This window comes from Carcharhinus amblyrhynchos, chromosome 5 (assembly GCF_965287045.1).
Source record: "Carcharhinus amblyrhynchos chromosome 5, sCarAmb.v2.hapA, whole genome shotgun sequence".
Taxonomy (NCBI): domain Eukaryota; kingdom Metazoa; phylum Chordata; class Chondrichthyes; order Carcharhiniformes; family Carcharhinidae; genus Carcharhinus; species Carcharhinus amblyrhynchos.
This window is the reverse complement of record NC_137328.1, coordinates 52,073,221-52,299,303: the sequence shown is the minus strand read 5'-3', so window position 1 is coordinate 52,299,303 and position 226,083 is coordinate 52,073,221. Positions and strand designations below refer to the sequence as shown.

Below are 226,083 nucleotides of genomic sequence, written 5' to 3'. Positions count from 1 at the left end.
CAAAGGTTGGAGGTGTAATGGACAGTGAGGAAAGTTTTCAAAGCTTGCAGAGGGATTTGGACCAACTAGAAAAATGGGCTGAAAAATGGCAAATGGAAATTAACGCAGACAAGTGTAAGGTATTGCACTTTAGAAGGACAAACCACAGTAGAACGTACAGGGTAAATGGTAGGACTGTGAAGAGTGCAGTTGAACAGAGGGCTCTGGGAATACAGGTACAAAATTCCCTAAAAGTGACGTCACAGGTGGAGAGGGTCGCAAAGAGTGCTTTTGGTACATTGGCCTTTACAAATCGGAGTCTCGAGTATAAAAGTTGGAGTGTTATGGTAGGGCTATATAAGGCATTGTTGAGGCCGAATTTAGAGTATTGTATACAGTTTTGGTCACCGAGTTACAGGAAGGATGTAAATAAGGTTGAAAGAGTGCAGAGAAGGTTCACAAGGATGTTGCCGGGACTTGAGAAGCTGAGTTACAGGGAGAGATTGAATAGGTTAGGACTTTATTCCCTGGAGTGTAGAAGTTTGAGGGGAGATTTGATAGAGGTATATAAGATTTTGATGGGTATAGATTGAGTGAATGCAAGCAGACTTTTTCCACTGAGGCTAGGGGAGAAAAAACCAAGGGCACGGGTTAAGGGTGAAAGGAGAAAAGTTTAAAGGGAAGATGGGGGGGGCTTCTTCACGCAGAGAGTGGTGGGAGTGTGGAATGAGCTGCCGGATAGAGTGGTAAATGTGGGGCCACGTTTAACGTTTAAGAAAAACTTGGACAGCTTCATGGATGAGAGGGGTGTGGAGGGATATGGTCCAAATGCAGGTCAGTGGGACTAGGCAAAAAATGGTTCGGCACAGACAAAAAGGGCCAAAGGGTCTGTTTCTGAGCTGTAATTTTCTATGGTTCTATGGTTGCCCTTTATATAGAACATAGAACGTTAACATAGAACATTACAGCGCAGTACAGGCCCTTCTGCCTCGATGTTGCACCGACCCCTGAAACCAATCCAAAGCCCATCTAACCTACACTATTCCGATACCACCCATATGTTTATCCAATGACTATTTAAATGCCCTTACTGTTGGAGAATCCACTATTGTTGCAGGCAGGGCATTCCACGCTCTTACTACTCTCTGAGTAAAGAACCTGTTCTGACATCTGTCCAAATCTATCACCTCTCAATTTAAAGCTATGTCCCCTCGTGCTAGCCATCTCCATCCGAGGAAAAAGGTTCACACTGTCCACCCTATCTAATCTCTGATCATTTATATGCCTCTATTAAGTCACCTCTTAACCTTCTCTCTAATGAAAACAGCCTCAAGTCCCCCAGTCTTTCCCACCATACCAGGCAACATCCTGGTAAATCTCCTCTGCACCCTTTCCAATGCTTCTACATCCTTCCTATAATGTGGCAACCAGAACTGTACGCAATATCCCAAGTGCAGCCGCACCAGAGTTTTGTACCACTGCAACATGACCTCATGGCTCTGAAACTCAATCCCTCGACCAATAAAAGCTAACAGACAGTATGGCTTCTTAACAACCCTATCAACCTGGGTGCCAACTTTCAGGGATCTATGCACATGGACACCAAGATTTCTCTGCTCATCCACACTACCAAATATCTTACCATTAGCCCAGTATTCTGTATTCCTGTTACTGCTTCCAAAGTGGATCACTTCACACTTTTCCACATTAAACTCCATTTGCCACCTCTCAGTCCAGCTCTGCGGCTTATCCATGTCCCTCTGTAATCTGCAATATCCTTCCGCACTCCCACAACTCCACCGATTTTAGTGTCATCCACAAATTTACTAACCCATCCTTCTATGCCCTCATCTAGGTCACTTATAAAAATGACAAACAGCAATGGCCCCAAAACAAATCCTTGCGGTACATCACTAGTAACTGAACTCCAGGATGAACATTTCCCATCAACAACTACCTGCTGTCTCCTTACAGCTAGCCAATTTCTGATTCAAACCGCTAAATCACCTTCAATCCCATGCCTCCGTATCTTCTGCAATAGCTTACCGTGGGGAACCTTATCAAACACTTTACTGAAATCCATATACACCACATCGACTGCTTTACCCTCATCCACGCTTTGGTCACCTTCTCACAGAACTCAATAAGGCTTGTGAGGCACGACCTACCCTTCAAAGAACTGTGTTGCCTATCCCTAATCAAATTCTTCCTTTCTAGATGATTATAAATCTTATCTCTTATAATCCTTTCCAAAACTTTGCCCACAATAGGAGGCGGTTCACCTTTTAGGGAGCTGCCCTTTTTGAGTCGTCCTTAAATTAGTTTGATTTTGTTTATTTGATTCAACACAAAAAGAGTTCCCTGATTGAGGCGATTAATGCTTTCTAATCCAGGAGCCCTGCAGACCTATATAATGTGGACTGTCCAGGTTACTGGCACTCGGGATGTATGGTCTGTTTGGGCAAGTATCTGGTTGAGTATTACAAACTATTTAAGTTTGGTTAAGGGACAGACTGAGATAAAGCGTGACACTGAAGGAATTTTCTGGCAACAGTTGGCCTACATTAGAGGAAGCAATTCTTGTGCATCATGCCTTCATTTGGATGTCTAGACTTGTTTGACGCTGCTGTTGAGGAATGGGCCCAGTATGTGGAATTGTTACTTTTTTCTGAGTAAGTAACATTATGATAAATGAAAAATAAATGGGTAATCCTCCTGACTGCCTATGGAGCTTCAGTATTTGCTGTAATTTAGAATTTAACTTTCCCTGAGGTACTGGATACTAAAATCTTTCAAGAATTGACTGAACCAGTTAGAGGATATTACAACACCAATATGTTACTGCTTTTACTCAGCAATCTGACAGCTAGGGGAATCTGTTACTGGCTTCCTAACCAGGTTAAGATAGCTGGTGGAAGCATGTGAATTTGGTTTTACTCTGAAGGAGATGCTTAGAGACCACCTGGTATGTAGGATTAATAATGTAACTATTCAAAAGTGCCTATTTGCTGAAGCTCAACTGGATTTCAAACAGAAGCTATAGTTGGCCTTATCATTGGAAAAATGCTGCACATGAAGCATATGCGTTGCAAGGTATTCTGATGGAGAGGACGCCCATGCCAATTTGTCCTTGGGAACGACCACTTGATTATCGGTGATTACATAGCCTCACTCAGGAAGTATCCAGATACATGTAACCATAATGTTTGCCCACACCACAACCCCAAAGCAATGCCAATCATCAACCAAATAGTTGCAAGTCCCTTCAGAATCCTGCCTGGTAGTGCATTGTAATTGTTGCCAGTATGTGAAACAGCAATCCCTACAAGAGCTAGTTTTAGAAAAACAACCTGTAGGCTGGTATCCAGGAGAGTTGATGACCCGGAAGATCCACCTACATCTGAGTTAGAACAAAGAAATTGCATTGTGATGTCCCAAAAAAGATAAAGGTCGGTTAAGTGGACGTTTGGTACTAATGGAGGTGCAGCTGTATCAGTGATCAGAGGATCTGTGTTCCATAAAATTTGCTCTGGACTCCAAACCTTAACCAAGACCTCAGCAAGACTGAGAACCTGTACAAGGGAACCTTTGCGAATTGTGGGTACAACCTCTGTTCCTGTCACCTATTAAAGGCAACTGATTTGGTTACCAGTGATTGTAATAGAAAGCTTGGGCCTAAGCCTAATGGGGTGTAATTGGTTGCATGAGATCCACCTAGATTGATGCAACATTTATCAGCTAGAGCCGGGCTGTAAAGGTCCGGGGACTATCAAAGTATCCAAGGAGACCTTGCATGTTGACTGGGAATTCTGATTTTTAAAAGGCCTGCTCTGTATCATTTGCCCTGCAGGGAGCAGTGTGAAGGGATCATCAGACCCACCCAATTTACAGAGTGATCAGCACTAGTCGTACCAATTTTGAAGCTGGATGGATCAGTCTACCTTTGCAGGGAGTTTGAACAAACAATAAACCATTTCTCACAGCTGGATAAATTCCTAATCCCTCAGCTCGAGGACTTGGTAGGAGGACTCTTGTTTTCAAAATATGACATGAGCAATGCACACTTGCAATTATAGCTTGATGAGAATTCCCAGAGATATTCAACAATTCATACTTATAAAGGCTTTTTCCAATACACTAAACTGCCATTTGAGCAGCCTATGCAATTTTCTAGTGAAGATCTTTACAAGATCTACCTCAAGGGGCTATTTACCTGGATGACATCCTCATAACAGGAAAATCAAATAATGAACACCTAGAAAACCTCAAAATTCTAAGTCCATTTTTCCAAGGCAGGTGTAAGCCTAAGAAGGGAAAAAGTTACTACTTTGTGTCCCCTAAGTGATCTGTCTGGGTCACAGTATAGACAAGTCTGGTCTTTTCATCCTGGGCCCATTTCACCAGCTACTAAACAAGGATCAGTTTTGGATTGAAGAGCTTTCCTTGTCTAATGGTCTGGCTCATTACAGTCCCAGGAAAGAACTATTGATCTGCAATGCATCCCTATATAGAGTTGGGGTTGCATTGGCATATAGGTGGCCAGCAGAGATGAATGCCCAATTGCACACAGTTCTAGGATCTTGGCTTTTGCAGAATGCAAATATGCCCACATCGATAAAGAAGAAATAGCATTGATATTCAAGATTAAGAAATTCCACCAGCACCTGTATGGGCAAAAAATTGCCATTATCACAGTCCAGACTCTACTACTAAGGGGAGGGGAGGGGGAGGGAGGGGAGCGGCGTGGAGGAGGGTAGGGGTGCGGAGAGAGGAGGGGACGGGTGGGGAGGAGGGAGGGGAGGTGAGGGATGAAGGGACGGGAGAGGGGAGGGGTGGGGGAGGAGGGGGGAGGGGAAGGTAGGGGTGGAGTGGGGGGAGGGTAGGGTGGGGGTATGGGTGGCGAGGGGTGGGGAAGGGGCGGGGAAGGGTGAGCGGAGGATGGGGGAGAAGACAGGAGGGGAGGGGAGGGGTGCAGAGAGGGGAGGGAAGGGGTGGGGGGATGGGTGGGGAGGGGGAAGGGGTGAGGGGAGGGGTGGGGAGGGGGAAGGGGGGAGGGGAGAGAGGGGAGGGGAGGGCCGAGGCGGGGGAGAGGAGGGGGAGGGGGGAGGGGAGAGAGGGGAGGGGAGGGCTGAGGCGGGGGAGAGGAGGGGGAGGGGGGAGGGGAGAGGAGGGGGGGAGGGGAAGGGAAGGGAGGGGTGAGGGACGGGTGGGGAGGGGAGGGGGGAGGGGAGGGGTGAGGGAGGGGAGGGGGAGGGGAGGGGTGGGGTGGGGCGGGGAGGGGTGAGGGGGGTGAGGGGGAGGGAGGGTGGGGGGGTGAGGCGGAGGGAGGGTGGGGGAGTGAGGGGGAGGGAGGGTGGGGGAGTGAGGGGAGGGTGGGGGATGAGGGTGGGAGGGAGGGGTGGTGGGGGGTAGGGGGAGTGGGTGGGGTGGGGGAAGGGTGGTGGGTGGGATTGGGTGGGGTGGGGGAGGGGTGGTGGGGTGAGGGGGAAGGGGTGGTGGGGTGAGGGGGAGTGGGCGGGGTTGGGAAGGGGTGGTGGGATGAGGGGGAGTGGGTGGATGGAGGGAGGGGTGGTGGGGGGAGGGTGGTGGGGAGGGAGGGAGGGAGGGGGAGTGGGTGGGGTGGGGGGGGTGGGGGGGGAAGGGTGGTGGGGAGGGGGGGAGAGGGCGGGGAGGGGGAGTGGTTGGGGTGGTGGGAGGGGGGTGGGGTGGGGTTGGGAGGAGGGGAGGAGGCGGGATGGGCGGGGAGGGGTGGGGGGAGGAGGTGGGGGTGGGGGCAGGGGAGGTTTGAAGAGTGAGGAATGAAAGGAACTGCATGCAAGTTAGAAACATGGGGAGAAAAACAGGAACAGAAGGAAGCAATTCTGCTCTTCAAATCTGTTCGTCTATTCACTGAATCACAGGATTGTTTTGGCTTATCATGTCTATACCAATTCCAAATGGGCAACTTTTCTAATACTTTCTTCCCTGACCCTACACATTCTTCCTTTTTTCAAATAACAGTATAATTCCCTTTTGAATACTTAAATCTGCTTCCACCACACTCTCAGGCAATGCATTCCAGACCCTAACAATGTGCTACACAAGTTTTTCCTTCTGTCACTTTTCCTTCTTTTACAAATTACTTTAAATCTGTTCTCTTGTTCTTGACCCTTTTGAGTGGGAACAGTTTCTCCCTACGTACTCCATCCGGACCTCTCATACTCTTGAATGCCTATATCACCGGAATAATAGGGAGTGGCATAGCTTGATCTTGGGTTTGGACATAGCTCGGCACAACATTGAGGGCCGATGGGCCTGTACTGTGCAGTACTGTTCTATGTTTTTATGTTTCTAAATCAAATCTCCTCTAGTCCTTCTTTTAATCTAAGGAAAACACTTTCCCCTTCTCCAATCTAACCTATCTTCATAACTGCACTCCCTCAAACTGAAATCATTCTCGTGCATCTTTTCTGCACCCTCTAGTGCCTTTTCATCCTTCCTAAAGTATGACCCCCCAGAACTGGATGCAATACCCTAACTGAGGCTGAACTAGTGATTGATACAAGTTTAACAGAGCAAGAAGGTTATGTGTTCCTGTTGACTTCTGGTTCCCAGATGTTGGTAATAATCACACTTTAAGCTTGGAAAGATGAGAGCTCTAATGCATGCCATGTTGCCTTGTATAAAAGAAGCTTCAGATTGAACTGGTTCCATTACACTTGTAACAAGACAGAACCTAATACTGTATATTTTTTAAAATAAAAACTTTTTAAACTGGACTTTTCTGCCAAACAAAAACAATTTAAAAGGCTCACCCTCTGAGAGTCACCATAACAAAACAATCCACTTCTCACTTTCAGAAACGTCACAACTCTATGTCTGGGGAGCTTCCAACAGATCGCTCAAAACTACAATACCAACTTCAAAGTGAGTGACATCAAAGCTATTTGTAATTGATAAATCAAACTTGTTTTGCAGAACCAGAGAGGCTATGGAGACAGTGACTTCCCAGACCTTGAACAGATAGCATCTCCTTCAACCTAACCTATGGTAGCTGAGACATTGTAAGTCCAGGACACAAAAGCTTATTTTCAGATTGTTTTCAACATTGGATAAACTTTGTGGAGAAGGTCACATGACCTAAGACTCTGGCTTGCTGAACAGGTCAGTATTATTCTCTGGGTTGCATACCTCAGTTTAACATTCAACTGGCAGTCCACACAGAATCAAGAACTGACCCCTTTATAACCAACAAAACCAATTCAACCTCTGAATGCCTACTTATCTTGTGACTTCAAAACCATTGGAAAAGCAACTCTTATGTCTGGTCTGGTCTGGTCTTCAGCCAGTCAACCTCGAGAAGAATTCCTCATTCGATTTGTTTCTAGAACTTGCATAAACCAATATTCAGTTTCTCTGTGGTCCTTGCATATGTAACCTCCTACTCTCTATCCCTCTCTGTCGTGTGGAAAGTTGCAGACGTTACAATTTGCAGGTTTTGAATGTGTCTAATAAACTAAACTTTTGAGTTAATCTTAACGTGGCTTTGCTGTGGGGTTATTTAGTTGAAATTGGATCACATAAAAATCTAGGAGTTGAGAAATATGCCACCATTTCTTCTTAAAATTGAAAACACCTTCTGTTTAGAGGTAGGTGGTAAGAGTTAAAATCAGTGTTGTTTGAACTGATACTGTCTTCAACACACATCACATGACTATCCAACGCAGCTTGAACAAGTGATGCAGGACACTTACAAATAAGTAATTCCTAGCATATTATAAATACTTATAGCTCATCATAGATATTTATAAGAATACAACAATGTATAACACTCTTGTACTCCATGCTTCTATTAATAAAGCCCAGGATACTGTATACTTTATTAACTGATCTTTCAACCTATCTTGCCACCTTCAATGACCTAAGCACAGATACACCCAGGTCCCTCTACTCCTACACCTCCTTTACAATTGTGCCCTTTATTTTGTTATCTCTTCATACTCTTACTATCAAAATGAATCACTTCAATCAGATCATGACTGATCTGGACCTTAACTTCTTCTACCTGCCATGGCTCCATATTCCTTAAAGCCTTGCCTAACAAAAATACATCAATTTCAGGATTTATCTTTTTAATTGGCATAACTGCAACAAATTTTTTGGGAGACAAAGTTCCACATTTCCACAAACCCTTGTGTAAAGAAGTGCCTTCCACCATTACTCCTGTGTGCCCTAACTCTAAATTTGAAGTTAAACTCTTTTGTTTATGAATTCCCCAAAAAAGGATTTAATTTCTCCCTTTAAAAGCCACAAATTGATCACCCCTGAATGTCCCATATTCAATAGAACACAAGTCTACTGTGCAACTTATTCTTAACCCATAATTTGTGCCTGGAATTTGTTTGTGGTACTATTCTGATGCATCTGCACTGCATCCTGTCTAAGCCTTCCTGAGATGCCATGCCCAAAACTAAATTTAGTAACCTAAATGTATCTAACCAGAGCTTTATATAATGGTAACATAGTTTTCATCTCTTCCAGTCTTCTTGAGATCAAGGTTAAAATTCCATGAGCCTTTTTAATTAAAGTTTAAAGTTTATTTATTTGTGCCACAAGTAGGCTTACATTGTTATTGCAATGCAATGATACAGTGAAAATCCCCTCGTCACCACACTCCGACACCTGTTTGGGTACAGTGAGGGAGAATTAGCATGGCCAATCCACCTAAACAGCAAATCTTTTGGACTGTAGGAGGAAAGTGGAGCATCCAGAGGAAACACATGCAGATATGGGGAGAACGTTCAGATTCTGCAGACAATGACCCAAGCATGGAGTCAAATCCGGGTCCTTGGGGCTGAGAGGCAGTATTGGTAATCACTGCGCTGGTGTTCTTGTCCAACAGCCTTTAGTGATTTTAGCTCTTAGAAAACTACATTTCCTAACTTCCTGCCATTTAGCAAATATTTAATCTATATTCCTTAAATCTAAAATGGATGATCTCAAATTCCTATGTTAGACTTCGTCTGCCACAGTTTTTTATGCTCCTTAGCAATTTTCTGCTTCCATTTATATTAGTTACTGTGCCACCTAACTTTGTCATCAAGTCCGCGATTCATTCATTTAAGTAATTTATAAATACAATGAAAAACTGAGGCCCTGGTACAGATCCTGGGGTGTGTCATTAGTCATGTCCTATCAGTATGAATACCAATTATCTCCACTTTCTATCTCCTACCTTCTAACAAAGTTCCTATCCAAGCCAAGAGTTTGCCTGAAACTCCATGCACTATACAGACTGCAGAGTTTTGAATGAGCCCAAGTTTATGGAAAGGGGAAGGCCAGCCTGGAATATGTTGAAATAATCAAGTTCAAAGATATTAAAAGCATGTATATGAGTTTTAGCAGCCAAATGCAGAAATTACAGAGGTAGAAATAAGATGCCTTGATGATGGACAAAAAATAGGGTCGTATGTAAATCTCTGTCATTTATGATGTCAAGGCAGTAAACAGCCTTCTTCACCCTAAGACAATGGCCAGTTGGAGATGAAAAGAGTAGCTGTGTAACTGAGTTCTGACACAAGTCAAATACAATGATTATGATTGTCAAAATCTCGACTTCTGAGTTTGACTTTAACACAAACACACATTAACACGAGATACTTAACTGACAGATTGTCTTTATTGCCAGCAAGGGGAGCAGCTTGACACAATGGGCCAGACACACCGCTCCATCAGACAAAGAAAATCGTACTGGTTTATACAATTCTGCAGCTCACAGTCAGTTGGACACAATTCAATCAAAAGTATTACAAATGACATACTTTATCTATTGATCCAATAGAAAAAGTAGTGAACCACCCTGATCTATGAGATCACGATACCTCCTGGGATACCCCAATGTATCATTCCTAAGTCTGACCTCTAGTCTCTCATTCAGACATCATGTCTCTATTTTGATAACACTCTCACAAAGCATCTTCACTAAAACAGTCTCACATGGGCATCCTTAAATAGATAAAGGGGCCTACAAAAGCCATTAGTATTTTATGGCTTTGTCAGTGAAGTTAACTGAATCTTTGAGGAATGTGGTCAACTCAACTTACCTTCAGGATATTCCCTAATTATAGCTCTGATAAGTTTGTTTATTGCCTATATAATGAAACATATGCATACATTGCTTATCAATCCAATGACTGAGCTTTTTATCACTACCTACAATTTTGAGGGGTATCGTCATGATACCGTTAATTCTTGTCAGTTCCCATTAAGTCCCCTACCATAACTCTTTTGTTAGCCAAGACATTAATGTCTTTCTGAATCTGTTTTTATTAGAAACTATGAAGGCAGCTTCATTAAAATTAACTCTTGTATCAGTCATTCCTGATAATGTGAGGCAATTAAGTCTCCTTTGTGGCCTTGTGATTCCAATAGTTGGGTGCTTTAAAGGAATGTATCTAACATATATTTGGTGTCAACGGGGCACTCTGTAACTGTGCATCAAAGTTTCTTTATTTAACTTCTAAAAGTGTATAGAAGACATATTTATATGTATAGAAATTAAAGATATTACATGTACCTTTTAAACTACAAAGTATTTAAAACACCTAATTGCAATTACTAACAAACTTGCTCTCCATTGATAAAGTGAATTCTACATTCAAGTTGATTAAACAAAAACCCTAGCACCCTAGCACTCTGGCAGTCTTATAGTAGGCCTTTCTTTTCTATCTTTCTACATGGTCAACCAATGCTTAATTAAAGGAAATTTTGTTTGATTCAGAACTGCATGTCAGAAATACCGTCTGACAATATGTAGACAGTTGTGGGATGATGGAGGGGGGTGGGGTGGCATTGGAGTTCACAGTTGCAGTGAGGTGGAGCCAGGTGCTTTCTGCTACATGTAGAACCTGACATATCTTTAGGTAATCTCATGGAGGGTCACTATCTACATAGGGAGGAGGTGGAGCATAAATTTGGAGATTCTCAAGGTAGCAATGCTAGGACAGGAGGAGAAGGCATGACAAGAGCTTTTCTGACTATGACTAAATAGATACAAGTGGAACCAGGTGAGAGATGAGCAAAATGATGGCAGCAATGGAACAGTCCTCTGCGTTCCTGCCCAAAGACTGGTATATAAATCAGACTCTAGGTAGTTGAAAGCAGACTGTTCCCCAGCACTAATGTTGATTACTTTCTTCATAAAATTTGTATTTACTTAAAAGACTAACTTGGTAGTTGAGTGGAAAAGCGAATTGCGTGGAGGGCGCGGAAAGTCTGCAGAGAGATCTGGATAGGCTGAGTGAGTGGGCGAGGACCTGGCAGATGGAGTATAACGTTAGCAAATGTGAGGTTATCCACTTTGGTAGAAATAATATTAGGAGGGATTATTATTTAAAGAGTGAAAAGCTGCAGCATGCTACAGTGCAGAGGGACTTGGGAGTCCTTGCGCACGAATTGCAAAAACTCAGTCTGCAAGTGCAGCAGGTGATCAAGAAGGTGAATGGAATGCTGTCCTTTATAGCGAGGGGGATAGAATATAAAAGCAGGGAGGTCTTGCTGCAACTGTACAAGGCACTGGTGAGGCCACAACTGGAGTACTGTGTGCAGTTTTGGTCCCCTTATTTGTGAAAGGATACATTGGCCTTGGACGGCGTACAGAGAAGGTTCACCAGGCTGATACTGGAGATGAGGGGGTTAGAACATAAGAACATATGAAATAGGAGCAGGAGTAGGCCATCTAGCCCTTCGAGCCTGCCCCGCCATTCAATAAGATCATGGCTGATCTGAAGTGGATCAGTTCCACTTTCCCGCTTTCTCCCCATAACCCTTAATTCCCTTGTCTATCAAAAACCTATCTACCCGTGACTTAAATATATTTAGCGAGGTATCTTCCACCACTTCAACGGGCAGAGAATTCTAGAGATTCACCACCCTTTGAGTGAAGAAGTTCCTCCTCAACTCTGGTCTAAACTGCCCCCCCCCCTTATCTTGAGGCTGTGCCCTCTAGTCCTGCTATCCTTTCTAAGCGGGAAGAATCTCTCTACCTCTACCCTATCCATCCCCTTCATCATCTTATATGACTCTATAAGATCCCCCCTCATCCTTCTAAACTCCAACGAGTACAGACCCAGTCTATTTAGTCTCTCTTCATAGTTCAACCCCCTCATCTCCGGTATCAGCCTTGTGAACCTCCTCTGCACTCCCTCCAAGGCCAATATATCCTTCCACAAGTGCGGCGATCAAAACTGCACACAGTACTCCAGCTGCGGCCTCACCAGTACCCTGTACAGTTGCAGCAATACCTCCCTACTTTTATATTCTATCCCCCTCGCTATAAAGGCTAACATTCCATTCGCCTTCTTGATCATCTGCTGCACCTGCAGACTGGGTTTTTGCGACTCGTGCACAAGGACCCCCAGGTCCCTCTGCACCGTAGCATGCTGCAGCTTTTCGCCTTTTAAATAATAATCCCTCCTACTATTATTTCTGCCAAAGTGGATAACCTCACACTTGCTAACATTATACTCCATCTGCCAGGTCCTTGCCACTCGCTCAGCTTATCCAGATCTCTCTGCAAACTTTCCACACCCTCCACGCAATTTGCTTTTCCACTCATCTTCGTGTCATCAGCAAATTTCGTCACCCTACACTCAGCCCCCTCCTCCAGATCATGTATATAAATGGTAAATAGTTGAGGCCCCAGCACTGATCCCTGCAGCACTCCACTAGTCACCAACCGCCAACCAGAATAGCACCCATTGATACCAACTCTCTGCTTCCTATTAGACAGCCAATCCCCTATCCACACTAACACCTTACCCCCAACTCCGTGCACCCTAACCTTCTGTAGTAACCTTTTATGAAGCACCTTATCAAATGCCTTTTGGAAATCTAAAAACACCACATCCACCGGTTCCCCTCTGTCTACCGCACTAGTCACATCTTCATAGAAATCCAATAAATTCGTCAAACACGACTTCCCCTTAATGAATCCGTGCTGCAGCTGCTCGATCAAACCATTCTTTTCTAAGTGCCTCGCTATTTCTTCTTTGACGACAGTTAGCTTATGAAGAGAGATTGAATAGACAGGGCCTGTACTCGTTGGAGTTTAGAAGGCTGAGGGGGGATCTTATAGAGACCTACAAGATAATGAAGGGGCTAGGTAGGTTAGAGGTAGAGAGATTCTTTCCGCTTAGAAAGGAAAACAGAACTAGAGGGTACAGCCTCAAAATAAGGGGGAGCGGGGGGCAGTTCAGAACGGAGTTGAGGAGGAACTTCTTCACTCAGAGGGTGGTGAATCTCTGGAATTCTCTGCCCATTGAAGTGGTGGAGGCTACCTCGTTGAATATATTTAAGTCACGGGTCGATAGATTTCTGATAGACAAGGGAATTAAGGGTTATGGGGAGAAAGCAGGAAAGTAGAACTGATCCACTTCAGATCAGCCATGGTCTTACTGAATGGCGGGGCAAGCTCGAAGGGCTAGATGGCCTACTCCTGCTCCTATTTCTTATGTTGGTAAAAATATGAACTATTGATTTACAGCAGATCTTTGTATTGAATTGTGATATTAGTAACCAACATGAGTGAAATTCTGCTGTCCATTCATTTTAATATATTTGTTAAAATAGCAATTAAATTTTAAAATGCTAATACATCAGTGTTAATACTATATGATATTATTTCATTTACATTTGTTCCAATGTTTAAAGATTTTGGGCACAAAAACAATTCTGAGTGGAATTCCAAACTTATTGAGAACCTCCTCGGAGTAACTATTATCGCTTAAAGGATTAGAGGAGGCATGAAGCCAGGTGGCATGAAGCCAGGTTGTTTTTCACCCAGAGGGTGGTGAGCATCTGGAATTCACTGCCTGCCTGCTACATATCTGCCCATCCCTGATCTGTCTCCCATTTTACAGGGGGTGGTGAAGGGGTCACCTTGCCACTATTTTACTCACAACAATAGGTGTCCAACATCAGCAGGTAACTGCGTAGCCAATTGTCAGAAAAGTGGGAGATACCTTCGTTTTGGGTCCCCTATCTGAGGCAGCCCCCGCACTCCCACATCTTAACTCCCTTTAAGCCTCCATCCTGGTTGCTTAAACCCAGCCCCCCAGGCCATTCACTCTTCTTGCTGAGTCCTGCCAGTCAGACCCCACTGATACCCCGCACTTGCCTTCAGTCCGGCCTCCATTACCTCTTCCACTTTAGGGACACAGTGTAGTCCCAACAGAGGCCACTGCTCGAACCTGGCATTGCTGAGACTACAGAGCTGCCAGCTATTCGATTGGCCCATCAGGGTGGAAGTATTGTGAGAAATCCTGCCATCTGAAAAATCTTGTTCCTGATATGCATCAATTAATCAGGAAAATTGTATGCCATATTACAATTGTATTGATACATAATGAGACTGTGCTGTGTTTAGTATCAAGAGGAATGAGGATGCAATGTATTCCAAGACAAATAGAGCTTGGCTTTTCATGACCTTATTCTTGATAGCATTGTCTATTGAAGTCCTTGAGAGTAAATTATCAGTAATTGTGTTCCATTCCAATAATATTTCACACACACTGACAATCTTTATTTTGGAAAAAAAAGTAATTTGATCATCACAGTTTCAAATAGTTTTGCACAGTTGAATTGTACCTTTTAAAATTAGCTGAGATGAGCGAAGAGTTCAGCTAATGTATCGGTTTCCTTCTGGTGGCTCAATTATGGCAGTGTCATTTTATGCAGGTTGAGTAGAGAGTTAAAACCTGTCTTGTATAAAACCATCCTACAGCCTAATGAAAAATCCAAATTAATTTTCTGACATGTGCATAGAATTTGGTTAGGATAGGGCAAAGCGCAAAATAGCTCTTTGTTATGTCTGTTTAGCACAGCAGTATCAGTTGATCACTCCTTGCTCTGATTTATGCCTGCCACTCTTGTATTCATTTTAACTTATTGCATATGCATGTATCTGTTACTGGACATAAAGTTCATACTGTACATGAAACTAAAGATTCGATTCAAGTTCAAAATGAAAATTGTCCTTATTCTATTGATGTCTTGGGTTACTAGGAGTTTCAAAAAAATGACTTTTAGACTCAAATTCCGGAGTTTCATCAAATGTATTTCTCAGATATTGTGCTGTAGACTGACCTTGTTGGATTGATACACAGATTATAGTGCAGCAGAGTGATGTGGCACTTTGGATACTTAAGTATACACATGCATGAACATATTGTTCCTAATCACGCTGGGATAATATAACATGTATACTCTTAAGAGTTTGATTTAATATGATCTCAGATCAGTCTACACAACTTTATTAACTCTCTCTCTTCATGTCAATCATTATCTGGCAACTAGAAGAGACAGGCCCCAAGAACTACCTTAACCAGTACAAGGACTAAACCATTGCTGATGGCATTACTAAGCATAGTCTCTAACCAATTGAACTAATACTTGTGATATGTGTGTATATATGTATATATATATATATATATGAGCTTTGGGGTGTATACTGCCCCTTTAAGAGTGTGGGCTATGTGACCCCTGAGGTGGGGCTAGCTGCTTCCAGGTTGAAACTTGGTTAGGAAGTCTAGTTTTGACTTTGGGACAATGCACACCTCTAATAATGTTCCCCAGTATTTAAGCTAAGTGGTTCTTCTGCGCCTTACTTCGATAAGTATATACATAATATCTGGCGATGAGGTTGCTTGATGGTCTACACATTCTGCTGGCATTCATTTTGGTGAAGGGGGAGAGGATCGAGCATTGTTGCGGACTTCATAGGATCGTGCTGGAAAGGACCCGAAAGCGTGGTAACACTGGGAAGAATGGATAGGAGTGTTCTGACTGCTGCTGCTTCATGAGAGGCGATTCTTGTGAGGAGAGCGGGTAGGTAAGAGGGTTGATTCTTAACTTACTTCTTTTTTCGGAGTTTTTCCAGAGCAGCCGGAACTAGACAGCCAGAAGTAGGCGATAGAGAGACTTGGGAAGGTTTTTGTTTTTGCCAAAAATATATTTGAACGAAGAGGTCCCACCCCCACCTCCTCTAACCTGAAAAACAGACTTGGTGTGAGAACAGGTAAGCTTTTTTTCTTTCTTCTTTTCTCTTTCACTTCTTAATAAAGGAAGTTCGCAGGGATAGCAGTACAGGCAGTACAATGTTCCTCCTGTGGGATGTTTGAGGTGAGGACACCATTAGTGTCCCAGCTGAGTACACCTGCAGGAAGTGCACCCAATTCCAGCTCCTTGAGGTCCGTGTTAGGGAACTGGAGCTGGAACTGGATGAACTCAGGATCATTCGGGAGGCAGAGACAGTTATAGATAAAAGCTACAGGGAGATAGTTACTCCTAGAAATATGAATACTTGGGTGACTGTTAGAAGGGGTAAGAAGCAGTCAGTGCAGTGATCTTCTGTGGCCGTTTCTCTGTACAACAAATACACTGTTTTGGATTCTGTTGGGGGAGATGACTTATCAGGAGTAAGCCATGGTGTGCACGTCTTTGGCACAGAGTCTGCCCCTGTTGCTCAGAAGGGAAGGGGGAAGAGGAGTGGAGCATCAGTCATTGGGGACTCCATAGTTAGGGGAACAGATAGGAGATTCTGTGGGAACGAGAGAGAATCGCAGCTGGGGTGTTGCCTCCCAGGTGCCGGGGTCCATGAAGTCTCGAATCATGTTTTAGGGGTCCTTAAGTGGGAGGGGGACCAGCCCCAAGTCGTGGTCCATATAGGCACCAAAGATATGGGTAGGAAAAGGAATGGGGATGTTAGACAGAAATTCAAGGAGTTAGGGTGGAAGCTTAGAGCTAGAACAGAGTTGTTATCTCTGGTTTGTTACCCATGCCACGTGCTAGCGAGGAGAGGAATAGGGAGAGAGAGCAGTTGAATATGTGACTACAGGGATGGTGCAGGAGGGAGGGATTCAGATACCTGGATAATTGGGGGTCATTCTGGGTAGGTGGGACCTCTACAAATGGGATGGTCTACACTTGAACCAGAGGGGTACCAATATCCTGGGGAGAAATTTGCGAATGCTTGTTGGGAGGGTTTAAACTAATTCAGCAGGGGGATGAGAACCTGAATTGTAGCTCCAGTGTACAGGAGGTTGCAAGTAGTGAGGTCATGAATAAGGTTTCAAGGTCGCAGGAATGTATAGGCAGGCAGGAAGGTGGTTTGAAGTGTGTCTACTTCAACGCCAGGAGCATCCGGAATAAGGTGGGTGAACTTGGTACCTGAGACTTTGATGGTGTGGCCATTTTGGAGACATGGATAGAGCAGGGACAGGAATGATTGTTGCAGGTTCTGGGGTTTAGATGTTTCAGTGAGATCAGGGAAGGTGGTAAAAGAGGGAGAGATGTGGCATTGTTGGTCAGGGACAGTATTACAGTGGCAGAAAGGATGTTTGATGAGGACTCGTCTACTAAGGTAGCATGGGCAGAGGTTAAAAACAGGAAAGAAGAGGTCACCCTGTTGAGAGTTTTCTATAGGCCTCCAAGAAGTTCCAGAGATGTAGAGGAAAGGATTGCAAAGATGATTCTGAATAGGAGTGAAAGTAACAAGGTAGTTGTTATGGGGACTTTAATTTTACAAACATTGACTGGAAAAGCTATAGTTTGAGTACTTTAGATGGGTCAGTTTTTGTCCAATGTGTGCAGGAGGGTTTCCTGACACAGTAAATAGATAGGACAAAGAGAAGCGAGGCCACATTGGATTTGGTACTGGGCAATGAACCAGGCCAGGTGTTAGATTTGGAGGTAGGTGAACACTTTGGTGATAGTGACCACAATTCAGTTACGTTTACATTAACAATTGAAAGGGATAGGTATATACCACAGGGCAAGAGTTATAGCTGGGGGAAATTATGATGCAATTAGGTGAGATTTAGGGTACATAGGATGTGGAAGGAAACTGCAGGGGATGGGCACAATTGAAATGTGGAGCTTGTTCAAGGAACAGCTATTGCGTGTCCTTGATAAGTATGTAACCTGTCAGGCAGGGAGGAAGTCGTCGAGCGAGGGAAACATGGTTTACCAAAGAAGTTGAATCTCTTGTGAAGAGGAAGAAGGAGACTAATGTCAAGATGAGACGTGAAGACTCAGGGTGCTTGAGAGTTACAAGTTAGCCAGAAAGGATGTAAAGAGAGAGCTAAGAAGAGCCAGGAGGGGGCATGAGAAGTCATTGGCAGGTAGGATCAAAGAAAACCCTAAAGCTTTCTATAGGTATGTCAGGAATAAAAGAATGACTAGGGTAAGATTATCGCCAGTCAAGGACAGTAGTGGGAAGTGGTGCATGGAGTCCGAAGAGATGGGAGAGGCGCTGAATGAATATTTTTCATCAGTATTCACACAGGAAAAAGACAATGTTGTCAAAGGGAATACTGAGATACAGGATATTAGATTAAACGAGATTGAGATTCATAAGGAGCAAGTGTTAGCAAGTTTGGAAAGTATGAAAATAGATAAGTCCCCTGGGCCGGATGGAATTTATCTGAGGATTCTCTGGGATGCTAGGGAAGAGATTGCAGAGCCTTTGGCTTTGATCTTTAGGTCATCATTGTCTACAGGAATAGTGCCAGAAGACTGGAGGATAGCAAATGTTGTCCCCTTGTTCAAGTAGGGAAGTAGAGACAGCCCTGGTAATTATAGACTAGTGAGCCTTACTTCTGTTGTGGGCAAAGTTTTTGAAAGATTATAAGATATAGGACTTACAAACATCTAGGAAGGAATAATTTGATTAGGGATAGTCAAAATAGTTTTGTGAAGGGTGGGTCGTGCCTCACAAACCTTATTGAGTTCTTTGAGAAGGTGACCAAAGAAGTGGATGAGGGTAAAGCAGTTGATGTGGTGTATATGGATTTCAGTAAACCGTTGATAAGGTTCCCCATGGTAAGCTATTGCTTAAGATACGGAGGCATGGGATTGAGGGTGATTTTGTGGTTTGGATCAGAAATTGGCTAGCTGTAAGAAGACAGAGGGTGGTGGTTGATGGGAAATGTTCATCCTGGAGTTCAGTTACTAGTGGTGTATTGCAAGATCTGTTTTGGGGCCACTGCTGTTTGTCATTTTTATAAATTACCTGGATGAGCGCGTAGAAGGATGGGTTAGTAAATTTGTGGATGACACTAAAGCTGGTGGAGTTGTGGACAGTGCAGAAGGATGTTGCAGAGGGACATAGATATGCTGCACAGCTGGACTGAGAGGTGGCAAATAGAGTTTAATGTGGAAAAGTGTGAAGTGATTCACTTTGGAAGGAGTAACAGGAATACAGACTACTGGGCTAATGGAAAATAGTGTGGATGAGCAGAGAGATCTTGGTGTCCATGTGCATAGATCCCTGAAAGTTGGCACCCATATTGATAGGGTTGTTAAGAAGGCATACGGTGTGTTAGCTTTTATTGGTCGAGGGATTGAGTTTCAGAGCCATGAGGTCATGTTGCAGCTGTACAAAACTCTGGTGCGGCCACACTTGTGTATAGTTCCGGTCGCCGCATTATAGGAAGGATGTGGAAGCATTGGAAAGGGTGCAGAGACCTTATGAGGAAAGGCTGAGGGACTTGAGGCTGTTTTCATTAGAGAGAAGAAGGTTAAGAGGTAACATAATAGAGGCATATAAGATGATCAGAGGATTAGATAGGGTGGATAGTCAGACCCTTTTTCCTTGGATGGAAATGGCTAGCACAAAGTGACATAGCTTTAAATTGAGGGATGATAGATATAGGACAGATGTCAGAGGCGAGTTCTTTATTCAGAGACTGGTAAGGGTGTGGAATGCCCTGCCTGCAACAGTAGTGGACTCACCAACATTAAAGGCATTTAAATGGTCATTGGATAAACATATGGATGATATTGGAATATTGTAGATTAGATGGGCTTTAGATTGGTTTCACAGATCAGTGTAACATCGAGGGCCGAAGGGCCTGTACTGTTCTGTAAAGTTCTATGTTCTATTTATGTTCTTTGTGAACAGTCCATTCCAGGGAAGGTAGTACTTACCTGGGAGCTGGCTGAAAACGTCATGGGAAGAGGTCACCAAGGGAACTCAGGCTGCAGTCCATGGCTGGGAAAGAGTACTAACCATGGTTGTCGAGGGAGTGGCCATCGCAGCTGGTGGGATCTGAGGAGACTTGGGCTGCCAGTGACAATAGAAGAAAGCTTCAAGCCTAAACTTGTATAGTGGAAAAAATTCCCATTGGCAGCAAAGCAAAATGGCAGCCAGATTTGGCACTATAAAAAAGGCACAGAGCTGGATACCTTTACACAGCGTGCTTCAGTGCTTATCTGACAGCCAATAAGGTGAATATGATCTGGTTGTACTGGTTCTCCTAAGTATCATGGGGAACAAGACCTTCACTGTTTTAAGGAGTTTGGTACAACCTGAAAAACCAGCTGAGTAAACTTTCCAAGAATTGTGCAATGTGTTAAAAGCTCACTTCACTCCCAAGCCATTGATGATTGCAGAGAGGTTCAGATTGTATAAGCACGAGCAAGTCAATTGTTCAATTTGTGGCAACTCTGAAGAGATTGGCAGAGCACTGAGTTTGGAAAGATACCCCTGGATGCCTTATGGGACGAGCTGATTTGTGGCCTTCAGTGGAGATTATCAGCTGAACAGAATTTTGAATTTAACAACAAGCCTAATGTCGCAAGTGCAAGCAGGTTGGTCACATTAAATGTCGGGCACAACTAAGCCCAGAGAGGAAAACAAAAAGAAGCATGTAGAAGCACAAAACAAATGGTCCATGTTGCCAGCCATGGAGAAGATCGGGAGTCCCAGCTGGGACTGTAGGGGAAGCAGACAGCCAAGAGAGTTCAAGCTGAACACTCTGTCGCTATGGAGTGAAGCCTATCGTTTCTTGTTTCTCCCTAAACTAGAAGGGAAAATCATGTAAATGGAAGTTGATACAAGGGCAGTGATGCCCTTGATACCAGGATACCTGGATAAGTTTAAAAACCCTGCCATTAAAGCCTACCACACTGTGAACATTTATGGAGCAAGTAGTACCCCTCAAGGGCTATGTACTGGTGATGGTACAGTTGATGGACCAATGTGCAGAATTACCACTATGACTACCCTGCCTTATTCAGATGCTCCTGGTTACAAGTATTGAAAGTGAAGTGGAGCATGGTTAACTGACTGGCAGACTCAAACATGAGTTTACAAGACATTATGAAAAAATCAAATGTTTTTCAAAGAAATCTTGGATAGATGAAGGGTGTCAATGTTAAATTACAGCTGAAGCCAGATGCTGGTCCAAGACACCTAAAGGCATGTCTGGTACTGAAGGCGGTTAGGACTAAGGTGGAAGCTGAATTGGAATGATTGATGGATCTGGGCATGTTGGAATTGGTGAATTGGCCCACCCCAAATCAGATGGCTCAGTGAGAATTTGTGGAGATTTTAAGGTGACTGTAAATCTAGTTCTATGTCCGGACCAATACCCATTCCTTTCATTCAGTGGCCTGGCTGGGAGAAAGAAATTCTCCAATCGCAGATGGGGCTAGTGCAGGATTCACAGCTGCCGCTGAGTCTCATAAGAACATAAGAAATAGGAGCAGGAGTAGGCCATCTAGCCCTTCGAGCCTGCCCCGCCATTCAACAAGATCATGGCTGATCTGAAGTGGATCAGTTCCACTTTCCCGCTTTCTCCCCATAACCCTTAATTCCCCTGTCTATCAGAAACCTATCTACCCGTGACTTAAATATATTTAGCTAGGCAGCCTCCACCACTTCAATGGGCAGAGAATTCCAGAGATTCACCAGCCTTTGAGTGAAGAAGTTCCTCCTCAACTCTGATCTAAACTGCCCCCCCTTATCTTGAGGCTGTGTCCTCTAGTCCTGCTATCCTTTCTAAGCGGGAAGAATCTCTCTACCTCTACCCTACCCATCCCCTTCATTATCTTATACGTCTCTATAAGATACCCCCTCAGCCTTCTAAACTCCAACTAGTACAGACTCAGTTTATTCAGTCTCTCTTCATAGGCCAACCCCCTCATCTCCGGTCTCACATAGTGGTCTGGTGTGCTATAAGCAGATTCCTCTACGTAGCTTCAGCTTTTCTCCAGAGGGCCAAGGATCAAATTTTGAATAGGTTGACAGGAGTCCAGTGTAATTTGGACACTATTTTGGTCATGGGTTCGACAGAGGAAGAGAATTTAAAGAACCCAGAGGAAACCTTAAAGAGATTGCAGGAGCACGGCATACAAGTCAAGAGAGAGAAATGTGAGTTCTTTAACGACTTAAATGAGTACTTGGGCGTGTAATTGATGGCGATGGGTCACAAAACAACTTAAATGAGTACGTGGGCCATGGAAGGCCCCAATGCCAGACAACATGTCACAATTGAGGTTGTTTTTAGGACTTATTGGATGGGATTTTCCAACCTCGCTCACCTAGAAACCAGAAAATCCTGCCTGAGGTCAACGGACCTTTCCATGATCTGCCCCTCACCTGCTCTGATTCCTGTGGTAGGCAGGATGGTAAAATTCGCCCCATTAACCATTACGGTAAGTTTATTCTGGATCTGGCGATGACGTTGAAAGTGATGCATCGGTTACTGGGAAAAGGGCAGCCATAGGAGTGGACCAAAGAATATGAGGAGGTCTACCCTCATGTTTAAGCAGGCTTTTGAAGAGGTTGGAAGTGCTAGTTCATTTCAACACAAAGTTACTACTGCAGCTTGCATGAGCTGTCTCGGGGGTTGGGGCTGTCTTGTCCCATTTTATGCTGAACGGGGAGGAAAGGCCCATTGCGTTTGCATTGAGGCCATTAACAAAGGCTGAGGAAAAGTATGCTCAGGTGGGAAAGAAGGCTCGTCTTCACCTGGTAGCAACAGAATATTCTGACTGTGGAACAGTGCACGCCTATAATAGTGTTCCCTAGTGTTTGAGTTAAGAAGCCTCCTTCGTGATTCTTCTGCACCTTACTACAATAAGCACATACATAATACTATTATTCTTAATTAAACAATGTAAACAACTCATTATTCATTTTAACAAACATTATGTACACTTGGAAATATTCCATGTGGGTTACTGATTATTTAGTTTTATTTGAGATTGGGCTATAATTGGAGATCCTTTACTACTGATTGCTGTAAATATGTTTTATAAGATACAGATTCTTTATCCTACTTGTTACTTATGCATCCACAGATTGCATGGTTGAGCCTTTGCTGGTCATAGTGTGAGTATCCACATTTACTTCCTAACTCTACAACACTAAAAGAACAAACTTACCACAAAAATGTATATACTATACAGCACTGGCTAAAATAAAGTTTGATTAAAATGGAACTACACAGGAAAGGATTAACAAACCAGATCAATTAAAATGTATATGTCTGCAAAAGAAGCAAGTGTTGTAGTCATAATGAGTGACTAACAAGCCAGAGCATTGCTGGCATAAGGATGACTGTTTAAATTCTGATATGTTCACAGCAAACTATCACTTTTATTTTGATGTGCACATCATTAACAATCCATTTAAAAGGCTGTGCTAACATGGAATATTGCTGAAGAATAATGAAGGACTCCCAAGGCATGTAAAGGAGAGTGCAGGCAGACATATGCACTCCCAAAGCATGTTATAACTTTCAAAAACAGAATGCTAACAAACAGAAATATTAAAAACAAGATAAGGAAGAATAAGGGACAGCAGATGCCTGACAGCATGGTTCAAATATGATAAACCGTAGGAGCTAGTCATAACAGTTGAGTTATTAAAACCTAAAGAAGAAAAGGAATTTGCTGTTGTCAAACAAAAAAAAAGAAACCAACAGCATATTAGAAGAAGACTGTCTCCAGATGATGATGAAGAAGGCCTCCTAGACCTTGTCAACCACAGACAATAGTGTTACATTTTGTAAATGAATACAGGCAAGGTTACATAGCAATAAATATTGAAGATCAATTGAACTCAGTAACTCACCCTATTCTTGAATTTATCTAATTGGAAATAATATATCCACTGACTTAATGGGGTGAATTTTCCCGTTCTGCCTGCCATGGAAATCGTAGTGAGTGAGGAGAAGGATCCATTGACCTCGGCAGGATTTTCCAGTTTCAGAGAGAGAGTGGCTAGAACTTCTTGCGTATAATCTCTCAGCTGAACATCTGGGCTCTATTGGAGTGGCAGGTTTTCACTGCTGGCCACTCTTTTCACCTTAAGATGAAGAATAAGGAGTTGGGGGAAGAGAACCTTGATTAAACATTAACACACAGCTTTGATGAAGGATCATCCAGACTCAAAATGTTGGCTCTATTCTCTCGCCACAGATGCTGTCAGACCTGCTGAGATTTTCCAGCATTTTTTAGTTTTGTTTTAGATTTCAGCATCTGCAGTATTTTGATTTTATATTCACACACAGGACTTAGTTGATGTAAATTTTAAATGGGAAAACAACCCACTCTATTGAAACAGGTGAAAGACAATCTAAATATGAAAATCAGTTGTACACTATTTGTAGGGCCCCAAGTACAATTAGTTGGACAAATGGGTGGAGACTGTAATGTTCACACATCACTTGGTTATAGTAGGCTTTAGAGACTGCCACAGGCTACCCCAAAAACAGCCCAGAAAACTTGTAATAGACCCAGCAAAGTGATTCTCATGTAGTAGTGATCTGCCTAAGGCCAGATACTGTACTCTCTTCTCCGCGCCTTGCAGTGTTGTGCTTTCCTCTTTAGTTGCTCGTTGGAGCCTCCCATTTGCAGTTACCAGTATGACCAGGGAAAAGAGAACATGAGATGGCTTTCCATTGCTCTCCCCATTTGTGTTTAAAGGAGACACAATGCTCTCTTCCTCCACTTGTTAGCATCTATTGTCCCGCAAGGTTCTAGTTCTTCAGACATCACCACAAAATTATGCTGATTCTGCTGTTTGCCATTGGCACTGGACTATTTATTACCTGGTCCTCCTCACTTCTCTTTAAAAAAAACTCTGCCCTTTAAGTCTTTCAAAACTCAATCATTCAGCACTATACTGTATCCATCCCCCTTCCCCAAAACCCAGGTTGGCCTATTTACCAGCTCAATACAGGTGCTGATTGATTTCCTGCCTTTTCAGAACAGCTGAGCAGAACTGGGATATTAACGGTTGAATGATACACAGTTGATAGTGTTGTCTGATTAAGGACTGAGAACACATATACAAAGAGGGTTACATGGGACATGGTTATTAATCCTAAATCTAAACAAAGGAAACTATGAAGGTATGAGGCATGAATTGGCTAGGGAACTTCATTCAAAGACATAAGGGGGATAGGCAATATCTAATATTTAAGAAGCAAATGCATGCACTGCAACAGTTCTACAATCATATCTTGTGCTAAAACACACCAAGAAAAGCAGCCCAACTATGGCTTCCAAAAGAAATTAAGGATAGTATTAGACTCACAAAGAAGTTATATAAAGTTGCTATAAAAAGTAACAAGCCTGAAGATTGCAAGTGGTTCTGAATTCGGCAAAGGAGAACAAAGAGATTGATTATAAGGAAAAATAGAAAGTAAATTTGCATGAAACATAAAAATGAACTGTGAAAGCTTTTACAGGTACATAAAAAGAAAAAGATTAATGAAGACAAATGTAGGTCACTTACAGTCTGAAAGAGGAGAATTTATAATAGAGAATAAGGAAATGGCAGAAATAAACAACTACTTTAAGTACTTCACAGAGGAAGATACAAGTGCTCAGGAGCTAAGAGTCTAGTGAGGAGGAGGAATTGCAGGAAATTAGTATTACTAATTAAACAGTATTGGAGAAATTTATGGGACTGAAAGCTGATCTATCCCATGGAATAATCTACATCCCAGGATATTAAATGAGAGTAACATTGAAAATAATGGATGCTTGGGGTTTTTTTCACAATAATGGATAAATGGTGGACTTTAATTCCAGATTTATTTCTCCCACCAAATTTAAATCGAACCCAGGTTCCCCCAGAGCATTACCCTGGGTCTCTGGATTACTCATCCAGTGACAATACCACTACACCTCTGACTCCCCTAATGGAGTTATAACAAGAACAATCCCACCCCCCACCCCACCCCCTCCTGTCGTGGTTCCCCAAGACGACAACTTATTTAACCCGATTAAAACAGAGAGTCTGAGTTGTAATCTTCCAAGCAATAGACTTTATTTCCAGTACAAGAGAAATAAAGCCGGGAGGTCCGGAACACTCCACAGAGCCCTCGGCTTACAGTCTTTTTATGCACATTTCAGCTCCATATCTCAAGATTCTTATCTCGCTTTTACAATGCGACCTCGTTTAGCCACCATTGTTTCTGTACTGACCCCTTATTTACCTTGCTTGAGATTGGTCACCCATTGTTACATCTCTTTTCCTCTCGAAACCATGGTGGTTACATCCTTTGCCCTTATCTTTACGACTCTGCTTGTACAACAATAGTGGTTTAGCTGACTTAGGCCGAATGTGAAGAAAAACATGCTCACTTTATTCTTTCTTGCTTGTTACGATCATATATTAAGCTGGACAGCTGTATAGTACCCATTGTCTCCCCAAGTAACTGCTGTTTGCGTTTGCTAATAAGTAACTGCTATACTACTTCTCTGGGCCTCCTGCTTTGATCACATTTGCTACACTTGATTATATTAGGTTACAAATCAGCTATACTTGATTACCCATCCTAATTCTACTTCAAGGAAGACACTCTAATACTATCCATGATTCCGTATTTCATATCCAGTTTAGGTACAATTATTCAGTACATATTGAGTACAAATTTCCTTACATATCCCCCCTTTGAGACTATCCCCTAGTCTCATCCCAATTACCAAGGCCAGCTCAGATAGTCCCCCTTGTTTGACCCTGTTCACATGCACATATTTAATCACACTTGTAGGCAACGTGGGGGAGCCAAGTACTTTGGCCAGGGATCAATGTCCCCATTCTAGTCTTATCATGGCTTGTCTAGCAAAAGTCCTGATTTTTAGGTTGCTCCCCCAGATTGCCTGCCCCTAACAGTCATCAGCCAAAAACCTTCCCACCCTTGTCTAGGGAAGGGAAAAAGACTGATTCCTGTGTACAGACTAAGTCTCTTGGTCTCCGTAGGCATCGGTGAGGTTGTAGAACAATCCTCCACTAGTGCAGCTATTTCGCAAACTGACAGGTTTCAATTTCAACCAGGGTCATTGTGAATTCATCCAGCAGGGGCAGTTCAATGTTTCCCCATTCCTTAGTTGTCCCTCCCAAACGTGGGTTGCTTGTCACTTGTGTCACCATTTGTCGCACTGCCAATCTGGCAAGGAGAGATCTCAAGACAGGTAAAAAACAGCAAAATATTAATCCCAAGATGGTTATTGTCATGGCTGCCACAACTCCAGCTTTAGCAAACCAGGCCCCCCATCTTCCTAACATATTGTCCAGCCAATTCCATATCCCATTGTGACTGTGGCTGCCTTTTCGTATGCCCACCAAGCTGCTGCCAGACCTTGATAGCAAGGAGGATACCCCATTGCTACGTCGTCTAGCTTGGTGCTGTAATATGCTACAGCCTGCCTTCGTCTGCCCTTGCAATTCTCCTGCATTAACACTGCTGTAGCAAATCCTGCTTCTCTGTTACTCACAAATAAGTCAAAGGGTTTGTCATAGGTTGGTAAAGCCAATGCTGGTGCCTGTGCCATTTCTTTCTTTATATTCACAAATGCTTCTGAAGCATCTTTGTCCCATTTTAGTTTGGCTTTTAATTCTTCACACCCTGCCTCCTTCATTATCTTTCGTAGTGCCTGTGTTTTTTCTGCATAGCTTTCCACCCATTCTGAACTGAATCCTGTCATTCCCAAAAATGTCATCATCTGCCCTACTGTCTGTGGTTTTGGAACCTTTAATACCGCTTCTATCTGCTGTAAAGCTATTCTTTTTTGTCCTTCCGATATTTCCCTCAATTGCTTCTGCCTTAATCGGATACTGTGGTCTGTAAGGTCCTTGTCGTCCGGTCTTTAGTCTAACCTCCACTGGATTAGCATTTTTAACCCTCCCCACATCAGTGTCCTGTCTGGACCACAACTCCTGTGGGAGGGAATTCAAATCCTTTTCTAAGCTCTCTCTCCACTCCTGCTCCTGCTTCTCAATCTCTGCCTCTATTTTTACCTGTTTTGGCTTCCCGATCATTTTAACATCCAAGATTATCTTCAACATTTGTCCATTACTGGACGTCCAAATATCTACATTTTCTGTCTGAACAAATTCTAATTCTTGTGCTCTCAGCACCATTGGTCCTAGGTCCTTTGATCTATATCCCGGATTCACTTTCAGTGTAACATGTGGTTCTGCTCCAGGTACAGAGAACCATTTATTAACCCATTCATCCCTCACGACCGTGAGGGCTGCTCCCTCCGGTCCAATTAAAATACTTTCTGACCTTATCTCTTGTTCTCGTCCTGCCTCCTTTTCCCATTTCTCCTGTATCTCGGGTTTCTGTTCTTCATCAAATATCATTGTGCTGTGTAGCTCTGTCCTTGGCCATTCGGCCTGTGGAACCCAAGTGTCTATCAGCTCCCCCCAAACTTCCCATACCTGTTTTTTAACTTGTTCCTCTATGTCTCCCAACCAGTACACATTAACCCCTTCCTTTCCTGGTACTCCAAGTAAATACACTCCCATCAAATCAATTCCTTGTTCTGTACATTCTAATTTTAGTCCTAAACCTAGGATTGCATCTCTTCCTAATAAATTTAATGGCGTTCTATCACACACTAATATAGGTACATGAGTAGTTTTGCTTCCAATGGTGACAGGTACCGGCGTTGTCATCTGAGTTAACGTTACTTTCCCCGAGAACCCCACAGTTTTCACAAACTGGTTTGATAATGGTAGGTGATTCGCATATTTTGTTTGTATGCACGTACACGTGGCGCCGGTGTCTATCATCATGGGGACCTCAACCCCTCCTACTCTAACCCCAATTATGGGTTCCTGATCTGCTGTATCTGTTATTTGTACGTACTGTCCTACCATTTCAGGGTTCTCTGGGCCCCCCTATAGGGAGCTCTGAAAATTCACAGGTCCCTGCAGCACAGGGGTGTTACTCAACGGCATTTGCGCCATTTGCTGGCCTATCTGCTGCTGGTTTTCTCCCTGCCTGTAAGAGTTCTGTGGGCAATTTCTTTTTATATGTCCTGCTTCCCCGCACCCCCAGCATACGCCTGGAGGGCCAGGCGGCGGTCCCTGCCTTAGAAGCTGCTGATTTCCCTGTCCCTGTCCTCTCTGATTCTGATAGGGTGGCCTGCCACTTCCCTGTCCTTTCTCATTTCTATTCCAATCAGTCTGATTTTGTGGAGCATAAGGGTGTTGATAATTTAAGCCATAGCCTCCTGGGTTCATGGACAGCGGGAAGGCAGAAATGTTATAGGTTATGATGGGCTGGCCTCCATCTCCGTTTCTCCCTAGCATCGGTGCAGGTATTTCCTCTGTCTTTTGATCCACCACCATCAGTGCTATTTTCTTGGGTGTGGGGTCTTCTTTCACTTTCAGCTTTTCCTTACTTTTAATTTCTTCCAGCTGGGCTTGCAGGAGTTTGCGTTGTATCTCCTTCAACTGTTTGTCTGCATTTTTTCCTCCCTGCGGTGTCTCTCCACTGCATGGGCAACATAATCCACAAACTCTCAGTAGTTTTTCGAATCCAGGCCCACCACTTCTTCCAGTCTTGCCTTAGCTGAAGTCGGCAGGCCTGCTAGGATTGCGGCTCGGAATAGGGAGTTGGTTAGTGGATCTGTTAGAATGTCCCTCTCCGTGTCCCTTCTCCACCTTCTTAATTGGTTTTCTATGTACACGGCCGCATTCTCTTCCTCACCCAACGGTTCCCCTCTCAGAGTTTTTATATCCATCCGATTGGGGTACATATCTCGTAGTGCTTGCCAAATGTCGTGGCGGTATGGATCCATTAATGTTCCATCCACATCCGGGTCATAGGCTGCGGTCGGGATGCCAGCACGTCTCATTACTTCAGCCATTTGGTCCATTCCTAGCACTTTTGTCAGGAGAGCTTTGATGTCACCCAGCACCATCCTCTTTCCCATCATTCCAGCCTCCAGCTGTCCAATCCACCTTCCGGCTCCGTCCAAAATATTGGGTAATTCGTTAATTAAATAAGGCAAGTCCTGACCTGACCAAGGGATATATTGCAGTCTGCCACCCTTCAGAATCACCGGGAACACCCCTTTCTCTCTTTGATCCACTGCTGGATATTTTACAGGTTGGTGTCTTTTCCGCATTGATTTTCTTCGTCCCCCTAACACTGACTGTCTCTCCTCCTCTTCACTACTTTCTTCTGTCCCTTCTTCCATTCTTTCTCTCTCTGGGTGCTTCCATGTCCATGCTCTCCCAAACTTTCGTCTGTCACCCCCTCTTTGTACTTCCCAGCATTTTTCCTCTGTGCTGCTTTCTGTCTCTTTTTCCTCTTTCCTCCCTCGGACTCTCTTTCCTTCTATCTTTTCTTGTGGTATCTCACTTTCACATTCGTGGAGATCCTCTCCCATTTTCTGCTCGCATTCTTTTCTGGCCCCAGTCCCTCTTCTTTCGTGCCTCTTGTCTCCTTCTCCTTCTATTACCTTTTTTGCCCATTCCAAAAGATCTACCGCGTTTACTTCTGCCTCTAACTGCCTCCTCCTTTGAATTAACCCATCCAGGTTTTCTTCCATCCTCTTAGACTCTTCCTCAATACCTTGTCTCCTTTCTTCCTCCTCCTGTGCCCACTGTTCCTTTGTCATTTGCTTCACGTCAAACTCTCCCTCAAAATTCATTGTACCTGATATAACTGGGTACAGTCCTACGGGATTTGACCCTTCCAGGTATGGGGGTGGGGCTACGTTTGGGTCCTCCAGTTCCTTTTTCTCCTGAGTCTGGACTGGTATTTGCATCCTACCCCTCCCCCATGCCCTTCTTCTCTCTCTCCCTTCTTCTTCGAACAACGCTAATATCTCTAACTCCTTTTCTCGCTTCTCCCTTCTTTTGCTCGATCTATCCTTGATTTTATAGTTCTTTATCATTCCCTTCTGATCCTCACACCTCTCTATGCACCATGTGCCTTCCTCCGGCCACTGTGTATTTGTCTTACTTGTTCTTTTAGCCCACTTTTTAGAGATATGTGCTATATCCCCTCTGAGGGCTGGGAACTTATCCTTTAACATCTCCACTGGTGTTTTAGCTTTGCCTGCCATTATTTGTACTCTCGGATTGGTATCGCAATTTTTATCACTTAATTTGTCAGAGTTTGGTATCACAGTGATTATTACCCGATGTATTGCCTTTCCGTGGTCAGTCCCCTGTTCACTTTTCCCCTGTGATTCCCCTGCCAGTATTTGTAACTCTAACCGGGGTTCCGATATCCACTTCCCCGTAGCCCCCTGCCCCGGCACTATCTTTCTTTACTCCGGCGATCTCTCAGACAGATTCTTTCTTACTCTCATCTGAACATCACATCCCAGGCATCCTTTTCTAGCCTTTGCACTCACTTCAAACTTCTGAGCTTCACATAGGGGGCTACCCCTCTTAACAACTGGTCTAAGGCTGGGTGTAAAGACAGACACCTCCTTATTTGCACGTGCTCAGCTCAGACCTCTCACACACTCTCACACTCTTTCATCACAGATGAGCACCTACTGTACTTTGATTCACTCCCTTAAATTCGGTAATCTATTCCGGAGCTCCGGTTGTGGCCATTCAACCGGACCCGTAAACAGATCCCAGGTTTCAGCACCAATTCTTGTAGGTAAAGATACCTCTGAGACTAATTGTGAGTCAAAGTACAGCAGTTTAATTAACTAAAGCCTGATTCAGAAAATCCAAAATAAGATTTATTTTTATCACCTTTAAATATCCTCACTAAATCAAGACCCTTGCACCTTCTTACAATTCTGGTACAATAAAACAAAACATCACTTGGAACACAGATGCACGAAGAAATACTGAAAGCATTCTAATGTGCAATTTACATGTTTAATTATTTCTACAGCTCTGCCTTTGTAACCAACACAGGCAAGTACAAAATCAAATCTACTGTGTGCCTAAATGGTTAACTCTCCTTACAACTTTAAGATGCAATATAATGCCACCTTTCCCACTTGGCAGAATTCAAATCTCTGTCCGATCCCTGCATAATTTAGTAAACTTAAAGCAATTTACTTTGATTGGCTATACCTATTACATCACCTGAGGGTCTCAATTACACAGTTCCACCCTCTCTCTCTCTCTCTCTCTCTCTCTGTACCATACAGAGTCAGCCTGCTTGTCTCTTTTTTAACCCTTTACTGGTGGGAGCTCACTGGCCTCTAATAAATTTGATGGGTGTCTCATGTCGTGACAAATCCCCTTCTCTCTCAAACAGTCATATAGTCATGCACAATTCCAAATACATAACTGCTATTAGCGTTCACCCCGCACCTCAGTAAAAGCCTATGTCAGGGTTCCCAGTTCCACTGACATACTTCTCTCTACTCTTTCTGCTCCCTCATCACATAACCTACCCTTAATTTTAACTACCGTATTAGGTAAGAGAGCAATCTCTCACAGACCTCTCTCCCTCTCGGTTGACGTCTTTTCCCCGAGGTCCTGGGTAGGTTCGGACTGGCAGGCCTTCCTACACTTACTCTCCTTGGGCAAGTCGTAACCTGGAATCCCGCTCCAAACCGCTTGACTTAACCTAGTTGCATCGATTAGCGTTCGGTTCTTTTTGCGTCGCACTTTTTACCCATTCACAGACAATACAGTATTCGCAGCGCGCTTTGCATGCAAAACTCTACCCTTCAGATCAGACTCAGTCTCTCAAAATGTTTTTCCCCAATTTAGTTTTACTTATGCAGGATGTTCTTTGGGTTGGGGAGATCCAGGACCAGCAGAGAGCCGGGTGCGCCGGGCCTCGAGATCCCTTTTTCCGACAACAAGGATTTACATGCAATATAAGTCTGCTCACCTTGCTGTCAGAATGCCGGCTTTGGGATGTCCAGCCCCAGTCGGACCACCGTCTCCGCTGCTCCTTCCAGATGCTATTTTCTGGGCGATTTCCCACAACACCCTGCTCGCAGCGCCAATTTTGTCGTGGTTCCCCAAGACGACAACTTATTTAACCCGATTAAAACAGAGAGTCTGAGTTGTAATCTTCCAAGCAATAGACTTTATTTCCAGTACAAGAGAAATAAAGCCGGGAGGTCCGGAACACTCCACAGAGCCCTCGGCTTACAGTCTTTTTATGCACATTTCAGCTCCATATCTCAAGATTCTTATCTCGCTTTTACAATGCGACCTCGTTTAGCCACCATTGTTTCTGTACTGACCCCTTATTTACCTTGCTTGAGATTGGTCACCCATTGTTACATCTCTTTTCCTCTCGAAACCATGGTGGTTACATCCTTTGCCCTTATCTTTACGACTCTGCTTGTACAACAATAGTGGTTTAGCTGACTTAGGCCGAATGTGAAGAAAAACATGCTCACTTTATTCTTTCTTGCTTGTTACGATCATATATTAAGCTGGACAGCTGTATAGTACCCATTGTCTCCCCAAGTAACTGCTGTTTGCGTTTGCTAATAAGTAACTGCTATACTACTTCTCTGGGCCTCCTGCTTTGATCACATTTGCTACACTTGATTATATTAGGTTACAAATCAGCTATACTTGATTACCCATCCTAATTCTACTTCAAGGAAGACACTCTAATACTATCCATGATTCCGTATTTCATATCCAGTTTAGGTACAATTATTCAGTACATATTGAGTACAAATTTCCTTACACTCCCCCACCACAAATGCCTGGGGAATTATTAACAAGTGTTAGATGTGATTTGAGATAGGATGTGATGAGAAGACAGTAATTCTCCAATATGGTAGTCAAACTATTAGGATACATTCATCTGGGTTATCGAAATTGATTATAAACTTGCAGAATATGAACAATTGGTAGAAGGTGCTGAGATACCCAAATGTCACATACACATATGTTTGACGGTTATGAAGAGTGAAATACAATAAATAAAGGGCTGGATGATGATGCACAAAGTGATAATGATGTACAGCAGGGGTTCCCATACCAAGTTCCGCAATTCTATGCCAGACTGATTGATACAATTTGTGTTTCATGCTGTTTCCACCTTGTCCAATCAGAGACCAGCTTCTCTAGAATTCATAATCGAGTATGGTCAGGTTTATCACATTCCTGCTGACTGAAAACACAAAATGTTGTTCATTGATTTGGGAAGCCAAGAAAGTAAAAATGGTGGTTCAAAGTACCTTAACTGCAGGATCGCTAGCTGGTGGAAGTGATAGATGTGGGCTGTACTTATTTAACATTTTGAAGGAAATCTAATACAAGGAACAGTCTGAGAAATGTTTGCCCATTCAATGCTATGGGGATAACCATTCTCTTTGATAATGCTCATTTTACAAGGACTGTCACTGAGAAAAGTTTGAGGATTGATGTTGGTATAAAGGAAATGTTGGTGAGAAAAGAGATCTTTAAAATAAAATGAGTCGTTGCAAATCACCAATATCAGATTGTTTTACAAAGATAAATGCTTACTCCAAGAAATTGTTGGCAGCTTTGATGTTAAAAATATAGAAAATCAATTCTTTCTTTGATTGCATTGTAATGACTGAAGTATGTAATAACTTTTTTGTTGCTAATGGTTGGTTGAGACTGTTAAAGATGCACAAGTGAAGGGCACTGTTTGGTTAATGACTGAGAGCACATGCATTGTCAATTACATGAGTAGCAAGAGATGCAGAGATCTATAATGCTGCTCTTGTAAATAAACCTACTAACAAGGAAAAGATCTCTGTTCTGTTTCATAATTCACCATCTGGCTTCCATTTAACCTGTTGTATCCATTGAGGATTTGCAACATGCTCATTTTATACTGAAGTTAAAGGGCTCAAAATAGCTTGGACCTCATGGTTGCACAAAAGGATGGCTAGAACTGATGATCCTCTGAATTCACACATTTTGAGTGTCACTTTAAATTATATTCTGGGGTCTTAGGGATCAGCCATCACTGAATAAATTATTTTTAGTGTATTGGTATTTGTTATATGGTCTGTATGAGCTTCCTCTATAGAAAAAACATTACTATTTAATTGTCATATATAGTTCTTTGACATTTTGGGCTTAATGACAACCTTGCAATAAAGAATTCATGTAGTACCAAGAAATAGCTCAAGAATGCATACAACAAAGGCTAGGGGCTCTGGCAACATCCTTGCAATTGTAGAGAACATTTATACTTCAGAACTAGATGCACTCTAAGTCGTTCTAATTCAGCTACAACACTGGCATCTACCCAATGTGGAAAATTGACTAGCTATGCCCTGTTCACAAAAAGCAAGATAAATTCAATCCAGCCAAATGCTACCCCATTAGTCTACTGTTGATCACCAGCAAAGTCATGGAAGGTTTCATCAACAGTACTGTCAAGAAGCATTTACACAGCAATATCTATTCATAAATTTCAGTTTGAGTTCCACCAGGACCACTTGGCTCCTGACCTCATTATAGCTTTGGCTAAAACAAAGACAAAATATCTGAAGTCAAAAGATGAGGTGAGGGTCACTGTCCTTGATATCAAGGCACCCTTTGACTGAATGTGGCACCAAGGAGCTCAAGAAAAATTGAAGTCAAAGGTAACCAAGTGGAAAATTCTCCACTGGTTGGAGTCATATGTAGCACAATGGAAGACGGTTGTGGTTGTTGGAGGCCAATTATCTTGACTCCAAGACAGCACTAGATGAGTTCTTTGGGTGGTGTTCAAGGTCCAGCCATCTTCAGCTGCTTCGTCAATGATGTTTCCTTCATTAAAAGGTTAGAAGTGATGACTGAAGAGTGTTCAGCACCATTCACAATTCCTCAGATATTGAAGCACTCCACATCGATATGTCGTAAGACTTGAGCAATATTCAGGCTTGGGCTGATCAGTGGCAAGTAACATTCCTACCACACAGGCAATGACCCTTGACATTCAATGAGGTTACCATTGCTGAAATCCCCATCATCAACATCTTGGATATTACCATTGAAAGAAATTTAACTGGACAAGCCAAATAAATACTGTGTCTAAGTCCAAGGCTGACTGCAGAACAGTGCAAATTATCCAGCAATTTGTGGTAATTTACTGCACCCCGTTTTCTTGCAACAACTGCTTGTAGGGGTTTTCATAGTAATAATGACATGTCCATTTAATTCTTTGTTATTTTTGCAGAAAATTCTGGGCCAGTATAACTCTTTATGCTTCCTAGCCCCGAGGAGTTAAGACTAAATCACCTGAGCAGGATATAATTTGTTGCCATTGTGTTCTTTCTGTTTTAGGGAGAGTCTCTGCAGACTCAGCTACATCTCTTGATTCAAGTAAATTTGAAGCTTCTCGCATTCTATTTAATTTGTGCCAATTAACCATTTCCCCTGGCACCAATTACAAATGCACAGCAGTGTACATTCTGATTCTACTTTAACATGAGCTAGGTGGCTCCTTGATTCAGTAACAAGTGATTTTCATACCACTGAGTCAAATGACAGGAGCCACATTATACAGACAAGATTTGATGGGAAGAATGAGTTTGCCTAAACAATTTCTGCAATTCTGAAAGTAATTATCTTGATCATAGACCTGAGATGACTTAAATTTCCCTTATCAATTGTGCTTAGATGTTTCAAATTTAAAAGACAAAGCCTGAAGGATCTGCTCTTGAAAATACTTCACCCAATGAGAATACATCACCTCTAATATCCTACAAAGCAGAGATCTTCTAAACCTCCATTCATTTTGGTATTATTTCCTCCACATCCATCAGTTTTGAAGACCATTACTGCAACATAATAACTTTGGTAAGTTATAATTTTATTGGAAAAAATTTTTATTTGTTTTTGTTTCTCAATATGTCTTATGCTATGATTACCAAAGTAATACTAAGCTTTCCAAATCTGGTAGTTAGTTAGATTATAAGGCTATGCCACTTACCTAGATTTCTGAACACAAAATGTATCGGGCTGAGGACACTCAAAGTATCAAAATATACTAAATAAGGGCTGAATAAAATTCAGAACAATTCCACACATTGAGTGTAAATTATGTGAATTTGGAAAAATTGTTGGTCTAGTTTCAAAGGAGGGCTATATTCATGCATAAAGTTGCAAAATATCCCAACATACACTTACATTGGTACAACAATCCTATCAAATAATGGTCAGCAATGTTCAGTGTAGCTAACTCCGTAACAACAAAGATAGGTGCCAGATTTTTAAAGTTTTTTTTAATGAATATGGTTGCTGAAGGTAAAGTGGTATGTGTCAGTTGCTGAACATCAGGTTTCAGTTTCTTAAATGGGCAGTGGGAGTTTTCTGATTTCTGACTGTGTAGTAAGGGCTATCTGACTTCTGACTGTGCCCCAACAGCTATCTGATTTGTAAAGAAAGCTGTTTAATTACTGACTGTAGAGAGTAAGGGGTATCTGATTTTGAATGGCTATTGGGGGGCATTGTATGGTTGTTTGGCAAGAAGTCTGGTGGCTTGCGTGGTTGAAAATCAAGTGCATATCGTTAAGACCCAACTCGGGAATAGTCTTGACCCGGTACTATCTCCATGCTGTCTTCTGCTTGACCATCACTGTACTTTGTCCACTGTGTCATACTGTAGTGTGTTCTCCTAACTCACATTAACCTTTGCCATGCTAAACACCCATATGGTATATCTCACCCCAAGTCTTTATCCAACATATTTACAATACAATCTTTCTCTACAAGCTACCCCTTCCCCACACACACCCACCCTTCAAGACCCTGACTTTATAAATTCAGGCGGCCTGGAGGATGACGATTCTTCCAGATATCATTCTTTTCCCATTCGGCGTACTCTCTGTTGTTACAGACTGATTTTGTTGGTTTAGAGTTGAAATTTTAATACTTGATGTTTCAAATGCTTGGGTTTTAACATCTGGCTCCCGTCTTGTGTTCTTTAGTGTTATGTTTTGCTTTGATGCCAATTTGTCTTCTCTGACTGGATACCATTGACTTATTCTGCTCCTTTTAGAAGGAATGTTTGCTCCATTTATTCATTGAGTGGACTTGGGCTTTCTTTGTCTGAGGTCAGCCATGTTCTTCCTGGAAATTTACATTTCAAAAATGGAAGCTTCATTCTGCTTTTTTTCACAAATATAGCCAAATATTTGTTTACCCTCTTACTTCACAGTTTTTTTTCAAACTGATTAAACTTTTAATTGAGCTCAGCAACTACTCTGCTGAGTTCAACTATCTTTCTTTCAGACATATCTGTGGAAGTCTTTTACAAGCTTAACAACTTCACCTGGGCATTCCGTTACTTTCAGAGTCTTTCTTCCATGATCCATGACTGTTCCTTACACTTATTTAATTCACTCCTTAGATTCTCAACCTTTTCCTTAGAATTTTTCTTATCTGATTTTAAAGTCAGGATTTGCCCTTCTATATTGTGTATCTCATCTTTCTTGTTCAGATTGGATCAAAGTTCAAGAAGTCCATTGCTCTTTTCACTATGGAATTCCAACATTTCATCAGTTTTGGTTGTTAATTCTGCATTCAACAAACTGTTCATCAGCAATTCTTTTACTTGTTCCAGGCATTTTTCATGATACTTAATAGACACTTGTACTAAACTTGAAGTTTACCAAGTTTTACGTTTTCATTAGCAAACTCATCTTCTGTAAGTAAGAACTGGTGCTTCATAAGAACATAATAAGAACATAAGAAATAGGAGCAGGAGTAGGCCATCCAGCCCGTCGAGCCTGCCCCGCCATTCAATAAGATCATGGCTGATCTGTCGCTGCTCAGTTCCACTTTCCCGCCCTCTCCCCATAACCCTTAATCCCCTCTCCTATCAAAAACCCATCAACCCGCGTCTTAAAAATATTTAGCGAGGCAGCCTCCACCACTTTGCCGCAACGCCACCAACTATACTCACGCCCCCTACTCCCTCTGTTATTGGGACATCCTCGGCCTCTTCCCTTACATGTACACTCTCCTTAACTTTAGACCTCGTAAGGTCACCTACCCTTGCACCCTCCCCCCCCCTAATTAGTTTAAAGCCCTGTCTACAGTCCTCTTTACTCGATTCGCCAGCACTCTGGTCCCAGCACGGTTCAGACCAACCCCATCCCGCCCGAACAGGTCCCACCTACCCCAATACTGGTGCCAATGCCCCATAAATTCAAACCCATTCCTCCCACACCAATCCCTGAGCCACCCATTCACTTCCTTAATCCTGTCAACCCTACGCCCATCTGCACACGGTTCAGGCAGTAGCCCAGAGATAACCACCTTGTCGGTTCTACTTTTTAATTCCATTCCCAGCTTTTCATACTCCCTCCCCAGATCCTCAGTCTGCATTTTGCTTACGTCACACACTGAACAACTTTCCTTAGCAGAATCTAATTCCTCTGTGCTATCTTTCAAGCTCATGTCTTAATTGTACTTCTGGTAATTGCTTCTGAGACATTTCATGCTCTTTTAGAAGAACTTTTTCTTTTCTTGACATTCAAAGTTCTTAAATTTCACTTTAGCAATGGCTAAAGATTCAAATTTTCAAATCTCGCTTTTTATCTTGTTTCATCCTACCGCCACCCCCAAGCTCCCCTCTCCCCCAGTCTCTTGTAGGGTCTTCTGCTACATTTCTATACTATGCATTTTTTTTGCTCTGCTATTTACACATTACAATCTCTTAATGGACGCTATCAGCACCATTCCTGGCCTTTACCATCACATTTACATTCCATTTGTCTTTTAGTCAGTGCCATCCTTATCAATTACAGTCCCTCTTGCCATCACAGTATAAATCTTGTCCTATTTTCCTTGCCTTTAGTTCTGACAAAGGGTCACCCTGACTCAAAATGTTGGTGCTATTCTCTCTCCACAATGGTATTACCATTCAATCATGTGATCAGCTCTTAAAGCAACCACTTAAATATATAACATTTCTTCCCTCTTTATTCCTGTGATCATGACAACTAATTATGATGATGCATAGGATACATAGGATCAATAATATTCTAGACACAGTACTATGCACCTTTGACTCTCTAATTGACTGTGCATAATGATTAATCAGGAGGATGTCTATCCCTCTTTGGCCATATCCAATATTATGGAATTTAGTTGTCCTTGACTTTTGAAGTATGATTTGGAACTTCAGTAGACACTTCTTCTCTTGGAACTAATTCTGCATCATTCTCACATGGTATAGTAGCAAAGACACAATCATCAGGCAACTTGTATTCAACAAATTCTTTGGTAGTAGTATTCAGAATACCAGCCACTAAGGAAGTTGGTACTTCTGGAGATGATTCTGAGAAATCATTTCAAGATGTCAACAATTGGTCAGCATGGCATTGCTAAACTAGTTCATCTTCAGTTTGAACCGTGTAAGAAGTTGGACCTGTTTTTTCTAAAGCTATACCTGGTACCCATTTCTCATTTGTGGCATAATTACTCACCAACATTTGATCTCCTTGTTGAAATCAGCATTGTTTTGTCCTCATTTTCGCCTAGCAATTGAAATTGTTGTTGATGCTTTACTTTCTCTGAGGCTTCTGGAGGTAATAACAAATCAAATATAGTTCTCAACTTCTTCTTTGTAAGTCATAATGCAGATGAACTTTGAGCAGCTGCATGAATAATGTTTCTATAAGATGTCAAAAAGCTATTCATATGGTGTGATAACGAACATTGCCCTTGTGAAATTTTTAAAGAATGTTTCAAGGATTGTATGAGCATTTCAGCTAATCCATTGGGTGATGGATGATGAGATGTGGATTTTATATGCTGAGTATCATTTACTAGGAGATAATCCTCAAACTCTAGTGAAGTAAAGTGATTTGATTTATTATGGTCATGTATTGGTATGAAAAGTATTGTTTAATGCGTGCTATGCAGACAAAGCATACCATTCATAGAATAAATAGGAGAGGAAGACAGGAGAGGGTGCAGAATGTGTTACAGTCACAGCTGTAGCACAGAGAAAGATGAACTTACTACAAGCTAGATCCAATCGAAAGTCTGATGGCAGCAGGGATCGATTGGTACATGATCTCAGAACTTATGTATCTATTTTCCAATGGAAGAAGCTGGAAGAGAGTATATGAACTGTGAACTGTTATCACCAGCCTTCTGTTGTGGTTTACCGAATCTTGCAAAATTAATCAAGCTTTTCAATGGTTTGTTCAGATGTAGTAGATCTCATGATAATTACGGCCACTTTGAGTGTGCATCAATTATGACTAAGCACATGTAACCCTCAAACAGATCAGCAAAATCTACATGCAATGATGGCTATGCCATTTTAAGCCACACCCTGGGGTGTAAAAGAGACAATGCTGGTTACTCCTTTTTGTTGCATAGGATTGACTATGTCCCACTTTGTCTTCAATCTGAGCATTCAAACCCTATCACTAAAAATAATTATGTGCTAACTTCTTCATCCAGCCTACAACAGGATGTCCTTCATATCGTTGTTCAAGAACTCTTCCAAACAGACTAGAATGACCACTCAGATTCCCCACAATAGACACTCACCTTGGACATTCAATTCAAGCTTTCTTAACACATATGGTTTCAAAGCAGAATGTGTATAAGAACATAAGAACGTAAGAAATAGGAGCAGGAGTAGGCCATCTAGCCCTTCGAGCCTGCCCCGCCATTCAATAAGATCATGGCTGATCTGTCGTGGCTCAGTTCCACATTCCTGCCCTCTCCCCATAACCCTTAATCCCCTCTCTTATCAAAAACCCATCAACCCACGTCTTAAAAATATTTAGCGAGGTAGCCTCCACCACTTCAACGGGCAGAAAATTCCAGAGATTCACCACCCTTTGAGTGAAGAAGTTCCTCCTCAACTCCGTTCTAAACCGCCCCCCCTTTATCTTGAGGCTGTGCCCCCTAGTCCTATTATCCTTTCTGAGCGGGAAGAGTCTCTCCACCTCTATCCTATCCATCCCATTCATCATTTATTTCAAGATTCATTCCTTTCAATATGATATTCATCACCTTCTCCATCATGGAATCAATTCTGGTATTCTCTGAGCTTGAGAAGCAGTCACAGACAAATGAGCTACTTGCAAAAAATAAGGAGTATTAGCAAAACTAGTTGGTAACATCTGCTGAATAGCAGATTGACACTGAAGGTATCCGATAATGAAGGTATGCATTTAACTGACCCAAAAATAGTAATTAAGGGTCATAGATCAGTCAATATTGTGAAATGTTAACCATATAAATATGATGAAACCTTCATATGCCAAAAAATATACTCAATGTTTTTTTTTTTGGCTGAGCATAGTTTGATTCAGCATGAGTCAGAGTATACAAAGCAAAAGCTATTGATCATTCTTCTCCCTAAGGCATAATATGTGAAACAATTGCTCCCACCCTATAAGGTGAAGCATCACAAGCAAGCAGTAATGGTAGCTTTGGATTAAAATGAACCAATACTTCAGATTTCAGCGAAGCATCTTTGACATCCTTGCATCCTTTCTCACATTCTGTTGTCCAATCACATAATTATTTCACACATAGTAAATTATGCAATGGCTTCAATAATGTTACTAGCTTAGAAACAAATTTGCCATAATAATTTACTAATCCTAGAAAGGACTTCAATTGTGTCACTTTAGTTGGATGCGCTGCTTCTAAAGTAGCTTCCATCTTTTCATGTGCGTCATGTGGGCCTTTACTATCAATAATGTGATCCAAATACTGTACTGATGTCTGGAATAAGTCATACTTTTCTTTCCTGTATGCAGACCACGGGTTTGAAGACATTTCAATGTTGCTTCCAAATTATTCAGGCGCTCCTGATCTTTGGACTCTGTAATTAGAATACCATTCAGGTAACATTGTGCACCAGAGGGACCATATAAAATCTGATCCATTGGTCTATGGAATAGGGCTGGTATGGATGTTATTCCACAGGAAATGTTTTATACTAAAAAAAAATCTTTATGGGTAATGATAAGCAATGGCTGAGATTCAAAGGCTACATTGATCTGCAAATATGCTTGTGAAATATCTTGCTGAATTCCTGTCTACCTGATAATCGAGCAAACGAATCTTCAATTAAAGGAAGCGGATATTGATCAGCACAAAACACTGGATTTATGGTTGTTTTAAAATCACCACAAATGCGAACTGAACCATCTGGTTTTATGATAGATACGATGGGGTAGCCCATCACCCATTGTAACTGACTCTAACACGCCAGTGTTAACAAGTTGCACTAATTCTTTTTTGACCTTGAGACGAATTGTATATTGCACTGCTCTTGGATTAAGACTTTTTGGCTGACTATTAAGCTTTATCTTGAGTTTAATTTGAGTCAAGTATCTCTTTGAATACACTGTTGTATTTATCCAGAAGGTGCTATAGGTCTCCTTTGACATTGATCAATCTGTTGACTCCAGTTAAACATTAGCTTCTTCAATCATGATCTTCTAAATAGAGTTGGAAAATTACCATGGATCACAAAGAGAGGTAACTCCGCAATTTATCCTCTCAAGTCTACGTTGACTATGATGTAAACAACCTCTTTCCATGTATGCCTTTAAAATCACATCAGCTGGTTTTAAAGGAAGATATTTCAGTTTTTATTGATTATGTAGTCTCTGGAATTGAAGATACAGCAGCACCAGTATCAACTACCACCTAATATATTGCCCACTTAACTTCAGAATCTATTTTGGTACAACTGTGAAATGCTTGTTGCTGTTTTGACTTCTGATGAGCAATTCCCAACTTGTGGGTGTTCATTTGTGCACCAAGTTGTGAAGCCTCTTTAGCAGCCAGTTATATCGACACTACGATTTCTACTGTTGTCTTTAAGTCAAAACATCTTCCGCAAGCAATCTTCTTTGGATAGCCACACTTTGGAGACCACAAACTAGACAATCTCAAAGACTGCCTTCTCATGACTCACCACACTTATAATGTTGGGCCAGTCTTTTTAAGATTGCCCCAAACTGAGCAATGCTTTTGCCTTCCACTTGATTCCTTCAATGGCTTTGGAGAGTAATGTTCTTCAGGGATTTTTGTCAAGTCATCATAGGTTTTGGTTCCTGGCTGTGGGAGCTTTTTGGGAGACCAAATACAAAGAACTCAAGGAGACAGTAATTCTAGTTTAAAATGTATTTTATTGTCCAGTCTTGGTCCACACATGTAGGAGAGCAACTTGAGGCAACCCAAATTACTCTAAATTACATTGCTTTTGGTATTAGAATCATATGATTTTCAAAAACCATTTACTCACCCTCTCTGCTCGTCCTGCCAGATGGGAGCCAATCATTATTAGTATAGACTATTTACCTTGACCAATAACATTCTACTTTCTGACATGGAAATATGTAAACAAAATTCTTTTCCCCTGCCTCCTTGCAACTCTTTATTGGGCAGTTGTATTGATTTATTCATTCTCCTGCCTGGGATAGTTTGTATTGTCTGGGACTCACACTATAAGAGGGTGCCCTTGCCTCTCTCAGTAGCTGTATTGTTTTCAAAGAATGTGGTTCTTCTTACTTAACTGTATTCCATTGTGCTTAGAGCAGTGTAATTGACCAAGGTGTATGCTTTTAATATAGAATATAATATGTTTGCAAAAATACATGTTTAAATTCTCTAACAGTAGTTATATGTATTTCCATGTAAATGGTACCTTTAACTCTAGGTACTTATACTAAACTATATTCACTCTTCAATCCCAGGTTATTTTAGGCCACTCTAGCACTGGCTTTGCTGGATGAACCAAGCTCCAGACAAAATGGAAGGTTTTACTTCCAGTTGTACTGAGAAAAGCTAGTGCAAGCAACTCATCTGCAATTTTATTTGCTTGTACAAAGTACTGAAAATGCTCTATGCAGGAACTCCATGATTCATTTTCTTCTTTGAAAGGACCCATGGAGCCTAATTGACCTGTCATTTTTCTTGCAGGCACTTGCAACTTGAGACTGCTTAGTATATATTGTTTTCACTATCTTCAAGAGGCAGTTATATGTAGCACTTGGGGCAAATGAGATCAAAAGTTGTGAAGAAAAAGCAGAATTAAGCTATTGAATTAGATGATCAGCCATGATCATAATGAATGGCAGAGCAGGCTTGAAGGGCCAAATAGCCTCTATGTATCTATGTTTCTCTGGAGACTTTAACCTGGAGACCAGTGATGTATTGCTTTTCAAAGGCCTCAGCTGTACAGCAGAGCATCCCTACTCTTTCAAATATGGCAGATACTGCTTGGAATCTCACTCTTCTCTGATCAGAAAAGACCTTCTTTTAAAAACACAAGAGTTTGCACCCTTCTTCAATTGCATAATGAGTCTCCTCCCACTCTGTACCGTGTGTGGATCCTGCAGCATAGAGGAGTCTAACTGATTTTTTTTTCTCAGTAACAAAGGCACTTTTTACCCTTTTTTCTTACTTGGTTTTCCTTCACTGGCACTTCATTCTTTAATCCTGTTGTTGATCTTCCTCAGCCTTCAAATATTCAGAACCTGAGGACCACAATGTTGTTTTTTGCTACTTAGTATCTTTTCTTGAAACTAAATCTTGACTCTTCACCAATTTTCTTCTTATGTTCTATGGTTGTGGGTTTTAAATAATATGTGATTTGTACATGTAGATTCAAAGTAACATAAGAACATAAGAACATAGGAAATAGGAGCAGGAGTAGGCCATCTAGCCCTTCGAGCCTGCCCCGCCATTCAATAAGATCATGGCTGATCTGTCGTGGCTCAGTTCCACATTCCCGCCCTCTCCCCATAACCCTTAATCCCCTCTCTTATCAAAAACCCATCAACCCGCGTCTTAAAAATATTTAGTGAGGTAGCCTCCACCACTTCAACGGGCAGAGAATTCCAGAGATTCACCACCCTTTGAGTGAAGAAGTTCCTCCTCAACTCCGTTCTAAACCGCACCCCCCTTTATCTTGAGGCTGTGCCCCCTAGTCCTACTATCCTTTCTGAGCGGGAAGAGTCTCTCCACCTCTATTCTATCCATCCCATTCATCATCTTATACGTCTCAATGAGATCTCCCCTCATTCTTCTGAACTCTAACGAGTACAAGCCTAATTTATTCAGCCTCTCCTCATAGCTCAACCCCCTCAACTCCGGCATCAGCCTAGTAAACCTCCTCTGCACTCCCTCCAAGGCCAAAATATCCCTGCGTAAGTACGGCGCCCAAAACTGCACACAGTACTCCAGCTGCAGCCTCACCAATGCCCTATACAGCCGCAGCAAGACCTCCCTACTTTCACATTCAATCCCCCTCGCTATGAAGGCCAGCATCCCATTCGCCTTCCTGACCACCTGCTGCACCTGCAAGCTGGGTTTTTGCGACTCATGCACAAGGACCCCGAGGTCCCTCTGCACCGTCGCATGCTGCAGTTTTTCGCCATGTAAGTAATAGTCCTTCCTCCCATTATTCCTACCAAAGTGGACCACCTCACACTTGCCAACATTAAATTCCATTTGCCATTTCCTGGCCCATTCGCCCAGCTTATCTAGATCCTTCTGTAGACTCTCCACACCCTCCGCACAATTTGCCGTTCCACCAATCTTGGTGTCATCAGCAAATTTCGACACCCTACACTCGGTTCCCTCCTCCAGATCATCTATATAAATGGTAAATAGCTGAGGCCCCAGCACCGACCCCTGGGGCACTCCACTAGTCACCATCCGCCAATCCGAATAGCACCCATTGACCCCCACTCTCTGCCTCCTATTTGACAACCAATCCTCTATCCACGCTAACACCCTACCCCCAACTCCATGTCCCCTGGCCTTCTGCAATAAATTCTTGTGAAGTACCTTGTCAATTGCCTTCTGAAAATCAAGAAAGACCACATCCACCGGCTCTCCTCTATCCACCGCCCTAGACACATCCTCATAGAACTCCAGTAAATTTGTCAGACAACAACAGATTTATTGTAGATGTTGACTGTACAGAGTAGGAAATGAAACTAAGGCAGCAGCTTGTGAAACACTCCAATGACATCACCAAGTCATGTGACTGGTTCTTAAAGCATTCATACAACCATTTAAAAATGTATTACTTGCGCACTTCATTGCACTTCAGTGCTATGTGACTGTTTTGCTTGAGTATTGTTTCTCTCACCCTGGATCTCCTTGTCCTTTTCATGCTGTATTGGGAGTCATCCAGAGCTATTTTTAAGGTCTGTGCTCTCCACAACTTAGAATTTAAAATACTGATCAAAGCCTTTTAATACCTCACCAAATCTGGTTGAGGATTTATCTATACCTTGTCTTATGGTAAACATTATTGGCAATTTCACCAAATAAGTACAAGAATTATAAAGTTGCACTTGCTCTGATTTCTTATTTAACACTGATATTTTCCTGAAATCTAAAAACTGTCTTCTCCATGATGCCTAAATTTATATCCAGTTTGGCCTTTGCATGAGCTCAAGTTGGTCCAATAGTTTTAATTTACTATACATTGCTGTTGTTCGTAACAGGGGAGTATAGCTTTTTTTTAAGATGGTGCCATAGAAGCCATTCTTTCAAACTTCTTCCTGAATTTTGTTGGGTTTTGGCAGGCTCCCACTGTAATTCCAAGCCAATTATTTAAATTAATCAGTTCTGCAGGAAATCTTCAAAACAAGCCCTTTCAGCCAGCTACTTGTTTTTTTTTAAGCTGAGAAAATGTATTTGAAGGGTTTTTTTTAGCTCTGGCTGCTGATCTAAAACATTTTTTTTCAATCATTTGAGCTCAACAGCATGGTGGCATAGTATTTTGCACTGCTGCCTCACATGCGAGGCACCCAGATTTGATTCCTGGCTTGACTCACTGTGCGGAGTCTGCACATTCTCCCCATTATCAGCATGGGTTTCCTCTAGGTACTCTGGTTTTCTCTCGCAGTCCGAAAGACTTGCTGATTAGGTGCATTGGCCATAATAAATTCTCCATCGGTGTACCCAAACAGGTGCTGGAATGTGGCTGTAAGAGGATTTTCACAGTAACTTTGTTGCAGTGTTAATGACTTTTGACACTAATAAATACATTTTTAAAACAGTGTCCATGGTACTGACTCTGGATGCAGCTGCAGCATTCTTCCAGTTGCATCGGTTTATTTTTGAAAGGTTAGTTCAGCCTTTTATTGAATTTTGCTCACTCTTTTATGATCGGGTTAGGCTCTCCATCTGGCCTGACAATGGTATTTTCCCTGAATTTTGCTCATCTTTTTTGTAATCTGTTAGATACTTTGATGCTACATTTGATCTGGTTTGACAATAGACCTTCATTTGCTTTGATGGAGTACTTTTCAGCTGCACAGGAGATTATCCTTCTGCCTTCAACCAACATGTTGGTAATCAAGCTTTTGTCGATGATCTCCAGCAGTGTCTTCGATTTAGTTGCACTTTGTTCAGTTCAGGCTACAGTTCTTTCATGCTTTGATATTCTGGGGTCCTTCTCCAGCATCTTTGAAGTTTGTTATTTCATTAGCTGCCACTATATTGTAAGGTTGTTTCATGAACAGATTTGGAGGCTTGAGCAGTTATTTATTTGATAACACACAATATACATATCTAGGGGATAGCTCATGTTGGATTCTGCTAAACTATTACTGTACTCAACCCACTGTTCTCCAGTCCCACATTAACCCTTTTTATGCTGAAAACTCGTGTACTTAAGTGGGGTGGGGAACAGCTATCTGATTCCCCAATATTTGCTGAGGAATAACGGATTTCTGATTGCAAGGATCAAATAATTCCTCCGTATATGTAGTTGGTGGTGGCTAAGTTGCAATTTTTGCTGTATATTCAGTTTATTTTGCTTTACACAATGAAGGTTAATTGTCATCATCAAGTGGGTCTCACACCTTCAGTGAACTGGACTATACCATCACCTTCCTGTTATCTATGTAACATTAAAGTGAGCCAATATTTGCTCAGAGAACTCTTGTCAGAAGTTCTTCCTTTCTGGAATGTATATATGTCACCATGTGATTTCTCTTTTCTTCAGGCAAATTGAGTCCACACTCTATCAGACTCAGGTTCACACTATAACCATCAGACAACTAATTTAGCATTGAACAGTTTCATGGACAACCTTTAGTACAAAGTAACATATTTTAAGTAATTGTTTTGCAGTACTACAGCTCCGTTTAAAGCAAAAATAACAATGTTCCTTTTTCTGAGCTATTTATTGACGGACATAAAATTGAATCTTGAAAATGGTTGCTACTTCTTACATGGCATTAAACTATTATGAGATTCCTGATGAATTTATGGATCTTGCTATCTGTCCCGCTCAGTATCAGCCTAAGGAAATTGGATATTACAGATTATAAGATTGTATTTTGTGTAAGTGGCTACAAAAACCTGTTAAGAGGGCTGCAATGTAATGTATGACTATGAATATTTAAACTATGGCCAGTATTCAATTCTGTGACCAATTTTGGTTAAACATGGACCTGAATAAGGGTACTTTGCAGCAACCTGTGAAGTTTATACATGACACTGTTTAAGGATGAACCAGCATTTGACAAAAACAGGATCCCTAAACTAAAACAGGAAAATGCTGGAAAATCTCAGCAGGTCTGACAGCATCTGTGGGGAGAGAATAGAGCCAATGTTTTGAGTCAGGATGACCTTTCATCAGAGCTGAAGACAAGAAAAATCGGACAGGATTTATACTGTGAAGATGGGGGGAATTGGGACAGTGTGGGTGTAATTGATAGGAATGACATAGACAAAGAGAACGTCAATTGTGATGATAAAGGGAGATAATGGTGCTAACAGCATCCATGAAAGAATTGGAATGTGAAAGTGGCAGAACAAAGATGTAGAGTATAGAAATGCAGCAGTTGGCCCTGGTGGGGTTGGGGGACAGGTATGGAGTGGAGGGAACAAGATGGAAAGTGAGATTGTAGAAATGGAAAAATGAAAAAGAAATATGAAGTAATAAAAATGGATGAATTTTGAGTCTTGATAACCCTTAGTCAGAGCTGGACCTCTAAACTATTGGTCTCGAGAATATTTGAGCTCAAGTTGGGGCAGAGATAAGAATGAATGCCCATTGTCAACTGCCATTGTAATATGGTGGCCTCAATCGCAGAAGTGCAAGCCTGCAGTCATGTAGCTAAAACTAACTTTCAAGAATTGTATTTTAAAAAATCCTGAGCAAAGCAAATTCAGCAGGAAAACAACTGAACCATCATAGCTGAAATTCTTCTAATGCAACACAAGTGCTGCTCTGTTCTACCTTCCAAGATTATTCATCTCAAGAGGCCTCAGCTTCCTGAGAATCCTTTGTTTCTAAAAGACCTTCACTCCAACTAAAACTTCAACTCCAGGAAGAAGGCATCAGGCCTACCTCAGCAGATGGATGGTTATAAATTCTACTTTTATTATTATGGTTTTAACTCACTCTGTATCTCATCTTTGCATGTGTGATAGTGTCAGTGAAATGAGTAATTGAAATATTGTGTTTATACATCCGAGGCAAATGTGTGTTACTGAATAACCTCCTTTATTTTTAAAATCACTAGAAGGCCTGCTGATGGTATTTATTTTGAATTGGGAAAAATCATTCTGAGGGTAAGGAAATATACACACCTTACGTACAAACGTTCTGCTAGACTGGAAAGGCTCACACACATTTTGTCTGCAACCATATCTGCCCATATGATATCCACTCACAGGATTGATTAGTGACATTTATGAAGCCAAGTAGAATATCTAGCATCAAAGCCAGAAATAAAAACTGATTAGGTGGCTTTGGCTAACCCCAGATATATCCATAATTGGAAGCTCTGACCACACCACAATCATGAAAGAGATTATGAAGATTCAATTATTTTACACGTATTCACAGATCAGACCCATATATTCATGTTAGACATCACTGTCAATCAAACAAATATTCCAGTAGACTTCCAATCAGTTTAAGCTAACATGTATTCGCGACTGCCAAAACTATATACAATGATTGTAAACCCATGCCACCAGTGTTAATTTAAAACTTCTTAATTTTTTTTAACTTTATCATCAGGTCTACATGGACCCCAACAATTGCAGCGGTGGTGGAGGCAGCCTGCTATGCCCTGTTGTCTCAGATGACTTAGGCAGGTGTTCTTTAGCGGTCCGAGGACCAGAGTCAGAATCACAGAAGTTTATAGCATGGAAACAGACCCTTCAGCTCAACTTGTCCATACCAGCCATTAAGCTGGTCCCAATTGCCAGCATTTGGCCCATATCCCTCTATATCCATCTCACCGATGTAACTGTCTAAACGCTTTTTAAAATACAAAATTGTACCTGCCTCTCCTACTGCCTCTGGCAGCTTGTTGTTGGCAGACACTCACCACCCTCTGTGTGAAAAAATTGCCCATCTGGACTCTTTTATATCTCTCCCCTCTCACCTTAAACCTATGCCCTCTAGATTTTGACTCCCCCACCTTTGGGAAAAGATGTTGACTATCTACTTTATCTATGCCCCTCATTACTTTATAGATCTCTATAAGATCACCCCAACCCTCCTACATTCTAGGGAAAAAAGTCCCAGTCTATCCAGCTTCTCCTCATAATTCACCAAGTCCCGGCGGCATCCTAGTAAATTTTTTCTTCATTCTTTCTAGTTTAATAATATCCTTTAATAGGGTGACCAGAACTGTACACAGTATTCTAAATGTGGCCTTACCAATGTCTTGTACAACTTCAACAAAACATCCCACCTCCTGTATTCAATGTTCTGACCAATGAAACCAACCATGCTGAATGCTTTCTTCACCACCCTGTCCACCTGTGATTCCACTTCCAAGGAGCTATGAATCTGTACCCCTAGATCTCTTTGTTCTATAACTCTCCCCAACACCCTACCATTAATGAATAGGTCCTGCCCCACTTCGAACTACCAAAATGCATCACCTTACATTTAGCTAAATTAAATTCCATCTGCCAGTCATCGGCCCACTGGCCTAATTTGACAGCCCTGACCTGCTGCAGGTCTCCTGCTGTAGGGTTAGTGAACCTACCTTGGCCTGACCAGCAGGGGGCATTTAGAGTGGCATGATATCCTTGGAGTTTCCCAGGTGGATGGCCCCAGGAGGTCTGGCTGACACTTGTCTTCCCTTTCAGTGCCAGTAGGAACCCACCCCCCCTGCCCCCACCGAATCCTTGAGAGGAAAGGGCAATTTAGAGGGAAGTCGAGGTGACCCATTCCCCTCTTACCTAACCACTGTTGAAACACTGCCTTGGCTAGAGTAATGGAATGCAGGTCTCAGCGCATACCCAAAAGAAACTGTACATTCTGCTGTATCTGGGTCTCCAAGGTGCTCACATCCTTTCTATGGAGACCTTGAGTTGCTCACATGTTACAGTCAGGACATCAGAGAACATGCGGTGACACTCTTTCATTTCTCATGCCACTCTGTTGAAGGACTCTAACAGCTCTGCTTGATGTTTCCCTGCATCTCTTTGAATCTTCAGCATATGCCGTAGGATCAATTGCAGAGGTTCATCATCTGCAGGGGCATCTCCAGCAGTCTTCTGAATGCCAGGGACCTCAGCCCTCACTGCCTCCACCTGCTATTGTGAAGGACTGTCAGTGCAATGTCCACCAATGACTGACACGGAGCCTACTGTTGAACCATGCCCCCATTGATGTATGTGTCTCTGCACTGGTGGAGAGTGCAGGGGAAAGCTGTGATGGCTTCTCAGGTCTTCTTCACCCCTCCAGATGGCTGGAAGTGCTGGGCCTTCCCTTCTTTCTGCTGGCACCTGGAAGAGAAAAAAAGAGAGAATGAGTGACTGCATTAGCTGGCTCAGACATTACGAAAACTCTTGTCTGAAGCCTCTGCTTCCTTACAAGATTATTGAGGGTGGACGACCTCAAATTCAGCACAGGCACAGTCTCTGTCCTCCCCTCTACCCTGCTGCTTGCTGTTCAATTTTTGCGAGCTTCACTGCCATTTCAAACCCTGTCTTCTCTCTCCCTCCTGTTGTGCATAAAGACATTGGATGAAACAGGTCAGAGGCTGGAAATCCTGTGGCGAATACCTCACCTCCTGACTCCGCAAAGCCTGTTCATTATCTACAAGGCACAAGTGAGGAGTACGATGGATTACTCTTCACTTGCCAGGATGAATGCAGCTCACCAATTATGGGGAAGCTGGACATTATCCAGCACCAAGTAACATGATTGATAGACACCCCATCCACCACGTTCAATACTAACTCCCTTCACAATTGCCGTAGTGCTAGAGTAAGCAACTTCCTATATATACTGATGTCTTTAATGGGTATGAGCATGCGTGAGTAACATTCGTAGCGTGAACTTCTGTGGGTTCAGTCTTACCATGAAGAACCTGTGTAACTAGCTGCCTCTGGACCTGAATCCATGCTGTATTGTATTTCAATATTTTTAGAAGTAACTAAGATTGAATATTACAATGCATTTGACTACCTTTTTGTGGCCAAGTTATCACAACTACCAATACAGTGATAGTAGCATGTACTACATACGAGATGCATCGCAGCAACTCAGCTGGGCTCACTTATAGCGACTTCTAAATCTATACCCTCTATCACCTAGAAGGAAATGGGAACAAGAGAACAGCACCTCCTTCAAGCTCCTCCTACCTGTGCAACACTCTCAGACCTGTCAGGGGAGGCCTAGCACTTCCAGCCATTCTGCACTGTTGTCCCTGCACTGTCACAAAATGATGTGGGTATGCCGGCGTTGGACTGGCGTAAACACAGTAAAAAGTCTGACAACACCAGGTTTTAGTCCAACCGATTTATTTGATAATAGACTCACAAGCTTTCGGGGTTAGTCCCTTCGTCAGGTGAATGGAGAGTTCTGGCCTCAGACAGAGCATATAAAGCACATTTATACGCTTTGTCTGAGGCCAGAACTCTCCATTCACCTGACGAAGGGACTAACCCCGAAAGCTTGTGAGTCTATTATCAAATAAATCGGTTGGACTAAAACCTGGTGTTGTCAGACTTTTTACTGTCACAAAATCACAGATACGCTACAGTGCAGGAGAAGGCCATTTAGCCTATCGGACTAATACTGACAACAATCCCACCAGGCCCTACCCCCAAAACTCCATGTATTCACCATGCTAATCCCCCTGAAATGAAAAAACAATTCAGGATGGCCTATCAACCTAACCTGCACATTTTTGTAGCATGGGAGGAAATCAGAGCACCTGGAGGAAACCCATGCAAACCTGGGGAAAATGTGCAAACTCCACAGACAGCATTACAAAGCTGGAATTGAACCAGGTCCCTGATGCTGTGAGGCAGCAATGCTAACCACTGTGCCACCCTGTGTCACTGGAACTCAATTCCTAACAGCACCGTGGATGCAACTAGGCCAGATGGATTGTAGCAGTTCAAGAAGGCAGCGTACCATTACCTTTGCAAGGGCAATTAGGGACATGCAATGAAAATGTTGGCCTAGCCAGCATTGCCCACATCCCATGCAAGATGAGAAAAAACCAATGTAAGTTTAGAATGTAGAAGTTTCACTTAGCCTTTTGATTTGATTTAATTTATTACTGTCACATGTATGAACAAACGGTGAGAAATATTGTTTCTTGCGCACTATATAGACAAAGCATACCATTCGTAGAGAACGAAATGAGAATGCGCAGAATGTAGTGTTACAGTTATAGCTAGGGTGTAGAGAAAGATCAACTTAATGCAGGATAGATACATTCAAAAGTCTGATGGTTGCAGGGAAGAAGCCATTCTTGCATCGGTTGGTACTGAGACTTTTGTATCTTTTTCCCAATGGAAGAAGGTGGAAGAGGGAATGTCTAGCGTGCGTGGGATACTTAATTATGCTGGCTGCTTTGCCAAGGCAGCGGGAAATGTAGACAGATGGATGGGATGCTGATTTGTGTGATGCATTGGGCTACATTCACAACCTTTTGTAGATCCTTGCAGTCTTGGGCAGAAAGAATGCTTTCTATGGTACATCTGTAAAAGTTGATGAGAGTTGCAGTTGACATGCTAAATTTCCTTAGTCTTCTGAGAAAGTGGAGTACTTAGGTTTTCTTAACTATAGTGTCGGCATGGGGGAACCAGGACAGGTTTTTGATGATCTGGAGACCTAAAAACTTCAAGTTCTCGACCCTTTCTACTTCGTCCCTGTTGATGTAGACAGAGGCGTGTTCTCCTCTACACTCCCTTAAGTCGATGACAATCTCCCTTGTTTTGTTGACACTGAGGGAGAGATTATTGTCACTGCACCAGTTCACCAGATTCTCTATCTCATTCCTGCACTCTGTCTCGTCTTTGTTTGAGATCCGACCTATTGCAAAGGTGTCATCAGCAAATTTAAAAATTGAGTTGGAGGGGAATTTGGCCACACAGTCATAGGTGTATAAGCCCAGTGGAATGGATGAGATCATTCATCCGTTTCCTGCACTGCAGAGATGTCAGCGTGTGAATGCCACAGATGCTGACCACTCTAGTGGCCTCCTCCCAGACTGCTATGTTCAGACAGGAAGGTGTCCTGTTGCCAATCCTCAGAAAAAGCACCTCTCACCTTTCCTCAATGGCTAGGAGGAGAATCTCCAGGGAGGCATTGCTGACGTGTGGGGCTGCTGCTTCTGCCTTCTCAAAGATGACATGTCAAAATCCGAAACTGATTGAATGGCTGTCCGAGTGCCTTTTACTTATGACACCTGGATGACGGCAGGGCATGCAACTTCCAGCCTATCCCACCATGAGACTCACATTGAATAAATTAAATGAACAGCATGTTCATCTGCCGCAATCTCCAGTAAAAGTCATTCTAATCTCCTGCTCCTACCACTGGACTTAGTTCCTAAGTAGGAGATTCTGGCCAAAGAAGCCATCTAGATTTCTAGATGAAGTGTAGCAAAAAGGGATGGCCTTTCTAAAGGGGTTGTCCTTCTGAGTCCTGTTTGACTCTGAGGTGAACCTTTTACTATATATCTGTTCCAGCACCAAGACTGACTGTTTCCACCTCCTAACATCACTACCTCTGACCTGGTTGCAGCTGCTGTTGAAACCTACATCTAAAATTTTATTGCCTTCAAATTTGACTATTTAAATATTCTTCCAGCTGGTCTCCAATTTTCCAATCCTTATAAATTTGAGCTCATCCAAAATCCATCTGTCCATACCTAACTCATAAAAAGTTCAATTTACCCACCACCTCTGTTCTTGCTGATCTATACTAGGCAACTCGTCGGTTTTCAAGTACTCACCTTATTTGCATACACTTCCATAGTCTTGCCCCTCCTTATCTGTGTGACCTCTGCCCTGCAAAACCCAGAGAACTCCGCCCTTGAATGGTTCTGGCCTCTTCCCCATCCTTAAGTTTAATCACTCCATCACTGGTGGCTGTGCCTTCAGCTGTCTCAGCCCTAATCTCAATATCATTGCATAAACCTCTGCCTCTCTACCTCACTTTTCGTTTTTAAGACACTCCTTAAAATCTTTCTCTCTGACAAAGCATTTCCTCGTGTGCCTGAATATCTCCTAAAGTAGCATGGTTTCAAATTTTTTGACACTACTCCAATGAAGTGCCTTCCAGGCTTATATAAATACAGATGGTTATTGTTACTTTTTTTTACTCTTTCATGGGATATGGGCATCGCTGGCTAGGCCAGCACTTATTGCCCATCCCTGAAGGCATTTAAGAGTCAATCACATTGCTATGGATCTGGAGTCACGTGTACACCAGAACAGGTAAGGGCAACAGATTTCCCTCCCTAAAGGACATTAGTGAATCAGATGGGTTTTTATAATTGACAATGATTTAATGGTCATTATTAGACTTTTAATTCCAAATTTTTTGTTGAATTCAAATTTCACCACCTGTTACAGTGGGATCCCCAGAGTATTACCCTGGGTCTCTGGATTACTAGTCCAGTGATAATACCATTGTACCATTGCCTCTCTTTAAATGCAAGTTACTATCTTAACCCTTCATATGCATGATCAATGCAAAAAGATCTGAATAATTAATCGTACATAAATGATAACACTCCATTTTTGTCATAATTTCTATTCTTAAATTGCAACTTGCGGTATCTAACTTGTCAATAAGTAGTGAAAGATAATTGATCTTCAAAAGACAATGAGAATGTGCAGTAAAGGGTATTGTATTCTTGAACTGTAATGCATAGCAAGGACTGTGTATTCTGAATGCATAATAAAGGCACTTGAATTCTATGATGATAGTTGTGCAATTGACATTTTTTTTATGTTTGAGCGGAATGTTTAAAAATTCAGCTTTATGCAGCAGACAGTCAGTGTGTCTGGTGGGAATGCAGTCAGATTTTGGGTGAGCAGGATAATTGCTCATTTAAACCTTGTAGATGGTTATGTTAAGTAGAGTTAATGGACTTTTGTTTACTTAAATTCCCCTGAGATTTCAGATTAGGGTGGTTGACAAGATCATGTAATAATCTGGTTTAACAGCAGAGCAAAAAAACAGCTTTTGGCAGAAAACAATTAGTTGCAGTTGAAGCCTGCTTGAAGATCTTCAGGTTTTGCAGGGTTTTGGAGCTTTATCTCTCTCTAAAAGCTTCAAGACTATTAAGAAATGTTAAAGCAAGTATATCTGGGTTTGCCAGCTGTATTTATTTAAAAGTTGATTTATGCAGGAATTGAGCTTAACTAGAACTGGAACCGGCATAAACTAAAAAGTAATTTCCTTTCATTTTTAAATATTGTTCAACTGTCATTGTTAGAGTTGACTCATTTGTTAGAGTTATATTTAAAGTGTGTTATTAAATAACGTTGTTTTGCTGTAAAAAAAATCCTTACTTTGTCATTGGAATCGTTGCTGGAAGGAAGTATCCTTTCCTCACATTTATGCCAAAATAGAAAAATTGTTGGGGTCTAGTCTGGCTTCCTAATGTAACTTGGGGTTCTAGTCCAGCACCCTAACAATTCCCTGACCTACACTGACTTCTAGCCCAGCAGCCCATCACTTTTAAAAGTCTCATCCTTGCTGTAAGTACTTTCCTATCTCTCATTCAGTCCCATAACACCCTTAACATCCCAGTGCCTCTTCTATATCCCAATTTTAATTTCACCACCATTGGTGACCAGGGCTTCAGCTGCCAAAGGCCATAAGATAAGCCTCTCCATTTCTCTTCTCCTTAAAATGTATCCCTGAGACCAAGCTATTGGCCATTTGTTCTAATATCTCCTTACGTATCTCATAATAACAACCCTGTCAAGTACCTTGGGATGTTTAACTATTTTAAAAATACGATAGAACTACAACTAGTTGTAATTTGTGCCAATGAGAATAATAGATTCAATGGACTGAATTTTATATTGGAGGTAGGGTACTTGGTGGACAAACAAGTCTGTTTCCACTTGGGTGCCCCAGAAAGAAGCATGCCATGATAGAGCGGACTTGAAGACAATGCCATGATCTCATCAGGTTCAGGCCGACAAGCCCCATGCAAGGGGTAAAGGGGCCTGAATGGATGGGGTTGGTGGTCGGGGGAAATAAGAGAAACATAGGAACAAATTAATTTACCGTTTCAATCTTTGAAGAACTGCTAGTAAATTTTGACAAGGTATTATTTAAAATAAATAAGCCATCTTTTCATTCATAAAACAAAATCATCTCTTAATTGTACTTGCACATCATACCTTAGTGTGAATTGTAAGATAAAATAGAACACATCCATGTGATTGTGGATCCTAGATATTCTCAATTCTAAATTAAAGTCTCAATAAATCAATTGCTTTGGAGTGATTTTTGGATCTTTAAAAGTGCACAGATGTACTATTGCTTTTATGGAGCTTTTAGATATGCATGGTGTCTGGTCAATCTTAAATTGCAGAGTTTACTTTAGTATGTTAGTCTTAAGACTTGACTTTAAAAAAAACAAGGCAATTAGGAAACAATTTTAGTAATTAGAAATTTTTTTTGAAAAAATTGAACAAGGATAAAAATGGGCAGATTTGAGGGCAGAATAACCTGTTTCAATGCTGTAACATTGTGTTTTTCCCTGTTTCATAGTTCGGTGAATATTTTTAAACAATTTTTTCAATAATTTATTGCATCAAGGTGACGATCGCTCGTGATGATGAATGCAATTCTTCCCATTTGTCAGCATTTCAAGGTCAGGTATACCGCAGCCCAATATAAAATAAAGTTCCATCTTCTCTGTTCCAACCTCAGAAAAGTACGTTCTTAATTATTTGCATGGTTCACATTAGCCATCCTCTGGCCTCCCTGATTGAGAAAATTAATTTTTGTTACAACCAACAGACATTAACATCCCATTCAGTTTGGGCTGGATATTAACCCAGATCCCAGAAACTAAAGGCCAGCAGCTGACAGATCTCTTCAACACAGGCTCCATTCAGTTTTCAACTATTACTAAAACAACTATTACTAAAACCCTCCATTCAATTTTCAACTATTTTTCAATCAGATGTCCAGAAATGTACAAAAAAGCTTAATCATTTTCCATATGTCTGTTATTTAAAAGAGAAGTTGAAACATTAACAGTTAAGATTTGTAATCCATTTTAGCAGCAAAGCAAAGATGGGAAATATATATCCTGAAGAGAAGAAAATAGCAAAGGATAAATCTGAAAAAAAAATCTTGCTGCATTGGTAGGTATGAACAAAAAACAAAGAACAATACAACACAGGACAGGCTCTTCAGCCCACAAGCCTGAGCAATTCCTAATCCTTACTTAAACACACTACTTACTGCCCATACGTGGTTCTATCCCTCTGTTCACTTCCTGTTCATGTGTCCATCAAGGTACACCCTGAACATTGCTAATATGCCTGCTTCCACCACCTCCATTGGCAGTGCATTCTAGGCACCTACCGCCCTTTGTGTGAAAAGCTTCCCCTGCAGGTCTCCCCTAAACCTTCCCCCTCTTACCTTGAGCTCATGTCTTCTTGTAGTTGACCTTTCCACCCTGGGAAAAAGCCTCTGACTATCCACCCTATCTATGCTTTTCATAATTTTGTAGTCCTCTACCAGGTCATCTCTCAATCTCTGTCTTTCCAATAAGAACAATCTGAGTTTATCCAACCTCTCCAAGTACCTAAAACCCTCCAAACCAGGCAACATCCTGGTAAACCTTTTTTGCACCCTCTCAGAGTATCCACGTCCTTCTGGTAATGTGGTGATCAGGACTGCATGCAATATTCTAAATGAAAGCTAACTAAAGTTTTATACAGCTGGAACATAACTTGCCAACTTTTATGCTCGATACCCCGACCGATGAAGGCAAGCATGCCTTCTTGACCATCTTATCCATCTGTGTTGCCACTTTCAGGGATCTGTGGATTTGTATGCCAAGATCCCTCTCTATGTCAATGCTACTAAGGGTTCTGCCATTTACTGTATAATTTGCACCTGAATTAGATCTTCCAAAATGCATCACCTCACATTTGTTCGGATTAAACTCCATCTGTCATTTCTTTGCCCAAGTCTGCAATTTATCTATATCCTTCTGTATCCTTTGACAATCCTTGTCACTATCTGCAACTCTGCCAATTTTTGTGTCATCCACAAACTTACTAATCACACCACCTACATTTTCCTCCAGATTATTTATATATATATTACAAACAACAAAGGTCCCAGCACTGATCCCTGTGGAACACCACTAGTTACCTCCATTCTGAAAAGCACCCTTCCACCTCTACACTTTGTCTCCTATGACCAAGCCAGTTCTGTATCCATCTAGCCAGCACACCCCAGATCCCATGAGACTTTACCTTGTGTACCAGCCTGCCAAATGCCTTCCTAATAAAGTCCATATAGACAACATTCACCAACTTTCCCTCATCAATCATTCTTGTCACCTCCTCAAAAGGTCAATCAAGTTGGTGAGACATGAGCTTCCCCGCACAAAAGCATGCTGCTGATCACTAACAAGTCCATTTGCTTCCACGTGTGAATAAATCCTGTGTCTCATATGTTCTGTTGTGAAGTTGGTGTTTGTAAAATCGTAAAAAACTGTAAAATGCTAAGCGTTGTAAAATTGCATGGTCTATTTAAAAGGTAGTTTTTTTCCCTAAAGATAGGCAGGCGCAAATGCAAATACACAGACAGCCCAAAGTGATGCAGTGTATTAAGAGGCTAGGCAGTAGTTTTGCCAAGACAACAGGCTGTTTATGAAGTTTAACTAATCAACTTAGAATAGGTATTTGAATAACTGCAGCCTATCAGATTTGAATTTGATGTTTTAGTAACCTGTAAACCAATCCTTTTGTGGGTATGTTGTTATGTTGTCAGGGGGAATAAGAGACATCTCCCAGCTCCAGAGAGCCAGGCAGCAACTGCCTCTGCCACAGCACATTTATGTCTTAAAAGAAAGCCTCATCTTGATAGTGAAGACAGAAGATTTCAGAAGATGAAACCTGGTTGTATTTTGAGAGTGACTAAAAATTCTATTTTTTTGCTAATAAGTAGGAATTGTATTTATCTAAACAACATTCCATTAGAATAGTGTTTTATTAATTTGTTATTAGTTTCGTTAACCTGTTCACTGTTGGTTAGATAAATAAAGTGTCACTTGTTGCTTTTACAGTCTCAGGTAATTATTTTGATTTAACCACTAAAAGTTGCTGAAATGCAGTTATTCCTTTTCACGCACTTCATAACAGATTATGAGGCAAGGTTCTCCTCTTTGAGTGGTTAAGTGATAGTTCTCAGAGAGGGGAATCAACCTCTCCAACAGACCAGTTCTCCAACAGCATCCTCACCACTGACATCAAGCTCAAAGGCATGTAGTTAACAGGATTCCAATTGCTCCACAAGAGCAATCAATAAAGCAAATAGACTTTGACCTACGTGGCCAAAACAGTGCAGTACAATCATAGGAAACCATGCTAAATCTGTGCAGTGCACACTTTGAATGTAGTTTTCAGTTTTGATTACTGAGATGCAAGGAAAACATTTAAGATTCAGTCATTTACCATTTGGCTATATGCAAATTGTCTGCTACATTTGCTAATGGACTGACTACAATTCAACAATAATTAATTTGCTGCAAAGCATTTTGGGACATCTTAATAGGTGATTCATAAAGCACATTCTTTTTTCTAGGGACAGTGTAGTGATGTGTCACGGGACTCTTCCTCTGCCTCAAAAGATGGGAGACGTGATTTTCACCTTGAAGGAAATGGTGGGGTAAACTTATAGAATTGTATAAGGATAAATGGCATAAAAAAGATGAATTAGGAACACTACTTCAAATTGAATTGTGTCCGTCAGAGAAGGGACCCAGTTCAGAATAATTGAAGCCAAGTTAAGGATCAACTTAACAAAAAGCTGTTTGCACAAAGATGTTCATAATGTGGTTAGAATTTTCAGATATGATAGTAGAGACAAAGTCTAGGCATAATCTAAGAAACAGCTATGAAAGGGTACTATATGGTATTTCTAGATTAATGTGTTTAGATGGTCAAATGTCCTTCCTCGTGGGAACACAAGAAATAGGAGCAGGACTAGCCACATGGTTCCTCTGGCCTACTTTAGCATTCAGTAAGATCATGGCTGATCTTCTACAACAACTCAATTTTTGTACTTATCCCCATTTCTCTTGATTTCTTCAGTGTCCAAAACATTATCGATCTCAGTTTTGAACAATTGAGTATTCAAGTCTTCTGGAGTAGAGAATTCCAAAAATTCACATCCCTTAATTGAAGAAATTTCTCTTTACCTCTCAGTGGTCAATTGTAGACCCATTATCCTGAGACTATGAACCTTAGTTCAACACTCTTTCACCAAGAAAAATCTCTCAGTATCTACCATGTGTACAGCTCCTAGACTGTTATAGGCTTCAATGATATGTTTCTATCTTCAATGATTCTATTGTGTGTCTGCAACTTGAGCTGTGCTATCCTTCAACCCACCTTGTTTTGGGGGAAACGACAACACCCACTAAAGAAATCTCATATGATGGTGCTGTGAGTCCTTTATCAATATTCAAAACTTGCAGTGGACTAAGATGTAAGAAAAAGGTTAATAGGTTGGCCATAAATTCAGAGTAGTGTTTGTTATGTGGAAACCCGGTGAGTGTGATACTTGTTAATCGCATGAATAACTTCATTGCAGTGAAGCTACTAAATTGTATAGAACAATTTGATTGAACAGGTTAATTGCAGTGAACTGGTTGAAATCAGTGGAGGTTGACTGAAGCCAGACAGGTAATCACAGCAGGATAAGAAGTCGTCCTATGTGGCTAAGTCAATGGTAAACAACTTGGCAATACGTTAATAGCTGGTCATGCACCCAACTAACCAGTTCACATCTGGAAGAGGATTGTACATGAGTTCTTTCAAAAACTGTATTCTGTATGGAAGCCCCTGAAAAAGAAGCCCATTTCGGAACACTCAAGAAAGAGGGAAGGTATGAATTTACAGGGAGTGTTCAGAGAAAAAAGTCAGAAGATGTGTGTTGAAGGGAAAAATCCCAGTAACTCAAGCAGGAAGATATTGATCAAAGATCACTCTGTAGCAACATATGGTCATCTCAGATTGACCACCTGAGAGGTAATTGTGTGCTTTACTTGATTGAAACTGTTTTGTTTAAAATTCTCAGTAAAGATGGTGCTGTTAGTATGAGATTGTATCAATCATGTGTAATCCCCGGCCTCTGAATTTAAGAGGTAAAATCACTTGCACAAAGCTATGATATATTGTTTCACTGGACTATATACATATTAGATATCTGACCATATCACACATCAAGGTCTTACTTATGTTTTAGACTAGGTAGTGTTCCCAAGGCTCAGCTTTGAGAGGACCGCAGGGGTAAGAGCTACAAGTAAAAACAGAAGTTTTTTTAAAAACTGCAGCAAAATTGCTGACAATTAGATACATACATCTGCAGAGAACAGTTTAAAAAAAGGGAAAAGATCCTGCAGAGTTACATCACTCTGAATGCAATCCTTCCAAGCATTTTGGAAATGCTAAAATCTTAGTCTTGAAAAGCACTCTAAACTGAAGGCAAGTGGCTTCAAACACTCTCGTTTTAAATCAAGCAAAGTGTATCTTGCCCCAAACTAAAATAGAAGCATAACCAAGTTCCAAGTCCAGTGTTGTACTAAGAGCTGAACACCCTATGTCTTCATTGATAGATATGTTGTAAAATACAATACCTGCATAGTATTTCCCAAGATCTGCCCAGCAATGAGACTTCTCGAAGACAGTATCTGAGCAACTAACTATATGTGAAGAAACGGTTATGGACAGAAAATTATATGACTCCAGATAGAGGGCAACTTTTAATCATGTGTTGAGGGCAGAAAGAGACCCCAGAGAGAAGGCAACTCCGCAGAGGACGACTAGAGACCCCAGAGAGAGAGAGCAATTCCAGCAAAGGCAACAAGAAACACCACAGAAAGAGTAATCCTGATTCGGGTAAAAGAAATCACAGAAGGAGGGAAACCAGAAAATAAGCAGTTGAAGGGACAGCTAATTGTAGCTCAAATGTAAAAAGAATGCATTACATTTAGCAACACGAAGAAGTGAAAACTGTCTTCAGTTACGGAATAGAAACATAATAGAAAAACACTCAAAGAGAATACTGAATTCAGGAAAGCTCAAAATGAAATAAGCAAGCTTTACAAAGAAAAGTAATACATTTTGAAACACCTTCACATGTTACAAGAATTCCTTGGGTTAAGGTTTATTCCTTTGTAAGATGATAAAGAGAAGCAAAATGATTTAGTGTCAGTCTGAATGAAGTGACGAACTAGTTGGCAGAAAAGACTAAATAATTTTCCATATTCCAGGAGGAAGCCAAAAGCTACATGAATCAGACAGACTGAAGAGCTGCTGAAACAGTTGAATGAAAGAGAGGAGGCATTGCAAAGAAAAGCAGTAGAAATTTTCAAGCTGCAAGCAAATGTTGTTCATCCATCGTCGTCGATGAGGACCTCGACACCATCAGTCATTTTGAGGCAGGGTGCGGTGTGTCCGAAGATGACTGATCAGGCCAATTCGGGCACAGAATGTTCTGGCACATATTGGACAGACGTGTAGGCACTGTAGTTGCTGCACTGGTGGCTCTGGACCTGCGCAGCTTGCGCTTAAGTTGTGCTTTGTAAGCTTGACAGCCTTTGTGGATGAAGCAGCGCCAGGTAGGGCGGTTTTGTGCCAGCGTCTCCCAGGCGGTCGTGTCTATGTCAAGCGACTTCAGAGAGGCCTTGAGTGTGTCTTTGTAACATTTCTTCTGCTCTCCACGTGAGCGTCTTCCAGCAGAGAGTTCCCCAAAAAGGAGCTGCTTGGGTGTGCGCTTGTCTGGCATATGGATGACATGACCTGCCCACCGGGTCTGCGCTCTCATCAGCAGTGTGTGGACTGATGGTAGACTTGCTCTAGAGAGAACTTCAGTGTCTGGTACTTTGTCTTGCCATCTGATGCGTAATATTCTGTGAAGACAAGTCACGATGAAATGATTGAGCTGTCTTGCATGTCTTTGATACACAGTCCACGTTTTAAAGGCATACAGGAGGGTAGTGAGTACCACTGTGCAGTAGACCTTCAGTTTTGTTGCTGGGCTGATTTCTCGACATTCCCATATAATGGAGTGCAGTATACCAAAAGCAGAACTTGACTTTGCTATTCTGTATCAATAGTCACTGCTAGGGAGAGGGTGCTGCCAAGATATGTGAACTGCCTATAGTTTCTGCCCTTTGATTGTGATTATGGGTTCTGTGTACGGTGCGTGAGGAGCAGGTTGGTGCGTGACTTTGGTCTTTTTAATGCTGATGGTGAATCCAAAGTTGTCACAAGCCGTTTGTCCATACTGAATTGCATGTCTGGCTCTGAGCCAGTATGATGTGGAAATGCCGGCATTGGACTGGGATAAACACGGCAAGAAGTCTCACAACACGAGGTTAAAGTCTAAAAAGTTTATTTGATAGTAAACCCACAAACTTTCGGAACATTGTTCCTTCGTCAGGTGACTGGAAAGTTCTGATCAGAGAAGGGCATATAAAGGCACACACAATTTACAGAATACTGATTAGAATGTGAGTCTTTACAAGTAATCTGCTATTCAAGTCTTAAAGGTGCAGACAATGTGAATGGAGATAGCATTAAGCATAAGTTAAAGAAATGTGTATTGTCTCCAAACAGGACAGTAAGAGAGATGTTGCAAGTTCAGATAAGTCATGGGGGTTACAGATAATGTGAAATGAACACAAGGTCCCGGTTGAGGCCATCCTCATGCAAGCGGGACTTGGCTGTCAGTCTCTGATAATCTCACAAAATAACCTCACGATGCTCCACTTCTCCAGCTTCCACCCTAAACACGTTACAGAAGCTATCCCCTACGAACAAGCCCTCCGTACACACAGGATCTGCTCAGATGAGGAGGATAGCAACAGACATCTCCTGACGCTGAAAAATGCCTTCACAAGAACAGGATATGGCGCTGGACTCATCGTTCGATAGTTCTGACGTGCCACAGCGAAAAACGCACCAACGTCCTCAGAAGATAAATACAGAACACGGTGGACAGAGTACCCTTTGTCATCCAATACTTCCCCAGAGCGGAGAAGCTACGACATCTTCTCCGGAGTCTTCAACGTGTCATTGATGAAGATGAACATCTCGCCAGGGCCATCCCCACACCCCCACTTCTTGCCTTCAAACAACTGCACAACCTCAAACTGACCAATGTTTGCAGCAAACTACCCAGCCTTCAGGAGAACAGTGACCACAACACTTCACAACCCTGCCACAGCAACCTCTGCAAGACATGCCGGATCACTGACATGGATAACATCATCTTACGTGAGAACACCATCCACCAGGTACATGATACATACTCTTGCAACTTGGCCAACATTGTCTACCTAATACGCTGCAGGAAAGGATGTCCCTGAGGCATGGTACATTGGGGAGACCGTGCAGATGCTATGACAACGGATGAATGAACATCGCTTGACAATCACCAGGCAAGACTGTTCCCTTCCTGTTGGCGAACACTTCAGCAGTCACGGGCATTTGGCCTCTGACCTTCAGGTAAGCATTCTCCAAGGCGGCCTTCACGACACACAACAGTGCAGAGTCGTTGAGCAGAGACTGATAGCCAAGTTCCACACACAAGAGGACGGCCTCAACTGAGATCTTGGGTTCATGTCACACTATCTGTAACCCCCATGACTGGCCTAAACTTGCAACATCTCATTTACTGTCCTGTCTGGAGACAATACACATCTCCTTAAACTATGCTTAATGCTATCTCCACTCACACTGTCTGCACCTTTAAGACTTGAATAGCAGATTAGCTGTAAAGACTTGCATTCTAATCAGTATTCTGTAAACTCTGTAATGAGAGTTGTACCATCTGTACTCAGGAGGGGGGAATTCCCAAGAGATTGAAGTCCGTAAAGAGCATTGAGGGCTTCATAGAACCATTTCCATTCTTTTCTGTCAGCGTATCCCTGTATTTTATCTGCCTTGGCGCTCAGCCAGGCATCCTGCATTTTACGCAGTTTATTCTGGACTGTCCTGCGAGCACTGTTAAAAGCATTTTTCTTGGCAGCTGATGATGGGTGGTTCTGACAGGCCCGATGAAGACAGTGTTTTTCAACAAGTAGAGCCTGTATCTTCTCATCATTCTCATCAAACCAGTCATGCCAGTTGCGGGTACAGGGCCCGAGCATCTTCAGTACAGATGAATGGACAGCATCCCTGAAGTGTTCCCAGTTGTCCTCAGTGCTGCCAAGAAGCCAAAAGCTACAAGAATCAAACAGACTGAAGAACTGCTGAAGCAGCTGAATGAAAGAGAGGAGGCATTGCAAAGAAAAGCAGTAGAAATTTTCAAGCTGCAAGCAAATAGTGCAGCTACGAGTGGCACACTTACAGAACTGAAACAAGTTCAGACTTCACTGCTAACAGACCTGACCAACGATGAAGCCAAAATAAAGAACAAGGACAAAAGTTAATTTGTTGGTCACAAGTAGGTTTACATTCACACCACAATGAAGTTACTGTGAAAATCCCCTAGTCGCCACACTCCGGCGCCTGTTCGGGTACACTAAAGGAGAATTGAACATGGCCAATGCACCTAACCAGCATGGACTTTCAGACTGTGTGAGGAAACCACAGCACCTGGAGGAAACCAAGCAGACACAGGGGGAATGTGCAAACTTCACATAGACAGTGACCCAAGCCGGGAATTGAACCCGGGTCCCTGGCACTGTGTGGCAACAGTATCACCCCCAAAGTTCTATTGGGATCTGAAAAACAAGAGACAAAAATAAGTTTGGAAAAGTTAAATCTGACACTAAAACACAAGCAACCAGAAGAAGAAAGACACTTGATGTCTCAGATGTGCTGAGAACTGTGAACTGAATGAAAAGAATCATAACCTTATAAAATGATTTCAAAATGCACTAATAAATGTTTGGCTGAAATTTTGAGACAAATGTGTTGGACTAAATCTGAAATTAAAAGATACAAGATGGTTACCTGGCACAAAACTGACTCTGTGAAAAGACATTAAGATGTGCTAATTTAGGCACGGACATTGTACAACGAGTTAAATCTTATTAGTGTCTAATTACTACAGGAAATAAATCAGTCCTTGAGGCCCAGATGATCATCTTAGTTTCAGACAAGGCAGAACCAAAAGAATGAGTTTTGTTAACAAGATCAGTCGTTGAAAGAAGGGCATAAACACATAACGATGTGCTAACTCCATACTTGTCCACTATTTGAAAATGTATAGAAGAAGCTCAGTTGCCATTTTCAAGTCAAGAAGATGACTGCGAGCACTGCGGAGAGTCCAGCGCTTCTCCCAAAGCTTTGTATGAATCTTTAAATCTGACTCCAAGTGGTGATTTTTCCCACAACAAATGGAACTGAAGGTAAGAGACTGAAGGTTCCATTTGTGAAATGTATATGTCCATCAAGAACATGGGGGACCTTATGGAAAAACAAAATCCAATTCCACTGTAGGGAAAAAACAAATTGCATATTCAGTTTGGGAGGAATGGGACAAACTCAGCATCTGGGAAAAAAGTAGATGAAGTGTTAATGAAGAATTACAATTGAAGGAGCATCACAAGCAAATTAAACAGAGATAGCAGGGATAACAAGTAAATTGTATTGTAATAGTCAGTTGGATGGAAGCAAAGTTTGCTTTAGAAAAGAAGGATGTTGTGCTATATGCCTGCATGCAATTGAAAAGTAAAGGTGCTCAGTAGGACAAGAGTTAATGTGGTACTGGAGAATGGCACTACCCACAGTATAATGTTTAGTCACATGTTAAGAGACAGACAGATGTCTCAGGAGAACTTCTAAGAAAGCACCCGGCTTACTGTAAATAATTAAAGACCACCAATGTAAGGTACAAGTTTAAACATAAAAATCTCAAGATCTCCTCATTGGGGTACCTCTGCAATAGTGAGACACAACAGGCGGGATTTTACAGCCTCGCTCAAGCGAGTCCGGAAAGTCCCACCCAAGGTGAGCAGGTATTTCTGTCGTCTGTCCCTCACCTGCTCCGATTCTGTGGCAGTACAGGCAGTAGAATCCCGGTGAATATTATAACAATATCTACACTCTTCTAATTAGGCCTATTGATGATCTCCAATTTTAATCACTCCACCATTGATGAATGTGACTTCAGTTGCCAGAAAATCAATCTCTGGAATTATCTGAGTAAACCACTCTATCTTACATTCTATCTTTAAAGCTTCTTGAAACGGATCTATTTGATCAAGCTTTTGGTCGTCCACCTGAATATCTCATTATGTGGCTCGGTGTTAAATGTAGTTAAATATCATTATTGGGCAATTTATTGCTATATAAAGGTGCTATAGCTCCTAGTATGATTTGTAAATTTAACCATAACACTACTCTTTACCATAGACCTTCACGCAACCTTTGTGTATGGCCTTCACTTCTGTGAAGCAGTTTACATCAGGGGGATAAGCCTCTGTTTTACTTTCACATAATTAATTTCCCCAGCATCTATCTATTAGCTAAGAAAACTGCTTTGTAAGAGAAATTACAAATTTCTGCACTTTAACACCAAAGCTATTAGTGATTAAAATATATTTTTTGTAAATTCAAAACTTCCAACAGACTTTTGACCTCCTCATGAACCTGCTCCTGGGCTTGGCAAAACGTGCCATTTACAGGCCCAAGCAGCGGGTGATTGAGGGGGCTATCCATCTGACTGTCTGCCCCTCTACCACAGCTACGTTCGCAGTCAAGTGTCCCTGGGGAGGGAGCATGCAGTGTCCATGGGCGCAATTGATGCCTTCCATGTCCGTCGGGCACCGCAGGGACTGGGGTGCATTATTGACCCTAATAATCACATTTTAATTTGATGTTTTCAAGTTTCCTTTGTACTTTGATTTTGTTCGGGCAGTTCCCCCTCTTTTTGGGGAGCTGCCAGTTTTACTTTGCCCTGATTTAACTTGAGTTTGTTTATTTGGTTTGACCTGAAAAGAGGCCATCAGACCTTTGAATGGATTGCCATATATTAAGTTGATCTTGCACCCTAGTCACGACTGTAACACTGCCTTCTACTTTCCTCCTCTCTGAGCGGTATGTTTTGTCTGTATTTTAGAGCGCAAGAAGCAATACTTTTCACTGTGTACTAATACATGTTACAATAATAAATCAAATCAAAAAACTTATTTTTTTCAGCAGTCCACTCCACCGCAAGGTTCAAAGCAGAACAAAAGAAGCTAGGAGCTTTAAATTGGCGCGGCTGCGCGCATTGGGGAGGTGGAGGGGGGAGTAGTTAGCGGTTTGTTGTAGAGTGCAGCCCCTTGTGAATGCACAATGCTGGTGAAGGACATGCAAGTATTGCTTTCTCCGCCCGCTCAACACACAAAAATGAGCAGGGGACACTTTCTGGCAGGAAGTCGGCATTGCGCGACGTTGTACCGACCGCAGTAGAAATGCGGAATCCATGCGTTAGCTCACTATTTGGCAAGGGGGGGGGGGGGCGGTTAGTGGGAAGGAAAAGAAAGAGAGGGAGGGAGTGAATGAGCTTTAACGTCGTCGTTGCTGCAGTGTGTGTTTGTGTGAGACGGTGCTGTAGTGTTTGTGGGCGCGGGGGAGACAGAGACTCCGGTTTTATGTGTGTGTGTGTATATATATATCCATCCATCCATCCATACATATATCTCTATAAAGGTAAAGGAAACGAATACTTTTTTTTGGTTTTACCTTACAGCCGTACGTAAGCCAGTCGTGTTTTCAGAAAAATAGAGCGATGCCGGGTAAGGTAACGGGGAGCAGAATAAACGGGCGAAGAATGAGGAAGCACAAGTGGGGCTAAAGTGTGAGAGAGACAGAGAGGGCGGGTGGGGGAGAGAGAGAGACTCTGGATCCTTTGTTCGAGCGCGAGCGATGGTTGCATTCGGAGCCCAACCGCCGCTGATTCTAATGCTGCTCGTGCAAATAGTGCGGCACTGCTAAACTGCATCATGGCTGCTGTGATTTTATACATTATACATAGATTTGCGACTCATCTTTATGCGTTATCCTGCAAAATGCCCAGCGATCTCACTGGGCGCAAGGCTGTTTTTTAAATGTTAAACTGACCAGCCTCTCCGAAGGTTTTGTTTTGCTCGTCCTTTTCTGCCGTTCCACCACCCCCGCCCCATCTATGGATTTCAGATTCACTGTCATTGAAGAAGGGAGGTTTTGTGTGTTGTTTTTTGGTCGACGGAGAGTAAGACGTAGATTTTTTCCACAAATCCAAAGGATTAGGGAAATAAATGAACTTGGAAGATTTCTTTTCTCAAATTCAGTTTGGTACTAGATTGAAATGTTAGCTCATTGTGAAGTGTAGTTGTATGATAATGGATGTAAATACTTCATTCAACACTCATCCAGGTGTAAATATTTTGCAATTTCACGTAACTTCAAAATATTCGATCTATTTTTGAAATAGCTTTTCTATAGCGCTTAATTGCAAATTTAGTAATACATTTGGAGTATGATGTCAGTGTGGAAGACGTGGTGCATAGAGAGGTAGCATCTGCCACCACATAAACCGACCCAAAACTGAATAAACTCCCACATGACACGTAAACACAGTCATTGAGGAATAATTTAAAGATTCAGATCAATAATAGTCCTATATTATTTACACGATGGGCACAGGCAATTTCACCTTCCAGACTCTAATGTTAAATATTTGTGATCTGGTATAAACATTTTATTTGAATAATTTGTTTATTGTTTTGGTAATCACTTTTAATTCTCTAGGACTGCAAATTATTGTAGCAGGCAGAAAAATAACGGTCAATTATTGTACTGGGCAGGAAAAAAATTATTGACTGGATAATTGATTAAGGAGCATCAGAATGGTGTCATTAATGCAACAATGTTCACTTGCATAACCATTATCAATTTGCAGTCACGCTTAATATGAATAATTCTAAATGTCTTTTGAAATGTCATTAATATAATATTTAGGTAACATTGATACTTAATTTATTTTTTCCAATTTGCTCCCTTAAGGTACGAGTGCACTTGAATATGGTTTCATGGGTATTAGCCCCTCTGCACTTCTCTTAATCATTCTTCATTTTTGAGGCTAGGTAAGAAGCATCTTGATAATTTTCATGCCTGATATTTACTTGTCAATTTTCAGTAATTGTGATTACCAATGAGAATTCTCACTCTACTCTTTACCCCCTTCCCTCCAGCCCAAATTTGATAAGGACAATTTTTGTGGCCCATCTGCAGCTTGGTAGAGATCAATTAGTTCACAAATTGAGAATGAAATCTAGAATATTGTTGGACATGACGTTGGATGGGGCTTTTACCTAGTAAAAAGAAGAATGTTCATTTATAACTGCTTATATCCTCAGGATGCCCCAAAGCAATTTATAACCAATGAAGTACTTTTGAGATGTAGTTGGTGTTGTAAGGAAGTGCTGCAATTGGTTTGTGCCTCAGCTAGGTACCACAGGAAACAATGTTATTAATGTGCCGATAAGCTATTTAGTCAATATTGGTGAAAGGATATATGTTGTCCAGACAGCAGGAGAATTTGGCTCTTCCTAGAAAAGTGCCTGGGGATGTTTGGCCTCAGTTTGATGCATCATTTGAAAGGGTTACCTCTGTCAATGTAGCGCTCCTCAATATGTGCTGGTGTATCAGCCTGAATTATTTGCTAAATCTTTGGAGCGGAAGTGAAATTTTTTTGACTGAACCAAGACAACAGGGAGCAGATGGGCTGATGGAATTGTGAAAGTATGAATAAATCAAAATGTATGGTACTTTTCTTGATCAGTAGCAATTTATAGAGAGGGAAGCTTGGGAAACAGGAGAGCACAGTAAGAAGTCTGACAACACCAGGTTTAAGTCCAACCGATTTATTTGATAGTAAACTCACAAGCTTTCGAGGTTCCCCTCTTTGTCGGGTGAATGAAGAGTTCTGGCCTCAGACAGAGCATATGAAGCATCAAATAAATCAGTTGGACTTAAACCTGGTGTTGTCAGACTTCTTACTGTGTTTCCCCCAGTCCAACGCAGGCATCTCCACATCATCAAGAAGGAGAGTAACAGAGTATGAGGTGACAAAGATATTGAGTGGTCTGACCAGAATTTGTTGCATTAGCAGTAGAAACTAATTCTAGCTTTAATATTGTTATGTTTAGATCAAGATGGGCAAATATGCTGTCTTTGACTAGCCTGCTAAGGATGACCTTTTTGCAACAAATATTCTGGAATTTGTAGCAATTATTTCTGACCCATGTGTGGCTTTCAAAGCAATTCAGTTAGCCAAAGTCAGTTGTCTCCTGTAGACTGGTAGTGCTGCCATCAGACTTTTGAATGGTCTTATTACGCATAAACTTATCTTTCTGTGCACCTATCATAATTGCAACACTATATTCTGCACCCTATTCTTTCTTATCACCTATATATTCTATGAATGGCATGTTTTGTCTGTAATAGCTTGCAAGAAACAATACTTTTCAATACATGTGACAACAAATCAATTCATTCAATTCAATCAGTGAAACATTGCAAATGTATTGGTTTGAGCGTTGAATGGATACTACTTCAAGAGTCTCTGAAGCTTTTTAATTGTTTGGAGTCCATAGATTCGGTGTAATAGATTGAGTAGTTAAAGCATGCTGTCTCTATTTAATGGTTCTTGCCTATTTGTCTGTGGCTGACTCTCTGCATCATGACCAAATTCCAGAGTTGAGTTGGTAAATCTTTATACTGTCTGAGGAAAGCTCCATGGCACAGTGGTTAGCACTGCTACCCCACAGCATCAGGGACCTGGGTTCAATTCCAGCTTTGGGTGACCGTGTGTGGGTTTTCTCCGGATGCTCTGGTTTCCTCCGCAGCCCAAAGATATGCAGCTTAGGTGGATTGGCCATAGTAAATGCATGGCATCACAGGGATAGGGTAGAGGGGAAGGCCTGGGTAAGATACTGAGTTGGTGCAGGCTCGATGGACTGAATGGCATCCTTTTTGCGCTGTAGGGATTTGAGGATAACTCCATATTTCTTTCCCCAGAGGATTTGCAATTGATTCAGCTTGGTGATGCCTTGGTAATCATGCCATATATTGTAATTTTTGGAATGAATGCACATATCCTTTGTTCAAGTCTCATTATGGGGGATTGAGTGTGTTATTTAGGCTGACACTTTTGTGCGGTACTGAGGAAGTGCTACACTGTTGAAGATGTCTTTCTGATGAGAACTTAAACTAAACAAGGTTGTATCCATTTAACATCTGCCTTGTTAGGTGGAGGCAAAGGATCCCTTTGTATGTTGAGGAAGAGGAAGTGAGACCTTCCTGATGTCCCACCCCGAATCAGCATCACTGTAACAGTTTGTCTACTCATTACCCCATTGCCACGTGTAAATTGGCTGCCATATTTCCTTTATCACAACAGTAACTACATTTCCAAAGTTCTTAATTGGCTGTAAATTGCTTTGGGGAATCCTGAAATTGTCAAAGGCACAAAATAAATTCTTGTATCTCCGCCACTCTGGGTTTGACATCTTAGTGTACACTCAATCTAGCTGGCTTGTCTTGGTAGTTTGTGGTGGAAGGTCACACCTGATATAATCATTTTATATTGTCATTATTCAGGTTGACTCAGAATTGGTGAATTCGCCAAAAAAACTTGTAAGCCAAATAAGACAGATCATGGCCGGAATTCCCTCAAAAAAATTGTAAGTGTTGAATTCACATGAAAACTGGAGTAATTCATGCTGGCTTTTTCAGTGGGAGTTCAGGCTAGAATCTCTCACATGTGCAGTGGCCCTGCACTGTCAGCCTCCTGATTGCTGATTAGCCCTTCGGCCCCCACCCCCAACAGTTACCTGCTCACAATTAGTGCCAATCTCCAGCCCCCAACCTCCCAGGCAGGCCCACCTCAATCACTGGCCTCCCTCCTTAGTTGACCAATCCCAGTGGCAGAGTGACAGCAGGGCCCACTGATTGTGTCCCCACCCCCTCAGCACTGTTCATGCTTGATGGACAGTGCCAGAGTGCTCCTTGGGCATTGGCACTTTGCCCGTTGGGCAGTGCTAGGAGCTCAGGCTGGCATCGACAGGGTGCCCATGCCCTGGGAGTCCCGATTGCCCCACCGCTTTCTTACTAGCAGGGTTGGGTTACCAGTTCCCCAAAAATGGGGAGCTACTGTAAACCCTGCTAGAGTGAAACACCCTGGTGGGGTAGGTGAGATTAGTGTGCCTGGAGACTTTAGTCCTGGCCCGCTAATAGCATTTAAATGATATTTAAAATATCATTTAGTTACTGGCCGTGTCTCACTGTCAAATTCCGGCACTGGGGGACCTAAAGAATTCTCGCTCAAATGCCGCCCCCCCGCTGCTCAATTCTTCTAGCCTGTTGCGCTAAAAAATTATCCCAACAGGATGGGAGAATCACGGCCCGTTTTTTAAAAATTTAAGTTGCAACATTTCAGAAATTGTTAATTTGTGGAACCTATTGAACTTTCAGTTTTTCTTTGTACCCACAATGGATCTGAGTAATTTGTGTATTTCAGATACAGTTTTCTACTAATGTTTGAAATAACTTGGTGAAAAGAGACTTCATTGTGTTTGTTATTTAAAGAATCTAGCTTTAGGGTTAATGGAAAGATTATTATCTAGATATATTTTCTTGGGAACTCCTGTCTGGAGTTTGGAAAAGCTTGGGGAGGTACAATTTGTGATGTGCTCAGATTGTAACTAAAGAGCATTTGAATATTGAGCGTGACCATCAACTAATTCACAATGTGTAGAAACTTTGTAAAGTGGCAACAAAGTCTACTGCAGCAAGTATTATTTTTATATTCTCTTTGTTACCTGCCATTGTAATGTTTACTTTTACATTTTCATATCTTATAGTCCTCTATTCTCTTCTTCCTTCTACTTGCCCCTCAACCCAAAAAAGGGGAAGTTTGGTTCGTGGCCTAACTTGTGAGTTGAAGCATTCTGATTTAGGTCTCCTCAGTGGAATCCCACCAGATTACCATTGAATTGTGCTTCACAGCTCACAGTCCGGTCACAATGTATTAAATTAAAACTGAAGTTTATTCATTGTGGGTACATTAAAAATGTTTATGGTTCATGGATCTTGGTTACTTTTAAAATATATATTATTGTTGACTAATTCTGGGAAATGAAAATGGATTGGCTGACTGACAGAAAACAGAGGATAAATGGGTCATTTTCAGGTTGGCAAACTGTTAACTGTGGAGTGCCACAGCCATTGGTGCTGGGGTTTCAGCTATTAATCTAGGTTAAGTAAGTGGGGTGCAGGGGAGAGTAATTAGCAGATATAGTATGGGAAAATGTGAGGATTGAGGATGTCCACTTTGGCTGGAAGTATGGAAAAGCAAAATATTATTTCAATGAGAGAGGTTGCAGAATGTGGTGTAGAGATGTAGATGTCATTGTGCATGAATCACAAGTTAGCATGCAGATAGAGCAAGTAAGTAGAAGTCAAATGGAATGTTGGCTTTTAATGCGATAAGGATGGAGTATACAAGTAGGGAAGTCCAGAAACAACTATACAGGGAATTGATGAAATTGTACCTATTGCACCATGTGCAGTTTTATTTTTCTTGAGGAGGGATACAATATACTTGCATTGAAAGCAGTTCACAGAAGGTTGAACTGTTTCCAATATTCAACCATTGGAAGCAGTTGGAGGAGGCTGATTGATGGGATGAAGGGAGTATCTGATGAGGAAAGATTGAGGAGGTACGCCCAATACTCATTGGTGTTTAGAAGAATGACGGTGATCTTATTGAAATACATAAGGTTCTTTTGGTAGCTTGACAGGGTAGAATACTGGGAGGTTGTTCCCTTTGGGGAAATCCAGAACTAAGGGGAACAGTTTTAAAAATAACGGGCCTCTCATTTAAAGTGAGACAATGAGGAACTTCTTCTCTCAAGGCTGTGTTAGTCTTTGGACTCCTCTTCCTACAGAGAAGTGGAGGTCACTTATTGAATATATTCATGGTAGAATGAGGCATATATTTGATTGACAAGAGTGTCAGGTGTTATAGGGTCAGGAAGGAAAGGGTTTGAGGCCATGATCAGAACAGCCATGATCTTATTAAACAGTGACCCAGATGGCCAACTTGTGCTTCTGTTTCTTAACTTAGTTCTATAATGACCGTTTGAAAAGTCAACATTTTCTGGTGATGTCTCAGTACCCTGTGAATAATGTAATTAAATGCTGCAGACACATTGGGATGCATTTTTTTGCACTAGTGCTCTGGGTGTGGTATCTTGCTTGATGGAAGAGAAGGTTGGTCACATATGTTAACTTTCCAAATTAACATTAATAACTGGAAGATTGTACATTTTTTACCCTATTCAATCTGCACATCTGCCAGTGAGGTGGTGTGTTGCAAACACTAGGTCAGAATTTGCTTCTATATTTTTGATTTTAAAGTAAAAGTAGGTAAAGTTTATTTATTAGTAACAGGTAGGCTTACATTCACACCTCAATGCAGATATGGTGGAAATCTGCTAGTCGCCACACTCCAGCGCCTGCTTGGGACACCAAGGGAGAATGTAGCATGGCCAATGCACCTAATCTGCACATCTTTGCACTGTGGGAGGAAACCCATGCAAACACAGGGAGAATGTGCAAACTCCACACAAACAGGACACAAGCTGGGAATCAAACCCAGGTCCCTGGCATTGTGAGGCAGCAGTGCTAACCATTGTGCTACCATGCCGCCCTCTATGCATGCAGATCACCTAATTTGGTGACTGATATTGCCCTGAGTTTTAGAAGTAAAATGCCATGAGGCAAAGCTCATGTATTGTGTGCATGTGACAAATAGAAACACTGAGTGAAATTTTCCCCCAAAAATTCTAAGTGCTGAATTCACAAAAAAATGCGTTTTTTCAGTAGGATTTTCAAAATAAATCTCTGGCAGTCTGTGCATCACATTGTGCTTCAGCGAGATTCACAATGAAAACCTGGGGCAGGGCCTATTCCCACTGGAAAGGCTGGCAGCACAGCACTGAGCACGCCATCACAAATGCATCGATTCCTCAGAGCTGAGGTTGGTGCATGCGCAGTAGCCCCACATTGCCAGCCTTCCAAATGTTGGCCAGCCCCGTGACCCTGCATCGATAGCCGTGCGACCCTGCATTTGCTGGCCATGCAACCCCACCAATACCTGGCCTCCTGGATGTGTCTCGCTAATGAGATTTGAATGAATATTTAAACAATTCATTCAGCTCTGTGCCAATTTCCAATGTCTTCAGCTCAGCGGCAGAAATCTGGCGGCCGGAGATGTGTGGAGGTTGTGGTGCCCAGTGAGAAACCTGCTACATGACCTCCGTTTATGTCTCTTGGCCTTCTGGGAGAATTGCCCCCAATCTGACCAGCATTGTCAAAACTGGTTTCAGAAGGTTACATCGCATGTATATTTTGAAAATCTGATTTTTGGTTAGCTAATTTTAAAAAAAGGATGCAACAAAGTCAATTTTTAAATTTTTGAGCTACAATTGCTCAATTTTTAGTTAAAATGATATGGGGTGGACCCTGCAGTGTGTTTTATTATCTCTGTGGAAGTAGTGATACAAGATCTGCTTCTCCCTGCTAGGAAAGAATTTTACAGCACAGAAACAGACCATTCAGACTAGTAGGTCTGTTGCCATTGCTTATGTTTTGATTTGACTTATTATTGTCAGGTATATTGGAATACAGTGATAAGTACTGTTTCTTTCACACTATACAGACAAAACAAACTTTATAGAGTACATGGGAGAAGGAAAGGAGATGGTGCAGAACACAGTATTAAAGACATAGCTACAGTGCAGAGAAAGATCAGCTTACTATATGGTTGGTTCATTCAAAAGTCTGATGGTGGCAGGGTTGAAGCTGTCCTTGAGTCTGATACGTGATCTCAGACTTTTGTATTGCTTTTCCTGAAAGAGTCCAGGATGGGTGGGGTCCTGAATTACGCTGGCTGCTTTTCTGAGGCAGTGGGAAGTGTAGCCGGAGTCAATAATGAGAGGCTGCTTTACGTCATAGACTGTGATATGTTGACGATATTTTGTAGTTTCTTGTGGTCGTGGTCAGAGCTGGAACTATACCAAGCTGTGATGCATCAGGATAAGATGCTTTCTGTAGTGCAACTGTGAAAAATGATGAGAGACGTAGCAAATATACTCAATTTCCACTTGTGCTTTCTCTCATCTTAGTTCATTTAAACCTATTGACATCCTTCTATTAATTTCTCCCTGTTATACTTGTCAAGCTTCCCTTGAGATGCATCAGATTCCTTCTTGCAGGTACACAGCAATACTGTCCTCAAAGAGATACAAAATGGCAAGATGGCTATAAAGATGACTTCTGTAGGAAATAGAGAAGTCAAGTTGGTTTGGTTGGAATAAAGTTCTGAGGACTGGATTAAGACGTACAGCAAGAAAGACCTTGCATTCTGTTAAATGATCTCATCTGGCTGCGATTTGTTTCATGGCATGAGCCAAATGATGAGATGTGCTATGACCTTTTTATGCAAGCTTAACTAGGTTATTGAACGGCTGTTCTTTGACCAACATTGTGTATAGATGCCTTAAAATACAGAGCTGACGCATCACCTGGCTATTTCATGGGTAAGGGCAAATGACAGAAGTTGAATGGATTAGAGAAATCTTGTAAATAGAGTACGTTCAATATTTTATTATTCATTACTGCAGATTATTTTGTGAAAGTTATTTTGTTTATTTTGCATTGAAGGTACATTAGTTTGTTCAGTACTTTGGCATTTTTTAACTTTGGCTGGGGGAAGTAATGTTGAGCAGGATTTGTGGGCGGCACGATGGCACAGTAGTTAGCACTGCTGCCTCCCTGCTCCATAGGTCTGCGTTCAGTTCCGGCTGTGGGTAACTGGAGTTGTCACATTCTCCGTGCCTGCGTGGATTTCCTCTGGGTGCTCTGGATACCTCCCACAGTGCAAAGATGTTCAGGTTAGGTGGCTTGGCCATGCTAAATTACCCCTTAGTATCCAAAGATGTGTGGCTTAGATAAATTAGCTATGGTAAAATATACAGGGTTACAGGGAAAGGGCAGAGGGGAGGGTGGGATGCCCTTGGAGAATTGGTACAGGCTTGATCGGCTAGATGGCCTCTTTTGCACTGTAGGGTGAGATTTCTATGGTTTGGTTAGTTGCAATGGGGAATATATGATAACTTTGCTCGTGAACTGTTGTGTGCATGTGCCCATGTTTGTTCAGAGCCAATGAGAATAGTGCAATGGGTGTGCTGGCTGTGCCATACATAATTACAGACTGAAGACCTCCAGACATGGAAAATTAAACATTTAGGAAATAAGTTGATTGTGTATTTTATAATTTAGGTTGCATTTTTAAGTTGGACTCTTGTTCTTGAAAATAATTGGCAAAATTCCACCAGCAGTCTGGATTTATTTTCCGATCAGCATTTTACTTGAGATGCTTTAGCCCCATTTTTTGCTTCTTCCACCCAGTTAGCAGATAAATAAATTGGAACCAGCTGCCAAAAACAACATGGGCTGATGCTTTACTATTTATTTCCTTTCCCTCCCTGTGGAGGAAATAACTTGTTGTCTCCAGATTGAGAGTTTAGACAATTCCCGTGTGGATGATCTCAGGTGTAAATATTCTACATTTTTTTTAATTTAATTGCAGGTAGTATAACAATGGTACAGCTAGAACCAACTGGCAGAAATTAAATGTCAAAATAGGTTTGTTGGTTACTCAGAGCATATCAACTGGGACAAATTATACTGGAGTATTATTAGTCATTAAGTTTACTATAACCCAATGTTTGCAAGGTACAACATTTAACAGGCAGGAAAAATATTTAAGGGGAAACTTTGTTCATTTTCCTTTGGGTGTGCAACCTCCAATAATTATTTCCTTAATATGTGGGGATCTAGCAAGATTTGATTCTGATCTGTGATGTATATAATTTTGGAATGGTTATAGCTCAGGAGGAGGCCATTAGGCTTCTACAAGAGCAACTCACCTAGCCCTAGTTTTTTTTCTATTCAAATATCTAGTTCCCCTTTGTAAATTACAATTGAATCTGCCTCTGCCAGATTATCAGGCAGTCTATTCTAGAAACTAATTGTTGTATTTTCAAAAATATTAAGCTTTTTACAAGTTGCCTTTGGTTCTTTTGCTATTCATCTTAAATTATGTCCTCTGATTTTTGACCCATGTGCTAATGTGAACAGTTTCTTGTGGTGTAGTTTGTCCAGACTTGCATGATTTTGAACACTTCTATCAAATCTCCCCACAACCTACTCTTGAAGGAGAACAACCCCAGTTTCTCCAATCTATCCACACAACTCAAGTCCCACATCTCTGGATTCTCAAATTTTTTCTGTAGCCTCGCTGATGCTTTCATACCTATTTTAGCCTTAATTTTAACAATTTATAATGTTCTGACTTTTTTGCATGAAATAAGATGGAAGGGTTATCTTGGAGTTTCCAAGGATTAATGATTTGTATCGGTTTTAGCTAAACTCCTTTAAAATTAAAAGTACTCGTGTTGATTGCTGTATCTGTGAGACCCATCTTATGCTTTGACCCTATTCCCATTAAATATATGAACAACCAACTTCCCTCCTAGTTCCCATGTCAGCTAACATTATCAACAGTTCTCTCCATTCATGTACTATAGTACTTTCCTTCAAATTTCTGATCGTTGTTTTTCTCAAAAATCAAACCCTTCAGACTCCCTTTCCTCTCTATTCTTTCTCTGTGCTGCTACCTCCCAAATTTGTGTCATCTTTCCTGGAACTCCATGTTTGAACATTCAATTAGGTTTCTGCCCAAATACTGAAACAGGTTTCATCAAACTCATAAATGACACTTTATGACTGACCAACAGGGAACTATCCCCGCCTCCTCCTCTTGACCTGTGTGCTGTCTTTGACAACAGTTGACCACATTAGAACTCCTGCTGCAAAACTCTTCATTGCCATCTGGCTGGGTGGGACTGCATTCTCTTTGTTCCATTTTTATCTTTCCAACCATAGCCAGAGAATGGTCTTCAATTGCTTCTCTTCTTGCTTCTTTGCCATAAGCTCTTGTGTCTCCAAAGATCCATCCCTGCAATATTGCTATTTTTCATCTGTGACATCATTCAAAAAGATAGTGTCTGCTTCTACATGTTTGCTGACAACCCCAGCTTGACTTCACCAGCACCCCTCTCTTCTACTGCCTTTGAATTATCAGACTGCTTATTTGGTATGTTGATTGAATAGCTAAATAATAAATTCCATTCCCTAGCCTGAGTCCTCCCCTTTCCCAGACTGAATAAGACTGTTTGCAAACTTGGTCTCACCTTTGATCCCAAGGTGAATTTCCAACCACCAATAAGATGTAAGAGCATGGGTGAGTCATTCGTTCCTTCAAGCCTGCACTGCCATTCCGTTAAATCGTGGCTGATCTTCTGCCTTAATGTAATTTGTTTCACACTGTTCGCATATCCTCTAGTCCTGAGAAATCTATCAATCTCTGTTTTGAACATATTTGATGGCTAAGCCTCAATAGTCCTTTGGGTAGAGAATTCCAAAGGTTTATCATCCCCTCAGTAAACATATTCCTCCACATCTCAGTCCTAAATGGACTACCCATTAGTCTGAAACACTGGCCCCAGGTTTGTGACTTCACTAAGACTGCCAATTTCCACCTCTGTAACTTTACCTGACTCTGGCTGTATCTCAGCTCATCTACTGCTTAAGTCCTTGTCCATGCCTTTGTTACTTCTAGATATGATTATTCCAATGCTCTTTTGGCTGATCTCCCATCTTCGCCCTTTCATAAACTTGAAATCATCAAAAACTCTACTACCCATGTCCTTATTTGTACCAGATTCCATTTGACCCATATCCAATAACTTGCTGACACATATTTGATTGATTTATTATTGTTGTCGCATGTTGTCATTTGTATTAACATTCAGGGAAAAGTATTGTTTCTTGCATGCTACTCAGACAAAGCATACCATTCATAGAGGAGGAAACAAGAGTGCGCAGAATGTAGTATTACGTTCATAGCTAGGGTGCAGGGAAAGATCAATTTAATGCAAAGTATGTCCATTCAAAAGTCTGACAGCAGCAGGGAAGAAGCTGTTCTTGAGTCAGTTGGTACATAACCTCAGATGTTTGTATCTTTTTCCCAATGGAAGAAGGTGGAAGAGAGAATGTCTGAGGTGCATGGGGCCCATAATTATGCTGGCTGCTTTGCCAAGGCAGTGGGAAGTGTAGACAGAGTCAATGGATAGGAGGCTGATTTGCGCAATGGATTGGGCTACGTTCATGACCTTTTGTAGTTTCTTGTGGTCTTGTGTGGATCAGGAGCCATACCAAGCTGTGATACAATCAGAAAGAATGCTTTCTGTGGTGCATCTGTAAAAGTTGGTGAGAGTCGTAGCTGACGTGCCACATTTCCCTGGTCTTCTGAGAAAGTAGAGGCATAGGGGGACCAGGACAGGTTGGTGATTTAGATACCCAAAAACTTGAAGCTCTCAACCCTTTCTACTTCATTCCCCTTGATGTAGACAGGGGCGTGTTCTCCTTTACGCTTTCTGACGTTGACGACAATCTCCTTCATTCTGTTGACATTGAGGGAGAGATTATTATTTTTGCACCAATTCACCAGATTCTCCATCTAATTTCTGTGCTCTGTCTCATCATTGTTTGAGATCCGACCCACAATGCTGGTGACGTTAGCAAACTTGAAAATCGAATTGGAGGGGAATTTGGCTACGCAGTCATAGGTGTATAAGGAATATAGTAGGGGACTGAGAACACAGCCTTGTGGGACAACGGTGTTGAGGATGATCATGGAGGAGGTGTTGTTGCCTATCCTTACTGATTGTGGCCTGTGAATTAGGAAGTTAAGGATCTAGTCGCAGAGGAGGTGTCAAGGCTCAGGCCACGGAGTTTGGAGAGGAATTTTGTGGGAATAATGGAGTTGAAGGCTGAGCTGTAGTCAATAAATAGGAGTCTGACATAGGTGTCCTTGTTATCTAGGTGTTTCAAGGTTGAGCACAAGGCCAGGAAGATGGTGTCTGCTGTGGACCTGTTGCGGCAATAGACAAACTGTAGTGGATCCAGGTAGTCCGGGAGGCTGGAATTGATTCGTGCCATGACTAGCCTTTCGAAGCACTTCATAATGATGGATGTCAGAGCCACCAGCTGATAGTCATTAAAGTACGCTGCATGGTTTTTCTTAGGTACCGGGATGATGGTTGTCTTCTTGAAGCAGATAGGGACCACAGATTGTTATAAAGAGAGGTTGGGGATGTCTGTGAATGCCCTCATCAGCTGATCCGCGCAGGATCTAAGTGCGTGTCTGGATACCCCATCTGGCTCTTTGTTAAGCAATGCCCGAATTAATGAAATTCTCATCCTTGTTTTCAAATCCCTCCAAAGCTTTACCCCTTACAGACTTTCCTATGTAGCCTCCCTTTCTCTGCAGTCTCCTTCAGCTGAACAATTCTGGCCTCTTGAGCATCCTGATTTTAATCACTGTACCACTGGCAGTTTTTACAGTGGTGGAGTTCATATGATTATGTTTTTGGATTGTTTTCTGCATTCTGAGTTATTTTGGAACTGTATCTTTAACTTTAGATAAATGAGAGGGAACATGTGATCCTTGCTGGATACCTGTCTGTAAAAGCTGGGTGTAGTTAGTAAGGATCAAATGCAAGACGCAAGTTATATTACTTAAAGGGAGGTGAACTTTATTTACATTTGCAGGCAGTTGTAGTTGTTGCAATGTCCTGAGCAAGTCTCAAAACATAAAGATGTTACCAGTGTCAAGATTGTAAATAGCTGTGCTGAAACCTGCCCCATTGTTTCTAAGATGAAAGGCTGTTGTGATCAGAGATGGCTGATTCACAATTCTGTTTAGAACCAGCACTAAATGTGTTTTTCATTGCCACGGAGAAGGGGATGGGGAAGTCATTTTTGTGATCAAGTTACAAGTTTCCCTATAAACCTAGGAATATCTCAGACTGAGACAGTTGATGCTTTAGTCCTTGTAGTTGCAGCTTCCTAATTGGGGGGAAGCAAAAGAAATACATTTTAGCCAGGAGTGCACCTGCATTGTTTATTGCGCAGAATGCAGGTGGAAGCTCGAGCTCTGTTTGGAGGTGGAGTTTGTGAGGGTAGCACAGTTAGTTAGCACTGTTGCCTCACAGCACCAATTCGATTCCCGGCTTGGGTCATTATCTGTGTGGAGTTTGCACGTTCTTTCCGTGTCTGCATGGTTTCCACCAGGTGCTGCGGTTTCTTCCCACAGTCTGAAAGATGTGCTGATTTAGTGCATTGACCCGAATGGGCATCGGAGTGTGGTGACTACGGGAATTTCACAGTAACTTCATTGCAGTGTTAATGTAAGACTTACTTGTGACTAATCAATAAACTTAAAGGTTGGAGCTGTAGAAAAAAATCTATAGTAACCCTTACATGAAAGGCTGTTAGCCTGGAAGCAGAATGGCAGAAAGCAGTCTGTCTGTCCAAAGTCAGATCATGGAGCAAAGGGATATTAGAAACTCTGGGTGTTTTAAAACTTTTTAAACTTAAGTAAAAGGTAGTGAGGTCCAACCTTAAGCTGTGCAGTCCACATTTGTGAGGCCTTAAAGGAAATTTTGAGAATCTTGGCCTAAAAACTAATGACATTTCATAACTTGGAAAAAACTGAAATGCTGAGAAGAAATTTAAGTGAATTCCAGAGACCTATAGCATAATTGATTTGATCCAAGAAGAAGTAAATGAACTCTCAAGACCTTGTAAAGGACCTTCTGGGAGCAGAGACCTGGGGCAGAGGACTGATTTTGAAAAAATTTAGGAGTAACATTACAGGAAAACGGTAATTTTATTGGCTGATAAGTAACTGCTAATTTGAATTACCTATTCGAAACATAGAACATTACAGTGCAGTACCGACCCTTCGGCTCTCGATGTTGCGCTGACCTGTGAAAACAATCTAAAGCCCATCTAACCTACACTATTCCAGTATCATCCATATGTTTATCCAATGACCATTTAAATGCCCTTAATGTTGGCGAGTCCCCTACTGTTGCAGGCAGGGCATTCCACATGCTTATTCTGAGTAAAATACTTACCTCTGACATCTGTCCTATATCTATCACTCCTCAATTTAAAGCTGTGTCCCCTTGTGTTAGCCACCTCCATCTGAGGAAAAAGGCTCTCACTGTCCACCCTATCTAATCCTCTGATCAACTTATATGGCTCCATTAAGTCACCTCTTAACCTTCTCTTTAAGGAAAACAGTCTCAAGTCCCTCAGCCTTTCCTCATAAGACCTTCCCACCATACCAGGCAACATCCTGGTAAATCTCCTCTGCACCCTTTCCAATGCTTCCTATAATGTGGCGACTAGAACTGTATATAATATTCCAAGTGCGACCGCACCAGAGTTTTGTACAGCTGCAACATGACCTCATGGCTCCGAAACTCAATCTCTTTACCAATAAAAGCTAACATACTGTATGCCTTCTTGACAACCCTGTCAATCTGGGTGCCAACTTTCAGGGATCTATGCACACGGACACCGAGATCTCTCTGCTCATCCACACTACCAAGTATCTTACCATTAGCCCAGTACTCTGTATTCCTGTTACTCCTTCCAAAGTGAATCATTTCACACTCTTCCGCATTAAATTCCATTTGCCACCTCTCAGCCCAACTCTGCAGCTTATCTATGTCCCTCTGTAACCTGCAACATCCTTCCTCACTGTCCACAATTCCACCGACTTTAGTATCATCCGCAAATTTACTAATCCATCCTTCTGCGCCCTCATCCAGGTCATTTATAAAAGTGACAAACTGCAGTGGCCCCCAAACAGGTCCTTGCAGTACACCACTAGAACTGAACTCCAGGATGAACATTTCCCTTCAACCACTACCCTCTATCTTCTTACAGCTAGCCAATTTCTGATCCAAACCGATAAATCACCCTCAATCCCATGTCTCCATATCTTCTGCAATAGCTTACTGTGGGGAACCTTATCAAACGCTGTACTAAAATCCTTATAGACCGCATCAACTGTTTAATCTCATCCACCCCTTTGTCACCTTCTCAGAGAATTCAATAAGTATTGTGAGGCACGACCTACCCTTCACAGAACCGTATTGACTATCCGTAATCAAATTATTCCTTTCTAGATGATTATAAACCCTATCTCTTACGATACTTTCAAAAACTTTGCCCACAACAGAAGTAAGGCTCACTGGTCAGTAATTACCAGGGTTGTCTCTACTTTCCTTCTTGAACAAGGGGACAACATTTGCTATCCTCCAGTCTTCTGGCACTATTCCTGTAGACAATGACGACATAAAGATCAAAGCCGAAGGCTCTGCAATCTTGTCCCTAGCCTCCCAGAGAATCCTAGGATAAATCCCATCTGGCCCAGGGGACTTATCGATTTTCATACTTTCCAGAATTGCTCACACCTCTTCCTTATGAACCTCAATCCCGTCTGGTCTAATAGCCTGTATCATTGTGTTTTTCCTGGATGAATACTGACAAAAAATATTCATTTAGTGCCTCTCCTATCTCTTTGGACACTATGCACAACTTCTCACTGCTGTCCTTGACTGGCCCTAATCTTACCCTAGTCATTCTTTTATTCCTGACATATCTATAGAAAACTTTAGGGTTTTTCTTGATTCTACCTACCAAAGACTTCTCATGTCTCCTCCTGGCTCTTTGTAACTCTCTTTGCGTCTTTCCTGTAACCCTCAAGCGCCCTAACTGAGCCTTCACATCTCATCCTGACAAGTCTCCTTCTTCCCCTTCACAAGAGATTCAACTTCTTTAGTAAACCACTGTTCCCTCGCTCGACCATTTCCTCCCTGCCTGAGAGGTACGTACTTATCAAGGACATGCAGTAGCTGTTCCTTGAACAAGCTCCACATTTCAATTGTGCCTATCCCCTGCAGTTTCCTTCCACACTCTATACATCCTAAATCTTGCCTAATCGCATCATAATTTCCTTTCCCCTAGCTATAACTCTTGCCCTACAGTATATATTTATCCCTTTCCATCGTTAATGTAAATGTAACAGAATTGCCATTATCACCAAAGTGTTCACCTACCTCCAAATCTAACACCTGGCCTAGTTCATTACCCAGAACCAAATCCAACGTGGCCTTGCCTCTTGTTGGCCTGCCTACATACTGTGTCAGGAAGCCCTCCTGCACACATTGGACAAAAACTGACCCATCTAAAGTACTCGAACTATAGCTTTTCCAGTCAATATTTGTAAAGTTAAAGTTAAATTCTGGATAGGAGTGAAACCTGTTACTTTCGCTCCTATCTGGAATTATCTTTGCAATCCTTTCCTCTACATCTCAGGAACTTTTCAGAAGCCTATAGAAAACTCCCAACAGGTGACCTTTCCTTTACTATTTCTAACCTCAGCCCATACTACCTCAGTAGACAAGTCCTCATCAAACGTCCTTTCTGCCACAGTAATACTGTCCTTGACTAACAATGCCTCACCTCCCCCTCTTTTACCACTGCCCCGATCTTACTGAAACATCTAACCCCAGAACCTGCAACAACTGTTCCTGTCCCTGCTCTATCCATGTCTTCAAAAGGATAGTAGGACTAGGGGGCATAGCCTCAAGATAAAGGGGGGGGGGGGGGGCGGTTTAGAACAGAGTTGAGGAGGAACTTCTTCACTCAAAGGGTGGTTAATCTCTGGAATTCTCTGCCCGTTGAAGTGGTGGAGGCTGCCTCGCTAAATATTTTTACGACGCGGGTTGATGGGTTTTTGAGAGGGGATTAAGGGTTATGGGGAGAGGGCGGGAATGTGGAACTGAGCCACGACAGATCAGCCATGATCTTATTGAATGGCGGGGCAGGCTCGAAGGGCTAGTTGGCCTACTCCTGCTCCTATTTCTTATGTTCTTATGTAAATGGCCATAACATCGAAGTCCCAGGAACCAACCCATGTTGCAAGCTCACCCACCTTATTCCGGATGCTCCTGGTGTTGAAGTACACACATTTCAAACCACCTTCCTGCCTGCCAGTACACTCCTGTGACCTTGAAATCTTATTCATAACCTCACTACTCTCAACCTCCTGTACACTGGAGCTACAATTCAGGTTCTCAACCCCCTGCTGAATTTGTTTAAACCCTCCTGAAGAGCATTAGCAAATTTCCCCCCCAGGATGGCCTACACCTGGTTCAAGTGTAGACCATCCCATTTGTAGAGGTCCCATCTATCCCAGAATGACCCCCAATTATCTAGCTATCTGAATCCCTCCCTCCTGCACCATCCCTGTAGCCTCGTGTTCAACTGCTCTCTCTCCCTATTTCCCTCCTCGCTAGCATGTGGCCAGGTAACAAACCAGAGATAATAACTGTTTGTTGTAAGCCTCCACCCTAACTCCCTGAATTTCTGCTTTGCATCCCCATCTCTTTTGCTATCTATGTCTTTGGTGCCTATGTGGACCATGACTTGGGGCTGGTCCCCCTCCCCCTTAAGGATCCTGAAAACACAATATATTAGGTTGCTTTCAGTTTAAATGTAATATGAAATAATATTTTAAATTTAAAAAACTAAAGAAAAGTTGAAATTTTAGAAATATCAAATTAAATGAAGGGCCGGATGATTGTTGTACTGCATGATGTGACCTGGTGGACCCCTTAGTGGTTCCAAGTCATAGAGGTTTACTTGTCCATGCCGCCCTTTTTATTTGAAACCCCTAAGCTAATCCCAATTGCTCGCATTTGGCCCACATCCCACTATACCCATCTTAGCGTCTAAACGCTTTTTAAAAGACAAAATTGGACCCGCCTATACTACTACCTCTGGCAGCTTGTCCCTGGCACTCACCTCCTTGTGTGAAAAAATCAGCCGTTTGGATTCTTTTGTATCTCTCCCCTCTCACCTTAAACCTATGCCTTCTAGTTTTAGACTCTCCTACCTTTGGGAAAAGATATTGACTACCTAGCTGATCTATGCCCCTCATGATTTTATAGACCTCTATAAGATCACCCCTCAGCCTTCGTCGCTCCAGACGAAAACAGTCCCAGTCTATCCAGGTTCTCCTTATAACTCAAACCATCAAGTCCCGGTAGCATCCTAGTAAATCTCTTCTGCACCTTTTTTAGTTTAATAATATCCTTTCTATAATAGGGTGACTAGAACGGTGCACAGTATTCCAAGCGTGGCCCTACCAATGTCTTGTACAGCTTCAACAAAATGTCCCAACTCCTGTATTCACTGTTCTGGCCAATGAAACCAAGCATGCTGAATGCCACCTTCACCATTCTGTCCACCTGTGACTCCACTTTTAAGGAGTTATTAACCTGTACCCCTAGATCTTTGTTCCGTAACTCTCCCCAGCACTCTACCATTAACTGAGTAAGTCATGCCCTGGCTCAGTCTACCAAAATGCATCACCTTGCGTTTATCAAAATTAAATTCTATCTGCCGTTTGTCAGCCCACTGTCCCAATTGATCAAGATCCCATTGCAATCCGAGATAATTTTCTTCACTGTCCACTATGCCACCAATCTTAGTGTATCTGCAAACTTACTAACCATGCCTCCTATATTCTCATCCAAATCATTAATATAAATGCCAAATAACAGTGGACCCAGCACTGATCCCTGAGGCACACTGCTAGTCACAGGTCTCCAGTTTGAAAAACAGCCCTCTACAACCACCCCCTGTCTTCTGTCATCAAGTGAATTTTGTATCCATTTAGTTACCTCACCCTGGATCCCGTGAGATTTAACCTTATGCAACAACCTATCATGTGGTACCTTGTCAAAGTGAGATATTAAAGAGTTAATGTCCACTGTAGAGGGCAAGGTGAACTATCGGGCTTGCAAGAAAGGCAGAAAAACAGCTCATGGGAGCAAACTGACAGAACAAGTTAACCACAGGTTCCAGCTTGCTGAGCCTGGCTGGGGTGCGAGTGTAGCTGAGTACGTGATAATGTTCTCTTTTGCGCTAACAAATAGCGTATCCTAAAGACATTATGCTTATGTTCTGATGGGTGGGGGTTGTAAGTAGTAAATGCGTATTTTAATAAGATGTTCTTTCTTATGCAGCAGTTCCTGTAACTACTTATTTCTGGGTGACGTGTGCTTAAGTCTAGACATTTCTGATTGAATCAGATGATGTGTGTTTAAGTCTTGTTTGAAATCACATCTATCTGATGGAATTGTGAAGTGTATAACAGGGGTCAGCTTTGTTGCTTCGTGTGCTTTTTTACTAACTGACTTCCAGTTCTGAGTGGAGGTTAAGTAGTAAAGGTTAGCCAGCCTACATGTGTAGGACAAATAAAGAACTTTGATTCTGACAACAATTGGTATTTGCCTTTGTATCAAGGACGGAAGAGTCTCGTGAAAAACGAACTTAACAATTGGCGCTGCAGAGCAGGGTTCCAACATACACAGATGTCTTCCGAGGTGGACTGAATAAACAATCGGCTGGGTGTCGGTAACATGAGACGGATGGTCCCATAAGGTAAGATTAACCTTGGTCTTCCTCACTGAAGTATTACTCAGTTGACCCCTCATCCCCCAGGAACCCGGAGACAACTTACGTCCTTGAACACTGACTAGTCCTTCACCGGGTTCGAGTCCTCAGGTTTATTTGTTAAGACACCGGGTGGCTCGAATCCCCCGGGTGGCCTGGTGGTTTGGACCTCAGGTTTATTCATTAAGGAAACGGAGGTTTGCGTTGCCTGTTAATCTTAGGGTTCAAGTCCCTAGGTCGGTAACAACTGAGGTTCGAGTCCTCTGAAATAATCTTATATTTAAACTAATGAAAATATGGATCAGACTCTAAGTCGGGGACGGAAGTCCCTTATACAACCCTCTGTCTCCAGCACCCGGCTGAGGAGAAGAAGCTAAGACGACTATCGGGTTGCCTGAATAAAAATTTAGAACACGAAAATTGGCCGTTAGGAGGAACTTGGGACCTGGGGAGGTGTGTTAAAGCCGAAGAGGCTATTTGGAAATGAAATGCAGGAAGCAAATGGAAAATATTAATGTCCCTTTGGTGGAAGAAAGCTAATGAACTAACTGAAGTTAAAACTGGCCAGTTGGGAGGACAATGCACGTCGAAGGGGGATAAGTGAACGTGAGAATGAGAGTAAACCCAAATCCTGGGAAATTTTGAAATGGGAATGTGAAAAATATGAGAAGCAGAAAAGAGAGAGCAGACAAGAGTGGTTAGAAAAGGAAGATAGAGATAGGAAAAAAGGATTAGAAAGACGGACTGAACAAAGAAAGCATAAGAAATGTGAGGTACCTCTGACTTATCTGGCTTGCCGATGTTGTTTGAAACAAAGACGCTGATGACCAAGACAATGATTGGAGCCTCTACCCAACTTCTCCTTTCAGCCCATTTGTGCCATTGACACCAGCCCCACCTGCCCCATTCGCGGTTCCTCTGGCTTATAGCCCACCTCTGGTTAGTCCCCGGTCGCCAGCGGCACCACCGCCGGCAGCAGCTTTCCATGATTCTCTTGCCTTTGGCACAAGGTCTCATACCAGGAGACATAAGAAAGGAAAGAACCCAAATATAATATGTTGGACTCCCCATTCCATTTGTTATCATGAATCAGCAGAATGGATCCCTATGTGTCCTTAGAAATGGGACTAAGCCAGTAGGCCGTAGTGGCTGTACCTACACTTTCAATGTCACTGAGGGCCACCAAAGGGGACATGCTGAAAATTGAATGTTCCAGTGGCACTGCCCAACTAAGCATAGATGCCAAACTATTGAACAACATGATTACGTATAATGGCACCTATTTTGTCTGCGGAAACAATGCCTATCCATGGCTGCCTTGGGACTGGGCAGGATCTTGCTATCTAGCGTATGTGGTCCCCTACATCTGACATTATGACTCCCTAAGCCTCCACCCCTCCATCTCTCTCCCTCTCCCTCTCTCTCTCTCTCTTTTCCTTTTAAAAAGTTGTGTTTTGGGAAACAGATTCGACTATAACCTCTTCCTAGTTTCTTCACAAGGGATTTTCAGCACTGCTGCCTCGCAGTGCCAGGGATCTGGGTTTGATTCTTGCCTTGGGTCACTATCCATGTGGGGTTTGCATGTTCTTCCCATGTCTGCGTGGGTTTCCTCCAGGTGCTCTGGTTTCCTCCCACAGTCTGAAAGACATGCTGGTTAGGTGCATTGGCCATGATAAATTCTCCCTCAGTGTACGCAAACAGGTGCTGGAGTGTGGAGACCAGGAGATTTTCATATTAACTTTATTGCAATGTTAACGTAAGCCTATTTGTTCTTATAAATTTTTACTTTAAGGCTAGATACGTGTAACAAATGGGTATTAACGTATGCTGTATTGTGCTTATTTGGAGGATTTTGTGTATTGGATGTCGGCTTTGGTTGGAACACATTATAAATATTTCCTTAAGAGTTGTACATTGTCATAGTTGTTGTGTTTGTTGGTAATTGCTAAAAGTTCTTGCTAATTGTCTTACTATACATGTCAATAGTATTCTTAATTAAACTTTGCTTTTGATAAAAGCTTCTTGTGGGTTAGTTGAATCACACCTGAAGTGAAAGCCCTTATGTTCACCCTAGTTAAATTCAACATAAAACGTTACAGATCAGGTGAGCTTCATAGAACACCTTGAAGTATCTGACCTGACTTGTAACAACTGGGGGCTCATGGGACTGAAATCTGTACTTCTTGATTGATTTGGGATTAGTGAACTCAAAGAGAGTAAGTGATGAGCATATTTCTGTTTTCTTTTCAGGTGTATTCAAATTTAAATAGGGAGTGTAAATAGGATTTAAATAGGGACTGACGGTTCTTTCAGAGGTTCAGAAGTTTCTGGGGCTGGAGGAAGTCACGCAAGATATCTTAAGAGGTGACTAGAGCAAAGCTTTTGGAATTGGCAAACCCATTGCAATTGCCATTGCCTGACAGAGTATGCAAAGGAGAGAGAATTGTGATAGTACAGCATTTAAAATTGCCAGAAGCAGTCAGAATTATTGGAAATGGTGAGAATTCAGTTATAAATGAAACAGCTTGAAAATGATCAAGAATTAAAACTATTTGAATTGCAGGCAAGAGAAAAAGAAAAGACAAAGGAAAGGAAAAAGAGATTTTGAACTTTGGAAACTGACCTTCGAAACTGAAAGTCGGGTACCTTTGGTGGAGCTAAAGGGCAAAGTACAGGATGCGGGTAATGATGAGGATAGTGAGCAGGAGCATTGTAGTCAAGGGCTTGGTGGGGATCTTTTTAAATATGTCTATGCATTGCCAAAATTTGATGAGAAGGATGTAGAAGCCTTTTTCATTTCACTTGAGAAAGTGGCTAAACAAACTAAATGGCCACAGGATATATGGATATTACTGATTTGAATAAATTTGGTAGGTAGAGCTAATGAAGTGTTTGCATTGCTATCTGAAAAGTTATCTGGTATGTATGAAGAGGTGAAGAAATCCATCTTAGGTGCATATGAACTAGTGGTAGAAGCTGACAGACATAGGTTTAGAAATCTAAGGAAAGAACAGGTCAAATGTACATAGAATTTGAAAGGACCAAACAGAGTAATTTTGTTAGGGGTTTAGAAAAAAAAGGACAGCATGGACAAGTTGGGCCGAAGGGCCTGTTTCCATACTGTAAACCTCTGTCACTCTGTGGTAGGTGGATAAGGTCTTTGAAAATAGATCAGATATGTGAAGTTCTTAGAGAAATTATTATTTTGGAGGAGTTTAAAAATTCACTTCCTGATGTAATGAGAACTTATGTGGAAGAACAGAGATTAGCGGCAGAAATGGCAGATGATTATGAATTAGTTCATAAATCAAAATTTGATTTCTGACAACAGTTTCAGCCGGTGAGGGATAGAAATTGGGCAAAAGAGAAATAATCAGGATAGAAAGATAAAGGAGATTTGTGGGAGATAATTAAGATAGTGTACCACAGGTTAAAAAAAGAAATCCAGGAGGATGGAAGAGGAATGAAAAGTTTCAGATGTTTTACTGTAACAAAATTAGGCCATATAAAGTCAGTGTTGATATTTAAGAAAAACACTGGGAAGACTGGTATGGTAAAACAGGATAAGTCCTATACCATAAGGATATGGTATAACAGGGTTTGCTAATGTAGTAAAGGAAAGTCCAATTGAAGTGAAGGAGGTACAAAAATGGTACAGCCAGGTCAGGAATTGATTGATAAGAAGATGCCAGATTTCTAAAAAAAAATTACTTGTGTGGATAAAGTTTACTCACGTACCAGGAGAAGTAGACAAAGAGATTAAGATTTTAAGAGATACAGGAGCAAGTCAATCTTTGATGGTAAGAGATGAGGAATTGTATACTTTGGGAGGGGTATTGCAAGAAAAGATGGTGATATCTGGAATTCAGGTTGAGAAGAGTAGTGTTGTTATACAAGGTGAGGTTGGACAGTCTAGTGAAGAGTGATGAAGTAAAAGTAGGAGAGGTAGAGAAATTATCTTGTCTAGAAATACAGTTTATTTTGGGTAACGGTATAGCTGGATTGCAGGCCAGAGTGATGCCTACTGTGGTTGACAAGCCAGTGGAAAATCAAGGATACATATCCTGGGATTTTTCCTGTTTGTGTAGTAACATGGTCGCAAAGTCACAGGTTAAGACAGGAAGAGAAATCAGAGTAAAAATAAGAAGGTTGAAGTTCAATTATCAGAAACAATTTTTGATTGTTGAAGAACAACAAGAACAGGTGGAGGATGAGGTGGACATTTTTAGTTCAGGCAAGTTGGCAGAGTTGCAACAGAAGGATATAGAAATAAAACAGTTGTACCAGAAAGTGTACAAGGAAGAGGAATCTGAGTGTATACCAGAATATCATTATCTTAAAAATGAGGTCCTAATGAGGAAATGGAGATATTTACATATTCAGGCAGACAAGAAGTGGGCAGAAGTTCTTCAAGTGGTATTGCTGGTAGGGTACAGAAAGGTGTTGCAAGTAGCATATGAGGTACCAGTAGAAAGTCATTTGGCCTCTTTAAACATAAAACATTACAGCGCAGTACAGGCCCTTCGGCCCTCGATGTTGCGCCGACGAGTGGAACCAATCCAATGACCCTCTAACCTAAACTATTCCAATGTTATCCATATGCCTATCCACAGACCATTTGAATGCCCTTAAAGTTGGCGAGTCCACAACTGCTGCAGACGGGGCATTCCACGACCGTACTACCCTCTGAGTAAAGAACCTACCTCTGACATCCGTCCTATAATTACCACCCCTTAATTTAAAGCTATGTCCCCTTGTGTTAGCCATCACCATCCAAGGTAAAAGGCTCTCACTGTCCACCCTGTCCAATCCTTTGATCATCTTGTATGCCTCAATCAGGTCACCTCGTAACCTTCTTCTCTCCAATGAAAATAACCTCAAGTCCCTCAGCCTTTCCTCGTAAGACCTTCCCACCATACCAGGCAACATCCTGGTAAACCTCCTCTGCACCCTTTCCAATGCCTCCACATCCTTCTTATAATGCGGTGACCAGAATTGTACACAGTACTCCAAGTGCGGCCGCACCAGTTTTGTACAGTTGTAACATGACCTCACGGCTCCGAAATTCAATCCTTCTACCAATAAAAGCTAACACACCGTATGGCTTCTTAACAACCTTATCAACCTGGGTGCCAACTTTCAGGGAGCTATGCACATGTACCCCGAGATCTCTCTGCTCGTCCACACTACTAAGAGTCCTTCCATTAGCCCTATATTCTGTACCCCTGTTATTCTTACCAAAGTGAATCACCTCACACTTTTCCGTATTAAACTCCATCTGCCACCACTCGGCCCAGCTCTGCAGCTTATCTATGTCCCTCTGCAAACTGTAACATCCATCCTCACTTTGGTGTCATCAGCAAATTTACTAATCCGTCCTTCTACACCCTCATCCAGGTCATTTATAAAAATGACAAACAGCAGTGGAGCCAAAACAGATCCTTGAGGTACACCACTTGTAACTGCACTCCAGGTTGAATATTTCCCATCAACTACCACCCTCTGTCTTCTATCAGCTAGCCAATTCCTGATCCAAACTGCTAAATCACCCTCAATCCCATGCATCTGCATTTTCTGCAATAGCCTACCATGGGTCAAACCAAGTAAACAACTCAAGTTAAATCAGGACAAAGTAAAAGGGGCAGCTCCCCAAAAGGAGGGGGAATAGCACAAACAAAATCAAAGTACAAAGGAAACTTGAAACATCAAATTATAATATGATTTTTAGGGTCGATAATGCACCCCAGCCCCTGCGATGCCAACAGGCACGGAATGCATCAACTGCACCTGTGGACACCGCATGCTCCCTCTCTAGGCACACCTGGCCATTAATGTAGCCGCGGTAGAGGAGCAGACAGTCAGATGGACAGCCCCCTCAATCGCCTGCTGCCTGAACCTGTAAATGGCACGTTTCGCCAGGCCCAGGAGCAGGCTCAAGAGGAGGTTGCCACATCGACCTGCCCCTCTCTGCACCAGGTGCTCATAGGTCAGGAGTGTGGGACTGAAGTGCAGACAAACAATTAAAAAGGTTCTCCAGGAAAACAAAAAGGAAGTGCAACCTAAGACACAAAACATTGGCATGGTCCACGGACTCTGCAAGGCCACAAAAGGGGCAAGCTTTGGAGCCCATGAACCAGTGAATCCTACGGTTGTGCGGAACTGCTGCATGCATCACCCTCCACCCCAGGTCCCCAGTGTAATCGGGGAAGATCTCCCCCCCCCCCCCCCCCCCCCCGGTAGAGGGACCACCGTCACCCGACTGCACCAAGGCCCGCCAAGGTGTATCCAGGTGACAGGTGAGAACATGGTAGTGGAAGGTGTGCAGCAGCAACCCGTACAGGAAATGCCTCTGCATGGTGGAAAAAGGCATGGAGGACCATCGCGAGGCGGCATGTGCCGTGGGGAACCTGACCCGAGGAGGTGGGGGTGGCTGAGGCTTTGGGCCAATGTGAATTCCATCCGAGCAGGGGAACACTCGGGCAGGATCCCACCACACGCGTGTGCCGCCTCGAAACCGCGTGCACTTTTGGGCCGAGCACGACCGTCCTAAGGTCTTGAATGGCTTTGACCGAGCACTGGATGGACACTCCCGCACACTCAGCCAGCACACGGGGGCTCATCCAGCCCACCTCTCCACCATCCAGCACGTCACTGATCCTGGTCGCCCCGGTGTCCACAGCCCTCCCTGTCCGTCAGCCACATGAAGTCATTCGACTGGAGGAGCAGATTCCTGAGCAGCGGCTCTGGCACAAGAGCCACTGTTCCTGATGGGGGAGAGCTGTGTCGCAAGATGACCGTGTTCCATTACAGGTCCTAGTAAAAGGTGGGCAGCTCCTGCAAGGAGGTCGAAACGCGCCCCAGATTGATATGCAGGAGCTGCACATCATAATTCAGGCCGTGCTGCTGGCGGAAGAAATACGTTGCCAGGACACACCACTGTGGAGCGGGCTCAACGTAAAGGTACCTCTGCCAGGTCTGGAGACAGAAGGTCGCTATCTGAATGCAAAGACACACCAGACCTTGACTGCCTTCCACAAGCAGGAGATGCAGAACTGCGGCAGCGACCCAGTGCAGTCGGTTGTCCCAGAAGAACCATATGAGGGTTCTCTGGATATTGGTGACATCTTCTCTGGAGTCTTCACTGATAAAGATGAACATCTTGCCAAGGCCATCCCCACACCCCCAATCCTTGCCTTCAAACAACCGCACAACCTCAAACAGACCATTTTCTGCAGCAAACTACCCAGCCTTCAGGAAAACAGACCACGACACGACATGATTCTATGACACCACACAACCCTGCCACAGCAACCTCTGCAAGACGTGCCGGATCATCGACATGGTTGCCATCATCTTGCATGAGAACACCATCCACCAGGAAGACAGTATATATTCTTACAACTCGGCCAACATTGTCTACCTGATACACTGCAGGAAAGAATGTCCCAAGGCCTGGTACACTGGGGAGACCATGCAGGCACTACAATAACAGTTGAATGAATACCGCTCGATAAATCACCAGGCAAGACTGTTCTCTTCCTGTTGGCGAACACTTCAGCAGACATGGGCATTCGGCCTCAGATCTTCGGGTAAATGTTCTCCAAGGCGACCTTCATGGCACACGACAGCGCAGAGTGGCTGAGCAGAGACTGATAGCCAACTTCTGCATACATGAGAACAGCCTCAACAGGGATTTTGGATTCATGTCACACTGTTTGTAACCCCATGACTTGCCTGGGCTTGCAACATCTCACTTACTGTCCTGTCTGGAGACAACACACATCTCTTTGACCTATGCTTAATGCTATCTCCACTCACATTGTCTGCACTTTTTAAGACTTAACTAGCTGTAAAGATTCACATTCTAATCAGTATTCTGTAAACTGAGTGTGTGCCTTTATATACACTGTTTGATCGGAACTGCCCACTCACCTGATGAAGGAGCAGCGCTCCGAAAGCTAGTGATGCTTGTTACCAAATGAACCTGTGAACTTTAACCTGGTGTTGTGAGACTTCTTATTGTATTGGTAACAATGTTGGGGGAGTGGTCAAAGTGACCAGCTGATAACCACAGCATGGAGACGAGCAGCTGGTTTATGACGAGTACTTGCACCCTGTAGGACAGCACTTGGAGCAGTCCTGTCCAGCGACCCAGGTGAGCAGAGACTTTGGCCTCCAGCTCTCGCCAGTTCACCAGCCAGGATTCCTTGGCTGGGCAGAGATGGACCCCCAAGTAGAGGAGGTTGGTCTTGCTCCAGGTGAAAAGGCCTGAGCTCCTTCGGAAGGGGGTCTGTCTCCCACAGACCGACTAGGAGTACAGAGCACTTGGCCCAGTTGATCCTGGTGGAGGACGCAGTGGAGTACACCGCCTGGCATTCTCGCATCCTCCACAGGTCAGCTGGGTCCTTGAACATGAGGAGCACGTCATCCTCGTAAGCCGACAGGACCACCCCTGCATCTGGACCGTGCAGAGCCAAACCCTACAATCTCCTCCGCAAGAGGCACAAGGATTGCTCCACGCATATAGAATACGGTTGGCCAGGCAAGAGGCAGCCCTGCTGTACTCCTCTCCCAAAGCGAAGGGGCACCATCAGGGACCCGTTAACCTTAATTCGACACTCTTCGACAGAGTACAGTAATGGGATCTGGATGACAAAATGCGTCCTGAACATGAATGCTTGCAGAGTTCCGAGTAAATCCAAAGATGTGCTGGTTAGGTTGATTGGTTGTGCTAAAATTGCCCTTAATGTCCTGAGATGCGTAGGTTAGAGAGATTCGTGGTTAAATATGTGGAGATATGGGGGTAGGGCCTGGGTGGGATTGTGGTCGGTGAGACTTGATGGGCCGAATGGCCTCTCTCTGTACTGTAAGGATTCTATGATTCTAAATATTCATACTCCACCCTGTCGAATGCCTCCTCCTGATCTACTGACAAGAAGGCACTCAACAGACCAGCCCTCTGAGAATGACGGATAAGCTCCTGGACGAAGTGAAGATTGTTGTGAATAGAGCAGCCTGGGATGGTGTAGGACTGATCAAGTTGGATCATGTGGTCCAGCATGGATCCAAGGCATGAAGCCATAGCCCTGGCAAAGATTTTATAATCTGTGCTGAGGAGGGAGACGGGTGCCAGTTCTTAAGTAGGCGGAGATCCCACTTGGGCAGCAGGGAATGATGGCCCTGCATCACGAAAGGGGCATCGCCTTCGTAGCAATGCTCTCCCCCAGGACCCCTGTGTAGTTGTTCCCCAAGACGTCCCAGAATGCCCTGAACTCCACGATCAGCCTGTCCAGCTGCGGGGCCTTGCCCTGTCTGAGACCGTTGACGACGCCGGTCAGTTCAGCCAGGGATTGGCCTCCAGCCGGCTGATGCCTCCGGGCTGACCTGTGGCAGGTCCTCCCACACAACTCCATGGGCATCCTCGCAGGATGGATCCAGAGAGAAGAGGCTGGAATAGAAATCCCGGGCAATCACCCCGACGCCCTCCAGACCTGAGACGGGGGAACCGTCATCGGTCAGCAGCATAAGGAACTGCCGACAGTTAGCCCGCCCTTTTTCCAGCGAGTAGAAGGGGGAGCTGTGGTCCAGGTCCACCCGGAACTGAAGGCGCGACCTCACGAATGCGCTGCAAGACCCAGCAAGTTGCAGGTCTCGCAGTGCGCCCTTCTCCCTGTACACCAGCTGCCGGGCCGGGTCTGCGTTGGGCCGACTGAGGCATCCCTCCAGGTTGAGCACCTCCTTTTCCAATCCCTCGAGCCTGGATTTCCACCTCTTTGTTGACCCCTTCACGTGCTCCTGACAGAAGGTATGGATGTGAGTCTTGCTAACATCCCACCAGAGCCTCAAGCTGACCCAGACTTGACGGAATGAGTCCAGGAAGCGCCTGTCCTCCAGCAGCATGTTGTTAAAGTGCCAGTATGCTCCCCTCCCAGACCCAACGTTGCTCTTTTTCGGCCAGGCCTGCGCAGACCAGATGAGCAGCGCCAGGTCCGACTAATGGTCAAGGGCTAGCCGGAGGCTGTCAGGGCGACTAGAATGTTGTTTGAGAAAAGCCCTGAGTTCCCCAGAGGGAATGAGGGGCAACTTGATGGGGGCACAAGGGAGTCCCCTGCCTTGCTCCGGGCAGACTCCAAAAGTATCCCCGGGCCCACCATTGAGCTGCTGACTGAGTCTCCTGCCAACAGGGCACGTGCCCTCTGACTCCGAGTCTCCCGCCACAGGATGTATGGCAGGCAACATGGAGCTGCCAACTAGTCCCAATTCGCCCCCGATCTTACCACCAGGATCGGCAGAGGAGGGGTTCTCCCTCCCCCCCCCCCCCCGCAAGGCTCCTCTTCTCTGGTTTGCAGGTCCAGGGGTGATAGTGACTCAGTCTCCTGCTCTGACCCAGATGCCTGGGCACTCCACAAGTCCAACAAATTCACCGGACCAAGGTCACGGGTGCCCAACATCAAATGTCAGGACAGAGGGAGACCCTCCTTGCCACCGTCACCCAAGGACCCGAACATTGGGGTGCTGCTGCAGTCCCCCAGCAGGCTAAAAAGGAACTCCTCTGAGGTGCAGAAGTGCACCGGGTGGAATGGGACCACGGAGGCGCTGCTCTCACCTGGCCCCGGGGAGTCCTGCTTGGAGGACTGCGGCAGCATGTGTTTCTTTTTGTCTTTACGTTTTGTTGCGCTCTTGCCACCGTCCTGGGGGCAAGGCACGAAGACGGGTGGGGGCGGGGCAGGGGATAGCACGAATTAGGAGAGGGTGTTGGCGCCACAGCCTCTTGGCTAGGGGAGGGGGTGTGGGGATTCCCACAGGTCTCAGATTCCCCCTCCCCTAAGGTGTGGTGCCTTTCCTTGAGGGGCAACCTCTTGCAGGGGATGCCCCTTGCACTCTGCCCCTCTCCTTCCTGCCCCATCCTTCTTTCATTCCCTTCCCCGGATGATGTCTGTGCAGTCAGCTCGGGGTCGTGTGCTTCCTCTATGCCTGAACTTGGGAACCCGCGCGACTGCAATGCCGGGCCCAGCACAGGACGCTGAGGTGCCCATGGGCTCGGTAGATGGTGTTGGAGGGGGACGGAGGTAGATTTTTTTTTTCCCCGAGCTGGCTGTTGGAGCAGCTGCTGCTTGCGGAGGGGGCAGGTGGTACTTGGGGGGAGGGGGGGGGGGGGTGGGGAAGAGGGGGCTGCGGTGCCAGCTGTGGCCACCTTGAGTTGGTGGCTTTGGAGGTGGAGCGGTTCTTTTTTTTAATATGCCCCGCCTCCTTACAGGCATGGCACCGCACACCGCCTGCAAATCAGAAGACCTGGTACATGATTCCCTGGAAGGGGATATTAAATCCTCCCGGGCCAGGTGGACAAAAACTTCATGCCGGAAGGAGTGTACGTGTGGGAGGGGGGGGTCCCGAAGGCCAAGCGGGATCGGCGCCACTCTGGACGACCTCCCCCAGTAGATGGAGGTGGGAGAGGAAGAGCTCCACAGGCAAGAAGGGCAGGACGTTCGAAAGCACAACCTTGTGGGCGGTGGCCTCCAATGGGTCCACTGCCAGGAACATCCTGCCCACCGTGAGCCCCTTGTCCAGGGCGAAGTGGACCACTTGCTCGGCCTTCAAAAACATGACCCAATGTACATCTTCGAGGCCTAGACAATGGCTGAGGGGTTGACAAACCAACCATTGCCCAAACGCAGGCCTCTATGGTCATACTGGGGTGAGCGTAGCATTTGACCCCGAGTTGTCTGGTGATTTAAGTGAAAGATGACAGAGCCTTTAGAGTGGCAGGGGCTTTGGCTGCCACCAGACCTGCATAAGTGGGCCTGGAAGGCCTGCTACCTAGGATGGCATTGCCGTTGCCGTGATGTCTAATCAAATGGTGCTACGCCCACCCCGAGACTGCCCAGACGTATGGCAGGCATATTAGTTCTGCTTCTTCCGTGGGAGTGAGGTGCAGGGAAGGATAGGCAGGGGCCTCTCTGGCCTTTAGGTTAGGCACAGAGAGGGGTGGGAGAGAAGGAAAAGATTGTGTTGGGGGGGGGGTGTCTCTGCCCAGATCTTGGGGGACAGAGAGGGAATGAGGGTGGGGTGGGTGGGTGGGGGTCCAGGCGGGCTCTCCCCGGCGTCAGAGAGGGGAATGGAGGAACAGGAGGAGGATGAGGGACAGGGCACTGAGGTAGGTCGGTGCCCCAGGTCAGTAGAGGAGAAGGAGGGGGTAGTGCTAATGTTGGGGCAGCAGCAGTGGGTGGGGGGACTTGACATCTTCAGCCCTCCTGGGGCAAGTAACTAAAGTCCAGGATGTTTTTCTTCATTCCCTCCCCTCCAGCCCTGAGGATGGAAAGAGTGAAATATTCTCTCCCCCGCCCCCCTCTCCGTTCCAAGCACTGACCTTGCACCAGCCCAATCACTCAGTCCTGTGAAATTGGTCATGAAGTAGTGCTGTCCTCCCTCCTGCAGATGGAGAAACAAGAAGAGAAAACTGTCTCTGTGTTGCTCCCTTTCTCCCCACCCCCAGGGAGAGAGCACCTTCTAGTAGCAGGGCAGCAGGCAGGCGATGGCTGTCCTCTTTCCCCCTTCCTTCCTCCCTCCCTCCCTTCCTTCTGGCTGGAAACCGACAATTTGGCAGAAACAGCAATGGCTCTCCACAAAAGCGGCGTCTCCAATGAGCAAACTCTGTGGAAGTCATTTGAGGATAAAGAAAACTCAAGCTAAAATACAAAAACGTTTTTGTTGGCCTGAACTGCATAAAGATTTAGTTAAATTTTCTCAGTCATGTCACACATGTCAAGTAATAGGGAAACCTCAAATGGTGATAAAACCAGCACCTTTAATACCCTTTCCAGCATTTGAGGAACCATTTACAAAGGTCTTAATTGATTGTAGAACGTAGAAAAACTACAGCACAAACAGGCGCTTCGGCCCACAAGTTACACCGATGATATCCATACCTACTAGGCTTACCTGTAACCCTTAATTCTATTAAGTTCCATGTACTCAACCAGAAGTCTCTTGAAAGACCCTATCGAATTTGCCTCCACCGACGGCAGCCGATTCCACTCACCCACCCTCTGAGTGAAAAACGTACCCCTGATATCTCCTCTGTACCTACCCCCTCCCCAGCACCTTAAACCTGTGTCCTCTCGTAGCAACCATTCTAGCCCTTGGAAAAAGCCTCTGAGAATCCACCCGATCTATACCTCTCAACATCTTATACACTTCCATCAGGCCACCTCTCATCCTTCGTCTCTGTAAGGAGAAAAGACCGAGCTCTCTCAACCTATCCTCATAAGGCATGCCATGCAATGCAATCCAGGCAACATCCTTATAAATCTCCTCTGCACTCTTTCAATAGCTTCCACATTCCTCCTGTAATGAGGTGACCAGAACTGAGCACAGTATTCTAAGAGAGGTCTGGCTATGGTCTTATAAAGCTGCAACATTATCTCCTGACCGCTAAACTCAATCCCTCGGTTAATGAAGGCCAGTACACCATACACCTTCTTAACCACATCCTCTACCTGCGAGGCCGATTCGAGTCCTATGGACCCAGGCCCCAAGATTCTTCTGATCCTCTATACTACTAAGAGTCTTACCCTTGATATTATACTCCTTCATCCCATTTGACCTGCCAAAATGGACCACTACACATTTATCTGGGTTGAAGTCCATCTGCCACTTCTCCGCCCAGCCTTGCATTCTATCTATGTCATGCTGCAACCTCTGACATCCCTCCAAACTATCTACAACACCACCAACCTTTGTGTCATCAGCAAACTTACCAACCCATCTCTCCACGTCCTCATCCAGGTCATTTATGAAAATTATAAACAGCAAGGGTGCCAGAATAGATCCCTGGGGTACTCTACTGGTGACTGACCTCCAAGCAGAAAAAGACCCATGTACAACCACTCTCTGCCTTCTGCAGGCAAGCCAGTTCTGGATCCACAAGGCAACAGTCCCTTGGATCCCATGCCCCCTCACTTTCTCAAGAAGTCTTGCATGGGGGACCTTTTATCGAACACCTTGCTTGAGTCCATGTAAATCACATCTACCGCTTTTCCTTCGTCAATGTATTTAGTCACATTTTCAAAGAACTCAACCAGACTCGTAAGGCACGATCTGCCTTTGACAAAGCCGTGCTGACTACTATTGAGCATACTAAACTTCTCTAAATGTTCATAAACCCTGTCCCTCAGAATCTTCTCCATCAACTTACCAACCACTGAGGTTAGACTCACTGGTCGGTAATTTCCTGGGCTATCCCTGTTCCCTTTCTTGAATATAGGAACCACATTCGCAATCCTCCGGAACCTCTCCTGTCTCCATCGACGACACAAAGATCCATTGCCAAATGTTCTGCAATCTCTTCCCTGGCCTCCCACGGTATCCTGGAATACATCCCATCCGGTTCTGGCAATTTATCTATCATGATGCTATTCAAAACTTCCAACACATTCTCTTTCTTAATGTCCACATACTCAATCTTTTCAGTCCGCCGCAAACCTGCAGTACAACCACCCAGATCTTTTTCAACCGTGAATACTGAGGTAAAGTATTTATTAAGCACAATTCCATTATGTAGGACCCCTCCCTGGAACAAAAGATGGGAGTCAATATCTATTGACTAAGATGGACATGTCTAATATGTTTCCAGAAGCCTTTCCATTATGCAGTGTTACAGCAAGAAGGATTATTAGATGTGACCTACAGTCGGATCAAATTTTATATTAAAGTTATTCAAGGAGGTTATGGATAACTTAGGAGTAAAACAAATTAAATCAACTGCATACCAAGCAGAATCGCAGAGAGTGTTAGAACGATGGCATCAAACTTTGAAGACAAGATTGAGGGCTTATTGTCAAGATTATCCAAAGGATTGGGATAAAGGAATTCCATTTGTACTCTTTGCGATTAGGGATGTACCTAATGAGTCAACCAAATTCAGTCTATTTGAATTGATTTTTGGTCATGAGGTAAGGAAGCCACTTAAACTGATTAAGGAGAAATTGGTGAGTGAGCCTTGAGACTTTACTGTTGGACTGTGTGTCAAAATTTAGGGAAAGGTTAAATAGAACAGGTGAATTGGCTAGACAGCATTTAAAAGTTGCACAGTGTATGATGAAACAGGAAGCGGATAAAAAAAATCAAAAATTAATGGTTTTCTAGTGGAGATAAAGTTTTAGTACTGTTAACAGTGGCAGGTGAACCTTTAAAAGCAAGGTTTATTGGGCCATAGCAAATTGAAAGGAAATTGAGTGAGGTGAATTATTTGATAAGAATGCCAGATAAAAGGAAAACTCAGTGTATAATGTGAATATGCTTAAAATGTATTTTTAATGGGGAAGGAGCACATCAGGAAGAAGTTTTGATGGTTATAATTCAGAGGGAAGAACTGAATCCAGATGATTCTGACTTTGATACAAGACCATAAGACATAAGAGCAGAATTATTCCTCAAATTAAATTGAATAATGAGGTAGCTATTAAAAATTGGGATAAAGTATTGAGTTTGAAAATCAAACTCGCATGAAAGAATTATTAATATCACATGGACAAGTATGTGGGAATAAGTTGGGAAGTACCAGAATGGCTATGCATGATGTAGATGTGGGAAATGCTGTTCCAATTTAACAACATTTTAATAGACTAAACCCTCTAAAATTGGCACAAGTTCAAAGGGAGATGAAGCTATGTTTAAGAATGACGTAATTGAAGTAAGTTGCAGCAAGTGGAGCTCCTGAAACTGGATGGTACCCAACCATTGTGTGTGGACTATAGGAAAATTAATGCAGTTACAAAACAGACTGTTATTCTATTGCACGGCTGGAGGACTGCATTGAGAAGGTGGGACAATCATACCTCTTATCTCCAAACTGGATTTACTCAAAAGTTACTGGCTGGTACCTTTTATCTGAAAGGGTAGAGGAGGTTTTAGCTTTTGTGACATCTCACTCAAAGGGTGGTGAATCTCTGGAATTCTCTGCCCGTTGAAGTGGTGGAGGCTGCCTCGCTAAATATTTTTAAGAAGCGGGTTGATGGGTTCTTGATAAGAGAGGGGATTAAGGGTTATGGGGAGAGGGCGGGAAAGTGGAACTGAGCCACGACAGATCAGCCATGATCTTATTGAATGGCGTGGCAGGCTCGAAGGGCTAGATGGCCTACTCCTGCTCCTATTTCTTATGTTCTTATGTTCTTATTATGTTCAAATGGTTTACACCAATTCAAAGTTGTGTCATTTGGCATGAAAAATGCCCAGCCACATTTCAACGTTAACTAACAAAGTCATTTCAGGATTATCCAATTGTGGGTGTGCATAGACAATCTGGTGATTTTTAGTCAGACATGGAAAGATTGCTTGAAGCATCTGGCGGAATTACTCAATCGGCTTCAGGTGGTGGGTTTGGTGGTAAACCTGGCTAAGAGTTTGGAAAAGCCCAAATCACGTTCCTCTGCCATGCCATTGGATGTGGGCACATGACCCCATAGGATGTAAAATCAAGTTATTGGGAAGTTCCCATTGCCATCGACATGAAGGGAAATAATGAGATTTTTGGGCCTGAGTGGTTTTTATCATAAATTTGTGCCAAATTTTAGCAGTGTAGTTGCTCCACTGACTGATTTGCTGAAAAAGTATAGCGAGTTTCATTGGACAGCGGAGTGTCAACATGCATTTGATGGCCTGAAGGCTGTGTTAACCACTGCTCCTGCGTTGGCTTTACTGAATTACACAAAACCATTCAAGGTGGCTATCAACACAAGTGATGTGGGTGTAGGTGCCATGCTCTTTTTTCCAAAAAATTGAATGATCACGAGAAGAAATGTTCAACGATTGAAAAAGAGACTGAGTTTAGTGCTGGCTTTGCAATGTTTTAACATTTATGTTGCCAGTGATTCATTGGAGACACTGGTGTGTACTGATCATAATCCATTGATGTTTTTGGAGAAATTTACAACTAAAAATGCCAGACTGTTTCAATGCAATCTATTATTGCAGCCATTTAATTTAAAAATTATACATGTGGCAAGGAGAGAAAATGTGATTTCCAGTGCTTTGTCACAAATTGATAAAGTGAAGGACGGTTCAATGATGGAAGACAAGGACTAAAATAGACTATGCTACTGTTATGTTTCCATATTTTGATTTTTTTTTGTAAAATGTATGTGTATTGTAGAGTACTAATAATGTCAAACTGAAAGGGTTTGAAAAATGAAACCATCTTTAAATGTTGATGGTTCTTAGTTGCACAGATTGTAAGAAAGATTTTCTGTTCCAAAAAAAAGATGAAAGGTTAGTGATAGTGTTCACTGCTTAGGGTTTGCATGTCTATATAAACCACTTCAGACTCATAATTACAACATCATGCTACGTCTTCAAGAGCCTTATGTAGGGAGAATAGATGGAGAGGAACATGTAGATGTGTAATTAGATTTGAAGAAGGTATTTTATGAGATGCCAGGTATGAAGTAAAAGTCCATGAGGAAGTATGTTAGCATGGATTAAAAACTAGCTGTCAGATAGAAAACAGAGTTGGAACAAGTGGGCTTTTTCAGAGTGGAAAGATGTGACTAGCGGAGTACTGCAAGGGTCAGTTCTTGGCCTGCAATTTTTCACTATTCTGGCACAGTGGTTAGCACTGCTGCCTTGCAGCGCCAGGGACCTGGGTTTGATTCCCGGGTTGGGTCACTGCCTGTGTGGAGTCTGTATGTTGCCACCATTTCTGCATGGCTTTCCTCCAGGTACTCCAGTTACCTCCCACAGTCTGAAAGCCACGCTGGTTAGGTGCGTTTGCCTTGCTAAATTCTCTGTGTATCCGAACAGGTGCCAAAGTCTGGCGACTAGGGCATTTCCATAGTAACTTCATTGCAGTGTTAATGTAAGCCTACTTGTGACACTAATAAATAAACCATAAAACTTTATTTACGTTTAGTGACCTGGACAAAGACTTGGAAGAAGGAACAGAATGTAAAGTTTCCAGATTTGCTGATGATACGAAGATCGATGGAAGGGGATATTGTGATTTTGCAACGGGATATAGATAAATTGGGTGACTGGGCGAAAATCTGGCGAATGGAAGTGTGAGGTCATGCACTTCAGTTGGAGGAATCAAAAAGCAGATTATTATCTAAAATGGAGAAGGACTGCAGATGAGTGATGAACAGTGGGCTCTTGGTGTTCTAGTGCATGAATCACAAAAAAGCTAGCAGGCAGGTCCAATGTGTAGTTAAGAAAATAAACATAATTTTGACCTTTATTGCAAAAGGGTTGGTGTTTAAAAATAGGGAGGTTTTGTTATGGAGTCTACGTGTTAAGAATATAAGAACATAAGAAATAGGAGCAGGAGTAGGCCATCTAGCCCTTCGAGCCTGCCCCGCCATTCAATAAGATCATGGCTGATCTGTCGAGGCTCAGTTCCACATTCCCGCCCTCTCCCCATAACCCTTAATCCCCTCGCTTATCAAAAACCCATCAACCCGTGTCTTAAAAATATTTAGCAAGGCAGCCTCCACCACTTCAACGGGCAGAGAATTCCAGAGATTCACCACCCTTTGAGTGAAGAAGTTCCTCCTCAACTGCGTTCTAAACCGCACCCCCCCTTTATCTTGAGGCTGTGCCCCCTAGTCCTACTGTCCTTTCTGAGCAGTAAGAGTCTTTCCACCTCTATGCTATCCATCCCATTCATCATCTTATATGTCTCAATGAGATCTCCCCTCATTCTTCTAAACTCTAACGAGTACAAGCCTAGTTTATTCAGCCTCTCCTCATAGCTCAACCCCCTCAACTCCGGCATCAGCCTAGTAAACCTCCTCTGCACTCCCTCCAAGGCCAAAATATCCTTGCGCAAGTGCGGCGACCAAAACTGCACACAGTACTCCAGCTGCGGCCTCGCCAATGCCTTATACAGCTGCAGCAAGACCTCCCTACTTTTATATTCAATCCCCCTCGCTATGAAGGCCAGCATCCCATTCGCCTTCCTGACTACCTGCTGCACCTGCAGGCTGGGTTTTTGCGACTCACGCACAAGGACCCCGAGGTCCCTCTGCACCGTCGCCTGCTGCAGTTTTTCGCCACGTAAGTAATAGTCTTTCCTACCATTATTCCTACCAAAGTGGACCACCTCGCACTTGCCAACATTAAATTCCATTTGCCAGTTCCTGGCCCATTCTCCCAGCCTATCTAGATCCTTCTGCAGACTCTCCACACCCTCCGCGCGATTTGTGTGGATTTCCTCCGGGTACTCCAGTTTCCTCCCACAGTCTGAAAACTGTGCTGGTTAAGCGTATTTGCCATGCTAAATTATCTGTGTACGCAGCCAGGTGCCTGAGTGTGATGACTAGGGGATTTTCACAGTAACTTGATTGCATGCTTGTGACAAAGTGTTGATGAGGCTTTACCTGGAAAACTGCGTCCAGTTTTGGTCCCCTTGCCTAAAAAAGGATGTAGAGACAGTCCAAAGGAGAATCACCAGGTTAACTCCTGGGATGAGAGGGTTGTCCTATCAAGAGAGTCTGGGCCTTTATTCCTTGAGGTTTAGAAGAGTGAGACCTACCTTATTCAAATGTATGAGATCCTGAGAGGGGTTGACAGGGTAGATAGTGAGATGTTTTCACTGGTGGAAGAGTCTTGAACAAGGAGCCATAGCTACAACGTAAAGATTTGATCATTTAAAATTGAGTTGCATAGAAATTTCTTCTCACAGAGGGTGATGAATCTCTGGAATTCTCTGCCCCAATCTGTGGTGCAGGTTGGATCATTAGAACTATTTAAAATGGAGGTGGATAAATATTTGTTAAAGCGTGGAATAGACAGCTGTGGGGAAATGGCACAGAAAAGGAATTGAGGTCAGCGTATATCAGCCATGATCGCATTGAATAGCGGGGCAGGCCTGAAAGGTCTGGTGGCCTATTCCTGTTGTATTCTTGTATGTTTTCATGGTGGGGATTAGGTTGTAAAAGGGGTACTGGCTTTATATTAATCTTGACGAACTATATAATTTTAAATTGGCACTTGCGATGTTTATTTTTGTTGATTGTACAGTAATTTTTGCTTTTGTTTAAAAGCGTGGAATCTTGTGTTGCAGTTTTTCAGTTAACCACTGGGTGTTTGGGTTGATCTTTGAATATTAACAGTCTCTACGGAAATCATTACATAGCCTTGCTTTCAGTTGTCAAGGCTATAAGCTCTGGAATTACATTTCAATCTCTCTCATTTTCCTCCTTTTAAGACATTCTTAAGACCTGCAGCTTTGACAACCTTTTGATTATCGGCTCTAATGTTTTTTTAACTGGTTCGATGTCTACTTTTGATCATGCTGATGTGACGCATCTTGGGATATTTTAATTCGTTGATGGCATTATTAAAATACAAGCTGTTATTGATGACTCTACATTATCTGACTATTAAATAATATTTTCAATTAAAAAAGTGGTCAGATCGTATTGGGAGATGCGAAGAAATAGGACATTCAGAATTATTTTCATTTGGGTAACAGGCTTTGCTAAATCGGTATAATAGCAGGTTGTCAAGTTTGTGTCAATCTTTGTCTGGAAGAACAAACCACAATTAATGGGAAATTTAAAATTCATTGGTTTCTGTACATCCTTTGAATCTCTAGAATCTATTGCAGTAGGGGTAAACCTTTGGATATGAATAATTACTGTGATGGGACAACCTACAAAAGAATGATCTGATAAATTTTGGAATGGCTAGAAATAATATGTAACTAATATCTACTGATAATATGAAGGAATCAAAGATGAATTGTGCATTTTACCACATTTTTTCTATAATAATTGATTACTTGGCACTAGCTGAAAACTATCATTGAATTGTTGAATACTTCATCCATTCTTAATCATTTTCATCTTGTTACCTGTTCATATCAATTTTTTAAAGCCTGGTTATTAATCCTCAGTTTACTTTTTGCAATTATTCTTCATTTTTGATGTATTCAACAAGATGTACTTTTGAAAGAGTTGCTTTTAAATGTTTTATTAAGGCAAACAATGTATCCGTTGTATTTTTCTTAGAGAGGGAATGAAGTGAATGAAAATCTGGGATATGTATGAGATTATAAAGGTCTGAGACATGAAGTTTGGAGTTGAGACTTGAGCTTTTAGAAAGAAATGTAATTGTGGTTTGTATGGGAAATGAAGGGAGTCTAATGGGTTTGTAAAGGTGGTAGGATGGAAATTCCAGATGAGGGTTGATTTTGGGAAAGAGATTCCTCCTCAATTTGAGTTTGTATGGTACGGAAAGAAGGGACAAAGAAAGTTCCCGTCTTAGACCCACGCATTTATCATGCTTTAGTTGTTGCCAGAGCGTGCCAGAATATTGTTGTGATGTGAAATTCAAGGCAGCATGTGATTAAGCATGATTTGTAGGCTTGTGGCACGATTTACATTGTGCCCTGCCCACCCAGTGGATGGTATGGGGGAAGGTGGAGCAATTTGAAGATGGAAACTTATGGGTAAATTTGTGATCACAGCAATTTAGGTAAGGATAAGCAGCGTGTCAAAACAGGACAGAGTTTAACAATAGCAGTGCATCAGTGAATAAGGTTCAAGCAAGGAATAAATTTTTTTTTAAAGGTTCTTTATCCAAATGCATGAACCACAGGGTAGATGAATAATGGCATAAAGTAGAGATAGGGTTTGCTGTATAACTATTGGAGGTGTAGTTGCAAGGTTACTGAGGAGGCAAAATAAATATTACAGACAACTTGAGATTTTGAAAAGACTGATGAACTGGAAAAGGAAGCTAGGTATCCCCAGTAATAAAGGTTGACATAAAGACAGTAGTGAAGAAGTATTGTAGCTCAGCAGATCAGTATGGGTGGAGATAACATGGAGACAGGGGGAAAAGATACACTGGTGCAAGTAAGTTACAGGCCCTTCATATCTTTTTTTTTGGATAGTGCATTAATCAAGAAATAATAGGGAGTGCGTAACAAAGGTAATGCAGTAATTTTGGGGCACCTTTGCCATCATAGATTATCAAATCAAATTAGCAAAGGTAATATGGTGAGTGAATTCATAGAATGCATCAGAGACAAATTCTTAGGAAAATATTTTGTGGACTAGTCAGAGCTAAGGCTATTGGATCTTGGACTGTGTAATGCAATGGGATTAATTAGTAATTGCAGTGCAGTATCCTATGGGACAGAGGAATCATAGAATCATAAAATTTCACACTGAATTTGCCAGTGATTTACTTGAATGCAAAACGAGTTGTCATATAGTTAAGAGGGATGAGTTTTTAAGTTTACTTATTAATGTCACAAGTAGGCGTTCATTAACACTGCAGTGAAGTTACTGTGAAACAACCACCCCCCCGCCCCCGCAACCCAATTTCCACATTCCAGCTCCTGGATTGATTGGGAAAACAGATTAAAATACATGACAGTAGATAAGTAATGGAAAAATATTTAAGAATCTTGAATTATTTATTTAATGAAAACACACTCCATTGAAAAACAAAAACTTGGAAAATTGATAAATGGCTGGCTAAAGATAATACTGTTAATTTACTATTGCAAAGAATGGTGGTAAGCTTGAGTTACAGAGGTTTACAGCATGGAAACTGGCCCTTTAGCCCAACTTGTCCATGCTGCCCAGTTTTTACCACTAAGCTAGTCCTAATTTCCTCCATTTGGCTAATATCCTTCTATATCCATCTTACCCATGTAACTAGTTAAATGCTTTTTAAAAAGACAAAACTGTACCTGCCTCTACTACTGCCTCATAGAACATTACAGCGCAGTACAGGCCCTTCGGCCCTCGATGTTGTGCCGACCAGTGGAACCAATCTAATGACCCTCTAATTTAAACTATTCCAACGTTATCCATATGTCTATGCAATGACCATTTGAATGCCCTTAAAGTTGGCGAGTCCACCACTGCTGCAGGCAGGGCATTCCACACCCTTCCACCCATTCCATGCCTCTGGCAGCTCATTCCAGACATTTACCACCCTCTGACAAAATTGCCCCTCTGGACCCTTTTGTATCTCTCCCTTCTCATCTTAAACCTATGCTTTCTAGTTCTAGACTCCCTTACCTTTGGGAAAAGATATTGACTATCTACTCATCTATGCCCCTCATTATTCTATATACCTCTGTAAGATCACCCTGAAACCTATGCTCCAGGGAGAAAAGTCCCAGTCTATCCAGTCTCTCATTGTAACTCAAACCAAGTCCTGGTAGCAACCTAGCAAATCTTTTCTGCACTCTTTCTAGTTTAATAATATCCTTTCTATAATAGGGTGACCAGAACTGTATACTGTATTCCAAGTGTGGTCTTATCAATATCTTGTACAACTTCAATAAGACGTCCCAACGCTTGCATTCAGTGTTCTGATCAATGAAATCACGTATGCCAAATGCCGTCTTCACCCACCCTGTCCATCTGTGACTCTACTTATAAGGAGCTATAAACCTGTACCCCTGGATCTCTTTGTTCTATAACTCTCCCCAATGCCCTACCATTAACTGAGTAGGTCTGCCCAGATTTGATCTACCAAAATGCATCACCTCACATTTATCTAAATTAAACTCCATGTGACACTCATTGGCTCACTGCCTCAATAGATCCAGATCCTATTGCAATCCTAGATGAGTTTTCACTGTCCACTATGCCACCAATCTTGGTGTCATCTACAAGCCTACTAACCATGCTGCCTAAATTCTTATCCAAATCATTAAGAGAAATAACAAATAACAGTGGATCCAGCACTGATCCCTGAGGCACACTGCTGATCTAGTTTGAAAAACAATCCTCTCCAACCGTCTTCTGCTGTCAACACAGTAAGAAGTTTCACAGCACCAAGTTAAAGTCCAACAGGTTTATTTGGTAGCAAAAGCCACTATTTTTTGGAGCGCTTGCTGCCCCTTTGTTAGGTGAGTGGATTCAAAGGGGCAGAAAACGTTCTGAAAGCTAGTGGCTTTGGCTACCAAATAAAAACTGTTGGACTTTAACCTGGCGTTGTGAGACTTCTTACTGTGTTTACCCCAGTCCAACGCCAGCATCTCCATGTCATGACTTATGTTGTCAAGCCAATTTTGTATCCAATTGGCTACCTCACCCTGGATCCTATGAAACTTAACCTTATGCAACAGCCTACCATGTGGTACCTTGTCAGAGGCCTTGCTAAAGTCTATGTGGACAACACTGACTGCATCTACCTTCTTGGTTACTCCTTCAAAAAAACTCAGTCAGATTCTTGAAACATGATTTTCTACACTCAATGCCATGCTGACTGTCCCCAGTTAGCCTTTTCCTGTAGATCCTATCTCAGAATACCTTCTAGCAATTTACCCCATGACAGACATTTGGCTCACCAGTCTGTAGTTCCCAGGCTTTTCCCTGCAGCCCTTCTTAAACAAAAGCACAGCATTTGCTACCCTGCATTCTTCGGGCACCTCATCTGAGGCTGTCGATGATTCAACTATTTCTGCTAGGGGACCCATAATTTCCACCTTAGCTGCCCACAACATCCTAGGACACACTTCATCAGGTCCTGGGATTTATCTACCTTGATGTGCTTTAAGATGTCCAGCACCACCTTTTCTGTAATATGTACACCCCTCAAGTCATCACTATTTATTTCCCCAAGTTCCCTAACATCTATGCCTTTCTCAACAGTAAATACTGATGAGAAATACTCATTTAGGATCTCACCCATCTCTTTGGATCCACACAAAGATGATGTTGTTGATCCTTAAGAGGCTCTACTCTTTTTCTCGAGTTACTCTTTTGCACTTTAAGTACTTGTAGAAATTCTTTGGATTCTCCTTTGCCTTATCTGCTTTTTTTGTTTGCTTCCCGATTTTTCTCTCTCAACTTTACTCCAACGACCTCTATGTTCTTCAAGGGATCCACTTGATTCCAGCTGCTTACGTTGCCTCGATATCCTGAGTTATCCCGAGTTCCCTAATTCTACTAGCCTCGCCCTTCACTGTAAAAGGAATATGCTTACCCTGAATCTTGGTTAACATACTTTTGAAAGCCTCTCACTTCTCAGCCATCCCTTTGCCTACCAACAGACTCCCCCGGTGAACTTTTGAAAGTTCCTGTCAATACCATCAAACTGCCTTGCCCCAATTTAGAATTTTAATTTTTGGGCCAGACCCCTCATTCTCCATAGCTATCTTAAAACTAACAGGATTATGGTAATTGGTCTCAAAATGATCCCTCACTAACACTTCTATCACTTGCCGTTCTTTATTTCCTCACAGAAGGTCAAGTTTTGCCCCCTCTAGTGGGGCCATCCACATACTGAATGAGAAATTCCTCCTGAATATGTTCAACAAATTTCTCTCCATCAAAGCCCCTAATGGTATAGCTGTCCTAGTCAATGTTGGAAAAGTCCCCTACTATCACCACCCTATTTTTCTTGGAGCTATCTGTAATCTCTTTACATATTTGCTCCTCAATTTCCAGCTTGCTATTTGGGCTCAGTTGTACAATCCTATCAAAGTGATCTCTCCCTCCTTATTTTCAGTCTACCAAGATAGGCTCAGTGGGCGAGTCCTTGGATATTTCCCCTCTCAGTACTGCTGTGATGTTCTCTCTAATCAAAAACGCAACTCCCCCTCTTCTGTTATCTCCTGCCTTACCTTTCCTATTGCATCTGTACCCTGGAACATTAAGCTGCCAGTCTTGCCCCTCCCTTAGCCATGTTTCAGTAATAGCTATAATATAGCAATTCCATGTACTCATCCATGCCCTGAGTTCATCTGCCTTGCCCATCAGCCTCTTGCATTGAAATAAATGCAGTTTAATCTAGACTTCCCTTGTTTTCTGCCCTGCATTCTCAGACTACCTGTCCGATCACGTTTTGTACACTTTCCCTGTGTTTTATTTCTCTAAGCCTTACTGGACCCAGTCTCTTTACTGTGTCCTTTTTTGATATTTGACTTTGGTTTCTCTGTCTTTTACATTTCCTAATTGACTCAATCTCTCCTCATACATCAGTCCTGCTATCCCAGAAATCAGTCTGGTAAACTATTGCTGCACTCCATCCATTAGTAAGAACATTCCTTTTCCGATAAGGAAACCAAAGCTATTCCAGGTGTTTTCTCAGCAAGGCCCTGACCAATGGCATCAAAACATCCTTGCTCCTGTACTCAAATGCTTTTGCTATGAAAGCCAACAAATCATTTGCTTTCTTTACTGCCTGCTGAACCTGCATGCTTACTTTCTGTGACTGGTGTACAAGGACATGCAGGTCTCATTAAACACACATCCCTCTTTTGAGCTGTCACCATTTGAATAATAACCTGCCTTCCTATTTTTGCTACCAAAGTGGATAACTTCACATTTATCTGCATTATATGGCATTCGCCATGTATTTGCCCTTTCGCTGAATTTGTCCAAATCATTTTGACGCATCTCTGCATCCTCCATATAGCTCATACTCCCACCCAACTTTGTGTCACCTGAAAACTTGGATATGTTACATTTAGTTCTCTCATCAAAGTCATTAATATACATTGTGAATAGCTGGGATCCTAACACTGATCCCTGTGGTACCCCATTAGCCAATGCCTGCCACTTGAAAAAGATCTGCTTATTCTTGCTCTTTGTTTTCTGTCTACTAACCAGTTTTCTATCCATCTCAATACAGTATCCCCAATTGAATTTACATAGTATATCTTATGTGGGACCTTTTCAGAGGCCATTTGAAAATCCAAATAAACCAGATGCTTTGGCTTCTCCTCATCAACTCTACTGGCATCCTTGAAGAATTCCAATGAGGCATAATTTTCTTTCTGTAAATCCATGCTTACTTTCCCAATTCTGCCAACATTTTCCAAGTACTCTGTTGTTAAATCTTTTATAATGGATTCTGGCATTTTCCTAATTGCGACATCAGGCTGGTTGGTCTATGATTCCCTGTTTTTTCTGAAGCTCCCTTTTCAAATAGTGCGGTTACATTAGCTACCCTTCAACCTGTAGGAACTGTTTCAGAGTCTATAGAACCTTTGAAAATGGCCACCAATGTAGCCATTGTTTCCAGGGCCACATCCTTAAGTACTCTAGGATGTAGAGTTTTCTGGCCTTGGGGATGTAAGAGCCTTCATTCCCATCAGTTTCCCTTCTAATACTGTTTTCTTTCAGTTCCTCCCCCTCACTAAACCCAGTGTTTCTGGTACGTTATTTGTGTCCTCCTTTGTGAAGATAGAACCGAAGTATATATGTAGTTGTCATGATGTGGATATGCCGGCGTTGGACTGGGATAAACACAGTAAAAAGTCTGACAACACCAGGTTTTAGTCCAACCGATTCTATCAAATAAATCGGTTGGACTAAAACCTGGTGTTGTCAGACTTTTTACTATATTTAGTTGGTCAGCCATTTCTTTGTTCTCCATTATAAATCCTTTTGTTCTGATTGTAAGGGACGTTCTGTTGTCTTCAATCGTTTTCTCTTCACATATCTATAGAAGTTTTTACAGTCAGTTTTTATGCCCCTGCAAGCTTATTCCAGCATTCTATTTTCCCCAACAAGTTAAATTTTCCCTTTGTCCACTTTTGATGAATTGTAAACTGCTCCCAGTCCTCGGGTCTGCTGTTTTTTCTGGCCAATTTATATGCCTCTTCCTTAATTCTAATACTGTCCCTAATTTCCCTTGTAAGCCATGACTTGACCACTTTTCCTGTTTTATTTTTGCACTAGAACAATTGTTGTAGTTCGCCGATGTGCTCTTGAATGTTCGCCATTGCCTATCCACTGTCCTCCCTTTAAGTAACGTTCCCCCGTCCATCATAGCCAATCCGTATCTCATACGTTCATAGTTTCCTTTATTTAGGTTCAGAACCCTATTCTCAGAATACAGAATTCTTCATCATGATGGAGAGTAATATCATGTTATGGCCACTCATTCCTAGAGGGCCTTGCATAGCTAGATATTACACAATACCCAGTCAAAACAGTTTAGAATGGCCTGTTCTTTTCTTTTTGTTCCTCAGTGTATTGGTCATGAAAATCATCCCGCATACACTTCAGCAGTTTGTTCTCCATGATATTGTTAACAATTATTTTTCACTGTGGCCCTGTTTGATCCTGGCCCTTGATTTCTTTGCCTATCACTTTTAACTCCCCTTTGTTCTTATCCTTGTTTTCCCCCTCCTCTACTCCTTGCATAGGTTTCCACTGCCCACCCCCGACATTTTAGTTTAAACTCTTCCCGACCACTCTAGCAGATACTACTGGTCCAGATGAAAACTGGCCAGTTAGTACTGATCTCATCTCTCTCAGAACTGGTCCCAGTGTACCAGGAATCTGAGACCCTCCCCCTCACACCATCTCTTCAGCCATGTATTTATTTATCTGACAGATCTTGCTATTTCTATTCTGACTAGCAGGTAGCACTGGTAGTAATCCTGAGATCACCTACCTTTTGAGCTCCTACTTTTCAACTTGCTTACATTCTGCTTTTAGAATCTCATCCATTTTTAACCTATGTTGTGTGTACTGCGATCGTTGGCTGTTCATCCACCCCCTCCAGAATGTCCTGTAGCTGCTCTGGAGCATCCTTGACCTGGCACCAGGGAGGCAACATAACATCCTGGAGTCACATTTGTGGCCGCAGAAAGTTCCCCCTGAAATTGAATCTTCTATAACTCTTGCATTCCCATACTTGTCCTTCTCTCCTGTGTAACAGAACCACCATGGTGCAACATAGAGATCGGTTAAATGAATGAGCAACATGATGGTAGATGGAAAGTAATTAAATTTGAGCTTATTCACTTTGGTAGGAAGAGCAGAATATTATTCAAATGATAAACTTTTAAATGCTGATGTTCAGGAGATTTGTCCTTGAAAAAGAAACAGAATTAGCATGTAGGAATAGCAAGTAATTTGGAAAACCAATGACAGGTTGGCCTTTATTACAAGGAGACTGGCGCACAACAATAAAAAAATTGTTGCAATTGTATAGGATTTCAGTGAGGCCACGCCTGTGCACAGTTTTAATCTCCTTATTTAGGAAAATATTTATTTTGTCTGAGACGCAATGAAGCTTAAGATTCATTCAATTGATTCTTTGCCGGTGAGGGTTGTTTTGTGGTAAGAATTGAATAGATTGGGCTTGTACTGTCTGGAGTTCAGTGTAGCGAGAGGTTACCTAATGAAACTTCAAAAATTCTGAAAGGGCTTGCTAGGATGGGCAGTGAGAGATTGTTTCCCCTTGATGGAGAGCTAGAACTATGGGGCAAAAATTTGGTATGGGGGCTGATCATTTTGACTGAAATGAGGAAGAATTTCTTTACTCAGCATTTTGAATCTTTGGAATTCTGTCCTCCAGCTGGCGGTGTATGCTCACTGAGTATATTCAAGACTAAAGTAGATGGATGTTTGCACTTTAGGGAAATTGATGAATATGGAGATCAGGTCGAAAAGTGAAGTTGAGGTCAAAAATCGGCTGAATTGAGTTGTATAGTCCACTCTGCCTGCTATGATGTTCTAATGTTTATTTTCTTTGTTTATGTTTAAATGAATGAGGAATTGTTTTGGCAATTTTATATTAAAAAACATGTTTATGCTACAATATAATTAGGGGAATTTTATTGTTAAATGGTTTTGCACATTCCTATTGAAGGGGGAACAAGTCAAAATTAGGAATTAGAAAAAAATTGTACATACAATTGTTTGCAGTTGCACAAGTAGTACAATCAAGATAGAGAGAACATTCTAAACACCAGTGACAAATGGAGAGATTACCTACTTTTGACATTTCTGACTTGTAGTTTAAATGTCAAGAGCTTTGGGTAAGCATCATGCATTTAGACATTTTGTAAGCTTGGGGGCCACTGTGTGGGGGGGGCGGGGGGGCGGGGGGGGGGGGCGGTGGCGTGGCAGGGGCGGCATTCAGCATATAATAAGCAGTCATTTAATAGATGTACCACAACATAGCTACTAAGAGGGTTATTACTAAGTCCCCAGGTGTGGTCATTTGCTATACACCTTACAACTCCACATCTGAAATGGTTGAGTTTGCATCAAAGATGGCAGCTCAAAGGTAGGCAGTCTCTCAAGAAGCTGGCTGATGAGCAAGGACTCTTTTTGAGGACAAGCTGCTCTCTCACTCACTCTCATTTTATTCATAATACGGTAGCCTCTGTTGTGAAGTTAATTGCTAACATGGTTCAGATTGACTTTTGTTCATGAATTGGTGACACTTGGACTTTCCCAAGTGATTTTTTTTGCTGTGTTATGATATCCTGGTGGTGTTTGGAAGATGATATGTTTGCAAGTGCTGGTAGCCATTTGGTAATTGATCTCATAGTTTGTTATTATTTTCATTGCTTTTTGGGGGAAGAGTTTAACCATGCAAAAATACAATACTTAAGTAAGTAGTAATAGGGAGCCGGAATATTGGTGCATTAGATCTCCAAGTTGAGGCTGGAAGTTTATTTGGCAGACTCTTGAACTTCTTAGCTACTGTGGTCACTACAAGTAAGAACATAAATAAAATCAGTACACCGTATGACCTTTTGAGCCTGTTCTGCCATTCAATATAATCATGGCTGATCTTGTGACTCCACTCTACTTTCTCAACTGCTCCCTGAGAGATCAGAAATGACCCTATCTCAGACTTGAGTATACTCAAAAAATGGAACATTTTTTTGGTGCTCTGGAATAGAGAATTTCAAAGATTCACAATCCTTTGAGTGAAAAAATTTCTTCTGTGCTCAATCCTAAACGGTTGACCCCTTATTTTGAGACTCTGACTCATATTCTAAATTCCCCAGCCAGAGGAATCAATTTCTTCCTGTTTACCCTGTCAGTTCACCAGAATCTTGTATGTTTCAATGAGATCACCTCTCAGTTTTTTTAAACTCGTGAGCATAGGCCCAATTCTCTTGGCCTGTTTTCTCAAGAACCAATCTACTGGTGCAAATATATCATTCCTTTGATAGTGAGACCAGAACTGCGCACAGTATTCCGGTTGTGGTTTCACCAAAACACTGTGTACAATAGACTTCCTTATTATTGTACTCCAGTCCACTTGTAAAGGCTGACAGGCTATTTGCCTTCCTAACTGCTTGCTGCACCTGCAGGCTAACTTTGATCCCTTGTACAAATAACCTCCAAGTTTCTCTAAACATTAACATTTACAGGTGTAAGTTACATGTCTTTTAGAAGTATTCTGCTTTTCTTTTCCTATGGCAACTGAATAACCTCACACCTCCCCACATTATATTCCTTCCTCAACTTTTCCTACTGAACTCACCCACTTAATCTGTCTGTACCTCTTGCCAGCCACCTTGTGTCCTTCTTGCAGCTTTCATTCCCATCTAGTTTTATATAATTACATCATATTGGATATAGTTTGCTGAGGCTCCAGCACTAATCTTTGTGGCACTCATAGTTACAGCCTTTCTGTTAATCCTTTATCCATGCTAATATATTATCTTGACTCCAAGTGCCCATAACTTGTGCATTAGCCTTTTGTGTGTCTCCTCATTGAGTACCTTTTGGAAATCCAAGTATATAATGTCTACTGGTTCCTCTTTATGTAACCTACTTACGATCTCAGAAAACATACAGTGCAGCACTGTTATAACGTGATGTTTGGGGTCCATAAAATGTTATCGTGAAAAAAGTGGGGTTGTGCCAAATCAGGGTTCAGGAAAATCCGCATTCAAACTGACCCAATGTTGACCTAACATCCTAAAACACCCCATTATTGCCCTATTTGACCTTTTTTTTTGTATGTTTACAATCTGGCAAGTAAACTACCTTTTAATTAAATAATTCCGTGAATAAATCATTGTTACAGTGGAAATTAAAACACAAATTAAATTTTAATAAAGCTTTTTAAAAAAACAACAGTTTATTTCTTAAAAAAGTGATCAAGTGTTCCTTGCTTGAATGTAGCATTTCGCTGGCTGCGAGTGAAATCTAGAATGCTTCTGAGTTGGAGGATTTTTTTGTGGTCCACCTCCTGGGTCACCAGCCAACGGAGGCTAGCCTCGAAGTATTCAATGGCTTCAGACAGTTTTGGGGGTGGAGGCTCTTCATTATCGTCTTCTTGTGGTTCAAGAACCTGTACACTTGCCTCCGCTGGTGCTTTAGTTACGTTATGGACAATCTTGGCGTCAGTCAGATGCTCATATGTTGGGTATTCGTCGTCGGCACATGCCACTGGTGCAGCTATTCTTTTGCTGCATTCAAACAGCTTCTCTGCCTCATGCGCATCTTCCTCTGTGAAGCCGTAATAATTTGGCTAGTCATCCACTTCCATAGTGGATTGGCGTGATGAAAAGGCTGGCCCCAGACCCTTTTCCCAACAATTCTCTACACATGATGAGCTGACTGCTGCCCAGGCTTTCCCATCTAAATGGCAAACTTCCTTCATGTTCAGGTTTGTCAGATAGGCTTCATACGTTGTTGCGTTGTCTACAATTCTACGAATTAATTCCCACCTGTAATTCTGCTTGAACACGAAGATGATCCCCTGACCTAGGGCTGGATCTTGGATGTAGCGTTCTTGGGGAGGGAAGAAACTTGGATCTTTCCGTCGCAGCTTACTAGGTTGGCAGCTGGCGGATGAGCGGGACAGTTGTCAAGCAAAAGAAAAGCTTTGGATTTGCTTGCGCAAATGAGCGCGGACGGCAGGAACAGAAGTTTTGTGAAACCAATCCTCAAAGATGACACTTGTCATCCAAGTATTGCTGCTGTGTGTGTACTCAAACGGTAATGATTTCATGTTGACCTGATGGAAACAGCAGGGTAAGTGAGATTTGCCAATATGAGCAGTTTTAATTTGTGTTCCAGTCTTGTTTACACAAAACAACAACGTCACGCGATCTTTGCATTGTTTGAACCCCTCACATCGGTGGGCGTCATCTTTGCTAGCCAGTGTATGGTCTGAGATTATCACGTAGCAGGACCCTGTTTCGTCATAGTTGTACACTTGTTCTTCCACGTAGTCACCTTCTTCTAAGAGTTTTTAGCTCAGCCAGGTATTTGCTGGTGGTGGCACTGCCAGCTGAGCAAATTTCTCCTGACACTAACACTTGAGAAATCCCATGGCGGTGTTTAAACCATCTAGCCATCCATTGCGGGCTTTGGACTGAGAGGTTTCTCCGTTGATCTGCTTGACAAACCTCTCAGCTTGAGCTTTGAGAATGAGACCGGAAATTGAAACGCCTTCTGAGCGACCTTGAATGAACCACTTGTACAGGGAGCCATCGAGGCTGACATCTTTGGCTGTCTTCAGGCTTTTGGCTTTTAGTCCTCCTCCTCCTTCAACTTTGCAAAGCGACGCGCATATCTTTTCTTTTGATTTCCAGCCACGAAGTGTTGATTCCGGTATCCCGAGGTCTCGTGCAACTTGAGTTTGACTTTTAGTTTTGATTATGTCAAGTGCATGAAGCTTATCTTTCACAGAAAAAGATTTTCTTTTTCTAGCAGTTTGTTCCATTTTGATCTAAGAAAACAAAGTTAACTCACTTTTCTGTTATTCTCTTTCGGGTATGAAATTTGTGGTCTTTTACTGCCAGGATTGACACGTCCTTACCATTTCCTCATTCCCCATAAATTTTCCTGTCTGCCCCATAATGTCTGTTTTTCTACTCCTGACTTTACTTCTATTTTTCCCCTTTCGGCTAACTTGTTAGTCCCCTCTTGTTGGTTTCTAAAACTCTCAATCCTCAGTTTGTTACTACTCTTGGTAACATTATATATTCTTCCAATACTATCCTTAAGTTTTCTGGAAGATATGAATAATAATTTTGAGTTTTGTCTTTTAAGGGAATGAATTTTGAATTCTTTCCCATTGTTTATTTATCACCATATATTTTGGTTTCTGTATCCATTTACTCTGATACAGCACTCTGTCGTACCTATGCATTGGCTTTGTTTAAATTCAAGATTGTTGTTGTTACTGGTTCTCAAACTTAATCTGTTATTCAATTGTATTATCACTTTTTCTCCAGAGGATTGTTTTGCTATTATGACATTGTCTTTTGTTCTAGATTCCAATTTCTTGTTTAATGCTCTGTCCAATACTATAATTTAAATTGAGGCCTACAAATTAATCCCATAACCATTGTTATTCCTAATCTCCACCGGTACTGAATCTACTTTTTGATCTTCTGAACCAAGAATTCTTTCTTGCTACTGCCCTTGTGTCATCCTTTACTACCAGGGCTGCTGTTCCTTTTTCATTCTTACAAAATGTTGTGCACCTTTAGAATATTTATTTCCCAACCCTGACGATCTTGTAACCATGTCTCTGCACTGATGATTAGATCTAATTTGTGTGTAATTTTATTACAAATACCTGAGACATTCAGGTAACAAGCCTTTAATTCTTTTTCGCTACCATTTTTTGCATGGACCTTATTTATTGAAGTACGACTACCATTCAACAGTCTGTCCCTTCGCATCTCACTTTGCTTGATTTTACACAAATTGCTAACTGCTCTTATTGCCTTGACTTTTCTGGTTAGATTTCTGACTTTTCCACTCCCCAGCAGCCCCTTTTTAGTTTTAAGGCCTTATCCACACTGGTAACTATGTAATATAGTTATTTCAATATGTACTTTCTTTCATTCAATATCCAAAATGATGTTGCGTTCATTTGAAGCATTAGCTTGATAAAAATGAAAACACCTTCTTTAACACACACACACCCCTTTGTTTTCTGCAATGGTTGCCACATCTTGATATAAGTCATCATCAATCTTTTTTCCCAAAGAGTGACCACGCTGATATCAGCTCAAATGGGAGGAATTGTGACCCAGTTCTTTTTCTTTCCACCTAAATTGAAAATGGTTTCCAATAGCAGGAGAAAGCAGAAACTGTTTCTCAACTTGACAGGATATTTCCGCCACGCTAGCCCCCTAATCAAGACACTAAAGACGTTACCTCAATGGGTTGCTGTGGTCATAGAAATGATGTCTTTAGACAAAGTTAGAAATAATTCTGGGTAACAAGTTGAGCATATGGAAGATTCAGAAGAATGGGCCTCTTTAGGAATCTATTTTTGCTTCAATTTTTTTCATCCTATTTGCAAATGATCTGCTTTTAAGCATGGCGATGCCATCTGCTTGGTTTCAAAATATTTGCACGTATTTGACAGTGAAGAAGAAAATAGATAAATAGTTTTGACAGACACAACTTTTATGAAGGTTTGTTTTTACCAATTTGAAATGTACAATTTTGCAGTGAAAGTGAGAATTTTGACTTCCTAAGCTTGTGTTTTTAGCAGCAATGCAACCCAATTTAAAAAAACTGTTGATTTGTCTGGCATAGACAAGCTATGTATCTGCAATGTCATTAAGATTTCTCTTTTGAATCAACATTTTTGGCTGCAGTGCTAACAGCCTGTTAGCCTAACGAAGAGTCATCCAGACTTGAAACGTGAGCTTTGTTCTTTCTCCACAGATACTGTCAGACCTGCTGAGATTTTGCATCATTTTGTGTTTTTGTTTCAGAATCCAGCATCCACAATAATTTGCTTTTAGCCTATTAGCCTACTTTAACTAATTATTTGTCTTGGGTCTTCTGAGTTGAATATGTATAACTACAACCTCGACTGAAATATTTTGCCTAAACACATTTTTTGCCATCATTCAGTCTTGGCTTCTAGTTACCCAAAGCAAGATATTTCATGTCTATCAAAGATATAAAACAACAGAAGCTATTTTTTCTCAATGAGCCATGCATGTTTGGATGCAAAAATTCTTAGACAAAATGGCTTATGTATTATACTAAGAAACTGCCAAGTGAAGCTTACCAAAAGTTGGAAGAACATTGTACTGTTTAAAGAAATGTGTCTTTAAACACATTAAAGGTTTAGTATTATCTAGTATTTGTTCATAATTTTTCTTTCGATATCAGTAAATGTTTGGCAAATTTAATCAGTGCATATTTAGTGTCTTGTGTTTGGCAACAACTTGCATTTATATCTTGTCTCTAATGTAGAAAAGTGACCCCAGAACGTTCACAGAAGTTTAATCAGACAAAAATGGATGTTGACCCAAGAAAAGAGACATCAGGAGGTGTGAACAAAAGCTTGCTTAAAGATGTTTAAATGTGGAAATGTGGAAGAGATTAAGGGAGAAATTCTTGAGCATGGATGTGAAAGCAGTGATGGAGCATAAAGCTTGAAAGTGGATGCAATAAAGACAACAGAGAGAAAGAATAATATTTCTGCAGCTACAGAAGATGTAACTTATATATTTGGTTGGGCTGTCTTAGTGTAGTGGCAGGGCAGAGCAGAAGTCTGACTAGAGAGTTTCAAACAAAATGCACAAAAGTATTTGGGAGATGACAGCACATTCAGAAAACTTTGCCAACACCACCTTCTCTCTCCAATGAAGTAATTTGCACTGGGTTTAAGGTGGATTTTTTTAAAGCTGTACGACAGCAGTTTTGAAAGCAAAGGAGAACAGTATCTGAGATGAAGTCACTTACAATGCCAGCTGGCATTGGAGCCAGGAAGGGAGATTGGATGGTTAGCAGGTGATACAGTAATGAGTCCTGAATAATCTCAGGCAGAGTATGACCAGAGAGGAATTAGAGAGTGGTTCAATTTTAGCGTTATGATGATGAGAGCCGAAGAGGAAGAAAGAGAAAAGCAAACGAATGATTGATTTTGCTAATAAACAAGTTCTTGAGCTCTTTGCATGTGTTGAGGATAAATGCGAGGACAAGAATATACGTAGAACTCAAAAGAAACAAAACATTGCTAATTTGTACACGGTGCAGCAGAAACGAGAACAAAGCATTTTGAAGATTCAGTTGCAGTTAAAAGGTCCTGTTAAACAACATGCTCAACATGATAAATGGAGAGAGAGGACAAAAGAAGAGGGCACTCAGTAGAGTGGATACCTCTGCCACACTGTGTTAATTCAATGTTTTAAATTTACTCGGCTCTTCCTTGTGGCTTTTCCATGCCTGGTTGATGCTGTGCAACTATGAAGTTGGAAAACAATCCTTTTTTTATTAAGAGCTTCCATCTCACTGAGGAATCTTCAAGCCAATTCATATCAAACAACCTGCTCTGAAAACTTTGCTCACATTTTGACAGGTTCTAGATCTGCCTCTTCATCAAAAACCAAACTCTTCATTGAGCTGCATTGTATCTGTGTACCAAGTTTTGTTGACATCTGTTCATTAGCTTTTGTGGTATATTCTTTCAAATAGACTTAACTGAGGAGAAAACATTGCCACTGAAGATGGTTGGAGGTAGAGGTAACAATGCATAATTACATGTGTGTATTGTACACTTGGAGCACTGATTAAAATATAGTGTACACTGCACTGAATTTATTGAACTTCATTATTTCTCCCAGGAGAATGAAGTTAATGGATATATTAACTATCAACAAAATAACTAATTAGATTGGCTTGTTTGATGTGTGGTGAAAATCTGAAAACTAACATTGAGGGATATGAAGTTTCTAATGGCCTGCACATCAAAACTTCCTAAAATGAAGAGAAAAGCTGCCATGTTATAGTGGTAATAAGCAATATAGATTAACAGGTTGATTTTAGATATTGGTATAAAAATAATCCTTAGCGTAATGGAACACTTTCACCTAATGATAGAATACAAGTATTACAGGAATTCCTTTGAAAACTCCAGTGCGCAACATTAATAAAGGACTTGCATGTCTGTTGCACCTTTCACAACTGTGGGACATCCCAAAGTGCTTTTCAGCACTTTGCTTTTCAATGAAGTACTTTTGGAGTGTAGGGAAATTATTGCTAACAGAATATTTGTTATCCAGATCTACACTTAACTCTTCATGGCAGAGATTATTGTGCTTACTAAAATTGTCGGGCTGCTTACACTAGATAATATGTTGATGACAAATTACTAAAGTTTATTTATTAGTCACAAATAAGCTTACATTCACACTGCAATGAAGTTACTGTAAAAATCCCCTAGTCACCACACTCCACCGCCTGTTTAGGTACACTGAAGGAGAACTTAGCATGGCCAATCTATCTAACCTGTACATCTTTGGACTGCAGGAGGAAACCCACGCAACACAGGGAGAATATGCAAACTCCGCACAGATAGTGACCCAAACTGAGAATCAAACCCGGGTCCCTGGCGCTGTGAGGCAGCAGTGCTGAGCACTCTGCCACCCTACATACAACTGCTGACAATTTTCAAGCAAGAACTGTCTTATTTTGCTAGAACTGCTGTAGATGTTAGGTATGGGTAGCATGAGGAAAAGTTCTGATTACTTTTAAGTTTGAGGCCGTCTTGAAGACTGAACTACAGTAATTGCCCCACATCCTGTGGGGCTTCCTCTGCTGCTTTGGTTGACTTGTATTGTCAAACTCCCAGTTGCCTTGTGTCAGTCTCTTCAAACTTACTTTAAATGTTATTTTCTAAAGATTGGAATGCTTTGGCCCCAGATACTGGGTGATTAAGCTCACAACAAAAAAATTGTACTCAGTAGTTTTTGTTTGTAGTACTGCAAAATACAGAAAGGTCACATCTTAACCCAGGAACAGAAATATAGTAGTTTCAGCACTTTATTTCCTCAAGTATATTCTAATGAACAGAGTCTATCCCAGTTGCATTTTGTACTTACCTACTGCATTTGCAATGTGACCTTGTATAATGGTGTCACAAGAATGTTCCGTTACCTCACACACACACAAATGCCATACATTTCAGACTCTCTACTTGCATATCCTTATTCTGCACAATTAACAGGTAAGAATAAAGACGTTAAGTAATTATAAGACGTACAGATGTTCTTTCATTGAAGAATGCTAATTCTTACATTCCACAAACCTAAGCTCACATTGTTCTGAAAGTTCCTTTAAAATACTTAACACAGCAGTGCAACTAGGCAACTTAAGCATCTCATTTCTTTACAGCTTGCAGGCTGTTGAGCTGAACAGCATGAATGTAGATGGCAAAAACATAAGTGATTGTGATCACTTATGCTTATTCTTTAAGGAAAACTCTCTCTGGTTCTGTCCTGGAAAGACATTGATAGCTGGTTGGAAACTGGTTTCTTGGAAACGAGCCAGTGCCTTTTTGATCATACTATATGTGCCAGAGAGTGAGTTTAAATAATTATAATGCATCATGATTGTTCAATGAACAACTTCTTTCCCAACGGATGTGTCAAGCTGTACCTAGTAAAAGCACTCCACAAATTTCCAGTTTCAAAGATAAGTTGTTGAGTGGACTTGAAACAGTCCCTACAAACAGCATTGACAAAATTATCTCATTTGTTTTTGTCATTTTGGTTAAAAGTTAAATGTTGTTTAGAAAATCCCCTTGGTCTTCAAATAGTACTAAGGAATCTTGTACATTTACCCAATAGACTAAACAAGACCTTGGTTTAACATTGCATGCACAAGAGAGCACCGCTAACGGTGTAGTATTTCCTCAGTACTGTACCAAAGTTTGACTTAGATTATGTGCCGAAGTTCCTGGAGTGTGGCTTTAACCTTTAGACCCCAGTGAGAATGCTACCATTTAGTTAACTTGGCAATGATCTGTTTTCATGAAATCAAATATATTTCTATTCACAATGCCTGTATGGTGTTGCTCATAGTGAGTTGGCAGATATGTTGCATTATTCCATGTAATGTACAATATATTGCTCTCAGGGTAACTGATTAATGGTAGTTGAGTGAGTTAACTTGTTACAAGAATGTGGCTGGTGCTTATGGGTGGAATTCAGTTATCTTAGTTCATTTTATCTCCAGCCTTTTATAACCAGCATGATATAAATGATGTTCTGGAAGATATTCTAGATGTAAGGGGGCTTCCTTGTACTGTTTCAGTGATGAGGGTTCACTGACTTTGGGAGCACTGAGGGGCTGTGTGACAAACAGAAGGTTGTTGAATATGCAAGCATTAGAGAAGAGGAATCTTATGGTTGTGGGTAAAGGGTTCCAAATTATGAATGCACTATTTCTGGGTATAGTGCAGCACTGTCAGTTGGTGTTCTGGATTGTAGCGCTGCTGATGAATTAGTGCCGGGGTGAGATCACAGGTCCTCATCTGGTCGGAGTTAATGCACATTCTTGTACCAAAGAAACACTTTGAGGCTGAAGGAGTCCATGCTCTGTAGGGTACTTGGGGCTGCAGGGGTGGTTTATATCCTACTGTAGTTGTGGTCCTCTCAGTCCTCTGCCTGCCGGCCATCACGGTCTACGAGCGATACGTGGAGATTGGCTGTGTGGCCTATATCGTCTTTGGCCCTCACACTGGCAAATTGTGGCAATTGTAGATGTCATTGACCAGAACAGGGCATTGGTGGATGGCCCTTGTAGTGGAGTACGGAGACAAGTAATGCCATTTAAATGTATGCAGCTCACTGATTTCAAGCTTCAAATATCACACAGTGTCCATCACAAGTATGTGAAAGCTGCTTGGGAAAAGGAAAAAAATCGCTGAGAAATGGGAAGCCACTCAGTGGGCAAAGAAAATTGAAGCCTACGCAAAGAGAGCCAACATGTCAGATTTTGATCGCTGCAAGATCATGAAGGCCAAGAAAACGAGAAATGTAGTTGTGGTGGTACAGTGGTCTTGGTGTGAGATTTCTTGCAAGACGCTGGTAAGGTATGGAAGAAAATGGATGAGAAATTCTGAGATCTGACAGAAGTTTATAATAGTGGAATATAGGAAAACCAGTTTTAAAGTTCTGCAAATTACTTGAACATTTGGTCAGTTTCTTGACAATGTAGAAAACCTTGGTGTAACTAATTAACAGGATTTATTAAGTAATGAAGCAATACTTAACAATCAGGCAGTCATTTACAAGGCTGTCACAGCCTTTACTCTGGAACAGCTTGGATGTGGATCGATGCTAGTTCTGGTCAGATTTGATTTTCTTTTCTATTTTGGCAGAAATATGCTTTATCTAAAAAGAACATTATAAAACATTTCAAAATGGTCATCATGGAAGATACAATAATATTTAAATTTTCTCTACGTAAATTATGTTGCACTCAGGTGCTTAGACAATATGACATATAAAAAGGCCCTTCAGCCCATCGTGTCTGCACTGGCCATTAAGCACCTATCTATTCTAACCCCATTTTCCAGCACTTTCAATGCAATACCATTTCAAGTGCTCATCTAAATACTTACTAAATGTTGTGAGGGCAGTGAGTTCCAGATTCCCACCACCTCTGGGTGAAAGCTTTTCCTCGCGTCTCCTATAAACCTCCAGCCCCTTGACTTCAATCTATGCCCTCTGGTTTTCACTTGTTTTCAAAGGGGAAAAGCTCCTTCCTATCCACCCTATCTGTGCCCCTCATAAATTGGTATGCCTTAATCAGGCACCCCCTCAGCTTTCTGTGCTCCAAGGAGAACAACCCTATCTTGTCTCTCTCAATAGCTCTAATGGTCCAGCCCAGGCACCTTCTTGGTCTTCTGTACCTTCTTGGTCTTCTGTACCTTCTTGGTCTTCTGTACCTTCTTGGTCTTCTGTACCTTCTTGGTCTTCTGTACCTTCTATAGTGCGATCACTTCCTCCTTTATAATGTGGCAACCAGAACTGCACGCAGTCCTCCAGCTGTGGCTAGCCAGTGTTTTATACATCGCCATCATAACCTCCCTGCTTTTTTGTTAATGCCTTGGTTAATCAAGGCAAATATCCCATATTAAGTGTGATATTTAGATGTGATATATTAATTGTATACATTCAATGCGAGTGCATTCCACACCTGCTGCATTCTATTGAAGTCTGGTGAGGAATCCCTCTGAGAATTGCAGTGCGGGCTTCCTGGTTACCATCCCTTGCAGAACGAGTGCTGAAAAGCCACTTATATGCAACTCCCCAGTGACTGGCGCAATTTAAGTTCAGAAGTGGCGGATGAATCAGAGGGAGGCCACTGCAGGCGCAGTGTGATTCTCGAGGCCATAAAACTTTTGTTAATGAGGTTCAAGATTCAGTCAGAAATTATGCTGGAGCAGTCTGCTAGGTTTGTGCCCATTTTCTTGCCGGAACCAACATGTTGCCAAATTCTGGTAATATCACCCCCAATATATCCACAAAACCCTGACTCTTTAATGACCTTGAGCATGTTTTGAAAGTTTCTTTCTAAACCACTACAAATTGCACAAGCTGCCAGCAATTTAACTTCTAGTCTACATGTTGCATTCTCTAGTTTAAATCGTGACTTTCATTTCTTCGTGTTTGATGCTGACTTCATCTCTGAGCAATGACTCACTAATAAACCTGTCAGCAAAACTCCCCTCCCCCCTCCATTATCCTTGGGATTAAGGAAGGCATCTCTTGTTTTTTTGACAAATAGGTCAAAGATGAGCCACTGATCAACAATAAACCCAAAACCATCTAATCTAATTTTTCATGTAAAGTAATGGCTTTCTCCTCCTATTTCTTATGATCCTATAATGTATAGGAACCATGAATCCAAGAAATTTGGCTTTTTTATTCTTTCATGGGATGTGGGCATCACTGTCAAGGCCAGCATTTGTTGCTCTTGAACTGGGTGGCTTGTTGCCATTTCGAAGTCCTTCAGATGTAGGCCTGACTAGGTAAGGATGGAAGATTTTCTTCCCTAAAGGGCATGAATGAACCAGATGAAATTTTACAACAATCAATAGTATCAGTCACTGTTACTGAAATTAACTTTTAATTCCAAATGTTTTTATTAATTGAATTTAAATTGCACCCATTGCCAAAGTGGGATTCAAATCCATACCCTGAGAGCATTAGCCTGGGCCCCTGGATTATTAGTTCAGTGATGTTACCATAACATCACCATCTTTCCCAACAATGGTAAACATATAAACTGTTAGGCACTCTGTTTATACAAGGAATATCCAACCTCAATTAAAATTCCTCCAGCCTTAATGTTGTGCTTGATATGACATTGAAAATGAGAGAGTGCAATAACGCAAGCCCAAGTGAATTCTACAGGATGTGTTGCTGCATGTAGTTTATAGAAATGGATCAAGATGTATATTCAATGACACTTCAAAATTTACAGATATTCAAGGCAAGTATTTACTTGTGGGATGTAGGCATTGTTGGCCAGGTCAGAATTTATTGCCCACTTCTAATTGCCTTTGGGAAGCAGAGAGTCGTCATCTTGAACAATTGTTCAATTGTGTCAGCGTCCAGATATAAGATGCTCAACTGCTAACCCCCATAATAAAAAACATTGGCGATAAATGTTGAAGACCATGCTCCTAAGCCTAATTTTTGGCTCCATTCCAGCCTTATGAGCTTTACTCAGACTTCATTAAAACAAAAGTCTGGAAAATTTTAGTCTTTATCAATTCTCTCAAGCACTCCGAGATGGCAATGTGCAAATTGCTTACACATCTCCTGTTTGCCTTCAGTTGGGTTGTATGCCCATCAAACTCCATTTCCTGATTCCACAACGTAGTTGACTACCCCACGTGCAAGGTTATTCATTGCCCTGGCTTGTAGTTCAAGGGTCATTGAACACAGTAAGAAAAAGGGCTTCTGATAGAGCCATAGAGGTTTACAGCATGAAAACAGGCCCTTCGGCCCAACTTGTCCTTGTCGCCCTTTTTTTAAAGCCCTAAGCTATTCCCAATTGCCTGCATTTGGCCCATATACCTGTATATCCATCTTACCCATGTAACTGTCTAAATGCTTTTTAAAAGACAAAATTGTACCTGCTTCTACTACTGCCTCTGCAGCTTGTTCCAGACACCACCCTCTGTGCAAACATTGCGCCTCTGGACACTTTTGTATCTCTCTCCGCTCAAAGGATAAACAAAGGACAACTTTTATTTCAGTAATTTAGCTTGAAAAGGAAAAATAATGTGGACGAAATACCAGCTTTGGCCGGTATGAAAAACAAGGTCTTGTGAAAACAAGGTCTTGTGAAAACATTTCTACATTTAATATCACTACTGATCACTATTCATTAAATTATTTAACTTAAAGCACAGGTACCCAGTTTTAAACTGAGGTCTACAAAGTAACTTTTAAGCATTCAACACAGGCTTAAAATCAAGCAAAATCAGACGTCAAATGCAACGTACAAAATTGCAAAACTTAGTTACTGCAGGCCTTAGGCCTACAGTTGTAAAATTGACTAATTAACCAAGTGTTGCTATGGAGAAAACAGTCGATAACTATAGCGTTCCCTTCTGAGTAATGCAAAAAATGGCACAAGACCTAAACATATTCCTATTTGCATAGAACAGGTAATTGTATATGAACATTCATTGCTCTGGCAAGCATAAGTTGACTTCATTACAAGCTTGGCTGATCATCTTAAATTGGCTGTTAGTGTAGCTATTATCACTCAGGATTGTTCAGCCAGTGCTAACATCTAACAGTGGGCATTTTGATTTGATTTTCTCCACTTATTCTAAACAACCAAAGGAACATGCTGTTTGATTCAATCAGCCAGTCACTGGGGCTTTCAGCCTCCGTCCCTTCTTCACATCGACATGACTGTCTACCACAAGCCTACATTTCAAGGATAGCAAGAGTTTTTATAAATATATAAAAAGGAAGAGGCTGGCTAGGGTGAACGTTGGACCCTTAGAGGATGAGAGGGGGAACTTAGTGGTAGGGGATGGGGAAATGGCTGAGGTCTTGAATAACTTTTTTGTTTCGGTCTTCACGGAGGAGGATGTGAATAATTTGCCGGGTGTTAGTGATGGAAAGGTGGTAGGACTGGAGGGTCTCAATGACATTATTGTTACTAGAGAGGCGGTGCTCGACAGACTGGAGGGACTGATTGTGGACAAGTCCCCAGGACCGGATGGAATACATCCGAGGGTTCTGAAAGAAATGGCGGAGGTGATAGTGGATGCCTTGGTGGTTATTTTCCAAATGTCGCTGGATTCCGGGGAAGTGCCGGAAGATTGGAAAACGGCTAATGTTACGCCGTTGTTTAAGAAGGGTGGCAGGCAAAAGGCAGGGAATTATAGGCCGGTTAGTTTAACGTCTGTTGTAGGAAAAATGTTAGAATCCGTGATCAAGGAGGAAATAGCGAAGCATCTTGAGGGGAATTGCTTGATAGAGCAGACGCAGCACGGTTTCGTTAAGGGGAAGTCGTGTCTGACAAATTTATTGGAGTTCTATGAGGATGTGTCTAGAGCGGTGGATAGAGGAGAGCCGGTGGATGTGGTGTTTCTTGATTTTCAGAAGGCGTTTGACAAGGTACCTCACAAGAGGTTATTGCAGAAGGTAAGGGGGCATGGAGTTGGGGATAGGGTGTAGTGTGGATAGAGGATTGGTTGTCAAATAGGAGGCAGAGAGTGGGGGTCAATGGGTGCTATTCGGATTGGCGGTTGGTGACTAGTGGAGTGCCCCAGGGGTCGGTGCTGGGGCCTCAGCTATTTACCATTTATATAGATGATCTGGAGGAGGGAACCGAGTGTATGGTGTCGAAATTTGCTGATGACACCAAGATTGGTGGAATGGCAAATTGCGCGGAGGGTGTGGAGAGTCTGCAGAAGGATCTAGATAGGCTGGGCGAATGGGCCAGGAACTGGCAAACGGAATTTAATGTTGGCAAGTGCGAGGTGGTCCACTTTGGTAGGAATAATGGTAGGAAGGACTATTACTTACGTGGTGAAAAACTGCAGCATGCGACGGTGCAGAGGGACCTCGGGGTCCTTGTGCATGAGTCGCAAAAACCCAGCCTGCAGGTGCAGCAGGTGGTCAGGAAGGCGAATGGGATGCTGGCCTTCATAGCGAGGGGGATTGAATATAAAAGTAGGGAGGTCTTGCTGCGGCTGTATAGGGCATTGGCGAGGCCGCAGCTGGAGTACTGTGTGCAGTTTTGGTCGCCGCACTTGCGCAAGGATATTTTGGTCTTGGAGGGAGTGCAGAGGAGGTTTACTAGGCTGATACCGGAGTTGAGGGGGTTGAGCTATGAGGAGAGGCTGAATAAACTAGGCTTGTACTCGTTAGAGTTTAGAAGAATGAGGGGAGATCTCATTGAGACATATAAGATGATGAATGGGATGGATAGGATAGAGGTGGAAAGACTCTTCCTGCTCAGAAAGGACAGTAGGACTAGGGGGCACAGCCTCAAGATAAAGGGGGGTGCGGTTTAGAACGGAGTTGAGGAGGAACTTCTTCACTCAAGGGTGGTGAATCTCTGGAATTCTCTGCGTGTTGAAGTGGTGGAGGCTGCCTCGCTCAATATTTTTAAGACACGGATTGATTGGTTTTTGATAAGAGAGGGGATTAAGGGTTATGGAGAGAGGGCGGGAATGTGGAACTGAGCCACGACAGATCAGCCATGATCTTATTGAATGGCGGGGCAGGCTCGAAGGGCTAGATGGCCTACTCCTGTTCCTATTTCTTATGTTCTTACGTATTTGCCTTTTGGGTTTGTATAACTGCCCACACTATAAGATTGGCTTTGCAATCAGCAATTGTGTAAATAGGACCCTAATCATTTGCTTGGCTTGCAAATGTTATCCAACTGTGAACTTCTTTCCAGGGACTGACTTTGGTATGACAAACCAAAGAACAGAAGTCGACTCAAGTTCACTTGAACAAAATCCTTGTGGTACTTAATACTTTAGGTATACCAAACTCTCAAACTTACAACAGTTGCAACACTTTACTGTCTTTCACTTCAACTCTCAGACATTAACTGTAAGCTTTTAACTGAAACCGAGTACTACCCTGTTTGAGTGAATTGACCAGATCTGTTCCCGATGTAGATTCTTCCTCCTGGTTCTTTGTCTTCTCTGGAGGTGTTTCTTAAGGGCACACTTGCGATGGTGGGTTTCGAGTTATCGCTGGATACAAAGGCTGAAATGCACTTTTTAATGCCCAAACTTTCCCAATCTTACAGAAAGTTCTCATGATATAATCAGAAACCAATTGTGCCCAATGGAATTACTCATAAATAACTCCATAATGCTTATCCTAAACTGCATGCAAGTCACACAGCCTCAGCCACATATGGTAATGGCAGGAAACCATGGTGCCAGGAAGTCTAGCATAATTTAAAATAACTAGCCCTTATTTGGTCAACACAGCAAGTGTCAGGTCAAGGCTCACAGGACAGGTCATGGCTTCCAGTTGCCTTATAACCTGCATCTATGTTTAATTATAACTTGACCAAAGTTCTCTGCTTGCTTGACTCTCATCATCACAATTGCTCTTATAGTCAATATTGCTGCTGTTGCTGTCCATCCGACCACGTAAGTTTGACACAATTAAGTAGTGCATGTCTGAATTCCATGGATTGGTGTGCCGCCAGGTATGTAGGCTGCATGTCCCAGCAGTTATCTAATTGAATCAAGCAGCATGTTCTTTTGGTTGTTCTCAACAAATACAGGATAGACTGTACTCAGCCCACACTTGTAAAACCCAAACAAATACCCATTATTAGATGTGTTTCCACAATAAGGTAGCACTTGCTGATGAGATCTTGAATGTGCTAATTGCTACATTAATTTAAGATCATCAGTCAAGTTTGTAATGTTTTTTATTATGCTTACTGGAAGCAACATATTCATATGCAGGAATCCATTCTCTGCAAATAAAAGGAACATGTTCAAATAAAAGCAAAATACTGTGGATGCTGGAAATCTGAAATAAAAACAGAAAATGCTGGTTAAATTGAGGCAGTCTGCCGGCTGCTGAGTTTATCCAGTATTTTCTGTTTTTAGGAATATGTTCAAGCGTTGTGCGTTTTCTGAATTCTCCAGGAGCTTGGGGAATTTTTATTTCCCTGTTCCTTTTGCTAAACACCTTGCCAATAAATCAGCACCCTTTCCTCTTGTGGTATGAATTATTGTGATCATTTGTCCTGATAAGTGCAAGACGAAAGTCTTTTCAGCGATGTTTAAGTATTGTAAAGTCGCTCATTGAGCCCATTCGAGCATCTTTTCCACTCGCCTTGATGGACTTGTAAGAAACATAACAGTTAAAAGCAGAAATAGGCAATTTAGCCCCTCAATTTATTCGGATCATGGCTGATCTCATCTCGGCATCAACTCCACTTCCCTGCCTGTTCTCCATAACCCTTCAACCTGTTACTAATTAAAAATCTGTCTATCTCCTCAAATTTACTCAATGTCCTGGCATCCACCACACTGAGGTAGTGAATTCCACAGACCAATGACCCTTTGAGAGAAGTAATTTCTCCTCATCTGTTTTAAATCTGACACTCCTTACCCCAAAACTACAATGACTTGTTCTAGACAGCCCTGCAAGAGGAAACATTTTCTCTACTTCTACTTTGTCAATTCCCCCTTTTCATCTTGCACACCTCAGTTAGATCTCCTTTCATTGTTTTAAACCCTAGGGAGGACAGCAGACTCTCCATCTCTCATCATAAGACAAGTCCCTCATCTTGGGCGTTAATCTAGTGAATCAGTCCAGACCTCGTGAAAAATTAAGTGTGGGTATTAAGAGGTATCTGGTTCCTTAGCATATATTAGTCATGATGCTTTTAAAGTTTACTTACTAATGTCACAAGTAGGCTTGCATTAACACAGCAATAAAATTACTGTGAAAATCCCCTAGTTGCCACACTCTGGCACCTGTTTGGGACACTGAAGATGAATTTAGCAAGGCCAACGCACCTAACCAGCATGTCTTTTGGAGGAAAACCCACGCAGACATGGGGAGAATGTGCAGTCTCTGCACAGACAGTGACCCATGCTGGGAATCAAACCCAGGTCCCTGGTGCTGTGAGGAAGCAGTGCTAACCATTATGCCACTATAAGTTCAAGATTCTTTATAATGTTCTCACAGCAACTACAGACGGGCAATAAGTATCATCATATTGGGGTAATTTGCTATGTTACACTTTAGAGGTCATCATTGTTTAAACAGAAATTCAAAAACACAGTCTTGGGGCAAAGGTGATTGAGGGGAGACTGGCTAGAGGTACACAAGATTATGACACACTTAGATAAGGCAGACAAGGAAAATCTCTGTCCATTGGTAATGGTACAAGGGCTAGAGGACATGGATTTAAGACCTTGGCCAAAAGATACAGGAGGAATGTGAGGGAGAAGTGGTGAAACGGGAAACAATGATTTCAAAAGAAAATTAGACACCTACAGGAAGTAAACTTGCAGGGCTACAGGGACTGAGCAGTGAGTAGAACTGACTGGATTGTTCAGCAAGGAGCTGGCATGGACTCAATGAGCTATAAGTTACTCTATGATGCTTGGAATCTTTGGCTTCATTATTTCAGAAAATAACTGAAGTCACAAAATTCCAGGTTTAAAATGAATCAAGTAAGCAAACACCAATAAATAAACATTATTGTGGGTGAATACTTAACTTTACATCAAAAAGCTTGATAAAACATAATCACATATACTGTAGACTAAAATTCTGAACTGTACCTCCCCCTTTTTCATTACGATTTCACCCAGAAAATCTTTGACTATTTATCAGGTACTTGAAGGCTAAACACCTTTTAGAGACTAACTCCAAACTTTTCCACAGCTGCCATATAAGTTCTGGGGTAAATTAGCTGAAGCATGAACTTCCACTTGCACTTCCTGCACACTGATTTTGGCAGAAACTTGGAAACAACATCCCTAGTTTCTAATTACTCTATTTTCTCAGTACATAGCTGTTCCACTACTCTTGGTAGGTTATTTCCTCTGCTTTCTGAACTCCGGGCTTATACCCACCAACTTAGGTGCTTTCAGTTCTAACCACAAAGACTTATTGTCTTCTCCAAGCATATGAAGGTTACTATAGTTTCTTCCTGTAGCTCCAAACTAGGCAAATCTTCCAGCTTGCTCCCTCATGAACACCTGTCTTCAACTCACACTTCACATTCTATGCGATACTTGGTATTTTCTCTGCTTAAGCTATCATTTATCTCGTTTGCTTGCTCGACTCAGTGAGCTTCAAATTATACAACACTAAAGCATCAACTGTCTCTTATATTGGTGGAATTATAGCAAAGTCTGTAACTTGATCCCAAAAATGGCTCCCCTGTCACTTCCTCAATGGCAACATGAAACATCTAGGCCCTGATTCTAAGTAGAAATGTTTATTAGCTTTCTCTCTCCAAGCACAGCTATTTACAATCTTGACACGACTAGGAGGCTAGTTAGCTCAATTTGCTAGACAGCTGCACAGCAATGCCAACAGCGCAGGTTCAATTCCCAAACTGGTTGAGATTATTCATGAAGGCCTGCCTTCTCAACCTTGCCCCTCGCCTGAGGTATGGTGACCCTCGGGTTAAATCACCACCAGTCAGCTCTCTCTCTTAAAAAGGGAGAGAGCAACCTATGGTCTTCTAGGATTTTGGTGACTTTCAGTTCACAGGTAGTATTGTAATTGGGTTCAGGAGACCAATTGTGGGCATAGAAACAGCTATGATTGTCCCCAAATGTAACTATTGGTCACCTTTTCGGTAACCCACAATTTGAGACTTCCCTTTTGGTTGTTACTAATTATATCTGGATTTTGTGGACAGGTAAATGCCAACACAGATCACATGATCCCCCTCATTTATTCTAAATTTAGAGATACAATCCCAAAGTGTAATAACCCTCTTAGAAATCAAAGGATATGGTTCTAAAACATAATGGACGAAAATAACTGTTTATCAAATTAAAATAGCAAACATCTTCAACCATTAGGAATTTATTAAAATTATTTCTGCATACGCTGAATAATTGAGTAGTAAACAACAAGGAACCTACTTTAATAGACTTCAGAACGATTGATTTTTTTTCCACAATGAAATAATTTAGGATGATATGGTACGTTGCATCTTTTTCTTCCTATTATGAAGCAAATCTTTTCAGTTACAGTTGCACTGTTTTTCAGGTTGTCGAGAGTAACTAGTTTTGGTTAGTTTGCCTGCTGCCACAGTAAGTACCAATATGTTCTTACTACTGTGATTTGTGCAATGAAGGGATGTGGTGTATCTACACATTTACTTAGAAAAATATCTTACAATTTCAAAGCAATAGATTCAAAGGGAATGGGCACATGCTAATAGAACAGTTAGGAGAAATCAGTTGTTTTGTCGAAATGAATTGTCCCAAAGGTATAGAATAATATTATAAAATGTAAAATGACCACATGCTGTTTTAAATTACAGACCTGAAAGGCGCTGTTTTGTACGTATGTGGTATTAAGTCAAATACTTTGAAATGTTAATTTTATGTAGTCTATGTTTTAAAGAATCGTTGGAATGCAGCCTAGGCTGTGATGGTGGGGGGGATGCTTGGATAAGGAGTATTAAGAAATGTGAACTTGCCTTGTTCCGGGCAGAGACCAAGAACACAATTTCCCAGCAGACCTGAGAGTTCTGGCACATGCATGGAGTGCAGCAGTGTTATGCATGCTCTGTTCTAGTTTTTATTTGCAGTTAAAGGGCTCAGCCATCGGGGACATCCTTAGTGCATCTGTATAGTGTGAAAACAAAGAAGCTGGGATCCGTGGTGGCAGGAGAAGATAAACCCACATGACTGGATGTGTTGGAAGGCAGAAGAAGAGGCTCCAGGCAGCAGTGTTACTGTTGCCAGGCACTAAGTAGTGAGGGCTTGAGAGAAGTTCTGGAAAGCCATTAAGATAGTAATGGGTCACTGGTTCTATTGCAAAGGGTTAGGGCTCAGAAGAAACCTTGAGAGGTATTTATTTATAGGAGTGTACAGCCAGGAGACAGGAGTTTTGAGTAACCCAGGGGTAATGATAGCTCAGTGAGATTACCATGCTGCTAAAGAGCTGAAACTGTGCAGGTAATTAGATGCCTGAATACACCTTTGTGAATCCTGTGAAAGGCAATCTCAGGAAAAGTCATTGAGGTAGTCTGTATTGGCGTGGCATTTGAGGAATTCGGAGGCTAGATCTTTGAAAGTGGAGATTTGCAATCCCTTGTGAGGGAGACATTGTTTTAATGTCTCCCTCACAACCTGGCCAGATGTCAGAGAGCTCTGTCTCAATCACATAGGCCATTTAGCATGTGTATATTTGGCCACAGTTTGCCTGCTAATTTATAATTGCTATGTTAATTACAAACATGGGAGTATAAGAAAGATATTGTAAAATTATTTTACTTTTCTGACTTTGTATTATGAATTTTGTTTGAAGCCATGGAGTCTTGTGACTTTTATTCTGTTAGCAAGTACCTGGAATTTCAAACTGTGCCTCTTTTAAGCAAAAGGTTACTGGTACCTAATCAGATTGTAACAGGAGACAATGTGGACATAATGCTATTTATTTCCTTTCTAGACCCCTGTCTATGGGCCAAGTGCTGGCAAGTGGGATTAAGTGAGCAGGTCAGGGCCTTTTATGCGTCGATGCAGACTCGATGGGCTGAAGGGCCTCTTCCACACTGTAGAATTCTGTTATTCTGAGAATGACTGACTGATACTTAAATATCAGAAATATGCACACTAATCCTATGAATTTTGGTGTATTGTCATGAGTTGTGGAGCACAATTCACATATTTAGAAAGTACACAGTCAAAGTCTATCCAGCTTTGGACTATTATTATCACTACGCTACAAATGTAATAATTTACTTTACATTTTTAATCTTTATATACTGCACATTTTTTTTCCAACATTTTCTGTTTTTGTTTCAGATTCTAATATCCACATTGTTTTGCTTTTATCTATGTATTTGTACATCTGTGTACACACATAATGATACATTTAATTGAAATTTTTTACACCTTCATTGCTGCTATGCAACTCCATGAGTGATCATACTCTACTGTGTTGGCTGCAATGCAAATTAAGGCGCTGTTATAACACACAAAATGGTTGCAAGTTAAGGCTGTGACAATACATGTAGAAAGTCATCTACAGTGTGGCCCCGTTATCACGCGATGGTTGGGGTCCATAAAATGTTATCGCGAAAAAAGCGGGGTCACGTTAAATTGGCATTCAAGAAAATCAGCGTTCAAACTGACTCAATGTTGACCTAACATCCTGAAACACCCATACTATCACCCTATTTGACCTGTTTTTTGCACGTTTATCATCTGGCAAGTAAATTAGCTTTTAATTAAAGAATTCCACGAATAAATCGTTGTTGTTACAGTAGAAATTAAAACACAAATTAATTTTTAGTAAAGCTTTTTAATAAACAAAACAAGTTTATTTCTTAAAAAAGTGATTGAGTGTTCCTTGCTTGAACGTAGCAGTTCACTGGCTGCGAGTGAAATCGGGAATGCTTCTGAGTTGGAGGATTTTTATGTGGTCCGCCTCCTGGATCTCCAGCCAATGGAGGCTAGCCTCAAGGTGTTCAGTAGCTTCAGACGCTTTTGGCGGTGGAGGCTCTTCATTATTATCTTCTTGTGGCTCGAGAACCAGTACACTTGCCTCTGCCGGTGCTATAGTAATGTTACAGACAATCTCAGCGTCCGTCAGATACTCATGTTGTGCATTCGTCGTTGGCAGCATGCCACTGGTGTAGCTCTTCTTTGCTGCATTCAGACAGCTTCTCTGCCTCAGGCACATCTTCTCCGTGAAGCTGTAAAAATCTAGCTTGTCATCATCTTCCATGGTGGATTTGCGTGATGAAAAGGCTGGCCCCAGACCCTTTTCCCAGCAATTCTGTACACATGACAAGCTGACTGCTGCCTAGGCTTTTCCACCTAAATGGCAAACTTCACATTCAGGCTTTTCAGATAAGCTTCAAGTGTTGTTGAGTCGTCTACAATTCTACAAATTAATTTGCGCCTGTAATTCTGCTTGAATGTGGAGATGATCCCCGATCTAGGGGCTGGATCTTGGATGTAGTGTCCTTGGGGAGGTAAGAAACTTGGATCTTTCCGTCATGGTTCACTAGATTGGCAGCTGGTGGATGAGCGGGACAGTTGTCAACTAAAAGAAGAGCTTTGGATTCTAGCTTTTGCTTGCGCAAATGAGCGCAGACGGCAGGAACAGAAGTTTTGTGAAACCAATCCTCAAAGATGACACTTGTCATCCAAGTATTGCTGCTGTGCGTGTACTCGAATGGTAACAATTTCATGCTGACATGGTGGAAACAGCGGGGTGAGTGAGATTTGCCAGTCATGAGTGGTTTTAACTTGTGTTCTAGTCTTATTTACGCAAAACAACAACATCACGCGTCCTTTGCATTGTTTGAACCCCTCACATCAGTGGGCATCATAGAATCATAGAACCCTACAGTGCAGGAAGAGGCCCTTTGGCCTATCGAGTCTGCACTGAACAAATCCCACCCAGGCCCTACCCCATATCCCTCTAACCTATGCATTTCAGGACACTAAGGGGCAATTTTTTAGCATGGCCAATCAACCTAACCCACACATCTTTGGACTGTGGGAGGAAACTGGAGTACCCGGAGGAAACCCATGCAGACACGAGGAGAATGTGCCAGCTCCACACAGACAGTGACCTGAGCCGGGAATCGAACCCAGTACCCTGGAGCTGTGAAGCAGCAGTGCTAACCACTCCGCTACCAGCCACAAAGTATTGATTCCAGTATTCCAAGGTCTCATGCAACTTGAGTTTTACTTTTAGTCTTGATCACGTCAAGTGCGTGAAGTGTATCTTTCACAGAAAAAGATTTTCTTTTTCTAGCAGTTCCATTTTGATCTAAGAAAACACAAAATTAACACACCAAAAACTTCTTAGTTCCCTGGAAAAAGCAAAAAAAAGTGCAATGATTCATTGCGTTATATCCAAATTTGCACTAAATCAGAGAACGTAAGATCAGGGTTTCACTTGTACTTACTTGTGCAACTTCTTGCCAGACACCGCTGCCACTCCCGCCCCCCCCCCGCTCCAATCCTGCCTGCGACGGTGAACAGTGTGGAGTTGCTTTGAGACATGTAAACAGGATGCACGTACCAGGTGTTCCGTTTTAAAGTGTGTCTGATGCAGTTGCATATCTGTAGCATTGAATGGTTCACATTAGTAGCTTGATACTTGCCTGAGCAATACAATGCCTCAAATTGAGTGAAGGGGCATTTTTTTCATTCATTCATTCATTCATTCATTCATTCATTCATTCATTCATTCATTCATTCATTCATTCATTCATTCATTCATTCATTCATTCATTCATTCATTCATGAGATGTGGGCATTGCTGGCTAAGCCAGCATTTATTGCCCATCCCTAATTACTGTCAAAGGTGGTGGTCAGTTGCCTTTTTGAACTGCCATAGTCCATGTAGTGTAGGTATATTTACAGTGGTGCTAGGGATGGAGTTGCAGGATCATGACCCAGCGACAATGAAGGAACGATGATATATTTTCCAAGTCAGAATGATCTGTGCCTTGGATGGGAACTTCCAGTTGGTGATGTTTCCATGTTGCTCCTGCCCGTGTGCTTCTAGGTGGTAACGGTTGTGCGTTTGGAAGGTGCTGTCTAAAGAGCCTTGGTAAGTTCCTGCAGTGCATCTTCCTGATGATTCCTAATCATGCTGGAGTCTGTTTTCAAAGATTTGTGTTTGTTTTCAGTGATCGTAGCATTTTCTGACTGTCATAGTGCACTCTAGCATCCAAAGCCCAGAAGAATGAAGGTCTCCTTTGATTTAATTTGACCTGTAAATTATTGGTGATTTGTCATCAAAACTGTAACTTACAGTGCATGTCTTTTTTGAGTTTTTGAATTTTGTAAAGTTTATCTATTTTCTGTAATGTTTTAAATGAAATGATTCAGTTCATTTGGGATATTTCAGTTTACTTCTTGGATTGACATCTCCAGCTGTCACAGTGGTGTCGAATAGGAACTAATTTGGTACTTGCACCGGGGTGTTGAAGCTTTATGTGCATTAATAGAACCTGTCTGCAGTCTGAAGTTTCCTTTTCAAATACAGCAATACTGCAGGACTAAGGAATGAAAGTTTTTTTGAGAAGGTGTATAGATACTTATATTCTGATGGACCATGAATGATTCATGTTTTGATGCTGCAGATGAATAACTTGTTGACATAATTTGTTCAGAGTGATAATTACAGTCTTATGGACAGGAAAGGAAGGGCAAAACTGAACTCCTTGATCCTCTTGTTCTGCCCGTGAGCAGAGATGTCTTAATTATTTAAAAGTAGGCTGTGGGGTATTTGTCAAAACGCTCAGTTTAAGTCGGGTAGTAATTTTTAAAGTGACTCGCAGCAAGCTGTCTGTGGTTAAATCAGGTTAGTTTCGCCAAACATTCAAACCCAGAAGGTGGTTACAACATCCAACATACACACACACACAAAAGAAAAGAGCAGTAAACGGATCACAGAAATGAATCTAATTTAGTGATTTTAGAGTCCAAAAAGTCAAAGTCTGGAGAGGGTTGTTCCTTCGCTGAGAAGTTCAGTTTCCAGTGGGTTTAAGGTAGAAGACACAGCACCTGTTAAAGTGGATGCAGATGCAGCAGGATGGGGTTGCTATTGCATGGACCTGGTCTGCTTAATAGATGATGGTCAGAAGGTTCCAGAGAAACAGGTGTCTTTTGCAGGTTGTTTGGTCAACCTGGAGTCCCGCTGTTTGTCTTGCAGGTTGAAGGTAAATCAGCTGATTTGTTTGTTTCTGAGTTCTCAACTGAATATGGAGATTTCAAAATGGTCATTCAAGTCATATGACCTCCTTCCTCCACAGTGATTTCACAAACGGATATTTATCTGATGAATATACCGGGCTTCAGTTTTATGGCTTGTAATGTGCCACTCATTAGAGTCTAAAAAAGTCATTATCCATATTAATAATCATGTTTCAGCTAACCATTGTTTTGGTAGACCATTGGATTAGTAAGTCTACAAAGATGCAAATGACGTCCATTCCTCTTCCATAGTTCCTTTATTGAGCTGGATCTTGACAGTCTCCAAGTGTGAAATGGTGGCAGTTAGTTCCTCTGTATGTATAACATATTCAATGCCTTGCTATTTGTTACGGTCCTCTGATTTTGTGGATTATAATGGATCCTTGTGTGTTGTGAGATTCCACAAGGATGAGGGTAAAACTTTTTGTTGTTGTAACTGCTGTTGGAAATTTCCAGAAACTATGACCAATCTTGAGTCATGTGATTTATAGCAGTCATCTTTTGGTTCAATGAAGCCAATTTTCAAAGAAACCAAAATAATAATATTTAATTTCATGCAGTTTATATTTTCTTTCATGTCTAGCATGTCAGGAAGTTTGTGAGATTGGATTCGTATTCTGTAACTTTGATTATCAGCTTTGGCAGTTGAACAGATTTTCAGAAATATTTAGTTTAGGAGTTGCAGAGAGTTGGGTGATGTACAAAAGCAACAGTCAGTCGATATTATTTTTTCATCCCAGCTAGTAAAATGGGTGGCACAGCACAGTGGTTAGCACTGCTGCCTCATAGCGCCAGGCGCTTGGGTTCTATTTCCCACTTTGTTCATTGTCTTTGTGGAGTTTGCATGCTGTCTGTGTATCTCCCTCAGTGTCCCCAAACAGGTGCCGGAGTGTGTTGACTAGGGGATTTTTTACAGTAACTTCATTGCAGTGTTAAAGTAAGCCTACTGTGACTAATAAACTTTTACTTGAAAGCTGTTTTCAGTTACCACCAAAAAAAGTATGGATATGATTTTATTTCCATAGTGTCCTTCTCCTTCTCCATAGTAAATATTTTCAATGTGCTTTCTTTGCACATTTCATTCAAAATTTAATCAAAAAGTCTGATTTTCTGCTGTATTAATTTTAAAGCACTGAATTAATAAATAGCTAAACCCTTACATCAAAGTCCCAGATTTCATCCCTAATTTGTAATGAGTTGACTGTTCAAATGTGGTTAGACAACCAAAAATGGCCTGGACACTTCAAACACACGTGAAGTGCTGTTTAAATGTGATAAGAGTTCCAGCTTTTACCACCCTTGCGGGTGTTGCATTCCACACTATCATCATCCTCTGGGAGAAAAGATATTCTTCAAATCCCCTCTAATCCCTCAATGAGTTTCTTACTCGTGAGTCCCCTGGTTATTGACCTATATGACATATATAGGTCATATATAGGTCCATTATAGGTTAAGGACCTAATAATGGAAATAGGTCCTGCCTATGCACCATAATCTAGCTCATTTCATAATTTTATACACCTCAATTAAATCTATCTTCCTCCTCCTCCATTCCAAACAAAACAACTTATCCAATCTTTCATTGTGGCTAAAATTCTCCATTTCTGACAACATCCTTGTAAATTCCCTCTGTACCCCCTCTAGTGTAATTACATCATACCTGCAATGTGGTGAGCAGAATCTAGGAAATTTTGGGCAGTATTCTAGCTGTGGCCTAACTAGTGGTTTATACAATTCAACCACCCCTCTCTGTTCTTGTACTCTATGCTTGAGCTAATAAAGCAAAGTATTCGATATATGTACGTAGGTATATATGAATTAGGAGTAGAAGTATGCCTTCTTAACCATCTTGTATTTCTTCTGATGCTACCTTCAGTAATCTATGGATGCAGACTCTTAAGATTTCTGTTCCCCTACACTTCTCAAAATCCTCTTATTTATTCTGAATCTCTCTGACTTGTTCGCCCTTCCCAAATGCATTTCTCTGGATTGAAATCTATTTGCCTATTTCCTGCCCACCCAACAAGCCCATTGATATCTTCTTGTAGTTTAACAATTTCTGTAGTATCAGCAAATTTCTTAATCGCCCCATTGCTTTCTATATTTACTTCTTAATCATTGATATGTAGCCAAACAGCAAGGTCCAGTACTTAGCTTTGCAAAAGTCCATTCGAAACAAAAACACCTATTAGCTATTACCCCTTGTTCCTGCCTTTAAGACAATTTTACTTCCAGCTAGCCACTTTTGGATTTACGAGCTTTTAATTTTTTAGCTAGCTATGTCGCATGCTGATGATTAAATGATAACTGTAAGCTTAGCTGTGATGTTTTTTTTCTCTCGCTTACCTACTCAGTTATGAAAATAGATTGGAGAAATTGGGACTGTTATTCTTGGAGAGGAGAAGGCCAAGAGGGTATTCGTTAGAGGTGCTTAAAATCATAAGGGAGCTGTATAAAGTAGATGGGGAGAAACTTCTTGCTCACAAAAGGATCAAGAATGAAGGGGCACAGATTTAAAGTGATCTGCAAAAGAAGCAAATGCAATGTGAGGAAAACCTTTCCCACACAATGAGTGGTTCGGGTCTGGATTGCACTGCCTGGAAGCCTGGTGGAGTTTAATTGAGGCATTCAAGAGGGCACAGCAGGAGAATGGCACTGAATCATGATGCTTGTTTGGAGAGCTGGTGCAGACATGATCAGCCCAGTTGCCTCCTTCCACACTAACAATTCTGGGATTCTGTGATTCATTAAAACCAAAATAAATTGGATACCAAATTTACTGTCATGCAGCAAAATGTGTCATGAGTCTTATTGTTTACATAAAAGAAAAAATATAGGCATATAAAAAAACAGCTATATCATTGGAACAGACATTAGAGAAAATAGATTACAGGCATCCACCCTGCCCTCTGTATTTTTCTGACATCCCTGGGGATTTTTCTAAGGGGCGGAGTAGGATATACACACCTGCAGGTGACACAGATCTAACAATGTAAATAAAGTAACTAGGAGTTCTATTGGCCAGCTGCCACAACTTTCTAGACCTGTGGCTCTGGGACATTTACCTGGCAGGAAATCAAAGACCCTTTTGGTGCACAGAATTATTTTTTGGGTTGCCACCAGATTTTCAGGCCATAGGGCTTTCTAGCTTCAAAATGCTTGAAAAATATTAGTTAAAAATGTAATTTTTTTAAAGAAAAAGGGTATATTGTATATCAATAGTAATGAGCATAATTGTATTTCTTACCATTCAACTAAACTGATCTTTTAAGACAAAGTGATTATAATTGAATTTTGAATGCAGAAAAAATAATATTGTCTTGGAAAATATTTACTTAAATGTGAAATGTGCTGAGGTAAGTTTTGACAAACAGATGTGTTTTCCAGGAATAGTTACATTGTTTGTTTTTTTTTAAACAGGACTTGGATTTGTGTGCACAAAACCTGGTTCCATGTAACTCTTAATACAAGTGCTGGGTGTTCCTACAGCAGTTGTCTGCATTGCTTTGGGCCCCTTCATCACACTGTCAGCATCACTTTAGCTTTACCTTGCCAAAAGCTGTGCTACCTATCCAGATGAATGAAGACCCCATTTGGGAAGCGATCCAGTCAGAGGTTATCAATTGATGCAGCAGGTAAGGGCTATTAAAACTGATCGATGCATTTGTTTTACTCTACACTCCACATTGTTGCAAAAAAAATGCTCTCTATGACAAGCTTGCAGTATCTCCTTTGTTCTGGATTCCCCTATTGGAGGAACTAGTTTCACTGTATCTCACTTAGCAAATCTGTTTATAATTTTAAGTACCTTGGTTAGATCACCTCTTAAGCCTTTTACGCACCATATTTATGCAATCTATGCTCAGTTTAACCATTTAAAACCCAAAATAATCTGGTGAATTTGCTGTATTTTCTCCAGTGTCAGTAAATCTTTCCTGAGTTTTGGACCGCAAACTGAATGCAGATGGGGTCTTACAGAGACTCTACAACTGAAGAATCACTTCTTCACTTTGGAATTCCAATTAATCAATTTTTAGACTTAAGACATTAAACTTTCCAATGACTTCTTGTACCTATACAGTAGCTTTTAGTGAATTTTGAATATGGACACGTAAATCCCTTTGCTCTTCAAGAGTTCCAAGTCTCTCACCATTAAGTAAATATTCTAATTTGTCTTTTTCGCATTTAAAATGGTTGACTTTGCACTTCCTTGCATTAAAGTTTATTTGCCATAGCCTTTTAAGCTCATTAAGTCTGTCTGTCCGTTTCTAATTCGCTGCATTTATCTATACAATTTATTGTGCATCCCACCTTAATGTCATCTTTAAACTTAAACATGCAAGTCTTTCAGCCAAATCGTTAATAAATATGGTGCAAAACCTTGGAATGATCCCTAAATCATCTTTGATGTTTGATCACTTTCCATGCCCTCCTGATGGGAGTGAGCCTGAAGTGGCAAATAGAGTTGCAAAAATGGCTCCTACAATGACTGTACAAATTCAGAATAAGTTTTTCTGATTTGATGTCTTGAAATCTTTTGAGGTCACAGTCAAAATTTTGTTCTGAAATTTAGGAGCATCAGTGCATGCTGTATTTACAGTACCCATTCCGTCACACTAATATACCATTCTTTTCATCCCAACCAGTCAAAATTGTTCTGTATCAATTCAGACTAATGGTTGCGCTGACAGATCAAGCTAGAATGAGTTATTTTGATTAGACATGTCTTTTGATTAATTTTGAAGAAAATTAGAATTTTTCCCAGACACACGGAAATTTAGGTATGATATGCTTTACAACAAATTGGTATTTAAGTAGATCCAGTGACATGAATAAACCCACCACGAAATGTATTAATGTACAGATAGAGAGCTGGGGAAGGCTCTTTGGAAGCATTAATATAGGTACGTGAACCAACTAGCTTTGTTTCTTTCCATGATTAGCTTAAGTTGTGGGATGTTTAGTTTAGAGAATGCAAGTTTAAAATGGGGTTAAAAAAAACATGGAAAGAATCAAGAATTGGAAGAGAACTTCCAGCTCACCAACAGCTTAGAGGAAGGCAGTCTTGGCCAGTGAAAGAAAAAAAAAACCTTGCCTCAAAAAAGTCGTCTTAGGCAGTGAACTTGTTTTTCCTGTAGGATTGTAACTTTACTGTAGGAGTTGAATTACAATTTTGACTGAAAAAGCCAGAAATATCCAACCTTCAGTGAACCAAGGAAGAATCATTTTGGCCTGCAAAGCTTCAAACACAATCTTAAGTCATTTTTAAAGAAGTGATCCTTTGCTTCTTTTTACCCTGTTATTAATCGAAGTGCATCTTAGCTTTTTAGAAAAAAATTGTGTTTTGTCTGTCTGTCTGAGGGGTGGGATTTTGGATGTTGTCACAAATTAAACATCCTCCATTTTGATTTAAATTTACACAAAAGCCTGTTTCATGTCTGTCCCTTTAAAGGATTAAAACACTCCTCAAAATATGTATATCTTGTTGCAGTCTGCCAAGAGGTGGGAAAAGAGAGAAATTATCCCACATCTCCTCTTGTCCATAACTTATCCAAATTGCTTGTCCAGTTTCTTTGACTTTCAGCTGTTCCATTCTTACTAGCATAACATGTTTACATTTCACTGCGCTTCCTTAGATGCCATGGAAAAGGTTTAAAAAATACCATACCCAGGGAAGGCTTGGGTCTGATCAAAAGAATGCTGCAAAAGGAGTAGAGGTGGAGACAGCGTGAGAGAAAGAGACACAGTGGGAATACAGCTAGAGACAGAATCAGAGAGAAATAGACCATTAGAGAGACAGTATAGGGAAAGAAATTGAGTGGTTTTGTAACCTTGCGATGAAAGAAAAAGCAAATTTCCTTCAAAGTAATTTTCTGGGAGCTTTTTAAATTGACACTTGGGACCAGGTTCCAAGTTAGAGGCAGGAATTGGGAGAGGGGACTAATCCTGCATCCCCATTTCTGTCTTCAGACCATCAGTGTTGATCTTCTACTTGACAGCTTGTTAGTTGGCAGAAGTAATCATCTGGCAAACACATCTTTTAATAGGTAGTTACATCTTCCAATCATAGCACTGTCATGACTCACCCCAGTGACCACTGATGAAACTCATACTGCATCATTTAAACATTTCACTTACTGAAGAAGGAAAGAGTTAATGAACTTTGTAATACTCAGAGATTTGTCAAGAGTATTGTAAGACTTGTTTTCGTGTATCCAAGACAGATAAGAGAAACAGCTGTCTTGCTGTTGTATATAAGTTCGTGATTTTTCCCAGCCAGTCCAGGAATATGGCTAACCCAGCTAGTATCTATTTTGTGTCTTTTAATATTATGGACTTCTGTTTAACATAGTGGAGCTTACATGCATGTCTTCATTATTATTTATTATGTACTATTTACCAATATATGCTATACGGGTACCTATGAACATAAAATTGTTATACAGGCCCCTGTAACTTTGTATGCCAGTTAACTTGTTTGTGCTGGCTTGTATGTTAACTAATCACACCACAGGTGTTGACATGTGAGACAATCGCAGCCTTGAGAGAACCGTGAAGCAGCAACGTTCACACGATGGAGGGCAGGCCACAATCTAGGAACCTGCGGAGCCTGAGGAAGTGCGGACATAACTTTGGGGGGGGGGGGGGAATAAATATCTACTCTTAACTTGTAAGCTTACTAGTGTACATGGTGGTATGGAGGGATCTGATCACTCCTGACAGGTACCACCAGACTCTGATAAGAGCGACCTAGGAGTGGGAGAGCGAGACAGGAGAATAGAAGACTCCAGGTGGTGTGTATAAACTTATTGGTGTTATGGTGGGATCACAAGAACAGTGGAGACCCCTGGGACCCCTGATAAATGAGTATATGACTGAGAGGGACAATTTCACAAAACAGATGAGAAAAGGGGGGTGGGATTCATCTCACCCGCTAGACCAACAACAGAAATGGTTGGAAAAGGAAAAAAGGACAGACCTGAGAAAATTGGAGTTCTCCTAGTTCACCAATTGGCCAGATTAATTCAACAGGTCTCAGTCTCAGGTAAGAAATAGGCTGATGACAAAGCAAGAATTAAAATGTTGGAAGCATGCAATAGAGTGTTAGGAAAGAGAAGCCAACTTTTAGAGGACCCTGGCTGGGGATCCTTGCCGCCACCACCACCACCACCACCGCCTCTCTCCTCCCCCCCCCCCCCCCCCCCCCCAAACCTATGGCACCCATAAGGAGACTTCAACCCCAATGAAGAAGGGGTTTATGATCTCGCTCCTGTAACTCTGGGTGGGACATTTCAGAATCGCACTGCCCGATGTAAACCCTTTACCCCAGGAGAAAGACAAGAAGTTTTGGCTTCCCTCGGAAGGCTTCAGCCCTAGAGTAACAAATAGTAAATCTTGGCTAGAACTGGACACCATTTGGGTTGGACACTAATTACGCTTGCAAGATATACACCAGTTGGTATGACACTCAGAACAAGTGGCTGCTAAAGGGTGATGGGGCGGACCAGGCTAACGCCGCCAACTGAGCTTGGTTTGATTACCGAGGTGGAAGGTGGACGTACACGACAGAGACAAACGCTGAGATCGATGCAATGGTGGAACCATTTAATCAGTTTGAGGCGGAAGTCTAATGAGTCTTGGGCAATACATCAACCAACTGGTCCAGAATTACCAATATTAAACAACAAAGGGGTGAAGGAGCCTCCGAATTTGGGGAGCGATTCTTTAGAGTATGTCAAGAATGTTCGGGAGTGCCCAAACAGAGCCTTTTTACAAGCATTTAAAGACGGGCTGTTGCCAGCTCACCAAAATATCCTTAAAATGGGAGTTATTAGTTCCTGGGATTATGATGAATTTAGTAGAATGGGCATCTGGAATTAAAGATGGACCAGATGAGAAACCATACCCACGAATAAAACAGGAAAGTGTTAGCGTGAACAGTGGAGGAACTAAACCAAAGAATACATGCTGTGATTATGGAAAACCAGGCCACCTTGCCAGAGATTGTAGAGCTCCAAAGGGAGTAGAGGGAGAACGCCTACTTGTCGGTTTTGTAGTAAGGATGGCCACACTGAGGTGACCTGTTGGAGCAAGCACAGGAGACTGTACCAATTCTTCCCTCCTCCCCCTACTGAGGAGGGAGGAAACTGACGTGAGGCAGCCCTCGCAAGCCTGGACAGAAAGGAGGGTAGGATCTACGTGTCTGCACTAGTAGGGGGCAGACAATGTGAAATGCTGGTGGACACAAGAGCCTCCATATCTATCATGGATCTACCCTTACTCATAACAAATAAAATGATCTATGTAAAAGGAATTAATGGGCAGACCTAATTAATGGGCCTGCCTACTTAAGCAAAACCACCCGAGTAGAAATTAATAACCTGTATATACCTATGCAATTTTACGTATGTAAAAATAATGAAGGAACTATTATGGGAAATGACCTGATGGAGGAATACAAAGTCTTAATAGATTGCGGGAAGGGCAAATTGATTTGGAAGGAAGGATTCGACAGGGACATATGGAAATAATTTGGTGGTCATCCATGCAGCATCTGCAACAGGACATGATTGGCAATTAAAAGGTAACAGACTTGGTGCCATTTGCACCTTCACTGTAGGCGACAGGCAATACACGTGGACTAAGCTTCCACAGGGATTCCATATTAGCCCAGCCATACTTCACCGAGCTCTGAGCCAGAACAATTGGAACTCCTGAAGGGGGGCACAATCTTACAGTGTGTAGATGGTATCTTGATAGCCTCTGAAACTAAAGCAGAACATCAGACAGCATTATACTCGATCTTGAACACTTAGAAGATCAATGGTTAAAGGCAAATCCAAAAAAGGCCCAAATAGGAAAGACACAAGTATTATGTTTGGGACATTTAATATCCCAAGGGACCAAGGACATGCCCATGGACAGGAAAGCCGCCATACAGCAAATGCCTAGGCCGGTTTCCACCCGAGGAGTAAGGAAGGTTTTGGGATTATTTAATTATAGCCACAACTTTACGCCAGAATTTGCTAAATTGGCTGAGCCAATACAAAGGCTAGTGAAAGGGGGGAAACCTGCTCTAGAAATTGTGGAGTGGGGACCATAACAGGAAGAGGCATATAGTAAGCTAAAAGCAGGATTAATGTCCGCCCCAGGACTTGCGCTACCAGATGCAAATAAAGATTTTCATATCTATTGCAATGACAAAGGAGGGTTTTATTTGGTAGTAGTAACCCAAACCCATGGGGACAAGCAGCAGCCGGTGGGATATTATTCTACAGCAGAGGGCCTCATAGTGACTGGATTACCCCGGTGTATAGCTGTGCTGGATTGCACAGCATGGGCGGTAAAAGTTAGCGAGCTCATTGTAATGATGGGGAATATAATCTTGCATACCCAACACACCTCGGTAGAAATCTAAACACAGGAAAATTACAATCTGTCTCAAATAAGAGAAGGGTGAAGTGGGAGGCAGTGCTCCTCCCCTCCAGCATCACCATTGTACGAGACATGAAAGAGAACCCCATCAAATGAATGTTAGGTGAAGGAAGACCACATACTTACGGAAATGTAAATGAGGAAGCAGAGGAAGGTAGAATAAAGGATGTGCCCCTGGAGGCACCAGAGGAGATCCTGTTTGTGGATGGATCACGGAAGTATGTAGACGGGTCACCGTGAACGGGATGGGTGGTGGTAAACGCGGACTTACAAGTGTCCGAACAGAGAGAATAAAGGGTGGCATATCAGCGGAAGTGGCAGAGCTAATAGCCCTGATCCAGGCTTTTACTGAGGTGGTGGGGAAAAGGGTCAAAATTTACACCGACAGTAGATATGCATTTGGGATTGTGCATGACTATATGACTGTTTGTTTGGGGGAGAAGGAGATTTGTCACAATGGGAGGCACCCCAGTTAGACATGGGCAGATAATTGAAACCTTATTAGAGGTCAGTGAGCTCCCATTGGGAGCCACAGTGTTGAAGGTGAAGGCACACCAAAAAGAACCAGACAAGCAAAGTCCGGAGTGGCATTTTTTTAAGGAGAAACAGGTGGCCGACAGGGCGGCACAATCTGCCCTAGAAACGGGAGAAGTTCAAGCCCTGCCTGCCACATCGGTTAAAATTGAATCCCCAGTAGGCATCTCACAGCTACATGAGGATACCCCTGGGGAAGAACGTGAAAGGTGGAAAGCTCAGGGAGCTACGCCTGATGAGAGGGGTATATGGAGGTTAAATGATAAAGTATTTGTGCCAAAATGTATCCAACAAAATCTGATGCAGTTACATCATGGATTATCACATGTAGGAAGGGATGCCACAATAGCCAGTATAGGAAAGGAATGGTGGTGGAAGGGAATGGGACGGGATATTGCCTGGCATTACCATCGGTGCATAACCTGTGCCCAGTTTAACTCAAGGAGACCTGTAAAAATTAAGATGGGATATCAGCCTTGCCACAGGGTCCCTGGGAACATCTACAAATTGACTTTACAGGGCCCCTTCCGCAGTCACACGGAGAACATTCTGTGTGGTGATAATCGATCAATTCACCAAATGGGTAGAAGCATTCCCGACTAAAAATTGTTCAGCCATGACCGTGGCAAGGATAGTAGCTGAGGAAGTCAGGGAGTTAGGTGGTAGGCTAAAAAGCAGGGCCTCTAGGGTAGCAATCTCTGGATTACTCCCAGTGCCATGTGCTGGTGAGGCTAGGAACAGGGAGATTGTACAACTGAACGCGTGGCTAAAGGACTGGTGCAGGAGAGAGGGTTTCAACTTCGTGGATCACTGGGAAGTCTTCAAGAGAAGATGGCACCTCACCTGTACAAGAAGGACGGGTTACACCTAAACTGAAGGGGCACGGATATCCTGGCTGGGAGTTTTGCTAATGTGGTTTGAGTGGGTTTAAACTAATGTGGCGGGGGTTGGGATCAAAACAATAGGTCAATAAGCATAGAGGCTGACGACAAGCTTGGGGCCAGGACAAGGCTATCTGAGAGGAAGAGCATTCTGGGGAAGGATGACCTCAGTGTGTCTAGAGGACTGGAGTGCATTTGCTTCAATGCAAGGAGTGTAATGGGCAAGACAGACAAACTTAGAGCCTTAATGTTTGCGCGGAACTTGGATGTGGTTGCAGTGATAGAGACTTGGTTAAAAGGACAGGACTGGCAGCTGAATATTCCACAGTATAAGTGTTTCAGGTGAGACAGAGGAGGGGCTAGAAGAGGTGGGGGAGTAGCATTATTGGTTAGGGAGCATATTACAGCGGTACAGAGGTTGGACAATTTAGAAGGAACGTGTAATGGGTCACTGTGGGTGGAGCTGGGGGTATACTTCAGGCCTCCCAACAGCTCACGGGAAGTTGAGGAACGGATATGTGAGGAGATTCTGGACAGGTGCAGAAAAAATAGGGTTGTTGTAGTGAGAGACTTTAATTTCCCGTGTATAGACTGGAAATCGCTTAGGGCTGGGGGTCTGGACGGGGGGGGTGGAATTTATAAAATGCGTACAGGCAGGTTCTTTGGAACAATATGTTGATAGTCCAACTAGAGAGGGGGCTGTACTGGACCTAGTACTGGGAAATGAGCCTGGTCAGGTCATCAAAGTTTCAGTAGGGGAACATGTGGCAAATAGTGACCACAATTCTGTAAACTTTAGGATAGTAATGGAAAAAGATGAGTGTTGTCTTATGGGTAAGGTGCTGAATTGGGAGAAGGCTAACTACAGCCGGATTAGGCAGGATCTGGCGGCTGTCAATTGGGAGAGGCTGTTCGAGGGTAAATCCACCTCTGGCATGTGGGAGTCTTTTTAAGGAGCAGTTGATAAGGCTGCAGGACGAGCATGTGCCGATGAAAAGGAAGGATAGGAAAAGTAGGATTCGAGAGCCGTGGATAACCAGTGAAACTGTGGGCCTAATCAAAAAGAAAGAAGAGGCAGTAAGGTCCAGGCAGCTAAAAACAGATGGAGCACTGGAGAAATACAGAGAAAGTAGAAAAGAACTCAAACAGGGAGTTAGAAGGGCAAAAAGGGGTCACGAAATGTCCTTGGCAGACAGGATTAAGAAGAATCCTAAGGCATACATACATTAGCAACAAGAGGGTTGTCAAGGAAAGAATCGGACCTTCAGGGACAAAGGAGAGGAATTATGCTTAGAACCAAAGGAAGTAGATGAGATCCTAAACAAATACTTTGCATCAGTATTTACAAAGGAGAGGGACATGTTGACTGGTAGTATCTCAGAGGGATGTGTTGACTGGAAAAAACCTCAATTACAAGGGAGGAAGCATTAGGTTTTTAGGAAACATTAAGACCGACAAATCCCCAGGGCCTGATGGCATCTATCCTAGACTACTCAGGGAGACAAGAGATGAAATTGCTGGGCCTCTGACAGAAATCTTTGTCTCTTCACTGGACACAGGTGAGGTCCCAGAGGATTGGAGGATAGCAAATGTAGTCCCGTTATTTAACAAGGGTAGCAAGGATAACCCAGGTAATTACAGGCCTGTGAGCTTGATGTCTGTGGTAGGGAAGTTGTTGGAGAAGATTCTTAGAGATAGGATATATGCACATTTAGAACGGAATAATCTCATTAAAGATGGAGTTGGTTAGGTCACATTTGGAATGCTGTGTCCAGTTCTGGTTGCCACACTACCAGAAGGACATGGAGGCTTTGGAGAGAGCACAGAAGAGGTTTACCAGGATGTTGCCTGGTATGGAGGGTCTTAGCTATGAGGAGAGATTGGGTAAACTGGGGTTGTTCTCCCTGGAAAGACGGAGGATGAGGGGCGACCTAACAGAGGTGTATAAAATTATGAAGGGCACAGATAGGGTGAACAGTGGGAAGCTTTTTCCCAGGTTGAAGATGACGAACACAAGGGGTCACAGGTTCAAGGTGAGGGGGGGGGCAAGGTTCAACACAGATGTCAGGGAGATGTAATTTACACAAAGGGTGGTGGGGGCCTGGAATGCACTGCCAAGCAAGCTGGTTAAGGCAGACATGCTGGGAGCGTTTAAGACTTATCTAGATAGCCACATGAACAGACTGGAAATAGAGGGATACTAAATGAATGGTCTAGTTGGGCGCATGAGTGGCACAGGCTTGGAGGGCTGAAGGGCCTGTTCCTGTGCTGAATTGTTCTTTGTTTAAGTCATCCCAAGATGGGGAGTTCCTTCGCAAATAGACTCCGATCAAGGCACACACTTTATGGGGAAGCTAATAAAAACCGTATGCCAACTGATGGGGATAAAATAGAAATTTCATATACCCGACCACCCTTAAAGTTCAGGAATAGAACCCTTAAGACCTCCCTGGCAAAGGCCATGCAGGACTCGGGAAAGAGATGGACTAAGGTATTGCCTCTCATTAATGAAACTAGAGCTACTACGAATCGAACCACAGGGCTGACACCATATAAGCTAATGACCGGGAGGGCTATGCAACTGCCTGAATTCATTATTACCGGAGGGACAGATGTAGGCCCACTACGAGATAGAATTAGACGATGTGCTTTAAAGCTAAGCGCCCAACTGAAGGGTATGCGAAAAACAGTAAGGGAAAACCAATTAACAAGGGATGAGCAAATTGAACTAGATCAGACCCCTGAGGTACCCCTAGCGGGCAGCAAGGTTATGGTGAAGATATTATCTGGAAAACCTGGGTTTGTCCCCAAATGGAATGGCCCACATGAGGTTATCAGTGGCGACACCTGTGCCCGCATAGATATGAAAGGCAGGGGTGTCTGGAAACACTGGACTCAACTGAAAGAATATGCCAGCACCAATTGAAAAAATATGTGATGTGCTGAATTCACAGTCCCGCAAGACGGCTGACCTCCAGGCAAGCTGAATGGGTTCGCAGCAAGTTGCGTCAGGCGCTCAGGGTCGTGGGAAGTTGTGCGTGGGCGATACAGCCTTTGAACCATCGTATAACAGTCGCGTGGGTTATAATTAAGTAATAAAAGGATTCTCCTGTGGTTTTTCATGACCTTGGCCCTGTCAGCCACAGAGGAAAAGTATAGGTGGGATCAACAATCCTCTGAAATTGGACCCCTTCATACGAACACTTTCATGTATATGTCCTACTTGTATGCAGTCCAGTCGAATTTGAGCAAGTGCTGGGTCTGTTCACACATTCCCACACATGGCGGTAAGGGGGGAAATCCCTTTGTTCCCGATCCCTTTGTCAACCCTGGAAATGATAGAGTGGATTTTGAAAGAGAATGGAACCCAGGACAGGACAAAGAAAATGACAGTTAAAACCCCATCAGGTATCACTGTGTAAGGTTCTTTCAATGTCAGTGTCAGCAATGCTGTTTTGGGGTTGGGCGGGGGTTGCGTGGTGGAGGGTGCACTCTATCAGCCTTTTGAGAACCATTACCAGCCTAGCTATGATAGATCAGACTCTCCATCCCACTTTGTTGTGAAAAATCAACAGGGAGGTTCTACCTGCCTGGTAAGAAATGGAACCATACCTGTTGGCCGCAGCTACTGTATTCAGCAGATTAATGTTACCATTGGCGCCTGGACTCTGGTACAACAGGTCACAATCCACTGCCCTACAGCCAACATCTCGGTTAGTCTCTCCTCCACTTATGTGAGCAGCATGACTGCCTATAATGGCACCTATTTTGTCTGCGGAAACAATGCCTATCCTTGGCTTCCATGGGTTTGGTCAGCGTCATGTTATCTAGCGTATGTAGTACCCTATATTCACCATTACGCCGACTTACGAAACCATCTTGAGATACACCTGCTCAAGACCAAGCGAGCCATTAGTGGGACAGAGCACTTCCTCATGCTAGCATACCCACTCTACAGGACAGCAAAGGCAGCGCAGGAACTTATACATATGGCCTCGACCTGAGAGAGAATTGCAAATGAAACTAGAAACAGGTTTGAGGAGGTAAGCACAGCCATCTCTAAGGTATCAGCAGAGGTTGTAGCTCTTCGGACCGTTGCCTTACAGAACCGTTTGGCCCTCGATTATGTGCTAGCCTCCCAAGGAGGAACATGTGCTATTGCTGGCTCTGAGTGCTGTATGTACATTCCAGATGCTTCGGAGAATATAACTCACTTGGCAGGTCACGTCAAACAAGTAGCAAAGACAAAACAAGATGAAGGGAACCAATATCATAATTATAACCCTCCGGGATGACTGGGGCAATGGTTCAGATCATGAGGCTCATACCTAATGCATGGACTGATTGTACTAATTGTAATTGTTTTCACCTGCTGTGTTTGTATGACATTGGTGAATGTCTGTTGTAAAACGGTGACCTCCTGAATTCATGTTGGGCGCAAGTGTGCAGGCGGAGGGCGTAGACCTCCTGACAAAGGAGTTGGGCCCATATGCTGATTACATTTGGTTCTGAGTTGGTCATGGGGCCATGCCTGTGCCCGGCCCCTGACCAAAAGGGGGGGAAATGAAGAAGGAAAGGGTTAATGAACTTTGTAATACCCAGAGATTTGTAAAGAGTATTGTAAGACTTGTTTTCATGTATCCAAGACAGATAAGAGAAATAGCTGTCCGTGCTGTTGTACACAAGTTTATGACTTTTCCCAGCTAATTGTATTCAGGAATGTGGCTAACCCAGCTAGTATCTATTTCGTGTCTTTTAATATTATGGACTTCTATTTAACATAGTGGAGCTTACATGCATGCCTTCATATATATTTACTATGTACTATTTACCGATATGTTATATGCTATATAGGTACCTACGAACATAAAATTGTTATACATGCCCCTGTAAATTTGTATGTCAGTTAATTTGTTTGTGTCGGCTTGTACATTAGCTAATCACACCATAGGTGTTGAGATGTGAGACTATTGTGGCCTTGAAGCAACAGTGAAGCAGCAATGTTCACACGATGGAGGGCAAGCCACTGCCTGGGAACTTGCAGAGCCTGGGAAAGTGCGGACATGACTGGGAGGGTATAAATATCTACTCTTAACTTGTATTCAGGGAGAAGCCATGAGAACCGCTGTTAAGTATCAGGTCTCTCCCAAAAGCTTTTGAAATAAACCTGCTGTATTTTGACTCAACTAGTCTCAGGGATATCTTTTTACCTACAACACTTACCTTTTAAGCTGTTCCTGCCTCCAATCAATGGTTCATGCCTCCACGGGGCTGTTGTTAAATTCAGTAGCTGCTAAATTCTGGCCAACTCATGGAAAGTTTAAAAACTTTATTGGAGATGGGTTCAATGAGCCCACAGCTCTGTTAATTGTCTCCTTAATAGGAGTGGACCTGTTTTGGACCACCACCCTCCCTTGAAAATGGCAATGGGCAAAAATGGAAGCAAGAACCTTAGACAAGACTGCTTGGCAGTCTTTTTTCCCATCCTGCTTGTGTTTGGTGCTAATCAGGCGTGTTACTGTGTGACGATCTTTTGTTTAATTTTATCTCCACTGAGAGCTGGATGTTTGGGCGGTCTTACCAAAAATATTCGAAGTCCCGAACAAGCGTGAAAAGGGAAGAGTTTCTCTTCCATTTTCCTACTGGCAAGACCATCATGACAGGTCTCGTTGATGGGGACCATACGTGATCCTCGCCAAGGAGGATATTCACTGGCAAAACAAGTGAGCCCGAAATGATTCTGACCCAGGCTCACTAATAATATGTAAATTAGATTTAATTTCAATTTAAATATTGAAATGAGCTTCGTCCCTCTTTCCTGGTGTGAGGCTGGTTTTTGTCGGATTCTAGGCCCAGTAAGATTGTGATAGGTAAGAAATTGGGTGCCAGCGTGATTTTTCACCTATCTCATGATCTTACCAGCTCGTCTGCCCATTGACTGGTAGGACATAAAGGTAAGACTAGTCCCCTTCATCTTTGGTTGTATTGTCATGTGGGTGTACCTTTTAAGAAAGGATTTTTAAACAGATCATGCAGGTTACAGCTTCACTGATGTCACTGGGGGGCTGGAGCTAAGATGTGACAGTCACGTAATAGGGCTTTCGGTTTCATTTGTGGCAGTCAGGTGATTTTTGTATCCCTTTAGGCTTTCAGTTTCGTTTTAGGGAATGTGTTGGAAACTGTTTTAGCAACAAGATAGGAAGTAGTCTCTCTCTCTCTCTCTCCCCCTGTTCTCTTTGTTTCGTTCTGAAACTATTATCAGTTAGCTGAAAGAGAGGCTTATTACCATCCTGCCTTAAAGAAGTTGTGTTTTGGGCAACAGTTTCGACTGCAACCTCTTCTGAGTTTCTTCAAGGGATTTTCAGCATTCAACCCAGGAGGCTGAATTCTTGTTAACAAGTGGGCATTGAACTATGCTGTACTGTGTTTATTTGAGGATTTTGTGTATTAGAAATTGGCTTTGGTTTGAACACATTGTAGATATTCCTTAAGAGTTATACATTATCATGGTTGTTGTGTTTCTTCTTTGTAATTTCTGGATTCCGGGGAAGTGCCGGAAGATTGGAAAACGGCTAATGTTACACCGTTGTTTAAGAAGGGTGCCAGGCAAAAGGCGGGGAATTATAGGCCGGTTAGTTTAACGTCTGTGGTAGGTAAAATGTTAGAATCCGTCATTAAGGAGGAAATTGCGAGGCATCTTGAAGGGAATTGCTTGATAGGGCAGACGCAACACGGTTTCATTAAAGGGAAGTCGTGTCTGACAAATTTACTGGAGTTCTATGAGGATGTGTCTAGGGCAGTGGATAGAGGAGAGCCGGTGGATGTGGTCTTTCTGGATTTTCAGAAGGCGTTTGACAAGGTACCTCACAAGAGGTTATTGCAGAAGGTCAGGGGACATGGAGTTGGGGGTAGGGTGTTAGTGTGGATAGAGGATTGGCTGTCAAATAGGAGGCAGAGAGTGGGGGTCAATGGGTGCTATTCGGATTGGCGGTTAGTGACTAGTGGGGTGCCCCAGGGGTCGGTGCTGGGGCCTCAGCTATTTACCATTTATATAGATGATCTGGAGGAGGGAACCGAGTGCAGGGTGTCGAAATTTGCTGATGACACCAAGATTGGGGGAAAGGCAAATTGTGCGGAGGGTGTGGAGAGTCTGCAGAAGGATCTAGATAGGATGGGTGAATGGGCCAGGAAATGGCAAATGGAATTTAATGTTGGCAAGTGTGAGGTGGTCCACTTTGGTAGGAAGAATGGTAGGAAGGACTATTACTTACGTGGCGAAAAACTGCAGCACGTGACGGTGCAGAGGGACCTCAGGGTCCTTGTGCATGAGTCGCAAAAACCCAGCTTGCAGGTGCAGCAGGTGGTCAGGAAGGCGAATGGGATGCTGGCCTTCATAGCGAGGGGGATTGAATATTGAGACGTATAAGATGACGAATGGGATGGATAGGATAGAGGTGGAGAGACTCCTCCCGCTCAAAAAAGACAGTAGGACTAGGGGGCACAGCCTCAAGATAAAGGGGAGGCGGTTTAGAACGGAGTTGAGGAGGAACTTCTTCACTCAAAGGGTGGTGAATCTCTGGAATTCTCTGCCCGTTGAAGTGGTGGAGGCTGCCTCGCTAAATATTTTTAAGAAGCGGGTTGATGGGTTCTTGATAAGAGAGGGGATTAAGGGTTATGGGGAGAGGGCGGGAAAGTGGAACTGAGCCACGACAGATCAGCCATGATCTTATTGAATGGCGGGGCAGGCTCGAAGGGCTAGATGGCCTACTCCTGCTCCTATTTCTTATGTTCTTATGTTCTTATAAAAGTAGGGAGGTCTTGCTGCAGCTGTATAGGGCATTGGTGAGGCCGCAGCTGGAGTACTGTGTGCAGTTTTGGGCGCCGCACCTGCGCAAGGATATTTTGGCCCTGGAGGGAGTGCAGAGGAGGTTTACTAGGCTGATAACGGAGTTGAGGGGATTGAGCTATGAGGAGAGGCTGAATAAACTAGGCTTGTACTCGTTAGAGTTTAGAAGAATGAGGGGAGATCTCATTGAGACATATAAGATGATGAATGGGATGGATAGGATGGAGGTGGAGAGACTCTTCCCGCTCAAAAAAGACAGTAGGACTAGGGGGCACAGCCTCAAGATAAAGGGGAGGTGGTTTAGAACGGAGTTGAGGAGGAACTTCTTCACTCAAAGGGTGGTGAATCTCTGGAATTCTCTGACCGTTGGAGTGGTGGAGGCTGCCTCGCTAAATATTTTTAAGAAGCGGGTTGATGGGTTCTTGATAAGAGAGGGGATTAAGGGTTATGGGGAGAGGGCGGGAAAGTGGAACTGAGCCACGACAGATCAGCCATGATCTTATTGAATGGCGGGGCAGGCTCGAAGGGCTAGATGGCCTACTCCTGCTCCTATTTCTTATGTTCTTATGTTCTTAATTATTAAAAGTTCTTGCTAATTGTCTTACTATACATGTCAACAGTATTCTTAATTAAACTTTGTTTTGATAAAGTCTCCTCGTGGGTCAGTTGAATCACACCTAAAGTGAAACCTTTCACACTCATCCTAGCCAAATTCAACATAAAACACTACGGGTCAGGTGAGCTTCGTAGAACACAAAGTATCCGACCTGATTTGTAATAGTATTTAAATTAAGCATGATCATCTGTCTGTTCCAACCCACAAGATGAAGAACCATTTTACTTAATTTTTGTGTACCCCTTACTAAAGAGCAATGAAACATGATGCAACACTAGTTTCCTCATGGTGCTTATTTAAGGTTACTTTTATCAGTAAGAAGTTTCACACACCAGGTTGAAGTCTAACAAGTTTATTTGGTAGCATAAGCTTTCGGAGTGTTGCTCCTTCCTCAGGTGAGTGAAGAGTTGTGCTCACAAATGGAGTTGTGTTTTTTTTACAAAGACACAGACTCAATTTACAAGGTAATGGTTGGAATGCGAGTCTTTCAGGTAATCAAGTCTTTATAGGTACAGACAAGGGTGAGTGGAGAGACGGTTAAGCACAGGTTAAAGAAGTGTGAGGTGTCTCCAGCCAGAACAGTTAGCAAGATTTTGCAAGCCCAGGCAAGTCATGGGGGGTTACAGATAGTGTGACTGAACCTAAGATTCCGGTTGAGGCTGTCCTCGTGTGCGGAACTTGGCTATCAGTTTTTGCTTAGCGATTTGTTGTCGTGTGTCGTTGGAGAACACTTACCCAAAGGTCAGAGGCTGAATGCCCGTGACTGCTGAAGTGTTCCCCGACAGGAAGAGAACACTTCTGCCTGGGGGTGGTCGAACGGTGTTCATTCATCCGTTATCATGGTGTTTGCATGGTCTTGCCAATGTATCACGCCCTGGGACATACCAGGTAGCCAACGTTGGCCGAGTCACAAGAGGTATTGTGTAGCTGGTGGGATGGTGTTCTCACATGAGATGGTGGCATCCATATTGTCCGCAGCAAACTACCCAGTCTTCAGGAGAACTGTGACCATGACACCACACAACCCTGCCACAGCAACCTCTGTAAGATATGCCAGATCATCAACACGGATGCTATCGACGATCACCAGGCAGGAATGTTCTCTTCCTGTCGGGAAACACTTCAGCAGTCATGGGCATTCAGCCCCCAATCTTCGGGTAAGCATTCTTCAAGGTGGCCTTCATGACACACGACAACGCAGAATTGCCGAGCAAAAGCTGTTAGCCAAGTTCTGTACACATGAGGACAGCCTCAACCGGGATCTTGGGTTCATGTCACACTATCTGTAACCTCCACGACTTGCCTGGGCTTGCAAAATCTCGCTAACTGTTCTGGCTGGAGACAATTCGCACCTCTTTAACCTGTGCTTAACCGTCTCTCCAATCACATTGTCTGTACCTGTAACGACTTGATTATTTGTAAAGACTTGCATTCCAACCATTATCTTGTAAATTGAGTCTGTGTCTATGTATGCCCTGTTTGTGAACACAGCTGTTTACTCACCTGAAGAAGGAGCAACACTCCAAAAGCTTGTGCTACCAAATAAATCTGTTGGACTTTAACCTGGTGTTATGAGACTTCTTACTGTGCTTACCCCAGTCCAACACCGGCACCTCCACATCATAATTATTTTTGATCATACAGCATGCTGTATGAAAATGTCATATAATCAGCTGGACATACATATGTATGGAGCATTTTTAAAAACAACTTTTGCAAAGTAAAGGATACTGGCCTACAGCAACTACTGTGTTGCATTTGTGAATTTGTGCTTTTATAGAGTCACTTGGTCTACGGAGCTCTTGAAGAGAGGTTGTGTAATCCAAGTTCTGTGGAAAAGTTACTTGATTTTGTATAGCTGGGGGCAGAGATGTGCACGTGTGCATGTGTTTTAGTTGGTAGTTGGTAGTTGGACCTTTTTGTACAATGTAAACGTTTTGTTAATTTATGCATCTTTGCTTGAGTGAGTTTCGGCAGTAGAACTAACTTCTGTTAACTTATTTCCTACACAGTTAAATATATATTAAATTGGCAATATTACATTTTAAGTTCAAACTCTGTTACAATGAACTTAGGGTGGAAGAAAAAGCAGAGTTGGTTTGCTCCTGCTGAACTGGTTGTACCTATAGGTAAAATGGGTAATGTACATAAAGCTAAATCAGTGTGAAAAGGATAAGACCATCCAGATTTCATGGATTTTGTTTTTGGGAAAATTTTCAAAACTGCCACAAAAGCTGCTACTTCCAGACACCGAATAGTTTGCCTGCTGTGTACCCATTGGCACTTGCTAGCCAGCATATGAGTTCTGTCCTTTAATGTCTTCTAAAACTGGAACTAGTACATAACTCTCATGGTGAGTCCAAACATTGAAATATGACCATTGTTAGAAAGTATATCTAAGAGCAGTGAGATTCTAAATAATCTGAAAATGATAAACAAAAGTGCAGCCACAGGATTTTTAAAAAATTCTTGGGATTTGAGCGTTGCTGGCAAGGTTAGCGTTTACTGTGCATCCCTAATTTCCCTGGAAATTTACATTAGCTCCAAACTGATTCCTGATTAACTATATAAATTGATTTTTGAAACTTCCTTCGACAATATGTGTTTGTTGCATGATTTAATCGCTCTTCATTTCTTTTAGGCCTTCCTGGTGTTTCTGGCAATATGATGAAGAAGAAAACTAATCACAGGTGTGTCTGTCAAAGCAATTGCAATTGTAAAATTTAATAAGCTCAGTAGAGTTGCCAACTCTCAAGGATTGTCCTGAAGTCTCCAGAAATTGAAGATTGATCTCCAGGACTCTGTTAGGAGAAAAAATATATGGCAATAAAGATAATTTTTTTTCTTATTACCCATAAAAATCTTTGAGTAGGCAAAGGAAGGGGAGTTTGACTGATGGTCAAGAATGATCCAGTCAGGTATGAGGACTCTGTTTATTTTCTTATGGCTATATAAAGGTATGGTGCTGTGTGACTGTATATATAGGTGATGAATGGGGCTTAGGAAGTGAGGGACAGTTGGAGGGGGAGGTCATGCGTTGAAACTTCCTGGAACACATCCAATCAAAGTTGGCAGCTGTAGATCTGGGCAATTACCAGTTCTATTGTAAAGAATGTTTGAAATTGCAGAATCTCTTCCCTATGCTCAGTTCAGGTTTGAGAACTTAATCTAGCTTGGTACTTCAATGCAGTACCAAGGGTACTGTCTTTCAAGTGAAATATGGATCCATCTCCCTGCAAACTCATGACATTAATCAAATAAAAGGAGGGAAGTGGTGTAAGTGTTTTGATTAACATTTACCTCTCAACTAACACTTAAAAACAAATTATGCATATTTTATACATTACAATGGTGACTGCACTTCATGAGCTGTCATCTACTTTGGGATGCACTGAGGTCATGTAAGGCACTATCTTTCTTTACACTGAAGTTAAGCATGCCTGCATGCTGTCACTGTTGTTATGATCTCCTGGAGACCATCAACTTCATAAGAGATGAATTTTGAATTTCTCAAAAATCAACAGAAATGAACCAGTAGAAAAGATTTAATTTTTATGACTTACTGAAATAAACAAACTAAAATCAACATCGATAAAACATTAATTAACAGGCAACCTATATACCAATCGAAAGAAAAAGTAAGTTTTTACATTCACTAACATCACTGCAATATGTCATAGGAAACACTTTTACACAATGCCACATTACTGCGCAATGCCACATTACTGACCAATATGTAGCATTGCAGGAATGGTTCCACAGATGCTCCCAGCTTGTCAGCAAAGGTTCACCTCTCCCCATCATGCCAAGTTGAAACCTAGCATCACTTGATAGTTGTTCTACACAGCCCGAAGTTTTCCCACATAGAATTACCACCAACAAAGCACATCTTGGTGACAAGTCCCATCTGTTCGGTTCTTTTCCCTTTTGAGCATAAACCAAACTCTCCTTGGCATCCTGTTTCGTTAACGCATACAGTTTATCCTGCTTACCCACAGCAGTAGTTTCTTTTTCTCTGCTCAAACAGCAGCTGTCCTTTTTCAGTGAGGTACTGTGAAAAGGTATGAAAATTGCAAAACACTCCTTTTCCATTTTGCGTAGTCTTTATTAGGTTTCCATGACTTTGGTTAAACAATTGTACCTTGATTTTGCATGTTTTTTTAATCATTGCATCAGACTGTGCGGTCTAGACCTTGGATTTGCATTTGTGATCGATCCAAAGGTTTTACTATTTTCCTGGTCTGATTAACTTTGTCTGTAACAATGTTGCTGACATTCCACTTGACTTTTGGGTATTTGCAGGTGTAGATTGGAATTAAAAGACAAATACTCCATTGTATTGCTTCTTGCCTTCTGGATTCAACATTTTCTTTGATCACCTGTAAAGCCAGTCACTGAATTATCATTCAGATTTCCACTGTTTAAAATGGACACTGAACCACTCTGTTCAGTTTTTAAACCCCTGATTTCCATTTCTTATTATATCGGCATGTTTTTCAATGTCCAAGTCTTTGGAAAAAAAAGTTTTAACCAATCAAACATCCAAATTGTTCCCCGTAACAATTGAATTGTTTAAATTCAGCATCACTTTTAACTTGAGCTCTATTCATGATCATAGAGTCCCTATGATGCAGAAGGAGGCCATTTGGTCCATCGAGTCTGCTTGGCCCTATCCCCATAATCCCATACATTTACCTTAGCTAGTCCCCCTGAAACTAAGAAACAATTTAGCATGGCCAGTCCACCTAACCAGCACATCTTTGGACTGTGGGAGGAAACTGGAGCACTCAGCAGAAACCCAAACAGACACTGGAAGAACGTACAAACCCCACACAGTGACTCGAGCTGAGAATCTAACCTGGGTGCCTGGCATTGTGAGGCAGCAGTTCTAACCACTCTGCCACCGAAAGCAATGGCGCCCAACTCTAACCTTCAGTTTTATTTTCCAGGAGATGTAGGTTTAACACTTTTTTTTAACAAGTGGTTAATTTTTCTGTCATGTAAAATCATCTTCAGCCTCTTTCAGAACTTTGTTATGGTTGTTTCAATGTTCAGCTGAGAAAGCTTGATATTCCTTTTTATTCAATTCACAAATATTCTTAACTTCTTTTTGGAGCTTTTTCTAATTCTATTCTAGCAAGAGTGATTGCCTCTTCATTTTGAAGCTTTAGTTTACATTCAAGAACATACATTCTTCCTTTGCAGCTTATATCATGCTAGCACTGGATTCAACTTTTGACCTTTCATTAAAAGCATTCTTTCTTTTTGTTTTCTCATTAGCTTTGAGTACTGTTGCTTTGCTACACCTTGCTTTCCCGGCATTTTTAATTCGGACATCTTTAACTCGTCTTCAACTGCCATTAACTTTTTCTTTCCAGCCTCATATTCCAATGTCCTTTTTTAAATCATCCAGCTGAATTTGACTCTTTGAACACTAGTTAAAGCATCAAGTTTAACAGCAGATTTACAGAAAGTTGTTGATTCTTTTAAGTCATTTGTCTTTTTGTATAACTTCAGTTTCAACAGCCTCCACATTTTCTGAAACTAGTGGAGACAGCAGTACTGTATCCCTGATCAAGTCATTTTTGAATAAGAAATTCACACTGTGAATAAACAATTTATCACAATTGCAAGACAGTAATTAAGTCACATTTTAATTAACTCCATACAAAGGAATGGGAAAGCTATTTCCATCATATCTCATATCAGCATGTTAATTTAATGAACTTTCTGAAGAGAAATTCCATTTGTCTATCAATATAAGTGGCTGTGCTGGCCCTATAGCTCAAAAAAATCTTCCATGGGATGTGGGTGCCACTGGCAAGGCCAGCATTTGTTTCCCATTCTGGAATCAGTGTTGAGGATTCCTGGGACAGCTCCTTCCTGAGTATATTCCTCTGTGCAGTCATCTTTAGTGGGTGTCCAGAAACAGTGATGGAGGAGTCTAGACATTGGCTATAAGACATGATTTGGTGAGTATGACTATGTCAACCTCTTGCTTGACTAGCCTGGGACAGCTGTCCCCAATTTTGGCACAAGCCCCCAGATGCTAGGGAGGAGAACTTTGCAGGATTGACTAGCAGGGTCTGCCATTATCATTTTCAGTAACTAGGTAAATGCTGGGTAGTCTATCTGGTTTTATTTTGGTTTTCGTGTAGTGATGAGTGACTTGCTTCGATAATTTCAGAGGGCAGTTAAAAGCCAACACAATTGGAATCAACTGCATAGCAATGAAGATTGAAATAAAGTCATATTTCAGTGTTACATGTATGATGCATTATTTGATATCACATTACAAGAAGTAAGTATAATAACAAAACTCCGATGGTTTTCCACATGACTGGGTGGGCAAATGCACCTCATTTTAAAAAGTTTGTTTTTATTGTCACAAGTTGGGTAACATCAACACTGCAATGAAGTTACTATGAAAATTTCCTAGTCGCCACACGCAGGCGCTTGTTCGGGTACACTGAGCAAGAATTTAGCATGGCCAATGCACCTAACCAGCACGTCTTTCGGACTGTGGGACGAAACTGGATCACCTAGAAGAAACCCACGGAGACAATGGGGAGAACGTGTAAATTCCAGACAGTGACCCAAACCAGGAATTGAACCTGAGTCTCTGGCATTGTGATGTAGCAATACTAACCACTGTGCCACATAACAGCACAGATTTGTGCAGTACAGAAAAGACAATAATTCAATCCCTGCTTCTGACCATGATGGGTACTACCCCAATCAAAATAACCATTCGTAGATAGGAATAAAACAGAAATCCTGGGTAGTGGAGATAACACTTGAGATTTTAAGAGTCTTAACACCTGAAACATTTACTCCACTTCACAGAAGCTGCCTGACCTGAGTTTGCTGCTGTTAAATGACAAGGGTGCTACAATTGTCCTGCAAAATTCCCTGGTATAGCATTTCCCTTGCAGAGTTGGCCCCCGGATTGTGTCTTCCAAATAAATGTGTTGAAGATTGAAGCAGGCTCAGCTGTGACATTAGTCCAGTGGTTGAATCTGCTTTCAAGATTTGTAATCTGCTAAGAAAATACATTCATCGTTATATTGGATGCAGTTAGTTTCTTTCATGGCTAGTGGGTGAATTGCAGCACTGAGGAGCATTGCATTCAGCAGAACTCCAAAAGCAGTTCCCAGGCAGCTGGGTCTATTCCCAGGCATAAAAATATTCCTCCATCTATTAACATTATCATTTCAGTCACAGAAGGAGAGCTGATTGGTGCTTTGTCTAATTTATCTTTTGCAAGTATTATGTACTTACATAACGTTCTGATTGCCAGGTTACAAATTCTTTTCTAGCAATTAGCTGCTTTGGAAGAACTAGCTAATTTGTCAGTGTTGTGTCTGTATGCCAGTTTTTCCTTCTATTTCCACTTCAAGTTAATCAACTATCCTGAACTCGCATTCTGTGGCTTTGTGTAGAAAGCATGTTTTGATTTGCGCTCTTGCTTAACATTTCAAGGTGTGTGTTTTGTGCAGGAAACACCGTAATAATGTGGGGCCGAGCAAGACAGTATCTCATTCACGACGGAACATTGTGGGTTGCAGAATTGAGCATGGATGGAAAGAACAAGGTGGAATAACACAGTGGAAAGGCACAGTTCTGGATCAAGTACCAGTAAATCCTGCACTTTACCTTATCAAATATGATGGATTTGACTGTGTATATGGACTTGAACTTCACAAAGACGAAAGGGTCTTAGGATTTCGGGTCCTACCAGATAGAGTTTGTGAGTGAAGATACATTTGAAGATCACAAATAATTGAAAAATTGCATTTTTAGTTAAAGGGATTTTTATGTTAAATATCACTAAAATTTAACAAATTGCTAAGTACTCTATGTTCACTTCTTGCATTTAGCCGTTTCTCGAATCAGTGATGTGGATCTGGCAGAAATGATGATAGGCAAAGCAGTTGAGCATATGTTTGAAAAAGATGATGATGGGGCTAAAGATGAGTGGCGGGGAATGGTGCTTGCACGTGCTCCGATCATGAACACATGGTTTTATATCACCTATGAAAAGGATCCTGTCTTGTACATGTACCAGCTTCTGGAAGACTACAGAGAAGGAGATTTACGTATTATGCCTGACTCAAGTAAGTGCAAGGAGATCTTTTATTATTTATAAAACTAATAGTGTTTTCCAACACACATGTTGATATATAGCAATTATGACAGTTAATTCAGTTCAATGTTCAAAAAGTCAGGTTGCCTTTGTACAGAGACTCTGGATCTTAATATTAGTTCTGTGCAAATTTGAATGTGTGGACCAGGGCCATTGTTCATGTACTACAGCTAGCTTTTAACAAGATGACTTTAAAACTACATACTCCAACATTTTTTGTTTAACCTTAGTGATGAAATGATGTGGAAGTGCAGGACAGGTAAGAAGTATGCATCAGCCATGGCTTACTAAGGAAGTATAATGTTAAATTGAAAGAAAAAATGTAAAACCTCTCAAAGATTAATGATAGGCCAGAAGATTGGGAAAATTTTAGAAACCAGCAAAGGATGGTTAAAAGGAGAAATTAGAGAACAAGGAAAAACTAGCAAAAAGTTTTTTAAAAAAGCATACTGTTAAAATTTCTATGAGTATATGGAAAGAGTAAGGTGAGACTGGAGAATTCATAATGGGGATCAAGGAAATGGCAGAGACATTGAACAAGTTCTTTTTTGTACAAATCTTCCCAAAAGAAGATACAAAAACGTCTCAAGAATATTGGAAAAGCACAGAGCAAAAGGGAGAGGAATAAAACAATCATGATCACTAGTGAAAAAGTATGAGAAAACTAATGGGATTGAAGGTTGAGAAGGGCATGGACCTGATGGCCTGCACAGAATGAGAGAATTATTAGCATGGATAGAGGATTGGCTGGCTAACAGTATATGGAGAGTGGGATGATCATTTCCAGGTTGGTAAACTGTAAATAGTGGAGTGCCACATGTGTCAGTACTGAGGCCTCAACTATTTCCATTGTATCATCAGCAGTGCTTCCATTCAAGGACGGTATCTACTCAGGGTTGAGAGTTTCTGCCATGGGTCTTCCTGTGACTGAACAGGTTGATTCTTGAATTGCAGATCTTTGAACACATGGTGATGGATTTGAAATGCAGGATTTGCGTTCTTTGTTTTTCTCTTGCCACCCTAACTCATTATTAAGGCGTTCGGACTTGAAGCATGATGCAGCTTGATGGACAAGTTGTTACCATTTTACCAACTGTTTGCAGGTTCCTCCCAGTCACTGATATCTAGGAGAACTTCAGAGTGTCCTTGAAGCGTTTTCTTTATCCTCTTTGGAACGTGAACCATTTGAGATTTGTAAACACAGGATCTAGAGGGGTAGATACTTTTCAGCAATCTGCAGTGTCCAGTCCACCATTGCTAATTTTGTAGCAGTTTTGCCTGAAGGTTGTTGAGGGCTTCAAGAAGGATGCTAGCATAGTAAAAATGTGTACTTATTAGTGTCTCAACTAAGCTTACATTAATGCTGCAATTAAGTTACTGTGAAAATCCCCTAGTGGCCACACTCCATTGCCTGTTTGGGTACACTGAGGGAGAATTCAGCATAGTAAATGCATCTAACCAGCACATCTTTGGACTGGGAAGAAAACTGGAGCACCCAGAGGAAACCATGCAGACACAGGAGAATGTGCAGACTCTGCACAGATAGTGATCCAAACTGGGAATCAAACGTGGGTCCTTGGTACTGAGATAACGGCTGTGCCACCAGCAATTGTTTGATCATCCCAGTGAAACTGGAGGATAAGGCAGTTGTATTGCTAATGGATTGTCATCGATGCTCTTATGTGCCACTTGCATGTAGTCCAGATCCAAGAAAAATGTGAGAACGCTACCGGGAACTCTTCTCTGCATTCATCAACCTGATCAAAGCGTTTAGCTCTGTAGATTGTGTTCCAAAGATTTGGATGTCCCAAGAATCATCATCATTGCAGTACGGGGAGAGGTGATGACGCTGCTGTGTACACTTGAGACTTTTGCTAAATTGTAGAGGTCTTTGTTTCAAACACTTGCTGCTGTAGTTTGTAGAAGACTGAGCTAGTGCGGTTGATCCGGTATTAGTTTTGTTTTGGCAACGTACAAGGACAGGCTGTATTTAATAAAATTTAAATAATTTTAAAATATTATTACATTATTTAATTAATTTATAATAAATTAAATATAAATTATATTAATATAATATAATAAATCAAGATTGGCTTGCAAATCTGGTGCAGAGAGCGTAACGATGCTGCAATCATCCTCATGTATCATCTATGCCTATGCTGGTCAGCTTAATTTTAGCACGGAGCCAACTGAAGTTAAAGTATTTTCCAACTAGGTGGTATTTAATACTCGCACCAGAGACTAGTTGATCATTGATGAGGTGAATAGCCACTGTCAGATAAACTGTAAATACTATGGGGGAGCACGAGAGAGGTTAGTAGCGTTTCTACAAATAAGGTCCAGATAAAGGCTGGTATAAAGACACTTTTTACCTGAATGCACGAAGCATTTGGAACAAAGTGAATGAGCTGATGGCGCAAATCAGCACAAATGGATATGATCTAGTGGCCATTACGGAAACGTGGTTGCAGGGTGCCAGGGACTGGGAGCTGAATGTCCAGGGGTATCAGGTGTTTAGGAAGGATAGACGGGAGAAAAAAGGGGGTGGGGTAGCTCTGTTAATTAAGGATAATATCAGGGTGGTAGTAAGAGAAGATGTTGGCTCCAAAGAGCAAAACGTTGTGAGTGGAAATGAGGAATAGTAAGGGTCTATAGGCCCCCAAATAACCTTGAGGTGGGGCGGGCTATAAACAAGCAAATAATTGATGCGTGCAGAAATGGGACGGTGATAATTATGGGGGATTTTAATCTGTGTATTGATTGGATGACCCAAATTGGATACGGTGGGCTTGAGGAAGAGTTCTTAGAATGCTGTTGGGATAGTTTCCTTGAACAGTATGTAACGGAACCTGCGAGGGAGCAAGCTATCTTAGATCTGGCGTTGTGTAACGAGGCGGGTAGAATTAGTGATCTTCTTGTGAGGGATCCTCTTGGGATGAGTGATCATAGTATGATTGAATTTCTGATGCAGATGGAAGATGAGAAAGTAGGGTCCCGAACCTGTGTCTTCTGTTTGAACAGAGGGGTGTATGATAAGATGAGAGCGGAATTGGCGAATTTAGATTGGGGGCACAGATTGTTTAGTAGGACGGCTGAGGAACAGTGGAGGATTTTTAAGGAGATGTTTTTCGGTACTCAGCAGAAATATATCCCGATGGTAAAGAAGGACTGTAGGAGAAGGGATAACCAGCATGGTTATCAAAGGAGATAAAGGAGAGTGTTAAATTAAAAGCTGATGCGTTCAGAGCGGCTAAAAATAGTGGGCAATTAGAAGATTGGGAAATATTTAAAAATCAACAAAGAATGACTAAGAAGGTGATAAAGAAAGGAAAGATAGAGTATGAAGCTAAACAAGCTCTAAATATAAAAAAAGACAGTAAAAGTTTTTACAAATATATAAAGAGGAGACTGGCTGGAGTGAATGTTGGACCCTTGGAAGATGAGAGGGGGGATTTAGCAGTGGGCGATGAGGAAATGGCTGAGGCTTTAAATAAGTTTTTTGCCTCGGTCTTCACGGAGGAGGACACGAATAGTTTGCCGGATATTAAAGATAGAAGGATGGTAGGAGATGAGGTCCTTAATGCGATAACTGTCACTAGAGAAGTAATGCTTGGTAGACTGACGGAACTGAAGGTAGACGAGTCCCCGGGACCGGATGGAATGCATCCCAGGGTTCTGAAAGAAATGGCAGAGGTGATAGCGGATGCCTTAGTAATTATTTATCGAAATTCGCTGGACTCCGGGGAAGTGCCGGAAGATTGAAAAACGGCTAATGTTACGCCGCCGTTTAAAACAGATAGCAGACAAGAGGCAGAGAATTATAGGCCGGTTAGTTTAACGTCTGTAGTTGGAAAAATGCTAGAATCCATCATCAAAGAAGAAATAGTGAGGCACCTAGAAAAGAATGGTTTGATTAAGCAGACGCAGCACAGATTCGTTAAGGGGAAGTTGTGTTTAACAAATTTATTGGATTTCTATGAGGATGTGACTAGGGCGGTAGACAGAGGGGAACCAGTGGATGTGGTGCTTTTAGATTTCCAAAAGGTGATTGATAAGGTGCCTCACAAAAGGTTGCTGCAGAAGGTTAGGGTGCACGGAGTTGGGGGTAAGTTGTTAGCATGGATAGAGGATTGGCTGCCTAATAGGAGGCAGAGAGTTGGAATCAATGGGTGCTATTCTGGTTGGCAGTTGGTGACCAATGGAGTGCCGCAGGATCGGTGCTGGGGCCTCAACTGTTTACCATTTACATAGATGATCTGGAGGAGGGGGCTGAGTGTAGGGTGATGAAATTTGCTGATGTCACGAAGATGAGTGGAAAAGCAAATTGCGTGAAGGGTGTGGAAAGTCTGCAGAGAGATCTGGATAAGCTGAGCGAGTGGGCGAGGACCTGGCAGATGGAGTATAATGTTAGCAAGTGCGAGGTTATCCACTTTGGTAGAAATAATAGTAGAAGGGATTATTATTTAAAAGGCAAAAAGCTGCAGCATGCTACGGTGCAGAGGGACCTGGGGGTCCTTGTGCACGAATTGCAAAAACCCAGTCTGCAGGTGCAGCAGGTGATCAAGAAGGCAAATGGAATGTTGGCCTTTATAGCGAGGGGGATAGAATATAAAAGCAGGGGGGTCTTGCTGCAACTGTACAGGGTATTGGAGAGGCCACAGCTGGAGTACTGTGTGCAGTTTTGGTTGCCGCACTTGCGGAAGGATATATTGGCCTTGGAGGGAGTGCAGAGAAGGTTCACTAGGCTGATACCAGAGAAGAGGGGGCTGGCCTATGAAGAGAGCCTGAATAGACTGGGTCTGTACTCGTTGGAGTTTAGAAGGCTGAGGGGGAATCTTATAGAGATGTAGAAGATAATGAAGGGGATGGATAGGGTAGAGGAAGAGAGATTCTTCCCGCTTAGAAAGGATAGCAGGACTAGAGGGCACAGCCTCAAGATAAGGGGGGGGCAGTTTAGATCGGAGTTGAGGAGGAACTTCTTCACTCAAAGGGTGGTGAATCTCTGGAATTCTCTGCCCGTTGAAGTGGTAGAGGCTACCTCGCTGAATATATTTAAGTCACGGGTAGGTAGGTTTCTGATAGACAGGGGAATTAAGGGTTATGGGGAGAAAGCGGGAAAGTGGAACTGATCCACTTCAGATCAGCCATGATCTTATTGAATGGCGGGGCAGGCTCGAAAGGATAGATGGCCTACTCCTGCTCCTATTTCTTATGTTCTTATGGGGGTCATCACACACAGCTTTGTTTGACACTTGTCCAGATTCTGAAGGTTTGTATGTTGTATTCCCACTCGAGACAATTAGCCATATCATCTCAAAGCAACTGCAGGATGGGGATGAAAATTCTTGGACATCCCAATTTTTGGATCTCAATCCACAGAGCCTTGCAATTTATTGAGTCAAATATTTTAGTTAGGTTGATGAATGAAGAGTTCCTGATAGTGTTCTTGACAGTTTTCTTGGATTTGTCTGGCAACAAAGACATGCCGGAGGTTTCTTTGAAAGGTCTAAAGCTACATTGTGTCTGGGAGGATTTCCTCAGTCTTAAAAATATGCAATTCATAGAATTTTCCCTGCTACGGACAAGACAGAAATGCTTCAATAGTTTTCAAAACATAATTTATCTCCTCTCTTGAATGTTGTTACAAATGTTGTGTCCCAGAAGTTGGAGGGGCGTCTTTTTCTTCCCAAATCCCTAGGATGAATGCTTGGAGCCTTGAATGTGAGCATAAGCTTTTAAGATCTGAGCAGGAATGCCATTGGGCTGCAGGCTTCATTGTTTCTCACACAATTGATTATGGTTGCAGCTGTCCTAATGAAGCTGGGTCATAGATGAATTCTACCAAAGAGTACAGTGGGATACTCTGTAAGGTATTAGCAGCCACTGTGATTCATGGTTGAGATGTTGTTGAAAATATTCTTTCCAATGTTGACAGATGGTAGTGTTATCCTTAACTAGAGTAACACCATCCTTTAAGCAAAGGGGGGATATTGGTGAAATCACTAGGACATCGATAGATCAAAAGGTCAAAATCTCCTTCTAGAGCTATATTAATGACTTGGATGAAGAGACCAACTGTAGCTAGATTTGGAGATGATCCAAAGAAAGGTAGGAAAGCAAGTTATGAAGAGGATACCAAGATTGTGCGGAGAAATAGATTGGTTAAATAAATGGGCAGGAAATGACAGTGTATAAATGATTTAGATTTGAATGTAGGAGGGTTGATCAGTAAGTTCACGGATGATGTGAATATTGGTAGGGTGGTAAATAGTGAGGAGCATAGGTGGGCTGGTCAGATGAGCTGATCAGTGGCAAATGGCATTCAGTCCAGATAAGTGAGAGGTGATGCACTTAGGCAGGACAAACACGACAAGGAATACATGATAATGGCAGGACCCTGGAAAACACCAAAGATCAGAAGGAGCTTGGTGTGCATGCACACCGATCCCCTAAGGTAGCAGGACAGATGGATAAAGTGGTTAAGAAGACATATGGTATACTTGCCTTTATTACCCTAGGCATAGAGTTTGAGAGCAAGGAGGTTATGCTTGAACTATATAAAATGTTGATTAGGCCACTGCTATAATATAATGTACAGACTGAATCCACAATATAGGAGGGATGTGATAGGACTGGAAAGGAGATTTATCAGGACTTTGGCTGGGCTGGAGTGTTTAATTATGATGAGAGATTGGATAGATTAAGGTTGTTTTCCTTGAAGCAGAGGAGAATGAGGGGGAACATGATTGAGATGTACAATATTATGAGGGACATAGACAGGAAGGAACTTTCCCCTTGGTGGGGGAATCAATGACTAGAGGGCATAGGTGTAAGGTAAGGGGAAGGAGGTTTAGTTGGGATGTGAGGAAAAACATTTTCACCCAAAAGGTGATGAGAGCCTGGAACACTCTGCTGGAAAGTATGGGGGAGACAGAAACATCATAACATTTAAGTACTTAGATGTGCACTTGCGATGCCACGGCATATAAGGCTAAGGCCCAAGGGCTGGAAAATGGGATTAGAATAGTTGGGTGCTTCATCTTTGACTAACACAGATGCACTGATCCAAAGGGTCTTTTTCTGTGCTGTAAATCTCTATGACTGTAGTGTTGGAAAATATGAGGTTGTCTACTTTGGCAGGCAGAAAACAGTAAAATCTTTATTACCTAGCACACTAGGGGAATAGATTGTGTTGGTTAACCAAAAATCCTGGTTAACTGGGGTTTACATTAATCCAGACACAAAAGAAGGTGCTGCTCTATCATCACGTGGTTGAGGGAAATGGGGAAGTAGCTAGGTAAGTAGTGAAGGGCCCCAAAGAGCAGGGCATCACAGTAAAACCATCACAATAGAAGACCAAGCCGACTGGACACTGGAAACCATGACCTTTGGACTTTTAAAAATTGAGAGGAAGCTTCACTGATAGCATTAACTGCTGCCTCTGACCTTTGGCAGCTTCATGGGTTTCCAGCTAGCTTCTAAAAGAAATCGGAAACCAACAGTCACTACCACAACCGAAGATCAACCAGAACATTTGGGTTGCGGAAATCCGCCAGTTGACTGCAACCTAGCTTTTAAAACAAAACTGAACTGTCAGAAATTCCATTAATAGAGCATGATGGATAGCACACAGTTCACTGTATTATTTAAATGGAGAAGCACAGTGCAGTAATACAAATCTGGATGTCATTTTGCATGAATTTACAACAGGCTAGGATGCAGATAGAGCAAGTAATTAGGAAGATAAATGGAATGTTGGCCTTTATTGCAAGGGGGAATGGGGCATAAAACTAAGGATGTATTGCTACAACTGGACAAGGCACTGGTAAGATAGCAGCTGGACTACGGTGTACAGTTTCGGTCTCCTTACTTGAGTAGGGATATACTTGCATTATAAACAATTCAGATGAGTTCACAAGGCTGATTCCTTGGTGATGGGTTGTCACATGAGGAAAGGTTGAGTGGGTTGGGCCTGTCCTTAGTGTCTGCAGAAAAATCAGTGGTAATCTTATTGAAACATTTAATATTCTGAGGGGGCTTGACAGGATAGATGCTGAGAGGATGTTTCCTCTTATAAGGGAATCTTGAACTATGTGGAACAGTATGAAGATAAGGGGTCTCCTATTTAAGAAGGAGATGACTATTTAAGGAGATGTCTGTGAAATTCGCTTCCTCAGAGAGCATTAGAGGCAGGAGCAATGAATGTATTCAAGGTTGAGTTAGACAGATTTTTGATTGACCAAGGAGTCAAGGGAGGTGATGGGTAAGAAAGTGGTGTAAAAGGCAGATCAGCCATGATTATATTGAATGGTGGAGCAGGTTCACTGGGCCTAATGCTTACTTCATTCTGCTCATGTTTCTTATGATCCGAGGCAAACATTTAGTTGGGGTTTCATAATATGTTAGTATCCACTTTTGGTCTGGACTTTTTTGAAATTGAGACGAAAAAAATCTGAGGTCTGTTTTAATTAAAGTTAATGTTGCTTTGCTATATTTAATGTTGTAATGGAATTATATATTTGACCATAGACTGATATCCATTTAACAACTGGATATCGTAAGTACATTTCCCTGCTAGCAAAGTATCTTTGATATCTGACTCTCTTGAAAACATAATTTGTTTTAGCATCTATGTTTGATTTCTGAATGAATTTTCAGAATGGTGATAAATATAGCCGGGATTTCCACCGTAGCTTTATAATGTTAGTACTGACGCTGACGACAACGTAGTCAAATGTTATAATATGTTTAATTAAGAATGAATTATCTATCAATGGAAGCTTAGCATGTGTTGTGTGTTACTGGAAGATCTGACTTCTATTAATTGAAATAAAAAGTGCTGGAAAATCTCAGCAGGTCTGGTAGTATCTGCAGAGAGAGTAACGGTTAGCATTGTGGGTCCAATATGACTTTTCTTTTGTTATGTTTCATGGATTGGACCTGGAGGCTGATTCACTAGTGCTCAGTTTACAAGAATAATTCTTTAAAATTCATTCTCAGGATAGATATGGGTGTCAAGAGCATGGATAGTATTTATTAGCAATTCCTGATCGCCCTGAGGAGGTGTATTGTCCTCTGTGTAGTAAAGGTGAGCAGTTTGATACAAATGAATGGCTTCCTTCACAAGTTAGCTGAATTAACTATGTTGTTAGGACACAGAGATTAGACTGGGCAAGGATGGTAGGTCATCTTCCCTAAAGTGCGTTAGTGAAGTCAAGTGGAATTTTACAGCAATCTGACAGCTTCATTTTCACTTACTCATACCAGCTTAAGTGCTAATGTCATAAAAACTTGTACAAAATATTCTGAAAATCTTCCAAAAATGGCCTGACTGCTGCTTCATAAATTATAATTGCCATATTATTTTTGTTCTACAATGACTCTCTTCAATAGTCAAACATTTATCCACTATGAAAAGATATTCTATAATCTTTGAAATCAGTTATCTGCTAGACTCTATAAGGTTATTTTAAGTATTTCAGACAAACTATGTAATTGAATACTGATCTTGTAGAAGTGCTAAGTATTTTTTCACTAATTATATTTACATATACTCAAGGGTGGGGTCATGTGGTTTTGTAGAATCATAGTTTTGCTGATATTTTGTTGATTTTCTGATTCCATAGATAATGATTCTCCACCGGCTGAGAGAGAGCCAGGAGAAGTCGTGGACAGCTTGGTGGGTAAACAGGTGGAATACGCCAAAGAAGATGGCTCAAAGCGGACAGGCATGGTCATCCACCAAGTAGAAGCAAAACCATCAGTGTATTTTATCAAGTTTGATGACGATTTCCACATTTATGTCTATGATTTGGTAAAAACCTCTTAGACACATTTCATTGTGCAGTGGGAAGGCCATATTGGCCAACTCATGGACGTTTTCCATATGTGGACCTTGATATACTAGGCTTCTAAAAGCCCAGTAAACTATTGTGATCTCACAATCTCTGCCATTGACAACAAATACAACACACGTTTGAATCAGCCAAATGGTTCTACTAATGTTACCATTTATGATGGTTTGAATGCAAGAGGGTTACTTGCAAAAGAAACAGTCTAAAAGCAGTATTTTAGAATAAGGGAACTAGGTTTCCAGAGTACTTTGTCACTCATGGGAAACAATAAGGCTTCAAGATAATAAACCTAAATTAGGGTCTGGAAATAAAGTGAGAAAATGTATCAGCATAAAACAAATTACAATTGGACAAAAAATATTTTCTGAATTGAAAAGTAAACAAAAGAGAGGAAAAAGAAGAATGAATCAGACGCTATTTAATCTTATAACATGTTTCCATGTTATATCCCTTTTTTGACAATGATGTCCTTTTTGAAATCAAGTATATCTTATTTGACCTTGAAGAAAGCTGCAAATTTATTAAGATTCTATAAATACATTATGGTCTTAATAAAACTGTAATGAGCTGTACATCTTAAAGGAAATGCACTTGAAAGTTTTTCTTCAATTTTTTTTAAGGAGCTTAGGTAAATTTCATTATTTTTATGTCATGAAAGTACATATATGAAAGGTGAAATTTAAGATAAGAAGTTTGGCAATGTGGGAGAGGAGCAAGGAAGAAGAATAAGTCATGAAAGTCTCTTGAAAACATAACCACTATACTATTGTAATGGTTAACATGGTGCTCAGAATACAAAAGTGACTCTTTTCAAAGTCTTTCTTGGGTATATGTGTTGATGACAAGATCAGCATTTATTATCCACCCCTAGTTTCCCTGAGGAGGTGTATTGTCGTCTTACACTGCAGCAGTTCATGTGAGCAGGTAAAGGTGAGTTGTTTGATACAAATGAGTAGCTTCCTTGGATACTTTCCAGGCAGCTGAGTTAACCACATTGCTGAGTCATATATAGGCTTGACTGGACAAAGATGCCAGGTTTCCTTTCCTAAAAGACATTAGTGAACCAGTTGGGTTTTTCCAACAACATTGTTTTCACTATTACTAATGGCGGCATAAATTCAAATATCATATGACCCTCTTCTGTGGAATATTATGAGAAGGTGTCTAAAATGAGCTTGTTGCTACTCTAAATTATACCTGCCAAATTATCCTTGTTTTATCTTGGCTGGCATTTTTTTGTAGTGATACATTTCATCCACTATGAGAACTTTGTTTGTGCTAAGGTACAGAGTTAATTGGACACAATATTACAATTATCTTTAGCTCTACAATGTAGCTGAAGTAATGCCTGAGAAGTATCAGAAGCTAATTCTGTTCGGGCCTGCTGAATATTGATTAAGCCAATTATATTTCAATTTTAAGATGTTGTGCAAAATAATATGTAAACTGTCAAACGTAAGGCTCCCTTAAAAAAAATCCTTTAATATCCCAAAGGCTTATTATCTGATAAATATTTGAAGTAACAAATCCAAATTGTAGATAATGCTCTTAGCCCAATGATTAAATGGCTTGAATTCTGTCATTACACTTAAAAAAATCAATAAAATTGTTGTTCATTAAAAAAAGCATTCTGGTATGATTGGGAGTGAGTGAGTAAAGCATCAGTTCAAAAGATGACACGATACTCAGTATTTCCAAATGCTGCTGCTTATATCTTTAGATCAAGGATATTTTACAGTTTAAAAAAAACACATTGTACCTCCTGAAGAATGTCATCTACCTTAGAATTTGGAAGTGATTTAAATACAAGTGCAGTAATGAACCTAAAATAAGTAAGTAACACATCAGGCGAGACTAATGTTTTGTTATTAGCGCTTTTGGAACTTATTGAATGTCACATGGGCATTTCCTACAATTACAGATGGAATATAAAAATATCCCAAAGCCTTATGAACACAAGTGTGTATCTCTATTGTCATATAATAGTGTTTCTGATTCCATGAAATGAAGAAAGCGAGAACTTTAATTTACAATATATAATTTTATATGAACTACTTTCCTTAGAATTGTTAATTGACCATAACTTATTCCATTCCTTGATCACCCACCAATGCCTGATGTTTCTTCAGCCTCTCTTAACAGCAGTAATTTACACAGGGATATGATTCTACAGGTAGAAATCCAACACTCTTGCCTAAGTGATGATTCAGCATGTGTGAGCCTAAGTATTACAGTATTAAACTGCAAGAAGCATCTTGATATTCAGGTAGCGCCACAGTACACTGTACCTTATCTGGATTTTTTTTTTGATTCTCCTTCATGATGGAAACCTCCCACCATCTGGTAGTGTTAACATTATAATTTGCCTTAGCTAACCATGCCTAAACTGGGCCTTTTCTTGCCTGTATAAATAGGTACCATATCTACATCGTAAATCCACCAAACCATTGGAAATTTTATAGTTAAATTTTGCAAATAAAGTTTGATACCATTTTGTGTGTAAAATATTTTGCGTATATTGTAAGCACAGTACATAGTGGTGGACCAATTATGAAGCAATTTTAAATCTCAGTTTTGAGAGACCTTCACATGAGGATTCCATCTTTGTCGCTCCTCCTGGGATATGGAATTAGATATTATTTGCAGTATTAACCTTTTGTGCATCCTTTATTAATCTAAATCATTGATCTTAATTGACTGCACATAGTCTTGTAGCCACAGTGCCCATTTTAGTTAATTCATAAAATTTTTGAAGGTTCTGATGTAAAGCTACTGCTTTAAATATTTCTTTTCAAAAGTCCTTTAATGCACTGGCCCAGCAGTTGTATTTCAAAAGTAATTTATTTGTGCTCCTGTGCTTAGTTATAAAATTGTATTCTGGAACACTAGTCCAATGTTAGAAACGTCTAAAAAACCATTTTACACTTATTACATCACCAGGTTTTAAACACCAACTGTTACTTTTCTTAGATAATGGTACTTTTCCAGACCCCTCTATAATGATAATATGTTTATTCCCAAAATCAGGCACACTTAGTTATCATTTTATTAGAATTACCTTAATCTTTATGTGCAACAAAACTATTTTGAGAGTTTATGGTAGAATATTGGCTACTTTCAAGTGAGGCAATTTTGGCAAGGAATTCTGAACCTGGATGACACTTGTTTCAAAAATTGAGATACTACGGATTCTTTTGAAAAAAAAATGTTGTTAACCACCTATTCATGTTTCTGTTTTATTTATTCAAGTTGCAATTCTTTAGCCTTGTGGCTTATACCTAAGTATAATGTGCTGGACAGTAACATAAATACACTGTTGTTTAATCTGAAAATGACTACATGCAGAAACTGTTGTTCCTCCAGTATTCCAAAGTGGGCAACCAAAGGCAGGTTACTGTGTTCTTTTTAAATTATTTCTGCTAGAAAATAGCCCCTTGATATTGTATTATGAAGCACTTCTAACCTGGCTCTAAATCTTATGTGTTATTAATAGTGTTTAAACAAATTCATCAAACCTACAAAGTCAGTATTGGCAGAATTTCTGCAAGACTTGTCAACTTGTAAATGTTTGTCTAGAGTAGGTTTGCAAGAAGATTTTGAAACTAATGCTTATTGATAATTGAGCCAAATGTGACTGTTTATTTGAGGTCTTTCCACAGAAACATAAATTGGGCAGGGAACACCAAGACAGTGCTTGATGGTTTGAACTTCCAATTGAATTTTTTGCAGATGTGACTGCATTGCTGTCATGACCTTGGTTAACGGTAGAATAAATTATTTTTATCCCTGGGAGCCAACACTGCTTTATAAAATTATCTTGGGGCTTGTGGTTGTAAATGACACAATATTGGATACGTATTGAAATAGTCGATCATTTAACTTGGGTTGTATGACTACTGTGTGTGAAATATGGCTTCTATAGTGCGATCTTTTAAATGCAAACGTTGTGTTTTTCTGCATGTTCCAATGTTAGACCCATTTCACATAATCAGCTTTGCATGTAACACCTTATTTTGGGTTGCCTGTTTGCTTATTGTATTGTCTGATTGTTAGCTAGGATGAAATGCACTGATTTTAGAACAGTGCCAATTGTGGTGGCTTATGTCTTAAAAGGGACCATACTTTTTCCTTTTTTTGAGTGGGCAGGGTGGTGAGGAGATAGAAAATCTGGCAAGGGTTCTTCATAATCAATTAACAAATGTGAAAAAGCTAGGTTTACCTTTTTAAACATGTAACCCCTCTCTTGGAATCTGTATCCTGAGCATTTTAAAATGTCTGTGCCATGTTTGGTGAAGGTACAGATTTGAAATCTCATTGGAGCTTATAAGCAGAAAGGGGCCTTTTGTTACTAAAATTAAACGCACAAAATAAGCATTTATTGACACTTGTGCCTTGAGCCATTGCTTTATCTCTTGTAGATCTGGCAAATTAATATAGCGCAGTTAATTTAGTTCAGATGGTGGCATAATAGAATTGTATGTAGCAAGGAGCTTGATAATGGACCTCATGATTTGATTTGTTTTTGGAAAACAAAGCCCACTATTTCCATGCTACAAAGTTTTTGAAATATTCTTGATAAAGGGGAAATACCACCATTAGAATACAATTACAAAATGTATGGTCCTTCATTAGTTACAGTGCTTTTTAAATAAAACTCAGCTTAACAGTTTATGGTATATGTATAGTTAAATTGCAATGTTAATGTTTGCTTCTGGAGTTAGGCAAATTTTCAAATGTATAGACATTGTAGATCATGTTGCTGTATGCCATTAGATCTATGAACATTTCGCATATTAAAAATCTGTTTACTTCTGTAAGGTTTTTTATAATTATGTTGTATAACTATAAAAAATAAAATAAATTTCTGTGCAATTCAATTGTGTATGAAACAATCTTTAACCATTATTTTTCAAATTCTGATTTAAGTGGAAGACAGTTGACATTGAACAAGGACAGTGTTCACATTTCTATGATTAATAGTAAGTACAAGTGGTGACATACCCAGTACGACTACACTTAATCCAATACTTTGCTGGGACTTGTCTCATTTTGACCCACTAGATACTTTATTACTCCACAGTGTAAAGGAACAATTTTATTTGTGTGGATACCAACTGTTCCTGTGAGCAATCCAGGTTTACCTGACTCTTTATTTCTTGATAACATATGAGAGCAATTAAGGCAGCATTTATTGTTCATCCCTAATTATCTTTGAGTGGTGAGACATTGCTTTGAATTGCTACACTCCATGTGGTGTAGGTGCAGCTGCAGTGCTGTTGGGAAGGAAATTCCAGGATTTTGACCAAGCAACAGTGAGAGAATGACAACATATTCCAAGCCAGGATGGTGTGTGAGTTAGAGGTGGTAGGGTTCTTGTGGATCTCCTGCCCTTGTCCTAGTTTGTAAAGGTCATGGGTTTGGGAAGGTCCTGTCAAAGGAGCCTTAGCGAGTTGCTTGCTGTGCATCTTGTAGATGCTACACACTGTTGCCACTGTGCGTTAGTGGTAGTGGGAATGGATGTTTACGTCAGTGGATCAGTTGCTGATCAAGTGGACTACTTAGGCCTGAGTGGTGTTGTGCTTCTTGAGTTTTGTTGGAGCTGCATCCATCCATGCAAGTGAGGACTGCCCCATCACGTTCCTGAGTTGCATCTTGTGGATGGTGGACCGGCTTTGGGGAGTTGTAAGTGTGTTACTCAGCACAAAAATCCCAGCTTCTGATGTACTATCGTAGCTAGTTAACTTTCTGGTCAATGGTAAGCCCTAGTACAGAGGTCTTCTGATGCAGTGAGCATCATTTCTACCTCTGAGCTAGAAACTCTGGGGTCAAGTCTGACCCCTGGTCTTGATAGTCACAAAGGTGTGTTCATAACCTGGCCAAACAGAAAACCTTTTGATACACTTTCACAGTAAGAGCACTAGGGGTAGTAGCGACATTTATACTCTGTGGCAAGCATCTTTGCTTCAAGTAACAGCTGGGAGAGAGAAAGACTACATGATGTTGCTAGGGTTCTGGTAATGCCATTAAATGTTAAGGAGAAATATTTAGTTTTTCTGTTGTTGATCATTTCCTGATGTTGTTTGCTGCACATCAACCCAAAGCTGAATGTTGTCTGGCCTTGCTACACTCAGGCACAGACTGCTTCCGTGTTTAAGTAGTTGCAAATGTTACTGAACTCTTCAATCATCAGTGAACACCCCACTTTTGATCTTTTGTTTGAGGGAACATCATATATGAAACAGCTGAAGCTGGGCACTATCCTCAGGAATTCTTGCAGCAATATCTTATGGTGATTGACGTTTAACAACCATAACTCACCTTGCTTTGTGCCAGATATGATTCCAACCACTGGAGATCTTCCCTCCCCGCTCCCCACCTCGTCAATTTCCAATGACTTCCATTTGATGCTGAATCTTCACTGTCGCAGTTTACCAATTCCTACCTTGATGTCAAGACTAGTCACTCTGAAATTTAGTTCTTTTGTCCATGTGTGGATCAAAGTTGTAATGAGGATTACAATAAGCATTAGTGAGGAGGTTATTACTGAGTAAGTGTCGCTTGCTAGCACCATCAATAATGCCTTCCATCACTTTGTTGAATACGGAGGGTAGACTAATGGGATGGTAATTGACTGGGATAGATTTGTCCAACTTTTTGATGGTTGTGGCATGGTTAGGATGACATCTTCCATCTGCAAGAGGCAATGGTAATACACCATCCGAACTCGAGCGAGGTCAAATGAAATCATCTGTGCCACTTCTTTTGATAGCTGAACAAGCTGATTCTGGAAAGGCAAAGTCTGATACAAGTGAAACTTTCTTATCAGTGATGTGGAATGATCTGCCCGCACTTTATTTGCATGGCTGGTGACTGCTTTGGAGTTTCTGAAACCATATGTCATACTGGCAAGTTTCTGCTCTCAGTTGGTGTCATCATTTGCATTAATCATCAGCTAGAGTTTCCCACTTGTGATTGATGTTGAAGCCTTTCTTGTCTCTTCACAGAATCTCCTTTTTGAATCACAGCTTTTGGGCTCTGCTGCTCTTTTGTCATGGGCTATCATTCTGCATGGCATATCCTTTGAGATGTGGCATTTATTCTGTGCACAAGACATAGTGGGGCAATATTCCACATTTTTGATTGGATGCCAGTGTAACAGATGTGCTGGAACAGCTTGAGGAGAAACATGTGACGTTCTAGATCACAACTACTGCAGCTGGGATGTTGGCAGGACCCTTGGCCTTCCAGTGCATTTAGCTTCTTGATATCACACAGCGTAAATCAAGTTGCCTGAGGACTGATATGCCTGTTGACTTGGTACTACTGGATGGTTGCAAATGTATCAGTCTTGCCTTTTGCACTGATCTTCCTAGCTGTCCCATTATGGACAATGGGGACGTTTGCGGCGCCTGTTGCATAGGGCAGTTGCTTAAATGCCTGTCATTTACAACTGTAGTAGACTGCATGACCTGATCTGATCAATTGTGGGATTGCTTAGCTGTAAAACATGCTGACTGCATGTTTGTAGTCCTGCATCTTAGTTTCAGCAGGTTGGTAACTCATTTTTAGGAGTGATGCTGCTGTAGGCATGCTCTCCTGTAGTTTTTGCTGAATGGGGTTGTTTCCCTGGTTTGATTGGAATGGTACAATGAACAATAATGAGATTGTGGTTGAATACAGTTCTATGTTGCTGATGCCTCACGATGCCTTATGGATGATATGTTTTGATCTGCTAAATCCTATATAGCACAATGGTGGTGAGACACAACACAATGGAAGTGCAAATTCAATGTGAAGATGGGACTTTGTCTCCACATGGCTATGTTGTGATCATTTCTAGATGCATCTGTGATGCATAGATTTGTAAAGATGAGGTCAACTTGGATTTTCCCTTTCGTTGGTTCTCACCCAGGTGATGTGTTGCAGGACTTGACCAGCTCAGATAGTACCTCCATCCCAGAGGATAGGATCTGTAGGCCTGCCTGAAGTGCTGGTCCCACAGTCCATCATTGTGTGCCTGCCTCCAGACAATTGATTTGCACCCCTTTCTTCCCTCTTTGTCTGGAGAATCAAAGATGGTCTCCTTAAATTAGCTTTAACAAAGCTCTCAATGAGTCTTAACTGGCTGCCCTCTCATGGAGACGAACAGCCCTGCTTGCCCAAATACATCTTGGACAAAATGGCCAAATCCTGGAACGATATCATGAAACCAGCATGCCAGCCAGTTGCAGCATTTTCACACTCCTAGTTCTATTATTTAAAGACTCCTTTCTTAACCTTGGCAGGACCTGAAAATATGCCCAAAATGTTAGTGTGTAGATACAGCAAGAAATTTGGAAGGCAAATTGAATGTTGGCCTTTATTGCATGAGAGGTGAATTATAGAAGTAAGGATGTCATAGTATAACTGTACAAGGCATCAATGAGGCATGTGTATATTTTGCTCTCCATATTTATGGAGGGATGTATTTGCATTGGGGAGAGTTCAGAGATGGTTATGGGTTAATATGGGGCGGAGGGGTAGGGGTAAGGGCATGGCTTATGAAGAAAGGTTGAGCTTGCACTCGAATTCGAGTTCAGAAGGTTAGGAGGTGATCTTTGTTATATATTTAAAAGGGTTGCATGATTGCTTTAAGAGCTGATCATATGCTTTGATAACGATATCAGAGGCTGCTGTTTTACTTTCAGTTGTACTCTGGAGTGCAGAGAACAGCTCTTTAATAAATCTGTTGTTTCTTTCCGCATGTAGATTCAAACTATGTTCTTTTTGCTAAAACCACAACCCCTAACAGCGGAAATACAAGATTCTGAGGGGGCTTGGCAAGATAGGTGCCCCATGTGGGAATCTAGAACTATGGAATATAGCATTCAAATAATAGCTTACCCATTTAAGATCATTAAGAAATAATTTATTTTCTGATGGTTGTAAATCTTTGGAATTCCCCACCACAGAAAGCAATGGCTGTTGAGTCAAATACTATCGGCAAGACTCGGATAAACAGATTTTTGGTCTATGATGGAGTCAACGGTTATGGGGAACAAGCAGCTCAGATCAATAATGATCTTACTGAACTGCAGAGCAAGTCAAAGGAGTTGTGTGCCCTACTCCTAGTTCTTATGTGAAGTTAATTAATATTTTCAGAATAAAGCAGTAATGCAATGTGATTCAATTTGAAAGAAAGTCAGAGTGGGATACTGAGTGATTGCAGATCTGAATATTTTGTTAATAGTATTAAAATTGGGAATTTTTGTTAAGTATTTCATGAGATGAAATTTAGCTTAATTTGGGATTTGGAAACTAAAAACTGTAAATTGGTTAAGATACCTAGTTAATTGAGATTTCCCATCAGTGGCAGATAACTGTCAATCATAATGTAATTGCCTGCAGCAGGAAGCTGAATTAGAAGTTGCACAGTACTGGATTTTCATGTAGTCGGAAACTCTCTGGAGACCTTTAACATGGGTGAGGCCTGGTTGGGGAGGTCTCATCTTCATTTCTTACTGATACAATGTTTGCCAGTAGTGTAGGGTAAAGAGTCAGGGTGCAAATCATACACAAATTTGCTGGGCTGTTTGGAAAAAAGCACACTTTAAACTGACCTCAGTCTGGCTGTTACAAAGGGCCTTAATCTATAGTTTGGAGTTATAAATTTATGGAGGAGATAAAGGATGGACAATGGTCTGTGTCATGATCTGTAGTTATTTAAATCCTCAGCCCTTTTAAAAACAAAAATAAACCTAGATTGCAGTTATCACTGAGTGAATTAAACCACTCTGCTGGAGTGCATTGATTTACAGGTTATCTGGTGCAGCTTAGAAAAAAAAATAGCATCTGCTCCTGCAGCATCAATGGACTTAATTATTGACATTTTCCAAGGGCATTTACTACAGTTAAGTCCATTATGAATGCTTGGGGTGTTTCAAAATGTTCTAAGTTGATTAGTCCCCCTCACTGAGATGAGTGCACATTTTTATCGACAGATTAAGGAAATATTAGATTAACTGTTTTGATGCGATTACTGAATAGAAGTTTGTGCTTAGAATGTGCTGACCACTTGGGATTTAAAATCTTTGTTTCATGAATGATAGTTGTTTTATGAGTAAGAGTGCTATTAGATTGTTAGAAATTTAACTTTTTCAGCTGCTGAGGTCTGTCTTTAATGGACACCTGAGTGAATGACTATGGAGTATAGGGGGTATGAGGTGGCATGGAGAGGACATGGGGAGTGTAAGGGGGCATGAAAGTCTATGGCATGGAAGGGCATTGGGTATGAGGTTGCATGGGGTGTATAAGAGGTCATGGAGGTGTGAGGAAGTAGCGGGGCATGCGGTAGCATGGAGAGATATAAGTCAAAGGCTAGAGGATTGAACAGTCTTTTATAAAACTGAGTCAAAATCTCGGGACCAAGACAGGCCTTCCAATCAACCTGCCTTGGTACTCCCCATGACTGCCTTTAAACTGCCTCAGAGGTAACAGGCCCAACTCAATCATGCCCCATGTCCTTGGAGAGAAAATTGCATGTGATGGCCTTTATATTGAGGTGGGTCGAGCTACATCTCATGAGCTTTATGCAGGTAAACTAGTTGCTAGCACAATGTTCATGAAAGAGTGCATCATTGACAAAATGCTAAAGTCAGAAATCTGGAAATGGTAGTTGGGTGTAGAGGAGGAAGGATGATTTTTGCTAATTTTTTGCTTCCAGTAGCAGATGTTTTCTTTTGTCTCCAGGCTAGGAAACTGTAAATTGCTGTTTACTGAATTAATACATAAACCAGTCAAATAAACAAAAAATAGATGTGCACAGTGCAACCGCAGAATGTAGGAGTTTGCGAAGAGGAACGATGTGAACAAAGGTGGTCTATTTAATGCCAAAGCTGCTTCCCACATTAACATAGTAACATCAGCAATAACAAGACAACATTGGAACTCTTTGAGATCCACAGAAGGATGAACCAGGGTTGTGTCTTGGCACCAACACTCTTCGACATATTCCTTGCTGCTGTCATGTGTCATCAGATTATTTAAATGATGTCTACTTGCATACCAGAACTGACAAAAACCTGTTCATTCTTGCTTGCCTGACATCCAAGACTTAAGTGTACCAAGTTTTCATTAGGGAGTTTTCTATGCTAGTGATTTTGTACAAGGATTCCATATCGAACATCTTTTGCAGAAAACAGACAAACTCTCCCATATCTGCAAAGAGTTTGGTTTGACAATCTGCATCAGGAAGATGAATATCATGGAACATGACCTCGCTATACAACCATCAATCAGCAATGATACTCAAAGCTGGAGATTATTGACAGTTCCACATTTCTAAGCTCTACAATTGTATCAAACTGTCACTTGATGCTGAAATCAACACATACGTTGTAAAAGCTGCAGCTATGTCCAAGTTGAATGAAACAATAGCAACATGATGTTGAACTTAAGTGCCAGTCGATTAAGCCTGCGGTCGCAATGCATACCTCTACAGTAGCGAGAACTGGACAACATATGCTAGTCAGGAGAAAAGGCTGAACAATTTCCATTTTTGCAGTTTCAGATGTAGGCATTTCTAGAACAAGACTACCAACTCAGAAGTTCTGGAGTATGCTAATTCCATCAACTTACACCTCTTATTAACAACGACATCAGCAACATCCACTGGGTGTAAGGTTTTTGTGGCGAACTGGTCAATGGCCCACAATACCCATACCTCTGCCGGACACTGTAAGCAGAATATGAAGATGACAAAAATCATCACTTGCAATTGTCTATTCGGAGGAGCACTGGAAGAAACCAGGAGAACCAGAAAGCTCTGTTGGCTGAAAGCGGGCTCTCAAATCTATCAACCTCTCTGCCAACTGCCTTTATCTGCAACAAGTGTGGCAGAGGCCACTCTACCAGAAAGGGCATCCTGAGCCACACTAGATGATTAACTGTTACGACTGGGATGGGAGGAGTGCAAAGCTTTTCTAGTCCCATAAGTGTAAATGTTCTATTCACTTGCCAAAATGGCCTGTTGTTCAAACTAGAATAATGGAGACTTAACCAGGCTTGGACTAATAGTCACTATAGTTGCCTAAAATTTTTTCCAAAGGAGCTTTGCTGTGAAGGAGAACAGCACAAGATTAGTGTCCTTGGGATCTCTCCCACATCTCAACTTCTCAGGTTTCCAATTACAGATGGGCTGTACTGAGTTGAGGATTCCTAGAAAGATACTGATAATTACACTGAATTTTAGGCAAGGCAGTGAGAGAGCAAGTTGAACAGACTTCTCCTTCCATCTCTGCACATAGGAACACCAGATCGACACCATAAAACGCTTCAAACTTTATTATTTTTTATAAAATTTTCCCATTGGTCAAAAGATGTTTTTGTTTCCTTTAACTGCCAACCACTGCAGAGGCCCCATTTGTTTTACCTGTATGTGTGTGTCCAGAACGTGTTGGGATTTAAGGGGTTATTATGGTTATACTTCCAGATTACAAATTGTATGTTAATCAGTTTTTCAAACTTGTTTTTGAGACCAAATTTTATTAAATTAATTATTTTGAGTTTATTGAAAGAACCCTGATTCAGTCTCCTTTATTCTTGTTTGAACAATAGGCCATTTTGGTGAGCGAATAGAACATTTACACTTATTGGGCTAGAAAAGCTTTGCGCTCCTCCTATCCCAGTCATAAGAGTTAGACTGACTGCTCAAAAACAAATTGCATTTGGATCCCCAATTGCTGATGCTTGTACTCTTAATGCTCATTTTGGACAGTTATACCTTCTAACAGTTGTAGCTTTCCCCCATTTGGATATTGCTCAGTTAACATGTTATTGCAACTCAAGAATGTGCTGAGACATCAGAACAAGTGCAGAGGGATCTGTCAAAGCATAACACACATGAGAGCAGAAATGACAGTGGGCACAGGAATTGTTTTCAACGCTGATGATTGTTTGATTTATATCAATAAACTTGCACTAATGTCAGTGACTTTCACAATTTCAATTTGCAATCTTTGCAGATTCCTATTTCTTTGTACAATACTCTGATTGAATTCAAAAGAATAACTAGCTCATCCATAAATAAACAGCCCATTAGTCTACATTAGTCCAATATTACATTAGTACATCACTACATTAGTCCCGATTAACTACTGGGAATTGCTCATCTGTAATTAAAAATGCATTTGAAAGGACTGGCTGATTCTAAAACTCTTCCACCTATGGAAATACATACAACGTCATTATCAAGGTGGATGAGACAGTTTGGTTCCGGTTCCAACTTGCCCTGTTTGAGAATTGAAATCCCACTCACCTGATGAAGGGGCAGTGCTCCGAAACCTAGTGACCTGTCCTACCAAATAAACCTATTGGACTTTAATCTGGTGTTGTGAGACTTCTTACTGTGCTGTATCACTCCACGATCAGCTGAAGAAACTCTCGAAATTACTTTGCAGCTTCAACACTGTACTCTTCTCTGAGCAATTTGAATTTTTTTAAAATGTACAAATTAAAGGGGCAGCCCCTTAAAGGGATATTAGAACAAAACGGAGGACACCAGCCGTCCGAAAAATAGATACCCACAACTTTATTCTTCAAGGCCGCCATCGCAATGTCAATCAAGCCGATGAAAGAGCTGTCACTCTGGACAGCTGCTGCCGGAAATGGCTGGAGACAGTTTGCAGGCTGCGTGCGGGGTGCTCATGGTCAGTTGATCTAGCTCGTGCAGGCGCAGACGGTATCTCGGACTGGACTGTCGCTGAACTTTGAATCGTCGAAGAAGGGGCGTGGCAAGGTTGGTGGGCAGGGTCGGGAAAGAGGGTGCGAATGGTGAATGGGCGTGGTCTGGACAAGGAAGGGGCGTGGCCTGTGTAACGGTCGGAGTGGCAGCCGGAGGGAGCGGGGTGACTTTGCCGGTGTAGAGGGATGGTGGAGGTGTTCGCAGGTCACACGCTGGTGAATAAAGACGGCGAGGAGGTGGACCCGGAGGAGGCCTTGAAGAATAAAGTTGTGGGTATCTATTTTTCGGGCGGCTGGTGTCCTCCGTGTCGGGATTTCACGCCGCTCCTGTGTGAATTCTACACGGAGCTGGTGCAGGACAGCGAGCCGGCCGCGCAGTTCGAGATCGTCTTCGTGTCTTCAGATAAGAGCGAGAATGATATGGTGAATTACATGGGAGCGATGCACGGAGACTGGCTGGCGCTTCCCTGGCACGATGAATACAAACTGTAAGTACGGTAAATGCTGCACGCTGGCCCTACTACTGCTGATATAGTCAAAGTGCGATGGTATCTATTCCTACCAGGACAAGGAGCATTGGGGATGTGATAGAGCATTGCAGCCCATCGGGTCTGTGTAGAATTGGCAATAACCTTTACGCGCTTAAGTTTACAGTCACGAATGCAGTTACTGTACCAGTGAAACGCTTTTAACATTAACCGATTCAGCACGCAGATAACCTCAGCCAATGTACACCCGTAGGTTTCTGCCTGATTTGCAGCTTGTGAAGCAATGAGTCCCTTGACAGACTGGTGCGATGAACCTCAAGAAACAATCACGCCTGACAGCCCACCAAATAACGTGCTCTCTTTTCTGTTTAAATGTGACTACTTAATGCAAGTGCATAGCAGGAACGTGAAACAAGACAGTACCGCCCATCAAAGCCTCTTATCCTAACTTGAGTTTTATCCAACCCCTGTTATCCCTCGAGGAGCGATTCTGCATGCATGTTATTTGTCAGCAATGTTTTCTCACGCTGTGCTTTGAGTTTTTTTTAAAAAAAACTTTTCCTTATGGCTCAACAGTTCAATTTAATTACAGCAGTGTCTCAAATCTGGCTGCCCAAAATCCGGGGTTTCTGAAAACCAGATTTTTTAGAGATTGTGCCATGTATCAATGTTAATTGAGTAAATTTACCAGGATCGTTTGGCTAAGTGCTACATTGGCACAGTGTGGTGCCTGACTAATTATCCCTTTCTCCACTTGTACACCTATTCTATTCCAGCATCCCTGACGCCCACTCGACCTGGAATCCGTAAGATCTAAAAGCGGCTTGGCCTTCGTTCTGAGGTCAACAGATTTGAGACACCGTACCTGTGTCTTGTTTGCATGTTCAGAAACTCCTTTGTTATATTGGAAAACCCCGGCCCAATCCCTTGTTTAAATGCTAAAATGGGTTTGAATCACTCTGCCTGCAATATTTTGTTTTAACGTGTCACCAACTAAAACATAATTTTCTTTTCTGCGAAGTTCGGTGTGTAAATGCTGCAATAACTTTCCACCATTGCTTAAAATACAAACATACCGGTTTTGTCTTTAGTAAACTCTTTAGCAGTTGCATATTATGAGAGAATAAAAAGCTCGGAATGAAGTACGGCCTTTTCTCAAACAGGGTCTCTCCCTCCGTCAGCAGCGTATTATCTGCCCTGTAATGGACTCTATCCAACTCATTTAATCTTATGAGGAGGAGTACGCTGAAAGATAAATAGTTTGAAACTCGGAAATACCCATCTCATTTTGAGTTCTCTTTTTATTATCCGTTATTGAATGATTTCCTTCTTTAAAATAAATTTTCCTAGTCCTTAAAAGCTCAAGACAAGCACCCAGGGTAGCGAATGAGATTAAACTGAGGCTTCAGCTGATGCAATTTTTTAAAGCCATGTAGACCTTTTGGCTAAGATGAAACGCAGGAGGCAATGTAATGCCTCATCCTGTCAGCTTGGATCTTGTTTGATCGATGGGATGTATATGCTGCCTTGTCAGCTTGGATCTGGTTTGTCCTTCACGTGGGGTCTCTTGGACTTGATTGGCTTTTTGATTAGGAATAAAGTACAAAAAGGTACCAAAAAAAGCTTATTAGAGACCACATAGAATTTGGTATTTTCCATGTGTTATCTTTATAATCTCACTTATACTCCAAAACAGATGTTCATTCACTTTTTTAAAGTTGAGATCAGCTTTCAGGAAAAGGAAGTTGCCATCTTCCATGAGAATTAAAGTGAGTTCCTTCACTGTCACCACATGGACTGCAATGGTTCAAGAAGGCAGCTCACCGCCATCTTCTCGAGGCCAATTCGGGTTAGGTGCTAAATGCTGGCCTAACCATGATGCTGATATCACAAGAATGGATGAAAAACAAAATGTAGTTTTGGCCAGATGGGTGATTGTTGAATTTAGGAGTGGATGTACAGTATAGTAATCAATTTTTATTCAGAATCGGGAACTGCAACTAAAGCTGATGTGCTGGACAATCCTTTGTCTCAGTTTTCCTAACATATTTATGGCAACATCTTACTATACTGCAATCCTTGGCTATGTTACAGACATATTTTAGTTTTGACACTTGTTTCAGATTTAAGAGCTAAAATAGTTGCAGGAAAGTAATAGAAAGTACATCAGGCAGCTGGTCCTTATGTGTTTGCAGCAATCATTCACTATGTGAAAATTTGAAGTATTGAATATTTAACTAGTTTAATGTAAAACAGACTGGGGGACATTTCCCATATGATGATTTTTTGACCTCAGCTATACTGTTCACCAGTTGAATTCTTTTCTATAAGAAGAATGAATTTAATGCCAAAATGTTAGTACAAAGATAGAAACAAAGAACCAGGATACTGAAATTTGAATTTTCTCTTAACACAGTTTCAGACCCAGCAAAGGAACTCATTAATAGATTTAATATTGTTCCTTTATATTTTATACTCTATAAGCTTTTTCAGACAGTTCTGTGTATGGTTGTGTGTGTGTCCGTCCATCCACGAGGCCTATTCCTGCAAGACAAAAGTATTTCATTTACTGTAAAGTGTTTTGGGACATTTAGTGATTGTAAAAAGTGTTACGTAAGTGAAAGTCTGTCTTTTCAATTTTTCTGCTGGCCTCTTGGTTTTTCATGTTACTGAGCTATGAAGTATAGTTTGAGTAGTTCTGATTCATGAGAGGGAATTTAATAGATTTGAATATTTTAGAAGGTGGGGGATTTGTGCCAATTGGTGACTGGTTCAGACTTTAATAAACTGCAGGAGTAGAGATTTAATTATAATTGTCATCTGAACCCTGAGATGATACAACATTGAAAGTGGTCTTTCGTTAGTATGTGTTGTGGGTTTAAGAGATTGAGTTGTTTTATCTTATTCCTGATCCTTTATTAGTTGCTGGTAGCAGGCGTCAAGGTGAACTTTCTCCACAGTCAAATGATTGACAGTGGTGTTGTGATTTACTGTAATCCAAGTTAAACATCTTAGTCTTTGAAGGAGACTCATAAGTTGCTCTACATTCAGTTTTAGATTTATTCACAAACAATACAAATGTATAGCTTATAAGCCTATAACTAGTGTTTCCAATATGTTTTTAAGTAATTATCCAATGGGTGCCACCAACCTGCATACACTTACTCTTAATTTGTACAATTAGCGACCCACAGTGGCTTTATCAAGCAAGAGCACTTTTAAAGTTTATTTATTAATGTTATTAACACATTGATTAACACTGCAGTAGTTACTGTGAAAAGAAATGGTGAATAAGATCCCTTTCAATAATGGTTTTGAATACAATTCAATATGAAATGGAATCATCTATTTCATTCCTACTTAAGATCACTGATTTTAGAACACAAAGGTTCATCATTTGGTTCAACCGTCTGGAAGAACTATCCATTTAGTCTGATTTCCCTGTGCACTTTTAATTTTTCTTTACAAATATTTAAAAGCATATATGGAATTTACTTTCACTGCCATTTCAGGTAGGTATCTTAGCAACCCTCTACATAAAAACAAACCTAAATCCCTTTTTTCATGTTTTTGATGATAAATTGATAATAAGAGCCTTGCTGATGATCTCTGGCTGCTGTTATAGTCTCTTGTATCCTCACAATGGCTTTGACCTTTCTTTAAAATAAAGGAAAGAGAGACTTCGTATAGTGTCTTTCAAGATCACAGAACATGTCCAATCGTCTACAGAAAATGCTGGAAAATCTCAGCAAGTCTGACAGCATCTGTGGAGAGAGAATAGAGACAATGTTTTGAAATGTTGGCTCTATTCTCTCTCCACAAATACTGTCAGATCTGCTGAGATTTTACAGCATTTTCTGTTTTTGTTTTAGTTTCCAGCACCTACAGTATTTTGCCTTTATCTTAATGTCCAAACACCTTTCCGCTAATAAATTATTTTTGAATCATTGTTGTAATACAACGAAACATGCATTGGTTTATACGCAGCAAACTTCACATGTAGCAACTAAATAAACAGCTAGATCATTTGTTTTCTCAGAAATTGTGCCATCTGATTGTTTACATCCACCTGAGAGACATTTAATGCACTATCCAAAAGGCAACTCCAACAGGGCAGCACTCCTTCAGCATTGCACTGAAGTGTCATCCTGGATTATGCACTCAATTCATAACCTTCTGAGTCGTGCAATAATGTTACCACTGAAATGTGGCTGACACAAAGTAGAGCACCCAGAACTGGACGTGGCATTTTAACTGTGATCAAACCAATAATGTGTTTAGTATTACCCCTTTGTTTTTGTTCTCAGTACTACATAAAAAATTGAGAATTTTTTTTAACATCTTTATAAAACTGTCCATCTTTGTATTTAAATCTGTTTTGTTGCATTATTTCTTTACCATTCAGTGGGAATCAATGATAATGATAATATCTACTTCTATAAATATCATTAGTTTCCACATGAACCACAATTTCTTGTAGTTCTCCTTTCATTCCAGAATCTTTTGTACTTGCTCTATGATTTTTCAAATCTTGGCACTTGGGAAGCAATGTCCAATTTGCATCTCTGAATGTGTCTACAAAAGAAGCTATCTCCATTCCCCTCGACAATAGAATTCACTTGCATCATCTCTTCCTTGCTACTGGTACTGCTCCCCTTGGTTAACTATTCCTCAGTTCCCATTATCATTCATGATTACCCTCCTTGTCACCCATTTTGTTCATCTCATTAGTCTTGCTGTTTAGTAAATCTGAGCATCAAGGAATGATCCCAACATTCATTCACATTCACTCACTGTCAACAGTGACTGAGCACTTGGAAAATATGAGCTGATCAAAGAATCATAATAGATTTATGAAGGGTAGATTTTGCCTGACATTTTTAGGATGTTACCAACATGGTATATAAGGAAGTACCTATGGATATTGCCTATGTGGACATCCAGAGGTCTTTGTTAATTTTCCAGGAGACAGAAAATAGGGAATGTTTTCTGTTTGGCAGGATGTAACAAGTGGTGTTCCACCAGAGGTCTGTAGCAGAATTTTAGCTTTTCACCGTATTTGTTAATGATTTAGATGAAAGAATAGAAAGTCATATGTCCAAGTTCACAAATAACCTTAGTTAAGTGGTGCACTAAGTTACACAAAAGAAGAAAGGAAAGACCCTGGGATATGCAAAATGCTTTACAGTCAGTGAGTACTTTTAAAGGATAATCCTTATTATAACATAGGAACGGCAACTACGCAAGATAAATACAAGTCTTGTGGCTCAGGAAGTAGCCTCTGGCTGTTCTGCCAGATAGCTCAACGTTCAAGTCCTACTCAAGGACTTGACAGCATTGGAAGACTCCTCACTGATACAAGCAAGCCAGCATATGTATTGGTGCTGGTGCCCAGTCCAAATAAATGGCGAGTGATATGATTAACTGTGGAGAAACAAAGGGTTCTAAATGCTCATGTTTGTAGATAACTAAAAGCAATTATGCAGCCACAGAAAGCTACAGTTTGTACTGGCATAAGGAACATCTAATAGAATGTTAACCTTTATTTCAAGAAGGTAGCAACTGAAAAATCAGAACGTTTTGGATAAATTGAACAAAACCTTTGTCAGGCTCTGTCTAGAGTACTGCATTCAATTTTGGGCACCAAACTTAAGGAAAAATATATTGGTGTTAATGGCGCTAACCTTGCTGTATTCCTGAAATTGTTTACAAGCTCTTTACTGCTAACCTACGTTACCAAATTTTGTCATTAGCAGTTTTGACATTATAATACCAATATCTGAGATGATATTCACGTTGATAAAAGCATTGCTCTTAATACTGACTCCAAGGGGAATATAACCGCATACCTCCAGTTAGAAAACTAGCCATAGTGTTAACTATTACTTTATTTTCGTAGGGCCAATTTCCTATTCACATCGTCAGATTTTCTGTTTTCCCTGATGCTTTAATTTTATCTATTGATCTGCTGTGTTGCACTTCATTAAGTGCCTTTTAAACCCCACATGAACACTATGTATCAAGTCTGCATCATCAATAGTTTTTTTGTGACGGGTTCTATTAAATTTGCTAGACATAACCTACATGGGAGACCAGCTTGTTATTTTGATTTGATTTATTATTGTCACATGTATTAGTATACAGGGAAAAATATTGTTTCTTGCATGTTGTACAGACAAAGCATACCTTACATAGAGGAAACATGAGAGTGCAGAATGTAGTGTTACAGTCGTAGCTAGGGTGTAGAAAAAAAGCAACTTAATGCAAGATAAGTCCATTCAAAAGTCTGACAGCAGCAGGGAAGAAGCTGTTCCTGAGTCGGACTTTCTCCCGATGGAAGAAGGTGGAAGAGAGAATGTCCAGGGTGCGTGGGGTCCTTATGCTGGCTGACATATAATGCCCTAAGTAATGTGATCAAGGTTCCAACAATTCCTATAAATATTGTTGCCCTCTCTTTTGAATTAATTACTGAAATTATAACGAATGTTAACATGTAGCTGAACAATAAGTATTGGAGTGCTGATAGTTAACAATATGCTTTCTCAGAAGACTAAGGAAATTTGACATGTCAGCTACGACCATTGAAAGCATTTTTTCTGGTTGTATCACAGTTTTGTATGGCTCCTGCTCTGCTCAAGACCGCAGGAAACTACAAAAGGTCATGAATGAAGCCCAATCCATCACGCAAACCAGCTTCCCATCCATTGACTCTGTCTACACTTCCCGCTGCCTCGACAAAGCAGCGAGCATAATTAAGGACCCCATGCACACCAGACATTCTCTCTTCCACCTTCTTTCTACGGGAAAAAGATACAAAAGTCTAAGGTCACATACCAACTGACTGAAGCACAGCTTCTTCCCTGCTACTGTCAGACTTTTGAATGGACTTACCTTGCATTAAGTTGATCTTTCTCTACTCTCGAGCTATGACTGTAACAGTACATTCTGCAGTCTCTCATTTCCTTCTCTATGAATGGTATGTTTTGGCTATAAAGCACACAAGAAACAATACTTTTCATTGTGTGTTAATACATGTGACAATAATAAATCAAATCAAATCAGTATTGATCTTATTTGTGCAAGCCTTTTAAAAATATATCCATGTTATTAATTACATTTCTGCCATGGTATCACCTAAGTATCACAAAGCAAAACAGATTTGGAAAAAAAATGGGGGATAAAATAATTTAGGTGAAAATTCTAAGGTACAGGTGTTCTGAAAATTGAATTATAACACTGTTTTTCTGATCAACTATCAAAATGATGTGAACATTTGTATACTATTTCTATATTTCTAAATTCTTTCTTTAGACGTGGGTGTTGCTGGCTGGACCAGCGTTTATTGCCCATCCCTTGCCCTTGAGAGGGCATTTAGAGTCACATTGATGTGGGCCTAGAGGCACATGTAGACCATGCACTATTGTTGGTAAATTCTGCTAAGGAAGACTACCAGCTGTAGAAATGGAAGTCAACAGAGAGAGGTAGATTTTTGCAGAGGAAAGTTTGTGTATTTAGCTGTAATATTTTATAGCTATATTTTCCAAGATGTTATAAATTCACTTGTTAGTTTGCTGGGTCAGAAAGTAACACATCTGTCAAAATTAATTTCAGCAACTTTAATCTGTAGTGCTTCTAATTTTAGATCAGTGACTGGAAGGTTGGTGAGAGGGAGAAGTAATTTGGTTGATTTTGCATGGTTCACTTCTAGAATTGTAGAATCATTATAGTATAGAAGGAAGCCCTTTGAACCTGAACCGATAGCAATCCCACCCAGGCCTTATCCTTATAACTTCATGAATTTACTCTGCTAATCCCCCTGACGGTATGGGTCAATTTTTTTTTGAACATTACAGCGCAGAACAGGCCCTTCGGCCCACGATGTTGCGCCAACCAGTTAAAAAGCAATGACCCTCTAACCTAAACCAATCCCTTTCCATCCATAAACCTATCCACGGATCTCTTAAACACCCCCAAACTAGGTGCTTTTACAACTGCAGCAGGCAGGGCATTCCAATCCCTCACCACCCTCTGGGTAAAGAACCTACCTCTGACATCCGTCCTATAACTACCACCCCTTAATTTAAAGCTATGCCCCCTCGTGCTAGCTTTCTCCATCCGAGGAAAAAGGCTATCACTGTCCACCCTATCTAAACCTCTAATCATATATGTTTCAATAAGGTCCCCTCTTAGCCGCCTTCTTTCTAACGAAAACAACCTCAAATCCCTCAGTCTCTCCTCATAGGACCTCCCCTCCATACCAGGCAACATCCTGGTAAACCTCCTCTGCACCCTTTCCAATGCCTCCACATCCTTCCTATAATGTGGGGACCAGAACTGCACACAATACTCCAAGTGCGGCCGCACCAGAGTTTTGTACAGTTGCAACATGACTCTGCGGCTCCTAAATTCAATCCCCCTACCAATAAACGCCAAGACATCGTATGCCTTCCTAACTACCTTATCTACTTGATTCCCAACTTTCAGGGATCTATGTACACATACACCTAGATCCCTCTGTTCCTCAACACTATTCAGAGTCCTACCATTAGCCCTATACTCTACACATCTGTTATTCCTGCCAAAGTGAATTACCTCACACTTTTCCGCATTAAACTCCATCCGCCACCTCTCGGCCCAGCTCTGCAACTTGTCCAAGTCTCTCTGTAAACTATGACACCCCTCCTCACTATCTACCACTCCTCCGACTTTGGTGTCATCAGCAAATTTACTGATCCACCCAACTATACCCTCATCCAGATCATTTATAAAAATTACAAACAGCAGTGGCCCCAAAACAGATCCCTGAGGCACACCACTTGTAACCGAACTCCATGACGAATACTTACCATCAACCACCACCCTCTGTCTCCTATCTGCTAGCCAATTCCTGATCCAATTAACTAAATCACCCTCAATCCCATACATCTGCATTTTCTGCAGAAGCCTTCCATGGTGAACCTTATCAAACGCCTTACTAAAGTCCATATATACCACGTCAACTGCCTTACCCCCATCCACCTCTTTGGTCACTTTCTCAAAAAACTCAATAAGGTTAATAAGCCACGACCTACCCTCCACAAAACCATGCTGACTATCTCCAATCAATTCATTACTCTCTAAATAACTATAAATCCTATCCCTAATAATTTTTTCTAAAACCTTGCCCACAACAGAAGTAAGACTCACCGGTCTATAATTCCTGGGGAAGCCTCTGTTCCCCTTCTTAAGCAATGGGACAACATTCGCTATCATCCAATCTTCTGGCACTATACCTGTGACCAACGACGACCTGAAGATCAGAGCCAGAGGCTCTGCAATCGCCCCTCTTGCCTCCCAGAGAATCCTAGGGTAAATCCCTTCCAGCCCAGGGGACTTATCTATTTTCAAACCCTCAAGAATATCTAGCACACCCTCCTTATCAACTGCAATACTATCCAGTTTACAACCCTGTAACCCAGTGTTCTCCACAGCTACATTTATGTCTCCCTGCGTGAATACTGAAGAGAAATATTGTTTCAATGCCTCTCCAATCTCTTCTGGTTCCACACATAACTTCCCACTGCTGTCTCTAACTGGCCCTAATCTTGCCCTAACCAATCTTCTGTTCTTAACATATCTATAGAACGCCTTAGGATTCTCCTTAATCCTATCAGCCAGAGTCTTCTCATGTCCTCTTTTAGCCCTTCTTAACTCACTCTTTAACTCCCTCCTAGCCAATCTAAAGCTTTCTAGTGCACTACCTGAGCCCTCAAGTCTCATCCTGACATAAGCCTCTTTTTTCCTTTTTAGTGCAGCACAGTTCCCTAGCTCGACCATTTCCTCCTTGCCTGACAGGGACGTGTATATCAAGGACTCGCAGTAGCTGCTCCTTGAAAAAACTCCACATTTCGGACGTTCCCAGACCCTGTTGTCTCCTAGTCCAACCTATGCTTCCTAATTCTCTCATTCTTCCTAATTCTTCTCCTAATTTATCATGGCCAATCCACCTAACCCACACATCTTTGGAGTGTGGAAGGAAACCAGATCACCTGGAGGATACCCAAGCAGACACGGGATTAATGTGCAAATTCCATACAGACAGTCACCTAAGGGCAGAATTGAACACAGGTCTCTGGTGCTGTGAGGCAGCAATGCTAACCACTGCACCACTGTGCGGTCCATTGATTGATAATGATGTCTTTTCTACTTGTTGAATATCTGAAACCAAATTAGCATGCTTAACTGAACAGAAAATAGTCATTTATAGTTTAAAATTTTGCATACTGGAATTACATGTATGGCATTTTGGGTGTGATGTTGCTATACACAAGATGTTAATGTTTTAAAAGATAAATTATTAATGAAAATCAAACAACTTTTTTTTTCAAATTAAAGAGTAGTTACAATGTACATATTGCAAGCTTTCAGGCTTATATCACCCCAAAGTTTTCTATTTCTGTATCCATCTCTGTAATGTTTTCTACTACCTAAATGTGTTTCTGCAGAAGGGTGATTTGATAATTAATTTTAAACATGTCATCTTTGGCCTGGATTCTCTTACTTGCAGCAGGACTAATGGTGGGATTTTCTGGTTGTGCCCGCCCTGAGACTGGAAATTCCCAGCGAAGGTCAACGGACCTTTAGGTAGTCCATTCCACCCATGAGCATTCCTGCAGCAGGCAGGACTTGAAAACATACCCATAGGTTGTAAGAGTTGTTGAAGCACAGCAAGGAGTCATTCAGCTCACTAGATCCATGTTGGTTGTCTGTGGAATGATCCACTCTGTCCCATTTCCCCTCTCTATCTCCATAATTGTGCAAGTTTATTTCCCTGGAATGCCTGAACTGTTTTTTTTGAAATTGTGGATTGTCTTTGTTTCTACTACCCTGGTAGATGGTGAGTTCCAAGTCATTATCACTCGCTGTATTTTAAAATAAATTATTCCTCATTTTGTCCCTTCTGCATATATTGCCCATTACCTTGAATCTGTGTGTCTTGTCCTTGTACCATCAGCTAATGGGAACTCTTGTACTGCTCCATCAGATTTCCCATAACTTTTGTTGCTCCAAGGAGTAAAACCTCAGCTTCTCCCTTATAGTTAGATTCCATTATCTCTGTAACCATTCTGGTAAATCTTCGCTGCATTCTCTCAAGGACCTTTGTATTCTTCCTAAAATGTAGTGACTAGTCTATACTTTTGTACCCAATCCCTCCACATATGAAGCCCAAGATCCCATACACTTGCTAATTATTTGCTCAATTTGTCCTACTGCTTTCAAAGATATGTGTACATGATCCCCCCAAGGTCCCTCTGCCCTGCACACACTAGAACTGTATCATTAATTATTTATGCCTGTCCTTAATCCTTCTGCCAAAATGCATCATTTCATGCTTCTCAGTATTAAATTCAATCTGCTGCTCGCCTACCCATTCTGCCAGCCTATTTATGCCCTGTTGCAGTCAATTAATACCATTCTCACTGTTTGCTACGCATCCAAATGTTGCTATAACTGGCAAATTTTGAAAATTTATCCTCTATTCCAAGTATATCAATAAAAGCACTGGTCCTAACATTGATCCTTGGACACACCTCAGACTATCATCCTTCAGCATGGAAAAAAGTCATTTTCTATCTTCAAACCAATAATTTTCATTAAAGCTGCCACTAGTTGTTGTATTCATTGAGCCTCAACACCATTAATCAGCTTTTTATGTGGTACTTTATCAAATATTTTTTCTTAAAATCCATTCCTTTCCTTAATTGAGGGGGTTGAGCTATGAGGAGAGGCTGAATAAACTAGGCTTGTACTCGTTAGAGTTTAGAAGAATGAGGGGAGATCTCATTGAGACGTATAAGATGATGAATGGGATGGATAGGATAGGATAGAGGTGGAGAGACTCTTCCCGCTCAGAAAGGACAGTAGGACTAGGGGGCACAGCCTCAAGATAAAGGGGGGGCGGTTTAGAACGGAGTTGAGGAAGAATTTCTTCACTCAAAGGGTGGTGAATCTCTGGAATTCTCTGCCCGTTGAAGTGGTGGAGGCTACCTCGCTAAATATTTTTAAGAAGCGGGTTGATGGGTTTTTGATAAGAGAGGGGATTAAGGGTTATGGGGAGAGGGCGGGAATGTGGAACTGAGCCACGACAGATCAGCCATGATCTTATTGAATGGCGGGGCAGGCTCGAAGGGCTAGATGGCCTACTCCTGCTCCTATTTCTTATGTTCTTATGTTCTTATGTAATCAACCTTTTCTGTTATTTCATGAAAAACTCAATCTGTGTTTTAACAAATTCATGCAAGTTCCCCTTAATTAACTCAAACTCTTCAGATGCCTAATAGTTTTCTGGATTATTGCTTTCAAAACTTGCACACCGCTGATAAGCTGACTAGCCGGTAGTTATGATTCCCTAAGCCTCTGGCTCCTCCTCATATCTAGGGAAGATTGGAAGATTATGGCAAGCCTTTCCAATATCTCCACTCCCACTTTCTTTAGAAACGTGGAATCAAACCAGCTGAACCAGGCAGCCTTTCCAGTGCATAGCTAGCCTTTCCAGTGCCTCCTTCCAGTGCAATCCATTCATGACCTCTACCTTGTCTTCTACTGATACTTTCTTGGCATTTTGTCCTTTAGTAAACACTAACACAAAACACTCATGAGGTATTTTAGCTTTGTCTTGTGCTTCTAAGTACATATTGCTTTCTTTGCTCCTAATAGGCCCCACTCTGACTTTCACTATCCTCTTATTTACATGGCAGTAGAAGATTTTGGCTGTTTATTTTCATTTTAAATGCCATTCTATTTGCATATTATCTCTTTGATAGTCATATTTTCCTCTTCACTTCCCAAATCTTCTTACTTAGCCTGCTTATTGCTTAAAAAGAATTCACCCAATTTCCTCTTTGTTTCATCATATTCTGTATCTACCTTGTTATGCAAGATGGCTTGGATTTAGCACTCCTATTTTTCACAAGAATGTACCTAGTCCGTACGTGAAATATCTATTCTGTAAAGATCACCCATGATTCCATTAGTTTTTCTGTCAAATTTTGGTTCCATTTTACCCTGCTAGATTCTTTCTCATTCAGTTGAAGTTAGCTGCCCTTCAATTTAGAAGCTCTACTTTAGATTATGTTTTGCTCTTCTCCATTATTAATATGAGCCTTCTGATATAATGATTACTCTTATTTAAGTTACCTCCCACAGATCCTTGTTCAACTTGGCCCATTTAGTTTCTCAGCCCCAGATCCAACAACAACACCTTGCTAAACAAAAGAACAAAGAACAGTACTGCACAGGAACAGGCCCTTCGGCTGTCCAAGCCTGCGCCGCTCATGCACCCAACTAGACCATTCGTTTGTATCCCTCTATTCCCAGTCTGCTCGTGTGGCTATCTAGATAAGTCTTAAATGATCCCAGCGTATCTGCCTCAACCACTTTACTTGGCAGTGCATTCCAAGCCCCCACCATGCTCTGTGTAAACCATGTCCCCCTGACATTTGTGTTGAACCTTGCCCCCCTCACCTTGAACTTGTGACCCATTGTGTTTGTCACCTCCGACCTGGGAAAAAGCTTCCCACTGTTCACCCTATCTATGACCTTCATAATTTTATACACCTCTATTAGGTCACCCCTCATCCTCCATCTTTCCAGGGAGAACAATCCCAGTTTGTCCAATCTCTCCTCATAGCTAAGACCCTCCATACCAGGCAACATCCTGGTAAACCTTTTCTGTACTCTCTCCAAAGCTTCCACGTCCTTCTGGTAGCATGGCGACCAGAACTGGACGCAGAATTCCAAATGTGACCTAACCAGCGTTCTATGTAGCTGCAACATCATATGCGAACTTTTATACTCTATGCCCTGTCCAATAAAGGCAAGCATGCCATATGCCTTCTTCACCACCCTCTCCACCTGTGCTGCCACCTTTAGGGATCTGTGGACTTGCACCCCCAGGTCCCTCTGTGTGTCTATACTCCTGATGGTTCTGCCATTTATTGTATAGCTCCCCCCTACATTAGATCTACTGAAATGCATCACTTTGCATTTATCTGGATTAAATTCCATCTGCCATTTCTCCGCCCAATTTTCCAGCCTATCTATATCTTGCTGTATTCTCTGACAATGTTCATCACTATCTGCAAGTGCAGCAATCTTTGTGTCGTCCGCAGACTTACTGATCACACCAGCTTCTTCTTCCAAATCGTTTATATACATCACAAACAGCAGAGGTCCCAGTACAGAGCCCTGCGGAACTGGTTAGATTGAGAATATATTGGCCAAATAAATCATCTTGAACACACTTCAAAACCTCTCCTACTCTTACCTGTTACTCTAATATTATCCTAAATGATAATTTGGTAATTAAAGACCCCCAATATCACCATTCTATAGTCCTTGCAAATCTCTGATTTCCTGTCGACTTCTCCTTTTATCTCCCTCTCTCTCTCCATTTGAGACCTATTATGCCCATTTTTTAAAACTGTAACTAAATGAATTGCGTACTTGCTCCTTCAAGACATTGTGTCATTCGGTCAAATCTATGGAATTCCCTGCCCAGTGAAACATTGAGGCTACCTCATTGAATGCTTTTAAGGCAGAGATAGATAGATTTTTGAATAATAAAGGAATTAAGGGTAATGGTGAGTGGGCGGATAAATGGAGCTGAGTCCGTGAAAAGATCAGCCATAATCTTATTGAATGACGGAGCAGGATCGAGGGGCCAGATGGCCTACTCCTGCTCCTCATTTTTCTGTTATTCCAACACTATTAGTTTTTATCTTTTTACCTTCCTTTGATCACCTCAATAACTGAGTAACCAATTTGCAAAGGAAAGCACTGATCAGAAAAAATAGGGCAAAAGTCATGGATAACAGAGGCTACTCTATAACCTGGCTGTTTTACTAACAGTCTATTTTTTTCCCTTTATCAGGGAGTTAAAGAAGAAATACTGCATTACAGCAATTCCGAAACTGGTGATTGTAAAACAGAACGGGGATGTCATCACTGACAAAGGTCGTAAGCAGATACGAGATCAAGGCATGGCGTGCTTCAGGAACTGGATCGAGGTGGCAGAAATTTTCCAGAACTTTACAGTTGATTGAGAGTTGACATGAAATATACTGTAGAAAAAAGCTGTGACATTTGAATGTAAATTTTATAGCTGAAGCATAGGTCTGCAACAAAAGGAACTTATAGCTTTCCATGCACATTCTCATTTTAAAGAAAGTTCTGTGACCAAACATAGCAAACTATGCAATTATAAACAAACAATTTGTGGTATTTTGAAATATTTCTTCTAAAATTTAAATATAATAGAAAAGAGCAAATATTTCTACTGCATTAATATGGTAAAATAGTTTTTATTAAAGACATGTTAATCCTAATGTTTTTGACCTTGTGTTTTTTTTCAAATTGCCAGATTGTATAGTGAGACAGCAGTAATACTATCACTTTGTCTGTATGTAGTAGACTTGCTTTTAACATGATGTCATTATGGTCCAGATATTCCAGTGTCTGCCTCATCCCAAGATGCACTTCAGGATCATATGGCAGTCCTGATACAATGACTGTGGGAACTGCTCAAAAAATCTTCAACTCAGTGTTAAAGGATTTAGAGATGAAAGGAGAGGTGTTTAATCCTTAATTGATTTGTAACATGTAAACCAAGATATAAACTGTACAAATTAGGTATTTTTAGGATTATTACAATTGAGAATCCTGTGATAATTGCAAGGGATGTTAGTCGGAACTTTGACATTTACAGACACAGGAAACCGGAGTAACTGGAATACTGAAAGAAGGAGATAATATTAGATAGTTTAGAAAATGAGTAGTGTAAGTAAAAAGACAAATGCCTTTTTTAAAAGATGTTTTTCTTAAATTTTTTCTGTTTTACATTTACCACAAGACGGAACAAATTCCCAAAATCTAGTATAGTACAGAGTAATCATTATTTGGCATTAGCGTATAGGGAAAAAAAAGCAAATATTCATTACAAATGATTCAGATTATCAATCATTGTAGTTGGTGTCTCCTCTTGTACAGAAAAGAAAGGATACCAGAAAGGGTGGGGATCTCAAGATAACTGGAAAAACCCATAAGCACATAGCCCCTTGACACCAGCATCAGAGCTACACAGTATATAGGATCCTTTATGGGCTGATATACAATCAACCGGGGCCTAACTCAGCATCCTAGAACCTCCAAGCAATAAAAGGATAACCCAGGAAAAAGAGAACATCGGATACTGCCAACGGTGCAATATGTGACATATCAGCATAAGCTCTCATGTACAGGAACCAGTAAACTAAGGACTTATACTCCTTGCCTAGACTTGTAACAAAACAAACTTCCCTTCGTCCCAGCCATATAAAAGACAGCGATCAGACCCCTCATCACCAAAGAATTTAAATTGTATTCTACTAAGGAAATCCTACTAATAAGGAGAAAAATCATCAAGACGCCCATCAACAGGGTATCTTGGGAGAAATGCGACCCTCCTCCTCCCAACGAGAAAAAGGAAACCTCAAGGATTAACTATAACAAATCGGAGCCAATATCAACAACCTACCTATCTGGATAAAGAAAGCAAGCTCCAAAGAGAGAGGAACATCAGAATTGTCCAATGGACATCAGACTTTCAGCATACACTTGCGCAAGAAGGATACCAGAAACAAAACAACATAACCTCACAAGGAACAGTATACTTTTCCCCTTAAAGGAAGCCCAAACCTGGAAGATAGATAGACTGGAAGGCTTCATACAAGACCAGTTGGAGTAGGTGACCAAAGCCACTCCAATCTCAGCCACTGAGCTCCAGTATGCAGATAATACTTGTACATGCACTCACTCAGACGGAACACCAGGGCATTGTCAACTCCTTCTCTGAAGCATACCTGAAAACAGTGGTTCTCTTCCAACCAGCACCTATTGATTACGATCAACGGTGATATCATGAAAAGGAGACACCAACTACAATGATTGATAATCTGAATCATTTGTAATGAATATTTGCTTTTTTTTCCTGTACGCTAATGCCAAATAATAATTACTCTGTACTATACTAGATTTTGGGAATTTGTTCCGTCTTGTGGTAAATGTAAAACAGAAAAAATTTAAGAAAAACATCTTTTAAAAAAGGCATTTGTCTTTTTACTTATACTACTCATTTTCTAAACTACCTAATATTATCTCCTTCTTTCAATATTCCAGTTACTCCGGTTTCCTGTGTCTGTAAATGTCAAAGTTCTGACTAACATATTGTGACTTTGACTAAGGCTGACATACATGACAAATTTCATCATTGTCTTCAATGTGCCCACCCTGCTGTTAGCCCACTGAGGAAAGGAGCACATAAGGACCAGGACCTCAAATACAAAGATTAAGATCATGTAGCAGTATTCCTTTTGCTGCTTCCCTTGAACCATTCTGATGAAGTCTTTTGTCCCTTGCAGAAAGGAAGAAGGCAAAGGAATAGAATATATTTTCTCATTTAGCATTTCACAAATTAAACAACATTTACATAGTGGACTGCTTTATCTTGAATATTGTTGAGCTTCTTGTGTTGTGGGAGCTGCACTCATCCAGGCTAGTGAAGAGTATTCTTGTATATAGTAGACAGCTTTGGGGAGTCGGGAGTGAGTTATTCCCCACATAATTCCCAGTCTGTGACTTGCTCTTGTATTTATGAGTGGTTTGATTCAGTTTCTTGTCAGTGGTAACTCCCAGGATATTTGGGGTTAACCTCTTGTCCAACCTTTCCTCATAAGATAAGACAGAAATCAGTCGAGTGATTCTTCTCTAAGTGGAGAGTTCAACTTATGCACATTGTTGCATTCAGTTAAGTGTCAACAAGATTTTTGTGCAATGACCTTTGCCAGATGCATGCACAGTACTCTGCTGCTGAGTATGACGGGGCAGATGCTGAGATCTGGAGTGTTGTGGCAGCAGCACCTCGCCTGGTTTCCTACTTTTGCTGCTGTTTCCTTCCTGGAAGGACAAGGTCCTATCTAGAGTCACTCTTAAGTAGGCTGAGTTGGGATTTTGCTTTAGTTTCTGGCCATCCATGTACACGTGTAGATTTTTTTTTGGACACTGGCATTGTGGAGATGGAATGTGCTGGATATGGTTTTAGAGGGATTTAATGTGAGATGCCACTTGTTGCAACAGTCAGTCTTTAAGGATCTGGTACGGAATGCAGAAAAGATGGAGCTTGAGTGGCACAACAGATGTCATTAGTATTGATGAACTTATGGGACATTGTTGGCAGATCATTTGTATATACATTGAACAGGATTGGCACTAGCACTGAGCCCTATGTAGTCCATATTCTCCATACACTTTTCCTTTGCCCAAGATTGGCATTGAATCACCTGTTGCAAAGGAGTATTTTAACAACAATCCTGACCTAGGTTGGAAGAATTCTGGACAAATTTAAAAGCAGGCCACACTATTATAGGCAGCTGAGAGGTCCAGTGGTACTCTGCCCGTCTTCAGCTTCTTTTGGGAGCCATAGTTAATTATAGATGATAAGTGCCAGTACTTTATCAAGTGTGCTGTGGCTCTTATGGAAACCAGCTTAGTTGACATTAGGGATGATCTCTATCTTTGGACATGTATGCTCAGTTATAGCTTGCTAATCCAAAAATGATCCATTTATCTATATTGTCTGTTTGACTATAAGCTCTTACTTTGAGTCATAACCTTTAACGAGGCACTTTATCAAATGCCTTTTGGAAATTCAAGTTCCCATTTATACACAATGCTTGTTACTTTGTTAAGGAACTCATAAATTAGTCAAATCTGATTTTCCTTTTACAAAACCATGTTGACTTTGCCTGAATACATTAAAAATTTCTAAGTATCCCACTTTTGCCTCCTTAATATACATTCTAGCATTTTCCCTATTATAGATTTTTTAAAATTATTTTTGTTTTATTCCAATTCAATCAAATCAAGTCCAATTCAGAGTCTCAACAAGTTGAGACATTCCTGATCCAAGCTGACAAGATAGGGCTCTCACCTCTTGTCTTGGGCTTGATGTACAAGATCTAAGCTGATTGGAGTAGGCATAGCTCCTCCTCCAAGGCTTGCTGTTATTTGCATCTTAGCCAAAAGGCCAAGATTCTGCTTTTAAAAATTGCTTCAAATGAAGCTAAAATGTAACCTAATGACTTAAACCAAGCACAGCATGTCAATACTACACTTGATCTTAGCCAAAAGGCCGAGAAGCGATAGCTAACTGACCTATATTCTCCTGCTTTCTGTCTTTCTCCTTGAATAGAGGAGTTGCATCCACTATTTTCTGGGATCTTTACGGAATTTTAGAACGTTATTACCAATGCATCTACTATCTCAGCAGCTATTTCTTTTAAAATTCGAAGATGTATGCCATCAAGTGCTGGGGACTATAATAGTTTTCTGGGTACTCTTACTCTGAAGATTGTAATTGTTTTTACATAGAAACATAGAAAATAAGTGCAGGAGTAGGACATTTGGCCCTTCAAGCCTACAACACCATTCAATATGATCATGGCCGATCATGCACTTTCAGTATCCCACACCCACTTTCTCTCCATACCCCTTGATCCCTTTAGCCACAAGGTCCACATCCAGCTCCCTCTTGAACATATTTAACAAACTGGCCCCAACAGCTTTCTGTGGTAGAGAATTCACAGGTTCACAACTCTCTTGAATGGAGAAGTTCTTCCTCTAGTTCAGTCCTGAATGGCTTTTCCTTATTCTTAGACTATGACCCTTAGTTCTGGACTTCCTCAACATTGGGAACATTCTTCCCACATCTAGCCTGTCCAGTCCCATCAGAATTCAATATGTTTCTATGAGAACCCCTCTCATTCTTCTAAATTCCATTGAGTACAAGCCCAGTTGATCCAGTCCCTCTTCATATGTCAGTTCTGCCATTCAAGGAATCAGTCTGGTGAACCTTCTCCAGACTCCCTCAATAGCAAGAATGTCCTTCCTCAGACTAGGAGACCAAAACTGCACAATAATCAAGCTATGGGCCTCACCAAGGTTCTATATAATTGCAAGAAGTCCTCTTTACTCCTATACTCAATTCTCCTTGCTAAGAAGGCCAGCATGCCATTAGCTTTCCTCATTGCCTGCAGTACCTGCATGCTAACCTTCAGCGACTGTTCCACCATGACATCCAGGTCATGCTGCACATCCCCTTTTCCTAAACTGCCACCATTCAAATAATAATCTGCCTTCCTATTTTGCCACCAAAGTGGATAACCTCACATTTATACACATTTTGCGTCTGCCAAGTATTTGCCCACTCAGCCAGCCTGTACAAGTCACCCTGCAGCCTCTCAGCATCCTCACGGCACACACTGCCACCCAGCTTAGTGTTGTCTGCAAATTTGGAGATATTGCATTCAATTCCTCCATCCAAATCATCAATGTATATTGTGAATAGCTGGGGTCCTAGCACTGAACCCTGTGGTACCGCATTAGTAACTGCCTGCCACTCTGAAAAGAAGCCATTTATTCCCATTCTCTACTTCCTGTCTGCCAACCAATTCTCTATCCGTGTAAATACATTTACCCCCAGTACCATGAGCCTTAATTTTGCTCACTGCTCTCTTGTGGGGGAGCTTGTCAAAAGCCTCTTTGAAGTCCAGATACACCACAATTACTGGTTCACCCTTGTCCATTCTACTGGTCACATCTTTAAATAATTCTAGAAGATTTGTCAAGCACGATTTACCTTTAAAGAATCCATTATGACTTGGACTGTTCCTGTCACCACTTTGCAAATGCTCAGTCATTGCATCCTTAAAAATTGACTCCAGCATATTCCTCACCACTGATGTCAGGCTAACTAGTTTATAATTCCCGGTCTTCTCTGCCTCCTTTTTGTTTTAGAAAGTGGGGTTACATTAGCTATCCTCTATTCCACTTCCTCTTCCAAAGTCCAACTGAATACTGGAAAATGATCACCAATGCATCCACTATTTTTAGGGCCACTTCCTTGAGTATTCTGGGATACAGCGCATCAAACCTGGGGACTTTTTGGGTTTTAATACAAGCAATTTTCCCCATACAATTTCCTGACTAATAAGGATTTCTTTTAGTTCTTTATGCTAGAGCCTCTGTACCCTACTATTTGTGGAAGGCTATTTGTGTCCTCCCTAGTGAAGACAGCTCCAAAGTATTTGTTCAGTTGGTCTGCCATCTCTGCCCATTATACATTCACCTGTTTCTACCTGTAAGGGACTTGCATTTGTCTTCAGTCTTTTTCTCTATATGTATCTATAGAAGCTTTTGCAGTCAGTTTTATGTTTTCTGCAAGCCCACTCTCATATTCTATTTTCCCTTTCCGAATTAAACCTTTTGTCCTCCTCTGCTGAATTTTAAATTTCTCCCAGTCCACTGGTTTGCTGCTTTTTCTGGCCAATTTATATGCCATCTCTTTGGTTTTAACACTATCCCTGATTTCCTTTGTTATCCATGGATGAGATTTTACTCTTACACCAGATAGGGATGTACAATTGTTGAAGTTCATCCATGCCCATGCCCTTTAAATGTTTGCCATTGCCTATCCACTGTCAGTCTCCCAAATATCCTTTGCCAGCTTATCCTAGCCAATGCACATTCTCATACCTTCAAAGTTAGCTTTCCTCAAGTTCAGGACTCTAGTCTCAGACTTAACTGTGTCACTCTCCATCTTAATGAAGAATTCTACCATACTATGTTCACTCTTCCCCAAACGATCTCGCACCACAAGGTTGCTAATTAATCCTCTCTCATTACACAGTGCTCTGTCTCGGATGGCCTGCTCTCTAGTTGGTTCCCTGACATATTGGTTGGCAAAACCATCCCTTACACAGTCCAAGAAATCCTCCTCCATTGCATTGCTGTCAGTTTGGTGAGCCCAATCAGTATGCAAATTGAAGTCACCCATAATAACTGCTGTATCCCTAGTGTGCACATCTCTAATTTACTGCTTGATACCATCCCCAATCTCACTATTACTGTTTGGGTCTGTACACAACTCCCACTAGCATTTTTTGTCCTTTGATTTTCCGCAATTCTATCCACATCGTCCAGGCAAATGTCCTTCCTTATTATTTGCATTAATCTCCTCTCTAACCAGCAACACTACCCTACCTCCTTTCCTTTCCATTTATCTTTCCTGAATATTGAATACCCCTGGATGTTGTGTTCCCATCCCTTGTCACCCTGAAACCAGGTCTCTGTGATAACAATTTCATAATTTCTGTTAATAACTATCTATGCAGTTAATTCATCCATCTTATTACAAACACTCCCCACATTAAGACACAGAGCCTCAGGTTTTTTTTGGCATTTATTGCCCTCTTAGAATTATGATGAAATGTGGCCCTTTTTGATTTTTGACTTTAGCTTCTCTGCCTTCTACATTTCACCGTACTGCGTTTTGTTTCTGATCAGACTTTACTTCCTTCTGACTTCCTGCAACAATTCCCACCCAGCTGCCATATTAGTTTAAACCTTGCCCAACAGCACAAGCAAACAATCCACCCCCCCTCCCCCAAAGATATTGGTTTCAGTCCTGCCCAGGTAAAGACCATCTGATTTATACTGCTCCCACCTCCCCCAGAACTGGTTCCAATATTCCAGGAATTTGAATCCCTCCCTTTTGCACCATCCCGCAAGCCACATATTCGTTTTGGCTATTTTGATATTCCTGCTCTGACTAGCATGTAATCCTGAGATTACTACCTTTGAGGTCCTACTTTTTAGTTTAACTCCTAACTCCCTAAATTCAGCTTGTAGGACCTTATCCTGTTTTCTACCAATATTGTTGGTGCCTATATGTTCCACGACAGTTAGCTATTCACCTCCCCTCTCCAGAATGTCCATAGCCGTCTGGACATCCTCGACCCTTGCACCAGGCAGGCAACATACTATCCTAGAGTCTCATTTGTGTCTGCAGAAACATCTGTCTATTCCCCTTATAATTGAATCCCCTATCACTATAGCTCTGCCAGTCTTTTTCCAGCCCTCCTACACAGCCGATGCAGCCACAGTGCAATGAACCTGGTTGCTGCCGCCTTCCCCTGGTGAGCTATCTCCGCCAACAGTATCCAAAACAGTATATCTGTTTTGGAGGGAGATAGTCGTAGGGGACCCCTGCACTGCCTTCCTACTCTTCCTCTGTCTGGTAGTCACTCATTCCCTACCTCCCTCAGTAATTTTTATCTATAGTGTGACCAACCCCAAAGTGAATCCATCTGCAGCTCCAGAGTTGTCAAGTGGTCTAACAGGAGCTGAGGTTTGACTCGCTTCCTGCACGCGAAGGAGCCAGGGACACTGGAAGGCCCCTGAATTCCTACATTGCATAAGAAGAGCATGACACAGGTCTGGGATCTCCTGTTAGCTTAACAACAATAACTACAATGCCAAGAGAAAAAAGAAAAACTATTTACCAGTTACCAGCCAGTCACTTACCTGCTGGCTGTGATGTCATGGCTTGATTTCTTTCTACCTGTACTTGCCCTTGAGTCTCCCTCGTAGGTCCACCTCTCCACTCCTGTCAAAGGTGAGAACCTTTTCCCTCAGCACCGAATTCCCACTTGGCTCCAAATTTCTGATACCCTCACTCTGGTGGAATCTCACTCAGGCTGCAGCCTCTGTCACTGGCATGCACAAGCTCACTGGTCATGTGCTTGCTAAGTACAGCTGAGGTGAGCTGAGATGACTCACACACCATTTTGAAATTCCTAAGTCTTCATATTTATTGAGCCCTAATCAGGTTTCAATTGATTGACAGATAACTGTCACTTAGCTACTGGGTCAGTTGACCTTTAAACTAGACTGCTGAATTCAAAGAGAAACACTTACCAACACTTAACTACTCAGCTTCAAATTTCCCGTATCCTCACTCTGGCTGAATCTCACTCTGGCTGCAGTCCCTCTCCCATCAGCGTGCACAAGCTCACTGGTCATCCTTCCCCTTCATCTCTTGATTTACAAGTATTTCTGGGATGTTATTTATGTCTTCAAAGACAAGCACACAATATCTGTTCACATGTGCACATTCTAGAATGTCGAAGAAAGTCAGAATTGAAAAACCACACATTATGAACATAATTTTACAAATATTTTTGAATATAGAAGTTGTGCCATGTAATATCACTGTTCAAGATGGGAAGAGCGGACAAACTGGAAAACTATAGTTAAGTTTGTACAAATATAAAGATGTTTCTAAAGGAATGAGGTGAGGTTCAGAAAGATGTAGGTTAATTGAAGAGATTTCACAGATTCGTATTCTAACCCTGTAAAGATTTTTTTGGTAGTAGATTGTGTGACGTTTAGCTTCAAAATAATGCTAACACATTATACAAGATTTAAAGAACAATAATGTACATGGTTCTATGTTACAAAAATATACTTACTGAAAACAATGAAAGAAGAGCAAAGGAAAATGTAAATGCAAGTAAATAATGTAATTTGAATTGTGAGTATAGAATTAGAAGAGCATAAATCTAACCAGCTCTGTGAAAGATGCTAGTTGAGAATTTTTTCCCAAAGGATTAGTAGTTACATGAAGATAGAATTTCCATTTATTTAGTCCCTCATTATGTCATTCAGGTTGCCCCAGAGCACTTTGCTACAACTGCTTTGCAAAAGGGTTACCGGTAGCAAACAACTGACTCCTTAGATAAAACAGTTAATGTTGTTTTCTTTTAAAGAGCCAGATAAGATGTTGTTACCATAATTAATTGCCAGCATTTACAATGACGTTAAATCTAAAATTAAAAAATAGACAGCCGGTCCATTAGAACTTGAACAGTAGGAAGAGGAGGAAGGGCATGGGCACTAAGTAACGTTTGTATGTACAATATTATCTCATTGTAAATCTGTGCAGTGAAATTTGTTCACATCTTTGCTGGACCAATACAAATTTATTCCCAAGAGCAAAACAGAGAGTATTCCTTCGAATTTAGTTTTGTTGTCGTTATTACAATGAATCCCACTGGAACTAGTTTGGCAAAAACAACATTAATGATTCTGAACTTTGTCTCAGAATGAAAGAAACATGCTGTTTATTAATGAGACAAAGTGAAGTCAAGAGCAATTAGCTGAACACAAAAGTTTACTTGCAATTTTCAAATTCTTTCCTGTATGAGCAATCTCACTTACAATGAAGTTCAGATTCTAAGTTTGGCCTGTCTACAAATCACCCACACAATTATTCATGAGTTGCCATTTTGATACATGTGAGACCTTAAAAAAAAGCATGAATTTGTGGCTTACTCATCAGATCTTGCAGCAAGTCATTGTGCAAGAATGATCATTTTTTTCTTTGAATGTAGCTGCTTGGCTAAATTATCTATCATTACAGGTAGGAGAGTGGGTTTAATACCTTCTCATGGAACTGAGGTCTAAACCTCTATATAACTAATGTATCCCTTTGTCTTCCTCCAATTTTTAATAAAATTGTGTCGCCTTCTATCCTCTCCCATCCTTGCTTGAAGGCATTTCCTCCTTGTTTGGGGTATAACATCGTAAGTATCAGCCAATGTTTAGTGATTTCCCCATTAGTTTTTTTGTATTCATCTGTGGGACATGGGTATCACTGGCTGGCCAGCATTTATTGCCCAATTCTAGTTATCCTGGAACTCAGTGGCTTGCACTTCAGAGGGCAGTTGAGAGTTAACCGCATTGCTGTGGTTTTGAGTCACATATAGGCCAGACCAGGTAAGAAAAATCTATTTCCTACCCTAAAGTACATTAATGAACCAGATGGATTTTTACAAAAATCAACAATGATTTTATGATTATCATTAGATTCCTAATTCCAGACATTTTTTATTGAATTCAAATTCCATCATCTGCCATTTTTTTTTGTTTACTTTATTCCAATCCAATCAAGCCAAATTAAATCCAATTCAGAGTCCCAACAAGTTGGGACATTCCCGATCCAAGCTGACAAGACAGGGCTCTCACCTCCTGTCTTGGGCTTGATCTAATGATCCAAGCTGATTGGAGTAGGTATAGCTCCTCCTCCAAGGCTTGATCTAATTTGTATCTTAGCCAAAAGGCCAAGATGCCGCTTGAAAAAATTGCTTCAAAAGAAGTTGAAATGTAACCTAATGACTTCAACCAAGTGCAGCATGTCAATACTACACTTGATCTTAGCCAAAAGGCCGACACTATAGAAATGATCCCTAAGAATATAATCTACACAGGTCCCCAGAACTTTAGCTGAGTTTCTAGATTAATAGTATAATAATACCACTAGGCCATCA

At 41.6% G+C, this 226,083-nt stretch overlaps 2 protein-coding genes and 1 pseudogene across 4 annotated transcripts; 2 read left to right on the top strand and 1 right to left on the bottom strand.

Annotated features, from left to right (window-relative positions):
- Window positions 1–70,954: 70,954 nt before the first annotated feature.
- spina (spindlin a) lies at window positions 70,955–190,497 on the top strand. Of its 3 annotated transcripts, XM_080188766.1 has the most exons (9): window positions 70,955–71,077; window positions 72,413–72,492; window positions 75,011–75,093; window positions 91,775–91,912; window positions 151,745–151,959; window positions 170,278–170,326; window positions 175,136–175,386; window positions 175,517–175,753; window positions 185,409–190,497. In XM_080188766.1, exons 5-9 carry the CDS (start codon window positions 151,905–151,907, stop codon window positions 185,609–185,611), a joined length of 795 nt encoding a protein of 264 aa, XP_080044892.1. In that variant the 5' UTR covers window positions 70,955–71,077; window positions 72,413–72,492; window positions 75,011–75,093; window positions 91,775–91,912; window positions 151,745–151,904; the 3' UTR covers window positions 185,612–190,497. The 3 variants fall into 3 exon arrangements, with proteins under 3 accessions (XP_080044892.1, XP_080044893.1, XP_080044894.1); XM_080188767.1 differs by lacking the exon at window positions 75,011–75,093; XM_080188768.1 differs by lacking the exons at window positions 70,955–71,077; window positions 72,413–72,492; window positions 75,011–75,093; ... (1 more) ...; window positions 151,745–151,959; window positions 170,278–170,326 and adding an exon at window positions 173,416–173,937.
- An 8,977-nt stretch (window positions 190,498–199,474) lies between these two features.
- nxnl2 (nucleoredoxin like 2) lies at window positions 199,475–215,595 on the top strand. The gene is made up of 2 exons (XM_080189675.1): window positions 199,475–199,843; window positions 214,755–215,595. The coding sequence occupies exons 1-2, from the start codon at window positions 199,542–199,544 to the stop codon at window positions 214,924–214,926; spliced, it is 474 nt and encodes a 157-aa protein (XP_080045801.1). The 5' UTR covers window positions 199,475–199,541; the 3' UTR covers window positions 214,927–215,595.
- A 3,322-nt stretch (window positions 215,596–218,917) lies between these two features.
- On the bottom strand, window positions 218,918–219,059 carry LOC145343617 (U2 spliceosomal RNA; annotated as a pseudogene).
- Window positions 219,060–226,083: the final 7,024 nt, after the last annotated feature.

Excerpts from the sequence above, each read along its gene's own strand:
- spina (XM_080188767.1), top strand. The coding sequence starts at position 151,905 with ATGAAGACCCCATTTGGGAAGCGATCCAGTCAGAGGTTATCAATTGAT. Across the intron at positions 151,960-170,277 it reads GTTATCAATTGATGCAGCAG|GCCTTCCTGGTGTTTCTGGC; the intron begins GTAAGGGCTATT and ends CATTTCTTTTAG. Across the intron at positions 170,327-175,135 it reads AAGAAGAAAACTAATCACAG|GAAACACCGTAATAATGTGG; the intron begins GTGTGTCTGTCA and ends TGTTTTGTGCAG.
- nxnl2 (XM_080189675.1), top strand. The coding sequence starts at position 199,542 with ATGGTGGAGGTGTTCGCAGGTCACACGCTGGTGAATAAAGACGGCGAG. Across the intron at positions 199,844-214,754 it reads TGGCACGATGAATACAAACT|GGAGTTAAAGAAGAAATACT; the intron begins GTAAGTACGGTA and ends TCCCTTTATCAG.